Genomic DNA, 286,207 nt, shown 5'->3' with positions numbered 1-286,207 from the left:
AGGGGCTCTACCTGCCAGTCCACAGGTCTGGTCCTCCTCTCCATCCACCCTGGCAAACAGAGGATTTACACTGGTGCCAATGAAAATATGTCACTGCAAAACTGGTGTGAGAGGAAATTCAAGCTGAATATTTGCTGTCCTTTCTGTTCAGCTGGGACCAGTGAGAAGGTCAAACCTGTGCCCAACGTCAGCTGAGCTTGCTGAATGCACACCCTAACCTAATATCAGGGTTTATTTTCATGTACACAGTCCACTGTTGATATTTCTTCTCCTTTTTTGTGCTAACCATTAAGAAAGAACCACCTTTGAGCTGCAGTAATAAAAGGGCCAGGTGTGCTGGTTAATAAACAAACAAATCTTTTTAATCCATAAATGGCATTTTCAGGATGTGTTAACCTGATAGTTTGGTATTGCCCTGTCCCATGTTCCCCTTTCTCTCTTGGAGGGGTTTTGGGATGTGCAGCAAGAGTTTTCTCTCCAGATCTGTTCTACAGGTGATGTGTCTGTACTGGGCCACAATCCCACAGGGTTCCCAGTCATTCCTAGAGGTGAGATCTGAAAGGTTATTGGGAGAAAACAAGTCTGGAAGAAATCACAAAATGCACACACAGCCCAAGATCTTTGGCTTGGCCAGGGACAGCCTGTAATCCTCATAAATACCTCTGTATGTGGATGATGTCTCGACCTGGTCCAGGCTGAGCTCCTCAGGAAGGGACTCTCAGAAACCTGCAAAGCTGAACACAGATCTACCCAAGTAAGTATTGAGCAGATGGAAGTATCTATAGGCTTAGGCAATAGCTGATCAGGACTTTCAGAGTATTTAAGAATGGTATTGATAATGGACACAGGACTTGGCACCTGAAGTGGCAATTAAGTACTCACATCCCTACGGGCGCTTAGTTTTGGCTAGGGTGTTGTCTACTTTGAAAAACACAGGGACTTTCCAGCAAAAACTGTTGTCGTACACAGCACCTCACACCCATACCTGTTTTACTTCAGAAATACCAATACGATGCAGTCTCAGCACATCCAAGAGATGTGAATGAGGCCGTGCCACTACGCTTATCTTGCCCAAACCCTTTCAGGTTCAGTTTGCAGTTGCTCAGCAACACCTGCATCAGTTCTGCATGGGTGGCAAAGATGCCAAGCTTAGCCTAAGGGATCGGACCAGTGCGACTGCATACCACAGAGGCATCTTTGGTGTTGGCAAATGAGAGAGCTCAGGGGCCAAACAAAAGCCAAACTTTGGTCTCAGATCTGGGGAACCGAGTTGTAAATCAAGGTTGTGTCTGGCATTTGACCCCTTTAGCATCTACCCTTTTGGCCTCTAACACTGACGTGAGTGTTTTCCTTGTTAAGAAATTATTTTTTTTGGCTGCTCACTTCTGTCTTTCTCTATTAATCTCTCTCCTTTTTTTTCTTTCTTTTTCAACACAGAAAGCACAGCAAACTGAAGCCATTAGCACAACCAAGGCCCCCAACCAGGGGAAAACCCTCTAAGTGAGGCTGCTGAGAGAAGGATCCCATATCTAGCAAGGCATAAGAGATTTGGTACTCAAATACCACCATGTTCTACAGCATTTCAACCTTGCTTCAGCTGGATCTGAGCCCCAAGGCAACCAGTCCTCCTTGTGTGTAATGGCAAGCCTGGACACCGAACTGAGGGCAAAGTGTTATGGTAGGAACAGATGCTCAGAAGTGAGGTGGTGCCTCTTTCTTCATGTTGGGTCTAGGCATTTTTGCAATATAACTGCATCTTTACACACTGAAATACTGCCAGTATTCATTCCCTATGGAATCAGATGTTTAAGGACAAGTGTCACAGCCCTGAGGGCACTGACAGGCTTTGCAAGCTCTTTGCTCCTCTCTTTGAGGTTTGCTTGCTTCTACGGAAGGTCAGCTCTGCAACGGTGCAGCTGTGTAACCAGGGATCAGACTGCTGTGAAGACAGCAAAGATGTGAGACCAAGCTAGGAGACATCTCATTGGGGACCGCACCTTGGCTCAGGAGCCACATTTAAGTTTTGCCCTTGGTCCTTGGCGAAGCCACGTTGTGCGTCTATGTGTGCCCACCCTTGTACATTGCTAATCCTAATACCGACTTGCTGACATGACCTCCCGGCTTCACCTTGGACCTGTGCCTTTGCTACGGGCTCATTTGGGAATGGGGCTGTGGCTGAACGTGGTCCCCGTCATCAGACCTGCTCTGCTTTCCTTGTTCAGGTGCCCATCACTGAGGGTGCTGCTCTGCCAGCTTCTTCTGCTCCCTGGCACTGGATTTCTCCTGCCCCTGTGGATTAAGTATCCACCCAGGCAGTTGTCAGCCAAGTCCTAAGTCCCTCAGCAGGTGCCTTTCCACTGGTTTTCCTGGGAATTTGTCAGTCCTTGGAAACATGCTATTGCAAGTCAAGCAGAAGCTGTGCTGGAGACTTCCATGCCAGTGGAATGCACTTGAAGGTTCAGGGTAATGTGTTATCCAGCATTTGGGATATCTGTTGGCGGTTCCAATCTGCAAGAGAATTCAGTTCCTTATGGCCCATCTATCTTGAATAAAAAGCACCTATTGGACTGATGAACATCATGGATCGGGCACAAAGCAGAGACACTTGGAGAAGGTCTAACCAACCACCACGAGAACGTGATAGCGCAAAAGTTCTACCAGGTGGTGGATGAGAGGGGGATGCTCTTGGGAGGGGTGGGGGTGGCATTTGTCAGCATTCCCCTGATAAGCGACTAAATTGTGCCAGAGTCCTTCCACTGTACTCAGAAAACAAACTGTACCTTTCTTTAGTGCTGTTACAGGGCAGAGTTTCCCTATTTCACAAGGCTATAAGCAAACAAGGAAGTCTCTATTAGAAGATGGGAATTCAGGTGAACCACCTCTCCCCTTCCAGTAACACTGACAAAAGCCTGCTTAAATGGTCCTCTACAGGAGCCAGGGTGCCTCTCCCCACCGCCCTGGCTCCAAGGTCATCGCTGTGTCTCACACCTAGTACACTGGCCTTGGCTTGTCTCTCCAGAGTCCTTAGGGTGCAGGAACATTTGGGACTCTTCAGCAACCTCCCACCTGCTTAGCACAGAACTGTAAAAAAATAAAGTTGTCTTATGAACCATAGAAGTAATGAATTTTTTACACAGCTTTATATCCAGCACCTTCTACTGCAATATCATGGAGTCCCACCACATTCCCCATAATACTCACCATAACAATACTCAAGCTACCACACCTGCCCTACACCCTACTGTAGTCCTTCTGTGTCCTCTCTATGCCTCTGTCCCAACTCTCTCCTGTATTTCCAACAGATTTATCTCTTACCTCCCCATAGTGCCCCCCAATCCATTTCTATACTCTCCCTCCCTTCCTAATACCATCAGCCAACTCATGTGTCTCCTGCCTGGCTCAGCCTGGCTGCTGGCCTGACAAAAGTCTTCACCATATAGTCAGCAACCACTTAATTGGCATTTGAATAGCTGGACGTGTTTTCCAGCTGCTGAGTAGCCAAACAAAACATACTTGTCTTTTAGGTATTTGTCATTTAGCCCAGCCTCTGACATGTAGATATTTATTACCATTGAGATTACAAGAAACGACAATATCTCTGTCCTTCAGAGAAACCGTGTGATCAGTCTGAAAGGTGTTAGGGAAAGAATTAACAAACATTGCAATACACAAAGCATACTCATGGCTAAAAAAAACCCCTTCGTCAAACTAGTTTGCTTCTCCCAATACACATGCTGTTGTCTTTTAAAAATTGCTATGGATGTCTGGCCAGGGGACCTTTGTGGCAACGTTGTCTTCTTTCCAACAGCAGAAAGAGTGGTCCTTGTCCCAGAGCAAAGAAGAGTTTGATTTAATAAAAAAATAGGCCTTGGAGCTGGACCTGTGGGTCAGAGGGAACATATGGTGGTGAAGACATCTCATTCATGTCTCCAAAGGAGAAAAAAGATCAGATTCACACAGGAAAAGTGCCTTTCACAGGGAATTGTACCAAATACAAAGGTTTCTGTATAGACAGAAGTTTCTGTTTTGCCTAGTCATTTTCTATGCAAAAGAGGAAATGGCTTGCTGAATGAATGGACTATATATACTCGAACTCTCTGCAAGCTGGAATTCATAAATCCTTTTTGTATTTGCCTTTCTTTGGGCTCAGTTACCTCTAGTCATCCATGTGGTGAATCCACAGCTCTCATGGAGGGATCTGACCTTTGCTGTCTCATGCCTGCTCAGGATTTACAGTGAGCTGATGGACATTTAGGGCAGAAGGGTGACTGGGAAGCAGCTGTATGACCAGAATGCTCTTTACCAGTAACCAGCATGATGCGTAAACATGTTCTGACTGGGTCGAAAGGTCTCTTTTCATTGGAAAGGATATGCAAATCCATGAACTAAATATACATGCAACCCACTGACATGTACTTCAGCCAGCACGCATTAAAAGTGAATCAGTAGCAGTTGTACAGCCCCTATTCTTTCACTTTGGAGCCTCCCACAGATAGTGGATCCCTTCTTCTTCACCTTCATAAGCACAGAAAACACTTTGGAGGACCTGCCCAAGGTATTGTACATTAATATCATATATGACATTTGCTGTCAGAGCAAGGATTTTAAATCCACGTCTTCTAGGCAAGTTTATTATCCTAACGCCTACCTACATAAGGCTTCCTCTCTCTTTTAAATAAATTGAGTACTAAGTAAATAGAATACTAAGTGAAAGGAGCATGAGAACATAAGAAAAGGCAGTATACATATAGTCTATCTCTCCACTTCTGTGCCTGTCATGGGGACAAGATAAGAAGAAAAGGTCCTGGAGCTTTTTCCTTATACCCTCCCCATGCCCCAGGAGAAGAATACCATTTTTTTAATCATAATCTAACACATCAACTTCCCCACCATGTTGGACTATGTGCCATGTTGACCAGACTTCAAAAGAAAGGTCTTGGCCCTGAAAGCAATCCCAGCTGAATTCTTCATGTGCGTGAGGTCACTCCCATGCCAAAATCTGTGCACTACTGGAGCTTTAACTCTTCAGGAGCTCCCATTCATGTCCTGCCTAAATCCTGCAGGTTCCGCTTGATTCCAGCTCCAGGAGATATCCTCTATCCCCACCTGGGTTCTGGCCACCTCACTGATGGCACCACCTGGATGATGACAACGTTCTTCCATCTCCTTCTGCTGGTGTCTGTCTAGCCTGAGCATTGTCCTAGCTTGTCCCTTTGACACACCAGGACCATTCCTTGTGTCCCTGTCCTGTCCCATCTGTGTATCTTCAGCTACTACTTGTCCTGCTCTTTGGAGCAGGAGCTCTGGGTCTGTACACCTTCAACACAAAGGTATCCTTCTGACTGCTGGGCTTCTCTGTGTTATTACTATTACTTCTATTAATAACCTTTATGTGAACATAATTACAATAACAAGTGGGAATGCCACAGCACACTGCATTGTATGGAGCCCTGAAGCCCCATGTTATGTAGAATACAGCTTTGCAGAGCTCTCCACACCCAAACCCCTCAGGTGATCACTTCTGTTTGGTAATGCACCATTAAAAAGCATTTCCTTCATTGTTCATTGTCAGAAGAAAGTACGGGAAAACAGGCCATTGCCTGGAGCGGTCCATTTTAAACGGGGCCCAGCTAACCCGAAGGAAGCTGCCTGAAGTTTCAGAAAGGGATGGGTGGGTTGTGATTTGTGGGTAGGGACTCATAAATCCCTGGAGGAATTGCTGCATGTTTTCTGTTAGGGGAAATCCAACAATCGCATGAACACAAAGGCTACCAGTTACAGGCGTTTTCCACTTCCTCTATTGGTTTTCACAAGAGCTCAATGAGTTCTCCATCGTTCTGCCGAAGTCCCTAATTTGGCCTGGGTTTCTGCCCTGGGATTTCCTATCAGCTATGAAGGCCCTTGGTTGCCTATTGTCAATACTGCTTTTAGCACATGAAGCTTTATATAACCCCAGACAAAACATATTGTCAAAACCACAGTCCAGTAAAGCACCCAGATCTCTAATTTAATAATAGAAGAGCTTCAGCAAGTCTAAAGTCTGAACGAGCAGGTCCTGTATTAGGGATGTCAAATAGCTGCATCTCTGTCTAAGCCCACTAATGAAAAATGAAGCACCTCATGTAGGAAAGCAGCCAGCTGTGATACAAATGTGTCAAGTATTAGTGAATCGCATGGAAGTTTGCATGTATGGTTGATTGCTGGGATTAATAAAATATGGCCTTTGCTTTTAAATTTAATTTGTCCGGCTTCAGTTTCCCACATTTGCTTTTTCTGTGGTTTTTCTCTAGAAGATTAAATAGCCATCTAGCATTTTGTCCTTTCTCAACAAAATGATTACATTACACATTATTGTAGTTATAATTCTCCTATGATGAAATTCATAGAATGTGGTCATTAGCCTAAAAAAACATTATAAACCCAAGTCACTTAAACCTAAAAGAAACTCATAAAGCTGGGCAGTGGCAATGTACAACTGAAGTACTCCAAATACCTGAATTAATGAATTCCTGGTGCTTCAGGAGAAAAAAGCAATCTTCAGGGACCTTATTCGTGCAGATAAATAGTTTCAGTTGACCGCTGGCTGCAGTGAGACAGTCCAGAGCATGTCGGTCCTTTTGGTATGAAACCATCCGGCCTTCAGCACTACTGGCAGTTCTAAATATATTACTTAAGTCAGATGTATAATGAGACATTTCATTACTTCCTTCCTTCTCAGCACATTACAACAAAGTGAATCAGGATTTGCTGTCCCTGTTAGGAGAAAAGGTTAATTCTTTGCTCTCTGCCAGGATCACTAGGACAACAGAAATATCTCTTTGCTGTCGCTGTGCACGTTAGAGCAGTGCAGTTCACTTGATGGTCATGACACTCCTTGATGACAGGACAGGCTTGTGAGATACCTGCTACATCACCCTTCTAGTGACCCATGGCATTTAATGTTTTATATTGGATATAGTTGTACTGAGATGCCCCAGCCAACTTCAGAGCCCCACAATGTTCAGTGCTGTACAAACTGATTAAGCTTTGCCATGCAAAGACAGAACACAGGATATAGGAAAAAAAGACGATAGGACTCCTCTGAGGTCCTGCAAACCTTTCCTAATCTAAACCAGATTAATCCAAACCTAGGCATAGCTTGCATTTACTCATGCCTGCTCAAATATCAAGAGTTCAGGCTTTTTTCGTTCCCTTCAAAATTTGTATGTCCAGCCTCAGCATCAGTCTGCACTCTGGCAAATCAAATTGTTGTTGGATGATGCTGTTGCTGAACCATGCCTGTCAGCTCTTATCTTGAAGACCAAAGAGCCATTCCATTTTGCATAATATAATGACACATAGATTGCAGCGAGGTCTTTCCACAAAGAGTAGTGTCCCTCTCACTTCACTGGAAATGACAGCAATGTAGATACCTGCTCCTGATCTAGTCTTCAAGGCTCCCATTAGTCAACAGAGAGAATAAGCATCTATAGTCTGAGCCAGTTTAGGTACTTTCTTCTGAGCTGTTTTAGATATTTGTCTAACCGTTCTCTGGAGTGCCCATTTCTCTCCAGTTCCCAACGTGACAGCAAAATCTGCCCCAGGCTTTCTTGAAGGTTTTCAACTGATCTTGATGTTGAACAGGAACAGTTCTGAAACCTTGGAAACTACCATGCAGGTGGAAGCCATCTTCCACCCACCAGCAAACCCACCAGCAAACCACAATACAGATGGGAATAAAAGTCAGGAAAACAAGATTCAACAATAAATATACTATGAGCGCTTTCTATAGACTTTAAAAAATAATTACTTAGGTGCTCTACTTTAAAGAAATAATCGTTCTGTCACTCTAATCAAAGTATCACAGCAGCATTTTCTTTCCTAGATGTCCTAACCATCATATTTTACTCATCCCAGCCATCAGAAGGAGATAAATAGGAAATATGGATCACACTCATTAATTGAAAGCACATAAAGATGGGGTGCACAGCCCAAGCTCCCTCTGTCTTTCTCTCCTTCCCTGTGCAAAAATGTGTATAACAGTGAGCATGAAAGTGAGGTGTATTCAGCAGTGAAATGTCCATATGTCCCTTCTTGCTTTTATAGTATGAACTGGATGATGGTAGAGTAACTAAAAAGTGATCCTGAGTGGAGATATCAAGTTCCTAAAATAAATTCTTGCTGTGTCCAGAAAGAAGGATGCTGTTAGCTGTAGAGTCTGGAGTCCTATATACAATTTTCCATCTTAAGACATCCTCAGAAAGATCGTCCACATACACCCCACTCAGACCCTGAAACACAGAGAGACTAGCTGTTGTCAGCTACTTCTTCACTCAAGAAGGAGAAGCTGATACCTCCAGAAAGCAATACTTATCACAGATTGCACATCCCCTGTGCCATCTGATGGGTTGACATTGGGCCGCGGTACTGTAGCGTGTTGTTTTGCAAGAACATCAGAGATGGTGCAAAGCCAGGAGAGACAAAAGCAAGGAGGCCATTACAGTGTCCTTCATTTTATCAGCATAACCAGCACTGAGCCTTGGCGAACCATCCCCACCTTCCTGGGGTGCAGTCGTTTGGCTAGTGCATCAAAATCCCACTCTGGGAGCCCCAGTGTGAGGCAGCAGGACCTGCACAGCACAGTTTGGGGGTTATTGCAGGGGTAGCTGTCCTTCTGGATGCATGAGCCTGCCCAGATTTCTTCTGTGCCTTGACAAGGAGCCCCTGTGCCACAGCTGCACTGCTGGGGTGTTGCTGAGCACGAGCTCCATGTGGAAAGGCTCACCTATATTAATTTGCAGGGTAGCTCAGCACCCCTTAGCATGAAAGGCACCATAGCTGAAAGTCTGAGAAGCACAGATCACTGTGTGTAGTGACAACTGAGGCTCTTAGAACAGTTTACCCTAAAAAAAAAATGTAATTTCTTTCACTTCCACACCCCTGATAACCAAAAAAGTGTTTTCCTCATCTTGAAATTACACTCCCCAGCAGCTCTGTTAGCACCCCCGCCCAAGTGTCTCTTGCATCCACTTTCCCCCCCACCGCGGGAAGTCACTTTGAAAATATTTCCCAGGTTCCTTCCTGGCCAGAGGTCATCTCCGTGTTTTGGACCAGCAAGAATCACCATGTTCTCTGACACAACAAACAGAGAAGGAAGATCTGCCCTGCCCATCCAGCACAGCGCTTTCAGGCTTGTGTTTTTTAGCTGGAACTCCACCCCGTGCTGGTGGAGAAGGGATCGGTTCCCACTGATCGCAGGAAAGGGAGGTCACGGGGTTTGCTTGATTAAATCACCACAAGCCAAAAGGTTCTCTCTCTCGCTTACTGAGAATTGCTCACAGGCTGTTTAATTTGTTCCAAAAAGAAAAGCAAAACAAAAAACAAACCCCGAGCCCAACAACCAAGAGCACACACGGAAAAGCAGGTGTGTCTCGAGCTCTTGGGCAAACAAAGGGCAGAGACTGAGGCAGGAGTTGACACTTGGATGGGAAGTTTCCTTCCCAGCACAGGAGGACAAGTTTGGAAAAGACTCGGACACGACCAGCACTTGTTGTCCTACAGGTATGGATGATGTGGGTGAAATGTAGCATCGGTCTCCTTGTGCGGTTTAACAGTTTGGGGCAGGTGAAGGTGGCTTGAAGGAATTTTCAGGGCCAGATTCTGGCACTGCGGTGCAAGCTTTACATGACCGGTAAACCTGCCGCAGGTTTCTACAGGGAGAACAGTGATCGGCACATGTTTCATTTTGTGATGATTAGTTGACATTTTTCTGTAGGATGCTTTTGGCTTTTCAGGGTATGAATTAAGCCATTCAAGCTTCTGTCAAAGTGCTACTGTCTGTTAGCTTGGCTAGTGAATTTTAATAGAGGTTATGATTAATCTAGTTTAAGCTCGGGGCTGCAGAGGTAGAGGGACATGCACGGAAATACTCTGCTAATCTGGACTGCATTTATTACCTCCTAAGGCATGCTACATAGTTTCAGAAAAAAACAGATCAACTGCAATAACATTTGGATTTATTATAACTTTGTTTTATGCTTATGGGGGCTGGGATTTGCAAAGCAGATAACAGGCACTGTATTTTTGTCAGCTGTATAAAATGGTGGGTTTGTTTCTTTTAAGAGCAATCTCTTGCATCCCCCTTCAGTTTCATATTAGGTGATGCTTGCTGACAGGGGAGAGGGACTTGGGGCACCCGTGGCCACAGGCTGAGACACTGCTGTGTGCTGTCTTTGAGTGTCACATTTATCTTGTTTCCATTCTTTTCTACCTGTGTTTATTGCTGCTTAAATGAAAGCCAGTTTTATAGTGTTATGTTGGAGTGCTGTTGGCAGCGCTCAGTGTCAGGGGGATACAAGGATGCTTTCTGATGCTTTCACCTCCATTGATGTCTATAAACCCAAAAGTCCTGCTCCATCCAAACATCCCAGTGCAGCAGTATCCACTGGTTGCTTAAATGATCATGATTCAGAAAAAACTCTCTCTTTCCTTGTCAGTGGGAAAGTGATGCTCACCTACGTGCATAAGGAGCTTTCAGATTTGGGGAAGAAAACTGTTATTGTTTGAATGCTGTAACTCGCTTTCAGTGACAGTTTTATGGGAGGCGATGAGCTTGTAACAGGCAAGGGAATAGCAAGGGAAAGGACACTGGGAATTTGAAAGCCGGAGGCTCCTTTTCTCCATCACTTGCTGTTGCATGGTGAAAATGGCATTTCTCAACCTGTAGATCTTCCTCTCACCCAGAAAATTCCTCATCTATTTGTGTCACCTTATCTGTCTTGCGATGTCTGGCAACATTGCAGAACGAATTGATACATAAGGAAATTTAGGAGCAAATCTTCAGCATCTGTGTAGCTGTGACACTTGACTGAATTCAGTAATGGCTCGGCCAACTCAGCAGGAACCCTGTGTGAGTATTTGGCATTTGTCATTATTTAACTTCCCTAGATTCCTCCGAGTTCGCCTCCGGTGATCCAGGTTTAAAAAACAAACAAAGAGAACATGCGTAGGCTCTGGGAAGATATCTTTGTCCTAAGCTCCTTGATTATTTTTATTTTTTTAACACCTCTTAGACAGGCTTAATAAAGCAGTTTTCCAAAGTCTCAATTGAAGACGTGGGAAATTCCTCAAACTAGGCAGAGCTTCCTCTCATTGTTAAAACACAAAAGACCAGCGCAGCCCTTACTAGAGTTCCTTTTTTAACCCATTCATCTTGATCAAGAAAGCCTCCCTGCTGTTGCCACCGTTCATGGCTGCAATTCACAGTTTGCCAGAAGAAACAAGGGCTTACAGTAGGCAAGCATGGATGTGAATAGCATCATCCATGAGGGCATCATTAGTTTGGGGGCTATATTTGCACATTGTAAATTAAATGTACTTGACCTTGAAACTGAAATGATTTGCTGCTGGAATTAATCTCAGCCTTGTGTAAGAATCATGGCTTTCTAAGACCAAATGGGATGAATCTACAGTAAAAGCAAACTCGTTTCGGAAAACCATTGCCAGTTTTTCACGGAACGGTTTCTTAGGGCTGTGACCTCAAAGAGGTGTCCAATTGCCATCTGGGAGCTGATCCACTGTAATTTCATGATTATGCAGAGTTTTTTTCTCAAATAATCTTGCATGTTGCTCAGCCTGCCTATGGGCAGTTACCACCCATCAACTAATCTGATCCAGCACCTGGTGTGTGTGGTAACGAAGCAGCAGCTCGTCCCCCTTATCTGTGCTCGGCAGCATCCCGCCTGAGGACCGAGCCAGCGCTGGGTGAGGGCAGAACCTGCGATGGTGGCCCTGCGGTGGGCTGGAGGGGTTGTGTTAGGAATGTGGGTGAGATGGAAGGCACAAGGTGGGTGTGCAGGAACAGGGAGTATGGGAAGGAGCTTGCAAAAGATGATTTGCAATGGCATGTTTCTCTCTGACGGAGGAATGAGCCACTCCGTGTTTTTTGCAGGAAAAAACAGTTCCTGCAGAGCAGCTAAGTCACTGTAGCAGGTTGTCTAGTAATTACAGTGCTATATTTGCATGTTATAATGCTGCACCAGTGGACTTTGTTAAGGAATTTTTGACTACATTTGCAGCCTATTCTGAGGGCTTGTCTGCTTACAGTGGTGGCCTGTAAGAGAGGTTTCACTCGTACAACCATCCCATGACATGACATGGATGTTGTAACCTTAATCCATCATTCCTGCTCTCAGCCCATATTTTTTCTCCAAACTTCAGTTTATCCATGGAAGCCTGTGATGAATTCTGCCCCAAAGCCCTCCCCTCTCCATCATAACTCCCATCTGAGCAAGCCAAACAAGATGGGTGTACTGGGTCTGGCTGGGATGCAGTTAACTTTCTTCATAACAGCCCATAAGGTGCTGTGTTTTGGATTTGTGGCTAAAACAGTGTCGATGGCACACCAATGTTTTGGCTATTGCTGAGCAGTGCTTGCACAGCATCAAGGCTTTCTTTTTCCCACTCCATAGTGAGTGGACTGGGGGTTGGGAGGGGTTACAGCTGGGAAAGCTGTCTTGAATTCACAAAAAAGATATTTCAAACCATATAACATCATGTTCAGCAATAAAAAACAGGGGTGGGGGTCAGGGTTGTCTTCCAAGGTGGCCATTGCTTGGAGACTTGTGGGCATCTGTCTGCTTGTGGGAGGTGGTGAGTGATTGCCTTCACATCACTTGTTTTTTCTTTCCTCTTTCTTTCCCTTATTAACCTGTATATATCTCAACCCACTAGCTTTCTCACTTTTTCTCTTCCTATTCTCTCCCCCATCCCGCTGGCAGGTGGGGAGTGAGTGGCTGTGTGGGTGCTTAGCTGCAGGGCAGGGTCAACCCACCACAACAGGATATCCAGCCCATCTTTTAGACACCTTCTAATGGACCACTTTTGAATAAACAGAAGGCTTTCCCAGCCCAGAAAAAAACCCTTTAACTCCCTTGTGTCATCTCAATCAGCTGATTTACACAAAGTAGTATTTATTTTAGGAAGAGGTCACCTAAAATTGACCACTCCTGGCATTGAAATCCTTCCTTCTGGCTGAAAGGGGAGCTGTGTCTCATTTGCCTTCTAGGTGTTGCTACAGCTCTCACTTTATCAGGCTGTTAGCGCAAGCACTGATGAGTTGTTATTCCTGCCCCAGGATCTCTCTAAAAACCCTGTGAAGTAGGGACAGGTAACACCAACCTTGTTTGGCAGCGAGAACAGAAGCACAGAAGTAGCAAGGGTTTGCTTACATAGTTGGCTGCTGCCAACCCAGGCTCTACTTAAACCCACCTCAACAGGAGAGAAGATCTTGTGGCAGGCCAGGTTTGAGGTTGTCTGTGAGTAGCAGAGCTGTATGTATTCCCCATTTAAATCGTAATTTGAAACATTAATTTCCAAATGCCTTCCCCAAAAACATAACAGAGCTGTGATCTAGTATGTAATTTACTGTCCTCGGAAATTCCTCAAAACAGCAGAGCTTCCCCCAATTGTTCATGCACAGAGGAAAAGCTCTACTAGAGTTCCTGCTTCAGCTCGCTCCTGTGACCATTGGCTTGGCCCTCGACAACCATCAGGCTGAGTGTGTAAAAACCATCTTCATTCCAAAGCTGTCTCTACGTGCCTTATGACAGGCTCTTCACAGCGTACCCCTTGCTCCTGAAATTGTTTTACTGTTCCTTCTTGAGGGAGAAATTCTTTAAATTCCTGCATGGGGTCCCTAAAATCTGAGTCCAACGATCCTATGGCTGAGATCCTGGATGAGCCTGTGCATGTCTCAAGTCTCTCCAGCTGTAAAACAGGACCGATGACACTTCCTTCCTTCCTCTCACTATCCATCCTGTTTCAAGCCTACAGCTTAAAAAGTCCAATTGCTGTTCATAAGTAGTAATGGTCCCTTATCTCAGTAAGGACACACAAGATGTTGGAATCACTGAATCATAGAATGGTTTGGGTTGGAAGGGACCACAAAGATCATCTAGTTCCAACCCCCCTGCCATGGGCAGGGACACCTTCCACTAGACCAGGTTGCTCAAAGCCCCATCCAACCTGGCCTTGGACACTGCCAGGGATGCGGCATCCACAACGTCTCTGGGCAACCTGTTCCAGTGCCTCACCACCCTCACAGTGAAGAATTTTTTCCTACTATCTTATCTAAATCTACCCTCTTTCAGTTTCAAGCCATTACCCCTCATCCTATCACTACACTCCCTGATAAAGACTCCCTCCCCATCTTTCCTGTAGGCCCCCTTTAGGTACTGGCAGGCTGCTGTAAGGTCTCTCCAGAGCCTTCTCTTCTCCAGGCTGAACAACCTCGACTCTCTCAGCCTGTCCTCATAGAGGAGGCTCTCCAGCCCCCTGATCATCTTCATGGCCCTCCTCTGGACCCGCTTGAGCACGTCTGTGTCTTTCTTATGTTGGGGACCACAGAGCTGAACACAGTACTCCAGGTGGGGTCTCATACGAGTGGAGTAGAGGAGGACAATCACCTCCCTTACATCTTTTTTGTCAGCCCCCTTTAGGTACTGGCAGGCTGCTGTAAGGTGTCCCTGGAGCCTTCTCTTCTCCAGGCTGAACAACCCCAACTCTCTCAGCCTGTCCTCATAGGGCAGGTGTTCTGTGCTATTAATGAAAATCTGTTGCAAAAGCTGCCTGCTTTTTTCCGAAATGCCTTATTTCTGAACAGCCTTGCAATAGTGGCTACAGCAGTGTTTTAGCATCATAGTACCAAACTTGGCGAAGGCTTAATCTATCTGACAGCAGTTAAGGGAGTCTTCCCTTGTCCCTAACATAAGTGCAGATGCTTTTGAGGGTGTTGAAGCAGAGGAGGTTCCTAGTGAAGTAAGACTTAGCCTGCCTGTACAGTCAGCAGAGAGAAACACAAGTGCCTCTGAAGATTTGCCATGGGACATGCCCCCAAAGTTAGGCACCAACCTTGTCCCATTGAGGGCAGAGGAGCTGAAGAATATTCCTCATCTTGAAATGTGCATTTTACCATAGGCCATGCTAGGATTAGAAGAAACACATGCAACAGCAACAGCGTAGCGTGAGAGGCTGAAGTTTTTCCCTAACCCTGAGGCCATCTGTCAAGGCACAGCTCGCCTCCATACGCGTGAACTCTCCTTTTCCCTCTAAAACAAGGCAGCCTAGGCTGTGCTGCTGACTGAGAACAGCCCCTGGCCCATACTGTTCTTTCAAGCATTTCTGTGAATCTTGGCATTGGCATTGGCATTGATAGGGAACAGGCTAAGTATTGACTAGGTCTCCTAGAAAAACAGGACAGAAAGAGACCTGAGCGGGTTATGTACTCCAGCCCTACATCTCATGGAAGGTGTTTGTTTAAGCTCTCCGAAGGCACCCTGGGGCCTGAGAAATGCCACTCCTCTACCCAGCTCGGTGTTGGATCTCATGAGCAAACCTGCCACCAGGTGCAAGTTGTCTTGCATCGCGATGCTTTTATGCCATGTGAGCCCAACATGCACCATAGGCGTTCACAAGGCTGGAACATCCCTGGTCTAAATCTGAAGCATGATGTTATTTTGAACCAGGCTGAACATCTGTCTGAAGTCTAATATTCCTTAAAGTCTTCTGAACATTAGCAAAACAAACTAGTCCCATCTATGTTGCTGATATTCTATCTTGATTTCACACCTAATGCCAATGATGAAGATGAAAGAGCTCTGATGATTTTGAAAACATTGTAGACAAGTGTAACCTTCAAAGAAGTTAAATACTAGCACTATTTAGCATTTCTGAGTTATCCTGTGCTCTGAAAGACAGACCAGTACAAAAATAGTAAGGCTGGAAGTGAGATGAGTGGAACAAAATATAAACAATTATTTTTTCTCTCAGGCTTGATCATTACAGAAGGGAATTACGAGATATGGACAACAGAGACCTGCGTTCACTGATCTAAGGGATTTCCCTCCATTTATACGATTCTTTGTGCAAAAGGTAGGTGCTATTTTGTACTTCTACATTTTTGTTGCTAGGTGTGACAGGCCAGGCCCTCAGGCAGGAAACTCCTGCTGTCCAGAGCAGGATTATACAAACTCCAAATGGCTGACACCTACACAACTTGCAGTAGTTTCCTATACAGCCAGCTGTGCTTGCAGCAATAACAGGAAAAAAATCAAAAGGTTAATAAAACGAAATGAGCAGGAAGCATGCAGTCATCAGACTTTCTAGTACTTCAGTCTATAGAAGTAACCCGTGGCTGGCCTGACTTAGGGACCTAATCCAAAACTCATTGAAGCCCATGGAAATTCCACTTCAGCGGATATTGTTAGACCTCACTCTTCACTATACCGTTATGGGAGTACATGGAGAGTTCCACCTTCCCTGTGCTCACACAGTGCTGAGCTCCAAATCTCTTGCTTCATTACTGCTAGCTGTGAGATAGGCCTGCCACTAATAACTGCAGGTGCTCCAAAAAGGATGAGGAAAAGAAAGGAAAGTTCATGGCTACATCCCTTCTCCCATCCCAGCCATCAGAGGTGAGCAAATGTGTGTTGGCATGTGCTTTTCCACAGCCTTTAAATCATATGGTACTTGGCTACGTGCAAAGAGCTGGAATAGCAGAGTGGAACTCACTGTTTTGCATTTTCTTTATTTTTTTCCTGTTGTTGTTCTACAAAACTCTAACATGAAGGTCAAGCAGGAGCCCTTAGCTGGAGTTGAGAGAAACCTCCTGAGCAGAGGTGAGGGAGAAATGCCAGGAAGAAGGCAAGAATTGGGCAGGGCTTTCTTTTTCCAGTAAAGTGCTGATTTAAATGCCTTTTCCACTTTGGTTTCAACTACCACTATTTTCAGCCTGGCATATTAATGTGCCGCATGGCATGGGGAGGATTCATCCCTTCACTTATGAGTGCCACGACATCTGTTTGCACACAACTGACTCACAAAAAATAAAAATTGCCCCCACAGTCCCCCTGAAAACGAAACCTCTGATCAAGTCCTACAGATCCCTTAGCATACCAGCTAGCTCGGCCCTCTGCACCATGCTAGGCACAAAGCTGGAATAACACAGTTCCTCAAGCATCACAGAGAAGTATCTTGCAGCCTGTTTATTGCCTGTTTGAATCCTTATCACTAAGCCATTTGATTTGGAGTCCTTGATTAATTTGTGTTTATTTTGTTTTTGTTCTCATTCAGATGTGTTATCTAAGGTCAGTGCAACTTCCCCCGTCCCCCCTTTCCCTTTTAGCCAACTCTCCCATGAAATATTGTTGTGCCTGGGCGTGTGTTTCTTAAAGTCATTGTGTGTTTTATGTCTGAAACAAACATTGTCTCATCATCCAACTTATTACGCACTACCCAAAGGTCATGTTTTATGCACAGAAGGGAAAGCTCTTCTGTTGTGGCTGAGGAAGAACAAACTGGACAGACAGTGAAAACAAGGGCTTTAGCCCCAGAGACTGAGTCTCTGAAAAAATGATCAGTGGCTGTTTGAAAAGGATAAACCAGGTCTCAGCTGCTATAAGCTACTGGGCAGCCATGGAGCTAGAATGTCTTGTGCCAGCCACGTATCTGCTCCCTTCACACGTTCTAATCTTTAGCAGCTCCTGGTTCCTCTCTCCGTATGTCCTTCACCGCCACAGATCTCATAGGCCTTTCATCCAAAATGCCTAAAGGGATGCAGAGCTATTTAAGCCACAGGAAAATGCTGACATGGGGACAACTGAGTTTAATTAAGTTTGTCGGTGATAAAAGGAAGACTAGGGAAAATGTGGGCCCTCTCCAGAAAGAAACGGGAGACCTGGTTACCAGGGATATGGAGAAGGCTGAGGTACTCAGTGACTTTTTTGCCTCAGTCTTCACCAGAAAGTGCTCCAGCCACATCGCCCAAGTCACAGAAGGCAAAGGCAGGGACTGGGAGAATGAAGAACCACCCACTGTAGGAGAAGGTCAGGTTCGAGACCATCTCAGGAACCTGAAGGTGCACAAGTCCATGGGAGCTGATGAGATGCATCCGCGGGTCCTGAGGGAGCTGGTGGATAAAGTGGCTAAGCCACTATCCATCATATTTGAGAAGTCATGGCAGTCGGGGAAGTTCCCACTGACTGGAAAAGTGGAAACATAACCCTCATTTTTAAAAAGGGAAAAAAGGAAGACCTGGGGAACTATAGGCCAGTCAATCTCACCTCTGTGCCTGGCAAGATGATGGAGCAGATCCTTCTGGAAACTATGCTAGGGCATATGGAAAATAAGGAGGTGATTGGTGACAGCCAACATGACTTCACTAAGGGCAAATTGTGCCTGACAAATTTGGTGGCCTTCTATGATGGGGTTACAGCGTTGGTGGATAAGGGAAGAGCAACTGACGTCATCTATCTCGACTTGTGCAAAGCATTTGACACCGTCCCACATGACATCTTGTCTCCAATTTAGAGAGACATGGATTTGATGGATGGACCATGCGGTGGATAAGGAACTGGCTGGATGGTCACAGTCAAAGAGTTGCAGTCAACAGCTTGATGTCCAAGTGGAGACCAGTGACGAGTGGAGTTTGTCAGGGGTTGGTATTGGGACCGGCACTGTTTAACACCTTTGTCAGTGACATGGACAGTGGGACTGAGTGCATCCTCAGCAAGTTTGAAGACGACACCAAGCTGTGTGGTGCGGTTGACGTGCTGGAGGGAAAGGATGCCATCCAGAGGGACCTCAACAGGCTTGAGAGGTGGGCCTGTGCGAACCTCATGAAGTTCAACAAGGCCAATTACAAGGTCCTGCACATGGGTCAGGGCAATCCCAAGCACAAATACAAGCTGGGCAATGAGTGGATTGAGAGCAGCCCTGCGGAGAAGGACTTGGGGCTATTAATGGATGAAAACCTGAATATGAGACAGCAATGTACGCTCGCAGCCCAGAAAGCCAATCTCATTCTGGGCTGCATCAAAAGAAGTGTAGCTAGCCGGTAGGGAGGTGATTCTCCCCCTCTACTCCACTTGTATGAGACCCCACCTGGAGTACTGTGTTCAGCTCTGTGGTCCCCAACATAAGAAAGACAGGGATGTGCTCAAGAGGGTCCAGAGGAGGGCCATGAAGATGATCGGGGGGCTGGAGCACCTCCTCTATGAGGACAGGCTGAGAGAGTTGAGGTTGTTCAGCCTGAAGAAGAGAAGGCTCTGGAGAGACGTTACAGCAGCCTTCCAGCACTTAAAGGGGGCCTACAGGAAAGATGGGGAGGGAGTCTTTATCGGGGAGTGTAGTGATAGGATGAGGGGTAATGGCTTGAAACTGAAAGAGGGTAGATTTAGATAAGATATTAGGAAAAAATTCTTCACTGTGAGGGTGGTGAGGCACTGGAACAGGTTGCCCAGAGAAGCTGTGGCTGCCCCATCCCTGGCAGTGTCCAAGGCCAGGTTGGATGGGGCTTGGAGCAACCTGGTCTAGTGGAAGGTGTCCCTGCCCATGGCAGGGGGGTTGGAACTGGATGATCTTTAAGGTCCCTTCCAACCCAAACCATTCTATGATTCTGTGATAAAAAACATATAGCCCAAGTGGCAAGATGCAGAGCAGAACAAGCACCAAGGAGGTGGGATGGCTGCTGTGCTAGAATGACATAGGACTTTTCAGCCTAAACAACTGATGGGGAATGTAAAAGTGATCTATGCTGCTACGAGGCTATGGAGCAGGTGTGCCATCCAGTTTGATAACTAAGGACCAGACCTTACCCTAATGAGCAGCAGATTCAAAGCAAGCAAAAGAGATTTAGGCCTGCTTGCTCCTGGATGTTATGGATATTTGCCATTCTCCTAGGTTTTCTTATAGTTTACTTCATTCTGTGTAAGCTTAATGGGCCGTTAAGGGCTGTTAAACACCAAGGGCTCGCCTTTGCCTCCAGAAGTTCCTGTACCTCTGATAGCCAGAAGTGGAAAGAACATTCTGAAGATCTGCTGCTACAAGCTTATTTCACTTTTGTAAAACTCTTCCCTAGGGCCTCTGCTATAGCCCACGTTGGATAAGAAGCAACTGGGCTAGAGGATCCTTAGATCCAACCAAGTGCAAAACTGTTTATGACATTAAGCAACCAGTACTCATTAGACAGTTTGGGGGAATGCATCCAGAACCAGGAAATCTTCTCATCATTAATTCTGGTATCAAATGAGAAATGTTGTCCCAAAGACTCTAGAAAGAAGACATAGCCGGGCAGGTTAAGAGAGGCTACCAAATGTGTCTGCCTGTAAGAGTCAAGAGAGTGGAAATCTGGGAGTCAGACTGAAGGATAAGGTAGAATAAACCAGGTCCTGCCAAGTGAACGGAGGTTACCTGAGCTAGGGAACCCAAGTAATGACCTGTAGGGCTGTGAGAGTGTCTATAGAAGCAGTCTGGCCACCAGACGTGAGCTACCAAACCCTGCTGCGAGGGATTATACAGCATGCCAACAACATGCTACTTCTGGCTCTTGTACAACCTAGGTTTCTCTGCACCATGCTACACTGGTAAGGTGACAGACGCCATAAGCCATGTGAGCATCATCTCCCTGCCAAAGCTGGGGGTACCTACTCTGAAGAAAAGTTATTCTTCAGCAGGCCTTTCCTATCCTAACATAGTGAAATGGCTGTAAGTGCAGGTGAACTTTGTTACCTAGCCCCATGAGAGAGGCAGGCCAGAGGTCTAGCATTAGTGTGGTAGCTTCCCAACCAGGTCAACTCTACAGCTAGCCAGCAACTGGGACAGTGCTAATGTCTTGCCGAATGTGGCAGACTGTTTCTCACCTTCCTCCTTCCCTGAGTTAATGCTTAGCCAATAACTACTGCAGTTAATGCTTATTCATGTCAGAACACCGTCACTGATCCAGCAGATTGCTATTCTCCACTGAAAAGCAGTAAGTCCAAGTACGAACTGTTCCGGGAGAGCTAGGATGACATTCGAGGGCTGGCTGGTACTGTCCAGACTATGTTGAAAATGTTCATGGAAAGTTCTGTTGGCTGGTCTCAGAGCATTAGGAGTGCTTGAAGGATGTGATAATTTGGCCATTCAGCTGGGCAATATTTTCTGTGCTGTCAATTATCCGGCTGAGTGGTTCCTATTCCAGCTACTGTGCCTTGCAAACATGAGTCTTGCAGAGTTATTTTCTTCTTGCAGGAAGTACTGCTTGGTCATGGTATGATTTGAGCCTGATATGCAGATAGCTGGGACTAAATTATTTCCATTTTCCATGTAGACTATTTGAGTATGTAAAAAGGTCATCACCAATTCACAGGAAGGCTTACAGAGGAATAAAGGAATTTGAAGTCATAGGTCAAGAAGGAAAAGTATATACTTCGTAAACAAGGATGGAAAATGTGACTTGATGTAGAAAACAGTGTGAATCAGAGCCCTCCTCTGGAAATATCATTTTGGGAAAACCCTTGATAAGGCTGTAGATACAGTTCACCTCCTCTGTGCTTAGACCAGTGGGAATGTTGTGCTGGAGAGTTCCAGAAAGGAATTCCTGAACTTGTCTAAGATGGATACAGCAAAGTCCAAACACAGCTCTGAGTACACAGATTGGTGGTCTTGCATGTCTCCTCTGAATCTCTTTGAACTCATTCATTGCACAGAAATTGAAGCAGTGTAGAGAAACAGAGGGAATTGGAAGAGGTCAGTAAACCACCCACCTTGCGCCCCATTGCCACAAACTCACATGGAGGCAGAACCAACATCTGTCTTCCATGTCAGCAATTTCAGTGCCTGTTCTTAAAAACCTCCAGTGAAGGGAACTCTGCGGCTTCCCTGGGTAGCCTAAACCAGTGCTTCTAACCTTTACAATTACACATTTTCCATAATCACCAACGTACTTATCTTTGCTTCAGACTGTGTGATTTCACATTACCCTTCACCAAGCTGTCACTGTGAACATTCACGTCAGTCCTTTACCAGGTGACAGACTTGTTGTGTCCTTACCCGAGTCATGTCCTATCTAAACCAAACAACCTTCAACCAGTTCACAAGGTCATGCTCTGCTCATGTCTTAGCATTCACGTGGCTCTCCTTTGGATGCTCTCCAATACAGCAACATCTGGACGCAGCACTCCAGCCAAGGCATCAACTGCATCAAGTAGAGCACTTTTGTTACTTTCCAGGTCCTAAATTAAAAATACTTGTTAATAAACTTCAGAATGAAATTAGCCTTATTTTCAACATCATCATGCTGAGTGGATTTAGGTAGCCGTTTGCTAGGACTCCCTCCAGATTCTTTTCTGCAAGACCGAGGTGAGCAAAACTATATAAAGTCGTGTGAGAGAGGGATAATAAATGAAGCCCCAGGCATCACCAGATTCGCCCCCAAACCTTTTATCTCAAAGGAATCTGCCTATTAGTTCCAATATGCTTGGGCTTCACTCTGTCCTTCCATTTCTAAAACACAGCTCTCTGAGAGGCTGACCATGCAGAGTTCAGGCTAAAAAATATTAAGAACAGTAAATGGTGTAAGAACCTACAGTGTTGCATCCAGCTTCTCAGAGGTTTTGCCATCTTTTTCTGAGTTTGGGATACAAGTGGCAACAGGATTTGATTACACAAATTGCTGAGGTTAGATTCCAGAGATGAGACTGAAGTGTTAACAGCCAGGACTGGAATGAAGATGGGTCAGTCAAGAGGGCTGTATCTTGTTAACTTCATATCTAAATTGTTTCCACATTTATTTTTGCTTTGAACAGTATCTCTCAAGTTGCACCTATGTGGGAACATTACCCTGGTCTATTTTGTTCATGCCATATGCAGTGTGTTCACATGCTTTTGTAACAGCACATTTCCAGTCAATTACAGGATCAGTGTAGCTCTGCTTTGTTTTGGATCAGGGCCCCTCGTTCAGAGCAGATATCCTCTAACACACCTTTTGCTTGCTTTCTTGAGCCTGTGAAGTCTCTCTAAGTGCAGTCTCAGATGTTGAAACCAAAAGTGTTCTGAGGTTGAAACTTTAAAACTTTAAAATCCAGGAAGTTCACAGTTTCTGGTGACATGACAGTACATGATGAATGCATACAGGAAAAAAACCAGCAGAATGATCAGGACATCCCCCTGTGCTCACACACCAAGTTGATTACATACTTAATGCTCTGACGTTGTGCAATTTTCACATTGTCCTGCAAAGTGAACCAAGATTTCTCATACTTTTAGGCTGTGGTTTGATGATACAGTGTCTTGAGGAGAAACCCTCTCTTACAGAACCCTTTCACCTTGCTGACATTCTTTCCCATTCCCACACCCCAAGGTGAACAGAATGCTGTGGTCTAACAAGGTTGGCCAAGCAGTCCTGCTTTAGCTGCCAGAGCTTCATTCTGCTGAATATGGTACTCCTGAAATCTCATGGAGATCCTTTGTACCATTTTAAAATACTCCTGTAGGCAGTGGTCTGAGCAAGTAATCTCTTCTGGTTTAACCTCTCTGCTAGTGAAATCCTTTATGCAATCCAGGAAGCAGTTTTCTGTAAGTTCATTGTATGTTCTGAGAAACTCGGAACTGCTTGGTCTGATCAGATTCCGATAATTGTCCACCCATATTCTACAGCCTGTGATTCACTCACCTATTCGACTGCTTTTGGTGCTGTTGGTTAAAATTGTTTGAACGCCACAGCAACAAAAAAAAGGGGGGCGGGGAGGGCTTAAATAAGATTGTTTTTCCAGTCAAGGGCTGGCAATGTGAAAGGTGTGGATCAACCACAGCTAACCTGGTCTAAGGCAAGGCTGCCCTCCTCTTCACCCCATCCTCTGTGCTGGCACTGCTGCTTATCTAAACCTGCAAGGAGACAGCCAAGGGAGCAACACTGCGTGAAAACTACGCAACTGTTTCCGTAGGGATAGACCACGGACTTGTGCTGAACTGCTTGCCAGGGCAGAAAGGAAGAGGTCCTCCTTCTCCTTACCCTCCTGCCCACCTCTGTTCCTTCCCCCTTCCCTGCCTGGGGCCACGTATCTGCTCCTCTCCTTGCTCTGGCCCTGGCACTCACTGGGCCCTTCTCTGAGCTGATTAAACTCACTCAGATGAAAGCAAGCTAGACACCTTGTTGCTGGTTTAGTTTTCTGCAGGGACAGTGAGTTAAATTGGCTCAGAGAGGGGTCTGGAAGGCACCAGCACAAGGCCAGCAGTAAAACCTGACAGCAGAGAGAGAGGTGGTTGCATTTAGTGCTGTAGATGTAGCCTTGGTTTTCTGCTTGTTCAGGTTCTTGAACCAGCTTGGGTGGGCAATAAACCAGACCGATGCCACGGTAAGAGTGGGGACAAGCTCTAAGGGCAACCAGGGCATCAGTCATGCCAATTTAATCACCTTAAAACTGCTGCAGAATGGCAGGCTGAGGGCTGACTCACCGTGTTGTGGGGAGGAGCAGGTGACCAGGTTTGCAGAATAGGGAACAGGAGTAGGCTGTATTGCTGCCAAGGACAATACACCCTCAAGATGGCTCGTTGAAGAGAAGTTTACAGTCACATGCCATGATATCCTTAGCATCTATAGTAAATGCTGGCAGCTGCAAAGCCTGAAGGGCAAACTTTGCTAAACACACATTTTGCTTTTTATGACTCAGACCCAGCAAGAGGCAAAATGCGGTGACATGTCTTAGGGCTGTTAGAAATGGAGCAACCAGCACACTCACAACAGAAAGAGGTTGAAGACCTGGTCCAAGCTCACTGTGACACAAAAATGACCACTACTGCTCTAGACAGATGACATCAAGAGCAACCCAAACTATGGCCAGTGCTGCCATGACAGCCGACCATCCTCTTCCCCTTAAACAGCCAATGTCAGCCGGCAACATGACCCTATTGTAACTGCTGGACCAGCCACGATGTCACAACGCCTTAATTTGGGAACTGGTGTAGAAATGGGAAAGGCATGACACCTTATCAGACACCTTACTGACTTTTTTGCTTCTGTTTTCCTTCTGCGGTATGACAATGAGTGGCATTTACAGCTTGACTCAGTTGTCTACCTTGGAGACTTGTGCTCTTTTGGGATGGCCTGGTGTGTGCCACGCGGACTTCAGCTCCTGCATGGTGGCTCTGGAGATCCTGGGGCACATCTGCCTACCCCATGAGTCTATTGCCTTCCCATGGACTTCTTACGAGAAGTCAGGATCTCCACAGGGACTGCTTCCAGTCTGTAGGGGAACAGGAGGTCTTCCCATAGACTTATCTCCTGAATTAAACACTGTTTAAAAAATAATCCCCCACATCAGGAGTTTAATCCTAGGCTTTTCCACAGAAATTGCACAAGCTCAGTGAGTCACTGCCTCACACGCAGTGCTATGGAAACAAATTCCATTGATAAACTGGCTGTGATTGAACACTGTAGGGACAAGGGCCCCATTGTTATTTGGACAGATGTCCCCTGTTTGTGCAGTGGGTTCCTGGCTCCAGATTTAGTTCAAGGTAGATACATAACACATCAGAGTTTCCCCTAGTTTCTGGGAATTTCCTGCTTTTCCCCACCTTCCACAGGAGCCATCAGAGCCGTAGGTCTGCTTCTCTGTGCAGCTTGTCTAAGGGCATCAACACATGTCCCTAGCGCCTTCCAGGTCCAGCCCACAGCGAGCATGCTGCCAGCTTGGGTGGGAAAACTTTAGGGTTTTCCTCCCTTGTTATTTAAATCAAAGCCCACAGACATTTTTCCATAGCTACAAAACACGATTTTACTGTTTTCAGACCTCAACACCCTCTTTTGTTAGAACAAAACAGGTGAGTAACAGCAGCAGAACAAGTTAGTCCACTTGATAAACTAATCCGCAGAGAAGACACTGAAGGACTTAGATCAGTGCAGGGGGAAACAACGAGTACTACCTGATGAATGGTATCAGGAAATATCTCCTCTTAAAATGCCTTGTGGGTTTTCTGCAGTGGCATCTCTGGTCAGCCTCACACTTGAAAATTGAGTACAGGCTCTAGAGGCGACTTGTTTTCTGGGCAGTAATAACATGTTCAGCTAATTATACAAGTTCCTGTGTCTTGGTTTCCCTTTGAGACAGCAGCCTGGGCTGTAGTAGAAAGCAGGAGATCTAATTAGAAGATCTTCTCTTTGAATCACCTGAGAAGGTAAACAATATTATATCTCTGGGTGTCTTGTTTATTTTCTGAAATATATGCGATGGTAACTATTGTGCTGGGTGGATTTGCAAGAGAGGTGTAATTATTTTGCAACATTTATGAAAAAAAGAAACTTACAGAAAAAGAAGGTCATGTAGATCACCTGTGTCCTGGGTTAAAGTGAGACCTTGCTATTTACCTCTAGGTATCTTCTGCACTTTAGAGCTAACTTTAAGAACATTTTTCAGCCTGAATGCTGCAGAGAAGAAGAGATTTGGTAGCAAACCTGGGTTTCTTTAGCTTTCTGGGGCTTTATAACTCAAACATAATTATTGCCTCCCAGGAGACAGTTTGTTTGAGAAATGATGAATGTGTCCACATATCTTCTGTTTTACCAGCTGAAGTTTGATGCAGATTTGTGAACATTGCAAAAGATGCATGCAAAACTGTAGCAGATGCTGTTTAACCTCATCATAAATTTTGCTTAATGACCATTTTTCCTTTCTATTATCTGTTTCATCAACCTGTTATCAATGAAATATAAGTTCTTTGTATAGATCAAGCTAAGGTACCATATGCTGTGAGCATATGCTGTGTATACAAAACTATCAGAAAACTTTGCTTTGTTAATGTTTCTATTACTGTGTCATGTCACTATCTCAGGGACTTGTGTCACAGCTTATAACTTGGCAGTGTTTCCCTCTTGATCCGTTTTGATCCATCTTGGTCTTGGGATCACCCAGATTCACGGAAGTCTTTAGGTTGTCACAAGTGCATGATGTCTTCAAAAGAGCAAAATAGTCTTTTCTGTAGATGCTGGATGTAGAATACTGATGGACATGCCCAGGAAAGTGAAGAAATATTTCCCTAGGTTTTTTTTTTCCCCCCAAATTCTGCCAGCCATTCATCTATTGGATAAAAAAAGCCTGTAACAGTCTTTTTTTTAATGGATTTTGGGGTGGAGTGGGAAGATATTCTGAATCAGAGAGATGTCTTGCTTTCTGGTTATTCCTATATAGGAACATAAGAGCAGCCATACTGGATCAGCTTAAATGTCTAGCTAGCACAGTCTCCTGGTGGGTTTTTTTTTTCCTCTGTTGCTACCCTAGAATATCTTAAAATTAATTTTCCTTTTTTAATTGCACCTCAGAATTCAGTTGACATTTCTTGAGACCCCATTTCTGAGTGGTAATAGTTCAGAGTCCATCACAGAATACGTAATGTCAGGATGCTTTCTTTCTACCTTACACTTATCAGTGCTGAATTTCATGAATTTCATGACCCAGTCACTCAGTATCCTGCAATCCCTATGCAGATCTTCACAGGCAGACTTTGCTTTTGTTACTCTCAATCATTTAAAGTTTTCCAGTGCTGTATCACTAATCACTGCCTTTTCCGCATCACTTGAGAACACAGGGTAAGACACAGGCTTACACCCATGTTCCTGCGGAGCTCTGATGACATCTCTCTATTGGAAAAGCAAATAATTTCGTCCTACTTTTGCCTCCTACCTTTTAACCACGTCAGTATCCAGGTGAAGTCTCACTGCAGAACCACCTTTGGTGAGAAACCCTGACAAATCCCTGCTGGATACTCGTGTCAGTGACATCAACTATATTGCTTGGCTATAAGCTCATTGCTGTCCTCTATCCTTTCACAAGGTGAGACCACAGATCATGTTCATATTATAATTTTCTGTCATGGGCTCTTTTGAGTAGGAAAGTCACCATGAAGTGCCCTGTCTACTTGGGACCACCAGGTCTCATATGCAATATTGTGGCAATAGGCATCCATTGCCAATGTTCATTATCATCTCAGGAGGTGCTGATTTTTCTGCTTTCACCTGGTGATTCACAGCCTTTCAAAGCCTGAGTTTGTATGAACAGACTCTTCAATACAAAAAGACCATAATTTTACAAAAGCTCATGATTTTAATCAAGCTGATGTTATCCAGTCAGGTACTGTTTAGTACTGTTCTTAAGAGCCTTTTCTCAGTGCTTTCCTTTCTTAAAATGATTTTTGCAATCTGCTTTGGGTTCTGCCTTTTCCGGTAGCTCTCTACTAGCTGTTCATTCTGGAGGTAGGGAAGTGCTTTGTTAACCAGAAAGGAATAACCAGAAAGTGCATATTCATAGAAAAATACGTATTTTTACATATTCTTCAGCTCCCTTTCTCTATTCCCTCTGGTTGCATAAATGTGTCAGCACCTGTTTTAAGGGTCCATGCATGTTTTGCCTCTCCCTTTATGTTTCATCATCCAGTCTACTGCATGAGTAAATTAGCTTAGGTATTAATGAGCTGGAGAAGATGGTTTTTTTCTGGGTTTTGATTTCAGGCACCACATTATAATCTGGTGTGTCAGTATTCTTGGGTTCCAGGTTATTTACTTGTTAACTTCAGTACAATTAATGGAGATAAAACCTCAAAAAAACATGGATTTTTACCAAGAGATACCACTCTTCATTGTTTCCCTTGTTAGCCAAGGGGTTACAAACACACAGAAATCTCTAGTTGAGCCCATGATGTTACCAAGCCCTCTCCAGAGTGCGACACGGCTGGTAGCAGAGCTCTCCCTGCTGCAACGGGACAGGCCCTCACTTACAGCAACATTTTTAACAATTCCCTCATGTTCTGGCTGTGCATTTGTCCAGTACCACTGTGAGGAATATTTGAAGATCCAAAGTCAACTTTTCTCATGGCAGATGAACTTCTAGCACCTCATTTGTCCCTGTTAGGAATCTGCTTAGGACTCTGCTTTCTCCAAGTGATTTCTTTCTCCCTCCATTTTGAATAGGTACAGCTGACGTGAAAAAAAGGAGATATGAGGGAAACAGTCTAGTGACAGTGGCAGAGGAATAATTATAGACCTTGTTGCATTCTCTGTCTTGGATGGAGCGAACGGGCAGAATGTGCTGAAAAAGCCTGAACATACTGTTTTTGTAGAGTGTTCTGGTATTTCCTACTGTGTGAGTCAGCTGAAAATTCCCTGATCCTTTTGCTTCATTTTCCTCTCAGGTTTTACAGCAGTCACTGGACAAAATGCCATCCCCAATTACTGCAGGTCTCCACTGCCTATTTCTACTGGTCACAGCGTGTTGCCAGACATCACAGGACTCAAACTTTCATCCATACATCCAATACATAGTGAGTATCCTTTCCCAGCCCCATTGGTTTTCATTTGGTCTCTGCTTGTAGCACCCAGCTGCTGTAGCTCTTTGCAAAACCTCAGAGGAAGTCAGTATAAGATCAGGTGGGAAAACTGAACCCAGAGTCTCCCCAGTGCGTAAAAGAGATGGAAAAATCCAGGAACTGGGCTTTTCTTGATTCCCAGTCTTAAAGCCTCTCCAGAAGGAACTGAGCAAAACTTCTGGTTTCTCACTTGTGTCAGTCTGCAAGGGATGTAAATTGCTGTCCCCGGAGCTAAGCCGAGGTAACAGTTACGTGGGCACTGTTCCTGGATGGGATTCACCCACCCTATGACAGAGAAACCAATTAAGTCAACAAAACTAGCTCAGGCACAGAGGTCCTTACAGGTAGGTGACAGGAGTCTCTTGGCAGTCGGGCATGAGTACACATGACCAAAATACCACCCCTGAGTGACTTGTGTTTAGATGTTGTGCTTGGACTCAGGCTTTACTTCAGTTTCCCACTTTTTCAATAATTCTCACATACCACTTTTGCTTCATTAATAGTGTGAATTATGGAAATCTGTTTTGTGCTTTGTCCTATATAGGGATTTGGTAACAGGCACCGTCCACACAAATAGTCCCTAACTAGAAATGACAAAAGAGGAACAGAGAAACGAAAGGACTGAACAAATGGCAGTTAATATAGTCTAGTAAAGCAAACTAGTCTACAAATCTACCAGCTCTTGGTCTAGCACAATTATTTTTAGACCAGAAAATACTTCTTTTTTCTTCTACATTATGAACCCTATCAAGCCAAACCGGATTCTAACATCTATATTCAGCCCCTAGCACCACAGGGACCTTAGTTCTTATGGACTGACCAGAACACAATATGCTTTTTTAAGCAGGTTGAAAAAAGGCAAGGAGAGGTGAAGAGGAAGGTGTGAACTCCTTAAGCTGTTTCTGCCACCATCCCTTGTCTTGACAAACCAAGATATAGCTGGCTCAAGCAGCACTGTCTGCCCTTTGGCAAATGTCTAATAGTGAGCAAGTGTCTTGTTTGCTCTGTTTTTTTCAAACTGTCTCCAGCTCAGCACTTAGGCATTTTCATGGAAAGAGTAACACTGTATTTTTTAGCACCATTGATCCATGGTTGATCCTGCAAATGAGTCATCACTTAATGGTGTGAAATATGTGAAGTATTTAACGACATAGCAATACCCTGTAGATGTTTGGGAGAATAATTAAAAAAGGAAACCACTGAGACCAAACCTGGGGGAAGAAGTGGATAGCAGTGGGCTTTCTGTAACTTTTGCAGCTAACCTCTAAGATGAAAGGTAGTACCCCTAGCAGTGCAAAAATGCCAATGCACCTTGGGATCTTCACTGCCAGCATAGTGGCGATACGAAGCCCAGCTCTAATCACACACCAGATGGTTCCTTTATGTAAAGAGATGACTTAAGAGTTGCCAAGCTATTCACCCTTTCTGTAAATAAAGATTTCAGTAGGACTCAAGAAACTGGCAAAGCTGCAAATTTCCTGCCTGCGTCTTTGCTTGTTCTTTAGCCTTTCTTGCTAACTGTGGTGCCAATGTATTTTTAGGGCATGATTAAAAAAATAAGATGGTCTGCATCTCACTTGGCTGCACCCTGCGTGAACCCAGCCATACTGAAATTGTGCCACTACCGCCCTGGTTAACTGTGTGCTACTGACGGCCCACAAAATAGCTGACCTGACACCTGAGCTGGAGCCAAGACAGTTCAATCCCCTTTCTACTCCTACTCAGGCTGGCTTTGCTGCTGCAGAGCTGGAAGCTCAGAGGAAAGAGGAACACAAAGGGTAATATGAGTCCACTTTCTGGATTCAAAGGCCGAGTGGCCAGATCTCCCAAGCAGTTTGCAAGGCTGGCCCAGGACTGAGAGCACTACATCAGCCCCATAGCCAGTTTGCAGCTCAGACACAGAATTTCTGCTAAGCTGAGACAATTGCCTTGCAGAGACACACAAAGAGAGACTTGCAAACTCAGTACATCCCTCAGCTGGTGTTTAACATTTCCCTGCTTGGAAGATATAAATATTCTGTTTAAAGAGGAAAAGGGGGGTAGGGAGGAGCAAAGATTGATGGAGGGAAAAAAATGATCTATGCCAGTATTTTCTTCACTAATTCTTTCATGCCAACAACAGCAGCTAAAGCCTCACTTTGTTTTTTCACAGAGCTTCACTCTCTTTTTTCCACAGATTGACAGCACGCTAGGAGAGGAAAGCTTCCAGTCAGAGATGCAAAGGCAGAAGCGAAACAGTATGTACACATATGTATGGTAACAGAGCAGGTTCCTAGTAAGCTGAGGGTGAAATCACTACTGGGGACAGCAGCTCTCGAGGTACTGAACTTCGATCATCAAGGAGCAGTAGTTGTTGTGGTTTAACCCCAGCCAGCAGCTAAGCACCACCCAGCTGCTCGCTCACTCTCCCCCAGAGGGATGGGGGACAGAATCAGAAGGCTAAAAGTGAGAAAACTCATGGGTTGAGATAAAGACAGTTTAATCAGTAAAGCAAAACAAGGAATTCATTCACCACTTCCCATCGGCAGGCAGGTGTTCAGCCATCTCCAGGAAAGCAGGGCTCCATCACGCTTAATGGTTACTCAGGAAGACAAACGCCATCACTCCAAACGTCCTCCCCTTCCTTCTTCTTCCCCCAGCTTTTATTGCTGAGTGTGATGTCATATGGTGTGGATGTCACACTCCAGGTCATATGGTGTGTGACGTCATGTTAGTCAGTTGGGATCAGCTGTCCCTGATATCTGCTGAGTAGGAATCAAGAAGATATCCTAAGCAGAATGCCACATTAAGCTACCATTAAATAGCAACAGAGCCCAAACACCGAAACAGAAACCATCAATTTATGATTTACCCTCACACACAGCTTTGCAGTCTCATGCTGTTTCTCTTTCAGTACTTATTTTTGACCTTCCCCCTCTGGAGTACACCGTTGACATTGAAGTAAGCCTTATGGATTCATCTTTTCTGGAGCCAATCAAAGAGTATTTCAAAAAACTTAGTCTTCCAGTTTCAACAAGTATTTCAAATGTAGAAATGACAGTTTCAAACATCAACATTACAACAGGTGGGTTGCTTATTTATTTTTATATTCTGGGTGATGTACTTTTTTGCCAGTATTTGATCTCTCCCAGTTTTACCATCCATCATGCTTAGAAATCAACAAAACTGAACTGTCTCTGCTGCCTACTGAAAGACTCAACAAGACTGAAGCTCTAGCACACAACAGCATGTTTTGTTATCTGCATCCCGCCACTGGTCTTTGCATAATGTTGACATTAGGAATAGCCCTGAATGCGTTTCTTTTCCTAAGGAAGGGACAAAGCCAGAGGAAGCCTGAGCCAAAGGATTTTGCTTCAGTGTGACTAACAAGCAGCCTGAGTTACTTTCAAGCTTCAGGAAGCTGTGACAGAGGTTATCAGACTGTTTACTTCCTTCCACTTGCATGTGGAACGTAAATCACTGTAAGAGGCTGTACTCTGACCCTGACTGAGACAGGCTGCATGAGATGAAGTCTTTTCCTGATATAACTCACTATACGTATTCTTACAGGTCAAGATATCAGACAGGTTTTATTACATGAGTTGTGGTTGTGCAACTTCACATCCAAGTAACTAATACAGCAGAGGATATACAAACGCACCAAACATTTACAACAGCAGAGGAGATTTGGTACCTTCTTATCGCTGGCCCATAAAGCAGTGAAAGGAAGCGTTCATCAGCTCTCAAAACAACATGCAAACGGATCTTTGAAAGGCCTTCAGGGTCACCTGCAATGTGTGAAAATCACTTTGTTAATATCTTACTTTGCCAATGGCACATTAAGAGCAGAAAAACTTACAGTGAAGTGTTGGGTTTTTTTATTAGAGAGAATGTCTGGTTTTAAAGCACTTTGTGATAATGTTACCTTCTCTCATGCAACACCTGTCAGGATACAGTCAGAGTGACACAGTACCTCACTAGCCACTGAGACTTTGAATGACCATTACATGCTCTTACAATCTTTAAAACCCTATGCATTTGCTTTCAGCTCAGGCAATATAGAAATATCCAATCTGCAAACTATCATAGGATACTGGCCAATATGCCAGGTAAATTTTTAGGATCAGGCTTCACATCTCCATTCAATTACTTAAAAGTAATTGATCGGACTTATCCCTGTTACCAGTCTGGTTCCCATTTCTGGTTAGTCATTTATTATTAGTATAGTGAGATTTGCAAGGCATCAGATCATCATGTTGCATCATTCAAGTGAATTCACAAAAAGGGCAACATTTAGTTGAGATCACTGGTATAAAGATACAGCAGGGTAAATAAGCAGTAAGTTATGCTTGCTTACTATTCTCATAGTATTTCTCCCTCTGACACTAGTCTGTCTGCCCAGTGGTGAGAACAAGAGCTGTTGTTCTTGTGAAAATGGATATGCCTGGCCAAGTGCAGTGTGCAGTGACTTGATAACCTGCCCTTCTGTCAGCCTAGCACCCGACCTGCCCTGCAGCTACATGATGGAAAAGCCTTTTCACGGGCCTTACTGTGAGCCTCAGACTGAAGGTAAGGAGAAACAGTGCTGAACTTCATTGTTGTACAACTCATATACTGGTTAGAAGATGGAATAGTGTTAAAGGTGTAATAAAGCAGCACGTCAGGACTAAGCTGGCTACCACATTGCCTATGAATGTGGAAAGTCTGTAGAGATGCTCTAGAGCTCTCCTCTTTGTGATGTGGGTCCACCTTGACCCAAATACTTGGAGATATTTAGTGCTATGCTGGACCCCTAGCTCCTGGAATCACTCACATGCCTCTGGGATTTTCAGCTTCCACTAAACAAAGAAAATTTCATCTCATCAGATTTTCAACAGAGAAACTTACAAATGTGACCAAAGTGTGCCATAGTGCTCAACAGAAGAGAAGGAACAAAAAAAAATCCAGCATGTATCTTTTGTTTGGTTTTATTTCATGACTTGTGACAAGGTGCCCATGACTTTTTAGGAACCTGACTGATGACTGGACACTTAGGCTTGACAGCACTGGAGTGGAGCACTACCTGTTGTCTCTGCAATCCAAGACAGACCCCCATGAGAATCTACCTCTAATTTGTGATGGAGCAGCAGGCAGAGATACCCAGAGGCAGCCTTAGAGCTGGAAGCAGTCCAGTACTGTCGGCATGCCTGTTCTAATCAGCTCTACTTAGAGGCAATGCTTTTATCACAGGGCACCCCCACATCAATACTGCTATACTATTTCCAGGACTAGAGCTAGTATCTCTTCCATGCGGAAGTCCCACATGTCTTAGAAGTCCAAGGCCCTGGGTACAATGCTCTTCCACTGCAAGGTATGGACATGTCCTTAAATGGACCCAACTTAGAAAATTCCAGTATCTCTCTAAGCATTTTATATTCTTTTGTGCCCATTGATGGGTCTTCACCCAGAATATTACCCTCCCAAAGTCATTGAAGATTTTTCCATTAATTTCAGTGAAACGTAGGTGGAGATTCATCCTGTGTATCTTTCACTTAGTAAAAGTTAAGTATCTGGTCAAAGTTACTCATCCAAACTCTCTATAACTGGAACAATGTAGCAATTCAACCACTGTAGGAAAGCTATCTGTCACCACCTGAATGTATCACCTTCTGAAGGAGTCTACAGCTTTGCATCAACTGGAGAGGGAGTCTAGATATCTAGCAGATGCCAGGCATCTAAATTAGCTATAGAAATTTAGAGGAATCCCAACTTTCCTATCATACAGATGAATCTTGACAAGTTGTAAGTTTTTGATTTAGGATTAGGATGACTTTACCAAGGGCAAATTGCACCTGACCAATCTAGTGGTTTTATACAATGGAGTGACTGCATCAGTGGACAAGGGAAGAGCTACGGATGTCATCTACCTAGACTTCTGTAAGGCCTTTGATACAGTCCCCTACATCATTCTTGCTGCTGAATTGGAGAGATATGGTTTGACAGATGAACTGTTAGAAGGATAAAGAACTGGTTGGATGGCCACGTTCAAAGAGTTATAGTCAGCGGCTCAACGTCCAAGTGGAAGCCAATAACGAGTGGTGCACTCAAGGAACTGTACTATTTAATATCTTAATAAATGACATAGACAGTGGGATTAAGTGCACCCTCAGCAAGTTTGCAGATGACACCAAGCTGAGTGGTGCAGTTGATTTGCTAGAGGGAAGGGATGCCATCCAGGGGGATCTTGACTGCTCAAGGAGAGGGCCTGTGCGAACCTCATGAAGTTCAACAAGGTGAAGTGCAAGGTCATGCACCTGGGTTGGGGCAATCCCCAATATCAATACAGACTGGGGGATGAATGGATTGAGAGCAGCCCTGTGGAGAAGAACTTGGGGGTACTGGTAGATGCAAAATTGGACATGAGCCTGCAAGGTGCACTTGCAGCTCAGAAAGCCAATAGTATCCTGGGCTGCAGAACAAGAAGCGTGGCCAGCAGGTCGAGGGACGTGATTCTCCCCTGCTACTCCACTCTCGTGACACCCCACCTGGAGTACTGCATTCAGCGCTGGGGTCCTCAGCACAAGAAAGACACAGACCTGTTGGAGCAGGTCCAGAGGAGGGTCACGAAAATGGTCAGAGGGCTGGAACACCTCTCCTGTGAGGAAAGGCTGGGAGAGTTGGGGTTGTTCAGCCGAGAGGAGAGAAGGCTCCAGGGAAATCTTATTGCAGCCTTTCAATACTTAAAGGGGGCTTACAGGAAAGTCAGAGAAAGACTTTTTATTAGACCCTGTAGTGACAGAATGGGGGCAAGGGATTTAAACTGAAAGAGGGTAGATTTACATTGGACATAAGGAAAAAAATTTTAACGATGAGGATGGTGAGACACTGGAACAGGTTGCCCAGAGAAGTTGTGGATGCCCCATCATTGGAATTGTTCAAGGTCAGGTTAGAATTCCCTCCCTGTGGCAGGAAGGTTGGACTAGATGATCTTTAAATGTCCCTCCCAACTCAAATCATTCTATGATTCTGAGATTCTATGATTAAGTTAGAAGGAAAAGCTAAGAAATCACTTTGTAAGCATTGCTTTTGATTATTTTTACATTTATTTTTATGGTTTTTCTTACAGACTTATGTGGTATGGGAGAGCCCATTATAATGAATATGTCAGTCAGGCTCGACACAGACTTTTGGGATGATCTCAGCAATTCTTCTTCTGAATTATACAAAAAATACAAAGCTGACCTTGAAAAAGCGGTAATGACTTTTGTTTTCCACCTCTGAAGGTTGAAAGTCCTCTAAGAAATATGGTATTTACCCTGAGTGTCTGGGAAATAGGGTGCACTGTCACTGTCTCTCTGCAGAGCTGTGAAGTATGCAGCAGTGGTAGCTACAAAGTGGTCTAAAGCTGACCTCCATTGAAAGGCAATGACAGTATTCCCATTCATTTTAACATGCTGGCCAACAGGGAAGTATTTAGGAATCTTTGCATCAAAGCATGAAAAAAAAATCACATTATTGGTCCCAGCTTAAATCCACATGAGCGCACATAGAATGAAACCATCAAACAAATTTATCCCAGTGACAGTGGGGAGAGCACCAGGCCTATTCTATTAGGTATGCTACATGCCCTTACTCACATCAATGTTGAATGGAGAGTTTCCTATTTTAAGCACGCTAGAGCAATATGCAGAGCAATATACAGAGGACTTATGTCATGTAATATGTCTTTGTTTACAGTTTAATGCTAGCTACAGATGTTTACCAGGCTTTGTATCGGCAACAGTAACTGGTTTCAGGTAAGTAAACAATTTCATTTTTTCCTGGAAGGCACAAATCTTTCTGTCCCATCTCAAGGAAACACTCAGCAGCAAAAACTACATTCACTCTGGCTAGAAGCCATGCCCAATATGTACATACTGAATAACAGTATAATAGCTGCAAAGGAAAGCCCAACTCTTAGCATGGAAATAGGATTGTGGGTAAAATTCACTACTGTGCAAAAGTCCAAGAAACATAATCATTCTCCATCTGGATCAAAGCCTTTTGTGGGAAAGACTGAATTCCACCCAAAAGGGGAAAAGGATGTGAATAAACCTAGCATCATCTCCCAGTCCATCAGGAAGACGAATTAGTGCATTGACTCTGGATGTAACGTTGGATCTGGATAAAAGAGATATTACTTAAGTCCACGCATATTTAAATGCAGATGTATTTTACATTTTCTAAGGGAAATTTACTAGAAATAGAAAGCAGATGAAGGACATGTCACGTAAAGGTGTTCTTACTTTGGGAAGAGCTGTAGCACAACCTTTTTCCATACCAGAACAAGTCTTGAGTCACAACAGGAGCCTTCACAGGTGAACCCTGTGAAGCCTACTACTAATATGCAAGGATATTTAATCCTGGTGCTTCTCTCATTCTTGTATCTGTTTAGGCCTGGAAGTGTTTTTGTGAACTATGAAGTAAAAGCAGGAGCAGCAAGCTTCGATCAGATAGCAAATTCCAACAAAATTGTACCACAATTTCTAGATGCATTGTACCGGCTAGACCAAACTACCTTCACAATGAAAATAACTGGTAAGTTTAAAGCTCTCTCAGTAGTTTCCTTCAACCTTTTAGTATTTCTAGCCTGAGCCGTGTAGCTGCCTTATACTGTTGATTATTTGGTACTAGACCTTCAAAAAACATTTATTTCTCTGGCTGTTTCATTTCATCCTGGGCCACCAAAGCTGAGGACTTACAGGAGATGACCATGCATGCAGCACCTCCCACGGAAAAACAAAACCTTCCAGCTAATTCACTGAACCCTGATGCAGCCTCTCCATGGGAGAGAGACTGTCACCTCCAGAACTGAGACAGCTCGTAGCATATCAGGCTGCCAGCACTTTCCACTTCTTCAAACAAAACACAAAACCTCTTGCAGTTTACATGAGAACAGGTTCCCTCTGGCTTCCTTGGCACATTTTCCATGCTGCCGCTAGACAATAAGTTACAATTGAAATGCCTGATCAAGTGCCGCAGAGGTGCTGTACTCTCAGTGCACTGAGCACTGGACTTTCTGTCTCAGAGGATTATTTTAACCTGGTTGCTTCTCCTCCCAGTTTATCTACTTAGAAAGTAGTGGCAGTGACAATATTTCTGGCTCTCTGCATAAAACCTTCTGGGATCTTTGGCTGACAAAGATAGTAGAAGAATATGTTGTGGGAAAATTACATAGCTTGTATTACAAGTAGTGCCTGCAACTGATGCTGAGTACATATTAGTTGCGAAGCACCTAGGATTCCCACGAGATGAAAGACACCATATAGATGTGAGCTGAAATGACAATAATGCAGAATGTTGCTCTTTGTCTTCCCAGATCAAACAAACTTCACTGTGAGTCCTGTAGACATTTTTGAAGGGGATACCGTAAGACTGACTTGTCAGATAAATTCAACATCTCAGAATGTGACCTGGTATTACTTTGATCAGATCATCTCAACCGGCTTCCAGTATTTGATAGAGAGAAACATTTCAATGAAAACCTCATGGTCGACTCTTGAAATTATCAACATTACAGTGAAGGATTCCGGTATGATTTTCTATTGTTAAAACAGCAGATGTAAGTCTCTAGTGTGGCTAGTTCTATAAAAAGAGGCATGCAGTGACTGCATTTTTCTAGAATAAATGTGAAAAATAATTTTCCTTTTTTTTTTCTTTCATGAACTACATACTGACTGGCGTTGCCAGTAAGATGTGAACTGACTGAAGTGACTAAACAGGCCTGGATTTTCTCAGTGCCAGGCTTCACTGCCATATCTCAGGAGACAGCAGTGACTACATGGTTGTGAGGTCTTCCCACCCTTTTGGTGTGGTAATCTGAGGCTGTGTTGAATTTGTCCTTGATGGCCCTTGCCCCCTTTGCCAACATAACTGATTAGAGTTTGGAGTTACAGTTTTCCATGTGTTCATGTTTAGGGCTTTTTGAAAATCAGAAGCAGGTAAATTGGTGGCATTTTGCTTGGAGGAGTTATCAGGGGAATTATCATGTATTATCAGAACTTTGACTCAAGTTACCATTCAGTTCTTCTCTTTAGACCATGAATTTTACATTTAACTTCAAAAAGGGTAGTCTCCGACAAGGTATTTGGGCACACATTGCCAAGGTAGGAGTCATGGGACCAAACTTCTTCGGGCTAAGGATGCCCTGAACCTTGGTGTCTCCTCTCCTATGTAAGTGGCCTACTCACCTGGCTATCCCAATGGGGAAGGGGAATCCACATACCTAAAGTATGAAGGAAATTTGGAGCTCTGATTGCCAATTTCAAAAGAAAGCCTGGCTGCATCCAGGGGACAAGTGCCTGAGAAAGTGGCTGATAACTACTCTGCTGTCTTTGGCGATACCTTCTGAGCAGCCTATGTGCCTACGCTTAGGATGCCAGCTCTTGTGTAGTCCACCCTGGGCACCTCTCTCTCACCCATTCTGTGTAGGAACCTTTTGCACAGTCAGTCTACATTCTTGCCATGACATTGCTGCCATGTGGACTATGGGCAATACACAGATCCCCAAAACACCAACTCAGCCAGATCTTAAGTATTTCAGTCCCAGAGCACTGGTCTCTTCTCGAGTACCCATCAACACTGAAGCTGCCTAATCTGGATACGTTTGGCACCAGGAGTCTGCAGAAAGCTTAGTGCAGATGACCTGAGGGTACATTTTGATAAGCAAGTAGCAGAGCCACTGCAGAGCAGGGAGATGGGAAAACTAGGTGTGGAAGTAGGTCCAGCTCCTAACTCCAAACGTAGAGGAAAAAAACAGCGAAACGTGTTCTCAATGCTAAGATATTGCCTATGCTTTACAGGTACCTATGGGTGCTCTTTCACAAACAGCAATCGTTTTCACACACTGATATACAAGGCCACAAAAACAATAGCAGTCTCTCAGCTATACATCACTCCAAACGTAAACGACATCGATGTTATATGCAACAGTCCTGAAATGCAGACAAACAGTCCTCTGCTGTCCTGCTGTATTGACAGACACTTACCATCACTTACTGGTGACTGGAAAGTAAATGGAGCAATCAGTATTACAGGTATGATTAACAAAAGATTGTCTTTCACCTGCTAGGTTTGTTTGTTCTTCAAAGATCTCCTCCTAATTGGCTACCCCAAAGGCCAAATCCTAGGATGAATACCGGGTGTGCTCCAAAGGTGTGTGTGTGTGGGAAGGACGAAGGATGGATGGACAGCGTGGTACAGACTCCATATATGTTGTGCAGGTGCCAATGGGATTCTGGGCATCTCCATGCACTGTGCATACATTGATGCTTAAAACTGTGCCATCCTGGATGGAAACAGCTGCCTGGACCAGCATCATACCAGCTTTTTCCAAAAAGCTTATTTCTGCATTGTCTAGTTTTGAAAGCAAGGATGAGTGCATCAGTCTCTACTACTAGCTCCAGAATCACCCTTGGGGTATGAAAAGCTTTTGTGTACCAGATACTGAGATTTGGCAACCAAGAGAAGCAGGTGCTACACTTTGAAACAGCTGCAGCATAGCTAAATACTGAGTGCGCAGTTTCCCTCTCCACCCCTACTTGTGATACAACACATGCCAGTTGAGTCAGTGGCATCCCACAACGCTTTACTTCTTGTAAAATGAATAGAAAGAGTTAATAAACCACCAAGTAAATGTGTTACAAAATAACATCAACAGAAATGCTCATAAATGTCTATCAACCACAGTCATAAACAGTCTATTGCCCTCTTAATATTTTATGGGTATGGATTAACTGTTTATTGTTAACCATTTGCTATAAATGAAATTTAGCAGAAAGCAGGACAGCAAAATGAGAGGAAAACCTTCAAAGCTTATGTGCACAGTCATTTCCACAGAGGACTGCTATGGGTGTGCAGCAGTGCTTGCAGAGAGAGGGGTGATCCCAGCCTGCTGTAATGAGCTATTCTGCCCTTGATTCCCTGTGGCCAGGCTTTCCCCCAGGAACTCTGCTCTCACACCAGATGCACATTCAGCTGCAGCGTGGGACAGCTTTAGTGGGGTTTTCCTTTTATGGCTAAACCAACACTCTTCAGATTTAAAGTTGAATGACTGTCAGTATCTCCAAATGTTTATTTCAAAATAAGATGACATTAAAATCTGCAGCATTTACTCCTGTTTTACTTACCTTACTTATCCTAAATATCGTAGATAATGGGGTTAGGCTGAACCAGAATACTCTTCATTTTGGCTTTTCCTGAGGTATCCAAGCAATGTTGTTGCTCTCAGACTGGTTTTGGCAGTAGGTGCCCAGCACTGTGCTGATAGCCATCTTCACGCCTTTGGAAAACCACTGTGAGTATTGCCAGAGTAAAGAGTGTGAATGAACTTCAGCAATGATGAGTTAAAAGTGCCGTGCTGTCAAAGGTTACATACAAACCCACAAGGTTTTCCTTAGCTAGAGTGATTGTTTGTGATTTCCAGAGCCCATGTATTTTTGCACATCTGTAGCCCTTCAAAGACTGTTTATTTCTTTCTAGGAGTCTCCAGTTTCACTGAAAACTGCACTGAATACAAGCTCAACATCAATGAGTCGGTATGCCCACCTGAGAAGTCAGGGACAGTGACAACATATACATGTGAGCTGCGGACGGGACATGGTGCCAGGCACAGTCAAAACATCAGAGTAATGTACCTCCAGGCAGGTAAGAGTCAGGTAGCATGTATGTAACAGACCATTAGCTCTTTAACGCTAAGTGGCCTCTGTGGCACATGTCATTTGCAAGCAAATGATTATAACAAGTGACTCGCAATAATATGAAATTTATCTTGTGTTGTCTCAGCCCACGTAACAATATCTTCAAGTATAAACTCATCCATTTCCGAGGGATATCCATTCAATCTAACGTGTGAAAGTGATGTGAGCAATTACGACAGTATCAGTTGGAAAATCCAGTCTGGAACTAGCACAAAAATAGTGGACTGTGATACGTGCATCAACAATAGCAAATTTCCAGCCAAGTCTGTGCTCACAGTGCGGACTGCCACACAGGACTGGAACGGTGAGTGAACCTGGTTTGTATTAGCTACAAAGGCAATGAATCTCCATACCAGATAATTTACAGCCTCCCTAGCCCAGCAAATCACTGTGAAGCCTGACCATAGTAAATAAAAAAAAAAGAGTTAAAATCATAACTGCTGGAGGACAGCAAGACATGATGCTGCCAACAACACTGTACTTGTTCAGTATTAGGGCTCATGACCATGCAAAAGCTGAGGAGCACTTCTGTTGACAGAGACATGGGGGTTTGTGTCACTTCTTTCAGGCACCTACATCTGCACCTTCTCCCAGAAGTACTTGGAGAGTTCTGCCAATATGACAATCGAGGTTATTCCCTTGCCTCTGAAGCAGAACATCCTGATAGACCCCATTGCAGCATCGATACCGTGCAACGTACAACAAGCCCTTGAGTGCTGCATAAGTGCTAACACCATGGAAGATTACACTGTTACATTTGTGGTTCAAGAAAATGAATTTCAAGCTGGTAAGAAACAACAAACTCGCAGAATCACTAGTTGCGCTATGCGTCACAACCCAGTCCCTGGGGGGTTTGTTTTCAGTTAGGTCTGTGTAACCAATTCATACTTACTGCTATTACGACAACGCACAAGTATTCCCGAGAGTGTAAAAAAAAGGGTAATGGACTTTTTTTAGGATGGTTGCTATGCCTGGGCAGCATGGCTGAGATTAATAGAAGAGCAACTGAAGTCACTGCTGTAGTGATAAATACATAATAGGTAAATTCAATGTTTGGTTTGCCTTGCCAGGCAGTGAGAAGTGAGCATCCTCATCACTGTTCAGATTAGAAATTGCTGATCTCCATTTATTTGCTTTTATCTTCCACTCTGCCACTTTTTTGAACTGAGTATCAAGGAAACATTACTGAAGAAGATGATCCACTAATTCATGAAAAATGTATAATAACACATTAAGAATGCAATTCAAAGAGCTATTCTGTTTTCTTCAAGGATACAGGTAACATATCTTTAACAGCACAAAAGCCTAGGCTTCCATGACTTTAAATTTAGGGCAGTTCTGCAGCTTCCCTGGCATGTTTTTATATACTAGAAGTTTTCGAGTGGGTTACGAAAGAGTTAATTTGAAAAAAGCAAAGAAGAGCCACCTAAACTAACTCAGAAAACACGCAGGAGTTCAAAACCAACAGCCTGAAGTGTAAAGCAGGTGGAGACTGAGGGGTCCTTCAGTTGCTAAGAAAAATGCCAAGATCTTGTTGGAAGAGATTGCAGTCAGGGATCCTCATGCACGCTCATACTGAAAAGCAATGGGAGCGTGGTACAGATCCTGAGTTCAAAAGAACCATAGAAGAACAGCAAAAAAGTATCCTAGCCTAAATGAAATGCCTGTGGTAGAAGCAGAAGCAGGAAGAGTATTCTCCAAAATGGTTTCTAAAGCAAATTTTGGTTCCTGCACGGTAAAAGAGGGTTTGGGCAGGATTTGCTCATACACCAGTAATTGAAAAGGTACTGATCACGCAGCAGCTGCCAGGAGATTTATGAAGTGGGGAGTAAGAGACAGAGATCAGCATACAGAAAGGAAGTTTTTTCCACAAAAGGAATTTTTTTTCTCTAGTACCCACAGAAAAGAAAGTTTTGCAGAAGCTTTCTGCTCTCTGCTAGCTGATTGACCCCAAATCTGTGTTAACCTATCTTAATCCTTCCATACAGGAAAAAAGAGAAAAACAGATTTGTTTTGCTACGTGTACAATTACACAGAAACAGAATGCAGCAAAGAGAAAAAGCTCATAGCATACTGCAAGTTTATTAACCGCATTAGACAGAAAGTCAACAGTGAAAATATGAGTCTGCACCTGATACCTGGTAAGAAAAAAGTTACTATTTAAAGCTGTGAAACAGGAAATCCCAGTATCTTTGTTAAATCAGATGCCCCAAATTTATTGCTGGTGACACCTAACCGGAGCAGTTTTTGTTAGCCAAGAATTTTTGTCTCCTTTTTTGATCGGAAATTTTGAAATACAGAGGAAAATACCAATTTTACTGTAATTTTAAAAAATAAATAGACAAGATATTTTGTCTTCACTGTATTTGCCGGTGGCCCCAGTATGTTCCCAAGCAGTTATAGTTCAGTCATCTTCTGTCCCTACTTCCTTCTGGTGCAGCCTGCAGCACCAAGAGCTTCATCTTCTGTGTTGAAATGTGGGCATGCAGCTCCCAGCTTGCACCAACAATTTAGCAAGGGTAAAAGATTGTGGTCCCTCAGGAAGAAGTCATCTAGCTGAGGAGGTCAGCCTGTGGGAGAACATATCCACTTTAAACACAAGAATGGCAACCTCCATGAGGTGTTGCAGAAACCTGGGCAGACCCACCTTCCAGTCAGCTCTGCAGGAAATGCTGGGTAATAAGAATTCAACATTGCTAAATCCAGTTTTGATGTTTAGTTCTGACCAGAGTTTGGATATTTCAGCTCCTTATTCTAAATCGGAAAGAAAGAAAAGTTGGACATCCCCATAATGCAGAAATTTTGTTTTTTCCACGGTAGTGTTGCCTACTGTTGAATCACTGTATCTGGCCAGATTTCACACTCTTAGGCAATAAATATGCAGCCATTTTATTTACTTTAATCAGCAGATACTTACTGATATGACTAACACAATGAAAGCCAATTAGCAAGACTGACTGTTCATTGAAAAGGTGTTGAGGCCTTACTATCAAGGTCTTAATGAATTTCCTATTAGTGCTACAGCAGCACTGAGTCCCTTAGCAGAATAAACTTTGTGTGAATTGCTGTTCACATAGTGGTCAATATAATCCCACTCCCCCCCAACCCTGTAATCTAACAGACAAATCCTGAAACTTTGGGTATTGGTTTGTTGATTTGATTCAGTACTCAAAACCAAGGGGCTTCATTCAATTTCTTTTTTATTTTCATGATTCCAAAAAATTGGGAGTGCAAGACATACACATCCTGAAAGGTCATAATTAATGAAGACAGCAAGCTGAAATCCTAACTAATTTAAAGACCTCTAAACTTCAGGAGGTCACAGGTTTGATGGGGGTAAATTATATCTCCCTGTTTCTTAGCTTTCTGCCTCTGTGTCTTTCTCAATACAGATAAGGAAGTTTCCTGCTCAGACAGCCTTGGCATTGGAATAGAAGGGGCCACGTTAATAAAGCCATGCTGTACGTTAAAAAATTCAGATTATTTATGCACCCGAGGCAATAAAATTTACAAGTGCTCCAACAAGGCATGGGAGGTTGAAAGGAATGACTGCCTGTCTGTACCAATAAGCAACCTGCTGACTAGTGCCGAGGTAACATTTATCAGTTTTCTAGAGGTTGGGGTGGGGGTGAGTAGGAGACAGCAAAAATTTTTGTTGGGAGTTTTTTTGCTTAACATAATCTAAAATATATGAAGCATTAAAAAATCAAATATTTAATTAAAACTATCTTTTAAAAGGTATAAAGAATGATTGGGTATACCTACACAAGTCAGTGAAAGAGGCTAGGTCCCCTTCTCTGGCCCAGAGGGCACGTGGCACTGCATGGTTAATACCCATACACACGAACGCACTCTCCCCCAGACAAGGTGACCTTTTTCATAGTGTCCAGCGGGAGCAGTCGCTGGCCTGGAGTGTTCCCTGAACCATGCTCAGGCGTTGCCTCAGTGAACGCTAGTTGACACAAGCCCAAAGCATGCTACAGAGTACACTAACAACGATGCAATAGGAACAACTCTGTGTGACTGCCCAACCTCGGACCCAGGCCCTGTTTAGCATGCCCCATCAGCTGCCATGCTTCACAGAGAGGTGCTGGGCCTTGGTTTTCAGCCTAGGTATCCTATCATAGCGCTCTTCACTTCTACAAACCATCCAGAGTCATCCTTCTCTCAGTGAGGTTAGGTGAGAACAATTATCTTTCTTTCATCAAATGCTTACGATGTTTATTTTAGTAAATTAGGCACAGCAAGGTCCCAGGCAGAGGTACAGCTACTCCATTATGTATTTTCTTAACTTGCTAGATTGCTCACTCATACGGTTTGGGCCCAGGCCAACTATTTTCTCCCCCAAAATTTCCAGGAGCAGTCCACGAGTTAGCATAGACAAAAGACTACTCTCAATAGGCAGTTAGGGTACCCTGTTCTGGAGGGTCGGAGGATTGAACACTACCAGCATGTCTAGAATGACCCTGGATCTGTTTATTTTACTAGTATAGGGGTAGTCATTATGAAGGAGGATCAAGCTCCAGGCAAGTTGCACACATGTGATGTACTGTTATCTTCTGTTCCAGTCCTTGGTCAACAGTCCTGACGCAGAAGCAAACCTATCTAAATACCTTGCAGAGCTTAAGGAAAAGACAGAAAATGAGACAAACATAATAAACACTTCTCCTGCAAACCTAGGTGCAATTGTTACCATCCTGCAGATGGTGTCCTCCATCCCAGCATATGCAGAGAAGCTCACTATTCAAGTAAGGTTTTATTTTAAGTCTTACCTATACTTATCAATCCCTTTGGCCCCTTTTGTCACAGGGGATGACATTCTCCCTGAAGCAGTTTCACAGCTAGTTAGGGTCAGGAACAGGAAAGTATTGAGGGAATGAGATGAAATGACAGCAAAGATGAAACGACAGCAAAGATACAGAAGAGTTTATGAAAAGTCAAAATGATGAAGACAAGGAGTCTATGCACGAAAAAGAGGCTGCTGTATGCTTAGCAACTAGAAATGTTCTAGGGACCCCCAAATGTCTCTAGCATTCTAATACAGAGGAAAAGGACAACGAATGATGGATGAAAAATTGGACATGAGCCTGCAATGTGCACTTGCAGCTCAGAAAGCCAATAGTATCCTGGGCTGCAGAACAAGAAGGGTGGCCAGCAGGTCGAGGGAGGTGATTCTCCCCCTCTACTCCGCTCTCGTGACACCCCACCTGGAGTACTGCATTCAGCTCTGGGGTCCTCAGCACAAGAAAGACACAGACCTGTTGGAGCAGGTCCAGAGGAGGGTCACGAAAATGGTCAGAGGGCTGGAACACCTCTCCTGTGAGGAAAGGTTGGGAGAGTTGGGGTTGTTCAGCCGAGAGAAGAGAAGGCTCCAGAGAGATCTTATTGCAGCCTTTCAATACCTAAAGGGGGCTTACAGGAAAGTCAGAGAAAGACTTTTTATTAGACCCTGTAGTGACAGAATGGGGGCAAGGGATTTAAACTGAAAGAGGGTAGATTTACATTGGACATAAGGAAAAAAATTTTAACGATGAGGATGGTGAGACACTGGAACAGGTTGCCCAGAGAAGTTGTGGATGCCCCATCATTGGAAGAGTTCAAGGTCAGGTTGGATGTCCCTGCCCATGACAGGGCAGTTGGACTAGATGATCTTTAAATGTCAAAACCATTCTGTGAGTCTATGATTCTATGAGTAGAAGCAGGAATAGAAAAAATGGTTGAAATAAGGATAGGGAGAGTAAATTCCAGGGTCCATGATCAAGCAAGGACAATCAATTAGAACTTACAACAAATGAATAACAAAACAAATCTTAGAAATACTTGGAAACCTTGATTGTGAGGTATAGAGGAAAAGCAGTGCTCTTCTGAGCAGAAAAGTGCAAAGAGACTTGTTGTTTTGTAGCTGGAGAACCCTACATGAGAGAGAGCGAGAAATCAAAGATAGCACAAAGGCTGAGAAAGAAGGGAAAGAAGGCTGGAGAAGAAAAAATACTAAGTAATATGTAAAAAAAAAGCCACATAGCTCCACTTTTGGAAACCTTAACTTGTAAATAGAGCATGCAGAGGGTTAACAACTGAAGGTTTCATATGGATTGAGAAAAATAAGAAAATACTGGGCTTTTTCAAAAGGCAATTCTAGGACCACGCAGAAATTACCATCAGAAACAACAACGATTTGTATGGGATTTCAGTAACAGCATTATTCTGTTGTTCCAGAATTTCCTCTCCACAGTGGACTTTATTGTTGCTGATTCCACAACTGAAGTTTGGGAAGACCTGAATAAAGAGGAGATACTCAAAAGTTCTTTGTTACTGCAGTCGGTAGAAAATTTTTCCCTGCATCTCCAACCAGTTAATAATACTATTCCTCCTGTCTCTGCAAACTCCCTTCAGCTACAAGGTATAGTTGTCACAGAAAACAACAACCTTGATTATAACAAGAGCTTCCACAGTACAGAAAACCTCACAGCTAGTGTGCTCATTGGTGAAAATGAAATTCAGACTCTACCCCAAAGTTCAACCATTGTCAGTGTGATGTACTCAAAACTTGGACATATTCTGCCCCAGAATGGGACCAAGTATGTGAACGGCTTACTGATAACAACAACTGTGAGCAGCAACAGAAGTCAGAAGTTCAATATTAATATGACATTTGCAAAGAAAAACTCATCTCTAAAGATGCCCCAATGTGTCTTTTGGAACTTCACACTGAACAAACATAGGGCAGGCTGGGATACTCATGGTTGCACACCCACAGAGGCAGAAGATTATGTCATTTGCTCCTGCAGTCACTTGACATCATTCTCCATTCTGATGTCACCTGATAAATCCTCCCAGGTAATCTTTGAAGATTATATTACCTACATTGGCTTGGCCATTTCAATCTTGAGTTTGGTGGCCTGCATTATAATTGAATCCCTAGTCTGGAAAAACGTGACAAACAACACAACCTCCTATATGCGCCACATCTGTATACTCAACATAGCTACATCACTCTTGATTGCTGACATTTGGTTCATTGTCACTGCCTCCATCAATGACCAAAACCAACAGATGAGCAGAGGTATCTGTTTTGTGGCCACCTTTTTCATCCATTTATTCTACCTGTGTGTCTTTTTCTGGATGCTCAGCCTGGGCCTCATTCTTTTCTACAGACTGGTCTTCATCTTACATAACACAAGCAAGACCGCTCAGAAAGCAGTGGCATTCTGCCTGGGGTATGGGTGCCCCTTTGTCATTGCGGTCATCACACCATCACTGTCACACTGCCAAGGAACAGTTACACCAGAAAGGATGTGTGTTGGCTCAACTGGAAGGACAGCAAAGCTCTCTTGGCCTTCGTCATACCTGCCCTGATCATTGTGGCCATGAATTTGTTCATCACTGCAGTTGTTATAATAAAAATACTGAGGCCAACTATTGGGGATAGGTCAAACAGGCAGGAGAGGAACTCTTTGTTTCAAATTGGCAAAAGTGTGGCCATCCTGACACCACTGTTAGGCCTCACCTGGGGATTTGGCCTTGCCACCGTCATCAAAAACAGCCATCGAGCTTTCCACATCCTCTTTGCTCTGCTCAATGCTTTGCAGGTAAGTTACACATATATATGGTTTTGTTTCCTCGATGACCATTTCACATGTAGGGACGTTCTTGCAATGCTGTGCTTTGAGGGGAACAAAAACAGCTTGGGAAAGCTCAAGTTGCCTTACACATCCTTATTGCCAAAGGGCTCTTTGGGAAACCCATTCCAGGAATTCAGCAGTATTTCGTATTCTCAGCTGCCTTAACAGATGTGCCTTATAGATAAAGCTGACATAAAGATAAGTTCCAACTTTGCCAATAGCTTTGGGAAGAACTTCATTCCTGAAGATCAGGAAAATAGCCCTATTCTGTTCAGGTGGGCAGGCTTCAGCATGTCTGGTCTCATTTACAGTGCATCTAGAAGCATCATATTATGCTCTTGTGGGTTCAAATAATGAGGGAGTATAAACAACATGAAAGTCACCAAGAACAGCTGAGTAGTACTAATAATAAAGAGACGAATTGACCAAAATACAAATGATTGAGAGTTTTCAGTCAGTATGATTTTTACAACATATTTAGGTGGCCAGTAGGATCCCAATACAATGGTATTTCTTAAGGACACAATAGTTATGTCTGCTCTGTCTCTTAAGAATGGCATCAAAATTCTACGCTTCAGACCAAACTCACTTGCCTTTTATATTGTGAACCTGCTAGCTTATCTGGGGAGCATAGGCAGGGCATGTCTTCCATACACAAAGGTTCCCTCCTTCCAAATATGTTTAGTGCTGGCCAACTATTTGTGTCACTTTTATAGACCAGATATACACACAGTCTAAATAGGCCGGGTCTGGAGATCTCCTACCACATCAGCAGCCCATTATGTGAGACACTGTCAGAAAAATGCCCTCTATCAAAGAGTTCCAATAGTCAGCACGGACAGTGTTTGAGATAACTATGAGGTACTGCAATTAAAAGGTTGTTGTCATCAAACTGCATGTAATTATCTGTCTCCTAGGGATTATTCATTTTGGTGTTTGGGACACTCTGGGACAAGAAGGTAAGAATTCAAACTATTTCTTGTATTATGTGAAAATACTGTTGGAATTTGAACATAGTTCCTGTATTTACTGATTGATTTATTTTTTTTTTAAACAAATAGATACAAGAAGCCCTGCTGAAGAGGAATTCAATGTCCAAATGGAGTTCACAGCAAACAAAGGTTAGAACCTCAGCCTAAGAATGTATTTCAGTTACTGCTGAATAATCTAACATTCTCCAAGTGTTTTTTAAGTCAAATGCACTTTATATTCTGAATTATTTCTTAGAACTAGTTAGAGAAAGAGAAGACACTAACAACATAAATATGACTATATACCCTTTTTTCAAAGTTCATCATTTCACCTATAATTGGTAAAAAATGAGAAGGAGGTTGGTGGACATTTACTCTAAATTCCCCAAGAAATAAACCACAAAATATATCTGAAACTTTAAGTTAGAAAACAGAAAATTTCACTGGCACTATTATTTATTCGCAACCTAAAAGAAATGCAAAGGGAACTTCTTGAGGAAGATGCTCTTCAGCTATGAGCAGGAAAAGATGGAGATATTGCAACTTGAACTCATGAGACAACAAGACAGGTTAGCCTCCACTTTATGTTGGGAACAGAAAATGGAAGGAAGTATGAATCTGTTGTCAAAATCATGTCTATATGTTGCAAAGACTCAGATTTTAATGAGCAAAAGAAAGAACATAAATGAATGTGTTTCTGGAACCAAGTGGCCTGGACACATTCCTAGAAGAGGAAAGGCTTGGGTCCCATACCCAGAAAATTTCTGCATTTAACTCAAAACATTCAGTGCCTAAAAAAAAAGAACTAATGTTGCAAACAGGGACTGGATCCTTAGGGAAGATCCTGGAAGGCTTCTCTTCCATCTGCAGTGACTTTGACCCAGTGACTCTTGCACCAAGGATGGAGACTCTACAATCTCTCTGTATAGCCTTTTCCTGTGTTTGACCACCCTCATAGTGAAAAAGTTTCTTCTATAAGTGTAATTTCCTGTATTTCTATTTGTTCCCAATGCCTCTTGTCCTTTCACTGGGCACAAACAAGAAAAGTCTGGCTCTGTCTTCATTTCCACCACCTCTTGTCCTTTTACTGGGAACCAAGGCAAAAAGTCTGGCTCTGTCTTTACTCCTTTCCAGTCAGATGGCCCCCGGCATGTCCTGGTGCACGGGGTTGTTCCTCCCCAGGGACAGGAGGACTTTGCATTTCCCTTTGTTCAATTTCGTGAGATTCCTGCCATCCCATTTCTCCAGCCTGTTGAGGTCCCTCTGGATGACAGCAGACTCATCTGATCTATCAGCCACTCCTTCCCGTTCTGTATCACTTGCAGACTTGGTGAGGGTGCATTTTTCCCATTATCTATATCATTAATGAAGATGTTAAACCAGTATTCGACCAGGTACTGACCTCTGTGCATGTCCTCTCCAGCAACGCGCTTAAGGCCCGGGAGGAGGCAGCCTGTGATTAGCCAGGCAGAGCAGTGCTATAAGTTTTAAGTGCTCCAACCGTCTGCCACATTCAGATCTTTTGTCAGGACAAGACAGGAAAGATGCAGCTTCTGCCTCATGTTTCTTCATTTAGGATCACCAGAATCATCCACCTGGATTTTTTTAACTGTTACACCAGGTATTCCAGCGTTTTCTGCAGGAGGATTAGTTCTGGGAACATCAAGGTCTGGGAACATTTCCTAGTGCATTTTTAAAGCGCCATTCCATCTTTCTGGCTTGAAAATGACATCTGCTGGATGTGGTGCTATTCTGACTGTGGGAAAAACTCCTTTTTTTCCCAGGAAACTGGAAGGAAGGCAGGAATAACTGATACAACTATCATTAAGCATGTCAGTTTCTTCATTCCCTCCTGCACTGCCACATCCAGCAGAATAAAGTAGAGAGAACAAGTTGTTAAGTCTTGGACCCCAATTCTGAATTCCTTTTCAGACAAAATCTCCTGGACCAGACATTTCCAACACTAGCTGGCACTGTGGAAGCTGCCCCAGGCAGTGGGAATTGGCATATTTCCTTGGCAGTTCTGCCGGCAAAGAATAAATAAAGCAAGATCGAAGTCTTTGATCAAACTTTTTAGATGTGATTCGTTTACCTTCTTCCTCTACCGCCTTATAAGTGACAATGCACAAAACTGCCTAATTTCCCCCACCATGGTACAATCTAATAAACAGAGAGGGACTGAACAGAAAAAGATGTGTTTTCCATACTTTTTTTTTAACACATCTTTTGGAGGAATCTTATTAAATTCTCAAACCACTCCAGAACCGAAAAAGAAACTTCATTTTAGCAGCAAAACGTTTCTTCCTTCCATCTGGACTGTAGAGTGTTGTGTTGTGTTCCAATGCCCTCTAGTGTGTCAAGTTAAATTTGCCGCTGATTATCTCAGGCTATTGGCCTTCAATGACCATCCCCAAGCATATAAATCTTAGCTACCTCAATGGATATACTCCCATAGATAGGGGACCAGAACTCTGTACTGTCTCATATGACAGACTCTGGAGCCTAAGCCATTTTCCCTGGCCAAAAGTTAGAGACAGGCTGTTTGTGTCCTGTAGTTTCTTTTAAGGTTGATCTCCTTCATCACCATCATAAACATGCAAATGTGTGAACTTGATGCCTCACAAACATCTAGCTTGTCCTTCTGTGGATTGCCTGCTTGTACTACTGAACAACATCTTATTGTAGCCTTTTTTCTCCCCCTCAATGTGGCTACAAAGAAAGTTCTAGGCTTGTGATAAAAACCAATTTTCTGTCTTACAGTCAAGCTCCCTGATCCTGGTGACACCAATGTTTGCCATGAGCTATCCATTTTCAAGAACCTTTAACAACTTATGTGGGAAAACAGGTATGTGACAAGAGATCTCTCCTACTGAAGTACAAACAAGGTTTTGCCTGCATTCTCACTCTCAGGGTCTGTCTATCCTGATATCTATCAATCTATTTGTCTATCCATACAGCCATAGATGGTATTTAATCTTCTAACACAAAGGAACTGTACGTAATAAGTTATTGGAATCACTAGCATAATTGCTCATAATTGTAGCATAATGCTAGGAGTGTAATTGTCTAACACTAAAACAAGTATTGGATGGTGGCATGTCTCACCAATTCTAACACTCACTAACTGAGCTTTGTTTTAAGCTTGATAATATCATGACACACTGCTTCTCAGTTCATTTACTGTTCAGGTACTCTTCACCACCTTGGGGCTGTATCTCTTCAAAGGTTCTCTGGCTTGTCATTTTATAGATGTCACCATTTTGGTTGTGACTTTATTTTGCAAGAAGTATTGCTGAAAATATGAGTAATTTCATTCCTAAGTGTGTAATCTTTGCATCCAACCATTTCTCAGAGAAGATAGTGACATTTGGTCAAAGTGGGATATGAAGGAGTTTAATGTAGGCAAGCAACTGCTTTTTAAGAGTGTGTTTATTAGTCAGATGATAATGGAACAAGAAGTTGGTCTCTGACTCTGCTACATGAGTTTACATGAGTACACTAGCCAGACACAGAAGGCTACCACCACAAGAATGAAACCTGCCCACAACTGCTTCCCATGCTGCTGCCACCTGAAACTCCCATATTATTAGCACTCTCTTCCACACTCTGCTCTCGGGCACCGTACACCTGGGTCTTAGTTTAGAGCCTTGTGATCACAAAAGGGAGGGAGCTGGGATTCATCTCAAGAGCATGTGTTCTAGATTGCATCCCCATGCTCAAGGAGGACCACTAAGTCCCTCCCTTTGTGTGAGGAAATTACTACCCTATGGCATGATCATCTGGTGAAGCTGACATATCCCGGCTGTGTCACCAAACACAAAGTTGACTTCTGTGGTTGCTGGTATTGCTGTAATCCAGCTAGTATCAGGGCTGCAGACCAAGTCAAAGCCACCTGGGTCATCAGGGCAGGTCTAACTGTCCTTTGCAATGCCAACATATCCCAGGCTATCTGTCCTTATGGCTAACCACTATGCTTTGTTTTACAGGAAAATACAGAGTATCTTCTTCAGAGCCATCCAGCTCTTCCTCTGAAAACACTTCCAAGTCATATTCTTTGCTTAACTGAGGCACTGCAAATGCTAAATTATATAACTCTGAAAGGACCTCTGCCCTTTCCAAGACACACACAAAAAGTTCCTGTGAGTCATCAAGAAGTGGACTGCTTCATTTCGACTAAACTGTGCCTTGGTGCATTCTTCTGGAATAATCATTTCTGGTTAATGTGTAAGGCAGGGAAGCTTTGGGATGTGGAATTTTACGGGGACTGCCAATCCCAGAAGAGATGAGAAGATGTTTCAAACTTGGAAGGATTTAAAGGCCTTCAAGTGCTGGAAAAGACACTGGAAGTGAAGAATTCTCAGCCTTTAAGAGGGTGCTTAGCACTATGCAGTACTGAGCCATGAATTGCAGTGCTATACACAGCTGTTGTCCAGTGGTTTTAGTATTTCCCCTATCAACTGTCTGAATGATTCCAAAGGCCTGTGTAGATACACAAGTACCTCATAGCTTCTCTCTTGCCCTCATGTTAGAGTCTGGAAAGGCCATAGGGTATAGAGCTCTCCACTTTCTATTTAAGACTTTCTGGAACCAAAGGTTCACAACTGAGAAGGTCCATTTCAGATCTTCACTTTTGACTTAGATAAAATGAAGACCGTGATGATTCCTGCATGGTCTTCTTTCAGATGGAATGTACTGAAAGCTCCATGTGGCATTCTTTTTTTGAAGAAAAGGAAGCTTTATATCCTTAACCATAACTGTTCCTCCCTTGATATGTAACTTGGTAAGACAGAGATGGTTGCTGCCCTTTACTACAGAGGGGACTGCATTTATTTAATGCATAGTAGTGTTAAATATGCAAGGAGTCTCTTGTGTAAAGTCTGTATGTTTGGGTCTCTTCTCAGAGGAGAATCACACTTGGAGGGCTCAGAGAGTCAACTCTGCAGTGAATATAAACCACCATGTGCCAGGCAGGATGAAAGGTTTTATATAAATTATTGCTCTAATACTACATTTGTGGAATCAGTTATTTCCAAGCCATATACCTTTAAAGGCAGAACTCCTGTCTTAAGCAGAGGGCTATGAGAGATCCTACAAAGTATTTACAGCATGCACAAATATTACAAAACTTAATATAAAATATGATAGATGGAATCATGAAGATTTAGATGTGAGGCCAATATCAAATACTGCTGTCAGGTGGTACAGCCCCAGTTGGTTGTTGGGGAATCAGGCCTATATTTACCAGTGGTGAACCTGTTACCAGGACTTTGGGATGAACCAGGGTGGGAAACTGATGCCTACAGTTACAGGCATGTGTGACGGTTTGGCATGGGCAGGTAGTGATGACTGAAGACAATAAACAAGCATCAATCAAATGTATTATTTATATTGAAAGCAATTTCTTTTTGCATGGAGATGTAGATATAACACTAGAACTAGAACACAATTAGAGATTAAGAAATATTTGAAAATCTAGAATCTCTTTGAACTGTGTGGCCAGTGGAAACTTGAAAGTCAGACCTTCGCACATTATTCCAACCAAAGTTTGCCTTTGGACAGCCATTTGGTCTAACTCTCTGTGGAAGTAGCTTGTGCAACATTGACCTGCTGCAGAACCATCCGCTCCCACTGAATTAGAATAGGCTTTACATAAACTATAAAGTATGAGTCCCTGTAGACAGCACAGTCCCACCACACCTTATCTCTGCAGACATTTCATCTGCGGTTTCACCACACCTCCCAGTTTAGCTAAGCCTGGGTCTTGACTGCATGTGAATGAGAAATCAGGATGTGATGCTGAGCTGTCTGGCACTAAAGGGCCATCTTTGGGTGGATCTTCAAAGGCAAGGTCCTTGCCAGTGTTAGGAAAGCCATGACAATTCATGAAAGAGAAGCAGCTAAGAAATGAACTGTGCCAGTCTTAAAGACTTGGGGCCAAGGCTTCACTTGTATTTATACACACATCAAGATAAAAGGGGAGAGAAGAAAAAGTAGAAGGGAGTGCTGAATGGAGGAAGAAGGGGGAACACAAGGCAGCAACGACACTATACGCCTCCCACCCATGCCTAGGAGCAAGAACAAGGTCTTTGGCACAGGCAAGGTGGGCAGTGGGCTCACCAACAGCTTGCTCCCCTCAGGAGTCTGGCATTTTGGGCAGCTGGCTTTTTTTTTGTCAGCTGGCCCAGTCCTTCCCTTTGTCCTGATCAAAGCCCGAATCCCTCCATTCACCCTCCTTCCCAAAGTCAGGGCTGTCACAGGGCTTGTTTCCTGATGATCGCTGTCATTCATGTACCTCCCGCTGCTTAACTGCAAGGCACTAAGTTAAAGCACATTGTAACAAAAACCTACCAGGTTCACCTAGTCTCTGGAAAGTGTGGGATCTTTTCCTTACTCACCTTTTACAGCATTGGATGAAGCACAGTCACTGCCTTGGCATCTTCCTCTGATTTATTCCAGCTCAGGAAAAATAGTAAAGGAGGGGATTGTGACATACAGTTCTCTGAAGCACAGACCTGCCTTCTCTCACACTCCCTGCTTAGAGTTTTTGCATTGTGACAGTTGCTGAACAACTCTTACATGTGCTTCAAGCCCGGATTTCACCCTTCATTCCTTAAAGACTTTGAGAACCTTCAATACAAACAATGCAAAGAGCCCGGGACCATTTTAACCACACTACAGTGGCCAGTGAAAATCAATGATGTGCCCCAGAACTAGAGTTTACAGGTGTGCAGTTCTGATAGCTTTTCTTTAGACCATGAAGCCAATTATGCTCTTATCTCTGGTGTTTTCATGGCTCAGCAGTCTGGCCAGCATGTTTACTTCTTACACTGTCCCAGGAAACATGTTCAGGCAACAGCTGCATTTTGGAAAAGTCAAGTTAAGCAAGAATAAAAAGTCACCCCTGTGGCCCATGTACAAAGTCCCCAATATGTAAGTGTATTGGGTCTGGCTGAGATGGAGTTAATTCTCCCCATAGCAGCCCTCGTAGTGCTGTTCTCAATACAGTAAGGTATGTCCAACTGTCTGTTTCCTTGTAGCACCTGTGACCTCAGTTTGGTTTTGTTAATCCCATGAGCAGAAGAAATGAGGTCCATTTCTTACAGGCTTGTGTCCCGTACCCACCAGCCTTCTTCCCTTTCCGATCACCCGAGTTTCCATGGTCTTCCTCACATACCCAGCCCTCACATACCTCTGTCCCCCACGATTAGGGCCTCCCTAAACCTCCCCCCCCGACACACAAGTGCTTTCTGCCCATGTAACCTCCCTCACCCGCGCTGCTGCCGGCAGCTGGTAGGAAACCGGGTGTGCTGTGGGGAGGGCAGAGCTGCAGAGGTGATGAATGAAGGTCTAGCTGGGGCTCACCAGGGGCTAGCACGGTCACGTTCTGCCCATCCCTCTCTCGGTGGCAGCTCTAACAACCTCCAACAACCATCAACACTTGACGTATACTTGTTCTTGCAGAGAACTTCTCTGAGGGTTTTGGTCCTCAAGAGCTAACAGGGTTCAGTGCTGTTGAGAAGACATGGGGCTGACAGGCAGACTCACTCAGGGACCGTGTCATTTCCTTAGTACTTTCCCATTAGAAAACCAGGGATAAAGCATACGATACAATCTGCACCAAATCTAGGATCAGTTCTTCTAATTTGCACTCTTCCCGAGTTCTTTTCAGCTTTTTTCCTTGGGATAAGCAGTGCTAGTCCTCCCACGGCCTCTCCTTGGATCACCCCTCCCTTTTTCCCACCTCTTTGCAGGATAACGAACGGCGTACACCTCAGCACGTCGGTCTGTTGGTTTTTTATCGGCACGCTGGCGTCCCGGCGGTGCCGCTGAGCCCTCCGGCCACGCTCCATGTCCGCGTTACCGGGCGGGGAATGGCGGCCTCGGCCCGGCCGCCGCCGGGGCGCTGAGGTAACTCTGGCCCTGGCCTAATGCTCCCCTCCGCTAATTAAACTGGGGAGTGAAAATCAGCCCCAAGGGAAGGGGACGGGGCCGCTGCACCCCGGACAGAAGAGCCGCGGGTGAAAGCCAGCGCTGGCAGGGCGGTTGGCGGGCCCAGGCCGCTCGCTCCCTTCCCTGCGTGGCAGTGCCCCTACCACGGCTGCAGCCATTCCCAGGCGGTAAATAAAACAACCAAAGGAGAGCTTGCAGCGGTTTTTTCCCGCTTGCTGCCGGGCAGGAGCAATCGCTCGAAGCCGTGCTCTCGGGAGAGGGTCCTGGTTGCCCCCCGTTCCAGCGCTGCTGCGAGCGTTGCCCAAATCTTTTAGCCTATGCTGTCCCCAAGGGCAGGCAAGCCAGGGTAGAGAAGAAGGAGTCTGTCGGCAGCCCTCCCTGCGGCAGCGACGGCCAGCCAGCCCTCCAGTGACAGCCTCTGCCTAACTGGGCGTCTGCGGCAGCCAGCCACACTGGGAAGGATGAGGCGTCTTGGTAACAACAAAGAAAATACGCATCCATGAGAACCGACTAGCTCCAGTGCCAGCCTTGGAGGAGGAAACCACCACAGGAGAGCCGGCCCACTGATGCTCTGAAGCGTTAGAAAGAGGGTCCACTGCTTACACCAGCAGAAGATCTGGCAGTGGGGTGGGGGAGCAGAGAGATGTGGGGTTGTTTGTGAGCACCCAAGTCATTTTGATGAACTCTGCACTGCCCCAGAAATCACTGCGGAAATATTTTCTACCCTTCTATGGAGTCTGGGCTACAGATCTTGTTTTGCCCTGGCTGAGTAGGTGAATGAGGCAGGTTCACACCCTTCAATGACACTAGAAAACCCACAAGAGATAGGGCAGGCGCCTTCCTTGAGAGTAACTGCTGTGACAGCTCTTCCTAGGGGACATCCTAAGCTTGGGGCTGGGAACTGGCAAAGCTACACTTGCTTCTCTGCTCAGCCAGTCTGAGCTGTGCCTTTCACAGCTCTTCCCTGTAGCCAAGAGCTACAAGCAATGCTGACAACACTTGGTGGCACCGAAGGATCTTCTGTAGGTTACACAGATCTTTTGCAGAATGTGGTGCCTGCCTTCCCAATGATCCAGGTCTCCAGTCTCCGTTACCTTGGACCACTGTTGCTTCCAGTTCAGTGCTGTGAGATAAAATAAGTGGGTAAGGCAGGCAAGGTATCAGCAGCTGCAAACCCATGCTAGGGTTGCAGGTCTGTAACCCAGCTCCACCACCCATACAGGCCTGGGGCACACAAACAAGACTGATGTTCTGTACTGAAAGCCTGTGGGTGGAGGTTAGAAAGGGATTTGTCGTCCCACAACAGAATCCTCACTTCTCATGCAAGTTAAGCAAAGGACAATTAGAAACACAGTTCTTTGCTTTTAGGAAAACAAATCCCCTAAATGCAAGTTTGAATAGGAAACAAAGACCTACACATGCTTTGGCCACGAGCAAAAACCACCAACACTTCAGCTACTGTTTATATTTGCACACAAAGCAAATTTTTTCCTTCATGCAACACAAGTATAAAAAAAATCTCAGCTACAGTTTCCAAAAAACACTTCTCTAGAGAAATTCCAGATGGGAGGTCAGGCTTATTATAGTCCTCCTCCTGGGGGTTCAGATTTATGGGACCTTCCTAGAACTGACCTGGTATTCAGAGGCACAGACAAAACAAGGTCTCAGGCTGGAAACTAGTTAGTCAATGCTTCTGGGCATCTTCAGTACAGGTCTATTTAAGGAGCCTAAATATAGATTTTAAGAGCCTTAGAAACTCATGCTTTCAATATTCTGCTCCAATGACTGTGGCAAAGCTGCCTTTATTAGACATGATATTTAAGAGAGCCAAGAGAGGCTGTCAGCTACATCCTATAGTGACTGAACACAGAAAGTATATGAGTTCATTGTAATGCAGACACACTGGAGAGAGGAACTATCTAAAACTACAGTGCTTAGCAGCTGACTTTTCCTAAGCTTGCAGCTCATGGGATGAGTAAACTGAACAGTGGTAGAGCCTACACATGTTTTTGGAGTGAGTGGTGACAACTTGCAGTCTTATTCTTGGTGTTCTTTTACTCTAGGGACACCAAAATTGTATGCAGGATAACACTTAATTAGGACTTGCCTGGATCCTGTCTGTCTTTGGCTTCTCTGTCTCACACATTAACTAGCAAGCTGCAACATGTAATTTTATTCATCTTTACAGATCTCCTGTCTTTCATTCCATAAACCAGCGTAATCTATAAGCTTGTCAATTTGGGTGGGAGACTCCTTTGACCCAAAAAGGAGTCCCCTAATCCAGCTGGCAGAAGGTAATAAGATCTGTAACTGCCTGTGGTAAGGTCCAGCCAGATGGCCAAAAATGTTCCAGGAAGTGTTTGTTTTGATTTCATTCTTGATGCAGAGAATAAGAGGGACAGAGTACTAACTTGCTGATTATGCCTTAATTAAATGGATGGTTTGTCCCTACTGACAGGACTGGTGTGAGCACCAGGATGAATCCAAGTGTAAAAACAAATGGAAAACAGCTCCCTGTGTACAACCTACTGCCATGAGAGTGCATTTTCCCTTGGCTGCCATGCCTTGTGACAGGTATCTGATAAATACAAAGATAGCTTCACCCTCTGCGATTATTTACCATTTGCATTCTGAATTCTTTCTGATCTGATATGCAGACAAGAAGAAACTGCTTTTGGAGGAAACCTGGATAACAAAGTTTCAAGTGTGGAAACTGTTAGAGCACTGAAAACAGGGATCTTGGGACATACTAGATAGGTTGCTCCCTGACATCTGCAATAAATTGTAGGGTGTTAACACCTTATCCAGCACCCACCAGTATCACATACCCAGTCTTCATCTTCCTACACTCCCGCCCCTCTCCATGACTTGTGATTTCCAAAGGGATATGAATTTAATGGTAACTGCTACAGATCCAATCCTATAACTGGTGATCTGCTCCAATTTCATCCACTGCCTGCCGAAATCAAGGGAGCTTTAGAGATGTTTAAAAGAACTTTGGGTTATGCCCAGCGAATAGATTTACACTCGAATGTTTGAAAACCTTACATGATTATGCCATCTAGAAAGACAACTAGCTTTAATGTGAAATTATTTCCATGCTAGAGAATTGGCCAAAAATATATAATAGTAGTTTACTATGAATTCTATATAATAGCTCATCAGCTTTTGTAAACCAGCACAGCTCCATGGAAAATGAGTACTGATGTACTGATTTACATAATTATGGATTTGTAGCCTTTAGATTTCTTGAGTAATTTCTACAGGAACATTTCTAGAATCTTAATATCTGTGCTTCTGTGTGACTTTTTCCAGTGTTTTGAGAGGTCCTACCAGTTATTTAATCTACGTTTGAACTGTGGTTGAGAGTAAATGCATGGCCTTTCAGCACTACCACTTGCTATTGGATGAAGAAATGAAACATTCAAAGAATAGACAAGAGAGGCAGGGTATGAACTTTCAGTATGTTCTTTAACTGCCAAGTCCTACAGAGTAAACAGATTGCTGCCAAGATGTTGATAGAGCACGTCATCCATTTGCTGACTGGTCTTCTACAAGTTGTATTCATAGCTTTTCACTGAAAACTGGTGTCTTACGAACTATGGAAAAATACCAGGCTGAGATTTATCCCGCTGCAGCTCTTTATCTTCTAGCCATGATGGAAATGAGGACAATGGTTAAGACAATGGTTCCAGCAATTCCACCAACTGTCATTCCCAGGACGCTCCCATGGACCTGTCTTGACTGACACCTCTCACCAATAAAGAAGAAGGCTTGTCCTGATGGGCACCTGGGAAAATAAAGTACAGATTCACATGGATCAGGACTTTTGTCCTGCTTTATAGGCCCACCTCAAGGTCCTCACACTCACTGTCCTGGATGGGCAGTTCCCATTAGAGCAGTTCATGTCACAACATCCCCACCTTGTTTGGAGGCCTTTTACAACCCCTGGAAGCACCACAGAATGGGGTTTCTTTTCCTCCCCTTATGGCTGCTGGTAGAAACCAGTCACTGCAATGAAGTGTTTTGTTCCTACTGTTCCTTTGCAAACCTAGTGGCTCAGACCTCTGAGGTCTGTAGCTCTGAATATTTATTAGCTGCATCATTTGGTTCAGAAGAAAGTCAAGGCAAGCAGGGAGGAGGTCCGTGGTACCTGCAGCTTGCTTTCCCTTTCACATTCACACAGACTCCGTCATTCTGGCAAGGGTTTGGGTCACACGGGTCTTGCAGATAAGGCAGCCGGTCTTGAATGGGCTCCATATCCTCGGCTGCTCTCTTCTGCCTTTCAAGAATGAGGCCTTCCATGAAAGCAGATTGTTCCCGTTTGACAGGGACTTCAGTGTTATTGAGGTGACTTAGATCTTTTAAAAAAGGAAAGAGAGGAGAAAGACATCAGATAACAGTGAGGGACGCTGTATGTAGTATTCGTCATACCAGGGGCTCACAGGGTGCTTATGGACCAGTGGGTACTCCTTGTCCATTTGCCCTTTACAGAGTTCTTGCTGTACCACACCGAGTTCTGCATATTTAAAGCACAAGATAGAAAATAATACTGAAATTATGGTAACTAGTTAGGTAAATCAGTGGTATTCTGTACTTTGAAAAATTATGCCAAGTGTGGCTGTTCTGTTTGAAAATAAACACCATGAGGAAGGCCTTTTAGTATGTTTAATGCTTAGAAATGGACATAGCTACTGGTTAGGGTGCTTAAAGGTATCTATGAAGTTAATCTTTAGTAAATCATTGCCATTTAGATTCCTCTGAATTCACAATCACTTTAGTCAACATCACCCACCTGAAGCTAAGACACAGAACTGCTTTTAAAAACTGATACCCATTAGAAGAGAAGATGACTCAGAGACAGGTGGCAATAGTTACTTGAATGTATGAAAAGAGATGGAAAAGGTCACCGATTTCTTTTTGTAAGGAGAATCAGGAAGAAGGTCTTTACCATTAAATTCTGCAAAAATAATCAAGTCATCATTTTTCAGGAAGCTTCTCCGTCTCATCTGTCTGTGGGATATGAAGTTAGTCCACCCCCATGATACACTTCTATAACAATTGCACGAGGCATCAAATTTTCCAGCAATTGATGGTTTCTCCCATATTAAGGTTCCATTAGCATCTGCAAAGAGAATATGAGTGATGAATAAGAACCACAAAGTTCTGCAGCTGGAAGTATGACATGACTTTTTTCTGCATTACAGTGTTAAAGAGGATTTATGCTGTAAAATCAAGTTCAGAGCTGAAATGCCCAAACTAATCACAGAGGAATGACAAATTATGGGTGCCAGCAGATCCTTAGATGTGGTCTGCATGAGGACTCCTAGTCTATGAGGGCACTGAAATTCCACAAATCCCCTTTCATTGAGGACTAGCCAAATTCAAGTTACCTCCTTGTTGTCACCAGCTAAGAGCAACCTCCTGTGTAAGGACACTCCCTCATCAGTTTTTAAGTACCTGTCGTTTAAAGTGTCACAGATTTTGTTCATTGCTATGGTTCTGTTAAACACAGTCATACCTAAGGTTTAAAACCTCCTACTGAAAGAGTGTGTACTAAACTTCCACTGGAAAAAGTAAAGAGGGATGGAGATTCAACTCTAGTATTTTATTCTGTACCAAACCCAGTATTGTCCTGTTGTTCTTATTTCTTTAAATTAACACATCCATGGAAAATCCTAGGGCTGGATGTGGAACTACAGTGTTACATGCTACATAAGCCTGGAGTTAAAAGGTAGTCCCTTTCATAATCTGCAGTGTACACCCAGCCAAGCAAGACAGGCTTCAAATGCTGCAAACTGATCTCACAGGTGTTTTCAATTCTGTTTTTTTCTTAAATACAGCTACAGAGTGAACGTTGTGCATTCAGACCATGTATGTTCAAGTTAACCAAGCCTCCAAAATGCAGTTTTAACTTAAATTATTGCTGATTTAGTAAGGGAATACAGCACCCTGCTGGCATTGCACCATCCTGTGGTGATATGTCACCTACCATAATGGGCAAACCACAGGTAGAATGGGAATTGCCAGCTCTTAGGAGAACTCTGTATTTAGAGTCAAACTCAGATATCCCAGGGATTGTTCATAATAACACCAACCTTCTATGCGTCACTTTCCACATGAGATGATCTTTCACAGACAGGAATTCTGAGTCATACACAGGAAAGTGTCCCAGATTGGGAAATGTAGCCAAAATTGCCAAACTCTGAGCCCTACACTCAGCCCTCTGACTCAGATTCCTTGGTTTTCATTTTCATCATTCCTCCAGGCAGACCCCACTTACCTGAGCTAACATGGTCTTTGCTTGTGGTGAAGCTTTTGCTTGAGGACATCCTTTTCAAGACGTCGGGGTCCTGGTCCAGCACTGTGAGTACAGCTTGGCGGTTCAGAGCTGGCCACTCCAGAACACCATCGTTCTCGCCACTGCACAAGTGAAAGGCAACCCGAGTGTAGCCACTGATTCTGGAGTGGGGATGCAAACTTATGCCAAACCCATAACCCTCGGGGCTATAAAAGCGGGGGCTTTGAATAACATCACTTGATGTGTTTTTGAGGATTTGGCTGAAATTCCGAATGACCCACACAGCTGTGGGACAGGGGGTCTCTGTCAGTGTGACATCATCGATGGCAATCCCACCAGTTGAAGAGCTGGAGTTGCCCTTTAGTCCTTGGAAGAGGTAACGGAACTTCTTCTGAGCGTTGAGGGTTACGTGGGCAATTTTCCAGTTATAGTCATTATCGGCTTTGGTAAAAGGAAAGCAAAACATTGCCATCAGCATGACTAGTGATGTTATGAAGCAGCTTATTCCTAGCCACCCATTCCAGCTGCATTTTTAGACAACTAGACCTCTCACAGAGTCCTGAAGGCTAGAGATCTTAAGCTGGTATAGTGATTATAATATACTCACATTGCATTATCAGCTAAATGCTTTGGACACATTGTATTAGGAACCCAAAGTGGGAACTCAGTTCACATTTTCAAAACTACATATGTTTTTATATTTCCAACCATATAAAAATCAGGCTGGGATTCTTACTGATTGCAGATGAGCACAGGTATTTACATCTGAACAGCTCACTGTTAGATCATATAACAGCCGGTGGAGATGTAGTCAATTATCTCCAGTAGAGTTTGGGGTCCCACACACTCACCAAGTGTAACATAACATTATTAGGAACATGGTGAATTCTGCTGTGGAACACCTAAATTACATTATTACAACCCGCAGTTTCACTGCTAAATGTCCTCACGTAATACCAAAATCCTTAGCCGGATTGCAAGATATTCTGGTAGCTTTGGGAAAATCTTTTGATTTCTGAGCCAGTCCACTGCATTCATGGACTCAGTAAGACAACTTTTCCTCCCCTAATATTCTCCATATTCCTCATATTTCCAGAATTACCTTGAAAGGTTTGAATTTTCCTCATCTTGCGAACATTTCCAGTGCCATCATCCTCCTTAAGCCAGATGATCAGCTTGTCAGAAAGGCTTCCTGTGATCTTATAGAAGAACTGGAGGCACTGCTGAGTTCTCTTTGGATAAAGGATTCGAGACTCTAGGACTGCCACCTCATCTGCCTTGGCAGAGCTGGTGTTGAAGTACATGAAATAGCCAGCATCTGTGAAGAAAGTGCAGAGTGTCACTGTCTCTTTCCAGATTTCCTACTAGTTGCGTGGTGAAAATTTGTCATTTCAACTCCACTCTTTTAGTAGGCATAAGTACAGTGCTTAACATGAATAGTAGAGGAAATGGTATGTGATAACCATCCAAGACAGACCAGGATAAGAACAGGACTAGTAGTTGAGCGTAGATATGGAACTCATTGCGGGCAGTTTATGTTAGTTCTGCATTAGTTAGTTTGAAAGTAGGATGCCTCAGCAATGTCAGAGATAGGAGAGAGAGGATTCAGTGCTGACTGCAAGTAACTAGTAGACATAGGTTTTTTCCTGATTTATACTGAAGATAATCTAAAGATGAGAGCTTAGAGATCATATTCTATATTACCTTGTAAAGAGTAAGATAATTTCTTTTCAGTGATAAAGATAATAAAAAAGGGTTGGACATAAAACTAGCAGTGTCCTGACCTTGAACATGAAGAAGCTCCTTTTTTACAGCTTGCCCGAAGACATTTCAAAACTCAGCTTCTCAGTTTGGGGAAATTATTTAAGAATTCCTGCCCTTTTAGTTTAATTTCCCACTAACATTTTCTGAAGCATTCTTTACTTTAGATTTGAAGTGTCTACCTTTATCCTTATATTTACAAGGGATTCACCATTTGCACACATATCTTATCTTGGTGTCACATGAACTTGTCAAGCCTTATCTGTATTCTGTTGCTTTTTAGTTATTCATTATCATCTATGATTAAATTAACAAGTGAAATTCTTTTAGCTATTGTGTGAAAGCTTCCACTGTTGGGGGCTGGTTCCTTGGACTCTTGTCCAAGCTAACGTCTAGGGCATCATCAATTAAACCTACAGCTCCATAAACACAGTACAGCCCCCTGCATGGTTAGTGGAGCTGTTCCAGCTGTTTATCATGTTCGCTCTAACCATGTCAGGGGAATATTCTCCATTACCTCCCACACGGTAGCAATGCTTTGAACTCATACCCATAGAAACCTTGCCAAAGATACCCAATTGCTTTATGCACACGTATGACACTTCACCCTAAGTTAAATTTATGTTAAATTTAAGTGTGTTAAATACAAGTATGATCACTGTTGCTCCAAGTGAGAAACAGGGTTGTGAGCCTTATTAAGGTGGCTTACTTTGTTGTTGAACTTATTACGGTATCAAACCCCCAGATGGTCTAGACTCTACCTCCTTTTAGATAAGAAAGTCAAGTAGAGGCAACATTAAGCATCTATGGCAATTAGAATATGGCCTTAGCAGTCTTCAGCATAAGGATACAGGGGTCAAATCCAGAGCCAGGCTGCGAGCTCCTCTCTAAATGTTAGGCTGTACTTTTCCTCCTTCAGTTTAGTCAGTAATAAGTCAAAAACCCAAGACGTCAAAACTGTTTGGGCAAAATATGATCCATCAGTGTTAGAAACCTAAAATTTGCCCCCACTTGAGATGACTGCAGAACCAGTTTTCCAAAAATGTCTAAATTCCTGGTGAGTCAATGACCCTTTGAAGGAGTCCAAGGGGAGAGGCACTCCCTACTCATGCAATTCATTTAGACACCCTGCAGATCCAGAGACACCTACCCCTCTCCATTAACTCTTCAGATAAAGTTGATACTTATTTTGTACCGAGTCACTAGATGTTAAAGCATAAGTGCAGGCTAAGTGCTTACTTCAGACAGGTTGGATTTTGCCTGATCATCTCAAACAAGTCAGCTGAATTATCTTTTAGTTACAGTTATACTATATGGGGGAAAAAAAGGAGAGAAAGGATTAAAAAATGCAGATGAGGGTTAGGAGCATGTACTTCTAGAAGCTGTCAGGTGGTTTTCTTGAGTTATATTGCATTCTTGGACCTGATCAACAAGTACCAGCATTATAAGAGGTTGAGGATTTGTTCTTTCCAGGGAGTGGATCACATAAGGGGAATAGTCTACTCCTGAGTGCAAGTCAAATTTTTCCTTTATGAAAGAGTAACAAAGCACAACTGAATGTGCTTTAGGCCAGGATTCCTCCACTCTGTACTTAGGCAAAATTTACTACAGAATTCACTTTTTTTTGGAAGTCTGTAGTAGTTTACCCTGTCTAAATAATGACAAATCAGGCCCTTGCTTTTCAGAACTGACTGTTGAGATTTAATCTTTATTCTCACTTGTAAGCTAGCACCCTGCAACTGACTGGGGCTGACTCCACACTTTCTGAGATTTTCTTCCTTTGAAAAATGGCAAAATTACCATGTGAAAAAGAAAATTATCCCTAAACTCCTATCATAAAATACTTTGCAACTTTCTTCTACCTCCAGAACCAGCTTAACTTAACATTCGCTTTGCAAACACAACATTTATGAGTGGCTAAGAGTGCCGTTTCATTCTTATCATGGGGTAACATAACTCTTACTCATACTTTGGAAGTTGCAGTAAATCCTTTTCCAGGTTATAATTCAAAGGCCTCTAGTTAACATTGTTCTTTGTCCCCTTTTATCTTGCTGGTGTGAACATTCCACCATGTTCAAAAAGCTTAATGAGAGCCCAAGTGCAACTATAAACTCACACTCACAGAACCAAGACACGTGAAAAGTAAGGCTTTTTGCTTAACTAGAAACATTATAACTCTGATGTTTGCTGGGTAGTGTCTTAAATATGGTCATTTAATCCCGTGTTTTCAGAGTAGCCAGTGCTGGGTTTTCTCATGGGTTGACTACAATGACAGGTTCAGCGAAGTTGTTAAAGACACTGTATTTAAAGCACACAGACCAGTACAGGCATGCACAAGGGACCGTTACTCCAGCTAACCCCTTTTCCATAGGGAAGTGTTCTGTTACTTCGTTTTACCTCTACAGCGCCCAGAAAGTGTGTGGTCTTCCTGCCCTGTAGCACTGCTCTGTTGATGGACCCAGTCTAGATCATCTCTGGCGCCCTGAATCATGCCGCAGATATTTTCAAACTCAAAAGAACACTGGTCCAAAAAAGTGTGAGTTGAAGCTGAAAAAAAATGCACACATGGTTACCTCCAAAGAAGTATCTCATTAAAATTTCTGCTCTAATTTTGGGGGGTTTTGTTTACACTAGTATGGTCATCATGTAGAGAAGACAACTGACAGCAGATGTGAGCCCAAAGACTCAAAAGAGGAAATATTTGATTCCTGGAGGGATTCCCTGCATAAAGATAACAACATCTGACCACTTTGCAGAAGGTTAACAAACTCCTACACGGCAGCTGAAACACGGTGACTGATGGTGGTGGTCTTTGTGCCTGCTTGTAAGCCTTGGAGAGACAAGTCCCTTTGTGAATAGTGGTGGTCGTGTATTTAACCATTCCTCGGCTGGAGTTTATTGTTCTTCATGGCTCACTTCTCTGCTTGATGAGCATGAGCACTGTTCTTCCACTTCAAACAAAGTCTAACCAGTCACCTTAGGCCAGTTCAGCTGAGTTTGCCTGCAAGTAGATGCTTCTGTTGGCAGATCCATGGGGACAATAACTTCTCACTACAATCACATGTAGTGGTAACATCTTCAACCGGCTTAGCAACCAACTACTGTGTTGGACTGTAGACTTAGCCAAGCTCAGGTGCAAAATAACCTAATTAAAACCAAATGTTAGTCAAAGAGGATAAAGTACTGTTGCATTCATCTTACAAAAGCACAATGAAGCTGTCCACACACCAGCAGAACATAACCACATGTCTGAACCCCTAGGAGCAATGTGGAAGAAAAGATGTGAATGGATTGACTTTCATTGACTAATTGGAGTTTTGGAAAAGTAATGACAGTTAACAGAGCCAAAGAGAGGGATGAGAAGGGAATAAACAGTTTGGGTCTTTACAGCACGGGTTGTCTCCCATACCTCCTCAAGAGCACCTGAGAAGAGTTTTTGTGGTTTTAGAGACGTTAGAGAGGTGAACCAGCCAGGCTCAAGTATAAACAAAGAAACAGTTTGCCACAGTTAAATTATGACTTACTGCAGTTATACATGCGATTCAGTCTTTCCAGGTCAATGGCACTGATGTCTAGACGTTGCCCAATTATGTTATCAAATTCTGGTATCTTCGCTGTGATTGTGGGCTTGCTTTCATTTTTGTTAAATGAAAATGGTTCATAGTGCATCAATGATTCGTAGTCATACGGGGTGTTCAGATCAGTGATGAAGCTGTCATTGTACTTCAGAAAATTGTGCTCTTGTCCTGGTAAAAGAACAGAAAAGACCTTCATTTTTAGAGACTGGAAAGGAAACAGCTTTAGCACGACCCCTCGGATACAGTTTTCTGAGGCAGAATTGATATACCTGAAAGAAATTACTTTACAAAATATTCAAATTTAGCAAGATTTTTTTTATGAAGCCATTTGAACAACAAAGTAGTGTCTTCAGATTCCAGTTCTGCACCCTCACATGTGACTTCAGTAAGTTCAAAATCAAATATCAATGAGCTGTAAAGAATGGGATATATAGGAGGTCAGATTAGATGGTCTAAGAGTAAGCATCCTGAAGGATTAAATTTAAGGATTAATGTACTCCATTCCAGAGCCTGTGAATATTGATGCAAATGTTTACCAGGATATTAGATCATATATGGGCAAGGAAAGGCCCTGGAGCCCTCCGCTCATTAAGCGGACAGGTATGAGATTCCTGGAGTGCCTCCAGGTTCTGTTCTTCTTTGAAGCAAAGAATACATTAGGAATCGGGGTGGGGGGGAAGATGTTTTTACCCTAGGTTGAAAATATTGCTATGATATTTTTATTGAAATGTCTTTTGGAAACATGCTTCTCAGGGTTTCTTGGTGAAATAATTTGTCCTTACAGGAAGTTTTTCTTTATGAAGGTGTCTGCTAGGGCAGAGAGAGGGAACCGTTTCATATACTTTGGTATGGAAGTAAAGAGAGATTACCAGCATCTCCAACTACAAAAAATATTTTTTGTATTTGGCAAAATACAAATATTCAGAATTTCAGAATATTTGGCATTCTTTCTCTAAGAAGAAACAGCACATGACTGTGCTGGTGGATAATTACAGTTTCTCTGTGTAAAGACTGCCCTTCCCTTCTGCAAGTCCATTCTGGGCCCAAAGGTCTTCAGTCCAAGGCTTGAGATTGTATAAGAGCTCGGGATTTTACAGATACTCAGATTACACCTTTTATCAAAAAGGGTGAGAATCTTGATAATTAAGTGCTATCACTTTTTATAGCTGGGGAAAAAATCTTGGCAGGACACAGGCATGTGTAATGATGCTGGCTTTTAAGATCATTGCCAGGCAAAGGGTAACTTCTATGCGTTTTTAAAAGAAATAAACCATACAGCAAGGTGGCAATTTAATTAAGCTGTCTTGTGTGTTTTCTCTGAAACCTAATAGGCTTATTAGCTTTTCTGTCAACAGCAACATGAATAGGGGATCTCTTCTCTTACCAGCCAGCTATCTGCATTGCAGTTTATGGAAATGCATTATGGCAAAAACTGCTACCATGCTATTAAATTCGGGGTTGCAGATCACTAATGCAGGAACAGATGTGCACAAACGCACACACAGAGCACAATCTTATCAACCTTATTTCCCTTTAGAGAAGCAGACATCTTTCAAATGGCTTCAGGAGAAGTTTTCTACTTAACAAATTTGCTTAACTGGAAAATGGGATTTTATAGTATGGATAGAAACCTACAGAATATAGGAAATGGCTGTAATGATATCAGACCAGCCCCAGGACTCCATTCAGAATAACATCACACTAAAGTCCAACATCTGTATCATTTTTCTGGTGTTCCAAGTTTGTGGCTACTGAATACAACACAGATAAGTTGAGAGGATTCAATGATATATTTTCTGGAGAACAAAAAAAAAAAAAAAAAAAAAAAAAAAAAAAAAAAAAATTGCACAGAGACCTGTCACTGTTTTGTCGAGCTTTTCCATACCTCTGTACATCATGGAGCTCACAATAGTACATTATAAGTACATTGTAAGACTTCTTACTTTGTAGGTGGTTAGTTACAATGCACAGCAAAAAGGGCCCCAAAGGTCAGAGTCTAGATACTATTATCATCATCATCTTCATCACCGTGATTCAGGATAAGACCAAGTTAGTAATAAGGTGAATTGTTTTTAGTGCTGTTCCTAAGAATAAAAATAATGGTCTGCAAAATCAATATCCACATCCCATCTACTACTCAGCCTCCCCAAAAGACACTGCGAATTACAGGGTAGAGGCAAGTAGTAACGTGCAAGGCCGTTCAACCTGGAGCAATTCAAACTATCAGATACTGCTCTTAGAGATCAGCAGAAATTGCTTGTACCAGCAGTTCTTATCTATCGAAAAGAGAACACAGCATTCCCTGAATCTTGTTCCTTTCTGATGACTATTTTTTCATGTATTTTTCACTTATTTGCAAAGATGGTGATTGCACAACCCTGGAGACCGAAGTGATCAGTTTGTCCACACAGAGCATGAGCAATGGCAGAGCAACTTTGCTGCATTGGCACCATCACTGGCATCGCAAAGCACCACCATGGGGAACAAGGGTTTACACTTATCTTTGCTAGCATGCCTTTCAGAACTTGTTAGAGACTCCCATTCACTCTTTTTCAAATAAGCAACCATGAAGTAGTACAGAACCAGACCTCACAGGAGACAGCTGGAGAAACTGCCTAGGGAGCAGGGGGACTGTGGAGAGTTTGCTGAAACTCATAAAGCCACTGTATCTGATGATACTAAACCTGAAGGCAAGAACCTGCAAAGACACACCGGGCAGGAGAGAGCAGGACAGAGCTCTATTTTATGTGTCACATCTGATCTAATCACTTTGAACCTTCTTCATGTACAAAGTAAATCTTTCCAGCTTCAGGAAAGCCTGAATCTCTGAGTGTAAAAACCTTTCAGATTTTGAGAGGACCTTTGATTAAAGAAGAGCCACCTCAAAGCTTACCATCCCAGTAAGTTTTTACATTTACATTACATGGCAAGAGAAAACAGACTCCTACAGAGGGGAAATGATTTGTTCAAAATCAGAGAGCAGACTAGTCCTGGAGCCAAGGGAAAATAAAGTCCTCTGACTTCCAAGCAGGGCCTCGCTTTTCTGGCCTTAGACAGTCTCTGGTCTTTGACCAGAGAAGTTGTATCAAAATCCTGCTACATCTACAGATTGATTTACAGTGGTCTCAGGTGTGGCCCTGTGTTTCTAAAATCATATATTTAAGAAGGTCTTAAAATCTAGAAGGGAAAATAAGATACTGATGAATCTGCACTTTATAAAATCTGACTTGAAGGTCAAAACGCACCTGCAATAATTTCATCCCACCAGATTGTCACGTAGTCATCCCGGTCCATCCTCGACTGCTCATGGTAAAATCCTAAAGCATGCAGGATCTCGTGTTCCACAATTGCTCTGTAGTCACACCCTGCCCCAATAGAGAGGGTCTGTCCAGTCTGCAGGTCCCCCACCATGGACCAACACCTGAGAAAGAGAGTGATCTTACTGTCTGTTAAGTAGAGTTTTCTTCTCTGTATTTAAGTTCTCAGTCTGCTCACTGGCTTTAAAGTAATATCAAAAAAGGTTTAAATATAAAAGGAGTAACATAAATCATTATTTAGATGCTGACCAGATGCCTTGATACTCTACAAATACTCTACTCTGAAAGCAGACTAAGCCCCAAAAACATACTCGCCATCACTTGCATGAGGCCAGCATTTTACTTACCCTCTACGTTAGACAAGCTCATCCCTGATTTTTGATATCCACAGATGTTTAGTCCTATATCAGCTGTCATTTTGGCAAGAAATGTGCCCAGAAACATAATACATACATAGAAGCAGTAAACTCATCAAGACAGACTGAGCTTTTTTGCAATCACTTGGAATAGAGAAAAGATCGAGGAGCATTTAGAATAGCAGCATTTGGTGGTTTTTAACGCAACTATGCAATGCATTGGCCATAAGTGTGAAATTATATTTTTCTGTGAAGGCCCAGCCCCTCATCCATGACTCAGCAGAAGCTGATGATGACTGAGGAGGGAAAGAGCTCCTCAGCCAATTCACTGGCAACTTTTTGGGGTAGCCCAAGGGTGATGTGAGAGGCAACTGCTAAAGAGGATCTGCTTGGACTGTAGCTTCATTTGCACATCACAAAGCAGTGGGTCGAGTTTGTTGAAGGAGCCCTGAACACACTAGTGTGGGTACTGAAAACAAAGAGCTTGGGCCTATCGTCTTTTGAATAGCTGCTACCAGGGAGTTTCCAGTACCAACTTGTCAAATGTCATGGTGCTTGCAGTCTTGTAAGAGAAGTGTCATAGGACATTACCCAAGGAAGAGCTGAGAGCAGAAATATCAGTGCCTATAGGCCTTTATGAAGTTCTGGGAGAGCGAGAAATATTCACAGCTGATACAGTGAGAAGATTGTTGTGCTTTTTTAGATGTTCTTTCAAAACATGTTTAGATGTAGGAAATAAAATAAATCTTTCCAGTTCCTGAAAACCAGAATCTCTGAGTATAAAACCCTTTCAGATTTTGAGAGAACCTTTCATTAAAGAAGAGCCATGTCAAAACAATAGCAATATTACAATAAACTGGCTTTCCACAGCTTTTTTTGACCTGTCTTCCAAAGATTTCAAAACCTAAATTCTGGCTATTCACATCCTTGGTAAGTTAAGAGGATGTACATGAGGGTTGTTTCACCCACCACTGAAATGGAAGACAACCCTAGGTAGGAAAATGGAAGGAGCTGATGAAAACCCAGCAATGCTGGGATTCATCTCATCAAAGAGTAGCCATCCAAACATCAGATGCCTATTCCAAATTCATCATCTAAATATCCTCTGCAGTCAGTAGAGGGAGGCAGCTGCTTGCAAGCTTTGTGTCTACGAAGGTAAGATGGGCTGCTTTGTCGGTGGCCTCTTTTTCTCTGCTAACAAACTTAGACTAAACTTTTCGACTGCTGAAGTCAAATGGAATGAATTCCCAGCTGATTCTACACAGAAAAAATAAACAGAAATTGATATAACCCTTACCCGCTTTCTTTTTTAAAGAATATGTAGGTTCTCTCTCCTTCATATGGCTTGAAATCAATGCAAGACTTAAGACGGAACATTTCAAACGCCTGGAGAATTACTCCTTTGGCATTCAGATCTGGAAAACATGCATCAGGAAAACACCTTTAACACACTGCAGATCATTCACCCTGGAGAGGTAAGGTATGCACAAAGACATACACATAGGACCAAAGGAAAAATGATTGAAAAAAAATATTATTGAATTTGATAAAATTGTGATTTTTTTAATGATAGCTGTAGAAGAAAAAAAATGTTTTTGATATAAAGAAGCCGTCTAGTTTTTAGTGAATTTTAATGTGAGAGAACCAGTTCTGAAAAAGGCAAATTTTTTATCACAGTGACTCTAGTGCAAATAAGGATTGGAGCTAAAATCTGAATAAAGTATCTGCATTACCTAGGTTATCACCCAGAATATAGGGAATGGGGAACTTCCATCTGTAGGTCTCATTTCTTAGGGCATTTCGCTGATTTTTCTGAAAAGGGAATTAACAGCTGGTGATGCATCTGCTGTGGGGAGATGGGATGATTTGTACCAAAAATACAATTAGGACAAGTGATAGATATAAAGTTTTTAATTACTTACAGGGAGCATGATATCACCCTGAAAGAGGTCCAGTCCAGCAGCTGAAAAGTAATTTAATGAAAGATAATGTAAATGAAACATCAAATATCAAATGTATTTCACCTCATACACCATATTGAGCCTAGTTATACAAAATTAATGTCCTTGGGCATTTACAGAAAATAAAGAAGGACCAGCCTCTTTACACTGAAATATAGGGACAGGCCTAAAGGTAACAGCTATTTCTACTCAATATTTACTACTCAGCAATGTCTGCATTTTTGGTGACAGAAATCTGGTGGCCATCATTATCAAAGTCTAGTTTGATAACCTCTTGCTTGCTATCTGGCAGTGGCAACAGTCACACAGTGAGACAGTGCTCTAGAGAATATAATAATATTGAGTAATGCATCAGGAAGAATATTGTACAGTGCACCATCAAAGGATATATGGAAATTTGCATTACAGGGAATAAAAAAAAATAGAGGAAGACAGTACAGTGTGTTGTGTCTTTTCCATTTGATTTCCTTACCACTTACATAGCTCAATAAACATCTAAGCTATTTTATACTTTGTAAAACTTTATAAAAATCATATAGAGATGGGGGGGAAATGCTGGTGGGACTCCAGAGCCTTTCCAATTGATACAGCGTGTTACTGCCTTAACACCATGGGTCTGTCCAAACTTCAGAAGTGAAAGACATCTGCATCCCTTGTTTACATAGGGTTACAGTCCTAGGATAGATTAATGTGTCATAGCCAGAGGAAGGTAATTCAGAGCTCACTTAATTATATTTCTCTTGTTACCATGAACTACCTGACCATCAGTCACTCACATCTTTTTTACAATACTGAAAATGCAGCACTTTGCTAACAATTTTTCAGGCCTTATGAGAATTTAGACATGAACTCACCTAAGTTTATGTCTGGAATGTCTTTGATTATCTCACCAGCATCATATTCTGCTGCTGCAAGACAGGCAAAACATTATGTTCACATGTGGTGGCACACAGCAAGCAGAAGAAAATGCTTCAAAACTCAAAACAGCACACAAAGCACTTACCAGCTTCACTGGAGAGGTGCCTGACCTGAAAGAGAATAAAATATAACCAGTATAAGGTATGAGATGTCTCTGGACTGAGAGGAGCCTTTAGAAATCAGATTTCTACTTACAGAGACTGGAGTACCATAGACATAACAGAATAGAAGTGCTAGGCAGAGTGGGAAGATGCTGGAGCCCATTTTTACAATGGAAAAAGAAGCTGGTCCCTCTCATCTCTTGCAATATATAGGGCACGCTGCTGAGCTTTCCACAGAGCATCAGCCAACCAGCTTTGAACTTTCCACCTTCGTAACACTATTATAACAGCAAGATTTTCCTCCTAAATGGCACATGATGGCATTGTTGTTATCAATTACCTAAGTCCACTTTGGAGGAATGTTGCAGAGAAGAATGTGATAACTTCATGTCTTTAGTGCAGCTGGTGAAAGGCCTACCCAGACTTCGTGTAAGATCTCAATCTGGTGAAAAGTTGCTGACTCCTTCCACTGTGCTTGTTAACTGTCAGCATTACGATCTCAGCTGCACAGGAGGAAAGCCACATGCTTAAGCAGAATTATTCTGGGTTTATAGCACTCCAGTGACATTAGATTTTGTCCCAGTGCTGTTCTCAATTAATAATTAACATCACATTGTAAAGATTAGAGATAAAAGAGATATGATTATGAATGCCCTGACTGTGTTTTCCCACAGCTGATGCTACCCTAGGACCAATGCCCCAGTGTACAACATGCTACCCTCTGCCTCCAGAGACGGTCACATATGTCAGTAGATCCTTGGCCTTCCAGCTTGGTGCTCCTTTCTTTTCTGGTAGGTTTCAGAGATGAAAAACTCTTGTCCTGCATTTTGCTGTCATCTTTCTCAGGGGACATGGGTCAGGGAAGGTACATGGGCTAACTGAGCCAAGGCTCCAGAAAGCTCTAGATCTCCCACAGGTCCTGCATCGTATCTTTTATCCCCTTGCAAATGTCCCATGTGCCCTGGAGTGTCTCAGTGCCTTAAACTTAGGCAACTGAATCCTGCTCCCTCATTTCATATCTGAAATTAGAAGTGATGAAGGTGAGGATGTCCGCCTCTCTGTTCAGCAATTAGGTAGGAAAAGGCTTGTACCACAGACTCTACCGCTCGCACCACAACACAGAGGGCTTGAGTAGGAAAAGAAGAAAAAGTGCTCTGGAGGTGCTTCACACACTGCTTCCCAGCAGTATTGGTGGGAGACACTGGACTTCAGTGTGAAGAAGCCTCAAATGCAAGTAGGTTTTGAGTAGGAAATGTGCCTGTGTAGAGTGACTACCCTGTCCTAGAAAGGAGTCAGTCCTGCAACCTAAGCAACATATTTTCCTCCAAATAGATAAAAGTAGGAAGCTATTTGTACGAGCTCATATTGCAGAGGAATAAGTACAGGGATCTTATCTTGAGCAGAAGGGCCCCAGAGGACTGATCTTTCACCTAGCATACAGGCAGGTCATCTTCAACACCTGCTTTTATGAACTATCATTTCAAAGGACACTGATACCTAAGCAGAACAGGGCACACTACTAGTAAAAGAGAAGAATGTCTCAAAATACATCATGTAAAGGCTGTTTTCTCAAGGGGGCAAAGTGAGTCAAAACACAGCACAAAGGCAATGATTTGCAGACATGTAGCAGTGGACGTGAGAAAGGAACAAAAAACTGAAGCAAAATCAGAGTAGTCTGAAAAACACTTGCTTTTTAGTCCCCTTAACTTAAGAATTGCCCAAGAAACTAAAGAGGATGTCTAAAGATAAGTCATTCTGTAAGCATATATTTGAGTTTGTAGAGGACAATGATTATGCAGCTGTCTCATGTTATACTAATGCAATTTAATATATTCATTTAGCACCTTGCACAATCTATGCGTCCCCAAATGCATCCTGTATTCAGTTCATGCGGCAAGGTTTTGGTAGCAGGAGGGCTACAGGGGTGGATTCTGTGAGAAAACACCAGAAGTTGCCCCCGTGTTGGACACAGCCTGTTTCAGCCGGTTCTAAGATGGACCCGCTGCTGGCCAAGGTCGAGCCCGTCAGTGATGGTGGTAGCACCTGGGATAAGATATTTCAGAAAGGGGAAAAACTGCTGTGGAATAGCAGCTGGAGAGAGGACTGAGAACATGTGAGAGAAACAACCCTGCAGACCCCAGGTCAGTGAAGAAGGAGGGGAGGAGGAGATGCTCCAGATGCCCCAGCAGAGATTCCCCTGCAGCCCGTGGGGAAGACCATGGTGAGGCAGGCTGTCCCCCTGCAGCCCGGGGAGGTCCACGGGGGAGCAGATCTCCACCTGCAGCCCAGGGAGGTCCACGGTGGAGCAGATCTCCACCTGCAGCCCGGGGAGGTCCACGGTGGAGCAGATCTCCACCTGCAGCCCATGGAGGTCCACGGGGGAGCAGATATCCACCTGCAGCCTGGGGAGGACCCCACGCCGGAGCAGGGGGATGCCCGAAGGAGGCTGTGACCCCGTGGGAAGCCCGTGCTGGAGCAGGCTCCTGGCAGGACCTATAATGTTGAACTAGGTCCAGTCTCAGATGAAGGTAGGGAAACATGCGATTCTTTTAGCAGTGACCTAACAAGTTGAATACTCAGGAGTGAGCATTATCAAAAGCTGGGCTTGAAGAAGTGGTAATGGCCATGGGGAGAAAAGGGAAGTCCTGGAACAGGATCCTGGAAAGTCAAGCACTGGTTCTTCTGGCTAGGGAAGGCTGCACAGAGAGACTTCAGACATAAGAGCTGGGAAGTAAGCATTGCCATCAGCGAAGATAAACAAAAAGAATGAAACATGGGAATAAAAAAGACGATATAACTAAGAGAAGCACTTTGCTGCTTCGGCCAAAATAATCTTTGGAGGGTCTATGGGTTTAGTCTCTTAAAACTAACAGGGAACCTTAGTTCAAATTCTTAAAATACAGAAAACACGGAATACAGTTTCTTTAGTGAAGTAATATATTTTATCTATCATGGATGACTGTTTGCACTTGTAGTGAAGAGGTTGAGGGCACTTCATGGATGGACTGGGACTTCAGATGTAATCAAAGGGGTGAGATCTGCAAGAAAAGAAAAAAAGTAATTAATTTAATACATGGAGCATGTAGTACAGTTCTATTGTGTAATTTGGAATGACTTTCAGGCTGATTCCAGGGACAAGAAACGAAGCAACAATAATTCACCCAAATATCTCTAGAGGCTGCAGCAGTACCCAGCGAAGGAGGTGGGAGGGGAAACTGGAAGGGCAGAGAGCTGCAGGCATCCATGGTACTCCAGTCTGCGTCTTTCTCAGCCCCAGCCGGGGATCCTGGGATTACTGAGCTGGAGGGAGACTGGGGCAAGGGAGTAGAGGGCTTGGGTCAGAGGCGGTCTGAAACAGGGCTGGGAGGTGAAGAGAGAGGGGGAAAGGCTTGTGGAGAAGTGGGAGGCATGGGGCAGACCCTCAGTGGTTATATAGAGACAACATCCAACTTTCATCAGAGGGCAATGTAACACTGCCCCTGAGTTTTTAGGCACCCTGGTATCAAAATGAATATTCAAATGCAGAGACTGGAACCTTATAAATGTGACCGTATTAGATTTAATATCTAGAAATTAAGCTGAACCCATTTATAACTGGAGACTAAATGCAGTCTCCTAACAATTCTTTCAATTTTTTAACTACAATTTCACCTAGCAGCTGCAAATGTTTTTGGGACTACTGGCACCCATATGACACAGCGGGACTGAATTTCCCCCAGTGAATTACTGCCGGTACAAAGTGCTGTCAGGGAAAGCACAAAGAGGCCTCAGCTACTTTTCTTATTGCTGAAGGGGATTTGGAAGTGTTGCCAAATGCCCTACATAACCTGCAGAAAAGCTGGGCCATTCTGTATGCCAGAAACGTAGACCACTCTTTGCATTTTTGTTAGGCAGCACGCATTCCTGGTTAAGCATTCATGGGAAGCAGCTTTCCCACCTTGCGAAAGTTCTTGCCATTTCAAAAGTTTCTCCATTCTCTGCTGGAATGAAAACAAGAACTTTACATTTTTGTTTCATGAAGAGCAAGGGAGAAATCCTCCTGCCAGGAGAGTTCACAGCCTGGTGTTCTCAGCCCTCAGTCGTGTGGAGTGAGTCTGGATTATCACAGGGTACTCTCAACTATCTGAGACAAGTGCTCTGACCTCTGTACTAGGGTCAGGTCTGATTTAATGATTATTTACTTATACAAAGTGTTTCCACTTTCCAGGCACTGACACTTTCCAAAGGAAACTCACTTCAGAAGGGTGATAGGATTCATCTCACCCACCATTAGTCATCAGTGATGGATTCCTTTGCAGCCGGTGGAGATCAGCACATCAGAAAAGCAGTTTATCACAACTATAATGGAATGGGATCAGCTGCTCCCCAGAGGTACCCGTTGCTCTCAAATGACACCCTGAAAGGAGTCTAGAAAGTTCATTTTTGGACACCTAACATGAGGTAAGATGAACACGGACATCTGAAACGTGGCTGTCCCAGAGGATGGGCTTGCACAGTCCCTTTGGCCTGCTCAGAGGGTTACCTGCCTGCCAGGCTGCCCTCTGCACCAGACAGCTCTTTTTCTCTCTCTTCCCCTTCCCTGCTGCCTTTGGCAGAGCAGAGCGGCTGCACATGGTCCTGACAAAAATTGCAACCTCAGGAGAGAAGCTTTGGATCAAAAACTCCTTCTGCCAGTTTTCCAAGGTCTGAAAAGAACCCCTTCATTTTCAAACCACAATTTTCTTAAGTTGGGGGTGGTGGCAACTGGGGACACCATTAAGTAGACTGATCTTCAAGACATGGAAGTATAATCTGCCCTGAAAAATCTGATTTTCAGGGACCAGAGAATCAAGGTCATCCGCAGGGTTTCATATTAGGTATTCAAAAATCCAGGCACCTGAAATCACTAGGCACTTAAAAACCTTGTTCCTGAAATAGATTACTCTCTAGATGTTTTTTAATCACCCTCATCTTTTGTGCTTTCCTTACAAACACAAGAGTATGTACCTGCTCTCTTCTGGTGGGGGTTCTGATATTATAATACTCTACCTTCAAAATCAGCAAAGATGAAAAGACTGTCATTTTTAAGGAATTTTTTCCAGTGCAGCTCCCTGTGGGTCAGGAATGTATTCCAGCCAACACCTGGGCTGATGTAGCAGTTGCAGAAAGAAGAAAAACTTCCAGTGATAGATGGCTTGTCCCACTGCAGGGTGTCATTTCTGCCTGTTGTGTAAAAATATAGAAGTAATTGAAGCTGATCTCTAGTCAGCCCAGTAGTGTTACATGCAGAGCAAATCTAGCCTGGTCTCTTGGCTTTCAACAATTTTCTCCAGCTTGAGCAAATCTCTGCGTTTCTATATTTCTCCCTGGCGCACTCGGACTTACCATATACTAGCTGGTTTGGGTCTGTAGTAAAGCTAAGGCTGAGGGACATCCTGTGGATCACATCAGGGTCTTGATCCAAAACAGACAAGACAACTTGTCTGTGTCCCGCTGGCCATTCAAGAAGGCCATCGTTCGGACTGCTGCAGAGATGGAAAGTAATCCCCATGTAATTCGTGTAGGGTGATGAACTTCTTCCGTGAGGATACAGCTGTAAAGCAAAGGCATAGCCTTCCGAGCTGTAAAATACAGGGCTCATGATATAATCACCCTTTGAAGTACTGTTGAAAAGGGATGTGAAGTTTCTGATGTGCCAGACGTTGGTGGGGCAGTTTGTCTCTGTCAGGCTGGTGTCATCGATGGCAATCCCCCCCGCAGACTTGGCTGGATCTCCTCTGATGCCCTGAAACCCATACCGGAATTTGTTTTGGACACTGAAGGGAATGCTGGCCAATTTCCAGTGATGTTCTCCGTCAGCTGAAGGGGGAAATACATATATGTGAGAATGGAAAGCCCGGTACTCAATCCCAAATCAAGCTGTGTCTTCCTCAAGCGCCCTGTGACCTGTTGGTTTGGATGGTGATTGTGTGATGCCCTGCACCCTAGCTAATCTGGGAACAGTCTTAAGGAAACCGCCTCTGAGCCAAATTCTGTTCTCATGGGCACTAACTCTGGAGTTACTCAGCTGAAGCAAATTAAGGTTAGATTTACGTTGGACACTTGAGCAAACTTTCATACAATAAACCACGCCAGTGTTGTCTCGCATCAAAGTTGCCAGCACTTCAGCTATGAATCCACACTTTCACTTACCTGTAATAGTGTGCAGCTTTTCCATCCATCTAACATTTCCAGTTCCATCATCTTTCTTAACCCAGATAACTAGCTTATCCTGTGGACTGCCATTTAACCTGTAGAAAAACTGAAGGCATTTTTCCTTCTTCCTTGGATAAAGGACGCGAGATTCCAGAAGAGCTGACTGACCAGCATGTCCAGTTTTTGTATCTAAGTGCATGAAATGTCCTCTACCTAGGAAGCACAAAACACAGTTGTGTGAAAAAAGTTTTTGATCCATTCACTAATGAAATGCCAGTGCTAAATAAGCTTTAGTGCAGTTTTCACTTGCCTGAGCTAGAAAGTTATTTTCAAAGTAGAAAAAAAAAAATTCCAATAGGAAAGAATTTTCCCTAAATTGCAAACCAGTATTAAAATGAAAATGCATTGAAATACAGCTTGAAAACTAGTGTTTAACTGATTAAACAAGGCACACATTTGGTTCCATTCTTTAGAAATTAAGTACAAACCGTACATGTGCCAATCCTGCCAGCATGTGCAAATATAAGTGGATGCACTTGGGCAGGGATTTTTTTGAAGACAAACTAGGAAAGTATTGGAAGGGTCCTGTTAGGTCAAGACCTTCAGTCTTCTGCTTGGCCTAGAAACCATGCCCTGTGAGCCTTTTATCAATAGATAAGGCTTCGATATTTTCATGGTTTAAGCCCAGCCAGCAGCTAAGCACCACACAGCCGCTCGCTCACTTCCCCCCCACCCAATGGAATGGGTGACACAATCGGGGAAAAAAAAGTAAAACTCATGGATTGAGATAAAGACAATTTAATGGGACAGAAAGGAAGAAAATTATAATGATAAAGATAATGATAATAATAACAATAATACGATGACAATAATAACAATAAAAGAACTGGAATATACAAAAGTGATGCACAATGCAATTGCTCATCACTTGCCGACCAATACCCAGACAGTTCCTGAGCAGCAATCCCCCTGCCCCAGCCAGCTCCCCCCAGTTTATATACTGGGCATGATGTCACATGGTATGGAATACCCTTTTGGCCAGTTTGGGTCAGCTGTCCTGGCTGTGTCCCCTCCCAACTTCTTGTGCCCCTCCAGCCTTCTTGCTGGCTGGGCATGAGAAGATGAAAAATCCTTGACTTGGTATAAACACTACTTAGCAACAACTGAAAATACAGTGTGTTATCAACATTCTTCTCATACTAAATCCAAAACATAACACTATGCCAGCTTCTAGGAAGAAAATTAACTCTATCCCAGCTGAAACCAGGACACCTATAAAAGTAACTGAAGACATTTTTGCCTTACTTCTGCTATGGGTAGAGAATTTATTAACTTCCAGCCCAATTACTTTGCACCAACTCATGCCTTCTCTTGCTAATGTGTTTGAAATAACTATTTCTTTTCTTTCATAGTTAGTCTGCAATTCTGTCTGTGGGCTGGAGTGATACTTATTCTTTGATCTTCCTGGTTACAAAGGCTGACCACTTGCACCCTCATCATCTGCATCAGCCCCATTATGTATATTCCAATTTTAAATCAGCTTCGAGAAGACAACTGAGCAAGTGCATCATCTTCACCTAATAGCCTCAATACATCCTCTCTCTGTAGGAAGTGTCTCTCCTGACAGCAAGGACATTTTCAAGCTGCATCATACTGGGGGTTTCCAAATACCCTGTGGATGCATCTACGGGTTTGCACTTTTCTGTCTGTCTGGGAGGCGACTGATGCAAATAGCAGACACCGCATAAAGAACAACTCTTAATTGCCACCTGAAGCCATTCTGAGCTCCACTGCTGTTTCCAGCTACATGCCAGTGCTTGGATGTGTTCCCATAAGCATTGCTGGCCTTCTGCAGTAAGTTCCCCTACAAATACCCAATAAAGCTGCTTATTTTCCAATAACTGCTGACCCATTTGCTCTCAGAAAACTTCAGAAGGCTGGCTACTTAAGTTTTAAACATTTTTTTCTTCCCCCTCCTGGAAGCTGAGCAGTTAATTATCTGTCACCAGCCACAAGAGGCAGGAAGCTGCTGTCAGCTCCCCAGCCACATGCTCTGTCACACATCCAGAACCTTTACAGTGTCAGCAAACCGCACACCCTGCGAACTGCAAGCAAACAGCCCGTCGAACAACAGCCAAACAGACTTGTTCCTCTAAAACCAAGAAATTGTCTAACGATGGGACTTAAACAGCACTCCTGTTCATTTTGCTCCCGGCTCGGAGGATCTTCCAAGTGCTGGTTTTTGCAGTGTGCCTTTCACCGGGCGCGAGTCTGCCCTCTCAAACCCCACACGTGATGAGAACAGGAGCATCCCCTCGCCCTGCCCGCTATGTGTCTGCTCTCCTTCCCACTGACTGCAAATTTGGTATAACTGCAGGATCTCCAAACTGTAACCAAACACAGCATTAGGCAGCAAACATGATCTGTTACTGCCAAAAGCCATCTGTTACTCCCTCCTCCCTGGGAGCAGGTTCCACAGAAACGGCTTTCTTTTCTAGTCAGTATTTTTTTCCTCTCCTGCACTGTGAGACACTTTCGTGACTAACCACCACTTGTGTTCTGGGAAGCAGACGTGCCTAACTGTGACCACTTGTACACAGACCAGCAAGGCTCATGCCTGTGACTTTCAAAAGAAACTTGTTTGCTGGAGGATTTTTGGACTGCCTATGTGATACTACTCTGCAGTGTTTAATTTTCTCCCCACTGCCTCTGAAAACAACAGATCCTACTCGATTCCTGTGTCCTGGCAGCAATCAAAATACTGCAGAACTCCATACAATCATATTTGTTCAATGTGTGTTTAAATCAGTGCGGTTGGAGCCAAAGCCTCAATCAAAAGGACCCCATGCAACACTCTCCTTGGAAGAGGAGAAATCACTGCAGGTTTGCTTCTCAGATAATCCTTCAGCCTCCCTGTGTGGTGTGGCTCGAACAAACTTTGAATTGCGGGCAGCTACACCCTTCTGATATGGCTCTGCATCACACAGCAACCCCTCCCTCAAAAAGTCTTCCAAGGGTGGTTTCCTCCTGCTCTGTGACACATTGCTGAAGTTCAGCTTCCTATTTTAGTGATCCTGGTTTTGTTTCAATGTCAGAATTTGTCTACAAACAAGATTTTAGTATTGTGACATTTGCTTATGCATGTCTTTCTGCTGGGATGCCTCAAGTGAACTCCTGTACAAAGGGAAAGCGTCTTTCAGCTTTAAACAAAAGCTAGAAAATTACTCAAAATCCTGTAACATATACATAAAAGGAGGAGAGTCTCACCTAACCAAATTCTATGGAGTTTCACTAGAGTCAGTTGTGGCTTTCTGGTGGAGCTCCCTTCATTTTAATGGAGCTACCACCAATTTACAGCAGCTAAGTCTCAAACTATCATTTCTTCATGAGATATTACAATGTAGGGAGAAGTTTTAAAGAAGGATTAAACATTTCAAATTAAAATTATTAGCCTTTCTAGCTGAAAATTCAAGAGTCTTGTTTAGCATGAGGTATACAGTGATTAGCATTAATAGAAGGGTATTTCTGATGTCTTATTTATCTCTGTACGTCTTCATCCTCACGTCTCATAAAAGCATGGTAAAGTTTAAAAAACATCTAAAACTACACCTGTTACCTGCACAGCTTCCCACCAAAGTATGGTCTTCATCTCCTGGTTTGCCCAATGTGTGGTCCCATCTAGCACCATCTTGTCTACTTTGCACCATCCCACAGATATTGATGTATTCAAAGGAGCACTGGTCCAAGAAGGTGAGGCTCGAAGCTGCCGGGAATAGATTAACGTATTTTACCATGTTCATTAATATCAAATAAAGCTCTCACTGGTAATCCCATTCCAGAGTGTTTGCATACAGCACTTAACATCAGCAAATATGTTCTTAATACAACTGAAGACTACACAGACTTTCACATCTACGTCTCTGTTACCACACATAAATGATGTTTCCTCCTGAAAGAAACATCTTATGACTTTCTCCCCTTCTCAGCTGAATATTTCCTTGTGGGAACCAGCTTGGCCCCTACATACTAGTTTTCCCTTTCAGACATTCATCATGTTCTCTAAGCCCACCTGGGATAGGCTCTGTGGCCCATTTCTCTCTTCAGGGTGTAAATCAGAAGTAGTTCTGCTGAAGCTAGTGGAAATATTCAGATGTATGTTAACACAGTACACCAGTCCCATACAGCATGTTGAGTATTTACTTTCATAGCTTTGCCAGTGGAGCTGGAAAGAACAATTATCGCCATTTGTGCTCCTGACCTCAGTTGTCTTATCAAACATCATGTAGGGAGAAAAAAGAACTTGAAATACACTGATTTCAGAGAACCCAATTCCAGACTACTGTTTCTTGAAGATTTTATCATCATCAACAGCACGATGATCATCATCCATGGAGGAAACGGTAACTATTACAAGTAATATTACAGAAAAGTCCATGTGAATAAAAGGCGTTAGACGCTTGATTCACTTCAATGGTATTCTATAAAGAAATGGGGATCTGGCTACCATGGAGCTTGCTGCTGCATAAGAACTATAGTTTCTCTTAGCATTGTGAGAGGATCCCAAGGGTGAATTGTTCCTGCTCCTCTCATGTGACTCCATCCATGTTATCATGAAGCTTGCGTAAGGATTTTCAAATACATGTGTGAGAAGAAGGACTTACTGCAGTTGTACATGCGATGCAGCTTCAGTAAGTCAATCCTGCTGAAATCCAACCTCTGCCCAATGATGTCATTAAATTCAGGAATTTTTGTTGTAATGGAAGGAACGTTGCTATTGATGTTGAAAGAATATGGTCCATAGTGCAGGACTGACTCATAATCATATGGGGTATTGAGGTCATCTAGGAAACTGTCATTGTGTTTGTCAAAGGCATATGCAAAACCTAGACGAAAACATACACAAGTGATTAGGTAAGACCAGAAATAAAACTTAGCACATAACATCTTTTCAAAATGCTTTACCTGTGACTAAATAATGGTCCAATTGTCAATATGTAGGCAGCCATTCTCAAACAGACACATTTTAGCATAGGAAAAAAAGGGACATGCATCTACAGATGATTCTCAATCATTTCGGACCTGCATCATACCTTCAATAATTTCATCCCACCATATCTGAACATAGTCATCGCGATCCGTCCTGGATTGCTCATGGTAAAATCCCAGGGCATGCAGGAGCTCATGTTCCACTATGGCTTTATAGTCACATCTCTCTCCTATAGACACTGTCTGGCCACTCTGAAGGTCCCCCACAGAAGACCAGCACCTGTAAGGCAAAGACTTAGATATTGCACCCATTTTGCATAATACCTTCTATGATTTGTTTCTACATATTAACTCAACTGCAAGATCAAGGTAAAAGTAAAAAAATAATATTTTTTAGAATTTCCCATCTGAGTTTTCCAGTCTTGCCCAGACTAGATTTGCAGTGCCAGAATACAGAGCAACTTGTACCTTCAGCATCCTGCCACAGCCTGGCAATGAGTCCCTGTCCCAGATGTGATTGTCCTTCTTGTTTCATTTTGCCCTCCCTGGAGGGCAGTGCATGCATGTTCTTCAGCTGGATGCAGTTCTTGTAAAGGAGGTGGTGATGGCAAATGCTATTGCTCTTCAAATCTGAGTAGCCCCAGCTCAACCAATATAGGAAGGAGAGTAGCAGAAGCTGAGCAGCACAGGAAAGTACAGCAGGTGCCTTATAACCTCATACACTGCATTGGCTGTTGTTTATGTGTATGTTTACCAAAGTACCTAAGTAAGTGGTCCAATTTTCAAAGGTACTGAGCAGCCTCCAGTGAACTCAGCTTGCATTGGCTTCCCTGGTTTGGTTCTTAAATACCGATTTAAATCCTAACTTTTCATGTCCACTTGGAAGTAATGCATCACTGTGTGTTTAAAAAAAAAAAAAAAAAAGCTGTCCAAAAATGCTGTGCACCCATCTCCCCTCACCCAAGGGCAGATCTACACTGGATTCCTAGACACAGACACTAGCTGGTGTCACCAGCTCCCTGATGGTCCTTCCCAGCAAGCAAGGAAGTCCCCTAACTTCAGACAGTCACAGTGTTGGCATCTGCTGCTGAGTTAGCTTCCCTGGCACCTTTACAGTCCCTGGACAGTAACAGGCATTTGGGATGTGAGTCACCAGACTTATTTTAGACTTCTATTTTAGGTGAGATGGTTTGTGGCCTGGAAAAGTCACCTCCTCCCCACTGAGCACAAAAGCAACCCGCCGTGACCTGCACAGTGGTAGAAGTTCTTGGCTTCAACGTTTGGTCAGGTAAACCCAACCATGCTTCTGAAAGCAAGGAAGAAGCTACATGCTAATGCCAACACTCTAGTGACATACCCTGCCCCTAACCATCACCAGGAGGAAGTTATTTGCTTGTTTTCCCTGAAAGGGTGCCAAGAAAGGGATTAACTTTAGTATCTAGAACGCAAATGGAAATAAAATAGTCTTTTCTTATATTAAGAGAACATCAAAATGCAGATAATACCTTTGGTTAGTCTGTTTGCATTGGTTTTATCTCCAGCATAATACAAATAAGCTCTGGGAGAGAAATGTGGCTCAGGTATTTATGCCCTTTGTACTAGCAAGAATGAAAATGAATGTCTCCTGAGTTAGAAAAACTATCATATCAAACAAGGTGGTACAAACCAGATTGTTAATACAAAATTACCCATCTAGCTTCTCAAATTTCAGGTAAGTCGGTTCCCCTTCGTAGGGCTTGAAATCAACACAAGACTTCAGCCTGAACATTTCAAACGCCTGCAGGATAACACCTTTAGCATTCAGATCTGAAACACACAGCAGAGGGTAACAATAGCAGTTGTTCTGCTTCTATAATATTATAAATATCTATAATTCTAGATAGAAAGTATGAACAAGCATGCATTAAAAATATGAACATGTATAAAAAATATCCACTTGGATGAAAGAGCAGGAGGCTGTTAGCAGAATTCCTTGACTGGCATAATTTTGGCAGAGGCAATAGGGTATGATAATATCTTTCATTAGATAAACTGATAGTGCTGAAACAAACAAGCAGGCTTTTGGACATCCAAGGCATTGATCAGGTTTTGCTGGCTAATTTTATTGCATGTTATTATATAATTTCATGTATTGTAAACTTTGAGCTCAGGGCTAGTAAACACAGGAGAGATCCATGGGATTTTAACACTGATTTACTATTAGTTTTTACTACTAAATTGTTCAAAATTTAAAATAGTGCCTAAAATTAGATGTAAACAAGAAGGGAGAATGCTCGAAACTATTTTACGTATAAAACATCTGCATTTCCTTTCTGCCTGTACTGAGCCGGGACTGTGAAGAAGAGATAAGGCATGAAGGGTGCAGTAGATCAACATGCACGTTCTTGAGATGAGGATTTCCTGACTGCATTATCCAGAGATCTCAGCCAAATACACTGACACTAGTTAAATGGCTGCTCATCAGCATCCAGGTGGTCACTGGGGATGTCACATTGAAAACAACGCGTGCTGGGGCAGAGTTGCGTCGCTCTGTCTGGCCAGCAGTAACAAGACCATCAATGCAGCATAACTCAACAGCAAGTTAAACAAAAGCAGCTCGGAGAGCTGGATAAAAACAGAGTATAACTAATGCAAATAATACAGTGTTACCATAATAAAAAGTCTTATTACCCAGGCTGTCAGCTAGGATATAGGGGATGGGAAATTTCCATCTGTAGGAGCTGTTTCTCAGAGCATTCCTCTCCAGCTGTTAATGAGATCAACATGTTTGTGTCAACATTTTAAGCCCAATCTACACTCTTGCTGATGTTCGTTTAGATCAGCAGCACATACCGGTAAGATAATATCACCTTCAAAAAGCTTCCTTCCCATTTCTGAAATGAGATAAACAACCATTTAGGCCAGAGTAACATAACAAGAACTACAATATGGTTTTTTCAAAGACCATGCAAACTATCAGGCTGCCTCATCAACCAACCCATTTCTCTTTAAACAGCAACTGCCCACAAACAAGCAAACAAATAACCATTGCCATACTATAACATGCCAGTCCTCCATCCTCAGCTAAGGAGGATTGGGGGTTGAATTAAGATTTCCATAACAATTTCGTAACAGCTGCCCAGAGAAGATGTTATTATTTTTCCCAGGCTTGTATCCTGAAACAGCTGTGGACTTCTGAACATTGTAGTTGATATATAGGTGGAATGGATTTGTCCAGAAGTCAGGCATTTAATAGCCTAACTAGTTAGCTAACCTAGGCTAATCATCTGGGATTCCACAAAGACAAGGATTCCGGAGAGGGAAGAGGTTCAGTCCACCTTTTCAACCACATAAGCCTGAACCAAGCTCAGATTGAAGCAATTAAATCTTTGTGCTAAGTGTCTCAGATCCCATTACAGCTGTGTGTCCATCCAATTGCCAAACATAGGTGTCTGGTGCCATTAGAGATGCACAAGAGTATCCAAAAGATCCACATGGACTGGTAGATACAGAGTTTGAGACTCCTTTCCCTTCTAGAGTGGTGCTGGAGGGGATGGATTTGAACGGGCAACAGACACTTGTGTTTTAAGCAGCTGATCCATATCTTCCATGTTTTAAAAACACAGCATTCGAGACTCTTATTTCATACCTTTATTTTTTTAAGGTGCCAAATTCCCCACACAGAGCTGGGCCCAGACGCCAGCCGCTGTATAGTCCTGCTAGTGTAACATTTTCATTTAATGCCCTCGTATCAGCACAATCCCTGCATAGACAGTTCATCTTCAGATCTTTTGTTATAGAAAAAACTTATATTCCCCTCACATACACATGAAGAGAAGAAAAAAAAGAAAACAAAAAACAAAAAACCCAAACTAAACAAAACCCTAACCCTACACCATGGTTTCTGTTCTGTCAGCAAAACCAGAGGAAACCTACACCAGAGCATAAAGAATTTAACAGGCAATGTCAGGAAATGAAAACTTGCTCAAGGCAATGCCACTGAAACCCTGGGGTGGAGATGAAGGTACTTAAGCTTGATATCTTGGTCATCAGTCATGCAAAACCAACCAAGTCACTTAAGATAAATGCACATCAGTGAAGCAGAAGTTGAATTAAAGCCACTGCTAAGGTTTCTCCAGGAGACGTATTGCAGAAGAGTGCAGTGGGGAGGGGTGCAGGTTCAGTCCAGGGGTTGTTGACCCTTCCCCAGGAGCAGCTGAGTGTGGTTCCAACTTTAAGATTAAGATCCTGGGCTTCCTACAAAATTATCCTTGTGGAAGTTTCCTGGCCTTTCCATCTTCCCTTTCTAACACCAACCTTTTATGGACCTTTCTGTCCTCTGCCCCATGCCCTGCTCCTGCCCTACCATCTTCTCTGATTGCTACCAGATTCCAAAGCAGAGGTCTTCTCTCTTCTCTGCAGAAGTACCTGGGGTTCATCCCCCACATTTTTAACTGCCCTGCCCCTGTATCCATGATACATTTGGGATTTTTCTCACATAGGAGGGAGCTTTCAGTCCCCTCTGGTGCCATCACATCTGCCAGACTTGTGGTCCCCAAAGGCTAGCTCAGGTCTCTGTAATAATTCAACACTCTGCTTGCGTACTGTCCTGACTTACCTGAGTTTATTTCTGGAATGTCCTTTCTAAGCTGCCCTCCATCAACATCATGAGCTATCAAAAGAAATAATACACCTAAGTTAGTGATTAAATGACATGAGTTGATATAATTCACCATTTGATGACTGATAGGCTTCCACTAACATAAAAATATTGCAACCTTACCTCTGTCTTCAGCAGAGTTTTGGATCTGAAACATAGAAAGTACAGTTTCAAAATCACAGACAAATGAAGTGAAATCTCACCCTGATCCCAAGCCAGAAAATGGAGAAGCAGGTGGGAATACCATAAAGGCAGAGGAGCAGGTAACCAGTGCTGTGAAACAACATATCCTCCAGGAATCCATTTCAGAAGATCATCTGGTGCTACCTGCCAGTGTAGATATAGTGTCCTGCAGGTGAATAGCCTTCAGAAGTACTGATAAGCATGAGCCATAAAAAAAGTTGAACTTTAAAAGGAAAAGCAGATTTTAACCTTATTAAATATTGTCATAAGCCAACCCGATAAGCAATCTGCCTCCTCATTTCATAACTATTCTTAGCATATTAACCCTTGTAGCAATTGGGAGCTATTGAACTATTTAAAATTCCTGTGACTTCTTCAGAGATAATCTCACTCTTTTCTTCTGCTTTACAAACCATCCTGGCCCCATCCTGACATGAGACTACCAAAGCTGTTGAGTACGGAAGTAACAACCTCTTCAAAAGAAGAGCCTTATGGTCTGCAACCTGAATAAACCACTTTAAGAGAAGGTTTGCTTGGTGGTTTTTTTTTTTTATTCCTGGAAACATCTCGGTAGATGCAAACAAATTTTTGTTTTCATCTGGTTCTATGTGTAAAGCATCATCTTTAAGGTAAAAATAGTGTTACTTTTGTAATCAACAAAATGCCAGCCATCAAGTTCTAGCAAAATGTGTGGGTTTGGGTTTCCTCAGGAGATCCTGAAGACTTTGTCTCAGAGCAGGAGTACAGCGAGGGGTCCTGGTTTGGTCCCACTCACATGCCTATGAAGCCATGTGCTCCCAATGTTTTGCACGGGAATCCCACCCAGGTCTTTCCCTGTGAACACAACCCATGTGGGCCAGGGTGAAGCAGGGCAGGAGAAAAGCCTCTCGGTGAGAAGGCAAGAGCAGGGCTGAGCTTTGCCTCCGACTGTTCAGAGGGTTTCTCCTCCTGGCAGCCACATGAAGAGTTTTTGCACACTCCTGCAACTTTCTTGCTCCCACACGCTTCCTGCACCTCCTCCTCCTCCCGTCTTCGCCCTACTGCTGTTACCTTTGCCTCTCCTTTGCTCACTTGCCCAGCGTCACGCCGCACCCCCGTCCTTTGGGGGGAGGACTGTCCCGATCTGGTGGAGGGGGGCAACAGGAGATATTCAGCAGGGAGCTCCCTGGCCACGCTTCGCAGCCTGCCAGCAGCCTTTCCTCCCGGGCTGTGAGCCCCCAGGTGTCAGGCGCTGCAAGAAGCAGGAGGGTTGTTATGGGGCACGAAGGGGGCTGTGGCACCAGACTGCGGTGGGGGGGGTGCAGGACTGGCCACCTTCAGAGTCCAGGGTCTCTACAGCTTGCACGCTCAGTACCAGCGAGTGCAAAGAAGGAGTTAATCCACGCGCTTTATCAGCATCTTTCCCCCAGAGGCGTGGTCACAAACCATCCCATAAAACCAGGGCCACAAGAGAGGAAACCAACTGAATTCACCAAAAAGCAACCATCAGTTCCCAGCCCACCTGTCACAGGAGCAGCAGAGTGGGGGTTACAGGGAGAGAAATTGCCAAATCAGCCTCCTGAAACACAACCTGCAGGGGAAGAAAATCCACTAATGGCCACCTGGCATGAGCCAGCCCTGACTCCTGGACTCAAGGGCACAGATCGAAAAATAGGAACAGATTTGCCTCCTTGCCACCCAGTCTGTAAAACTTCCACCCTCTTTAGACATGAAGGTGATGGCCAATGAGATACAGAGAGAGAAGTGGGTGATTCATTCAATGCTGCTTCTTACTGATACCTGCTGCAGGCCAGCAGCGTTGTGTCCGGCGCCCATAAGGTTGATCATCACACACACACAAGAAGAGTCTGATCGCCATCACAGTTTGACGATTTCATTCCTGACTTTGTGCAGGTCTGAAGGACCTGGAGATCATCTGGATTTACATTAATTCTTGCATTTTTAGCCTCAGAGAATTGGGTTGCTTTCCTTAAGCAATTCTGTTTTGAGCTTCCAGACAATATCCATAGACAATATCCATCCATAAGTGCAGTGACCCTCTCTAACATCATCTCAGTCAAGCATGACCGGCTTTAAATGATCCATAATATTTTTGAATGAATGCATCCAAACCTAGCTACAACATTAATGTTTTCTAGGCAATATGAAAAATAAAGGGTGGTGAAGATCTCACTAGTATTTCTATTAAAAGCCACTGGGCTATCTGAATGGATTTCATGGAGACATGTGGTAGGTACCACGTTTTGTTGTTGAGATGAACTCCAGGCGTTCTGTAAAAGCTTTTCAGTGTGTTAATGCTGCAGCAATGTCCTTAGCAAAAAAAAATGCAAATAGGAGCATGTGATAATAATAATCAAAGAGTATTGCTTGCATTCATATCCCCCAGAAAACAAGTGCATCATTCTGAAGAAACAAAATGCTGGTGGTTTATTTCTTGTAGCTATATAGTTACTTGTTGAGATTTAAACTTTTCCTGATTACACCACAGCATCAGCCAAGATCTAATTGGTAACTGTGGTCCCAATGTGCAAGGTCCAATGTGCAAGGTCCTCTACGAACCCAAAGTGTATAGGCAGTCCATGCCCTACAGAACTTAACACACCTTGCTTGTTAAAAACCCCACAGTTTTCAGGACTTAAAGTCATTTGGAAGCTTGAGGGTATTTCAGTGTGGTGGGAACCCAGCATGGTCCCATCCCTAAAACTCTTCACATTGCTGGCAGATGAGTTTTGAACCCTGGCACATGGAATCATGCTTATTTTTGCCCTTTTCCTCTATATGCTTCAACTTAAACCTTTATAAGAAAGCCCTGCTTTTCCTTCAATGCCCTCTCCCTACCATGTGGATCTTCAGTTACGATTAAGGCATTACCATTGGGAAAATTAACACAGATTTCAGTGCCCATGGAGAATCAAAATGAACTCCAGTTTCCAATATCTTGGTTGAATTTTGCAGCTCCTGGACTCTCAGATGAAAGAGGACAGTGACTCCCCTGTTATTTGCTGAGCGCACCCCTCTGTGTGAGTATCCTAGGTGACAAAGGGACAGAAGAACCCAGATTGTGAATCCTGACAGTGATCAAACATGGGACAGTCACTAAATGACAACATTGTCCACTACAGAAAAACTTCTACATTGTTTGTGTCACCCAACACAGCTCTTCTGAACTGAAATTCAGATACTGAAGACTGACACTGATACCAGGTAAGGGAATACCCAGCACATTTACATTCCTGCACCTGCCCTGCTCTGAATGGGAGCAGCACCAAAATCCCCACCACCAGCAGCTCTATAAACTCCTGTTCCCATACGTGACGCTCAGGGAACAGCAGCTGCCAACCTGCACTAAGCATTGGTGCAACAACCTACTTCTCTGGCACAGCACTGCAACCCATCTTGGAGGATGGAAGCTTGTTGCTCTCAAGATAAATTTAATGCCACTTCATATCATGCCATGGCTATGGTAATCATCACATTTCAGGCATTTGCTGGCATGTAGATAAACAATTTCATTGTTTCTGTGGTTTGTATTGCTTGGGTCAAAAAGAAAAACTTTAATGAGAAGATCTTGCTGTTTCTGGGATGCCCCAGATTTGGTATTTGTGCATCACATGGGTATATTCCTTTCTTTCAATAATTTATCCCTGGTGCTTTTATGTTCACCCCATACGCCAACCATTTGAAGCTATTCAAAGCTTTTTAAATTCTTCCAGCTTGTGGGTTTCTGCCTGTCTTTGTGGTTTTTATTGCATAAAAATTGCGAATTTCAGGCACATCTTCTTCATCTACTTGAAAGTTAAAATGTTGATATTTTATTATAAAAAACAAGTAATTTAATCTCTAATGCAACTCTCCAGCCAGTATAGATGATACAGATGTTCTATCTTCACCATCTAAGTTAAGAAAACTTCATTAAAATTCTTTGAACTAAATAATTATGAGTTAAATAAATTAATATTATCATTTGATTTAGATAATTCTTTGAGCTAAATTATTGTCAATAACAAAATAATTCAGAGCTAGTACATGGGCTAACTGCAAAAGGGGAATAACAATACTGCAAACTTTCTAAAAACACTCTGGTATTTTTTGATTGAAACTACTTAACTAAACAACACATTTATATCCATTTTGTTTCACATTTATTTCTGCTGTGGCTGTGTACTTTGTAATATTATGAGTTGTATCGCTATGTTGCATTGGTTTATAACTTATGCGTGAATATGTTGATCACTACTATTCACTTGAGGTGGTTACTGACTCATAAACAGCAATGCAGAAATGGCCTCGGGTTGGACAGGTGGGGTGGAGAGCCCACCTCCCATGCCAGCCTTACGTGTCCTCCCTCTGCCCCACTTCACGCAAAAACATGATTTCCCCTACGCTGTGTGACTGCTCTCCTGGACTGCTTTTCCTTTTCTACGAGATCTGCTTTCACCAATGGACTCTGGATGGGTAAAACACCAAGGAAGGTGGGTTTTTTTTGCAAAGTGCGGTGTGGAACGGTCATGCTTTTATCTCACAGTGACCCATGGGCAGATGTACGGGGTGTTCGTGCCGTGTGCTGGGGGGTCCAGGGAGATCTCCGTGGGCAAGGTCAAGGCTGTCCTGCGCCAGGGAAAGCCAGTTCCACCCGGCTCCAATGGACCTACCGCAGGACACAGCTCAGCCCGTCAGTGATGCTGGTGGCTCCTCTGGGAAAATATATTTAAGAAAGGGCAAAAACACTGCCTGGCAGTGAGGAGTGAGGAAAATCATGAGAAACAGTCCTGCAACAAACAGGGACAGAGAAGAAGGGGAGGAGGTGCTCCAGGTGCCGGAGCAGAGATTCCCCTGCAGCCCGCGACGAAGACCATGGTGAGGCAGGCTGTCCGCCTGCAGTCCATGGAGGTCCACGGTGGAGCAGATCTCCACCTGCAGCCCGGGGAGGTCCCCACGCCGGAGCAGGTATACATGACCTGAAGAACTGTAGCCCATGGAGACCCCACACTGGAGCAGGCTTATCCTGAAGGATTGTCTCCCCTGGGAGGGATCCCACACTGGAGCAGGGGAAAAGAGTGAAGAGGAAGGAGTAGCAGAGACAGTGCATTATGGACTGACCGTAAGCTCCATTCCCCATCCCCCTGACCTGCTCGGGGGGATGGATGTAGAGGAGTTGGGAATAAAGGAGTGAAGTTGAGCCTGGGAAGAAGGGAGGGTGGAGACAAGTGGTTTAGTTTTGTCTTTCTCACCATCCTACTCTATTTTCAATTGGCAATAAATTAAACTGATTTTCCCCAAGTTGAGTCTGTTTTGTCTGTGACGGTAATTGGTGAGTGATCTCCCTGTCTTTAATTTGACCCATGAGCTTTTCCACCTTATTTTCCACACCTGTCCTGTTGAGGAGCGAGAGTGAAGGAGCGGCTGGGTGGGCGTCTGGCAGCTGGCCAAGGCCAACCCACCACAGCAGATATTATCTAAACATGAACTAGTTTCAGCATGAACAGAGCAGAACCTGAATTGTTCAGAACCTGAATTGTTCATTTCTTTCACCAGCTCAGGCCCAGAGGGACGTCTTACCTCATGCCAAGTGCTGAGTGCATTTTTCATGCATCTCGGCACGTTTTGTTTCTGCTTTTGTTTTAAAACACTCACCCAGAAAGAGTACATTCACCAGGTGTGGGGCCCAAACCTCAGAGGCCTCTTGAAGCTCCGCAGAATTCAGATATATTCAAAATTCTTTCCAGGGAGTCATCTCAAGTGTAGCATCAACCTTGCTGGACATGGATTCAGTCTATAAGAAGCTGTCGAGCTTTCTCTCTGCCACCTTTTTGAGAACAACCTTTAAGGTATTTCTACTAGCAGAAGGCTTCTCAGACCTTCTTTTTCCCCTATAAAGGAGAGGCAGTCATCTTGTAGGACAACAGTGTGAAGGACTCACTAATTTCTATGTACTCTCTATTAGAAATCAACCCAGAGGAAGAGTTTCTGCTCAGAGAACAGGAGTGGCCCTGGGATGCTAATTTGAAAAGTTGAAGTGAAGGTGAAAAAGCTTAGTTTGTAAGCTTTGTATTTTAAGGGTTGCCTTTTCTGTGGGCAAAAGAGCACTCCCTTCCCTTTTCCTCTCCATCCCCACAAAAACGAAAGAGGAAGAGGTTAATAAGAAAGTATAAGAAAGTGTTTTCAAACCATTAGCTTTCGTTCTTTTCTGGCTTTTCCTGAAGTAGTAAAGCAAAAAAATTACATAAATGTTGTTCCCCTAAAAAGAAAGGGTTTGAGTCATCTGATCAAAACTAGACGCTCAGAGCCCTTTGCCTTTAGCTGCAATTCAGATCAGATGCCAAACTCCACTTCCACAATAGGAGACACTCCTCGCCACCCACATTTCCCAAGGGAGGCAGATCTTAAACATCTCATCTGGACATACGTCCACAGCTGAAAGGCCTTTAAAGGACCGGCACCACCACACCTCCCTTCTTTCCCTGCTTTTGCTCAATGCAGTTGATCCTTTAGCATGACAGTCCCAATCGCTTTCACAAAAAGACCACGGAAAATCCTTCTTACTCCCTACATCCCATGCGACATCATCCCTCAAAAGTCACATACCACAAGACTCAGCAGGCAAACCCAACATCTTGCAGATATTCTCACACAAAAGAATGCAGCCCCAGCAAACCATGCTGAAGACACCTTCTTCCATCTCCACAAAATCCCTGTGAACGTGGTGCCCAACACAGCATCACCCCTCCCATGCACCAGCCCCATCCAGCTGGCATCGGAGGAGACAAGTTATAAAACACCACGGCCACAGTGCACAGCCCGTATGCTAAAGTTGCTCTCTGGGGAGATGGGATGGTGTGCCCAGCCCGGAGGAAACTGTTCCTCAACTAGAGGACACTCCAGCAGCTGGCCTCAGGGCTAGAAACAGGTCTGTTTAGTTTATCAGCACCGCAATAGGCGCTCTGTCCCATGTATGTCTCCACTTGCACTGTCACTACTTCAAGAGCCAGGCTATGGATGGAGTTGACATTTCACATGGCTTGGAAAGTGCAAATGACACAAGGCAAAGCTGGAGCTCCACTTGTTTGCCCAAACGTAGGCATCTCAAGTCATCTGAGAAGTCCTAGGGTATCTGAGACATCGGCACGGGGTTGGGAGCTACAGCACAGGATCTTCTGGAGACCTGCAGGGTCAGCCTGGGTACTTGAGAACATCTCAAGTGGCATTAGACACCTCTGTGTAGACAGCTGAATTAGTCCCTGGAAATCTAGAACAGGGAGATGGATCAGAGAGTTGTTGGTTGTGATTGCGATGCCCGAGTGTTGTGGCTGTGGTTTGGGTAGTGGAGGGGAAGCAGAGGGGAAGGGAGGCAGACACATAAGGAGAGGGGAAGCAGACATACAAAAGATGTCAGAAGTCAATACGAATGGCTGCCCGGTGCTGGCATGGCATGGAAAACTGCTTTGGGTCAAATTCACATTTTTTATGATTGAGAAGTGAAACGGTTAAAAATGCTTTTGCCATGGAAAGTGCTGATGAGCAGAGGGATAGCTCAGGAGTGGTTCCACAGCATTCCTATGAGCATAGACATAAAAATGGCTGGGGGCACTGCTAAAAATAAGGTAGTACTCTAACTGTCTTGGCAGCCACGGATGTCTGAAAGCAGTAACGAGGAAGCATGTTTTCCCTTCTGGTGGGCCAGCAATGGTAGATACAGGCTGTTAGACCCATGTGTCCTGTAAAAGGTCAACATCAATGTCTCCCCTTCAGCCAGAAGAAGCAACTACACCCCACTCTTGAAGAAAAAAAAGGCAACACCAGAGGCTACAAGCCCCTACAGAGCCTCCTGGTTGACTCAGGACCAGAACCAACCAAGCAAAAGCCACAGACATCACCAGAGTGAGCAGAACCACAGTCCCAGATGCTTTCGTGAATCAATTAGGAGCAAAACCAATTCCCTCTCAGACAACAGGGGTAATTGCTGTCATTTCTGTAAATCTATACATTTCAGTGACTTAGAGTATTAGTATATTTAAACATCTTCAGCAGTTTTCTGATATTTGAGATCTGATACACATAGACACACAGACAGACAGAAGCACATCTATCCTATTAATGACAGTATTTACAGTACATCACAAAGATGCGTTCTTGTGGCCATCTGCTTCTCCTGCTCATCCGTATTTCACCCTGCAGATGCATCTGAGGTCAGCCAGTGTCTTTGCTCTGCATTGCGAGTTGTCGGTGGCACCAAATAGGCAGGGCACGCTCCTGCTTCCCCCTTTTTTTTCGATTTTTCTTTGGAGCGGAGGATGCATAGCTCTCCCAGGAACATGGTGGGTTTCTCTCAAGCTCTTCTTTCTTGAGTTCCCAGTCTTCATCTCTCTGGTCTAAGGGGATTCCTTTCACTGCAGCTGTCCTGCGATAGTTTCTGCTCTCCACCTCTGCTCTGGGGAAGAAACCAAGAGTGCATCTTCAGGTACGGAGCACAGCACAGTCACACCACCGGTCATGAGCAGCCCATCTACAGGATCAGGGGATCATGTATTTGTATGGCCAAAACACTGTCACCAGCAATACATGAGAAAACACTGAGGTTAATCCCAAATCTAACAGCATGCATCACCCCAAGCCACCAGGTACTCACTGAGAGTTGGGCTGAAGTGGGAAACCTTCAATAAGGATCTACAGCGAGATCGGACTTGTACCACTGGAATCATCATTTAAACCAAAAAAAGCTCTCAAAGACTGACACTGTGAATTTGTGTGGTATTAAATAGACTTAAGCACATTTAATGCAATTGTACATGGTATATTAACTCACTGCAACCGCAACATTTCCATTTTCTTTTATTTTTTGCGCTGCTTATTCATAAGTACTAGAAATTCTAAATGGCAGAATATCAGATCTGAAGACAACTGGAATTCTGGAGGATTTGTACATAGTTATTCTTTATAGATGGCCTTTTAACCTCAGAGATTATCTAATCTTAATCCAATTCAGCCCTGAAATTTTCCTAAACTTTGCATTCAAATCCAGAGCTAAACTTGACAATTCATCCTCATTTCTGTTTTTTTAAATAACAACTTGAATCAAGCAATGTCATAGAAATAAGGCTGTGCTGCAGAGGTTCAAATTTTGCATGGGAAAACATTACGTAGAAGATATCATTTTCTCCAGCCCAATATCTCCATATGCAAATCATTCACAACTCTCCTTCGGTTGCTGGTGTTTTTAGCTGTGTTTTTCAAGTTGTCTCTATGATTTCAAGTGTGTGAAACCTGTTGGATGTCAGGCACTGAACCATCATCCATCCAGACCCTGGGATTTCCAAGTCAGCAGTGAATTTGCTCTTGGCATCTGTGATTTACCAAAGTCCTAATTTTTTTTGTGATATTCATATTTTTTCTATTAAACAAACACAGACCCAGATCTTCACTGAAGGACACTGTACAAGCTGGTAACCTGAAAATAAACATAATTTACTGTAACTTTTCTGATAGCCTTGAAATATCAATGGTTTTCATTCCACTTCCCACTGCAAACAACCAAAGCAAATTAAAAAACACTTTCATCAAGACCGAAATGAATATATTCCTTTGAGCAGTAGAATTTATATTTTTTTATCATCTCAGTTATGGTTTTGTTAATCATGGCTCTTAAATATTTTTCCTATTAAGTGTTGCTAACTTTCTCTTTACAATCTTTACACATGCCTGGCACAGACATAGTCAATTATTTTGGAAAAAAAAGTGACCTCAAACTAGAAAATAGATAGCTACTTTCTGCATTTTGTAGGCACTGAGGATTTGTAAAAGGATGAGTCCTTCACTTCCAAGTCATACGACACAGAGTCATGGAATGGTTTGGGTTGGAAGGGACCTTTGAAGATCATCTAGTCTAACCACCAAGTCTAGTCACTGAAAGATAAACTGGTTCTCTTTCAAAAAATAGCAAAAGCAAAAAAGGAAGACTTTCTTTTCTTTCTCATACCAGCAGGAAGCAGGGGAAAGTACTGAAAAAACAGGATCCACTGTGGTGGGTGAACCTTGGCTGGCTGTCAGACGCCCACCCAGCCACTCAGTGCCCCTCCTCAACAGGACAAGGGGAGAAAGACGGAAAAGCTTGTGGGTCAAGGTAAATCACAGGAGGAGATCATAGGGAGATCACTTACCAATTACTGTCACAGGCAAAACAGACCTGGGGAAAATCAATTTAATTTATTGCCAATTGAAAATAGAGTAGGATGGCGAGAAACAAAGACAAAACTAAAGCACTTGCGCCCACCCCACTTCTTCCCAGGCTCAAATTCACTCCTTCATTCCCAACTCCTCTATCTCCTCCACCAAGCAGCTCAGGGAGATGGGGAATGGGGGTTGTGGTCATTCCATAACACTTTGTCTCTACTACTCCTTCCTCCTCACACTCTTCCCCTGCTCCAGAGTGGGTCCTTCCTATGGGCTGCAGTCCTTCAGGATCAGACTGCTCCAGCGTGGGCTCTCCACGGGCTTCAGTCCTTCAGGGCACATCCACCTACTCCAGCATGGGGTCCTCCGCAGGCTGCAGGGTAGCCATCTCCTGCACCACGGTGTTCCATGGGCTGTAGAGGGACAACCTGCATCACCATGGTCTTCCCCACGGGCTGTGGGGGAATCTTCACTTACCCTGGTGTGGCAGGACTGTTTCTCATACTTTTTTCCTCATTCCTCACTGCCGGGCAGTGTTTTTTCCCTTTCTTGAATATGTTTCCCAGAGGCACCACCAGCGTAGCTGATGAGCTGAGCTGTGTCCCGTGGTGTATCCACCATGGTGTAGCCCCAGCCTCTCCCCACAGAGACCCCCGCGGGCCCCACCACTGCCACGATCCTGACACGGGCACTTCAAGTGCAAATCTTGTCCAAGAGAAAACAAACCCTTTCCTCCTACTGCAGAGGTCTGAGTTTGTAGGTACTCAGTATTGATGCAGCTCTGTCAAAAATACCACCAAATATCAGGAAAAATCCTTTTTTCTGTAGTACAGCAGCTCTGTCACATCAATGCAATGCTGTCCCAGCTGAGAGCACAGAGCAAAGCCAGCGGCTCCACACAGATGTGCTGCATAGCATGGGCTTACTATATATATATATATATATATATATATATATACACACACACAAACATATGTTTGAGAGAGATGGTTGATGCCCCATGCCTGTCAGTGTTTAAGAGGCATTTGGAAAGTTCCCTTAATAACGTGATTTAATTATTGATCAGCCCTGAAGTGTTCAGGCAGTTGGACTAGATGATTGTTGCAGGTCCCTTCCAACTGAAATAGTCTATTCTATTCTATTAAGTATCTGCTCCCAAGGGCAAGAAACCTCTTTCTGTACACTTTTTAATATATATAAATATATACACACATATGTGTATATATATGTGCCCTGGGCTTAGATAGCAGGAGCCTTTGGTGCAGTTTCAACGCTCGGCACTTTGCAGAGAAGCTGGCGGCAGGCATGGGCTGTGGGTCTCTGTGCTGGCTCGGCACCGTCCTCGACAGCTCGCACAGCATCCAGGATAAAGCCCTTCTCGTGCAAAAAAAAAAAATCTGATGCAAATTATGTGTTTGTTATTCAGAAGCAGCTGTGTTTTGAAGGCTGTTTCCTATTCTTTGCATGTCCATGCAAACCTCTGTGAGTGGTATGGATACTCTGTAGCAGAATATTCCTAATATTTACATGTTAAAAATATTTACGTGTCGATACAGGTAATATTTCCATGTTGATGCAAACGATCCCCAGCACAGAGCAGCGGCTCAGCCCAGGTAGGCAGGGGTATGTTCGTGCAGCCACCAGCACCTGGGGTCAGACACACAGTGTGCGAGGACCGCGGTAGTGCTAGGGAGGGCTGAATTGGGATGTAGGAAGGATTTGGATGCTCATAGCCCTGTCTAGATACGCATGTCAGCCCTGCATTTGGCACCCACTGTTATTTTAAAAATTGGCTTCTCTCTCTTTTTGCATGACAGGCAAATATCCAAAACTGACGGTGATGCTCTGTAACAAAAGACCCCTCATACTTACATACCAATACCACAGACACCGTGAGCAGAGGGCAGACCCGCTCTGTGCCGCACAGCATTGCCGTGCAGACACACACTTCATTTTCTGTCTGCAGCACGCATCGGTACTGCCCAGCTCCCGCCGGAGCCGTGGGGCACTGCCTGACCATGGACATCACTTCTGGGACCTTCTGCACACCTGAAGGAGCAGAAGGTAATCGTGATTATACTACAAATGCCAGTAATTCCTCCTAGTTAACTCCAAGTTTGCTGATGTGAGGAGGTGAAACCGTTGCATGAGGGTGAAGGCATCCACTGTGGTTGTAAATTATAGTGGTTGGGCTTAAAAAAAGGGTTCCTGAGCCCCAGTGATAAACTCTTGGCTGCCCACAGGCTACGTTATGACTGTGAGGTGATAATAGAGGCTTTGTGTGTCTTATAAAATGTCCTAGGCATGGGCATTCAAAGCATCTTCCCAATTACTAAGTTCTCCCAACCACCCTCCTAGCTGAGCCATGCAGCCGTGGGGCGAGTCAGGCCAGCACGTGGCTCTGAAAGACAAGTTTTCCACCTTAAATTAGTCATTCACCTCAGAAAACCCTCCATCAGCTACATGAGTCACCCTAGGCTCTTGCCTAGGTGGCTCAGACCAGGATGTCAATCATCCTGTCAATCATGCTGTCCATCATTCTCCCAGCCGCCTCCGCCAGTGCCGGCGCCTCCGATGCCGTCGGCATCATCCAGGCGATTCCCCCACCCTTGCTGTCCCCCCACCGCCACAGCTCTGGTGCGCAGCCAAGTGCACGGCAAATGCTGGACTTGGCAGGACTCGATAAGCAGGATTTAATGGTAAGATCAGTGCAAAAATGACAGCATTGAATAGGTAAGCAATTGCTATAAATGATTAATCGAGGGGAACAAGCCTGCAAACCTTTTACTCTCTGGGACAGACAATATTTACCTATTCTGATATAGAAACTAAGCAAGCCAAGAACTGAGAACAGTATAAAGAGAAAACTCTCCTCTGGACGAAAGTGTCCCATTCTCAAATATCTCGCAAACCTGAGCTTATCCCAGCTAGGGTCTAGGTAGTAAAAAAACCTAAATAGCAAAGCTTAGCTATCAGCTGCTAGTTGTTTAAATTTCTTTAAACTGGAGGTCTAAGGGTAATAATAAAAGCTGATTCTTCTGTGTGGAAGGAAGGTGGTGAATAGTGAGGGTTTGCAGCGTGTCAGCTCCATAAACAGTGACGCTTTAGCTACAAGGTGTCCTGGATGTGGGGTGGGCAGGTAAAATGCAAAGGTCCCAGCAGCTTCCATAATAGCCAGAGCTTAGAAACAGGAACATGTGGCTCCCTTAGAAAGTTTTTGGGGCTCTGGACAGGGGGATTTTATACACTTTGAGTGTCTCTTCCTATGGAAGGACACTGATGCTGTGTAAGATTGAAGGTGGGCATGGTACAGCAAAAGGACATCAGTACCTACAGAAAAGTTTACGTGGATTAATGAAAGGTGGTATTTGGTAAGCACTGGCCGTCTCAGACATTTGCACAGCCACCATGCTTGATTTTAAACTTGGCAGCTCTTGTGCTGAACTCCTCAATGAAGGCAAGTTGGAGACTTTGCGTTGGGTATGTGTCTATAAAAAAATACACGATTTATACGGTGCCAAAACAGTCTTGAGAATGTGGCAGTGGTAAAAATGATGCCAGTTAAGGACTACGGCAGGACTGTAAAATCAGAGAAAAACCCAGGGGAGGAAAAGTCTTTGGGTGCTCTCAGTATCTCAGGGTCCGGCACATGCAGGTTTCACAAGCAGTGTATTTAAATACCAGGTAACATGTGGGAACACAACTGGCACTGAACAAGCTGGTGAGCCTCTGGTGGTCTGTCCCACCACTTTAGAGAGATGCAGGTACGGGACACAGCTTGGACCTCTGGAGGATGGCAGCCTGAGTCAGGGAAACAGTTTCACAAGGATGAAAATATCTGTAAGCCAAATCAGTGCCTGAAAAAACAGGAATGACAACTGGGAACCCTTTAAGAGCATATTACTAGTTGCATATGGTGCCTCGGTGATAACCGTAAGAGTTAAGACAATACAGAGTTTGGAAGTAATATGTGGCCATCCTATTAACAGATCAAATGGTAAAACTTTAAATAATTATGTAAAAAAAAAAGGATGGCTCTGTTCTCTACTACAAGAAAAGCCAAATGATATACATACACTAACATCACCTCCTAAAGGGCTGTTCTTAAACAATTCAACCTGTGTACTCAGTATTCACCACCCTAAGGAGTTAATACTTGTTCTTGCTTTCATTTCCTTTGCTTAATAATGGCTCTGTAACATCCTTATAAAAACAATGATGTCGTGAGGTGGGAACAATTTTGAAAACATACCAAGGCAAACTATGGAAGGGAGTGGAAGAAATCAATGTCTTCCCAATGGCTTCCTTGTGACAAAGACCCGTACTTGCTTATCAAGCACTACTCGTGCTGGTTGACTTTGACAGGCTTTAGGTGGAAAGGTAAGTAACACACTCGTATTCTTTCTGGTCCTCTATATAGCAGTCAGTTTAATTTTCACTGCTGGAGCCCCGCCAGCTGCCGCAGTGGGACCGGCCATCGCTACTCACATTTCTAAGAACCTGGAGCAGTCTCGGTGACCGTAGATTTCCGCAAGCCTCTTGGGAGTGTCGCCAAAGAGGTCGGCCGCGTCCATGGCAGCGTGCAGGGAATGAAGGGTGCGGAGCACCCCCAGTCTCCCCGACTCGGCCGCGAAGTGAGCCGCGGTCCAGCCCACGTCGCTCCGCAGGCAGTGCCGGGCGCCGTGATCCACGAGGAGCTTGACCAGCTCCGATTGCCCTTGCGTCGGGCAGCAAAACAGGGAGAGAAGATGCACCTGCATTAGACTTTGTACCTTCAGGATGCAGAAGACAGTCACACACAGCTGATCGTAATTCCCTCAGTCATGTAACGATGGATTTTGCCCACGACCTGGCCATTTGATTTATCAAATAAAAGATGCTCATTAGAAAATGCTGATTTTTTTTTTCCAAACTAGACTGCTTCCAGAAGCATTTTACAACAAAAACAACAATAAAATCAGAAAGCTTTCTACTAATTTCTGAACAGCACATCTCAATTACTCATTGACCAATTGGCTATTGACTATTTCATTGTTTCATTTGGGGTTTTAGTTCAATGCAAAATAAAACTTAAACATTAAAAAAAAAAATGGAAAACCTGTGAACAGCTTTACTAAAACAAAGATTTGTTTGATAGGAGATAGAGAAATTACTTGTTTTCACTCACCTTCATATTTTTCTAACTTGTGGAATTGCTTAAAGAAGCAAAAAAAGTTATTTCTATCCCACTTCACATTGCCTTGACTGAGTTAGATCGTTCCCAATGGCACCTAGGCCATGCCAGTCTCTCATCATCATTTTCCTAAATAGCTCGGTTCCCTTTGCTGCTGCCCAAATGAGTAATAATCCATCAGGGCAAAAGTAAAGCAACCACACATTTGATTTCTGAGCAAAGACAGATGCCATGATGTGAGATCTCAACATTTAACAAACGCCCTAGCACGCAGGAGTACAGGTCCAGTTTCCCATTCTCCACTGTGTACAATTATACATTATATATTGTTGCATTCACCTCTCTTCTGGGCTGCAAAAGGATATTTGACTTTAACAGACACTTCTGATGGTGAAGGATAAAGTGGGAGCTGCAAACAACTCTGGTCCTGTGTTGTTCATTTGACCAGGTGGGGTAAAGGGAGGGCAACGTAAACCACACTGTAATTATTTTGTTCTGTTTGGTTGGATAAATACCTGGTATAAACACAGTGGGTTTGACTTTCTGCTCATTCATGCAGGTGTGCATGAGAAGTAACTCCTCTGCCCTGTATGAAGTCACCTTTTAGAAAAGTAATGTTGGGGACAAGTAGACATGCTATACATACATATCATGTAAATTGTAAATTTTCACGTGACAGAAAAAAAGGCTAAAAAATCACTTCGATGGTAATCCCATAAATTATTTTGGAGGCAAAGTTCCTATTTAAATCAGTATTTTTCTCATCATCACAAAATTATCAGATACAAGCTGTGACTATCACCAGCATTAAGTGCCATCATAACAAGATGTAATTACAATCAGCATCACCTTTTATGATGCTGGTTTGCAGCGGTAACAGAGCAGGGGATGCCCTTACCTTTTGCAGCAGCCCAGTGCAGCGGGGTCCTGTCATGCCAGTCGACATCCTTGTGATTTGGGTCGCAGCGCCCTGTCCTCAAAATCTCATCCACCAGGTCGTAGTCCCCCAAAGCCACGGCTTCATGGAGCTCTGTCATGGTGCCTGGTAAAAGAGCGATGGTCATTTAGTGGGTGTTCACTGATTTATCAGCTCCTCTCAAGAGCAATTTTAACACCTCAAGCAGCATCTGCATTCAAAATGAGACACGCGCTGTGAGAAACCAGCATTTATCCAAAAATAAGGAAAAAGGAATGAGAGGGAAAAAAATATTATCATTTATCTTCAAAACCGTGATCACAGACTGATGGTGATGTTTGGTTTGCAGTCATGGAAATCTGGAGCAAAGCGCAGCCCTTTGTATAAAGGACTCGTAGATAAAACCACGCTGCATTTCTCAAGGATGTTGCTAACAAACAGCCAGCTCAGGCCAAACATTTGCCATGGGTCTGTTGGTACTCACCATGGAAACTGGCTCCTCCCTTGCCAATGCTGCAGATCCATTACTGGTAGTGTTTTATTGCGATGAAAGAAATGTCTGTGCAAGCATCTTCTGATGTTCTTTGGTGCAAATAATCGAGCTATGGCATGGTGCTTAAAAATCTAATCTCCATAGCCGTGCTTTGCACTTTCCACTCTCATACAACAGACCCCCATCAAGAAATGCAAGCAGATCTTTGGCCCCCGCGAGGCTGTGGATTTCAATAATTATACCTCTGCTAGGGGATATTGCCTAGCTGCTTTGCTGGCAGGGAATTTAAGCAGCTTGCAAGGATCACTACGCTACCACATCATCTTGAGGATGGAAACACTGCAATATTTTCTCCAGTCTGGCCAAATCAATGAGGAGAAAACATTTACATTCTTGTATCGACAGCTGGTCTTGAGCTAATTAGTCCAGTCCCCCTCATAAACTAGAAGCATTTTAGAATTTGCTCCAGCTTTTGCATTGCATTTACTTCATGGAGTAATTTTCACGGATTGAAAATACTGTGAGTTCCGTGTTCAGCATGTTGGAGAGGACCAACACTGGAGCTTGCAGAGGCTGATGTGAGGGAAGGTTTGCAATCCTAGGGGCTACGTCCTGGGAGCCAGAGGTGGATGGGGCCATTTCCCTGCTCTCAACTCCCATAAACGTCCCAACCACATCCCAAATCCAGGCTGGAAGGACACACCGCCATCTCTACCCTGCTTTCTTGTAAGAAAAAGACGAGAATCAAAGGTCAGAGGGAATCACAGCCCGCTTCAGTAGGTCCCCTGACTTAGGTGGCTGGACTGCGTAGACCAGATCCACGAGAAAGACCCATATATGCCTGCTGCTGAGTTTGACTCCTGCGTATCTGGCAAAATCTGAATATATTAAAAAATACAATAAATTTTGGAGCTCCTCAGTGGGCCACAAAAGTATAATTGGCTTTGGCACATCTCTGTTACTTTAACCATTCGTGCACAGCCTCCTCCTCCTCCTCATTGTCTCTCACTAACATTGAAGAATTTGTTCCTTTAGATTAAACAGAGGTCTTCAGAGTTGTCCTCCAAAACCTTTCATCAGCGTTACATCTATCCTGAAATGTTACACTTTAATGCATCCACCCCATCACTGAAACGAGTGCTGGACAAAAGTAGAGAAAAAAAAATTTTTTTTGGACCTTTTCATACAACTTTCTTATTCTTTTCCAAGAAAAAATTCAAAGTTTAAAAATATAACTTGAATTTCAAGCACCTTTGTGCTCTGCTAGCTTCTAGATCATACCCACACACGTACACGCAAAGGGAGAGGAAAAGAAGCCAGCGATCCCACCCCAGGAGCTCACCAGCTCTCTGGGCAGACAGTCCACGGGTGCAGCTTCATAAGCAATTTAGGCCAAGCCAAATTTGACCTTCCCTCCCTCCCCTGCTGCCTCCCTTTGCTAGCCTTGAAGCTCATATGGCTGTTTTATCATCCGGATCAACCTGCTGATCTCTCAGGAAACTAATCTTTTATTATGGCTGCTGGGTTTAGGGTTAATTGCCTAAAATCAGCGTTATCGAGGGGGCTGGGGCTGTGCAAAGCGGGGGGTGGATGCAGATCTCCCCCCATCAGTAGGGACCTGCTCTTGATCCACCTTAAACCGCTCCCGAAGTTGCACCCAAAAGTGGGATCTGCTTCCTTAGGGTGTTGTTATCCCTTTCTCATAAGGCCAGAGGAAAAGATTTGCATTTCTTTATGGAGGGACCTGGAGCCAAAGCGCAGTGCTCCCCCGCTGCAGCCCCCCCCCCCCCCCCCTCGCCCAGCCGTAAGGGTCGCGGCTCCTCCGTGGGACGTCTCAGCCCGGCCGGGGGTGTGTGTGTGGGGGGGGGCGGATTTTCTCGCCGATATCCCGCTGCTTGATCCAGCCCCACCGCCAGGAAAGCCAGAAATCCACATGCCAACGAGCCCCTATCTAACCCCGGCCCTGCCCTGCAAAGGCACAACCCGGCGTCTAAGCAGCCGCGGGGTCCTCTGGGCGGGTGGTGATTTCGGTTTTGGGTTTTTTTTTTTGTTTGGTTGGTTTTGGTTTTTTTTTTTGGGGGGGGGGGGGGGAATGGCTCCATGCCCCAAACTTTTTTTCCAGGCCCGGGGAAGACTGTCTCCTCTGCAAACTAAGGCAAAGTTTGGTCCCTCCCCTTCGGGGAGAGCCCGGCAGTCGCTCTGCCTCCGAGCCCGACCTCCTCCGGCCGGAGCAGCCGCCTCCCACCCGGCTCCGGGGGGTCCGGGGGGGGACCCGGGGGGACCCGCCTGCTCCTCCGGCCAGCGGGACGGGAGCGGAGGGCGGCCGGGACACCCCACGGCAGGTACGTGGAGCGCCGGGAGCCGCTAAAGGGAGGGAAAAAGGGGCCGGGGGGGGGGGGAGAGACGGCGGCATGAGAGTGGTTTTAAGGAGCCGGGGGGGGGGGGGGGTTCTGCGCAGCCCCGTGCGTGGCTTGCCGGGGGTCCCGCTCCCCGGCTTCAGTCTGCTCTTCCCGAAGCCTGTCCCCAACCCTCAGGGGTTCGGGCTTCTCCGCTTCCCCCCCCCCCCCCCCCCCGCTTCCAGCCCCTTTATCTGGCTTCAAATCCCTGCGTGTCCCCGCGGAGGGGTGGGATTCGCTGCGGGTAAGCTGCAAGGGACGGGGGGACGGGGGGCGGGTGGACGTGCGAGGTTGGCAGGAGTTCAGGGAAAAAGGTGAATCGAGTTCTCCCGCAGGGAAAAGTAGCCGGACACGGCCGTGCCCAGCGTGGGGGTGGGAAGCAGCAAGTCCCAAGAGAAACTCAGACTAGATGGAAGGGGGGGGGGGAAATCACAGCGAGGGTGATTAAACTCTGCTTCGGGCATCCAGCGTTGAGACGGGCAAAACCCAGGCAGCCCCACGCGTGCCCGGCTTTGAGCAGGGGTTTGGATTAGGTGACCTCCAGCAGTCCTTCCCGACCTAAATTCTTCTGGGAGGCTCAGAGGGACACAGAGCGGGTTTGGGGTGCTCTTCCAGCACCGCGTTCATCTCCCCCAAAGCCAGCACATGCAAGGTGGACGCCTGCACGGGACCCTGTGCCCCGGCTGCTGTTAGAGCCGGTGGGGGGGTGAGACGGCAGTTTTAGGATGTGGTTCCTGGTGTGTTTTAAGCCCAGTGAGCTCAGATAGAGGTGACAAGGCAGTGGACGGTAGCGTTAGTCGGATGAACGTGCCGGGAGAGCCTGCCTGTGCTTTACCCTGAGACACAACCATCTGAGCCTCTGCGGGAGCTGCAGGTGGTGGCTCCTCAGGGTAGGAACCGAGGGCGGCAATGCCGTCCGGACGTGCGCTTACCAACCCCGCTGACATGATTTACAGCAGCCGAGAAGCTGTTGTGACTTACTGCTGGGGACACGTGGGATCCTCTAACGGGCAGCTCTGGCAGGAAATTGGAGATGCTCAAATCGCCGTCTCTGGCTGTCCTTAGTGGTTGGGCTCCCCTTTTTCTCTGCCTGCTGGAGGTGAAACACTTTATCTCTTCAAAATCAGCTAATATTAGGGGGGGAAGGGACCTTTCTGCAGTGAGGTTGTGCTTGCAGGGAAGTGAGAGGGGACATTCCCATGGGGGGGGGGATACACTTGGATTTAGCCTTTGCATCCAGAATCTCCAGTTTATGGGAAGCCTGAATCCAAGCGCCTCCTCCTGCTGACTCCAAAGCTGCTGCCTGCTGTTTCTACCTGACGTCCCCACGTCCTGACCACACAGCAGACAGGTTTTCCACCACCCAGGTCCTGCTTCAGGCCCAAACCAGCAAGCAAAGGGTCAGAAGAGTTGCTGTAGTGCCTAAACCGGGGCATTTAAGAGCAGGGACCAGAACTAGGGTTCTCGGGTAAATGCTGTCATAACACTTAGGGGTACTTTTTCCCCAGACCTAGTGAATGTTGAAGCGTTTTGGTATCTGGGGTAGGGACTAAGGTGATCCCATGCCCCGCTGATGAGAAATGGCTCTTTGGTTCAATCTCCAGTGCCAAATCAGGCAGGGGATGTACTTAAAAGAGATTACTCAGAGCTCAGGAAGGGGACAGTGACACCTCCATCTGCTGGGGAATATCTCACTGGGCAGTGCTACCCAGATGAGCGCATGGAAGTGCCCTGAGACATGGCTGGGAGGCCCTGGCCTAACCCAGGATGCAGGAGCATCACCCAAAAGGGTGGGAATCGCCCAGCTCCACCATTGCTCCTCTCCATCTCTGTACCACATCTTGGCAAGGGGGATATATGTCCTTCCCCAGTCCCGTGGGCCATCCATGCTCGCCGTGATGTGCTATCACTGAATTACCGAGGTTGGCATCACCTCTGCACCAAGCCACGCCGAGATGTCAGATGGAAGCAGCCTTTAAGACATGCAGCATTCTTGTTTACTGGAAAAAAAAGTGGCTCAGATCAGTGGAAAAATACACATTTGCATTTTGGTGACAGCCTCAGCCATTTGCACCCTGCAACACAAAAGGCGTCAGTGTGAAGGACTCCGCTTCAGCTCCCCCACATTCCCCAGGCTCAGCTCTCTCGCTTTGGCAGCCTTCAAATAAAGGACAAGCCAAGGTCAGGGGAAAAAAAAAAAAAAGAGAAAAAAAAGAACTAAAACTGTAGGCCCTGGTAAAACCTCTATGCAAGCGAGAGCTCCTGCGTGGGAACTACTCGCCGTTTGCTCTTGGGCTGCCCAGACCGCCCTGCAGCCCCTTGCTCCCTCGCTGGAGAAGCTGGCAGCCCTCCAGCCCCCAGCTGCTGGGATGGGCACTGGTGGAGGTGGCAGAGATCAGGTTTTGTCAAGCGCGGGGAGAGCTCGCCCCGACACCAGCACCACCATCCTCTGTCCTCCCCCACCAGTAACTTCCCACAAGCTTCATGGAGACGCTGAGCTGCCTGAGGAACAGCAAACCCACTTCAGAAGGTGCTGGAAAGGAGCACAGTGACACCCACGACCCCGTCCTGCTGCTCTCACGTGCATAAGCTCTCCCACAGCAAGCCCCCGGAGCGCGGGAGGGGAAAAATTTGCAGGATCTGGCCCAAAAAAGCACAATGCCAGATTGCCTCCTCGCGCCAGCTTGCACGCACCCGCGGAAGCTGCTGCGGATTTATACTGACGTTGGATCCAGCCTTGGAATTTAAAAAAAGGCTCCGTGTTTATCCAAGTGCTGGGAAAGGCTGTCAGAGCTGCTTCCTGCGCCCTTTCAATCCCCGGCTCCGGAGCCACTGCGGGAACCGCCCGGCGGCAGCCACAGCACGTCAGCTCTGGCAAACAAACTCAAACCCCTGAACTAAAGGTGAAAACAGCGTTAAACACGAGGAAGCCATCATCTGCCTGACTGCATTCGCCAGCAAGGACATGGGCATGCTGCTGTCAGATGCAACTTCCATTTTCAGACTGAGATGACACCCTTTTTATCGCACTTGAAGCGAGCCCAGCTCTTGTCCGAGGCACGCGTGGACTCCAGCTGTGAAAAATTTAGGAGCAGGATGCTGATTTCAGGTCTCAGCTACCGTATAACCAGCAGGGCTGCAGAATTCCAGACTTAAGACACACACAGACGCATAAATGCACAGCCTGAGGCATGTCTTAAAAAGAATGTAAGAATTTGATTTCCAGTACCGCAGGAGGAGAGCAGGGGTGGTGGATGCCACAGTATCCGTAGGGAAATCAATTCCCACTGCTTAATTTAACAGCCTACAGGATTTTGGGTTGTTTCCCTTCTGCAACAGATGTTGGAGGTGTACAGACAAATGATGAAAAGTTGGTTTAGGTCAAAAAGAACAGGCTGATGGTGTAAACCGCAGAGGCTAACAGGCTGGAGGTTTGAGATTTCCTTTTCTGCTGTTCCTTTGAGAGCGGACAAACTGGGCAGAGCAGCAGTTTAGCATCCGAGTAGTAAAATGCCCTGCACACGGCATGTCACCATGCTGTTATTTAAATTCTCCCAAAAGAGTAAAGCAGAGCGAACGCAGCATTTTTAGCTGCACCCGACTTAGGCACCTTCTGAATTTCCCAAACAATGGTGATGTTTTTCTGGGTGAAAGCTGTAAGAAAAGTCAAGCTTCAGGTGTGAAACATCTTTTCAGTTTGTATTTCTTACTATAAGCAAGGTGCATGCCCTGAGAAAAAGGTTTTTAAGGTGTTACAGGTGAAGCAAAGGGGTTTCCCCACCTCTTTTGTGTCCTTTTCTTAATATCTACTATTGCTTTAAAAGTTAATGCTTTGCTTAATACATTTGGCTTATGAGCCTGGTAGGAATTTTAATATTTAGTTTGCATTTTAAAAAACGGCCATAATATTTGATGACAGTTTCTGGTCCTGATTCGATTACCCGCAAACACCCCTCACCTAGACACCTTTCCCATTCAGGAACGCCACACTTTCCTGGATGCTGGAAAGCATCCAGACCCAGAGCGGTGGCTGCAGCTGAACTCCAGCCCTTTGGTCTTGGGACGGGCAGTCACAGCTCTGCTCCTAAACCTCCTGCCAAATCCTTTTGTGGCCCTGAGTAAGGGAAAGAAAGCATTTCTAGCAAAAACCACTTTATAACTTAGTAATAGCCTTGTAGCTATCAAAAAAAAAAAAGTTACATAAAAGTCACATAAAAGAAGTTGCATTAAAAAAAAAAAAAAAAGGTGTGCAAGATGGCTTACTGGAATATTTGAAAAGGAGAAGAAATCCTCACAGAAACTACATCATAAAATATCACACACGTTTCTTCAGCAATTTAAAACAACTGTTTTATTTTTGCTCTTCTGCTCTTTGTATCAAAGGGGAATAAAGTTCCCAAGAGCCCCAGAAGGCCTGAGGCTCCCCTCAGGTACTGATTTTTGTTTGGCTTATATGCAAAAGTTCCCCCCAGATTTGCAGTTACACTTAGGACAGCTTTTGCTCCAACGCCTCCCCGGTTACATCCTGCTCCGTAAACGATGCCTCGTTGTCAGCTGAAACCCCGCACAGCACAGATGCCGAACTCACAGTATCAGACTTCCCTTTACGGCTTCACAAGAAAATAATGTTGGCTTTCTTTTGGTTTGTTGGGTTGTTTGTTTTGTTTTTTTTTTTAATTCTGGTTTGGGCTAAAACTCTTCCAGTTCCAGAACTGCAGCGCGTGGCCTCCTTGTTTACCGCTGACCCCAACCAACCACCCTATTTCCCCCGTACACGCGTTCCCCGGTATCACGAGGAAACCCTTCCAGAAGCGGCTCCTCCAGATACCGCGCGCCCGTCAGCTGAAGGAGGAACCGGCTCTTTCGCGACAACCTCTTCGACAAGCGGCCGCGAAGCCGCCCGACTCGGTGCTAAAAGAGCCGCTCGGCCAGGCGTAAAACCCGTTCCAGCAGCTACTCTCAGCGGCCGAGCGCTTAAACCCGGATCGCGTCCTCTCCTGCCGGCGGGCAGAGACCCTTCGGAGCGCTTTCGCTTTGCGTTGACGGAGGTGGGCCACCGGAGCGGTCTTCTCGGGGCGACGGCTGCGGGAGGGACGTTTCCCCGCGGGGACGAACGGAGCTGCCAAAGGGGAGCGCGGAGCGGAGCGGCCAAAGGGGAGACGTCGCCAGGAGCGAGCCCCGTCTCCTCCTCGCTCCCGCTTCGGGCGCGCCGGGGAGGGTTTTAGCAGAAGAGCGAGGCCGGGCAGGCGCCTAGGCGGCCAGGTCGAAGTCGTCGCGCTCCTGGTTGTAGTCGAGCACCTTCTGCCGGAGGCGAGAGGCGTCCACCCAGGTGACGAAGTCCTCCACGGCGCGGGGGACGAGGAGCGCGGGGTCGGTGACCACCTCGGGCCCCACGCGGACGTGTCCCTGCTCCACGAAGGTGACGGCGTGCCGCAGGTTCTGCGCCATCCGCAGCTTCACCAGCAGGCAGGGCAGGCGCCGGCGGCAGAAGGCGGCGGCCGAGAGGTTCTCGCAGACGGCCAGCGACCGCCGGCAGCTCACCAGCCCCAGGCCGTAGAGCTTCTCCAGCAGCGCGGCGGCGCAGCGGGCGCGGAAGGCCGCGCTGGCCGGCCCCAGGTCGCGGAGCCGGCGGGCCAAGGCGCGGACGGCGCGGGCCAGCGCTTTGTACTGCACGTAGTCCTCCCGCCGACCCAGCCGGTAACGCCGCAGCGCCTTCACCTCGGCCAGGCTCCCCCCCGCCGCCTCCCAGCTCACCAGCTCCAGCCGCCGCAGCAGCTTCTGCTCGTGGTACTTCAGCTTCCGCACCATCTTGGGGACGCGGGCGGCTCCGCGCCGCCGGCCTACCCCCCGCCCTTTCCGGGGAGGAGCGGCCGCGCTCCGCCCCGCCGCCGCCGACGGCGCTTTCCCCGCCGGCCCGGCCCGGCCCCTCCCGTCCCGTCCCGTCCCGTCCCGTCCCGCCGCGGAGGCTCCCGGGCCTGGCGGTGTGTGCGGGATGGCCCCCGGCTCTCCTCCGGCCTGCGCCGGGGGAGGTAGGCCGCGGCCGGTGAAACCCGCCGGGGCTTGAGGGGCGGGGGATGCCGCCGGCGCCGGCTGCCTCGTCCGGGATGCGGCGGGTTCCCCCTCCTGCGCTCCGCTGGAGAGAGCCTGGCTCGGAGGTGTCAGCCCAGGTAGGGGCCGGGGACGCTCAGGCCTTCCCAGCGAGCCCTCCGGCGCCGGCAGCCCGCCCGTCTCTCCCCGGGGATGGCATCCAGGCCTCGGCGGGCCTCTCGGAAAAACGGCCCGGTTTTGTCGACCCCGGGGGGTGGGGGGGGGCTGCAAAAACTTCCCTCTCTGCCGCTCCTGCGAGGAGGAGCAGCCCTGGGTCGTAGCCCGGCAGGGAGGGAGCGGCCTTCGGCTCCGAAAGAAACTCGGCCCACGCTTCCCTCTTGGCGCCCGGGGAGCCGGACTGCTGCCGCCCTGCCCCGCAGCACCTCGGCCTGCCCAAGTGCCGCCGCCTCGTCCCCGGCCAGACGTCCCCTCTCCGGTCAGCACACGGCGTTAACAGCCTGGCCCCGGGGATGCTGGACACTGCTCCAAGGAAATTCCCCGGTAGAGCAGGTCGGGTTGGCGGCTCGGGATTTCCGATTCTGGTATGGGCTCAACCTTGATTTTCCTGCTCCTGGATCTTTAACGCACTGCGTGTTTTTCAGGGTAGGTGATCCGGTCACGCAGGCCGCGGCGGTCTCCTGATTTGCTCTGTGTTTTTTCCCCAGGTGTGTCGGTGAAGGCACCAATGGACATGGGGAGCAGCAGCGCTGAGAAGTTTTATAGGATCCCCGAAGGAAAGGGACCGCACTCGGTTGGATGTACGGACCTGATGACAGAAAACGCAGTTGAGGTAAGTCCGTCGGTCCTTCCTCCTTTGGATTTGAGCCACAGTGTTAGCGAAACAACTTGCTGTAGTTTTACAGAGGAATCAAACAGAAGGTCTGGTCTGTGTGCAGGGATGTTCCGCGGCTGACACTCACAGCTGAGTTTTCTGTCCTCCCTGTCCCAGCGTAGGATGTGTACTGGGCATTTACCAGATGGATGTAACCTGCAAGCCTTCCCCGTGGCTGCTTCCTCCCTCCTCCTCCTATCCTTTCCTTCCTGACTCCCTTACGCAAGATACTGCAGAGAAACTGTGTCCTCCTGGGACGCGCGGGGCTCTTCCCACCCACCCCACCACTCTCTTCTGCCCTGGGCTCCTGGGGAGACTCCGCACGCAGTCTCCGTGACTGCAGCTGTTCTCACCGCAAAGATCCCAACGGGATTTGGCAGGGGTGGGTGATGAGGGTATGTAGTGTTTCAGCTGCAGGGTAAAGCATGAGATGTCTTCTCAAAGTTTTATCTGTCTGAAAAAGAACAGGATGCCAATTCTGCAAGTGGTTAGTACAGAGAGAAGCCACGAAAAGAAGATGGGGCCAGTAAACAGGCAGCTAACTTCTGGGCCTCCATTTCAAATCCTCTTGCTTTTTGATTTTCCTATGAGAATACACCTGCATTTACACTGTGGTTTTACTCCTCAGACTAGCCAGGTGTGGTGGAACTTGTGATCAGTTTGTAGTGGTTATTCATATGTTTTCCTTTACTGAGTTTACTCTGTATTAGCAAAAAGAAGCGATTAGTTTCTCTTTGCAGTCAGCCCATGTGTTTTCCTTAGGTAAGCAATCTGTATACTTACAGTTCTCTCAGGCATAGAGAATGAACGTCTTTCACTTTCTGGGTAAGCAGTTAGTCACCTGAGGAGGTTCACTGGGTTTATTCTGGGATCAAATTAGTATCATTACCAGTATGGATGAAGGTTTGATGGTTTCTTCCTTTGTGTCAAAGGTTGATTTAAGTTTGATAAGTAAATAGAAACAAGCTTCATTAAACAAGCTTTTGGTACACGTTGCGTATGAAACTGATAAATTAGTGTTCAAGAAACCAGACTTTATTCCAAAACTCACGTTCTTTTTGGCCCTAGACTTAACATGTTAAGACAAAAGTACAGTTGGAGCAAGACAGTGAATTTGAATAGTGTGTTGCAAATTCCCTTGCAAACGGGGAAGTAAGAATGCCAATTGCACACGGTTCATCTGCCAGGAGGTCTGCTTTAAGGTGTGCCGCTGGTACATTGCTGCTGTCTGCGTAGGAAAAATACTGGCAAGGTGGTATGGAGGGTCCACGTGAATGTGGGAAGCTTGGGTGGTTTCCTGGATGACCTGGAGTGCAGACAGTAAAAGAAGATTCAAATCAGTGGTCAGAAATGGAGGCAGATAAAACAAAAATTAACAAAGTGAACAAAAATTGTTAAAAAAAGTTAACAAAACTGTGTTTAGAAAGATGGACCACTACAGACTTGTAAACATCTTGATGAGGAAGAACAATATATTGCACTCCTTTGCTGTGCAGCTGCCCAAGAGCTTTACTGACAGCCTCTTGCTCAGTTTAGCCAGGAACACTATAGCCACGTTGCGACCATGCCCCTGACTCTACCCGCATCTTCTCTGCTGGACCGCACTTCTAGAAACTAGTCTCAGGGTAAAATTTATCTTGTTAACCTAGTGGAAAAATATACTTCTAGGAGGGTCCGTTTTTCCCCCCAGTCTAGCAAGCTGAATTGGGTCAGTAACAGCTCCATGAGACTTACTGGTACAAGGAAAGCAATGACAGCTCCCAGCTGGAAGTGTGAAGGGGACACAGTCATCCCTCTTAAACTGATCAAACTGCATCATCCTATCATTCCCCGAAGGGAGGCATAGTGAGGAAGACAGAAGAAAAGATCCAGCAAGATGCAGAAATGGAGCAAATAGGTAGTGAGTGTTTGTAATGATTAACTTTATTAAATGGAGCATTTTGAATTAGCCATAGGCTAACCTGGAGAAGGTGACGTGTGTCTCTGCCTGGATGCCAACAGTCATGCTACTTTAAATTCACTGCAGGGACAAAAAGATAGTGACATAGGATTGGCATCAAAGCCTGTATAGGATAATAATTTTCTCAGGAGAGTCTCTTAATTCTCTCGAGCTGTCATTCTTGCATCTGAAGCCCTTGACAGAAATGTTTTTATCTTCCTTTTTCTCTGCCATATATATATAAATATCAATCTTCCTTTTTTTTTTTTTCTTCCCTCCTAATCCCAGGGAAGCTTCTTGCGCCTATATTATCCATCATGCGATGCCACAGATAATGAAGAGGCACCATGGATTCCAGATAAAGAGTACTATCAGGGACTCTCTGACTTCCTTAATATGTACCGAGTTGTAGGAGAAAGGCTTTTCCAGTACTATGTTGGTAAGACTGGTTTTGGTTTTATTCCTTGACTAATGCAAGGGCATGAGCTCTGTATGCAGGTCGTTGCCTCACTGCTCCGTGAGTAGTGTGTTATTGCTGCAGGACAAAAAAAATTAGTTTTTCCCAAAGAAGTATGTTTGTTTGAGATGGGTTTGTGTAGTGAGGCTCAATGGTGAATGTGACCCAGTTCTCAGGCAGACCCACAGTCCCAGACTGCTATGAATAGGAGCATCTGGGCAATTTGCTCTAGGAAGAGCTCGGGCAAGCTGCACCTATGTGTTGGGCTTTAAATCCCACAGGGAAATGTGCAAATACACAAAGGTCAGATAGATACTAAGGTCTGAATACCAACCTGACTATTCTTGAAAATCTGTTCTTGTAGGGTTTGAGAGATGTGTAGGCCTTGTGCTAGGCTGTGGATGGGAGGAGGAGAAGGAAAGTATCTTCTGCCAAGTAGAAAGTCTTTTCAGAAACAGCTCTGTATTTGTCTTCTGTATTTTAAGGATGAGATTTGGTACCTTACGTTCAGATGACCGCTCTGAAATCAGCGGTCGCCAGATTCTCAGGATCTCTCCCACAGGAACAAATGCTTTCTCTCATTTCAGTAATAATAACATACACTTCGATTTTTATCTAGGTTCAGTGACCTGTCCTGCAAAGTCAAATGCTGCTTTTAAGCCAGGAGAAAAATACCCACTCCTCGTTTTTTCCCATGGACTTGGAGCTTTTCGGTAATTGTGCAGTTTGCTGACAAACTAGTTTTGTTGTCTATGGAGACAGCAGTCTCCAAGGATGGTTCTGAACAGATTTTCAGTAGGGGAGTGAGATCCCCATGGAGGTGAAACAGGTTTGAAGAACAGGCTGCTGTGTATCAGTATGCCTCCACTGAAATCAACAGCAGTAAATAAAAGCAGGCTTGATGTATTTATTTGTGTTTTCCCTTTGTGTTTTAGGGGTGAAGGTATTTACCAATCCACAAGCATATTGTAAAGATTAGCTAGTTGATTTTTGGACAGCTCTTTGAAGATGCAGTGTCATATGTGCTACTTTTAAAAATCATTAGCATTTTTCTTTCTGAATAGATAGTAAAACGGTAATAAGATTGTGTGAACAGGCTTTGGTGACTGGCATACAAAAGCCTGCTCTACTGGCTAGCAAATTCAGACAGAAGAAATAGCACATATGTAGTGTGGTCAACATTGAAAGAGCAGTGTAACTGAAATAATTATGTATGCACATGTATCACTAGAGTGTGGTTTTAATTGCAGGACGATCTATTCTGCTATTTGCATAGAGATGGCTTCCCAGGGCTTTATAGTGGCTGCTGTGGAGCACAGGTGTGTATACTGCACGTTTTTGAGTTCTGATGGAAAGAAACTTTCTGACATTGAATAGAATGTTATTTATTCTAAAGAAGAACTTATGATTTTTTTTAAAAGAAAAACTAGTATATCTTCTTCAGCCCTGCCCACACCTCCCATTTCTCTAGCTCAACTCTTATCTAAGCAAAGGGGATTTGCTTAAATAAGCCCTTGAATGAACAGTCCCATGGTAGATATTGTTCATCATTCTTCAGGCATGCTATTTTTCTCTCTCTTATTGTTAGAACCTGGAGAATATAAAGGAGGTGGGAGTTTTGGTGGGCTTATTGCGTTATTTAGAAAGTCTGTCTACACTCAGTTGTGACTGCAGCAACACTGGTTGGTAGCTTGGATCTCTTGAGATAAGTCAAATCTAAAACTTTGGCTGACTTCATCCCAAACCAAATGGAAAACATCCCCAGAACTAACCTTTTGTTGATATTACAGAGATGAATCTGCTTCAGCAACATACTACTGTAAAAAAAAGTCCGTTTCTGAACCACAGGAAGAGTCTACATCAAACACAGAGAAGGAGTGGATCTACTACAGGAAACTAAAAGCTGGAGAGGAAGAGCGTTGTTTGCGCCATAAGCAGGTACTCATCCTAGGTCTGTGCTCTGGGAAGTGAGGCAGGAGTGGTGTGTTTAGGACGAACTAGCAGACTCTTTCCCTTTGGCCACGTCTGCAGTCTTCTGCCATGACTCAGGGGATATATAAAAATACATCAAGTCCTATGTTCCTGAAGACCGGAAAGCCAACAACAGCTTTCTTCAGAGCATAAACTACTTCCTCAGCAAAGCTTTCTCATGAGGTTGCACTGTGGAGCTTAGTCAGCTGTTTCTCCTCTGGCTCCACTCAACTTTCTGTTTCTTCCCTGTGTCTTCACGCTTTTGCTGCCCAGCCCAGTCTTTAAGTGACACAGAGTTGAATTCAGATGTTTGTGTGGTCTTAGGCTTGCTTCAGCTTTTGTTTACTGTTGGATAGCAGGATGAATCATGGCTGTTCTAAGGGGGATGTTTGCTTCATCATCTCCCACACACTTGAATGTGGTTTATAGCAACGTAAACAATGCAAACTTCCTGATTATAAGCAGTATCCATGCTAGATGTGATACGGCCATACTGACGAGCTCCTCCAAGCATAGGCTTGACCTTTAAAATATGGGAGTGTTTTCTTCCAGCTAATGCAAACTCCGCCAGGGAGGTGTTTCTCTTTATCTCCCTGGGCCATACAGACAGCAGCACCATTGTCATTTCCTGTGTGCATACAACATCCTACTTATGAGTATAAATATGTAATGTCTGAGCTTGCAAATAACCTCCAGAAGCTGTTGACTGCAAATTTTACTAGTAGAGAAGTCAGGAGATTGTGATTTATTTGAAATTCAGTGATGCACAGGCATCTTGCTGGCTGCCTACACGCTGCGGTTCCCAAAGACACTACTGGTTTTTGGTTCTTTTTGAACCTTTTCTTTCACTGACACATCAAAGTCAAAAACACTTCTTATACTGAACAATGAAAATGTTTATTTGCAACAGCTTTACTACAGTTTTTCAAGAATATGTATGTATATAAAACAGGAAGGGCTTCTTGGCTCTTTCTTATTTTGGGTTTGTCCAGTGTAAAGACCATTTCAAAGCTATTGTGCAGATGGGGCAAGTGATGTAACAACATTTGCTCATCAGAGTGAACATGAGGAGGAGCAGCAAGTCAGCCTTCCTTGTAGTTGTGTAACTTAAGCCTTTGCACATCCCAACAACCCCTTCTCAGAGCATTGACAGGACGAAGGAGTTGAAGGTCTTTGGCGCATGTTATAGGGATAAATTCTTCCATGTGCAGAGTATCTACGCAAGAGCTTAAACTCTTTGGACCTCCAAAAGTTAGTTTTGTTGTTGGTCAGACCTTGTCAAAGTTCTGTTTTACAGCTCCATTCTGCAGTTCAGAATAGTCGTTACCGTATCAGACACTTGTGGGGAAAAAAAAATATGAGACCAAGTCTTGTGTCCAAAGGGCCAGCAAGCCTAGCAGTTGTCTGATAATTCCTTCCACTGCTCTCCCCAGGTGCAGCAAAGAGCACAGGAGTGTATCAAAGCTCTCGATCTCATTCTTAAAATCAATTCAGGAGAGAAAGTAATGAATGTACTAAATTCAAACTTTGACTGGAATAGCCTAAAGGTAAGTGAAAGGTGGTAACTGCATTTTGTTAAATGCCTAATAATGCTTCTGGTTTCCCTCTTCCATTTCTAAACTGGTTCCTGTAAACTGTTGTTGTGGTTTAACCCCAGGCGGCAACTAAGCACCATGCAGGTGCTCGCTCACTCCCCACCCACCCAGTGGGATGGGAAAGAGAATCAGGGAAAAAAAAGCAAAAGTAAAACTCATGGGTTGAGATAAGAACAGTTGTAATAGAAAAGAAGATACTAATAATTATAACAATAATAAAATGCCAATAATAATAATAATAAAAGAATCGGAATGTACAAAACAAGTGATGCACAATGCAATTGCTCACCACTTGCTGACCGATGCCCAGTTAGTTCCTGAGCAGCGATCCCCCCAGTTTATATACTAGGCATGACGTCACATGGTATGGAATACCCCTTTGGCCAGTTTGGGTCAGGTGCCCTGGCTGTGTCCTCTCCCAACTTCTTGTGCCCCTCCAGCCTTCTTGCTGGCTGGGCACGTGAAGCTGAAAAATCCTTGACTTGGTATAAACACTACTTAGCAACAACTGAAAACATCAGTGTGTTATCAACATTCTTCTACTAAATCCAAACCATAACACTATGCCAGCTACTAGGAAGAAAATTAACTCTATCCCAGCTGAAACCAGGACAACTGTTCTGAAGATCACCCTGTAGATTTGTGAACATATTCTCAGGTCATCCCAAGCTGGACAGATAGTAATGGAGCTGAAAGGATGCTCTTCCTACTTCAGTAGGATCTATTGCCTAAAAATTTATTCCCTTTTTAAAAAAAAAAAAAGTTTGGGAAAGAAAGTTTCTCACAGCACCTGAATTTTTTTGACAGGATTCTGTTGACACTAGCAGAATAGCTGTGATGGGACACTCTTTTGGTGGTGCTACAGTTATTGAAAGTCTCAGCAAAGAAATAAGATTCAGGTAAGTATGCAAAACAAGGCGAGAGACTTTTGGCACTTGAGAGGTCTGGAGCAGGGGACCTCACATGAGATTCCCTAACTACTAATTAGCTCTTGAAGAAAAGTTTTGTTTGGCATGTCTTGTTTTTGCAAGTCATGCTTCTTTGAACTGTGGGGATGTGGTGGGACATGATAGCTGTATCATATTATATCATGATACTGTAGGACCCTGCAGAAGCTCCCGTGCCCAGCTGCACCTGGCAATGGAGACCAACAAATGCTATAATGGATTAATTCTTTTCCCCCAGGGTAGAAGTCATCTTGAAACAAAATGATTCATTAACCTGTTTACCTGTTTGGTGTCATAGAGAGTTTCGCTTTCTCACGTCTCCTGCAAATCAAAGCATGCTGAGAATTTCCATACAGAAGCTTTCTGCTTCTGTGACAATATCCGGTTGTTTTTGACAGGTGTGGCATTGCCCTCGATGCATGGATGCTTCCAGTAGGTGATGACATTTACCAAAACAGTGTCCAGCAACCGCTGCTTTTTATCAACTCCGAAAAATTCCAGTGGGCTGATAATATCTTAAAGATGAAGAAGCTCGGCTCCAATGACACAAACAAGAAAATGATCACTATCAAGTAAGAGTCCAAGATCCATCACTTCTGTGGTTGAAGATGAATCTTTACTCTTATTAGAGCTGTTCAGTTACACATAACTGCAGAAAGACAGACAGTCCCTACTTCCTCATGGCCCAGGTTTTCACTGCATGTTTAAATTAGACAGCAGTACGCCCCCCACAGTGGAGACGGAGACTTCTCTCAAAGCAGCCAGTAACCCTAAGTTTAAGATGCTCCAAGGTGTGCATTCCAGCCCAGGGGCACAAGTTTTGCTCTGGGCCTCATGCATTATCTGCATTTGAACACTTTAAACAGCCTTCTGGGTGCAGTTATGCACTCACCTAGTGAAAGCACTGCGTAGCGGGGAGTGGGTGGCTCTATAATCCACCTTATACTCAGAGCAGAGGCAACTTGAAGTTTTGCCAAGCCTACTCTTTATTGCCGTTGCAACTGTAGTTACTTACAGTAAGCATGTACAAAACTTCCTGCCTTCTGTGGTTAGGACAGAATTTACTGCTGTGCACGACTGTCTTTGAAGAAGTCTGTGCAACCCACGGCATCTTTTAATCGGATGACTGCATTCTGATGAGCCTGTTGATCATTGTTCTATTTGCAGGGGGTCAGTACATCAGAGCTTTCCTGACTTTACCTTTGTGAGCGGAGAAATCATTGGAAGATTTTTCAAATTAAAAGGAGAAATAGATCCCAATGAAGCTATTGATATAAGCAATCATGCTTCATTAGCCTTCCTGCAGAAACATTTGAGTAAGTATCTGTTTACATCAAAGTATGAAGTTAAATTAACACTTAATTCCTATGCAGCTTTTTATATAACTGTTCTGTTTAGAACAAGATCAAAAGTGCGTCAGAAAAGTTTAAGTAGAAGAAACAACAGTCAGACTCTTTTTCTAGAGGTTTGTTAGTTACTTTTGTAATCTAAGCAATTCAGAGGAGGAACATTGCAGTTTTGTTCTAAAACATAAAAACCTGGCGTGTCATTTTTCCCTTAAAACATCATGCCTCCCCTGCTTTGCCAGGTTGATTCATCTGTCCAATAGTTTAATTTTTCAGTGTAGCTTTACAAAAAGCTGACTATTTTATTCATTACCACTTGGGGTTTTTTTCTCCCATTTCATAGGTCTTAAGAATGATTTCGACAAGTGGGATTCTCTTGTGGATGGCATAGGACCCAATGTTATTCCTGGTACCAATATTGACTTATCTCCAGCTGAACCTGAATAAGGAATACAAAGAAGTACTGAAAATGCCACGGACATCAGGACACTAACATTGGCCACATACACAGCTTTTGGGATGTGGAACAACGACAACAAAAAAATAAATAAGGCATTAGGTTACATTATCACGTAGAGAGATTTTAGTTCAAATGAGTTAGTGAGATTCTCTGAAATACTGCAACAGGGTAACTTCTGCTTTATAGACAGTTGAGGGGAAAAAAAAAAATCAATTAATGGCAATTTAAATGCTTTCTGGTTTTGACTTAGAATCAAGTCTGCAGAGAGAGAGATTAAGCTCCAAGGAATTCAACTAGAGTTCTGCTTACTAAGTTTTAAGTCAGTTTGCATCCAGCAAGCCTTTTTTGCAATATAAAAAAAAAACCCCAACTTTGTTATTTAATTACTTAATATTTCAGCTGTGCTCTGACAACAGTTGCAAGTTGGAGCAGGTTTTTCCTCCTTCTACTCAGTGAGGTACGAGTGGAAGGTGGTCTTCAAAACTGTCTTATTTTAATAAGAGTCACAGTAAAAGGTACAGGAAGTAGTTTAATATAACAGTGGAGAAAGGTGTTTGTTTAGACACGGGACTTCTCATATGAACTTAATCCACTTACATTTAAGATGTGTTTACTGCCATACTTGGAGGAGGTTTCCATTCCAAAAGCTGCTGAAATGGTCACTCTTCTTGTAGCAACTGTGATTTCCCTTAGGCAAAGCTCCCAGCAGTGCCTCTCTTGTTAATCTCTGTATTACCACTATCTATCAGTCATACTGTTGTAGGTGAAATTACAGAAGAGATGTGTCACTTCTACCACTCCCTTTAAAAAGGGGTATGTAAGCATTGCTTGATCATCTTGATGTCTCTTATGTTTATAATACTCTCTAGACACTCATCTTTTTCCAGGTACTAGCATTGCTGTCTGTATCTGTCAGTAGAAGCAGTTGACTATGTGGTGGGCTAAAGGGGGCTCTGATTTTTAGAGCAGAACTCTTTGAAGCTGCCACATGGAAGGGTGACTTCTAAATGAATAAGCCTTGCAAAAGGGGGACTACTTCTTACTGTAGCCTATTTGTTTCAAAATCAGGTTACAAAAAAAAAAAAAAACTGAAGTGGAACAAGGAAAGCAGTTAACAGTGTAATAAATATTTATATAATCTGTGATCTTAACATGAGATTGCAACAACATCTAAGACCTGTTTTCAGAATTTAATTAAATTCTCTCCAGCCTACCACCATGTATTGTCTCTATTAAGGGAATAAACATGCAAGTGTTTCTCTTGCTAAGTAAGCACTAACATTTGAGATCTGCTGTGATACTCACCCAGACTATTACATTGTCAGAGATCTTGGGTTCCTAAGTCATTATGGCAGCATGAAAAATCCATAGCCTCTGAAGAGGAGGAAGCAGCTATGGTATACAGGAGCGTAGAGCAGGACTATAAAATAGAAACCCGTTTTCAACACAGGAGGAGGAGAACAAAAGGTGAGATAAAACAGCTGCAGCTTAAGGAGAAGTCCTTACCACACTGTACACATGCAGCAGCAAAACCATTCTAGGAGGTCTACTTCATCTTTACAGACAAAGCTTCATCTTCCTCATCTTTCATTAGTGCAACTAAGGCTGTGTCATAAATACAAGTTCTATTTTGTACATGACTGTGTGATGTTTCAAAGCATTCACAATAGCTCACAGTGCTCTAGAGAGCCGTTTAGGGTCAGACAGAACCAGTAACTGCAGAATGTGCATAGCTACATCTAACTGCAGTAGTACAGTTGAAGAAAGATACTCAGTACACACACAGCATTTGGGCTTATGCATAGGGAAAGAACACACATCATTAACAAAACACTGATCAGTATATGCCAGCCAAAGCTTTATTACAGCTTCTTCCATTGCTCTGTAACAGCACCAAATGCAAGACTTCAACCCAAACCAACTATGTTCCCCTACAGAGAAAGAATTCCTCCCCTCCCCCAAAAAAGATACTCTCAACTTTTCTTAGAGGGGAAAAAAAAAAAAAAACAAAAAACTTAACAATGGAACTTTTCAAAAAGCAAACAACAGAAAGTAGTATTGTGCAACACAGTAGCCTGTACAACAACTCACAAGAAACCTGTGTTCAAGAACCACCCACCAACAGCTAGATAAAAGTTAGTGCACACGCACATTCAGTGTGGAATGCCAGTCAAGAGGCAAATTCTTACGTAAGAAAGTACAGCTCTAAGAAGCCAAGCTGACAATAACAATCTACCAACAAGCACTATTCCTTGACAGGGAAGTATGATAGTGACAGGCATTTGCTGAGTTAGGTAGAAAAAAAAAAAACCTCTCCATGCTTCACTTGTATTTGTGTTCCCACGAAAACAGATTTTCATGGGAATCTTCGTGTACACAGGTACTTGTTCAGCTTCATATGGTGAGCATGTCACTTGGTTTCAGGAATGTTGGAGGACATGAGGATCTTCAGGCAAATCTGAACCGCAGCCAGTTTGCTTTTCTACAGGGAATAAAAACAGATTAGACCTATCAAGGTGTTTCAATAAACATGTATAAGTGCATTAGTATCTGAAGTCATAGCTCTACAAGGCTTCAGACTAAATGTCATCAACATATTGGACCATATTAAAAGAATAAACTTGCAAAGTTATATACAGATAAGACAGTTGAAACAGAACTGCCCAAGAAGATGAAGCAAGCAGTGCTCCCAGATTTCAGTTACAAGTTTAAGCCACTCCATTCCTCAGTGGGCTTAGCATAAGCCTCGGCAGGAGAGGTTTTGCATCCTGTGGATCAGGTACCTTCTACTCAAACTGGCATTCAGGCCGTGGCCCATGTGCACAGCAAGATCCAGTTCTGTGCCACATGGTTGCGTGACCTTAGCTCACATTTTCTGCACTGTTGCTGCAGTGCAGTGCATACACTAATACCGTGCAAAGTATTCAAGAACACAGACAATAGGCAGGTTTGGACAATAATAATTAGCTACCAAAGAGTGGTAAAAACTGTAAAAGTATTATCAAAACCAGAAACAGCAAGATCAAGAATAATCCTGCATTTGAGTGATGTAATTGAGGGAGGATTGAGTTTAACATTTTAATCAAGTTCTTTTAACTACTTTTTTGCCCAACAAGTAACTAAATCTCTGTTGCAGGCTTCGTTATTTGTTACCCATAAACCAGTCAGCTTTCAGTACAGTTGTACTGAAATACAATAACCAATTCAATCACTGAAAACACAAATGCTATCTCTACTTCAGCTTAATTCAGTCTCCATCAGGCAACCACTGGTCAAACACAGGAACAAGGTGCCCAGAGAGGTTCTGGAATCTCCATCCTTGGATAGGTTCCAGACCTGAAAGGAAAGTCCTAAGCAACCCGATCTAGTTGATCCTGCTTTGAGCACCTCCAAAGGTCCCTTACAACCAGAACTACTCTATGATTCCATAGATTATACAAATAGTATATAATCAGAAAGAACCTGTACTATTTTCTTTGGTACACAGAATAGGTGTTCACCAGTAACACCTTAAAATTTTTAAGTAACAATAAACATGTACATGCACTATTCACAAACTATCCTTAAAACAACTGAGATGGTATTATTATGGGTTCAGATTCATAGATCTATTAAGGGACTGGGGCATTCAAATCCCAGACTACAATGCTTAGTAGAGTCTGCCTAGCAGTCGCTCACCTTGCCTCAGAAACGTGAGCATGCTGGTGGCCGATGCTCAAAACCCTACCAAAATCTGTAACTTCAGTGTACCACCCCAGCTTGTCCAAGAGGCTCAATCCACTAGGTTGAATAAATGAATACTAAATTGATTTCTAATCAAGACAGAGTAGCAGCTTCATTGCATGTATTCACCATTAAACTCACAGTACATAAGCTAATGCTACTAAGAAAATTACAACAGTATTAAATACTTAAGTTAAAAAAAGTGTTTCAGCTGTATTTTCTAAAATAAAGTATTTTCTAGAAAATTAGAAAGCATCCGAACACCAAGTACACAACCTCTTTGAGAGCTTTAAGGTAGTCTCACCTTGAAGTAAGGACTCCTCTGGTAAGGACTGCAAGTTTTCCATTACAGGGGTTATTGCCTAAACAAAAGGGGATTCTGTTAGGAAGCTGACACTATTGCAAAGATAGTTTTCCATTGAGGTGCTTCCTTCAATACTAGACTGTTTACATCAGCACTGCTGGACTCTTATTTACCACTGTTTTCCCACCTTACAACTCACTACAGAAGCCTTCTGCCCACTTTTTGCTTTGATGCAAAAACTGCATGTGAAGGATGAACTGGAAATGCATTCTGTTACCATCGCCAGCAGCATGGCTGATGACCTGAGTTTTGGGTTCCAGACATGACTTGTTCATTTATTAGTACTTCATGAAGAACATTGGTGAAAATCTTACTATCTTTTCCTAATTACTTCTTAATAGAAGTATTTTTCATGATTTACCAGTTAGTTACATGCTCAAAATCCACATATCAGCATTGTTCTACAGTTCGTGATTAATAGTAGTCTTTCAGTAACGTTTCTTCCTTCAAGCTGTTTTCATTAATCTATTCCCAGATTGAATTCACAGTCCTCAGGCCAAATGGCTGACAGTCTATATAAAGAGTTTACATAAATTACATCAATTATATAATGTATTTATACAAGTTTCTATAGTCTCCATAGAGATCTATTAAAGAAGGACAATGTGATGTCTTAAAGAAAAAAAACTGTGCTTCTAGCAGTTGGCATGAATGCACAGATTTAGATTAATGCTACTTTGCCTTTCTATTTTCATGGTGACACAGGAAGAATCACAACTAAACTCAGAGTGCCCTCTCTAAAAATCGGTACTGTCCTGCCCAGTCCACTACCACACCGCCATACCTCAGATGATCTGCAAGCCCAGTCAGGAATACAGTTCCAGACATTCTCAGGATCCACAATCTCCTCATTGCCACTGGAGAGATTCAAGACCTGTACAGACAGAGCCAAATTGTACCTAACACAGCAGTGGATCCTGAGAATACACTCAGCAAATAAGACATAGCAGTAGGAAAACACAATTGAGGACTCCCTGCCTTTGAGAAGGCTTTCAGTCTGGATCTTGCAAGGAAGAGCAAGTTAACCTCTAATACAGCTGAATATTGCCACTGAATCTGCTCAAGGCTCTCCTGGGCTTCTAACCCCAGTATGGCAAGAGGGAAAGGCTGGAAAACACCTACTATATCAGAACCAGCAGGAAACAGATGAATAAGGATATCACTACATACCTGACACTGACATCTCAATACAGCTGAGGTTAGCTTTAGATACCTAAGAAATCTACTAGCAAAAGAGCTGGCTTCCATGATCTCAGGCATTCAATCTTCCACAAAGTTACTTTTATGAAATGATCTTTTGGATTTGCAACCTTGAATTACAGCTGCCCTTCTATGTAAGCATGTCTGTGCATATGTGTACATACACACACGCACTCCCCCTGAACAGGAGGAAGGCTTCTCATTTATCCCATAGCTTAAACAGCAGCAGAACAAGGCAGCCCATTAGATTATAATCTACTGTTAAAGTTAACTCCCACCAACCACTAATTCAATATGTATTTCACTGAAGTAGGAATAGTTCTGTATTCATTATTAATTACAGTATAATTTAAGTTTCTTCCCAAGTTCTAGCACTAACTCCTCAAAACATCAGTAAAATAACGCTAAGTTTCATGAGCATTTAATGGTAACACAGCCCCACAGCAGAACATTAACTTGCAGGCCAGACAGAACCACACACATATGAGTATGTATCTCAAACTGGAGCCAGATCCTTCAGTCTTCCCACTCAATGCAGGGGAATAAGATGTGAAGGGAATATCAAGCATTGACATACAACATCTGCTTGGTTTGAGACACTGCTGCTTCTATGTAGCCTCTAAGTCCAGAAGCAGCTTTTGCAATACTAACTCTTAAATTCTTTAATACACTTCTGTAAAATACTCGAAGTTTGGAGAAAGACCAAAAGAAGGACCAGATCTTAAAAATGCAGAAAGTATTCAACCATACTTACCCTGGTACCTTTTTCGGATACCTCCAAAATACGAGCCTCACACCATTTTAGAGAGGTCCACACCACACATTTGGAACCAACAGCAAAGCCCTTCAGATTACAAGTATACTCATTGTGTTCTACAAAAATGATGACATATCAATGAAGAAAAAAAAAAAACCACACCACAAAAACAACCCCTCCAAACCCCTCAAATGCCTCACAACCCTGCTCCTGTACTCCCCTTCCCCCTCCAAACTACTTAATAAATATTTGAAAGTTAAAAATTTGTCATCCTGAACAGTCTTGAAAATGCAGTTCATGTTCAGAAATAATTTCCAATCATAGTATCATTAACCTCTCAAAGTAAGACTACTTGCTGTTAGACTGTCACATTATCCATAAGATACTTACACTTAGTCTTATGTCCTTAACCCATCAAAGCATACCAACATTAACACTAATACAGTAACTTATTAGGGAATAAAAATCAGGTTTCTACAAGAAAGCTATTCTCATGTTTGAATGTACACAACATTTTGATTATTTAACTCCTTAAAATCAGATACTTTACCTGCACCACAGTCAGCCAAGTTCTCATTTTGCTTTTTTTCTAGTTCTTCATCCCCAGACTTACAGTCTAAAGACTGCACACGTGCATTTCCACATTCTTTAAGCAAGTAAGTCAAGTCTTGTTTCATCCATTCTTCCACATAACAGTCATTGTTCTTCTCCTGCCACTCCTTACATTTCTCAACTTTGCAGTCACATGATTTTACAGTGCAAACAGGCATCTGATTTGTTAAGTCTTTTGTAAGAAATGAAAATTGACTTCCACTGTTTGCAGAACTTTGCAGTGCAGCATGTTCCAACCCTAAAGAGTCCTCCTCCCCGCCTTCCCGAGATGGCTGCGCATCAGGCAGCACCAGTTCCAGAAGCTGCTCAATTTCAGCACCTAGCATTGACAGCATGTCATTGGTCTTCAGGTCCAGTTGTTTCTCAGGTCTACCACCAGATGAAGACAGCCTTAGGGGAGGAGGCTCTACTTCCATCCAATCTTCTTGTATAGCTTCTGCTTTATGAATTCCAGACAAATTCAATTCCAGTTTCTCTGCCTTCTCTCCCAAAGAAAGCTGAATATCAGACGAAATTAGCTCTACTGTCTTCTCTGCATCGCTAGCTGAAGGTACCAAGTTCTCTTTCTCATTAAGTGATGGTAAGCTTTCAAGAAATTTCACAGCTGCCAAATCCCCCATCTCCTCACTCACAACTGGCAGCTCAAACGATTCCCGTTCCAACACCTTCTCTCTCGCTTCACTGCCCAAAGCTGTCTGCATTTCAAGTGACTCTGTTTCCAGAGCTTCCTTTGTTTCTTCACCAAAGGAGTACTGCACTGAAAGGGCCTCTAGCTCCAGTATGAGCTCTTTCAGATCATCATACGAGGAGTGCATTTGTAACTGATCCAGTTCTACTAACATCCCCGTTTCATCACTTGAAGACGACTGTACCTGGAGCACTGGCAATCTTTTCAGTTGTTCTTGTTTGTTTCCTAGGAAAAGGCTGGCTGCTGAAGCACTGCCTGTCAGTTCAGCTTTCAGCTCAGCATCCTCTTGAAACAGGACTTCAGATAATTCTTGTTCTGCAGCTTTCATTTCACTCCCCGAAACATTAAGACTGCAGCTTCTTGTTGGTTCTAGTAATACATTATTATTGCTCTCTCCTTCACATAGAGGTATCTCTTTGATAAAGTTGCTTTGATGCTCAGCTGTTTCACATCCATCATCAGCCTTCCCAGACACATACTCAACAGCTCCCACTGACATATTTGCTTCTACAGTATTTAACCACTCAGAAGTTACATCCAGGAAAGGTTCAGAACAAAGTAAAGCACTTTCACTTTCTTCTTGAGCTAATCCACAAAGAACAGTAGTTTCTCTTTCAAGACAGAGACCCATATCATTGTTTGAACATCTGCTTTCCTTTAAGGGCTTCTCAAGGTTTGACAAAGCGTTGTCACCAGTTCCTTTATTAGCCTTCCAAAAAGACTTCATCTCTTCATTAATACTCTTGCCAGAAGCTTCCAGCTTGACAACAGACAGAGGGACTTCAGAAGCTTTATCTTCCCGAGTTTCTATTACTTCAGCATCTAATAAGAGGCCTTCAGTCATATCATAAAACTTCTCTTTTGCTTCACTGAGCCATGAGCCCTCTGAGGAATTGAAGCCTGACAGACAGCAAGCAAATGCTTGATTAGGTACTTTGAGCAATTCACATGGAATCTGTCTGACCATCTCCATGCTAACAGATTCCTCACTTCCATAATCCACATGTCTAACAACTACCTTGTCACCTTTTACACTGGTGACTTTAGCTCTGTAGAACTGTCCATCTTGACTATATTTTGCTAGACAAATATTACCGCTTTTAATACAATATCTGCAATCGCTCCAAGAGTTTAGGCCAAGGTTTTCAGCTTCCTCTATTTTTTCCTCTATGTAGTTAATGTCTTTTGTATCAGCACTGTGACTCCAAAAGTATTCTGGACCATTGACCACTGTGACACAAATTTTTACAGTCTGACCTGCCTCTGGAAACTTCCAGATAAAAGATTTACAATCACTTACACAGGAAATTTCATTTTGTGCCTGTGGCGGCAAAGGCTCACACACAGCTATCACGTCACTGTTCTCTCTTCCATCAAGTATTCCTGTTGAACAAGATCTTTCCCTACTTGCAAGATTTTCATCAGCTAAATCCACTGTTATTATACCTTGATGGTCACTGAGAATAACTTCCCATTTATCCTCAATCTTCTCTACAAATTCACACGTTAGCAGAACTTCACTTGTTCTCTTGGTGAAGTAAAGCACTGCTTTCTCTGCCCAGTTTGTATTTTTTTTGCATTTAAGTCCACCTAGGAAGCAGTGAATGCTTATTGCTGGAATAGATGACAAGACTTCAGGGAGTCTGTGTGCTTGATCAACATTAATTACTGAAGTATTACCATAATCAATATATTGTATACTTATCAAATTGTCAGAAGTCTTCTCTTTTACTACAGCTCGATACCACAGGCTGTCTTCTGAATAAACAGCACTGATTAAGTCTCCTGCTTGGAACAGTTGTCCACAAGGGTTCTTTGCTTGTGTACTATCGTTTAAGCTTTCCATAATGCTGTTAAGCTGAGCCTCAGTGCTTTCTAGTTGAACATAAAAATCCAATGGATCATTTACATGAGACACATACACTAACACTTTAAGAGCTGGCACTATCTTCTGTTGCAGCAGATCAGATACATTTTTAAGCATTATACACCCGCCTTCAGCATCAGATTTAGTATCTGACTGTGTATCCATCTGGACAGAGAGCAGAGACTCCCCCCCCGCTTTATTTAACAAAAAAGCATCCTTCTTACTGCTAAGCATTTCATCAGATTCTAGTAATCCAGCTGCCACATCTTTCTTCATAGCAGACTGGAAAAAGTTTACATCTTCTTTGAAGTGCCTTTTGCTACTCTCCCCTCCTCCCTGGGCTTCAGATCTGCATTTTTTTCTTTCAAGAGGCCTACCTGCATTTAAAGGGGACTCTGCAGTCTCATTCCTCTCATTCACATCTGTATTTCTAGAGCACAAAGTTTCATTTTCTACATGCCTACACAGTCCTGTATTGTTTATTAAGCTTAACTCCTCCTTCAGTTTTGCATTAATTTGAGTATTACCGTCAAACAACTCAATCAACAGTTTACCATCAGATTCCTTTGCTACTACTATCGCTTTTAATTGCCTTTCTAGGACAGCTTGCTTAAACCACATTGTAGCTTCTTTGGGAACATTAGATATATCAGATAAGGAACACTTTATGGCCTGCATCGGCAAAAGCAAGATATCACAAGCATCACTGGGTAAAGGAAGCAGATGATCTTTCTCTATTGTCTCTGTGTTCCCAAAATCCACAAAGAAGACTTCCGTATTAGGTTTTGTTTTCATAATTACTCCCCTGTACCACTGATTGTCAGTATACTTTGCTAGACACAAGCTCCTAGACTTTTGCAAGGTTTTTAAGCTGGTCATTGTTTCACTTAGATGACTGATGTTATCAGTAAGCTGTGCTAAGATATCTGCACATCTTTCAAGTTGGCAGAAAAATGTCCGTGGATCCTCAACGTGCGTAATATAAACATCTTCCTCACTCCCAATTTTGATATCATGCATAGAATAATAGTAAGAATGAAGCTGAACTGAGGATACCAGAGGCTTTTGAGGAGATAAAGGTCTGGCCACACCTCTCTTGGTCAGAAACTGGCAAGCACTCTGAAAAGGTGTCATTAAATCTACAATGTTAAATAGCTCCTTATTGTTTATCGAAGCCAAGGCAAATATTGTACACTTCAGTTCAGAGTGAGATGATGAAGTATCAACAAACTCTTGAAAAGCCTGAATCGCTTCTTCATCCCAAGCAAAAGGATCCTGACCATTTGGTTGGATTAAGTTGTAAAGGCTGCACCTGAAAGCCTGAGCCTCTAACCTAAGAAAATGTTCATTAGTTGAGCGGAGGTTTGTTAGAGACACCATCTCTCTGTTGCCATAGTCAACATATATGACTTCTACTTTTTCTGCAGAAGGAACTTCACTAATAATTAAAGCCCTGTACCATTTTTCATCCTCCGAGTACTGGGCTAAACATACAGAATTTGGCCAAGCATGTGGGTGGGACGAATTTTTACAATACTCCTGAATTTCAGCCATTAATACATTAAGGTCATGGCAATTTCTACTTAACTGACACCAAAAATTACTAGGATTTTCAACATATGACACAACAACATTAACTGTACTTCCCACTTCTAACTGACCTCTGTAAGAGGAGCTTGGCTTCATTTCCACATAATTCTGTCTCCAAGAGATGGGCAAGTTTTCTTTGCTCTCACACTTCTGAGCAGGAAGAGATTCGCTACTTTTAGAATTGTGAATGGCTGCAACGGGGCGCTCTCTGACCATCACAGCCGTGTAAGGATTAAGTGCTCTACCACTTCTCTTCAGATCAGAGTCTTCTCTGAGCCTCTTCTCTACATTTATTTGTTTTTCCTCCCCAGCACATGCTAGGGAAGAGGCCTGGCTCACAGTGTTATTAGATTTCTGGAGAGTCTTGGGTATTTCACACCTCTGGTATTCAGCATAGCCCCTCTGGACCATGAGTTTACTTACACTTTTCTCTCCCAATTGGGACTGGTCAAAAATTTCAACCATGTATTTGTTACCCTGCACACTCAAAAAAGGAACCTTTAGTGTCTTGTTCAGTACAATCTCTCTGAATGCAGACACAGATGCTTCACTCCAACTCCCTCTCAGAGGGGAGACACCTGCCAAACAACACTTCAGAGCTAAAGCAGGTAGTTCCCTGAACTGAGGGAGCAGCTCCTTTACCGCACACCGATCTACAATTTCGGTATTGCCTCTGTCCACCAGGTGTATTTCTACCCCACTGTCCAGTACGCTGGTGATCACCGCTCGATAAAAGACATCCTCTTTCCCACTGGCACAACAAAGGGATCCAGGCTGTAGGACCCACCCAGCACCATCCAGCTTTGTCGCATCGGAGTAGAAATTCCACATGCTCTGCCTCAGCTGCCTGAAGAGCGGGCGATGCTCCTGGAGCTGCAGCCAGAACTCAGATGGGTCTCGGAGGTGGGAGACCTGTGCATCGTGGAACACACCCAATTTCAGGCGCACACCACCTACAGGAGCAGAGGCCAAATCTCTGTGCATTAAAGCAACAGGAGGTGCTCCTGGTGGCAATTCCAGTTCTTCAGCTGTGGATTCTTCTAATTCCAGCTGCTCCTGAGCCTCAGTTTGGCTGACCTGCATACGGCTGCTAACTAGGCAGCAAGCCTGCACCCCAAAAAGATGGTTCAAGTTGACACCGTTTTCCCCATACAGGCTCACATAATAGAGATGCTCGAAGGAGTTAAAGGTTGTGATGCAAGCACTCACTCCTTTGTCTAGCACCAATGCTTTCAGCTCATCAATCTGCGATGGGGACCAGCCACAACCCCCATCCGAGATACCCTGAAGAGCACATGGGTAAGTCACCACAGGTATACGAAAACACTCAACAGGCAAATGGCGCAAGTTAGCTCTGGTCACAATCTCCTTCCTGCCATAGTCCACAAAGATCACCAGAGCCACTTGCTGGTCCTGCTCCCCAGCAATAAGCTCCAGCAGCAGTGCACGATACCACTGGCCATCTATGCCACGGGCAGCATAGGGTGAGCCCACTGTGGGTGATAAATCCTGCTCACACCGGTCAAAAGCGTGGCGCATGGTATCCGAAAGGCAACGGATCTCCTGGGACAGGCTCTGCAACTGGCAGTAGATGCGGTGTGGGTCAGAGACATGGGTCACTAGGACAGGCTCTGTCACACCCAATTGAAGCTGCGGGTAAAAGTAATCCAAGGCAGGTGACACAGGCTGACAGGACAGCAAAACATGGTGAAGCTGTGGCACGGCAGAAGTTACAAGGGAACATGCTGGAGGCTGCAGCTTGAGCTGGTTCCTTAAGGGGCCATAAGTCAGGCAGCGCCTGAGCACCTGGCAGAACCAACTGGGAGGGACCTGCCTGGCCAGGCCCAGGTGATGCATCTGGGCCACAAGCTGAGGCAGCTCAAGCACTATGAGCTGCGGTGTCATCACCTCCTGCACCAGACCAGACACCTCCTTGCCGTGCAGGTAGCTGAGGAACTCCATAGCCTCCACGGTCCAGGTGGAAGCCGGCGCATCCCCACAGGCTACCACCTTGGGGCCTCCAGAGGGCATGACATCAGCCACAACACAGCCCAGCACCTCCGGGGGCAGGTGGAAAAGCTCTTTGCAGCCCCGCGCCAGGTAATAGGCGGATGTGGCCACCGTGCAGCCCTCGTCCAGCAGGAACACGCGGTAGTCCTGGCCACGGCGACTCACCACGCAGCAGCGGTACCAGAGCCCGACCACCTCCACCAGGCCCAGGTCTCCAGTGCGCAGCTCAGCCCCGCCGGCCTCCGGCCCGCCGTGACCCGGGGCGGCCGCCATGCGCGGCCCCGCCGCCGCTTGGATCTCGCGACGGAGACGGACGTAGTCAGCGCCGCGGTCGCCCAGCAGCCCCCACAGCCGCACGACGGGCACCTCGGGGCGCAGGCCCACCGCGCAGACCCGCAGGGCCACGGTGGTGCCGGGGCTGAGCATCCCCGGGCCGGAGCTCACCCCGCGGGCCTCCGCCTTCGCCGCCCGCACGACGCCAAATGGCGGCCCCTCCCTGGCCTCATAAGGCACGCGCCGCCCACGTGACCCGCGGGGAAGCGTTACGCGGCCGCCCAAGCGGTCGAGTCCATTTTGATCCACCGCGGGGGGGGGGGACGGGACGGGGACGGGGGGAACACGAGGGTCGGAGCGGGCTGTTACATCGGGCCGGTCCTGCTAAACGGAGACTGCTCGGAGGCGCCACACAGAGCGGGGGTTATCGCCGAGGCACGCTGGAGCCGCCGGGCTCAGCCCAGCGCCCGCCGATGCTGCCCTCGTCCGGAGTGGAGCGCTCGGCGCCGGCCGCGGGGGGGGGCGGGGAGAAGGGCGAGCCCTCCGAGCCCGCTTAGCCTCCATTGGCCAGAGAGGGAGCCCGGGGCGGGGCGTAGGTGCAGGGCTTGGCGGCTATTGGCCAACGTAGGGGCGGCAGTGTGAGGGCGGGGTGGGGCGCTCGGGGCGGCGGTGGTCTGTGAGGGGCCGGGCGGGGCGGCAGCCATGGCCGCGCTCGGCCGTCTGCGGCACGGGGGGGTGATGGCGGACTGAGGGACGGCAGCGTCCGGGGCTGTCCTGCCGATGGATGGGGCGGCCGCAGGCAAGCACCGTCTCTGAGGGCCTCGGGACGGGGCAAACGGGGGTGCTGTGTTCGGTGGCCCCCTCCGGGTAGCCTGGAGTGTCACGCTGCGCCATTTCGTCTGTTCGGCTCTGGAAGCGTGTGGTTTCTCCCCGGTTTTGACCCCCTTTTGCCAGGCAGACCTTTGAGGTTTTGGCGGGGCTGCCTTCTAGCCTTTAGGAATGGTCAGAAGCGGTGAGGAAGAGGAAGGCCCGGGGCTTCACCGAGCCTTTCTTGGGCCACAGGAGAGGCCAGCCGAGGAACCTCAGTGCCGTCCTCGGGCTAGCGCTTGGCTTCTGAAACTGAAGCTGGTAAATCTAAACTAATACGGCCAAGTGCTTCACAGGGTAGAAACTTCTGCTTGAAAAGTTTGGAATTACAAAACTCTTAAGAAGTAATGCAGAAAGTGGCAAGTTTTGCTATTCACATTGTTTATTTGGTTTTTTATACAAAATGCTAGGAATTGGCAGTGTTACAAATCTCTAGTGTTTCACGCTCAAAAAAAAAGAGCTTTATTAAGAGTTAAAACAGTTTTTCACTACAAGACTTTTAAAATTACTTCTTTTTTAACTCAATAGATCAAGTACTTCTGCATATCCATCGTCAAGGTTATCTGAGTAACAGGATTGCAGGCAGGACCACTCAGGATGTAACTGAAGGAGCAGCTTTGACTGATGATGGTGTGCAAGAGGGAAAGAACTCAGAGTAGTTTCTCGGGCTGACAACTAGAAAAGTAACAGTATTTCTAAACAAAAACTTCTGAGTCCCTAATAATGGTGAGATGAATTTTTTTCCAGGCTGGAATCCCATACCCAAATGCACGCAGCCACAACAGATCTACAATACAATCGAAAAGAACAAGTGCAAGCCAAGAAGATGCCCAAACTGTATTTAATCAGAAATGGGCACATTGAAGATACTAGTTGCAAAGACTAGTCTAGAAGAAATCCTGAGTATTTACTCAGAGAACTAAGTCTTGTACAGTCTTTTCATTACTAGATATTGCTAAAAGCCAGCTTTGTTCTGTCTACATTATGACTGCTTTTATACTGCGTTTTTGCCTCCTGGTTGCTGAAGATAAGCCTAGTGACAAACAGCAGCAGTCCCCTTTCCTATGAAATGTGGAAAGCTTTAGGTTGAAAAAAAAAATAAATCGCTCATATTCAAACAGTTTGTGTTTTCGAAGAGATCATTATATTTTCATCTAGATTTAAAATCAGCAGAGTGCGTATTTCCATGGAAAAGTGGTACCTTAATGACCCAGTCTGCCACATCAGCACTGGGGCTCTCACAGGACAAGTAGTTCAGCTTGGTCCTATGGACAGCATGTGTATTACAAGTCCTTCAAGAGGGGAAGAGCGAACGAGGCTTTTGATTTCCTGGGAACAGGACTGCATTTCACTCATGGATGTTACTCAGATGGCTGAGTGAAGAGGTCAGGCAGTCTGTAAGAGGAACACAAACACTTCCACCTTTTGTGTAAAGCAAATTTGAAATCAGTTAAACTGCTTTAATGTTTTTCAGTACCTAGCGCTAAGGCTTGGTCTGCTGAGGCATCAGACTAATGAGAGGTAGTTCTTTGTGTGCAAATGTAATAATAACAAAAATTCCAAAATAATTTGATGCACTGCTTAGCCACAGAAGATGTTCAGTGCTGCATTGTTCAACCTGTTCTTGTCCTTAACGATAGGAACCATCTCTATTACCAAACAAGCAAACAGTATTATATTCTACTTGCTTGGTAGATTTAATTTTTTTTACCTCTGTTTACTGTTTCTGAAAGCTGATGCTGGCTGCCAGTGGAATTATTATGGTGACAATTTTATCCTGTGGATAACTTAAATTTCATACAGCAGTCTGACAAGCAAATAGTATCCTTAAGTCATGGCTACTCCTAACCAGTAAGGACTGGATTTGGGGCAGCAACCTGTACATGTGATCCTACTGCCAATCTCCTAAATGCATTAGTTCCCTGTGGGGTCGGGATGCCTTGTGGAATGAGAATTAAGCTTTCCAATTCTTCTTTGTTTTGTGAAAATTGAAGTGGTTTCATGATTTTAAAAAGAACTAACTCCACAGATCCTTCTGATTTGTTCATATGTAAGCCAGAATACCAGTGACCAAGGAGCCTGTGAAAGCAAACACTGAAGTTAGAGGTTTAAAACAGAAGTGACCCAGTAAATAAACACTCTAGGTTAAACTGTCTCCTCTTAAGAATCATATTCGTAAGCTCAATCTCATATTATGTCTTTTGTACAAAAATCATAGCGTTGCATATGGTTAGGGCTACCCAGTCATTCACAAGACACCTAAAACTTTTTTTTTCAGATTGCCAACCCATAAATGTTTGACCTGAAATATTTCATCCTCAGGGGCTAATTCAGGCTGAATGCTTTTTTAAAAAAATTTTAAAGGGTTTACTTGTTGTAAAACTTTAATCAGAAAATTACACAGTTCTCCTTGCATAAAATTTATATCCTGCACCCATTTAGTTGAGATGCTCTAATTTATTTTTTTTGGCAATAGATTGGTGTTTGGCAAAGGGCTGCCCTGTGCCTAGGAAACACCTTTTCCTGCTCCTCTGAAACACCTGCTAAACATCCCTGAAATTAGAAGCCTTTGGGAAATTTAAGTTGGCATATGCTCCATGGAAATTTTTAGCTTAGTAGTAAACTCGCAAAGACCCCGTCAGTACTGAATGTGCTCCCGCTCAGGGATACGGGGACTGAGCAACTGAGCAGAACCTTCCTACAACTGCTCTTACCAGATGCTGCGGCCACTGTTGTGCTCAGTTAAATTAGAGAAGGGAGGCTTTTGCCTTCGATTTTAGTGCTCAGTCTGGTAAATTAAACAGTGTCAAGACCTTGAAGCCAGCTGGCAGAGTCTAGACGTAACCATACTGTTAAATTCTTAGAGATTTAAATTTAAAAAAAAAAAAGGTTGTCACATCTAAATTTGCTATTGGGAATTGTCCCTTGCCCAAACTAACAGCCTAGACAGCCAAGTTCCAGTTCCCAGGCTCCAGCTGCTGCTTGGCTTAATTGTACAGGTGTAGCTTTAACGGCCCAGCAGTATGCAGGAGACAGCTGCTAGCCTGAATACAAGAGGGGCAAAAGTGAGATCCGGGATGGAGCAGTAATAAAGCAATTCTGAGATCAGGAGAGGAGGAATGAAAGCAAGAGGGATGCAAAGGGAGTCCAGGGCTGGGAGCAAGAAGGGAACAAAGGAGAGTTCAGGAAGGGAGAAAGGAGGGAGCCTGCAATTGTAAAAAAAGCAAGGCAAATCACTAAGCAGGACAGCATTTTCCAAATTAAAGAGACGCAAGAGGCAAGGTGGGGGAAGTGACACTGCATGCAATTGTGTACTACATTCAGCTATGCTAACTGCAATGAAATAAATTGAGACACCGAAATAGTTTTGGAAAATTGTTGACACAGAAAGAACTCCTTACATTTTAATGCTACATTGTTCAACTGTCTTGTAAAGAGAGTTAAAAAGCACTTACCATTCGCATCCAGGTTGGTATAAAGCCTTTGTATAGAGACATAAACCCTTCACCCTGCACAGTTTGAATCAAGCAGTCCGTCGAAGACTTATACAGCAGACCTCTGACAGTGTGCAAGGAGAACAAATACTGTTAGGATTACAAATATGCAATTTAAAAAAAACAAACCACACACCCCCGAAAAATAATGAGGTGAATTTGTACAAGCAAGAGCTCTTGTAAGCTCACTGGAGTCTCATCAGAACTGAAATCCACTAAGTAACTGGGTATGCTTGGGTGGTCATCACAACAAACCTCCCTGGACATGCAAAACTAAAACAATGAAATTATCATCAGAAAGATGCAGAGCAAATTAGAGACTTAGCACTTCACTCCCAGTGAAATCAGTGAGACTCAGGGTTTCAATTTTCTACGGAAAAGTTGGTTTCTGAAGTGTCTGTACCTTCCCTGCTTATCTCTCGGCTGGTTCATTATCCGGGTTTTGACCACGTCAGCAGGAGTTCCCAGAACAGCAGCTACCAGGCCAGAACAGCAACTGTCAGCAGCAACAGATACTTAAAGAAGAAACTAAGATTGATCATGACAATTTAAGCATCATGGTTCCAGTTATATATAATATATTAAAACAGTTATCATAAAGTCATGACTAATGCCTCATAACTTAACACAAACTTGATTTGGGAGGAGGCTTGCTAGTATTGCTCTTGCTCAGATGTCCTCCCAGCACCAGCTTCCCTCACCTCTGTGTGCAGTTCTGAGCCAGGGATAAAGGACCCACAATAGGAAATTTATGATACTGTTTACATAAAGCAGATTTCATCATAATTTGAGGCAGTAATAGAGGTTGTTCTGCAGAGTTTATATTGCTCATTCTTACGGTTTGCTAAAATTAAAACTAGGTTAGATAAAATAGTACCAATTCTAGAAAACCGAAAATTCCTGTGCTCTCACAGATATGTGAGGTGTTTAAATGCATCAGCAAGGCACTTCTAGTGCGGGCAGTTTTGTAGCAATGGTTGCATCCTTTGTCTTGTGTCTTTTGTACAAAGATGTCCTCTCAGGCAAAAAAAAAAAAAAACAGTTATAAAGGTGGATTTTATCAGCAGTATCATGACCAAAGAACAGGGGCTTCTGCTGGCACAGAGGCAGATCAGGACAGTGAGGCTGGAAGTGCTCTGCAGCAGAAAAGGGGTAACTGCAGAATACGGCACCTGGCAACACTGTGAGTCACACTATTGTCCACAAGTGGCGTGTTCAGGAGCAAAAAGTGCTTCACCGAGTCATAAGTGGTCAGATCTGTAAAGAGGATAATGAGAAAAAACAGCATTGTCAGAAGTAAATGTCGTCTGTGCTGTTCATCACTGACATAGGATGGAGGCTTGGCAAGACCTAAATTTCCAGTGCAGCTCCTCCCATTGGCACAGCTAGCACTCTGCCCCCAGTTTCTGATGGCAGTTGTGGCACCTAGGTCCTGTTGTTAGACTTGTGAGTATGTGCTCCCTTCTGCTACCATCTCCTCTGATTTACCCTATGAATGATAAAATGGATCCCAAATGGAAAATTCTGCAAAATAACTCATTAACCAAACCCAGAAACATCACAATAAGGACAGTTCTACCTCTCCCGCTTCTGTGCAAGTGTTATAAAAATGTTAGAAATGTTAGACAAAAAAAGTAGATGATGTCATGGAAGTTATGTTCTTCTGAAAGCAGACATGAGTTATGGCATCTGTGCATCTGAATAAAAGCAGTGATCTGAAAGTTAACAGCAGATCTGGGTTACATTTCCAATGTCCTGACCTTAAAACTTAAGAGCTCAGCCTACTAACGAGGATGACCCTCCCAGCACTTTGTAGTGCTTTACAGCCCAAACATACCCAATGGAGATGATCTCCCACTTGTAAAATAATTTGCTTCTTGAAGTTTACATGCCGAGACTGCACGTTAACGTTGTGTATGGAGATACATACCTTAGTTAATAGTCATTCTATAGCCCTTATTTAACAGCTCCTGCTGCAAACATTATCCATCCAGTGATTCCTGTACTGCTGCTTAGCAAGGTGTAAGCTTACACCACCTCTGATTTTCTATCTTCAAAGGTATTTTTTGGTCATGCTGCTAACATATCCCTGTGCTGAATGACGTAGAAATTAGTAACCATCATGCCAAAGAAATTGAAACATGCAAAATAAAAAATTGCCAAGGCAGTGTTATAATATGTGCCACCAAGCACAGAGCAAGTGTTTATCGTGGGCACCCACAGGCAATGTCTTTTGGTCCCAAAGACATCTCCCTCCTTACTTTATAAAGGAAGCAACTTTATAATGTCAAGCAACTGATGTCATCTACCTCGACTTGTGTAAAGCGTTTGACACTGTCCTGCATGACATCCTTGTCTCTAAATTGAAGAGACATGGATTTGACGGATGGACCACTCAGTGGATAAGGAATTGGCTGGATGGTTGCACTCATCATAGAATCATAGAATGATTTGAGTTGGAAGGGACCTTAAAGATCATCTAGTTCCAACCCCCCTGCCATGGGCAGGGACACTAGACGTTAAACAGTGCCGGTCCCAATACCAGCCCCTGAGGAATGCCACTCGTCACTGCTCTCCTCTTGGACATCAAGCCATTGACCGCAACTCTTTGCCCCATCCCTGGAAGTGTTCAAGGCCAGGTTGGCTGGGGCTTTGAGCAACCTGGTCTAGTGGAAGGGGTGATGCTATGATATGATTCTATGATAAACAGAACCTCAGGAAGGAGAGCAAAGACTGTTCAACATATCCCAGCAGTTTTGGAGAGGCACAGGAAAGCTGTGGTTGGAATGAGTGCTTCTTGGATCAGCCAAGCACTCGGGCAGCCACTTCAACTTTACAACCCTCAGTCCCTGCCTGAACTATACTGTAGGTGCACCTGTCTGTGGCTCTGTCACACCATGCATGGACTGTGGACCTTGTTGATCTGGACACTGACCGATGGACCATCTCCCTAGCTCAACCTTGGGCCTTTCTTATCACCACAGACCTGCTGGTGGTCACTGAGCTGTGTCTGACCCTGGTGACCCTCACCAGTCATGCTGGCTCAGCTTCCTGGCTTGGCCTCAGACCTGCCTCATCACCATACGCTTTCCTGAGGATCTGGATCTCGGTGGAACCTGGCTGCCTTCACTGGCTCTGCCCTGCTCACCTTGCTCAGGCACCAGGGAGCTGGGTCATGGCTGGTGAGGTCCCTGCTCTGCTGGCTGTGGGACCCCCTCAGCTCCCAGCTCACCATCCCTCAGGCACAAAGTGTTACTTTTAAGCGACTTGATTTGCACAGGAACAAAATGCTCAAGGTGGAAGTCACCTGCAGTGCACTTCAAACAGATGCCCAGTGTAGATAACCAAGAGATGAAGACCAGGGGAGTAGCTGACCTCTCCTTTCTTAAAGCTTAGATGCGGCCTTAAGCGCTGGAGACCCAAATTATGAAATTTACCTCCCATGTTCACCAGGGCAGCTCTCTGGACATTTGGCACCCATCCAGCCCAAAGCCCCCGTATTCCTCCTTCAGACAGGATCTTCACGAATGCGTGGTGCACTCCTCGAAACCTGAAATCAACATGCAACTAGTAGGTAGAGAGCCCAGCTATGGAGAAATCTTTGCATATTCCAGTGTTTTGCTGCACCAGGTCCTCACATAGGAAAGGCAATTTATACCTGCAAGGATCTGGCCCTCCAGATCCATTTTTTGATCCATTTTTTGATCCATCTTTTGATCCATCTTTGACTTTCATGCCACAATATTTTACCAAACATAAGGGTTGCTGTGGTAAGCAGCAATCTGGTCGCTAATGACAGACGACCCTTTGATCTCACAGCTGGGTTGCAATGCTAAATGTACGAGACGCAAAAGGATGCCAGCAGTTTCGGATGCAAAGAGCAGTGTGTCCTGGCATCTGCAGAAGGGTCTCTAGCCCTGCTGTCTAGAGGTGACCCAGCCCTTCCCTGCGCCTGGGCATCCTGCACAAGCCATTTCCCCCATCTTTTCTTCTAGCTTCCCTTCTTCAGAAATCATCCTTCCCTCCCCCAGCAGAGTGCTGGCACAGACATGCCGTACATGTGGGATGTGTGAGGGTTTGTGGTCTCTGGGACCAATACATCAGTGTTTTGGGTTTGTGTGGTGGGGGTTTGGTAGCAGGGGAGGGGACTACAGAGGTGGCTTCTGTGAAAAGCTGCTAGAAGCTCCCCCAGCTCCAAGTTGGACCCGCCGCTGGCCCAGGCCAAGCCCATCAGTGATGGTGGTAGTGCCTCTGGGAGAACAGATTTAAGAAGGGGAACCTGCAGTGAGTAGGGGGACTGGAATGTGAGAGGAACCCCTCTGCAGATACCGAGGTCAGTGAAGAAAAAGGGGGGGAGGAGCGGGGGAGGAGGGGATGCCCCCGCAGCCCGTGGTGATGGCAGGCTGTCCCCCTGCAGCCCACGGAGGGGAGCGGGGGAGCAGATGCCCACCTGCAGCCCGGGGAGAGAGGAGCCCACGCCGGAGCGGGGGGATGTCCCCCAAGATGGCCGGGACTCCATGGGAAAGCCCGTGCTGGAGCAGGCTGTGACTGAAGGACTGCAGCCCGTGGGAAGGACTCACGTTAGAGAAGTTTGTGGAGAACTGCCTCCCGTGGGAGGGACCCCACGCTGGAGCAGGGGAAGAGTGAGGAGTCCTCCCCCTGAGGAGGAAGGAGCGGCAGAGACAACGTGTGATGAACTGACCACAACCCCCATTCCCCGTCCCCCTGTGCTGCTGGAGGGGAGGAGGTAGAGAAAACCTGGAGTAAAGTTAAGCCTGGGAAGAAGGGAGGGGTGGGGGGGAAGGTGTTTTTAAGATTTGGTTTGACTTCTCATTATCCTTGTTTTGATTTGATTGGTAGTAAATCAAATTGATTTTGGTTTTTCCCCAAGTTGAGTCTGTCTTTTGCCCGTGACCATAAGTGGTGAGTGATCCCTCCCTGTCCTTGTCTCAACCCACGAGCTTTTCTTTATATTTTCTCCTCCTCATCCCACTGGGGCTGGGGGGCGGGAGGAGTGAGTGAGCGGCTTCGTGGTGCTTTGTTACTGGCTGGGCTTAAACCACGACAATCAGAATAAGGAAGGTGAGTATAAATGGAATAAGGAGGAAGTCTTGGATCCCCCACCGTCTCCGCTGCCCAGAGCCATTGCATGCCTCTCAGGCACTGCCCTACCCCCAAAAGGGCTCCCAGCAGCTCCAGAGAGAGGGTTGCAGAAAACAGAGAGAACCACACCCTCAGCCAAACAGTAATCATTAACAGGAAAAAACCACCAGCTTCAAGAGGAACTGACCGTAACGGCTTTCCTTCCAACTTCCTTTTTCCTTCCATCTGCATCTGCACCTTCACCAGATCAGTTGGGCTGGCGAAAAACTGTCCGATGGCGCCCGCAGACATGCCTCCAACTACAGCTTTCCTGCCAAACAGGGAGAAGAAATGTGCTCCAGAGTACAGTGAAAATCTTCACAAATTGCAGTGCCTGAGCTGAAGAGTTCAGCAGCACAACCCAGCTGAAACAAGTATAAATGATTATTCCTTATACTAACAGCCAAAGTTAAGGTAATAATTGTGGCAACTGCAGGTAGTTAAGGTAGTCAGTAATACTTCTGACAATTTTAAGAAAGGGTTAAAAGTTAGCTGGGGAAAAAAATCAAGTTATTATATGTCACCAAGATGCTCTGCTTCGTCTCCAGGTTACATTATGCTCCTTGCTTGAGGTTTAAAGGCAAGATGGCAAGGTACACAAGTAAGGGATGGTGCTACTGAATGCCAGCCAGAAATTCTAAACTGGTTGCTGATATATAAAACTTTTATTTTTCTCCCATCACTGCTAGATGAGTTGTGTTAATATTCTGGTTCTGCTTATTTTAGAAGAACCAGAAATTTCAGTATTATCCATAGTTCCCCCTACCCATAGCACCAGGCATGACAAGTCTTTTGTATTAGATTTTATAAATCCCATCCTAAAACCGGTTACATTTTGGACCCAAGATTTGATTTTGGAGTAAAATACTTGATTGGATGTGATGAAGTGTATGATTATAAAGGTACGTGACCGACATTTTAACAGTAAAGATTTGACAATTAGAAATAACCAATTTTTGCAAAACTTCCATAAAAATCTGCTCATTCCCCACAGGCAGAGACTTAATTCTGTGGCTGTATGCTGCTTGCATTGTCAAAAAAGAGACTGAGTGAGATTTAACTGTTGCTAAATTAAACTTGCAAAACAAAGACTTTGGGTTTGCTTTTATGGGGATCATTTGTCTCCTCGGGAAGGATGCACAGATTTAACTTAGGCTGACATCTGTCATACACACATGAACAAAACAGCGTTTTTTCCTTCATGATCTGCCTCTTCAGTAGCCAGGAAATTTCCATCTCTCGGGCTAAGATACAACACCAGAATCAGGAAACCTTCCTATTCCCCTTGCTTGTAATCCAATGGCATAATAACTTCTTAACCCAGGCAGTACGACAAGCAGCAAACCAGGCAAGCGTTGCCATACTGCTGCTGCACAACACCTAGCAGGACCCATCCCTTCAGCAGCTGGAAATCTGAGATGTACCACCCCTCACTTCTTTTCTGCAGAGCTCCAGAGGATATTTGAGATGTCCATCATACCTTTGGAAATGTATCCTCACCCCGTGTGGAGCTAATCAAGCTCTCGGGTGACCTCGTAGCTAAGCAGGGCGCAAGCTGCAAGTCCAGCTTGGCTCAGCTGAACTTCTGGTTTGCATTACCCAGGCAGCTGTAGGATTAGTCACGGTTACTCATGCTGGTGTCAGGTTTGTGCAATAGCTCACGGCTTCTCCAGCAGCCATGACACACGGCTGTACGGTCGGCCGCAACTCACCTGCGCTTCGCAATATCCCCTGGCCCACGCAGAAATAAAAGAGCTGCCACTACATTGCAGACCTTGAGTCACGGTAAAGCTGCCCTGCCTCCACTCTCATCCAGGCTAATCCCTGCCAGCCCAGGACAGCTGCTCCTATCCATGCTGTTTATCATGTTTCTCCATCTCTTTAGCAGAGTATCCTTATTGGTCCTAGTTAAGCCTCTGAGACACTTATTACAATATTTCTTAGTCCTCTTCCCAGCTGAATGAAAAGATACTGCCCTGAAACTAAAATCAGAAAGTCCGTGTCAGTGCTTAAACCCCTGCTTTATATTTACCCTCTCTAGGATAGGCGAGCCATGAGGAAAAGACAGCTTTTAGGGCTGCAGGATTCCTACAGTAAGGACAATCCCCAAACAGGCAAAAGCATAAATATGCAACATTACCAGAAAGGAAAGCTTTCATCCTCAGACCTGCCAAGCACGGAGTCACGGAGATGTTCATATACAACCATCCGAACGCCAGAGTACACTGTGGAAAAGAAAAGCAGGAGACGATTCTTGGGTCTGCCATTTCTGGAGGTCACACTGTGATAGAGAGGCCAAGAGATTGGTTATAAAACGCTCCAGAGCTTGCCTGGGTCAGCTCGTCACTGCTCTCACATTCACCATCAAAACAAGGAAAGCGAGGGGGCTGCCTGGTAGCAATGCTAGAGCCAGAACTTTTTAGCATCAGAGAATCTCTCTGGCTGAGCCATGAGAGATAAGCCATGAGCATGGCTTATGCCCGCACGCTAAAGAGACATGACAACATTGCTTCCCTCTTAAGCAGTGCCAAGCACAAAACCTCCTACAAGTGCTTTTGAGGTTTGTTGCTGTGACCATATTTCCGAATAAAACATAGAAAGCTGTTACCTGTGGCCAAACCACTAATGCGTTTCTTCATCCTAGTGCTTGCAACCTTATCTTTTTTTCCCAGCCCGTCCCCACTTCCCTCAAATAACAGATATTTATTGTTCTGAGGACTCTGAGTGCCTGCTTGAGCTGAAGACCTTCCTGCAAAAATGGCAGGGAAATTATATTTTGTTTTCCCAGAAGCCAGAATAAGGCTGTGAAGGAACGGGCAAGAGAGGGAAGAGATGACATTGAGCCAGAATCCCATATATTTTGAAGTGGGATTGCAGGGTAGACTGAAGAAGTCCTCACAAATATATTTAAAGTACTAGCAGATAAGGCAAGCTCACTCCAACAGGCTGTTGGCCACAGAAGGCAGGACCCAAACTTGTCCCACCGTGAGCAGATAGTCACCTATGTGGCGGTAGACGGCCGGCGTGGCTCCTTGCCAGAGCTTTCGTACGCCCTCCTCTTGCACAATGCCAGCCGCGGTGCGTAGCATGCCGCGGTAAGCGACCGCCTGGCCGGCGGCAGCCGCTCCATTGCGACGAACGGCAGCTTCACCTTGGACCTGCAGTCGGGTTTTCGTGAGATCCAGGGGAAACGTCACTGAAGGGAAAGAGCAGGGAACAAACGTGAATGCAAGCGCAGCTGCGGGGAAACCTACCACGCTGCTACCGTTCGTGCCGCAGTCCCCCCTGCCAGGCAGCCAAGGGGTCTGTGTAAGCACCAGCAGGGACCGTACCCAACGGGCGTGCAGGCAATTCGTGGAGAACAGGAGATGCACGTCCAGATCTGTTAAAAGTGGCCCTGGGCATGGGTAACCAAAATGCATCCCTGTCAAACACCAAGTCTTTCTCCCTTATTTCCTTTTGCAGATTTGTTATACAATACGTGTACTTTCCAAGAGACTCTGGATTAAAAATCCTGTTCCAGTTACTCCCACAGAATAAAGATCAGTCACATCTCTTATCGATCGTGTGGCCTCTCCAATTCTGCCCAGCATAGTGGCAGCACACGTTACAGTCAAGAACAACCCCACAGTGGCCGTCATAATGCAGACACACGTGCAGGTGAGCATCTATCCTACAAACCACCCTAAACCGTGCTGCTTTTCTGATGCAGACACAAAAATCATGTTTAGCCTGTTACTTCTCTCACTGAAATAACTGGTGGCTAGGGAAGGTGGTCCAACTCGATCTCAGCTTCCCAGGGCTGCTCCCGAAACTGTGTGGGTACGTGTTTGCTGCCCCAAATTTCAGTTCCAGGCCAGGAGTGTCTCACTGGGTGATGGACCTTCCCAGGCGGCGAGTGCCCAGGAGCAGGGGTTGTGTTTGGTTCAATACCTCTGCGACACACCATGCTACACGGTCATTCCAGAGCAGGACTCAGAGGTACTAGGGGAATGCAGTCACCGCTCAACGCCTCAGCAGATTTATGGTCTACTTGTGCATTAAGTTTGGTATTCATGTTTAAAGACTAGCAAAGATTGAGAAGTTGCAAATTATTAGAGCAATGCAACAGATGTGCCTGTAAGAAGAGCTTGTAGAAATTATATAGGATATGCTAAGAAATTCCAAATCAGTTACTGATCACAAAGTAGTGCTATGCAGATGCTGGGGTGCTTCTTTCCATGCATTTCAGCAAACAGTTTACTACATTCCATTTTTACAGATGTCTCCACTGTAACCAGCAATGTAAGATTCGATTTTTCTTTGATTAATCTGCATTAACGTTGAAAAGCAAATTCCTGAAGAAGTCAGCCCCTTGCTACTAACTTAGGCAACAGATCGTCCTGCCTCCTCAGTCTCCTTCCAGAAACCCAGCAAGCGCAAAGCTTAAATTAGTCACAACTGCTCTGTGTTAACGACTGCAGCCCTTCGAACTCAGAGACGAAGATTTCGACCTGAAAAACCCCTCCCTCCAGCCACAGTCAGGCGGCATAAAACACTTGCAAGGCTTAAATTATTGAAAAGTCACAACAAGCAGAGTGGAACGAACAGATTTGCTGGAGCGGAAAAGCCAGAGCGAACACTGAGGAACGCGGCGTCTGGTGACTGAAGTTCCCCCTGCCCCCCATAAGTAAATTTTGACCCCCTTCCCTCTCAGAAAATCAGGGTGAGTTGTACCTAGTTCTGCCACAGCCGCTGCACAGGCGGACAGAGCGAATTTGCTGGCTCGGGGCCATCTCTCTGGAAGAGGTAAGCTCTTCTCTTCTTCCGCGGGTGACATCCAGCGTCTAACATGAAACAAGGTTAACCAGCCACCCTGCGAGGAGGGTCTGGAGCAAAAGCAGACCCTAGCTCAGCTCTGTTCTGGGTCGTTTAGGAGGAAAATTGCTGAAGGTCATGTTTCTCCAGTGCCAGCACCAGGAACCGCAGCAGCCCAAGTGCCTCCTGCAGAGCTGCGAGGTCCTTGTGCAGTGACACAAGAGACTCCTGCGTAACAGGCTCCTGGGAAATGTAGTCTGTCACCAACTCTGCCAGCGAGCCGGCAGCGCAGGTACAGTCACACACGCAATTTTGCCCATTATCTATGTTAAAAAAAAAAAAAAAAAAAAAGATTAATGAGACCTCAAGATTATGAGAACATGTGTGGGGTCTGTTTGCTTTATGGGGTGCTGTCGCTGACAGCAATTCCTCAGGAGCCCCAAACTGCGTCCCCGCATCAAACAGCTGCACAGGCATCCGAGATGGATGAATCAATGCAGATCTGGTTTAACAAAAGCTGCATTAGTGACAGCTATGTGCCGAGCTGGAGTGCTTGCAGCAATTCATGTCTCCTGGGGATTAGGCACAGAGCAGTGCAGTTTGAGCAACAGGCACAGAAACCTGGGAAGACAGAAGCCGATCTCTGCCCAAAGCCCCGTATGTGAAAAGTTTAAAGCTTTTCTTGGCTGATTGCTGAAGCCCTGTTAATTGCATGCCAGTCCTAATTTTTCTTAAATTACTGTAGGCATATTTAAGTTCTCATCACAAAAAAAAAGGGTAAGGCATGCACTGTTGGAGAGAAGCTTTTCATTTATCATTAAGGCTCAGCTGAATCGCTAAGTTAATCATTAGCCATTAATCACTAACCCTCATGCTGAGGATTTGAGGATTTTTTAGGTCACAGAAACTTATCCCAGAACACCTCCGCATGCCCCTGTCTGACTGCCTAACATTTTGGTGTGCAGTCCCGGTCACAATGATTCAGACAAATGAAGGGCACAATGCAGGTGAAATATTCAGCTAAAGTCAGATGAATTTATCTCATCGGTCACCAGTAATCAGTATTAAATTGGATCCTTCTTTGGGTTAGAATGCATTAGAATTCATGCAGTGATAAAACAAACTACCGACAAAACCCTGATTAAAATGAGAAGAAGGCATATTGCTATTTAATGCAAACCTGCGTGGCTGCAGTGAGGGTACAAGTGGTTCAGAGCCTTATTCTAGATGGTTTATGCAATCTGCTGTTGGCACTTTTGTGCCTCCCTCCATAGCTATTCTCTGGGCTTGGGTCAACTTGTGCCACTATCAGCCCATATATTATCGGTTCATAATTTAGGTTGGAGAGGACCTCTAGGGGTCATCTAGTACAATCCTCTGCTCAGAGCAGGGATAGCTTCAGAGTTACATCAGGTCGCCCAGGGTCTTGGTTTGGTCACCTTCTGAAAACCTCCAAGGATGGGGATTTCACAACTGCAGCCCGCTCTGGTGCTTAACCACTTTGTGAACATTTTTTCCTTATATTTGGTCAGAATTTCCCACATTGCATCTTATGTCTGTTGCCTCTCATCCCTTAGATGTACACCTCTGGGGATAGTCTCACTCTGTCTTCTCTATAACCATGCTTTAGGGGGTGGAAAACAACAACTAGATCCCTCCTGAAAATAAACCCCAAACACTGCGGCATCCTGTGGAGAGAGCAGCTCTCCGTGGTCATTTTTAGTCTGGGGAAATAAGTTCTTCTTTAAACCAGACTGATTTGAGGATGGCAGTGAGCAAGAATTTTCTCTTCCCACAGGATCTTTGAAATGACCCTGACCTCGAGACGGACACTTGCGTGGACAGCTCTGTCATTTGTGGAGCAGAGAAGGGCCAGTGCTCACGGAGGTGGATCAAACAGCTGGAGTTTATATATCCCCAGATCCTGAGGGACACAGCTCCAGCAGAGAGGACCCTTCCTATTTATTTATTTCAGTTGTCAGTGAGACAGCATTTTGTGGTTTCTGTCCAAAGCCAGTTTGATCGAAGGTTGCATATGCAGGGAGGGAGTGTGGACTTCAGATGCGGTGGAAACACAGCAGCAGGGTCTGGGAGGGCTGTGTGCTGCCAGAGAAAGGCAGCCAGGCTGCCCCGGTCCTCTCACCTGCTTCCCTCAGTGGTGACTGTCTTAGTTTACATTGGAAAGACCATTAACTATTATCTGCCCAGGACTAGGACCTAGTCTGAGGAAAGACTATCGCACCATCGTACTGGTTGTGTCCTCCTCCCAATAGTGCCTTTCAGTAGCGTCTCGTGTCCTTCACCAAATTGTGCCCTAGAAGCAGAAGCTAAACAAACAAACAAAAAATGTCCAAACCAAACACAAAAGCCTTTAATGAATGTCTTTCTCCACAGAGGCTTGAGGGCTTGTCGTACCCGTATACATAGATCACGTTAAACTCACTAATCAGGCTGTGTGTGTAATTAAAGTATACTCCAATATTACAAGGCCTTTAGCTCTTTTATCACTTTAACCCTTTGTAGGAAAAGAAAGAATTTAATGGGTAAAATAAAACCAGGAAATACACATACAAATGGCTGTGATAGCTAAACACAGAAGTGTAATAATATCACAGTTAAAAGTGATTTATCTGTTTCTTCCAGACAGTTTGCGAAATGGAGATCCACATCCTACTTGTCACAGTTCACACATTTGGGCTTCTGCACCTATGACCAGCGTAGGTAACATCCCACTGTATTTCAGCATGACTGTTTAATGAAGGCCACAGAACTGTTTTTCACAGCTCTTAACCTCCTACCATCAGGTGTATTTCTGCTGTGCTACTTTTACTGTACTGTCTGTCTGCACAGGTACAAAGGTTCCTGTCTGTGCAACTATTCCTGTATAGGAAGGGAGACACTTTTAATGGAATAATCATGTTTGTACAAACTGATGTACAAATTGTGCACCATACAAACAGTGTGGTGTTCCCATGCTACGGTCTTACAAAATATAGTAGCGAAGAACTATAACCTTCTCCTAGTAAAATGCATAAAGCTAGTGAGTGGGTAAGGCTTCTGGGTTAGTACTTATTGACATTTTATAAAAATATACATGAGGACAAGTTCAAGCACAGTTCAGGTCTCTCTCTTACTCAGGCACCAGCGTGGTTTTATTCTGGTGAGATCTGGGAGCACAGGTACAAAGAGAATGGGACAGAACTATGTAGGGTTCAGGAGGAAGCACGTGGGGAAACAGTTTTGGGGGCAGAGCCAGAGAGGCTGAGACTGATTAAAAAGGAAACACGTGTGTGAAGGTAGTATTTGAGTAAAGGGAGAAGTGTAAGATGTGATGTACAGCTGGATGCTTGTCTATGGAGCAAACAGATGAAGAGCTAGAAAGGCTTAGCAGGGCTTGTTCAACCAAGGAATCTGGGCCTGAGGATCAGGTCCTGGGGACTTAGCAGAAGAACACATTTGGACAAAGAGCCAGAGCTAAAGAAGACAAAATCACAAAAAAACCCTGGCTGAGGCTGGAAGGGACCTGGAGACTGGCTAGTCCAAGACCCTGCTCAAAGCAGGGTCACCTAGAGCAGGCTCTCAGGGCTGTGTCCAGCTAGTTTTGAATGTCTCCCAGGACTCCCCAGCCTCTCCATGCAACCTGTTCCAGTGTCTGACCACCATCATGATAAAAAAATAATTTTAAGTGGAATTTTCTGTATTTGTTTGTGCCCACTGCCTCTTGCCCTTTCACTGGGCACCACTGAAAAGAGCCTGGCTCCATCCTCTCTGCACTCTGCCTTCAGGTGTTCATACACACGGATAAGATCCCCTGAACCTTCTCTTCTCCAAGCTGAACAGTCCCAGGTGTCTCAGCCTTTCTTCATAGGAGAGATGCTCCAGCCCCTTTATGAACTTCTTGGCACTTCACTGGCTCACTCCAGTCTGTCCATGCCTCTGTTGCACTGGGGAGCCTACAACTGGACCCAGCACTCTGCATGGATCTCTCCAGCACTGAGCAGATGAGGAGGATCACCTCCCTTGTCCTGCTGGTCACGCTCTTCCTAATGCAGCCCAGGGTGCTAGTGAGTGCAAAGCCACGTTTCTGACTCGTGTTCAACATGGTGTCCACCAGGACCCCCAGATCTGCAAAGCTGCTTTCCCCCCAGGTGGCCCCCAGTCTGTACTGGTACGTGGGGTTCTTCTTACCCAGGGGGAGGACTTGGCATTTCCCTTTGCTGAACTTCATGATGTCACTTTTTTGCCAAGGAAGATTGGACCAGATGATCCTTGAGGTCCCTTCCAACCTGGTATTCTATGATAAGTCCCTGTTTGCCCATTTCTCCAGCCTGTCGAGGTTCCTCTGAATGGCAGCACACCCATCTGGTCTATCAACTACTCTTTCTGGTTTTGCATTGTCTTCAGACTTGCTGAGGGGGTGCAGGGGTAGGCTGTGAGAGAACTTCCTAGGTTTTTTTATACTTAATGAATTCTGTACGTATTTTTGGTGCGCCACTTCACGCATGCGAAGAAACCAATCTGACCTCTCTGAAATCTTATCTTCTGACACTGCAGTGATATTATAGGGGCCACCAGCAGGTTTTGAATTGTCAGTTCAACCTCCAAAGCCTTTCTCTGCTCCTCAGACACTGGACACACATCTAGCCTTTAACGAGATGATCTCAGACAGGTGAGAGATACCTTTCATAAGGCTTACTGCTTCAGGTGATGCCTGCAGAATTTTCTTGCCATCTGCCTTGCTGAAAGCTCTATGTCTGCAAATCACAGCCTCTCTGCTTTATAATCCTGATATTGCCAAAAAATAATTTTTTTAACTGAAGAAAGCGATGCACTACTTTGCCACGGTGTGCCTGGCTGTGTCCCTGGCTGCCTTGGGGGTAGCCTTCCCGCAGCTGGTGCAAAGTTCAAGGATTTGTCACAGCAACATCTAAGTTTTGCAAGCAGTGGAGTTGGCACTCATCCCAGAGCAGAGGATTGGCTCTGCTTTTTCCAAAACAAGGGCTTGTCCCCTGGACTGCTTGGTGCTTTGACAGCTTGTCTCCTTGGCAGCGATCAGCTGGCAGGACTGACAGAAGAGGCCGTATTCATTGACTTGGGTAATCCAGCCAGCCGTGCTGGGTGCTGTGGCAGGCGGAGCAGCCGCTGCGGCAGGCAGCGAAGAGGCAAAATGGCTCTTGCTTTCCTCTTGGCAGCAGTCCTGGGACTTCTTATTGTCAAGGCTGTTTTGTTTCAGCTGAGAAACCCGAGCTCCCCTCCTTGCATCAGGAGCTGGATCCCTTGGTTTGGAGCTGCGTTTCAGTTCGGGAAGGCTCCTCTGGAGTTTATAGAGCAAGCTAGAAGCAAGGTAATGGCTGTGGTGGCATGCCTGCTCGTGGGTGAGTGCTCAGGCTGGCTGCCTGCGAGGGGAAACTTCGGCATTAAGTTTGCCCCTTTCCTGTCGCATTTTATGACATCAGGAGCATTTAGCTGGTGAAGGATTGGCTTTGTACCAGTAATGTTGCTAAGTTGTGGATCTGATCCAGGCATGATCTCTGTGCTGTGATCATCCTGTCTGGACCCAGCACCTCTGCTGTTTTGCTTTTGCAGTCTGGCTATGTGTTAATCTTGGTTTCAGATAATGTGGAAAGCCCTGTGCCAGGCGCTGGGACCAGGAGACTAATTATTTGGATGCCTAAAGTTAGGTGAGATTTCTGAGTACCAGCTGGTGTCCCTCAACATTCGAGAGACACAGGCATGCTTGGCAGGCAACTTTTTCCATCCTGAAAAACTTACCAAAGAAAGACAGGTGTGAGGATTTACCCCCTGGACATGCCTTCCTTTCTCTATGTCTGTCTGGTAGAGAGAGCCGACATGATTAATTTAGATTAGATGTTTAATTTCTAGGCAGCTAATACTAACTGGCATAAACCCCACTTTCCCATTTTCATTCAGTGATGATATCACCTGCTACTGATGCAATACATTCAGCTTCAAGTGTTCAATACTGAAGGATCGCACAGCCCACTACTTGCAAAAACTAGCTAAAAATGAAACCAGTCAGTCTTATCAGTGGAGTTTAAGGGCAGTTCAGCTCAGTTTCAAAAATAGAGGTATGCAGTAGCTGGTCAGATGAACCGGTTTTTAGGCTCCCCTGACTGCATAGACTCGATCTCTATTGTCTATAATGGGAGCTTAGGCATCTTGCTCACATGTAATCATCTAAAATAAAGTGTTCCAATCTTTAATTGAATGTGACCTTAATTGAATAATTAAGTGTTATTGCAGGTTGCTATTAGTTCAAATTTAATTTTATTTTTAAATTAGTTTAAGCACATTGTAATGTTAATTTAAAACTTAAAAAATCTAATTTAAAAACAAACACAGTACAAATTCACTGATTTTTATCCAGCCTGATCATGAGGACATGATGTTATCCATAAAAAAGCAACCTTAGCAATTCAGCTGTATTAAAACAATATTTTATTATCACCCAGAGAGTTTAAACTGTAATTCTTTCTTTAATAATTTACAGTTGAAGGACACAATCAAAATTCAATTGATGTCAAGAGGAATCTTTTCCTCAGCTTCAAAGAGCTTTTGATGAAGCAGGCTTTACAATACAGACACAGACAAAAGAAATGGTTAAAGTCAATGGCATAAACCATGTGAGCAAGGTGGATTCAAGGCTTTTCAATATTCCAAACAGATCAACAGAAAACTTTTCTCACCCTTGTCAGCAATGTATCCTGAAAAAGAAAATCAAGTTCCTTGATGTGTCTAGAGACTTTATGAAAGCCTTAAACCTTTCCATATGTACAACAACTTTGCCAAAAGAAGGTGGTGTGCATATAAATCTAAATGCTGGGCTTTTGATTTCTAAGGCTTTTGCCTGTGAGCAGAAATTGCCTTGACTAAGAAGAAGATGCTAAAGGTGCTTCATTTCCTAATTTCAATTTTTTATACCTACATCTGACAGCCAGTAGATGTTGCATATTTGTTTGCTCATTTAGAGTCTCTACAAATATCAGTGTTCTTTTTCATAATATAGTGTCCTGGTTTCAGCTAAGATAGAGTTAATTTTCTTCCTAGTAGCTGGTACAGTGCTGTATTTTGGATTTAGTATGAGATGAGAATAACATTGATAAGACACTGATGTTTTAGTTGTTGCTAAGTAGCGGTTATCCTAAGTTGAGGATTTTTCAGTTTCCCGTGCTCTGCAAGCGAGCAGGTGCACAAGAAGCTGGGAGGGAGCATGGCCAGGACAGCTGACCCGAACCAACCAAAGGAATATTCCATACCATAGAACGTCATGCTCAGTATATAAAATACAGGGAGTTGGCCAGGAGGGGCGGATCGCTGCTTGGGGACTAGCTGGGCATCGGTTAGCGGGTGGTGAGCAATTGCATTGTGTATCACTTGTCTTTTCCTGGGTTTTACTTCTCTCTCTTTTTGTAATCTTCCTTTTCATTATTTATTTATTTATTTATTTATTTCGATTATTAAATTGTTCTTATCTCAACCCATGAGTTTTACTTCTTTTTTTCCAATTCTCCTCCCATCCCACTGTGGGTTGGAGGAGTGAGCGAGTGGCTGCATGGTACTTAGTTGCTGGCTAAGGTTAAACCATGACATGTAGGAATTCAGAAGTTAATACTTACTGCTGAAAAAGTTTTGAGAGGGCTCTAGGATATTAGATTAAGGGAAAACGAAATAATGATTTATGCATCAAAAACCTTCCCTGAACATAAGTCTCAATAAACTCCATCTATTCTGCTCAAAACTTGTTAGCTATTTTGATATTAATCTTTAAACACCTGTACAAGAAAGAAATTGTTGGTATTAGCAGAACCTTTAAACTAGAAAAGAAAAGAAAAAAAAAAACCCCAACAGTAAAAAGATGCAGGAGTGGGAACTTCTTGTCAAAAAAAATGTAGATTGAAATAGGTAGGATTATGGATTTCTGCAATGTGGGTACTGTGCTATGGCAGCCAAGAGATGCAGTAGATAATCCATCACTTGAGTTCTTTAAATCCAGGTAGGTTGTATTGTTTGAACTGTAATGTAATTCAAATATAAAATGTTAATCTCAGAGAAGGAATCTCTTCTACTCTGCAGGAGGTCCAACAGGCCCCTGTGATGTTCCCTTCTGGTCTGTAAATCTACAAATTCGGGTCTGATTCATGTTCATCTTTGTGCACTTCTGAGCCAAGGTGTACAGAGAGCAGGAAGGACCAGGTCCTCCCTCCTCCTGACCTCGCAGCAGCACTGAAGTCCTGTTGGGGCTCCCATCAAACATGTTAACAAAACAGTAATATGAAATCTTTGTCTGTTCCAGTATGGGCCTATATTCACAATATTCGCTCTGGGAAAACGGTTTACTTTTGTGACTGAGGAAGAAGGAACTGAATTATTTTTTAAATCTGAAGACTTAAATTTTGAACAGGCAGTACAAGCAGCTGTCAAGAATGCAGGTAAATGAGACCTAGCTCTTTTTTAATGGAAATCAGATCTAGTTACCCAGGAACATTAAAGCCCAATCCAAAGCCCATGGGCTTTTTGATCATGCTTGAAATGCTTATCTTGACCCATGACCACGCTGCAAAATGAAGGTGAAATTAAATTCCTTTGTGAAGATCCAGCACTGTAAGCCTGCAAAGTGATTTGGATTCAGTCTCAACGGATCAAAGGTTTCTGAACCAGGGACTGTTATTACTTTTATCATCAGGCAACTCCAGTTTGAGATCAGGTCCTTTTCTGCGGCTAGACACTCCACCGATGTGTACCAGGTTTGGAGCAATAGTATGTTGTCCTATCACTTAATTTGAAAATCAGCTTGTAGCAATAATTAGTTGTTACCCTGTAGTACAACAGTTATTAGAAAGGGATGAGGTATATATCCCATCCACAGTGGCATGCTCCATCAGCTCGTGTGCTTATATCCACGTGGAATCGCACAGACAAGAATTCTTTGAGTAGTTTGGCAATTTTGGACTGTGAAATGAGAGAGAAGCAAGTTGGCAGAAAGATTAAATCACAGAATCACAGAATCCCTGTGGCTGGAAGGCACTGCTGGAGATCGCCTAGTCCAAGCCCCTGCTCGGAGCAGTGTCAGCGACAGCAGGTTGCTCAGGGCTGTGTCCAGTTGGGTTTTGAGTGTCTCCAAGGATGGAGACTCCTCAACCACCCTGGGCAACCTGTTCCTGTGTTTGACCATCCTCATAATAAAAACTTTCCTATGTCTCTGTGGAATCTCTTGTATTCCCATTTGTGCCCATTGCCTCCTGTCCTGAGAAGAGATTGGCCTCATCTTCTTTACTCCCACCACCAGATATTTATCCACACTGGTAAGATCGCCCTGAGCCATCTCTTCTCCAGGCTGAACAGTCCCAGCTCTCTCAGTCTCTCCTGGTGTGACTGAGAGGATGCACTACTATAGCATGAAGACTCAAACTGTTTTTCTTGGATTAATTTATTTTTCATTTCAGTCAGTTTTGTGGAGTGCATGCACATCTCTGTACATCCACACTGAAGCTGGGGGAAAACTCTGCGTTGTTGATTCTGGCACTGAAGGTTCATGAGACAGGAAGATGTTACACAAACTGGTAGAAGCAGAGGGCTCACCAAAATCTTTACAGGATTAGAAGAAAGCTTTCTGGGAATTTCACTCTAGGAAAATGACGGTTAAGGCATTTAAATGAGAGTCACAAGTTACGTGTAAAAATTTTCACTCTATCTTTCACTGAAAATGTACTTCATCTACTTTCCAAAACATTTCTGTTTCTTTTTGTATTTAGTTTCTGTCCCTGCAGAAGCATTTTATCAGAACTATGGTAACCTCTACAGCATGATGAAGGGAAAAATGGGTCCTTCTAATCTGCACATGTTCACGGGCACTTTGTGTAAGGAACTACACGAGCACATGGCACACCTGGGCACGGAGGGCACAGGTGACCTCAATGACCTAGTAAGGTAAGGGAGTTTTGCAGCACATCTGTAATGCATGGGTATCCTATATGGGAGCAGAGATGTTACTGTAAAGCAGGTGGAGCTCAGGCTCTCAGGTCTTAGAAAATCTGTGTCAGGATATTCATTGCTGCTTCACAGTTTCAGGTGGCTCACAGAGTGGGCAGGGTTTCATCTAAAGGTCTTTCTCCCAGCTAGGAGAAACGTCTATATTACCTATTTGGAAGAAAAAAGAAGACACAGTATCTTCCAGCAAACCCTGTTTCCCAAAAGATGGCATAAAAGCTTCACATGTTTATAAAGAACGTAAGAACAGACAAAATGCTTGATCTTCAGCAGGATGAAAACTTTGCCTGCATGTTTTGGGCCAAGCCTAGCCCAAAACTTAAATAAGACCTCTGCAACTGACTTTGCTGCCAGAACTTCATCCTTCATGTAGAAAAAAAAAAAAAATCCCTTTATTGATAGTTTCACATGACAACAACAGAGCTTTTAACTCCTCCTTCTTCCTGATCATCTGGGACAACACCTGTATCTTGCCTGTCCATCAGGACTACAGGTTGAATATTGCCTTTGGTTTGGACCTATTTCTAAGACGTCACATCCAGATTGTCTTTTGCTGACTTTTTCTGCATAATACATCAAAGATACAGCATTTTACTGCAGCTAAAACACTGAGCACCTGTCACTTCAATTACTGCAATTTGGATTAACTGGGGAAAAATGTGGGGGAAAGGGTCTTTGAAACCTCCCAGCCCTCAGTCCCACTGCTCTCAATAATGGGGTGCAAACCCCCACATCCCATGGTGTTCCCCCACCTGTCTTCTGAGATCAAAGTCACATCTGCTTCTTGTGAAAAAATGGACAGTCATCAAATTGGTAGCGTGCTACACCACTGCCTGGTATGGTAATATTGGCTCATATTTTCTTGTTATTTCCCTGTCCGAATCCATCCGTGGTCTTTTACCTGGGCTCAAGTTTCTGAGGGCACGGATGGACCTGTTTTTCTGTGCTCTACTGGCACCAGTACAGACTGTGGGCCACTAAATGGCGTGGGTGCCCATGGTGGCATGGGTGTACAAGTCATGCATGAAGCATGCATGGCTCCCTACTGCATCCCTGATGCAGCCTTGGGGAACAGGATGTTCTTCCCACTGCCATGGCTGTCATGGACACTGGTCATCAAATCCGAATCAGCTGCTATTTGTCTAAAATGAAAAAAAGTCATAGGCTAGTTGATAAACTACAGAATCCCTAAGAGTCATCCACAGTAAATCTGTGCTGAGTGTGATCTGTTCTTAGGGTTTTGCCAGACAACACAGGATAGAAGAATTGGACTGTAATGCCCTGGATACTTGTTATTTAGCTGCCCCAAAATAAAATCCACAGAGCCAGCAGGTGGCTCCACCTTCCTTATGATCTGTAGAAAAGCAAGAACGTGAAAGACCCATTGCCTGAAATACGTGTTGAGCAGCGGCTGGAACCCAGCAAAGACTGCATAAGGGTTTCTCAGAGCCCGAGAGTTCAGGTGAAGAGACCTGGGAAACGAGAGCAGAGTTGGAAGGGTAACAGAGGAGCAAATAGGGAAGGAGTGAGGTAAAAAGAAAACAAAAAAAAAGCATTGTTCAGTCCAGCAAAGCTGCAGCCAGAGGAAGGATTTCTTGGGGTGTCTGGTTGTAGAAAGGGTTGTGCAATGCCTGCAAGGTCCACATGGGCTAACCTGAAATAAGAGGGGTGGTTAATGGGGAGAAGGGGAGCTCAGCGCCCAGAGCCTTTCTGCCACTGCTCAAGTGACCAAACCTAGCTGATGAAGTTCAGCCACATGCCTGAGGTCTGTGTATTTCCCAGCCTCTGCTTAAAATCTGCAGTGAGGGTGTGAGTGAGGTATGAGCCTTGTGCCCGCCCTTCCATACTGGCATGACGCTTGAGTCCCGCACTTCTAGTGTTGGCAATTCAACATGCCACGTCCTGACCTAAAACTGCTGCAACAGCTTCCCTATGGCCTGTAAGTCATGGGGATCTTGTCCTTGCAGGCATGTCATGTATCCAGCAGTGGTGAACACTTTGTTTGGGAAAGACATCTGCCCAACAAGTCAGAGTGAAATCAAGGAGTTTGAAGAACATTTTCAGAAGTACGATGAGGACTTCGAATACGCTTCTCAGATGCCCGAGTGCTTCCTGAGGTAACAGAGCAGAGATGATGCACATGGTATACGCATTACAGGCATTTTGCTTGCTAGGATATCAACAGAGAGACATTTCCCCCGGAGGATGATGCGCTGTCTTTATCAATGCTGCACCCTCGGGTCAGGCAGGCTTTCAGCTAGGTGCTTCAAAAAAGTTCTGACCTCACCTCATGCATTTTCCTGGCATAAAGCAGAAACAACCTTGCTCAGGTGGGCAGGGTCCAGCTTGGACCTGTCAGGGAGAAGCAGAACTGGGCAAAGGGCAAAGGCCTGAGCCTAAATGTGAGTCCCAAGCTGAGGTGGTCACCAGCAAGGCATCTCTCTGCTCCTTCCAACACCTTAGCTGTTTTCCCAGCTGACTGATCCCAGGTTACGTGGCTGCACTGTCGCAGAGCTGACCTTGAGTAGAGGCAACCAAATGCCAAGGAAGGGAGCCTGTCAGTGCTCTCAGGGCCATTTCAGCACCCTGAGCACCTGAAAATAGCTTTGAGAAAGAATTAAGAATGCTCTAAAAATGTGGCTTTTATTTTCTCAGGGGAGGTCATTCTTGAAAAGATTGACCTAAGCAATTGTCCAAAGTCACAATGAAAACCTGCAGTGGAATAGATGTGAAAATCAGTCACAGGTCCTGGCTGCAAGATGAAGTCTGACCAAGGTGAAGGTCTCAGACGTGCTGTTCCTCGTGTCAGTCAACACTACTGTCAGTCAGACTGACACTTGACGATTCATCAACCGACTGCTGCCCAGGGGCTTTTGGAGAGAAATCAAGGAGTGCTTCTCATGGAAAAGGAAATACTGGTTTGTGCTGCCTCAGTTAAGTGCTTCTTGTTTGTTGCTTTTCTTTACAGGAACTGGTCCAAATCCAAAAAATGGCTTCTAAAATTTTTTGAGAAAGTAGTGTCAGATGCTGAAATGACCAACCCTTCAGAGACCACATCCAAGGTAAACATCCGAGGCTACGAAACAAGATGACGTTGTTGTATATTCTGACTGAAGGAATGGAGGGCAGGAATTATTTCAGTACTAGAAGAAATAAGCCAAATATGTTAGCTTTGATAGCTGTATTTTAATTGTCCAGTATTGCTATCACCCACACTAGGACAGACCCATTATTTTAAGTCCTACTCCTCAATTTAGTTTATTTCCTACAATTCTGAGAATTGGCATCTTCCTCTGGGGAATTTTAAGCCAAGGGTTCAGAGCTACGACCTGTCGCCAGCCTCTGGTATCGCAGTTGCAGTGAGCAGTTGAAAGAGGTGAGAGAAAGACCTCTTCAGTTATTTCTCTGAGGGCACCATGCTGTGAAATTTCAAAACCTTACATGTACTATTTTTAAACCCTGGTGTAGAGTGAGTAGATCCTCCAGCAGCCAGACTAGTAGAAAATAGCAGATTACTGGATTGGAAGCCAAGTACCCTAAATCTTGATTGTGTCAAAGCTGTGATAAGCTGTCCCCCTGGTTATTCTCCTTAGCTATGGCAGGAATTCTGTCTATACGGCTGACAAACACAAGGGCAGACTGGCCTGGAAATTTTGACTACCAAATTATTATAGAACAGATCATTAAACAAACCAGGTTTTATTTAGACTTTAAAGGCTTTACATACCACAATTTCTTTCATAAAATAAACCAGAATAATGGCAAGAAAGAGAGGGCTGGAGAGGGGATGGTGGGAGGTAAGAAGGTGCAGGAAGTAAGAGGCATGAACTTGGTGTCTTAGATTGGGTGGGAATTTGGAAAAAAGAGCAGTCATTTTTTATTCAAGGGCAGCCTTTTCCCTCTGAAAAGTAGACAGGAAGCTTTGCCTTGAATGCATCGTTGCCCTGTATTTAAGGAAATACTATAAACAAAAGCTGATCCTAGAACATTACACAGTTGCTATAGTTTCAAAGAATATCAAGCCATTGAAGTAATTGGTTAGGTCACTAACAAAACACCTGGAACTAGGGAGTTCGCTGAAATGTCAGACCATCTCTTCATAACAAGCACCTTTTTGGCAGGAACAGAGAGAACATTTTCTTCATTTCCATTCATTCAACTTGTTCAGTCCCATTTTCAGGTTCTTTAAAGTAGAGAAGTAGAGCAGGAATTAAAAAAGAATAGAGATTTCTTTTTTTCTTTCTTCCACATACAAGCAACAATGGGGCGTGAGGGAACCAAATCCCATAAAAACTTTAAGAAAATGGAGGGCAGTGTGAGTATTCAGTAGGGGTTCATGTGGTGCAGTGACTTCTTCTAGCCCTCTGCCTAGGAGTGAGTCTCACTTTCTCTTAACAGCTGTCATCTCTAGTTTGTGACTGCAAAAAACCCATAACTAACATCACTTCTCTTTGATAAACTAGTCTTACATTATATCCTTGAATTCTAGTAACCCCTACCCTAAACTAGATTTTAATATATTTTTGGAAATACACATTATTATCTTTTATTTATAACAGACACTACTGCAACATCTCCTGGATAATTTGCAAGGAAAACATCTAGCTCCCAATTACAGTCTCCTAATGCTCTGGGCTTCCCAAGCAAATGCTGTCCCTGTAAGTACATCAGCTAGAGAAACACCTTCTCTCTATCCTGTTCAAAAGCCTGTATTTGGGAAGCAAAGACTTTGAACCAGAGGTCACACACACTGCATGTATTCCAAAGAAGGGATTATCACGCCCACATGCATCACTACAAATATACCCAGGCTGCAATGTCACAGAAGCAATGACAAGAAAAGCTCTTCTTGTATTTTTCCTAAATTATGATGTCCCCTATCATAACATTTTGGGAACATAAGTCTCATAGCTATTAAGATCACAGTCTTAAGCTGTGAAGAGCATTTAACTCTATTTTGAAGTACTGTGGCTGTATTATAGTAGAGACTCTATTTTAAATAGCTTGGTGTTACCAACTGTAAAGAATATCAAAAGCATAATATAGAGTAACTTCATCTATGTGTAAATCCTTGAGTGAATTTGGCTCTTTCACTTTGGGGGATCTGCTGCACAAATGCCAGTGTTGCTTCAGGGGAAGAAAAGCAATAGTTTGATTGTACTGCCGCTTAAGTTTTGTCTAGGTTAGAAATGGATTTGGTGGATTAATGATACAGATATATGCATGCTAACAAGCCTGATATATCTAACACAGCTTAGACTGACTAAAGAAATTTATAGGAATTTCTCAGATGAAAAATCCATAGCAACAAAAACATCCTTTATTTACCATGACTATTAAGCTCTTTCCAGCAGAGTTATGTCCGTTGCAGATGTGATTTAGAAAAAAATGATAGTGAGTTATTTTTATTTACTGCTGGTGGATATATCTGTTTTTTCTAGATTGTCTATTACTACAATTTACCCTAAAGGAATTTCAGCCATTTCAGTGAGGTTTCTGTGGATTCACATGTTGGTATAAGTGAGAGGCATAGCCTGCTGTCTGTTATCAGGATAACTGACATTCCTTCCACAACACTATCATTACTTCTGTAATATTCAGCTGTAAATAGACATACAGATACTTCGTTGTTTCTCAGAATAGTCACAACCACTGTTCTGGTGACTGGAATGATGAAAAAAGGCCTTGCACCTTCCAAGGGGATTTTTTACAAGCATGTTAAACCCTTTTATCTGAAACAATTCAGTTATCCCTCCTTAGCCCATGGGGTGAAGCCACAGTGTCCAAGTGCTGTACAAGAAAACTAAGCTACCAGATTTGTTTTGCAGGAGGGCTGCATCCATGTGGGGATATTTGGGAAATAACAGTAAGAGTTCTCATCCCTCACCAGCACAGATGGCCCGCGACCAGATCTGTGTGCAGACTGCATCTCCCACTAGCTCAGCAAGAGGACAGAGACTCCTGGCAGTGCTGCGAGTCCTTCTGGTTTCATCCTACTTAAGAGGATTTTCTCCTTTCCTAAATTTCTTGATTTTCAACTTCATTGCATAATCAGTTAGCAAATTATTTCTAAAGGGGATATACTAGTGCTTGTTTTTCTGTTAATTAAAACTTTTCCTGCCCATTTTAGTGTGACTCACTGTGACAATGTCCTGCAAATTACTTAGCTTCATTTCTGCTAATATTAGTAGGAATTTACTATTTCATTTTTTCCACTCATGCAGGTAAATCTAATCAAACACAATGATTTAGTAATTCATTTTAACACCTAGTTATTTGAAATTAAAGAAAGGATTCTGTGTTTCAAAGCTCAAAGCCAAACCTATATAATGTTCACTAAAGATAAGTACACAGCAGATGACTAGACATAATCTCCCAGGACCTGAGCCCTTAGATGTGGATTTACCCAGGAAGCACAGCTCCCTGTGCATCCCAACTACAACAGGCACATACAAAAAAGTGCAAATGTTTTCACCTGCCTTTGTGATTTGCTACAAAGATAATGTAATTCTGTCCCATATTCCTGAGTTAAAGTACTTTCATCTCTGTTTAGACTGCATTTTGGACCCTTGTTTTCATACTCTCTTATCCTTCCATTTACAAGAAAATCATGGAAGACCTGGCTTCTGTTTTTGGCAAAGCAGGTAATAAATCCAACTGTGTCCTTCTGGAACCTAGAAATTATTTATTCTGTGTTGGCCCAGCACACGGCACACTTGGTTGATGGCTGGGAATAATGAACGTTGCTGCTAAGGGTACTACTGATAACATGGAGACCAGCTCTGAGTTTTTTACTCAGCATATGCTGAAGACATATTTTTAAGCAAAACCACCTTTGATGTTAGCAAAAGAAGGTAGAAAAAGAACCATATGTATTTGTCTTTTCATTCCACACATATCATTTAGACCTAGATTTGTATTAACCAGTCTTGTGCTTTTTTCAAGCATCTATGATCAGGTCAGATGAGGTCTTTCAATTCAGCTGCTTTTCATGGTGTGATGTTCACCAGAATTACAGCTATTCTGTGGAAAAACAGGCCAGGAACTGTTCTCTTTTCTCTCATCTAAGGCCAATTTGTCCAGCATGATTCACCCACCCCGACTAATCTCTTTCCCTCAAAAACCAGTCACCTACTGGGAGCAGTCATTCACATACACAGTCCCCTGAACCATGCTTCGACTTTCGTGGAAGACTCTTAGTTGACATGGGTCAAAACCACATCAAGGAACATGTCAATAATTAACCAACACGGAAAAACATGAACCAGTGCTTAACCCTTTCTCCTGGCCCTGTTTTATTTACTTAGTTAGTTAACACTTTAGTGTTAACATAGCCCAAGAGCTCAGCCATGGCTTCTTGTCTTGTGCCTACAGCCCCTGAGATTTCCATGCAGTGTCCTACTAAAGTACTGAAAAAGTCCACGGGCTCTTAACTTCCAAGATGGCCTTTGTTTGGCCTCTTCTGGCCAATACCATATCTACACCCACTTTAGAGTTATTAAATTATCTTCAGTGGCTTTTCTTAAATTGTACTGATTTTGGTCCATTTATTTACTTTGAAATATAAAGAAAATTTCTGGGTGTAAACAAGGTCTTGAAGTCTTGAGTTATTCTATCAAAAGTTCTAAAGCAAGACATATCAGCATGTATCAAAACAAGTATGAAATCTAATTTTTACACAGAGTCTTCTTTCTCATGCCACGACAGGTAAAGATAAAATAGAAGTCTCTGAAGAGGACCTTAAGAAGCTCCCTTTCATTAAATGGTGCACTTTGGAAGCCATACGGCTAAGGTCTCCAGGTGCAATCACCAAGAAAGTAGTAAACCCAATAAGAATTCAGGTGAGATTTGGGGTTTTTTTTCCCCAAAACCGATGCTGTATGATTTGTCTGGAAAGGGGCCTCCCAATAGATCTGGATAAAATTAAAATAGTAGAGATATTCCACAATCTCACATATATCTTCTGTTTAACAGATTTATTAATCATCATTAATTTAATAATCATTAATTTAAGAGCGGTTTTTCTTCTCTTGCTCACAGTCTTACCTTCAATTTTGAATTGCTTTTAGATTGAATTGAATTGAGCTGGAGATACTGGGCTGATGGTACATGAACTAGTAATCAGACACAACAAGTATAGTAGAAGGGACCACAATTTAGTAACTGATAATACTCCTTCTTTTCTGTTTGTCCTCTTCGCTGCCATTCAGAAGGGAAGTGTCAGCATTCAGGAGTCTAACAAATAAATGTTTGGGAGAAAAATGCTCTCTTAAGGAATCAGCACTCATGCTTGTTTAAGAAATTACTAAAGTCCCATAAAGGTCTACTGCATTATAAGACTTTCTATGAATTTCTTTGCATTGAAGGAAATGCTTAGCAAAAGATTTAGAAAAAAATACCAGCTCACATGGTACATCAAGAAGCAGGAAAGACAGAAATAATGTTTCTATTATTTCAATACCTGAAAAAACAAATTAGAACGAAAAAAGTCTTTCCACGTTCTCCACTGTTTAGGTCTTTCTTGTGGAAAAAAAATGGCAACAGCAAGAAGAAGCTTCAAACGTGATATTCCCACTGTGGCTTTACCATCTTCACTTGTCCTCTGTTAGGTCCTTCTGCTGATGGAAGAGATGTATTAAGGAGGGACTGTTTTGTGAGTTGAACCGGTGATTTTCTCTTTTCTTAGAGTTTTTTCTCCTTTTCAGAATTTCACCATCCCTGCAGGTGACATGCTGATGTTGTCGCCGTATTGGTTGCACAGGAATCCAAAATATTTTCCTGATCCAGATGTGTTCAAACCTGTAAGTTGTCACTCTTAGCATGGGTATTTTGCTGTCTTTTCTCCTCTTCACTTATTTCACAACAAAAGCACATGGATAAATTGGCTTAAAGTTGGGTATTCCCCATTGTCTGGAGGATGGCCTTGTATGCAGAGAAGATGTGCACAAAAAGGAGGAGCCTGTAGGAATAAGCAAGACTTTGAAGTTCAGTTGTATGTTCCAAATAATATGGTACTACTTTATATCACTTTGATCTTGATTCAAAGCTCACTGTGGAAAGACCCCACTGATTGAACCCACCTTGTTTGACTAACCTGATCTCCTTCTATGACAAGGTGACCTGCTTAATGGATGCGGGAAAGGCTGTGGATGTCGTCTACCTAGACCTTAGTAAAGCCTTTGACACCATTTCCCACAGCATTCTCCTGGAGAAACTGGCTGTTCATGGCTTGGATGAGCGTACTCTTTGCTGGGGAAAAAACTGGCGGGATGGCTGGGCCCAAAGAGTTGTGGTGAATGGCGTGAAATCTGGTTGGCATCCAGTCACAAGTGGTGTTCCCCAGGGCTCAGTATTGGGGCCGGTTCTGTTTAATATCTTTATCAATGATCTGGATGAGGGGATCACATGCACCCTCATTTGCAGAGTACACCAAGTTGGGTGGGAGTGTTGATCTGCTGGAGGGTAGGGAGGTTCTGCGGAGGGATCTGGACAGGCTGGATCGATGGGCCAAAGCCAACTGTATCAGGTTCAACAAGGCCAAGTGCTGGGTCCTGCACCTGGGTCACAACAACCCCATGTAACGCCACAGGCTTGGGGAAGAGTGGCTGGAAAGCTGCCCGGCAGAAAAGGACCTGGGGGTGCTGGTGGACAGCCGGTGGAATATGAGCCAGCAGTGTGTTCAGGTGGCCAAGAAGGCCAACAGCATCCTGGCTTTGTATTAGAAATAGTGTGGCCAGCAGGAGCAGGGAGGCGATCGTCCCCCTGTACTCGGCACTGGTGAGGCCGCACCTCGAGTCCTGTGTTCAGTTTTGGGCCCCTCACTAGAGGAAAGACATTGAGGTGCTGGAGCGTGTCCAGAGAAGGGCAACGAAGCTGGTGAGGGGCCTGGAGCACAAGTCTATGAGGAGCAGCTGAGGGAACTGGGGTTGTTCAGCCTGGAGAAAAGGAGGCTGAGGGGAGACCTTATCGCTCTCTACAACTACCTGAAAGGAGGTTGTAGCCAGGTGGGGGTCGGTCCCTTCTCCCAAGTAACAAGTAATAGGACAAGAGGAGATGGCCTCAAGTTGTGCCAGGGGGAGGTTTAGATTGGATGTTAGGAAAAATTTCTGCACTGAAAGGGTTGTCAAGCATTGGAAGAGGATGCCCAGGGAAGTGGTGGAGTCACCATCCCTGGAGGTGTTTAAAAGACATGTAGATGTGGTGCTTAGGGACATGGTTTAGTGGTGGCCTTGACAGTGTTAGGTTAATGGTTGGACTCGATGATCTTAAAGGTCTTTTCCAACCTAAATGATTCTATGATTCCAAGTACTCCCCTCACCCTGTCATTTGTTTGTATAGCTTATCTCCATGTATTTACCCAGGTTCATTGGTCTTTCCAGCCAGATGATTTCTGGTAGGTATTAGCTCTGCTAATTCAGTAGTTCATCTAGAGTTTCTTGATTATTATTCCACTCCAGGTGGCTGTGTGGGCAGGCTTGTAACTGCTCTTTTAGCACCATCCAATACAGAACAGTTTGTCTTTTTTATAGAAATACATCAAGGAGTAATTTAAACAAAATTTCCCTTCTAGCAAACTCTTCACCAACTTGAAATCCCTCATAACAATTCCTGCCTGTTTGAAATCCAAAGCAGAAACCCTGATGCAGCAGCTTATTTCTTTAGTAACTTTATTCATAAAAAGCAAGCTAGCTTGTTTTTTAGAAACTCACCCTTTTTCCATGAGGAATAGGTGAGTGCCCCTTGGACACTGCCATTCCAAATGTATTGCCTTGCTTCATCACTGCTGAGATTTTTTTCTTGCTTTTATTGGATTTTGATGCTAACAGGTTTCCTCTTCAGAAAGGTCTAAACAGCCCTAGCTGAAAAAAAAAACCCAAAATAAACAAACACAAAATTACCTCTTCTCTAAGACAGCTTCATCAGAGGAGTTAGCCATCATAAACTTGACAGGGTGTTACTTGAAGGCCTTGGTAGAGTTGCACTGAGTTTCTGGAGGCTGGTATAGTTTGTCACCCAGCATTCAAGAGATTTACTTCTGTCAGTGTCACCCACCCAAACTGCCCATATTGCCTTGTTCCTTGTGTTGTTCCTTTTCTCTTAAAGCAACTCAGGATGGAGCAAGGAGCCCTCTGGGTACAGACAGCCTGTTTTTGTTGAGAATAGTTCATTTTCTCACATGCTGGCTTGCACCTGAGAATGGGGCTCTGTGATCCTTGCTCTTCTCTTGTGTTACAGCTCATACCTCGTATTTGTCTGTGCACAGCATCTTAGAAATGGTTTGTGTGCAAGATATGCATGAGCCATTTGTGTGCCGTGATACAATTTTGTGGCTGAGGGCAGGTACTGGTTGAACATTTGCTTTGAATGTGCATATATTTAAAAGGATAAAGTTGCATTTTTATAGGCATTTCAATAACTCATGATGCAGGATTTAGAAAAATGGGGAGGTATAGGAAGAATGCTTTAGGGGTGATTTTGAAAACCTCTCCAGCACTTTGAGGCACCTAAGTATGTTTCAAATGGGACCCTCATTTCTTTCCCTGAGTTGGTGCTGACTTTTGAATCCAGACTGTAACACTAACAGGTTGAATGCAAAAAAATGGCATCAGTGCAACTTTGTATTGAGGATTAGCTGTCCAAGGTCATTTTTAGCCTGGAGAAATAAAGTTAAGCTTTATTTATATAAGGCTGATTTGGAAAAAAAAAAGTTTCTTCCCACAGGATCGTTGGAAAGAGGCAAATTTAGAGAAGAATGCTTTCTTGGACAGCTTTGTGGCATTCGGAGGAGGGAACCATCAGTGTCCAGGAAGGTCAGTGAAACAGCTGGGGTTTATTTATTCCCAAACCCTGCAGAGAACAACTCTGTTGAACTGGGCTCCTCTTACACTTGGAGATAAAGTGTTTTCATTGCTTTGCTCTTTGTCAGTCCCCTAATATTCAGTATTATCTGGACCTTGTTTAAACTGATTTGAAAGTAGTTTCACTCCTGGAAAAGTTAAGGTTAAGTCACGATGTAAAAGCAGAATCTGAGACTACTGTATCAAGGGATATCCCCCAGGGAGGAAAGTCAGCCTGTCTCTGCTGCTGCAAAGGCATCTTTTCATCAAGGGAGAGTTGCTCCACTTACTTACAAACATGCCAGTTTACAGACACAGGTGTTTATGTTGCCATAAACCAGTTCTAAACTAACCTAAAGAACATTTCTTTGGTCTGAGACTCTCTTTCCATCCTCTATGATGCCATTGACATCTTTGCTAATCATTAAATATCTTAACTGGCTCCTCACGGTTTGAATCTTGTCTTTGCATTAAGGCCCACGCAACTGTATGATGGCTTCAATTGCAGATCCTGTCTCCCTTCACTCCTCCAGTAATGCCAGGCTCAATGCTTCCTGCATTCCTTCTGCTGTTTTCTCTGCTGTCCCTCCTCCTGGAACAAGTCCCAGGGAGCCAGCTGCTCCTTGTTTCTGTGTTCAAACATCTCTATGTTCAATTCTCTGCCTTCAAAACCTGGTCTCCTCTAAGAAGCAAGGAACCAAGAATCCTTAAAATTAGCCAATTTAACTCAAGACTCCCATGTGGGGCAAGGAATCTAGAAGGTGTTGCAGAGAATCTGCATTCTTGAATCTGCACCCTATAGCAGGCTGGACATGAGTGTCAGATAAACTTTGTGAAGGCATTAAAGGCATAAACAAAATGAATAAAACGGCATTCACCATTTAGGCTTGCCAGAGCTCACTCACTGCTGTACCTCTGTGGCTTGTACCATATTCCTGAGCTAAATATGAGCACAGCCTCATTCCCAGCAAGAGTGACAGCAGAATTCACAAGAGGAATCTGCAGGTACAGGACGAGCTGCAAAACAATGTTTCTGAAAGCTGCTTATTTATATATACAGACCTATTTCTTTGTTCAGGCTATTCTCTGGACTCTGATAATATCTTTAAAATAAGTTTGTGGTTAGAAAGAAAATGATAACATTTCTATATAGACAACAGATGGAGATTCTTTTTCTTGCTGACAGACAAAAAGTCCTTTCAAACCCTTCGGCACTCTACATAGTAACACACACCTTCACATTTTTCACCAACAATTCTAAACGAATAATGTCGTGGTCTTGGAAGAAAGGAAATTAAATCAAGGGATGTATCTAGATCCCAGGTTGCAGATTTCCTTGGTATGACTGAATGAAACAATGATATTTTACGTTTAAGATGCATTTTCATTTGATTCAGTACTGTGATTTATAAATTTAATGTATTAAACATTTAATTTTGCTACTGCAAAAGTTCATTGTGAAATCAAAAGCTAATTTAATCAAACTGAAAGCTAGAAAATAACTTACTTGTCAAATATTCTAGCAAACTGACATGGGTAGAGCTCCCACAAAGCCATGTCTGTGCCATCTTTTTTACCTAAAGGAAAATTTTGATGGCAGTGAAGCTCCTTGTGTCTAACCAGGTGACTATTGCCTGTGAGACTGTGCTTATCTTGCATAGCTGTTGCCTGTTGTCTCCTATCTTATGGTGACATTGTAAACCCCTCAGCACAATGGCCGTGACTTCATTCTTGGACTCCACTTATTGCAGGACCTCGCTCCACAGCTGGGGTCCTGGGTTCCAGCACAACACAAATACGTAGCAGTGCATTGGGGGCAAGATTTCAGAAACCACATCTTTGTCAAAACCCCCTGTCACTAAATAAAACGGGTAGGCGTCACTGGCTCAGAGTTTTTAGAGGAAAACTGCTCTAGGACTCAGTCATGAATATGAAAGACAGGTGGGAACTAAGGGGCATTTATCTGCAAGAAAGCTCATGGTTTCTGCTCAGTACAATGTGCCATGGGAGAGAAAGACACACTGGGACTTTGCAGTTCTGCCTTTCACTCCTGGACCATCCCTCTGGCCACCCTCAGACATGTGTGTTCCTTGTGTCTCAGCATCTGTTTGCAGAGCAGAATAACAACAGCAGCCTGTTGGGAAAAGCACTTTGAGATTTAACGGTGGGAAGTGCTGCAGTCAGTTATCAGTTATATCCATTGCTGCTCAGACAGATTGCAGATGAACCCCGCTGCGGGTACAGAAGTGTCAAAGCTGGTCAGCCCGCATTTGGCTGTGCTTGTGTTTGATGACAGCCCTCTGTAAATGCAGCATTTCCACTTTCAGGGCAACCTAGAGGCATTTTGGCGTTTGGCTGCATCATGGTATACCCATGCCAAACCAGTGAGGTTGGCTCAGAGGCAGGACCTCAAGCACCAGGGCTCCAGGGCCGCACTGTGCAAACAGTGCAGTGACCGTAAGGAGCCCACCTTCGTACGGTGCTGCCGGCATGGAGTTTGGGCTAGTAAGTCCTCCCTGACCTAATTTCCATTGAAATATCTCTGCACTGCATTCCCCCAAGCTCAAGGTCACCAAAAGCTCCCCATCTCAAGGTAACTGCAATGTGAAATCACAGAGATAATTTGGGTCTGAAGCTATGCCAAAACAAACAAGCATCCTCCCACTCCGGAGCACAGGGTGGCTCAGTACGCAGATCTGGATGGCTCTGCAGGAGTTAGCTTGGGTCTCGGGCGGCTTATTAGCTTCCTCTTCACACCTGCCAGGCCAAATCCAGGCTGACACCATGTACAGTCATGTGGCCTTCTCCCCAGTGAATTCTCCAATAGCTGTTTTATCCAAGTTTTCCAGCATCTCTCAGATAATGGAAAATAAACTGCGTAGAAGAGCGAGGTAGTATTACTATTTTAACTAGGTATTTAAGACTTATGTCTAAATCCTGCAAGCAAGTAATCCCATGACCTGGCATAGGTGCATGCTGGTGCCCAAATGCAGAAAGCTCTTGTACATATCAACATTAAAAAAGTAATAGCCTAGAGGAGTTCACCTGCAGATCTTCTCCAGACTGACTAAGAAAGACCTTTCTTGAGAGTTACAGGGAAAAAATCATGCCCTTGGGTCTCATACTGCATTCTAATGCTGACGCATTAAATAATAACTCCCGCTGTCACAGCTACTCTGATGTCATCAGGCTCCCAGCTGTATTATATAACTTTATATAGCACAATTAGTCATATAGCCTTTTCTATATTTGACTGTCTTCTCACTCCTATGAAGTTATTTCAAGTCGGCAAGCGTTAGAAGAACATAAATGTTTATACAGTGGAAAAAATCATAATGATAAGGGGCTGTTTTAAAATAGGGTGTCAGAGGGATACTGTTGGTCTAACATTTCACCGGAAAGAAGGGGCAGCCGCTACATTCATGTTCTTCGCTGAGTAATGAAGCTGAACAAAGCCACAGCATATTTTCCTACTGAAGAAAAACCTTCAGGCAGAACTAAAGCATGGAATGTAAAATGTGTCAAAGACACCCTGTTTCTTATCTGGTGATAACACATGTGTGATCGTCAGGCCAATGTTTTCCTCCCTTTTCTTGCAGGTGGTTTGCTATCATGGAAATCCAGTTGTTTGTTGTGCTATTCCTATACAAATATGAATTTGTGCTTTTGGATGCAGTACCAAAGGAGGTAAAAGATCCATGTATTTATATAGCATTCCACATCTTTATATCCTTTGCTCATCACGCTCAGCTGAACAGCCATGCTTAACTGTGGTTATGTATAATGAAGCAAAATTTTGAGAGGAGTGTTAATAAAACATGTAATGAATAACCTGATCTTTGTTTTAACTCAGAAAACCCAGAGTAACTCCGACAATGTTAGTGGGGCTGCACTGTCTATAGAAGAAACTGCCTACAAGAGTATTTCCTCATCATTGCCTAAATGTTACAAGAGATTTTATATTGCTTTCTGCCACTCAGAAAAACAATGAATATGGAAATGGATTATTAATACTTTAAAGATATTAAATCAGATGCAGCACTCGCAGTGCTCTTCCACTACATATTCAGTGGTGGAAGATAAATTATTAGGGTAAGACTGACAGAGCAGCTGTGGCAGAGAAAGGTTTTACCATTAAGGGAGAGTGGCGCAGTCTCCACTCTCAGCAGTAACTTCCTTGTCCATTTGCACTGTGTCCTTTCTACTTTCCAAAAATCATTGCTCTTCACAAACATGGACTGCCACTAAATGAGCATGTATATTTGTCATAACCTAAACATGACATGCATGCCCTATAGCTAAACTGCCAAGGAGCAGAGGGAGAAGTTTAGAGCGGCATGGGCTTTGTATGGTTGCCCTTTAGCCTGGAAGTTGGAAGCTCGGAGAACTTAATTCCTCTGCTCTCCTTGAAGAACATGAGATGTTGATCTCAAGTAGTGGTAGAGAGTCCACCCAGAATATGGAGGAAGGTTGCCTCTTCCTGACTGATGGTGTGTTGCCATGCTAGCTCTCACTGGAGTTGATTGTAACTTGGGTCTGCACCCACAGCCAATTATGCAGGTGAAGACATTCAAAACCATTAGAGTTTCTTAAGATCTCATGTGTTACCCTCTGTCAGAGTGAGTGGAATAAAAAGCAACCATGAAGGCCCCACTCAATGGCTTCGGCAAAGCCAAGAAATACTCTCAGTGTTTGGTCTTGGTTCTCTAAGACCAAAGCTCCAAGAATATGTTTATATCTTAGTATTAAAGCAGGATGATAATACCATTAACTGAAGTAACTTAAATGTTTCTACGGATTTTCTTCTTTTTGCAGAGCCCTTTACATTTGGTGGGGACACAGCAACCCATAGCACCATTCCGGGTCCAGTATAAATGCCGGGAATGAAAGCTGCCCAGCACTAACTTACCTTCCTTTGCCAGCCACCCCTGGATGGATGGACCACTGAGCTGCTTCCCAATCCTACATCTTCATATAGGTTCTCTGCCTTAACAGTTCTTAATTTCAACTTTAAATGCTGTACATACTCTGCATTGTGGTATGCCATACCAGTATAGTCGTATCTGTGCTCCTCACCCGATTGCCTACCTCCTACTGTTTAAAAATCAAGCTCTCCTGCTGCATTGATAATTTGTGGGCCAAATTATTCACAGATTTTGCAGATAACTGATATACTAAACTCACCAACCAGACTTTCAGGACAAAAAGCTGCTGCATTTGGAAATCCTGCATGGAAGTTGTACTAGAACCAGCAGAAAAGCAGGTCCCTTGGGCCAGGTCACTGCTTCCTGCAGGTCTCCGAACCAAGGCCAAAGTGGTGCCTCGTGCTAAGAAACCAGACTGGTAACTCCATACGGCTCCCTGGTGCTGGTGTGCACAGAACACAGGACAGTGCTGAGCAGAGACCTCCGGATCAGATCCACAGCCATGATAAACTAGCATGACTTATGTAGCACTGCCTGTGTAGGTAGATAAAGATCTGGCCTGCTCTGCCTACAGTTGGTGCCAAATTTTGCAAATAAAATGCATTTGTAATGGAAAAATTGCAAGCATGGGAAACACTGGGGTCTTGTTCCACCGGAGCACCTAAAATTTCTACTGAGCTTTATTTGCTCCACAGGATTCAGAATTGGTCTTTGTATGAATATGGAATGAAAGTTTGATAGTGATGTTTGGCTTCTAATAAAAAGTGATTGCAAGAAAAGCTATTGCTATTCATTAGACTGGTTGTCTAATACCTAGAACATTTTTGCTTTCCCTTTAACATGACTGACTTACAGAACAAATTGCACAAATCTAAAAGTATTTAATCCTAGAAAGAATACCTAGTAAAAGTTGTTCAAAGCAGCTGTCAAATAAGTTCAGATACCAACACTTTAACTGCTGTCAGATTTCATATACGATAATAGCTGGCATGTATTTTTAGTCTTTTAAGTAAAGATTATTCATCATTTTATAAGTATTTGTAAAAAAACACAAATGGACTTTCAACAACAGTAAAAACTACGGGAATAACATCCATAGGAAAATAACACATTGTATAATTCATTAAATGGTTGGCTTACCTCAGTTACAGCTACAACAATTTAACAAACTTTAATGATTTATATGGCTGGAAGATGATTTGTCCAACTTCTAATTTAGCTCATACTGGTTAACTCTGCAAGTGTTGCACTCTTATCTGCTGTTTCAGAATCTCTTCCATAACTCAAAACTATTCCCTTGGTTTTCATGTGTGGTCATTACCCAAAAGTGTATATTTTAATTTCAAAATTTGGAAATGTCCACAATATTTGTTCAGGTATCTTGTAGTTTTGCAAAGATTTTTTTTTTTCCCAATGTGCATTTATTTTTATTTTTCTGTTTAATTACTTTTGGGTTTGGGGGTGTGTGTGTGTGTGTGTTGTTTTGTTTTCGTTCGTTTTTTCCCCAAGAGAGGTAACTCAAAAAATCAAAATTCCATAATGGCAAACGTGACTTTAAACTAAAAAGGTCCCTAAAGGAAAGTATAACCTGAAGGTAGCATCAATTTGGTTAGAATGAATAAAAGGCACCTGAAGCCAACTGAAACTGTGAATATTTAATAACACACCACTGCACATGGTTTCCGATCTGTACAAAACACAAGCACAACTCTGGTGTAGTTTCTACATATTGCTGAGTTTTTCAGACTTGGTGTGATCTTGTGTCTGGTGAGAACTACATTCTGTCTCCTTCTACATGCTGCAAGAACAGCCTGTGGGCAATGTTAGGGTATGTGATAAAAACCACATTCCCCCCCTAAAACAGAGGAGGAGCAAAAGCAGGTGGGGACCCTGAGCAACGCCCTGCCCAGCACCTCCCAGGGCTGCCCATGTGCAGGGGTGACACCCTTCAGCGACAACGGGAGCAGCTCCCACCTTTTGGGCTGAGGAGGCAGCACTGCCTGTGGGTATGGGACACATTGTGGGATGCAGGGGAGAAGCAGCTTGTGGCTGCACAAGACTTCTTATGGGATGTTTAGGGGGGGAAGCAAAGGTGGGGAAAGGCGGGGATCAAAGTGGCTTGGGGAGGAACAAATGTGGGAAAAAAAGAGGGATAAGGGGATAAAAGAGGTTAGTTGCCTGTAAACAGGCTGCTGACCGCTATGCTTGTCCAGCTGTGCCCTGTGCCTGATCAGTGCAGTCTGTCCTGTCTTCTTTTTACTCTCCATTTTCACATCTTTTCCTGTGGGATGGTCTCTCTTGTGTGTGCACATGTGGGTATGGGGGTGTGAGTATCAGGCCCAGCTGCTGAAGGGATCCATATTGTACGTGTGTATTTTTACATACAATTCACACTCACAGACCTTCACCCTGATCTGCCAGAGAGGGGAGCAGGACGAGGCTGTTGGTGCTGCTTGTGTGATGCTGAGTGTTTCCGTCTGTGTTGGCCAGTGGGGCCATCAGTGCATACAGACGTTGCATGTGTGTGTTTGTGCATGTGCCTGCTGGGAATCTATGCTCAGCCTCGCTGCATGCTGGACCCAGGGGTGAGGAGCTGCGGCAGCCTCACCTCTGTCAGGCTAGCAGATTTAGCAACTCCCTAGCAGTCTAGAATTAGTCATGAAAATGTTTGTCCTGAAAGGCAGGATGTATTTTTATTAAAGTGTAGGCTTTGGCAGGAAAGAAGTACCTGTTCTAGACAGCCAGAGACATACCAAACAAGCAGGTGCAGAAAAGTGGGCTTCACTCTGGGATCCTATCACTGTGTGACTGCCCTGTAGTAGATGACAGCTCCATGCAGTTGCCATACTTTCCTAGGTGGAAAAAAACAAGGGAGGTGGATTAGTAAAGCAATGTGGTGGTCAAGTGATAGAGCTAAATGGGGTCTTCTACCTGGAAATAATTCAGAAGCTTCTGGCAGGGGGAAAGACAGCACTTTCCCACTGGGACAGGGTTAAACAGGTATTAAAAGGTCATCATGATACTCTACTCACGAGTGGATTGACAGTATCTAAATTATTATTCTTCAAGTGTTTGTCCAGTCTGCTTTTAAATACGGCAGTGCTGAATTTCCATGGGGGATTTGTCCTCTTACCTGACTCTCCCTACTGTTAGAAAGCTTTTCTACATATCAATAGCAGGAGTCAGAATGAGGTTTTATTCATACTGCTACCACAAGGGTGTATGAAGCAGGAGATTTTTAAGCCCATAGAGAAAAAAAATAGTGTATTTTGACCTATCTTTGTATTTCTACCTTCTGTATGAAGCATGGATGTTAAAGGGAATGCAGTGGGGCATCCCTCAAAAAACATCTTAGAAAATGCAGTTGTTCCTCCTCCAGACATACCATAGGCCAGATCTATCTGAGCAAAACTCACAGTTTGTGCTGGCCAGGACTGTATGTTGGTATTCATTTATATTGGGATAAGTAACTCCCATGTTTAAGCCAGTGAAACAAATGGTAGGAGTCTTCTTAACGAGAGAGAGGAAATCTAGAGTTACGAGAAATGAGCAATAAAACTCTTTTAAATCAAATTTCCTTTAATAATTTTTTGATTTTATTGTATATTAAAGAAGAGTTTCAGGGAAAAAAACGCAGAAGCTATCACACTGCAACATTTTTTTATACTTTTCAGGAAAGTATAAACATTTTCCCTGAAAACATACATTTCCTGTGGAAATACAATATTTGACAGAAAACTCATCAAAACATTTTGAGTTAAAATTCTTGACCTACTGCAAATGAATCTTCTCCAGTCAGCATGGTAAAAAGATCACCCATTGTATCAGCACCCACCTCCCAGAATAATCACAACTTCTTTTATGTCTTCCCTCTAATGAGCCTCACTGAAGGCCCCTCTCATCTGTACTTAGCAGTCAAGTATTTCAAGTGGTCTCTTTCTTTATGCTAGTAATGGCATTCGGTATCTTTTCTGTGCCACTGATTGTCACAGAAACAAGAAGTTTAGGCTTAGCACGTATACCTCCTGAAAATAGATATCTGGGGACTAAAAGATATGGCTGTAGCCATTGAGAGGTAAGCTAAAAATAATGACTTCCTTTCAAAAAGAAATTAATTCTAAGGCCCTAGCTCTGTGCCGTGCCTAAGCACTGTGCCAAGCAAAACTCGGCTTAAGCATGTGTTTTGCTTTAAGCAAACACTTAAAATGGATTTGCAGAATAAGAATGGATTTCAATTTAAGCACATGCTTAAGTGCTTTGCTGAACCAGGGTCCAAATGCCTCAGTCACTAACCCGTTGTTTACAGTTAGTCTTGGCATCTGTGTTGTAATTTTAAAGATACACAAGTGTTAGTGGAAATACTGAGGTAGCTTTGCTCATTTTAGGTGACACTGGCAAACGTTAAGGGCTTTTAGGAAAAAATTTTTTTTTAAAGGGTCACATTTATAGAATAAACCAGTAGGCTTTATTGGCAGCAAGCATCTTTCCCAGTTATTTGGTACATTCTAAATGTGTGGCTCATCACATGGCAAGAAATATTTCCTCTCCACCGGTATGCAGTGGAAGGGGAGTTAGACACAAGAAAGGCATTCAAAAGATAGCAAGCGTTTAATTGAAACAACCAAGGAGAAGCTTTCATCATGTAGCCATTCTGAATGACATTGGACATGTGACTGATTGGTGCAGCATTATTTATTTTTTTCACTTTGATCATAAAATTACTAGGAAAGGCTTAATGGAGTTATAAATATCTTGTTTCCATGAGAGTCCTGGGAAGATAATTATAGCCCTGAAGTCTTTACAAAGATAGAGCATTTATAAAATGATATTATCTGAGGACTCCAATGGATAATGCAGGGAATTCTGCACTCTATTCCCAGCTCTCCTATTGACTCACTGTGCTCTTTGGGCGAATCACTTCATCCCTCAGTGACTCAGTTTCCTCAGCTATACCTTGGGGTAATAATGATAATTACCCACTGCTGCAAAGTCCATATGGATTAAAAGTTGTAAGTATTGCTCATACTCATTAAAGCACTCAAGCCTGCTTATTGATAGTATGTCTGTAAGACTTTGGATAAGCTATGTGCTTTCCTGAATTGGAACTGTCATACTTGTGTTACTGGTAAATTACATTACTTGTAGAGTTACAGTCAAAATATTCAGAAGAAATACTTAAAATCTCTTAGTTCACAATTTTTAAGATGCTGATGAAACAGCTGTACCCCAGATGCTTCAGAATTATTTTGGTTTTAATGCAAAGCTTGGAATTTAAAGACTACAGACAAGTTTTTTGTTGAGTAAAAATACAATGTCCTTTCATAAAACCAACCACTATGGAGGAGCGTTACCTAGAAGGCTGTCTAGCAGCTACCTGTGAGACAGGAACTACATCTATAACTTTCCTAAGTTGTATCAGGCTTTTTCACTTGTGTACTGCTTTTACTGCATTAGAAATTTGATACATCATCTTTCCCAAGTACCAAGCAGAGTATTGGAGTAACAAGCACTGAAAGAGCTTAATGTACAGTACAGTGCAACTATTACTGTTAAGTCTTTGCAGCTTTGAAAAAGAGAAGTGAGGAAGGAGTCATGGCACATGAGCAAACAACTGGGCCCGAGCTCCAGTGGGATATTATGTCTGAAGGGAATAACATGGATTTTGGAGATGAAAATGAGAACTTCTGTGCTGGAGAGGAGATACTACATCTCCCATTGATAGCACTGTTAACTGCCCTGGCTGTAATTCCAAAAGGCTGCTGATAAATTCGAGAGAGATCAGAGCTAAATCAGAAAGTTGATGAAAATGTTGCTAAGCCTGCCAAGCCTTGGAGTCAATCTGGTTAGCTTAAGCAAAGGAATGCTAGAAGTGACTTGAGCGAAGACTGAGGATACCAAAGTTAAACCAAAGTGAAAACGAGCAGATTCCCACCTGAAATAAGGTAAAAATGCAGAACAGGAAATGAAATTGTTTTGTCAAGTACTGAAATTACATTTCTATATTAATAGTCCTGAAAACAAAATTGCACATTTTTCTGAAACAGAAGCTTTTGATCTGGTGTGTGTGCATTCCTGGGGTGGAGAGAGGAGGGAAAGGTAATGTGATTACTTTTCAGGAATCTGCAAAACACAAATCAGAAAAGTCTGAAGACCTGAATTCTCTATACAGACATTCCACGTCCAAAAAGCAACTTTTAGGTAGTCTACAAGGGCAGAAAACATCTTTTCTGAGGGTATAACACCCTACACAAGGCAGATATCAGATTAGGTAATCACAGCTGGTCAGAGAAGCCTAAAGCTAAGGAGGATCGTGTTCTTTCCGAAGTGTAATTAGGGAATGGCAAGATTTGGCATTCACTTTTTCCTGGGTCCTTGCTCAGAGACAATTACCAGCGATTTCTATGAACATCTGATCCAAAGAGGAGCCTAACGAGGCTCTATGGATGTAGTCCTTCAGCACTGCATTTCCAGACTCCTCTAACTGTGGGGTCTTGCACTGGTAAAGTATGCTCCAAGCTGAAAATAGGGCTCTGTCACTCTTTCTCATGTCAAAGGTCTCAACTGTAGCTAGACTTGACTCTTCTGAGTTAAACACAAAAGTTTCAGTGGGTTCATAGTGTTGGTCTTTGTTTACTGCTGACACAGATCCAGGGGCAATTTCAAGGCATTGGTCTTTTATCTGGCCTTTATTCTGAAAACCATCATTGCTCAGAAAAGCATTAAGTGTGTCCTTCTGTTTGCTTGATACTAAAAGAAAATCAAGTGCATTCCAGTATCGTGACATGGCTGCTCGAGTGTGATTCCCACATTAAAATGAATAGATGAACAGTGCAAGATACTTAGAGTTCTACTCTAAGTAATTCATTATAGCTCAAGATACTGCCTTTGACACTCTTCCTCTGTCCAAACCTTGGTATTATAATTTACTATTTTAAGCTTGTTTATAGAACTGGAATAATATACACATAAAAAAGGATTATTACAAGGGTGTTTTCAGGCATTAAACCTGAGGTTTGAAGCTCCTTTTTCTGAAAAAATAAACCAATGAATGTTTTACTATCTGAAAACCTGGCAACTGGTATTTGCTTACCATGAATGGAAATCAAGCACCACTTTGTTAAAAGCCAGTCTCATCACAATGATCTGGTTGTTCCTTAAAATAATAAAAAGACCTGAATCAGCAGGAGATGGTTATATTCTGTCCTTTGGGTATTAATCAACATATTCAGCCTTGCTAAATTTTTCTTACAGACTCCGGCCTTGCAGTCTGGTTCAGAGGTTTTGTGGACATGTGCCGTTTGCACATGCAGGCACATGGGTCTGTAGGAAGAAATTGGTTAGTGAGTTCTCTACATACCCACAAGCCAGGACAAATCCAAGTGACAGAACATAGCGAAAGTTGCAATCACTAAAGCATTTGCTCTGAGCTACCACACCTGCCAGCACTGATCTGCACATGACAAGACACATTTATCCCTCCACACGGAGACATGCCAGTGTTGGCATCTTTGTACAGGGGTCGAAGGTGGAAGCTGGGCAAAGGGTGGGAGCTGGGGCTGACCTACCTTCTGGACTCTAAGCATCTCACAGCCCGGGAGCACGCTGTGCCTCTGGATGTCTTGTTGGGTTGGTTGTCTGAACGGGACATCTCTAGCACAGGCTCTCTCTGCAAACAGATTTACATAATGAATTCACAGCACAGCGAGCTTCTTCCAGAGGTGGCATTGGAGCACCCCAAAGGCAGAATCTAGACCAGAGGCCCTGTTTCTTCTCTCCCTTCCCTTCCAACTTCCCTTTACTGTTCCTGTCCTTCCTGGGAACTTCACCAGTACCCTTTTTCCCTCTTCCCAGCTCAGCTGTAAGCCCAGCTTACTCCTTCCTTCAGGATTTTCAGATAGCCAGGCTGCCAAGTATCTGAAAAACTCAAAGTTGGAGTGCAACTCTGCAAGGGTACGACTGGCAGATCAGTGCCTCGGTAGGACATAATGCCTGGATGGACTGGCTATCTCTTTTGGAGCTCTGTCACACTGCTGGGAGAGCAGGAGGAAGGGGTAGATACTTCCCTCTGGCTGATGTGGAAGAAGGACGCTCTTCAGAGGTTGCTCTGCCGCAATGACTCAGTGTCGTAGAAGCTATGACTGCCCAAGAATATCTGTGTCACGAAGACCATTTCTGTTTTGGCATCTCCAGTGTTCACCTTGCACAAGGGCTGGCAGTATGTAGGCACTGGCACCATCTAGGGGCCAACTGTCAATCATTGACGTATTTCTAGATTTCTAGTGCCATAATATAAAAATAATAATATCTATAGGCATACACTAACGTAACGTGTCTAAACAAAAGATGTCTTAGTAGAAGTGTTGAAAAAGGCTGTGTGTGTAAGTTTTTAATTCTAGGCACAATTCAGGCACAAAAATATAGTCTCAGTTGTTACTTACCTGCTTGAGCTGCTTATTTTCTATTAACTGAACGTGTATGTGGTGTCATGTGCTGACTAAAAACTCATCATTCACACTCGTCTGCTTCCAATGATATTCCAATTACGCCTGCAACAGTCACCTAAAAGTGTCAGAATAATGAATGAAGATTTCAGAAATAAAAGAAAAACACAAAAACCTTTAGGACTATGGATCACACTTTAAGAGAATGAACACATAAATAATTTTTTATGATCTCTCAATATAAACAAAACTCCTTAAGCTGACATTTTTGAGCCTTTCTGTGTCAATCTCTATAATTATGGATAAAGATTAATAAAAGGCAAATAAATCTAGTACAATGGATTTCTCCATCAAACCTGTCTAGCACTGCTTCAGAACTAGGGCTCCTAAATTCTACTACTCAACAATTAATAAACAATAATTACCACACTATTCGCTTTATAGGAGTAAATTGTGTCTTGCAGTTGATTACACTCTGTGGCCTTCTAACTAGCACAGTAAAAATAGTATTTGTAGTACCTTTGTTTTCTTAGTTGTTTACATTCTGAAGCAGATCAAATAATATATTCAGAAACTCAGTCTGTATTTAGATACCTAGATAAGCATCTTGATTTTTCAGAGCACCTAGAACTCTCAGAGTTGCACAGTGCTTCTGAAAATCAGGCCATTTATTTAGGTGTCTATATTTAGGTACATGAGTTTGAAGCGTTTGGCTTGAGGTCACATAGCTATGGCTCATTGCATTTTTTTTATTTCCATTTGGGTCACAATGGGCAAGTCACTTCTAATAATTCTCATCACAAATCTAAGAAATAGTAGGAGAGGTGGTAAGAATTACTTACTAAATACCATCATGATGCTTAGCACTTCCTCAAATACATGAAGTTTCCTTCCCGGAGAATTTCAGTCTAAAAAAAGATAGAAATCAGTGTATCAGAAAGGTAAGACAGTATGTTTAGAGACTGAACTTATGTTCTGGTTAAACTGTGCTCATTTCCTGGACTTTATTTGTCTGGCATCTTTGTCATTCCCTCTATAACCTTATGATCATTTTGACAAGCCAGATGTTTTAGCTTCCTGTATTTTGATTGGGTAAATCCTAGAAACCAAGTGCTTCTACTTGTTAACACATGGCAGCAAACCAGTTTATTCCTGAGGAATTTGAGTTGATGTTATCAGTCATGCTGTTGAATTGTGACTATACCTCCAAGACTGCTTTTGAATTTGGACGGTAGCTTGCACAGGCCTTGACCTTAGTGAACCAGTTATAAAATAAACAGTCCAAGACTCTGCAGAGAGAAGACCACTGGGAAAAGGACACCAAGAGGAAACAACAATCTTTTAAAGAAACCAGGAAATCAGTTTCCTTAACATCCTACCTCTGCAGGTTGTCATCCCTCTACTTCACGTGAGATGCTTGTAGCTTTGGTAGCAGGTATATACGCAATCAGCAGTTCACACAGCGCTGCCTTTATTTTGCATGGAGATGGTAGCTGTCAAGAAACAGGCAGCCCATAGGTGAAAATAATCATCTTAAATACCTCGTATATTTCAACAAAATGAAAACCTCCTCATCTTTCAGCATCCTCATTCAAATGGGAGAATTTAAATCTGGCCATAATATTTCAGACTTGAGAGAACTGTACTTGTACTTTAAGGATGTTACTTGTTACAGAACAAAAGGCTTTTTTTTTTCTTTCCTGAAATGAAGATTGTTTTAAAAGTCAATGAAACCCATTTTTCCCCTTGATCTATCATGCATCTAGGCTAAAAAAACATTTCCTGGTTAAAAATATTCCTTAACCAGAAATTGGGGCATGGCATTTTTGTTGTCTTCAAAACTGAGGGTTAGCTGTAAGATAATAAAGCTCTATTTTGTGGAACTTTATGTTAGATATGGAATTTTTGCAATGTCAAATCAAAAAGACTTTTTTCAGGCAACTCTCACTCTCAGAAGTGGATGGAAAATGTGAAGACTCTCTGTTCCTGTTCTCATTGCCTTAAAAAACACGAGCCTCCTCTTTGACCTCTGTCTGACCCTGAAGATGCTAAGAAACAACAGGGATATACCAGAGAGAGGGTTTAGTGAACAACAGAGCCAAATGCAGGGGCTGTCCCACTGCAAGGTTAGGAGCTCAGGGGTTCCCAGAGCGGTGCCACAGGTTCTCCCCTCTTGCCTGACCCCCACATAACAGATTTGGAGAGAAACAGCATCCCTGCACACAGCTGAAGCATGTGTTTCTCTGCATCTCCAAATCCCCAAAGAAGGAAGCAGCCCTACTCCATGATCAACCTGCTCATGGAGTATCATGTGCAAGGGCATTACAAGCACTGAAATTTTACAGCAAGTGAAGGATACTCTCCTTTTCTGCAGCAATTTTTTATTGGTGTAATTATTAATCTTGCACTCAGAACAGTGCAAAATGTTCTGTAGATAAATGAAAAAAAAAAAAGAGACAGTCTTTCCTTTGCACATTTTTATTTAAACATCTGCAATACATTGTATCCAAGCTGCTTTGCAGTTGCTATACATGTACAGGATGGAACTGAAGAGGTGTCGAGGCAACGGTGTCTGACTGTACTGAGTGACTGGGTGATAAAACAGCAGATGAAATTCAGTGGTGATAAGTAACGTACATGGGAAAAAATAACCCTAACTATACATACACAGACACTGGCTAGAGCTATTGCTTTTGCTGCAGGATGTCTGGAGGTTGAAGTGGAAAGCTCTCTGAAAATGTTAGTGTGGGGCTAGGAAGTGGACAAAAAGGGGAACTGAATGTTAAGAATTAGTAGCTCCCCCCTTAGGTGATGAGGGGACCCCCAAAGTCATAGGACTCTGTCGCTCATATGCTCAGAGTTCTGAGTCCCTCGGCCATACAGCTCTTGCCCATTCTAGATCCAGCAAAATTCAACAGTCATTTTAGTAGAATCAAAGTTTTAAAGAAAGTAGTGTTTTCTAGTAAAATTATAAAGGATAGAGAGGATGGTGATAACTTTTCACACTGGAAATAGAGAAAAGTACATCAGCTTGAAAGAGGGATAGCTGAAGGGAAATCCAATTAAAGTCTGGAAAATAATGATGGTGAGAAGATCAAAAAAGACATTTCATTTATTGCCTCTATAACAAAGGAGCACTTAATAAAACAATCAGGAAGAATGCTTGAAATTGTTTTTACACAATGAAGAATTATCACCGCATGGCACATTGTGGAAAGCAAAACCACAAATGGGCTCAAAAAGACTTAAGACAAACTCCTAGAGAACGGGACCACTGGTAGCTACTAAGCACAGTAGCTTGGAAACAAGCCTGAGTTCCAGAAGTCCCTACCTCACTAGTTGCTGGAAAATTATAAGGTAAATAAGAGAAGAATACATAGTCTATTTTTACACTGTTTTACTAAGCATCCAGTCTTGGCTGCTAGAGACAAGATACAGAGCTAGATGGATCCAACTGTGGTTTTATATTCTAAAAAAGTAACAGAAACAGTCAAGAGTATGCTAGTGCTGATAGAGTCAACATTAATTTTACTTGCTTTATCCACTCTAATCTCCAGACTCAGCCATTTGCAAGAAATCATAATCCATACCTGGCCAAAGAATTTGGGATTATCCCAGTGAGCAGAAATGTAAAAGAAGCAGCGCTCACTTATTGAGAATCTACAGATTTTGAGACATCACTTACTTATTTCTTCTGAAAAGAGAAAACTTTGTCACCAAAGCTCCTGCAAAGGCTGCAGGAGTGAGTCAATGTTCGCATTTTGATGATCAGAAATCAGCATAACATAGAGGGCCAAAGTCTTTTGGTTACAGCACTTTAGTTGTGCTGAAATTCACCATTGTTGCTTCAGTACATTTGAGAGGCCACTTGTGCTTACAGATAAAATCTGTAGATAAGAAGCAGGTGCAGACTGAAGATAATGAGCAGCTCAGGATTTGGATGAGATAGGCTAAGCCTGTGCTCTGAGATATCAGTAACAAAACTCCCACTCTGTTCTGTGGGAGCAGGACTACAGCACTGCTTGCAAATCTTGCAAGTAGCAGCTGTTTTATCACCTCCTTTGGTATCCTTTCCAGAACTTCAGCTTCCTCCAGATTTTGGCACTCTACAACTGCTTGGGTTGTAGGAAGATGCCCACAGCATTTAGGAAGCACAGGGTGCCTACTCAGGCTGCATGGCCTGAATAGCACTGGGGCCTAAGTGGGTAAATGGTGTGACTCCAAGAAGGATGTTCTTTCTCTCAGTTGCTCTTACTCTCATTTTCACAGAACCACTTTTCCATGTTTAAATAATATATTATTTTGTAACCTTTCCTAAGAGAAATCTTTAATGCTTACAACAGGGGATATTAAAAACCCTGCAATTGTTGCTATTCTCATTATTATCTAATTTGAACGATGTTTTTACTGCAAACAGTGGAATTTGTGGTTTTTTCCCCTTCATCTTAGCAATAATGTCTGGATGCATATAAAAGCCAAAATACTGACTTAGGCATTCCTGATTTTTCCTGAACATGGATTAGCTTGCTTTCATAACTGTAGAGATTCCCGTTTTACTACAAGGAAAGCATATGCTAGGGAAACTTCATCACAATGAAAATATTCTTCCCGATATGAAAATATGAAAAAGAATAAAACTTGACACTGGCTACTGTGAACAAGACACAGTTAAGAGGTATGGGGATAAGAAGACACAAAGAAATTGTATAACAAAATGTGGGACAGAAAAAGCACGGCATATGCTTTTCCTACTCAGAATATTAAAATAAGACATCACGCAAAGGGAACGCATGTAAATGGAGACAAAGGAAGATATCCTACCAGGTTTAATTCTTAAAACAAACACACAAAAAACCAACAAGCATATGATTTGATTTAAAACCTGATTAGTTTATATTGTGACATCTTTGGTTTCATAGCCTGCTTTCTCTTCTGCGTAGTGCCTAAAGCAATAAGACCGTGGTCAGGGGTTCATATTTTAGGTACAAGGATAAAACAACAAGAAATAATAATTACTACTATCAGTTACCTATTATATATTAAAAAACAAAAGTAGAACCAAAGAAGAAAGCCTGGAAGGTGTCTAAGCCAGACATGCATCAAGGCATGTCAGTACTTAGTTAATGGGACCAGGGAGAAACTCCTCTGTTCCAAATACAACAATCTACAATGCATTGCTCTTAGGTATTTGCAGAGATGAGGTGGGATACACTATTGATCTCATTCATTACAACAGTTTTTTCTGCTATTATTGGAAAGTGCTGCTTTAAATGGCACACATCTTTTTATATAATTTTAACTAATGGAGAATTATTCCTTCCATGGATTTTTATAGGGTATTTAATAATTATATGGGACTCTTCTAGTTCTCCATTATATTCTATAGATTTTCAAAGCCATCTTTACAGAAACCTATTTACATTTCTGTATCACCCTATTGATTAAATCCCTCTGTATTACATTCCAAAGCGAAGAGACCGCAGAAAATCAGCATTAGCCTCTGACGCTTAGCAGTCTCAGACATACAGCTGGAAGAGAGAAAATAGCCCTTCCTTTAATAAAGCATGCCTTGGGGGCATATGAATGCTTTCTCTTCTTTTTAAAATCATGACCACGATCAACCTTTTTCCGCTGTAACCCTGACGTTCCTCAAGAGTCCTACAAACGCACCTTCTGGCCTCATCTGTAATGGTGAGATACACCTTAGTCACCTGTTAGTCTGAAGAAGAGATGAACGGCAACTGGATCCATTCCAGACGGAGCTCACTTCAAGGGTCAGTTTGCTTTTTGGTGGTCAGAAATGGGAATGGCGGTTGGGAGCTCCATTCCCCAGAGGCATTTGGGCCCCCTACAAAATCACCACGGGGGGCATTAGGAGGTTTGTCACTAAAACCATGGCAAAGTGTGCTGGCACTCTGTGGGCATCCATCCCACCTGTTCTTCCTGCATCCCACCCCACCTCTGTCCATCCCATCCCATCCCAGCTGTCCATCCCATCCCACCTCTCCCCTACCCTACCCCATCTCACCCCTCCTCGCTCCCATACCATCGCACATCTCCCGACCCCATCCCACTTCACCTCACCCCTCTTCACCCCACCCCACCTCTCCTCACCTCACCTCAGGGCAAGGGTGTCGACACCCTGAGGGAGGGAAACTTTGCCACGCACTAGTAACGAGGACAGAATCCGCTTCCTGGTTCCTACCGCTCCCTGGGTGCCGGGGGAGACGTGGGACCCTCCCCCGGCCCACCCGTCCCCACACGAGGCAGGGAACGCCGCGGCCCCTCGCCCCCGCCGCCCACCCGGGGAACCGAAATCCGGCGCGCAGCGGTGGGAGGTGAGGGGCGTGGCCAGAGGATGGAGGAGGCGGGGACAGCTTGCTCCTCACATGCTTATTGGTGGGTCCCGCCCGCTCGTTTGGGCGGAGGGGTTTGCTGATTGGGTTGCGGCGTCCCCTCACTCCTCCCGCCTTGTCCTCCACCTTCGCCTCAGCGGCGCGGGCAGGCGAGAGGTGCGGGGCGCTCGCTGAGGAGCCGGCGGCGCGGTCCTCGGGGCTCGGCGGCGGCGACCACAGGGGAGGCGGGCGCGGAAGGCGAAGGACGAGCGAGCCGCAGCAGGTAAGGGCAGGGCCTCCGCCGGCGCCGCGAGGGTCTCCTTCCCCGGCGGGGCCGCCCTGTTGCAGCCCTGCCCCGCCGACCTGGCGCCGTGCGCCCGCCGTGGCGGGGTTATGTAACCGCCCCGCCGGCTCTCCCTGCGGCGCCCGCCGTCCTGCTCCCTCCCCGGGCCCCGCTCTTACCTCGGGGCTGCTTTCACCCGTGGCTTTTCGGACGCGGGGAGGGGTGGGGGTCCCGGGCTTCCCCGCGGGCGCCCGCCCTCCGGCCGGGGTCGGTTCCCGCCGTGCAGCCCCGGGCGGGCGGCTGGAAGCGGCCGGTGGGCGGAGGACGAGGAGGAGGTGGTGTGCGGTGAGGGAGAACGTGGCGTCGGCTCGTCCTCCGGGGCAGGTGGTCGGTCCGCCGGGGGTGGAGAGGGGCTTGGTGAGGGGAGGGAGCATCCCGGCGTGTGGGGCAGGCGGAGGGGAGGTGGGAAGGGGTTTTTTTCCGCAGCCGTGCGGGGAGCGCTGGCGGTCGGCTCGAAGCAGGTGGGCGTTTGCAGGGATGCAGACCTGTCCCAGCTACTTGTAGAACTTCAGGTTGGTGCGCAGGAATGCGGTGAAGCCCGTATCCCTGGGAGAGACTCTTCTTGGGCTGATTTAAGGTTAGCTGCAGCATCCCACACCGATGTTGTTTGATGCTTATGTAACAGGTAGCGCTCTAAAGTTGTTGGTTTGTTTTTTCCCCACCTTTCCTAGATTCTTTTGTATGTCTCCAAAATATTTTGGTCTCTTTACTTGCTGGAGTTTGGAGTTTAATCTAGTTTCCTAAAAGGAAAATGCAGGATAGGTTTATACAGCTGAAAGAATTCGTACAAATGAGAATGCTTTACATGAGCTTCTGTGTTAGGCTTTCAAGTCCTGCACTTAAAAATTGGTTTGCTCTTTGTTGTTTACCTAGTTAGAATAGTTGCTCTGTAGGAGGAGAGGAAAAACTCTTTTTCTGTGAAAATACGTAACTACTGTAAAGAAACTCTGCTGCGTTTATTCTTGCAGTAAAACTACATTACATGGTTACACATCATTCCTGAACAGAGGGAAGTCTGAATACTGTGAGAATATAAAACAATCAGAAAAACTACAAACACATCACAGTAAAGGAGGACAGAAGATTTTCAGTAGACTATCAACTTTGTTAACTAGTAACTGCTGGTACCTGTCTTTTTTAACAGCAGGAACTGTCCCATTCTCCTTAAACTTCTGAGAAGAAGTTGTCCTAGTATGTCCTCTTCCAAATATTGTAGTGTGTATTCAGATTCAGTGTCTCGGTTTGCCATTGTCTGTATTGAAACTGTTTGTCATTGCATTGGTGTCCTTAATGTTTTTTAAGTTATAAATTACTTGTGTGTACCAGCAGAAAATCCTTTTCAAGGAAACTTTGAAATTGTATTCCAAGTAATCATGGTGCCTTGAGTATCTTCTAGGAGTTCAACACTGTGAACAACTCCTGTTGCGCATAGCTCTGACATACATGGTTTCTTCCTTTTTTCCTCCCAATAGGGAAAGGGAAAGTAGGTCTTGGTAAGAATTGGGGTATAGTTACGAATTTTATGTTACAAGCTAGAGGGCTATTAAACGAGTGTTCCACTGACCCCTATGCGAGGTGACAGATCTGGGTGAAGGCCAGTGACGTTGTAATACTGTGTGCCCCTTATAAAACTGGTTCGCTTTAAATAGAGTAGCATAGAGGCCAAGTGAAGGTAATCGGAAAGCTTGTTCTGTTCTGGTTTCTTTAGGTTTGGGGAGGGTTTTTTGTTCTTTGAATACCTTAATGTTACCATGGTAACTTTAGTGGTTGATTAATCGTAGCTCAGCTTCTTGATCTTAAGAAAAGCATGTAAAATCTTCACCCCTGGCATTGGTTGCTCAAAGTATCATCTTCCTATTGTGGAATGGGGCTGGAGTCTTTGCTTAGTAGGGTGGAGCACCAGTGTCTGCTGGCTTGTTTTCTCCAGGACTGGAGATACAGATTGCTTAGCAAGCCACAATGCCAACTGAGTTTCTTTACTGGTCATAGGATACATCCCTGGCATGGGAGGCACAGCTGAGCCTTCTGAGCAGTATGCAGGTCTTGAATTGCTTGAGCTGGCCAGCCCTGCTTTAGATGAATAAAAGTGAATAATAGTCCCTTTGGATGCTAAAAGCTTCCAAAAATAGTTACAAAGTCTCAGCTAAATTTAATACGGCTAGAATGTCAATGGAAAGGATTAGAACACTTGGGATTTGCACCAGTTAGCATTTAAAAAAAAAAATAAAATCCTCTTCCTCATATCTGCCACTTCTGTAAGAGGCATAGTGGAGATTGACACTGTTTTTGTGTGGTGCTAACCAAATTGAAGTTAAAACGTGAGTGGACGTCACTGTACTGGAAACCTTTATTACTGTAAAGGGAGTAGTTGTTGTCCAGGTGAGAGATGCAGAGGTGAAGGTTGAAGGAAGTGGTGACTATAGTCTATATGGCTTTTGAGACTGCAACAGTTCATTAATCCTGTCACACAAGGTCCTGTTCTGCTTTTTCTAAGTAAGTAAAATGTCTCCATTTAAGTCCATGGGAGCTTTCCATAGCGAAGAATTAGCACCATATAAAAATAATACTAATCTCCAGTGTTCATTTAGCGGAATGGAGTGAAATCTCAGCAGGCTACTACTATGTGAACTTCCCTGTTATACTTATGCCTTCTGCCAAAGCCTTCAGTGTGGGTCCAGTTGACTTCAGCAGTTGTTGTATCCTTAGGGTAACGCTACAGAAATTGGTGACTCTGCTTTCATTGTCAGTGACTATTTTAAGTAAAAACTGACTGTTTCAATAAAATCTTACTCAGTGGGTTTGATTCCTCCCTGTGCTGCCCCCCCCCCCCCCCCCATTTGAATTATTGTAAAATTTGCTGTTTGGGGTTTTGGTGGCTTTTTTTTTTTTTTTTTTTTCAGTAGCAGCAGAAGTGGAATCCCTGCACTTTTTCTGGACCCTTCTAGAAAAAAAACTGCAACTTTTTTCTTGCTTTGTGTTTTTCCCAAATTTTCTTAATTCCTATAGATTACTGTTTCTAGGTTTGCACTCAGGACTCAATAATACTTTTAGTTTATAGTGATTATATTTAAAGCTTCTATTTGTAACATTTTGTTTGCTTTATTCTATTTTTAGTCATGTTGTTTGTCATGGCAAGCAGTGTTTAATAAAAAAAAGCAAAGTTTCCTAGCAATTTCAAGAGATATGTGCCTGTTTCTTGATGTCCCACAGGGACTCTTTTTTGAAACTCTAAGACAGGAAAATGGTCACCAAAGAAATGCATTATTAGTTTCCATAAAAACAATGGATAAATCTATATGTGCTTGGTGATATATAAGGCATTGATCCATTCAAGCACTTCATGTGCTCAATTTGTATTAATTCAGCAAAATTTCAGCTGCAGTTCTTTGCTCTGTAGGGGTCTGACTTCATAACAAGAGGAACATATTTGCTCTTCCAGTTTTACACTAAAAAAGTAATACTTTTTGATAACAATTTTTCAAATAGAAACTTCAGTAAGCTATTGCTATTTGCCAGTGAATGTAATTTTCTGCTAATCTGTGTTAATTTTAATTGGAGGTGTACCATGTCTGAAAATAGTGAGGTAACAGAATGAATATGTAGCTCCCACCTGGAATCTCTACAGAGCTTTTGGTTACACTATCTACAGGGTTAAACACTGACATGACATAATCTGTTCCAGTGGGAGGGATGTTTGCTTCATGTTTTGAACTATGACAAATTACAAGCTCTTGCACCCCTTGACCACAGGAGGAGAAATTTGAAATAACATATATCAGTGTAAAGTGATGCAAATTGTGTGTATGAATTGCACAAAAGTAGTGACAAGGAGATTCCACATGGGGTCTGGAAGGGTAGTGGCTGCTATGGTTTTCCAAGGGTTAATAGTACTGCACTCTTCGGGTACTCTATTCTATGTAATGTATTTTCTGATTTGGAAGTTTAGGGTCAAAACCCTACACCAAATTCAGAAATAACATAGGAACACGGATTACATATGGGTGAACTTTATTTAAAAGGGATAAACAGATGTGGAAAGCAGTCAGCATTAGCTGGAGGTTACATGAATTTGGGCTCAGGTTTGTTTATGTCTCAGTATCTCAGCCTTCTAAAGGGAACAATCCTGCTATGGAGTTTACTAGTGTGGTCCCAGGTAAGATATTGGTGAAGGAATTTAGCATCGATATTGGTGCTGGATGATGCCTTAGTGTTACTGTTTCGGTTTTTTTTTTTTTTGTGGCGTTGCCACTTCTGAAATTCCGTATGACAACTTCTGGTATCTTAAGTATTTGAAAAATTTCCTGATTTGGGAATGGAGAAGTAAAGGCATAGGTCACTTTGAACTCATTACATTTTAAAAGTAAGATGAGTACAGTTTAGTCTTATGTGGATGTCTTTCTGTTTTTTTGATAATATAAAAGGGACTATACGAAGGGGGAAGTTAACTTTGTCAGAAGCTGTGGAAAGGAGCTTTAATATAAATGGGAATGTGATCCAGTGATTGTATTATAGTTACATAAAAGATGACTTTGAATTGAGTTTATTTTATATGGCAATCCAGTTCATGGATTATGCATGATTTAGAATTAATTGTTTTAAGGTATTTGAAGTGTAAATTCTTTTGTTCTATATTGGCAAAATAATTGGAAAGAATATTTTTTGACAGCGTATTGCCTGAAGTGGCTAAGTAAATTCAAAGAAGCCACAAAACACTACCAACAACAAAACACCTTAGCCTTAAGGTGTTTGTCAGACATTATAAAGGATGCGTAGTTACAATTTTTTATGTATACGTGTAACATCATTTATAATGAAGAAAAACATTAGATTTCCAGCTCATAACTGGTTGAAGGTAACTTCTGATACCATGACTTATTATGAAGTTCATGCAGAGCTGTGAAAACTCAGATTATAATTTCATGAATGTTTTAAGTAGGTTTAGTTGCTGAAAAGTATAATTGTAACCTTTGCTGTTGCCAGTGCATTCCCAAACTTGGCCTTCTTTTTTTTTTTTTTCCTTCCTGGTTGCTACAAATATTTATGCAGCCATGAAGTGAATCAGTCAGGTCAGTTATCTACCTAATGGAGTTAAACCCAAACTTTTTTCCTTAGGCCTGGTCTTTTCTTTTAACTGAATCAGTTTGTGCAGTTGTGCCATGAATCCGAGCAGGAGATGCTTTCTCCACTAAAAAAGGTAGCATGGGGCCTGTCTCTGTGTAGGGAAGTGTCTGGTGTTGGAAGTGAGAAGCCTGAGGAGCACGACAGGTAATGTTGCATCTTTTGGCAGAAGTGCTAGTTTGTCCAGTCAGAGTCTGAACTTACAGCCCAAGGGTTTGAAGTGTGATAACAAATGTTGATTCAAGTATGTTTGCCCTCTCTGATTACCATTGAGCTCAGGCTTATAGGCAGTTTATTTTTTCTTGGGGAACATATGTCTTTTATTGGTGAGATTTCCATTTTAATTGTGGGGCTGGGCTTAATATCGTGCAGTACATGGCCCTTGTATAGCAAAGTCAAATAGTTATTCCATACAGATATTCTTAGCTGTTCAGGTCCCATCTTAAATTGGGCAGAGGATTTAATAATCAGGGTATTTTAAGTTGACTTGCTAGTGGAGTCAAGACTGATCAGAATTCTGGGTATATCTTAAGTGTAGAAGAGGCTTGTGCATGTATACACACCTACCTACAAGTCTTGAAAAAAAGATGGTCAAAAGGCATGTGAGACAGTGACTTTAAGAAGACTTGGCTAATACCCAAATCTCACTGAGCAAATCTCTCTCAAGAATTGTCTGAAAAAAGGAGCAAGCTTTTCTTGTTAAAGAGCTCTAGCAGAACAAAACTACTGCTACATAATGTAAGAGTATTTATTAATTTCTAATCTCAGGTAGAACTTTGAAGTCTATACATAGTAGAATTGCATGCTATAGTGTATGCTAATTTCCTTATTTCAACTAAGATGGTTAAAAACCTGAACTTCATGGTTATGACTTGTTCTGTTGCTTGTCATAGTGGTTTTGTTTAATTCTTAGCTTAAAAGCTTCCTTTCCTATCTAGTACCTTATAATGTGGCTATCCCAGGAGAAAAAAATAAACAAACAACAGTTTAGTGAGGAAACCTGTAGGCTTCTCTGACTTCTGTCGATATATTGAGATTCTTTACTTCTCTGCACACCCTAACAGCTTTGTTACACATTGGGGAACAGAATGTATGAAATTTTTTAGCTGCCATGAAGTTATCTTTAACATTACTATCATACTTACAGTGAAAGTGAAGCTTATTTATTAGACTAAAAAGTACAGCTTAAGAAATTGGCTAATATAGAGATGTATATGGAAAACAAGTCAGTGTACTGTATTGCCTCTCTTGCTCTACTTTGACTTTAGGTTCCATTCAGCCAGCAGATTCCTGTTTCATTATATCCTAGGACATTCTTGTAGATCTTAAACTTCACTACCCCCAGTTCCATTTAATCTCCCCTCTTCTCAGTGGAATGCTTATTGAGTATTAATTCATAATCCAAATTCCTACAACTTTTGAGTATCAGCTTGTCATCCTCTTGAGTCTGTTGTGTAAAGTTGGCTTTGAAACATCCCTCTCTGCTGGGTGGCCTCTTGCAGCTTAATGCTTGTGGGGGAAGAAGGGTTTTGCCCAGCGTGACTATAAAATAGTATCTTTACCGACTGCAGGTGGTTTGTCTGTTGTAAATTAAATACTTCATGCTCATGGGCAAAAGTCTGTTCTGCCATGTAAATTATATTTTGTAACATACTAGGCTTGAAGTTTATTTTTCTAAACCTAAAAGCAATGAGTCTCATCTTGACACAGGCTAGACATGATGGTGAAAACATATAGAGATGATTGTGTTTGGAGTAAATGATCTATTAATATTTTCTGCTTGAGTGGTGATACATTCAGAATTAAAGTTTCTTCGCCAGCAGTGGCTGCTGTGAGGATTTCTTTGTAGTACTTACATGGGTATGTTTACACTGACATGTACAGTAATACTAGGCTTAAGTGAGTTGGCTCAAATACCAGAGGCAATATTGCTGTGATACTGAGTTCCTACTACACTAATGTATATTGTTGAAGTTGTAGCCATCTCCTCTGTCATTTGTTCAGGCTCTTTTTTCAGTTAGAATTAAATTCCTAAGCTGAAATTAGTTGGAGATAGTTCTGCTAATGTGAGACCGAGCTGGCAAAAATACTAGTGTGTATTTGATAGTCTAAAAACCTGTCCTCAGGTTGACATAGTAAAAAGAGGTGATTGGCCTGAGGCTTTCATACTACACCTGCTTTCTTACAGCACTGCATCCTTGTTTGTTTTAAACCCCTCCCTCATAAATTACATGCATACAATACAGGACTAGGAAACTATTCTGTTCTGAGCTGTGTAACATACTTTAGTATCTGGAAAAGGAGGACAGCTAAGATCCTGTGACCTACCAGCTCTCTGCAGATCATTATATGTACTATGAGTGGTATTGCAGTACACTTACCTCTGGACAAGGTCCTGAATTATCCTGGTCTGACTTTGTGTTTCAGACTAGATGACCTCTCCAATCTTAATTGTTCTGGCTAATAAATCTGTCTATCACATGATTTGGGAGTGTGGACTCAGTGCTCCAAACTGATACTTTTGGGCATGACTTTATCTTGTTTTCTTGAGGATTTCTGTTGTTAGCCCTGAGACTTCAGCAATAACAATTACTGCCATTTCCGTAACGTAAAGTTACAGAATGATGTGCTCCGTCATCAGCCAAATGTCATTTTAGAGCAGCAGCAGGACTGAGGTTATATGAAAGGCACAGGCATGGCAAATTAGCTCCATAATTTAACTTTGCTTTACTGAGATTAAGTGTAATAAGCCCATAGGGTTTAATTTTGGACACAAGTCCTAAATATTGTATTTGAACTAATATTTACAACTATTTATAGAGAACAGCAAGTACGCAATAGAGCAAGGGCAAATCTGAAATGGATGAGCACACTGTTTATGTAACTCTCTAACTCCTTATGTTATGAGGAGAAAAGCAGCCAGTGATTGCATATTATTACTGAAAGAAACAAAAATATAAGGGAATTAAATTATTTCCCTGCATAGCTTCTAGTCAGCTTACTGGAGGTCTATAGAGGTTATAGTTTGATATCTAATACACCTGTACTAAGGACTGATAAATACCTGAATTTATACTAATTAACACACTGATAATTACTTGGACCTTTACTTATTTCCCTTGGCTGGTATGAAGTTTACTCTTGTAACAACAGTAGGGATACTGTTTGATGTATGGGCTTGTTACTTCCGTGTGTCTTAAAATTATCTTTCTGCTCTGATGGATTTGGAGTAAAGGCTCCAAAGTCAGCAGGATTTTCCCAAAAGGTGGTGAGAATGTTCTCTTGAGCCCACTCTTCCCTTTTTATTTGCTTCCTAATGTGATTAAGATGCAAACAAAGAAATTGCTAATGGGCATGGAAAAACAGGGTACATTCTGCCCTTAAACTGTAGAAAAAAAATTGGCTTTATTCTTTATAATAGTAACGTGTTGTACCGGTTTTTGATTCTGTGTTCATGCTACATTCTAACAGAGCCTTTTTTTCTTTTTTTTTTTTTTTTTTTCCTTTGAGTTCATGTCTGGTATAATTTTCAAAGTTATTTTCATTTTCTTCATACCCAGTGCATTATACTTTCTTTCTAAGCTGACTGCAAGCTCGGAAGCACCAGCCTGCCTTTCCAGTACAAACATGACTCTCAAACCCAAATGCAATATAGTATTTTCTTTTAGGCCAAGGGGCACTTAAGAAATGCCTTGCTTCTGGTTGTGTTCAGCAGCTTGTGCTGATAGGGTTAGGTCTCGTCTGTCCTAATAAATGGAAATAAAGCAAAGTCCCTATTTCAATCTTGGTGAAACTAGTCGTAGTGCCCTGTTTCAGAGGTCAGTTGTTGCCTTAAAATAGTGTGAAATATACTTTCTACAAACTAAGCCCCCAAACTAAGAATTTCTGGGTTAACTTGTGTATGTGATATTTTTAAAAGTGTAGCGTAACTGTGTGTCTCTTCTCCATGCTGCCAGGGATGAGGGGAGACTCATACTTCTTTGGAATGCGAGGCCTCTGTCACTATGGCTGCATCCCGGAAGATGGAGGACAGTTCTTACTCTACTCTCTAAATGGAGACAATGATTTAAAGAGATGTTTTGCAGAAGAAGACTTTCATGAAATAATCGACTTCAATGATCTCCCGAATTCTCTCTTTGCTTGTAATGTTCACCAGTCTGTGTTTGAAGATGAGGACAGTAAGGTACGGTGTCAGTTTCCATATTTTCAATGTAAAAGAAACATATGCCTTATGTTTGTGTTTACTGCAGTTTCAATGAAACAGATCAATAGTTTAATCTGTTTTGTACAAAGAAACTGGATCACAAATATGACTTCTTCCTAAGGTGACAAAAACACTCTGCCATAATGTTTATTTCAAGAGCTTAAAAGCCTTTTTGTCAACTATGGTGAACAAAAAAGTTTTTCTTTTGCTCAGAATTGCAGAATACTGAAATATGGGTACATATCTTCATAGCAACCATAGTTGCAGTCATGATGGAGGTGACAAAGTTAATCATGTGAAAGTGTCTCCCACTTGCTGATCATGTACCACTGTGATGGGAGGCTGCCTTTCTTCTATTTTCTCATAGAATCATTTAGGTTGGAAAAGACCTTTAAGATTATTGAGTCCAACCGTTAACACTGCCAAGTCCACCACTAAACCATGTCCCTAAGAGCCACATCTTCATGTTTTTTAAACACCTCCAGGGATGGTGACTCCACCAGTTCCCTGGGCAGCCTGTTCAGTGCTCAATAACCCTTTCAATGAAGAAATTTTTCCTAATGTCCAATTTAAACGTCCCCTGGTGTAACTTGAGGCTGTTTCCATTCATCCTATCACTTGTGAACTTGGGAGAAGAGACTGACACCAACCTCACTACAACTTCCTTTCAGGTAGTTGTATAGACTGATAAGGTCTCAAATATTTTAAGTTACCTGAAATACTCTTTTATCTGGAAAAATCTAAGATGAATGATAGTAAGAACAAAGACAAGAGGAACTGGGTGAGAATATTTTTAACTCTGCAATTAGTCTAAAACAGAATGTTGAAAACAATATCCTCTTCAAATTAAAAAAAAATAAAAAAAATTCAAGTTTTGCAGGAAGTGTTCAGTTCCTGTTTCTTAGCCTAGGATTCTTCCTGATGAAGAAGTTGGGAATATAAAACTGACAGCTTGGGGCTTTGATGAAATTAGTCTAGGCTGATTGTTACAGGCACATCTGAGGTTACTTGAGTGTCTTGTCCAGAATTTTCAATTTGGAAACAAGCTGGCAAGTGGTAAAGTGGGTTTTGGCTGGAACTGGCTGATGAAGTATCCAGATAAAACTACAGATTCACTGGAACCAAAGCTGGCCTGGATGGACAAAGGGTCTTTAATAGGGAAATTACCAGATGAAAGGGAAATAAAACAAGACTTCTAAGGATACATGCTTCCTGTTAAAGGTACTGAAAGAGGTATCTGTTGAGGCTGCACAAGAGGAATTATTTGGGTTTAAGTTTTTAGGCATCTTTGTCTTCCATAATGATGTCTTGTGTATGTTTGAGTAATACAGATTAAAAGAAAATAAAAGTTCATACCACAGCACTAAAACGGTGCACATTTTATTGTATTTAAGTCTTTTTGCTAATAAGCATCTTGCACTTATGTTGTGCCATTTTGTGGAATTTTGTAACCATCTGGTAATGAACTTCACTAAATATGAAGGGGTTTGAAAGTCCAGTTTTAAAGGAAGAAAATGGAAGCCTGCCTAGAACTAGAGAATCTCTCTTCATCCTTTAGAGATTCTATCCCCACTTGCTCCTGAGCTTTCCCTTTTGAGAGCTGTATTCTAGGATTTAGCTGATGGCTTAGTTAGAAAATGGAATGGGCGATTATGTAAGTATGTGGGATAGCAATCCCCAAAGACTTGCAGGACTTAAGGATGTGTCTTAAGAATAGCAGCTGGGTTGTGAAGGTGGATATTCTGTTCCATGTGCATGTCTGTAAACTATCTGTCAATAACATGGATTGAACAGCTCTGTTTGCAGGTAAGTAGTTACTCCTGTAAGTCTGTATTTAACTAGATGGGATTACCTTCAGATTTCTCATTAAATCCAAGGACCTGGGGAGCTGATTATGATTTTTATTATTCCTGTAGAACATGTACTTGTGCTCCCAGTTGATTAATACCCGTAATCCTTTCTATTATTAACTGTTGCTGCAGGATAAGAGCACACATGAATTCAATATAAAATATTGTCAAGTTACTAAGCTAAAGTTCAAAATCTCACAGAATCACAATCAATAAATGCTGCTAACACGCATATCTTCAATTATATATTGATCCAATGTATATGTAGTGGTACACTAAACTTCTTAAAGAACATACTACAGTAATGTTTATATCTACAGTAGTTTCATGGTGTTATCCATTCTACAGAAAGTAAAGTTTTTGCAATGTGTCTTTTGACTTTTACTCCTGACCTACACTTTTAGGAGGAAAATGGAGGTATGATTGGTTTGGAAGTTACAAGTTAGCTAGCAACAAAAGCCAGAGAAATGGGTCATTGGAAATGGTTGTTTTGATTTGGTGTGTGAACTTGCTGCGTAAATAATATTTAAATATATAAACTTCTGAGTGGTTTTGGCATGCAGCAGTATTAATGTAAAAAATTCATGCTGACAGCTTTAAAGTTACGTTACCTGAAGTGTCTTAAGAGGCTAAACTGTCAAGTTCAAATTTTTAACACACAAATCTAAGCAATATACTCACTAAAGATAGGTTTTTAAAAGCAAATGCCTTAAATATTTTTGTTTTAATTTGAAGGCATTTAACTACTTTGTATCAGATATAGTGTAAATTCCAGTTTGTGCATGAATATATGGGCTTGCACCAACCCTGAGGGAACACTTAGCTGCACATACACCTGCACTGTGGATAAGCCGACTTGCTTTGTCTGTTCTTACTGCACCATGTATCAGGTATACTCTTTCACCAATATCACGTGGCTGTACAGCACTTCTAAGAAGGGATTCTGTGTTGCCTACCAAGAGTCACGATGGCATCTGTAGGGAGCCTGAGTTTGGACCTTCATTTTCTGAAGATGAGGAATTGCAGCTGAAGGCCATGTCCTTTACAGACAAAGAAACTGTATCAGGTCAGGCTTGAGTTTTCTCCTGGCTGGCACCCTAAGGTCTCAACATAGTGAGTCTGAAGAGTTGTGAGCTCTGGGATCTGAGGATGAGTGTTGCCATCTGGCTTAAAGGAAGCTGCTCCAGAGTGACTGCCTGATCTTAAAACACTGGTGGAAGAAAGGGGAAATACAGATTATTACTATCTACGTGTATCTAATTTTGCTACAGGAACAAAGCGGGAAATACAGATTAGTACTATCTACATGTATCTAATTTTGCTACAGGAACAAAGCATCTGGTCAAAAAATATTTCCCTACCTTTCAGACCTGTGTTCTTGGAAAGAAATCTCTACTTAGGTCAGGAGAATGCCCTGGATAGCTAGGCCGATAATACGGGCATTTAAGGATTTGCACAGGATGGCTTAGCAGCTTCAATGCACTAACAGCTTGCTACAACTGAAGGGAGGTGGTTTTGCTTATCTCTCTGCTCCCATCATGGACAGCCTGCTCCATCATACAGAAAATGAAATTCTGCCTTCTTTACAATGTGGCTAGAAAATGCTGAGCTTTTTAGTTTTTAAGGAAGAACAAAGGCATGGAGAAGTAGATTATCCAACAGGCCTGTTGCAAAGCTGGGATCACATTCAGCTGTGTCCCTATCACTGTCCTGTGTTCTGATCATTTGTTTTGGTGTATAATCTGTTAATGGTAGGGGTAGATTTTTTGTTTTTTTGACTGTACAACACTGACTTGCTTGGGTCATGAAAGTCCTATTGTAGAGAAGCTAAAAATAAAATTATTCCTAAACCCTGGGATTTGCCACATGCCTCTTGGAAAAACTGATGGGAGTACTTACGTGAGCAAGATATGGCAAAATTGAGACTGTTATTTTTGGCTGAAATGGGAGGTGCTACTCCTTTTATCTCTCCTGATAAAGCAACTGTGGTGGCAAGCCAAAGGGCATGACTGATTACTCCTAGGGGTGGATATGTGTGTATTTTAACAGTTAATTGCTACACATAGTCCTCAGGCTTTCCAGATAGTAACCCTTTTGTTGTGCTTTTGTCATGCATATATCACTGTTTTGTAAAACCATCCTTTCTGTAACATGACTGTGTAGTTTCCTTCAGGCTGAAACTGGTAAGCACACTGTCAAAGTGAAGCATCTTTGTCTCTTAAGATGGTTCCTTCAGATGCCTCAGGAAATGCTTACACAAAACTGTCACTATTAGAATATGCTTATGGGAGGGGAAGGATGTGTTTCCTCCAGCTGTTTAGAGGCTGTATGCTCTTCTTTTTTCTGCTATTTTGGCTCAAATTGGAAGGAGCACCTATTAAATTTAGTAGTTATATTTCAGCTAAAGAATGATTAATCAGTTTCTGAGCATTTCAGTTATGGTGGAGCTGCCTAGGAGTCAGAGTCCATTAAGTGCTTTTTCTTGCTAGTGTAATTCAAACCAATAGGAGATGATATTTCTGTGTGAGAAAATACAGTGACCAAACATGTGTCCAGTTCTGGACTTCCCAGTACAAGGAAGACATGGACATACGGGAGAGAGTCCAGTGAAGGAGCATCTTATCAGTGTGTATTAACACCTGAAGGGAGGGTGCAAAGATGTTGGAGACAGGCTCTTTTCAGTGGTGCCCAGTGACAGGACCAGAGGCAGTGGGCACAAACTGAAGCACAGCAGGTTTCTTCTGAACATCAGGAAACATGTTTTTACTGTGAGAGTGACTGAGCACTGGCACAGGTTGCCCAGGGAGGTGGTGCAACCTCCCTCCACCGAGGTCTTCAAAAGCTGTCTGGACGTGGTCCTGGGCAGTTGGCTCTTGGTGGCCCTGCTTGAGCATGGGGTGGGGGCAGGGTTGGACAAGATGACTTCCAGAGGTCCCTTCCAACCTCAACTATTCTGTGGTTCTGTGAACATATGGTGAAGTGTATCCTAATTCTTCTGATGAGGAGGGTCAGTGTGTGAATGGAAGGTTGGGGAATGAAGGTGATTAAAAATACATTTCCTGAACTGTGAGCTTAGTGGAAGTGTGGTGGGGAAGGGAGGAGAAAAGAAGTCAAACTAGCAAGTCAATGGAAAAGATAATTCTATTTTAATGGAAGGACTTTATTATGAAAACAGTTACTATTTCATGAGGGATTCTTTCACATTACAATTTTATTTACATATTGGATGACTACTTGCTTTTACTACAGAAGGCGATGTTAGACTTCCTTTGACTTTTTTTTTTTAGATGTATTATTGAGCTTAGGCCTTGAAAAAGATTTAAGGCAACCTCAAGTGAGTGCTGGAATATTTGTTCAAGGATGGTGCTTTAAGAGAACTCTGTAGCTTTACTTGGAAAGGCTTTTTTTTTCTTTGTAACTTGCATTTAGCTTTCTCAACAAAGCACATCTTCACGCTGCTATTTTTATTTTTAAGGTGCAGTAAAAGCCACTGGACTGTTCAGTGGTCTGCTGTGTTGTCTTTAACTTTTATATGTTGGTTCTGGAACTGAAACTTTCTACTGATGCATTGACTCTGAAGCATATAATTGAAATGTGTCTGTTCAGAGCTCCTTTTAAACAAAGTGGAGCCGGTGTGTCTGCTGCCATGTGTGAAATGTTTCTTCGGTTCCCTTTTCCCACAAGCTAATTCAAGATGATGCTCTAGGAAGTAGGCTTTGTTTCTGCAGGGGAAGATCTGTTTCTTCTGACTTCCTTTTAAAAAATCTAGATTGTGAAGTCAGAACCTCTTTGGTCATATGACATCACTAAAGCCTCTAGGTGTTGAGTCATCATTATATTTAGAGGGTGGCACACTTCTTTTTAGTCTAATATTAGTATTCAAGCCTGGACTCAGTGGAAGGTCACCCTAGCAAAGATGAAGTCACCGCTCCAGGGCTGGAAAGGAATGCAGGCTTCATTCTGCCTTCCTGGTACACTTGCTGTTGCTTTGTTTTACTTTCAGTTTTTCTACCTTTTAAGGTTAAGGTTGTTGTCCGTTGATAGGATAACATTATCAGAAACTGCCACTTGAAGCAGACTGTGCCTTGTGCTGTGGAATCTCTACCTACTTTTTGTTCTGCTTTATAAATGGAATGAATGTTACTCCCTGTCATTCTATAAAAATTGAAGTGTTTCTTTACTGTACACTGTGTATGTATTTTTTTTATTAGATGCAGAGAGCTTGCAAAGAAAGGCTGCAGGAGCAGTGTCCTTCAGCACTTCATGAATCGTAGCTGCCCTCTGGGAATCCTATCTTGCACTCTTCTCTGGGGTGGCAGTTTAGAGACATCTAAGAAATACTTTTTTATATGATGGAGTCACTAAAATATAGCTGTAGGAGGCTGTTCTTGCTCTGAGAAGTATGCAGTCTAAAAAAAATTCATTTTCCATGGCATTTATTCTGTAACTAATTTCAAATACTTTCTCTGTGAACTGTATCAGTGCAATCCAGTATTTCAGCTGAAAACACCTCTGAACTTTCAAGCCTTGCACCTGAGAGTCCATCTGACTGCTGGGGTGATAATCACAGCTTTTGCAGCCTCATTACATAAGTCCTCTCTACATCCTAAAAGAGCTGTTAATATCTGTCATTCGTAAACCTACCTTAGTTTACTTTCTACAGTATACCTGCTGGCCCTCTTTAGTCAACTGTGTATTGACGCATGGAATGGGATGTTGGTGTAACAACTCCTCTGTATAGCTGTTGTTTCTGTGCTTTACTCACAGGTCAGTTGTAAGTTATGTTGAGGAGCTCAGATAACAAAAACAGTCACTTCATGCAGTCGAATATACTGTATCATATGAACTACCTAAACATGACTGGCATGATGTCATGGTTTAACCCCAGCTGGCAACTAAGTGGCACACAGCCACTTGCTCACTCCCACCAATGGGATGGGGGAGAGAATTGGAAGTGCAAAAGTGAGAAAACTCTTGGGTTGAGATAAAGACAGGTTAATAGGTAAAGCAAAAGCCATGCATACAAGTGAAGCAAAACAAGGAATTCATTCACCACTTCCCATTGGCAGGCAGGTGTTCAGCCATCTCCAGGAAAGCAGGGCTCCATCATGTGTAACCGTGACTGGGGAAGACAAATGCCATCACTCTGAATGTCCCCCTGCTTCCATCTTCCCCCAGCTTTATATGCCGAGCATGGTGTCACATGGTCTGGAATATCCCTTTGGTCAGCTGGGGACAGCTGTCCCAGCTGTGTCTCCTTACAACTTCTTGTGCACCCCCCCCCCCCCCCCCCCCCAGCCTGCTTGCTGGCAGGGTGGTATGAGAAGCGGAAAAGGCCTTGACTCTGTGTAAGCACTGCTCAGCAATGACTAAAACACCCCTGTATTATTAACACTGTTTTCAGCACAAATCCAGAGCATAGCCTCATGCTAGCTACTATGAAGAAAATTAACTCTATCCCAGCCAAAACCAGCACACACCAAGATGCACAAAGTATAGGAATGCCTAGAACTCCCTAGGACTGTAGAACCACAGTAACAGTAAGGTCCTGAGGTTTTACTGGAGAAAGGGCAGTAGCGAAGTTAACCTTCATTGACATTTGGGATCTATTGAGTGTTTGTTCTGATTCGGGGGAAGAAACTGAATTAGTTTTGATTGGTGTGGTTTGTGTATTCGGAATTTTAATACATATATATGAGATTATTTAAGGTTGCTCTTGTCACTGTTAACAAGACAACTTGCTGAGGGTACTAAAGGCAGCTCACATATTTATGTATGCATATAGGGTCTGACACTAGTATTCTCTGAGGTGATCTGCAGAATTTGTAATGGAACTGTAAGGAGTCGTTAGTCTAGTCTGATTTAGGCATTCCTTCTGTCTTCCTTCTTAGTTGGTTCTGGCAGTTACTAAAAGGCTTCAGTGTTTCTGCTGTCTTTCTGGAAAAATGCATAAGCTTTATGATTTGGTAGCCTTTGAAGAAAGACAAAGGGCATACTGAGATTGTGCAATTGTAACAGTATGGTTAAGTTAAATCTGTGTGTATGCTCACTTCATCCCATGCATCCCAAGGTATACTTGGCCACGATTATCATGTTGACACCCAGGAATTGCCAAGTTCCAAGTATTCCTCAATTCAATCAGTGTTCAATTCCCACTCTGAACACGCATTTTTTTAAAAACAAGCAAACAAAACCCAACCAACCAAACAAAAAAAGTAACAAGTATTTCTGGGCCTGAAATGCCACTGTCTAATAATTTATACAGTACTTGGGCTTATTTTCCCATACATGCATGGGGTGCTTGGTAGCACAAATGCCCTTGTTTCGATAGGAGAACATGCCTGGCAAAAGACCAACTGGGTTAAAGGTAGGCCTGTATTTGTTGCAGCTGGAATTTGGAGTAGTGCTTCAAAGCATCTAAATACTAGTTCCTTGTAAATTACAAAAATAAACTGATTAATGTTCTTTCCAGAACACACAAGACAGCAGTTACTGTCTGCTTTTTAAATTTGGAAATGTACTTTTCTCCTTAAGAGCAACTATGGAAAACTTCTAGTATTGCCTTTCTGTGGTCATGATCTGCTCTGCAGTCTAGAGGGAACACGTTACTTCAAGGAACCACCGTGGGTGGGAAATCTTCCCTGGGAAAGGACTGTTCAGGGTACATACTTCAATTTTTTTTTTTTTGTACAGGAATATAATTTTCTTATCAGTTCTGCTAAAATACACAGAATTTTGAATAAGGAGACATTTTAACAAAGGTGTTGGTAAAACCATGCCAAGGTTTATGAAGACCTTCTGTTGTGGCATGAGAAAACATAGGCTCTAGGAGCCAGAGGGAATGCAAGGTCAGGAAAGAATTGTTCTGTTAATTACTCCTTTCTCTAACACAGTGGACATTGTGGGATAAACTGTGGGTAGGTCTGACTTAGATATCCCTAAACACTCTACAAATTTAGATTAAGATTCCACTTTGCAGTTGTCGGTCTCCTGTAATAGGTTGAACTAAATTCCTGGACTTAAATGCCTTTTGATCTTTGAGGAAGTTGAGATCTGGCCTGGAACACTGAGGCTAGTATGCCTTTCCTCTGAACTCGCTACCAGTGTTAGCTGGGACACGGGAGTTCAACCAAGGACTTCTGCTGACAGAGAAGTTTTCTTGTTGTTTTTTTTCCTTCCGATTATCCTGCTTGAAAGTATTTGAGAGTTTCACTGTGTGTATATGGAATACTGAGCTTTTTTTTTTTTTCTAGGATGATAGCAGGATATGTTGCTTTCTGGGATGATTACCAAGAGAACCTAGCAGCAATCTCTCCATGCAATTTTATGCTATTTCATATTTACAAAGTTTGAGAGGGTTGGGTTTGTTGTAACTGGTGGTAGTTGCTATTCTTGATGAGGGTTACTCCTGTTTTGGTTTTTTTGCTTTTTTTCTTGTCTGGCAGTCTAAGGTGTAGCATGTTTTTGTAAAGCAATATAAAGCCAAGAATATAAACATCGGGTCACCCTTGGAATAAACCACAGCAATGTATTCTACAGGAACTTCCTTGCGTCTAATTGAAACTTCACTTGGCACAGTGCGTATTAAAGCAAGAAGTCAACCCTTCTGGTATCTGCTAACACAAGCAAGAGCTACATCTTTCAAAGGAAAAAGCTACCTCTATGTAGTTTATAGAAGAGTCTTTGGTTTGTTCTGTTAAGTAGTTCTTATCAGCTAATATCTGTTAATAATCAAACATGGTTTTTCCCTTCTCCCTCCAGCAAACTGTCATTCTGAAGTCAACAAAAATACTGTTTTTCTAGCTGATAGTAATCAAAAAGTGCAGTAAAGCCATTCTAATGTGGTTAGGGCAGCAGCTGTTCCTTATTTTAATACCATCAGAGGTCCTAATCCATCCACAAGTTCTGATATCAGTTTTCTGGCCTAAGGAAAAGGCTTCTAAATGAAGGTCAGCCTTAATTACCAATGCATAAAGACATTGCATTTACAGAAGCTACATTCTGGCTTAATTGCATTCAAAACAGTAAATTTACAGCTCTAAGTACTAGTTATTTAAGGGAATTCTCAAATGTTTCATACAAAATATATGTTAAGAACTCTGCACCAGAGTTTAATGTAATAATAAATCAATTCATGCTTGATAGAGGTAGGAAAAAAGTAATGCTTGGAAAAGATTGTAGTCTTAGAAAATGAGGGATACTGGAAAGTGATTTGAGGTAATACAGAGCAGAGAAGAGAGAGACAGCAGCTTTAACATTGTGGCATTGGTTAAGACAAATTCTGCAATAGATTTGAGCACAAAGGTGAGAGATCATATTCAGAGTTGAATCAAGGTGAAATGAATTATCAGTTACTTCTGTGCATTTGAAAACATGTTTTCTTCTGTGCCAGATAAATTCATGCTTCTTTGTGGTTAATGGAAGTTTAGGCGTTGGCTGCAATAGTGCAAGGATTTCTCTATGGCTGTGTTCTCGGATCCAATCATCAGGCAACAGATCTGCTGATAAACTATATCGTTTTGTCAGCTGAGGAGTTTGTTCAAATTCTTAGTTTCCCGTGTAGTACGAGTTTTAAAAAATAATGTATCTTGTACTTTTTTATTGTCTTGCTTTAATGTGATTTCTTTTAACTGTAGGTTCTTTTCCTCTAATTTGATTGCATTTTGTAGACGCTTTACCCTGCTTAAATTACATGACTTTTGTACTGGGCTTTGAAATTTAATACAGAAGTAGAGGCACTGCAAATATGGTAGATGTAATGTGTATGTCTCGGAGGGATAAGAGAAACTTTTTCCATGTGATAGAGACTAATGAGCTGGAAGTTAAGATGATAGTAGGATGGGAAAAAAATTATAGTATCCCTGGCAAGAGAGTAATGAAGGCATCTATTACACTGCAGCAGGGTGGATTCAAATCAGTATGTGTTGTCTTTAATTGGTTTTTCATTTAGTCTAAAAAGCATAAAGACATTGTAAGACTGCAGCATGCAATCATTTAGAAATGTTGCATTTAATGTTAATGGAACAAGTATTGGGGAGAAATCTGGTAACTTCATCCCTGCGTTTCCAGTGTGTGGCTAGCTTACAAGGGAAGAACAAAACTAAAAACTTCAGAAGATGCTGAGGAAATGAGGTACCAGCCCCTGACTGAGTGGGAGTTGGCCCCTGTTTTAAGGTCTCAATAACAGACTGGTGTGCACCATGGGGCTGACTTCTAAAAGCCATGATAAAGTTAAGCAACGCATGTCTTTTTTGTTTTTATCCTTCATGACTCTTCTGAATGGTGATTATCTATTTCTCAAGATAGTTCTTCTTTAAAGTTTTGGGTTTTTTTTTTTTGTTTAATAGCCAGAGTCTGTGGTGTCCCTGACTGAAAACACAGTCTGTTCATTCGGGCTGAAATACCACCAGTGCTGAAGTGAAGGGAATGGGTATTTCACGTGGCTGAGATTGTGTTGCATCAAGCCACAGAGCTATCTAGATCAGCCTTCTGCCAGTTTGGAAACTGGAGTTATTTTTATGTGGTTTCCTTCAGTTGCTGGAACAGAGCCATGTACAGACTGAAGGCACTGACACAGCACAGGCCCTGATCCAGAGGCTAGGTCCTATGCAAAATGAAACATTTTTAATATACATTAGCAAGTTTACTTTCTTTTGGCACTGGTTGCTTTCACGTTCTTGCCTTTGCAAAGCTTTTGGGTGGATTCTTCCAAGAATGTCTGTTTAATAAGAAAAGAGTAAATTCAGGTTATATAATGATATATACTTAAATGAATGACTTTTAGACCTGTTCTGTTCTTACCTGCTGGTGATCCTGTTCCTCTGAATAAATGTGCGTGGCTGCTTTTCACCATCTGACTTAAAGGTTTTGGCCGTGGACAGTTCCAAATTCCTTTAAAGTCTGCTGCTGTCAACAGGAACTGCAAAAATGTATCACAGGATGGTGTTATGCTGTCCTTCCTTCCTGTGTCCTTCTGTAAATCCCCTTATCTTTTGTATCTGTCACTGCAAATCTTCCTTGTTACTATGACCATTTCATTTCAGGTGTTTCTCTCAACAGTGTTGAGTATATCTGCTGTGTGGTCTGTAATACAGCTGCTTCCGATATGAGCTTTCTAATTGTTCCTGTTTGTCTTGTAGTTAGAGGGAGAAACACATAGCACAAATGATACAGGAGAGTTTCTTGGGAAGATAATAGGTCTTTCCAGTTTCAAATGATTTAAATAATAAAGTTTATACCTCTTAAGTGTTTCCCAAATAAATAGTTTTATTCATTACTGGTTGTCTTAATCTGTCACCCTCACAGTTTTGAAACTAAAGTTTTTCTGGCTCCCTGCTGTTTTATGACCTACATGTAACAGGTGCAGTGTGTCCTGTGTATGTATTTAAATTTTGAGAAATTTTAGTGGAGGTAACTGTCACTTACTGAAGCATAGTTCAGATTATCTATTCAAAACCCTACTGCACTGTAGTCTTTCTGTTGATCTAAAATGTATGATCAGATTGACATTATGTAGTGACAATGAAAACAAGCATTTAAAATAGGTTGTCCAAACTATGTATCTGCATTTCATGTATTTATTTCAGGTCTAAGAATTCAATCCTTATCTGATCTTTGTCAGAGTTTTAAACCAGAAAAAGATGGATGTATGCCTTACCGATACCTTTACTGAATACACTACAAAATAAGATGAGATTTTTCTGAAACTCATATCTTCCATTCCCAGTACAATCCTGTATTTTTCCCAGTCATTCTTTCTCTTTTTTTTTTTTTTTTTTTTCTCCTGTTAGTAGGTCTTGCACAGATCTGCACTTTGAATGAGAATTATTCCAACGTAAAAAACAGACCACCAACTACTCTCTGGTAGTATATCTGAAGGGTGGGGAATGGAGTCTGAACAATAACAGATGCTGGATTCTCAGAAAATTCTTCATAAGCTGAAAGTCATGTGAAGGCAGTGACTGTTTTAGAATTCTGTGTGGTTTATATGTACGACAAATATGCGGTATAGAGTTTCTGGATAGGCTGATCTTGTTGAAATATTTGGTACCTACCTTGCTTTTTCTTCTAATTCTGCATTAGCAGTTAATGCCCTCCATACCTTACTTTGTTTTTGAAGGACATTCAGCTATCCTTTATCCATGTTCTTGTAGTGTATGGACTGCTATTAGCCCCAGACCTATAAAACATAGGATGTGTCACTATTCTGTGATACTGATTTTTAGGAAAACTTTAGATTCTTGTTAATGCCTTCTGTGGTTTTGAGCTTTATGGTATACCTGAATCACCATCTGTATGTGGGGTTGGTGGGGGTTTTTTTGCCTTTTTTTTTTTTTTTTTTTTTTTTTTTCCTAAGGTCATATCTTAGGTGTGTGTAGGGTGGGGTGAAGGAGGGTATTTGAAAGTGGGGTTCTCACACAGATGCATCACTTTTGAAAACTGGGTAGAAGCATCAATATTGTGGAATTTAAGATTAAAATTATGAAAGTGAAACGCACTGTTTCACTTCTTTCTGATCTCTCCTTGCACCTAATAATCATGCAGCAAGTCACCTTGATAGTGAAGATAAACTTAATTTATATGCACTTAGACTATTTACAGTGTATAAAGGAAAATCCTGGCTGGTGCAGAAAAAAGTCACACTTTCTGTGAATAATCCACTGTGTGTGAACTAAAGGAGATCAGAATGTGTGTGCTCTGGTTGTATCAAGTGCCATGGGTGCCATCTGCTGACTCCTTCATGTACCACATAGCTCTTCAGCTGTGGGAAGAAGGAAAGATAACATATGTTAGGGAATGTAGTTTTAAATACTCTGCCACTCGAATATTAAATACAAAATATAAGTTTTAATCCTTGCTGATTTTGTACAATATGAACAATAGTGTTCATCCTAAATGTATTTGAGTTTCATTTCAGCCCTGCAAAATAGTTTTGCAGAGTAATTATTATTACTATTAGTGTTCTTTTGCAGTGTTTTTGCTTACGGTGAACCTAGGTCTTAATTTTGCAGTGTATTGTGGCTCATTTTCTGAACTCAGCTTCTAGCCATGCACTTTTTTAATCTTTTCAACTTCTTTACATTCTGAACTCTTTCCTTATTCCACTTGTTATATTCCATTTATGGTATCCTGTATATAGCTAGGAAGTGAGACAGAAATAATTTCTTTATTGTGCTTGCTTGCAAACCTGGTAAAATAGATTCTTTTGTCCTCAGTGAACATAGCAGCAGTGCTGCCAGGTGAGGTGATATAATAGGTGGCCATACCTGATTTAGTAACAAAGCTGAGAGAAGGGGCAAACTGGAAGAGTACAATTTAGCTAGACCCTAGAGTAGTTTATAGCCTATTTATTAAATTGGTTTTAAAGGGAAACTTCTGCTTTGTCTTGCTTGTCATAGTTTTCTTTAAAACCTAAATTGATGTATTGCTTTGGCTCACTCAACTGAATGTCAGTGAGTATCTACTGAGAAGAAATTCAATCCTAATAAGCATGAAAGTGTAATATCTTAGGCTGTGTTGCTGCTGTAAATCAAATAATGTTCTGGCAAGGGTTCCAGCACTATAATGTGAGATAATGTTTTCAACTGTATTGTTAAAATGGCCTGTGACACTTTTGGCTGAGGAGAAATAGTACTTTTCCTAACAACTTCCAGACATAGTCTGGGAGTCTGCATGGTCACAGCAATCATTCCCAATAGCCATTTCAGAAGCTAAGGGCGAACCGTTTCCTTGAAATAATTTAATTATCACTTAATAGCATAGATGTGGCCAGCACATGGCAGTTTGTGTCAGGGTCCCAAGTGTACCAACAGGCTTTAGTTACTGTGGCAAGTCTCACCTTCTGCTTATCGGTCCAGGAGCTCCATTAAAGCTCAGGATGGGGCCTTCATTCCTGGTCTGAACAATTACGTAGGTCTACGTTTCTCCAGTCCTGTCCTTGGCCACACATTGTAGCCTTGGAGTTACATTGCAGCCTTTCTAGCTTTGGCTCTCGCCCTATCTCTTTCTCTTCCTGACTCCCTGGGTAGACCTAGACCTGTTTCCATTGCTTTCTGTGGCCAGGGCTGTCAATGGTTGCTGTCACCAGCACCCTGCTCTGTCCACCCTTTTCAGATGCTGTGGACAGGCCCTGGTCTGTGAGGGTACTGCCTGCACTGTGGTCACCCTCAGCTTCCAGCTAATCCTCATTCATGAAGCAGCTTTGCTCTTGCTACTCCCTGACAGTTGGGCTCAGGACTTGGGAATGGGCCTTGACACCACTTAACTTCTGTCATGTAGAAGTAGCTCCAGTGTCCTGATACCAGCCTAAGCCTGCTGGATTAACTGGAGATTTCTCATATGGTATCTTGGGATCATATGATTAAACATACGGTCAGGGTTTAGGCTAGTTACTTGTGGAAGTATTGCATATGAAATAGGGACAATAATTCTAGAAATGTCCAGTGGGGGACAAAGAACACATTTTACAGAGTTGTGCAAAATCAAAGGTTGGGTGCACCTTCTTTATGAGACCCTAGTGTAAATTAAGCAGTGCTCCAAAGACTCTCAACATACGTGAAAGCAGAATGCAAAGGCAGATCCTGATGGAAAGTAGTGCAACTTCAGTCTTGATGAACATCAGTGCCAGAGATGATGTGCTGAAGGTGCTTTGCTAGTGTCTGAACCCACATGTGGCTAGCAGTAATGGGCTGAGCTTGAAAGTGCAGGTAAGTCAGAAATGGGTGTTGAGAGAAGTTTATAAACATTCTTTCTTCCTGTTACCTGATCTTCCAAACCACAGTAGAAAATATAGTATCTACAGAAGAGGATTATAGTTGAAAACCTTGGAATGATACCATCAAGACTCCTCTATTTCCTACCCAACTTTATTTGCATGTAGCAAGACACTTAATATTCCAGAGTTGTTTTCCTTCCTTGTAAGGACAAAAGCAAAACATTTGGAAGCCTTTAACACAAAAATGGGGTCACTGAAACCCTAATATAGAAGTGCTGTGAAGGTATGTGCTTGGGATACAAGAACAAAGAATCATTTTCCAGCTTTTTTGATTCTTTCACAGAACTTGAAGCTAGTTTTCCTGCTTTGACTTCAGTTCAAAGGAGCATGCAGCCTGCCTTTAAAATTACATTTGAGTCTTCCGTAGTTGAATGAGAATGAAACTAATATTTTTTTTTTTTTCCATGTATAATTTGGTTCTTGATTACCTGAGGTTTTCTAATGACACCCATTTTGACTGAACAAAAAACCTTATGGAGTTCTCATCACGGCCTCCTTCTAAATACTTGAGGTAGATGCCTGCCTACTTTGTCAGAAAGATTGGAAAAAACATCTGAGATGGGCATTCATACAGTTCCTTTGCCTTTGCTTTTTTCCTCATGCTGTTTGCTGTCCTCTGGATCAGTCTTGCTTTGTGCAGATTATAAAATCAGAGCGTGCTGCTGCGTATGTCTTATGTCTGTCATTTCATGATGTAGGTTCTAATTTTCAAATTACTTGCTCTTTAACTAGAACATACTTCTAGAAGATAATCTGTTTTCTAAAATCTTGTTTGTATTATTGATGTGTGTTACCATGATATGTTTGATGGATATGTGAAACTTGTTATGTAAAATTTCAAACAGTTTATACAGTCACTCAGACTCTGAATTAAAATACTGCTAACTTGTACATTGCAGTTGAACTGAAGCTGAGTAGGAATTATCTGCAAGGTTTGAACAGAACATTTTATGCAACTGAAATTTAAGTGCTCTGCAGTGCTGAAGGCAGTCTTCCAAAAAGCAAGTATTGATATAAGCACCACAGGAAACCAATGGCTTCTCAGTGCTCTACATTAATAAATTACTTTTAATACTACTTAATTGTCTGCTGAGCTCAGAATCCTAATATGTTTTTAAATAACCAGTGTTTCATCTCTGTGTGTGTATATATATATACACCTTGCACTTTCGTATTTGTTCAAGATTTTATGGGTGTCCCAGTGTGCTAGCTACTTTTGATGAAGTAGCTTCACGTCTGTACTGATAACAGGAAACTGAATCTAGAAGTGTGACAGTTTTTAGACAAACACTGAATACTGGGTTACGTAGTTGATCTTTATGAAGTTAACAATTTTTCAGCGCTTAGAGAAGATCTTGTTCTTCTAACTTCAGATGAATGGCTGGTATTTTGTAGCCGATTCCTTTTAAACAGGTGGGACAATGCCTGGAAAAAGATGTCTAGAATGGGTTGGAAGGGTTTAGAATCTGGCCCATGGGGAGTGATGGTGGAAATCAGTGCCTGAAAACTTGAACTACAAAAAAAAAGAGGCCTGAGGCACAAATGCTAATCCTGTTCCTGGAGATTTAGTTTTGCAGTCTTCCTGTACTCCTAAAAGTGTCACTGATGGGCATGTTAGTTACAACAAAAAAGGTCAACGCTCCACCCCCGTTGAAAGTGGAAGCTTAAATTTCTTTTGCTTTCTTGCCCCATGAACAAGGCTACACTGCTATGTTTAAAGTAGTTTCAGTCTACTGCTTACCTTATGTACTTAGGTAAGCAGTAGGTTCTGTGCAGCCTAAGAAAAAGATAGTAGCTTATTTTCGTGAGGGAAGCTATTGATACTGTAAATGTGAGCTTTTATGTAACTTTTAGGATGTTTGCCTTTTCACTGTTGGAATCTCTTATCTGTCTAAATAGACTCACCAGAAGGTGGGGATAAGGAACTTTTTATAAGCTTGGAAAGGAAACATGGGAGCTTTTTCTTTGGACTTCTGCTTGTTACTGGTACTTTAAATTCTCTACTTGATATATGCCAGTAATTAAATCATAAAATTGTATTTGGATATGATTCTACTTACTCTCTCAACTACCCTCACCGTGATTTGAAAAAAACCCCAACCAAGACTACATAGGTAAAATAGCCTTCAAATATCTCTTTCTAGGTCTTGTTTTGTTTTTTGTTTTTTGGTTTTTTTTCTTCTAATCCCCATCTATTCTTTGTCAGTGTTTGCCTCTATCAACCTGTTTAGTTGTGAATTGTACGTGCTCTGTTCTTCATACCAGCTGATACAAGGATACCACCTCCACCTACAAAAGAAATGATCCAAGATACATACTAAGTGGAAGATCCTTAGTGGATAGTTTGGTATCCATGCTGTGGAGAGGAAGCATAACCAAATGATTACAGACCTGTTTGGGACTTGGCACCCAAATTGTGTTCACAGGTTTCTCTTTCTCTCCTGACCAGGCTGCTTTATATGTGTATCAGAGGACTCCATTACTATCCCACCTACTATAGCAGGGATGTTGTTAGGATAAATGTATCATGAGAATTATTTAAGGCAATTAACATGCCTTGCTGTTACAGGTAGCCCTTGACCATTTTAAATTTTTTTTATAGGAAAGGAGGGAGGGGAAATAATGTTGCATTAAGATGATTAAAATCTGACCCATTTTTATGAATATTTGTTGTCTTATTTGGCAAAGCACTACTGAAGTATATAGATAGGATTACTTGGAAAGCAAGGTAATACATAAGATGGATAAAGTTTCAGCCTGGCTTAGATGAATGGGATCAGCTAAAATATGCAGTAGTAAATTATTTAAATAAATTTACAGTATGCTTTGAACAAAATGGGAGGATTGAGTACTTGTGCTGTTCATAGCTCAGCCTTGGTAAGAAGATTGGTTTTGTTAAAAATAACTTGATAAAATATTCTAGTTTTATCTTTGTATCTTCTAATTTTAGAATATATTGCTTGTGTCCTCTCCACTTGACTGCTTAGGGGGGTGGGGAGAAATCTTTGGTATTCTGATCTTTATGGGGGAGGGGATATGTCCTCCAGCTATACACAGAAATACTTAGCAGAGCTAATTGGTAACTAATGGATACAGTTGCTATCTAATGCATGAAGATAGTTAAGTAAATGAATGTACTGAAGAGAATGCTTCCTGAAATATTTGAATGCATCAGTAGTTTTAAATGCATTGAACATAAAAAAAAAAAAATATATTTTTTCAAGCCTTGTCAACAAGAAGGGCTGATCTCGTTGACCAATGACATGATTATTGAATTTTACTTAACTGTATCAGAAGATGGTAGGTTCTGCCATTTTTAATTCCTTTCATTGCATGCTCATTTAACTCTAGTGCTGAGTGACATAAAAGACCTTTAGATGAGCATGCAGTTTGGGATATATTCACTTTACAGATGCTCTAGAGAAATTGTTTTCATAAACTTACTCTGGTTTGTGTGTGGGCCTGGGGGAAAAAAAAAATAATCACTTAGGGTTATCACTAATCCCCTGATACTGCACTACTTCCTACATGAGAGCATTTTCTTAAAGAAGGATGTAAGTTCTTGATATCAAATTCTGTCTTTTGCAGTTCATTTGATATGAATTGTAGTTACTTGGGGGGAAAATTATTTTTTGCTTTTGTAACTCTCTACTTGGAGCTAGATTTGATCCCCATATTCATGCTGAATGACAGCTTTCCTCCAGTAGCAGTAGTCTGTTGCATGAAGCTTTTAGAAGTTTATGCCCTCTTAGCATATTAAATATAACAACTCATTACTGCCAAAGTTACTGTTTTATTTGCAAAACACTTTACTCTTATTTCCATTGGCAGTACTGGAAGAGCCTATAGGCCAACTAGGTAAAAAGATGGCTTTGTGTACTCAAAAACCACTGTGATTAATTACACTGTAATTCAAAGTTTGGGTAAACATAGTAAGGTATTTAAATGTACTTACAATGATATTTAAGTGGCAGTCAAGGAGTCGGCTTGACAGAGAATTGTCAGACAAAAGCAAGGGAGTCTTCTAAGCTCTTGGCAATGGAAAGTATGTAGTACTATTACCGTGTTGAGAATTTGACTTTTCTCTGTATGAGGTTTTTTTGACTCTACAAGCAAGCAGACCTCTCTGCTTTTCCTCATGCAAATAATAATGAAAAACCTGTAATGAGAAGGTCTGAAACTAACAAATTCCTTTTTGAGTTTGAGTGTGGCAACAAGTATCCATTTACCTGAGCAGAATGTCAAGCGTTTTATTTGGTGCGTCCACTTAGTGGACCAATATATGCTTTTTTTTCCCCAGGGGTGTTCCCCAAATTAACATTGCTGTCCTGACCAATTAAGTTCCTGTACTGTATCTTCACAGAATCAGACACATTGGTTGGAACAGTTCTCTGGAGGCCATTTGGTCCAGCCTCTCACTCAAAGTTAGCACTGTTGCCAACACGAGATAAGGTCAGCTTTGACTTCTTTCATCAGCTCTTGAAAACCTCCACGAAACTCCACAACTCCTCTGGGTAGATGGCATCTGTGCTTTGTTACCCTTCAAGTGAAGAAATTTTTCTCTAATGTCCAATCAGGACTTCCCAAGCTGCAACTTAAGGCTTTACCCCTTATTTTACTACCTATTTTACTATCATATGATTGCTCAAAATCAAGATCAATCTAATTTTATCTATGCTCGGCAAGCTCCAACTTTAAGAACTATTCTTTCCCCCTACTTCTATGGCTGAAAGAATGTATCAGCTGTAATAATCTTAGCTGAGCTGACCATGTGCTTGAGTTTCATGACTCCCACACTTTCTCCCATGCTATTTCATTGTTCAACATTGCTGTTAAGCGTCTTCCTTATGAATCATTGTGACCATGATTCTGATGTAGTGGATGATGCAAAATGGTATGAAATAGGAGTGTGCTCAGGCTTTTTTCTTCTCTCCAGCACTGACACTCCTAGGTATTCATGCCGCTATTTTACAGTTCCATTTCAAGTTTATTGCGCTCTCTGCTCTGCATTTCTTCCCTTGCATACTTAACTTAAAAATCTTTCAAATTACTCTTGTCCTTTTCTTTTCAACAGCAGTGCCACTCATGCTGTCCTGTTAGTATTCCCACACGCGTCTTGGAGCTTGTTATTTAATGACAAGTGTGTATTCGTTTGCTATGCCACCATCATCTTTTATCTCTCTCTTCTTTAAACTGTACTGAGTATTGAGCTGAGGTGTTGTGAAGTGACATATTAATTTGTCTTTCTTTACATGGAAGTATTCTGCTGCTGAAACCTGGGATTGTGTTGGCTTTTTCCAAATGCTAGTTATGTTACCTTACCCGTGCTGCTGGTCTGTGATAAACTTGTAGTCCCAATCTTGATCTTTCTGTGCTTTGAAGACTTAAGCCATTGGCAGTCATGAGTGCCTGCCTGTTGCATAGGTTGTCATGGGTTGTGCGTGGGTTGTCATTAATATGCCAGATAAAATTACTGCTAATAATCCATTTCAATAGAAGCGGTATTAATAGCCTTCCCCTGGTCCGGTACTTCCTCTGTTGCCACCCTCTTGTACACTTAGCAGTTCCTATACCAGTCTTGTCTTCTCTGCATTAATAAACAATTTGCTGTCCAGTATTGTATCAGGTGATTTATTATATGTGATGCCCCATTTATTTATCTGAAATAAAATATGCCAGACAAAATCTATTAGAGAATCTCTTCAAAAAGAGACTAACTTTAAACTTTTGCTGCCTTTTTTAGCATTTGAATGTATGGTTTGCAATGGTCTCTTTCAAAACCTCTTCCAAAAATCTCTTTAAGTTGTGTAAGTTTGTGCTTGCCTACTGCACTTCTACCTATATTTAAGAAAGCTGTATTTATTCCTGTCCAGTCATGTGGTTTTAGGACTTGGTGACAGAACCCCAAATTCATCAAATTTGAGGTTGACCTAAGCCCCCCCGCCTTTGATTTGAGGTGAAAGTTTCAGATGTTTTTTATTAGAATTTGTAAATAATGCAGTAAAACAAGAAAGCACTCAAATAGTGAGATCTCAAAAGTAAAGTAAGAGACAAGATGAAGTGGTTAGAAAACTTTACTCTGCAAAAACAGGATGTAGAGGGGACACAGGAGTCTCTTTTTCCAGTTCAGCCATTTTTAGTGGCTTCCTGGGTTGCAGCAGATTCTGTGCAGTCATAAATGGAGAAGGTATGAGATAGCGGAAAGAAAGGAGCTTGGTTTTGGTTCTCTGTTATCTGCCATTTTGAAAACTGTCAGTGCCTTGAAGATTCTTTGTAGCATGTTTGTGTACTTGGTAACTACTCTCTGTTCCAGAAAAGCTTTTGTTATCTATGTGTTTTCAAAATACCATCAGATATTTGCCCCATCCCTGGAGACATCCAAGATCAGGTTGGATGGGACTCTGAGCAACCTGATATAGTTGAAGATGTCTCTGCTCACTGCAGGGGGGTTGGACTTCCAACCACTCTATGTTCCTATGATATTTAGTAGCTTTTGAACACTTATTTTACAGTTTTGTAGCTAGGCCCACATATAAGGGGATCTTAATATAGAAACTTTTCTGTCTGTCATCCACCTTCTCTCTTGTATCTTTACAGGAACAAGGCAGAAAGTTGGGACTATTTTTATGGATGTCAGAATATGTATCTTTATGAATGAATGTCTTTTTAGTCCCTGTTGTTTTATGTTGCTGCTAAGGTAGGATAAGTGTAAGACTCTGTGACTATACCTTGCCTCTATTTCATGACCAGTGTGCTTCCTGGCGTGTAGCCAGATGGTAGACTGATGGGAGTTTCTTTTGGTAGTTTGCACATAAAAGATTAAAAGAGCATCTTGCTAATTTTTTATACTATGGCCATCACTACAGTGAATGTGATGTCTTAAAGACTCCAATGGCCTTCTCTTAGGGCAATCTAATATGGGGCAGACCTCTGCCCTGCAACAGTCTGCAACCTGATATAGGAATTGTTTTGCTGGGGAATTTGTTCTTTTAAAAATCTGCTTACTGTATATGGTCTGGTACATGTCCCTTCAGAAATATGGCTGCATTCTTTGGTGTATGTAAAATATTTTGTAAATAGCAACCAGACATTACAATAATATTTTAAGATGCTGGAAGAACATTGACAGAACAGGAAATATATAACTCTTTCGCTTGCTCTGTCCAAAAGATAAGAAATTATTTTTTGTTCAAGTTCTAATTCAGTTATCTTCAAGGAATGTTTCTTGGCTTGTTACTGTCTTCATTTACTTCCTTTTGTGATAGAAACATAAACATGCTTGAGATATGCTTAGCAATTTGGAGTGGGAATAAAGCTGTATTAGCTGCAGAACATATCCTGTCTGTGAGAAGTGCTTGCTATCGCTTGATATCATCCAATGTAAGAATAGTTTTTAGCAGTCTTTATGAGCTAATTAAAGAGTTGTGACCTTCCTCTGTTATGTGCATTTTGGAGCATGGATTTCTTCTTGTTCAAGTTGATGAAAACAGTGCCATGAAATAAAACAATGTAGTTCCAAGTACTCCTTTGAGAGCAGGTAGTACACCCAAGATGCCTCTTGCTATGTGTTGTAATATTTGAGCCTAATTTTATCTCTGTGGCCTGAGAAAATTATAATGTAATTGGTGATATCTCAGGTGAACTGAAGTAGAACTTTGCTTGTCCATCTTAACTTGGAAGGGTGAGTATGAAGTTCTGACTGTAAAAACTCAGTATTTTAAAGTTACATATTGAATTACGATTTTAAAGTTACATATTGAATTACAAATTAATACTTGTATTTTTTTGTCTTTTCAACAATGAGCAAACTCCCTTTTTACCGTAAGTCCTGCTTGCTTTATGCTGCAAGGAAAAAGATTCCTTTACAGAGGAAAGCTTCGAAACAAATAGTGACCTTCAAACTAATCTCAACTTCATATTTTACAGTAAGTGTCAGTACCTAGCACCTTACATCAAAGGGCATAGGCTGGAGAGGAGTGTTTTGGTTTTTCAGGAAGACTTCCCCCTGCCCCAGCTGGAACCCTGTGCTTTATATGAAAATCGAGGCTGTTGCATTAACTCCTAGTGGTTCAAATTTTTTTATTTTTGTATATTTCAGTGCTGGCATTCTCCCTCTTCATAGCTTCTTTGCATTGTTCTAATTTAACTGATTAAAGAGAAAATTAAGTGATCTATAGCTATGTGATAAACTTTAATTCCCTGTATAAGGGAAAGCTGTAGATTCTGTATCAGAGCTGTATCCATAACTGTTCTATTAATTGATTCATATAACTAGAACAGAATATTACCTTGAATTCTTGGTAACAGATTACAAAAATAATTAGCAGATTAAAGTTAAATCATCAATAAATATTCTCAGATAATTTGAAGATCTTACTTGTGAAGAAATATAAAAATAACTAAATATACATTGCTTGATTATGAGGTGAAGTAAGCTGTGATAAGGTTGTGAGCAAAATTCAGAGTGGAAAATAACTGGGGCACAAGCGTTCATGATTAGAAATGCAGAATTGAGTAGCAGGTAAATGCATATTGTCCTAACAGATGATTTTAACTACAGTCTTTGTTAAAGAGAGACTTTTCACTTGGACGTTTAAATCTAGCTTGGACAAAATTACAGATGGACTGCACTATAGAGAACAACTCCACATCAGATTAATGGGCCTGCATCTTTGTGTCTTGACATGCAGAAGTCAAAAGTAGTTGATTTGGGATTGAAGTTATGACTTTGTGGCATTTTTACGTAGCATTTTCTGAGAACTAGCAATTTTTTTTCACCTTTGTGATTTGAATGTTTTAACATAGTTTTTTTTTTAAAAAATAGTTATTAAACAGGTCCATTTGGCTCTGCAAGCTATCTTTGACTGTTAAAGTCTGGCTGGGAGTGGGGACAACTAAGAAGTCTTAAAAATGGCATCTACGACAGTAAGTTCAAGCATGCTTGTCTAGGTAAATGTGGCTAGTAAATTGTTAGACTGGCCTGAATCTAGCTGTGCTAAGTAGTGTTTTCTTCTAGCAGTTCCTGGGCAAGGTAGGGCTTCACAGCAGTTGAGACATTCCCTGTGGGCAGGTTGAAGACAGATTTCTTGTTTTGTAGGCCAACAGTACCAGCACAGATGTGGACTGTTGTGTGCTAGTTGGTCTCAAAACTATGCTTAGAGTATTCCTGGCAGACTTAGTTTACTGGTCTAACTGCAGGTACAGTTTAGGAATTAGTCCTAGGTCCAAATGTGTGTAGCCACTTAATCTGAAATCTTCAAAAAATTAACCAGCACATTCCCAAAGTCAAACAAGTTCATAAACTGGGTTTGCTTATGATGTAGCAACCGGAAGACTGTAAGAAGCTATAAAATAAATAAATACATAAAAATCTGAGGCTGAGAGTGTGTCATGTTTCCAAGAAAACAAACTTCACAGAACTTCATAGAACAGTTGTTCCTGTTTTTTCAAGTTTTCACAGGGATTCTTGATTAAAACCAAGTTACTTAAAGTTAAATGAAAAAAGCCAAAACAAACGAAACCCAAAAGCTAAAGTAACAGCTGAACTGCTCTAGGTTAGTTGGAGCCAATATTTGGGTTGTCCCCCTCCTGCCTTTGAAAAAGGCTCTTGAAAAGTCACTGTTGTCTAGGCTTTTCTATGTGATTAAGAGGCTTTACAAAGAAAGGTAGTGAGGAATAACGTGTATACCTAAGGTCTTAAGACAGTTTACATCTATCATAGACTTCGTATGGCGCACACAGAACTGCTGCCTCAATTGCAAGTATGGCTGATACCATTGTTTGAAAGTGGGAAAAATCTGCACTGGTAGATATAGAGGCTTTCTCTATGCTAGGCATTTTAGTGGTACCTCTAATTTGGCCAGAATATCTAGTGCAGAGAAGACTTCCCATGGATCTGGATGACTTGAATCAGAAATACTTGAGGGTTTTTTTCCTTGAAGATTATCAAAACTAGAATGACTTAGAATTTTTGTATTGAAATATTCTTCTAATAGAAAATGTTTTGTTTTGTGTAATAGCATACATTTGGGTTCATTGTTCGCAGCTCCATGTTTCAGAAGAAAGCTGATTGTTTAAATATAGATAAATTGCTTTGAAATAAGATCAATTTTCTGTCACTCACTTGTATTTTTTTCATGTATCTGCTACTTAATTACTGTTAATTTAATATTGACAATGCATTGTAATGCCCTTTTATTAGAGTGAACCAAAATATAGAATGACTAAATGATTTAGAACTGTATTAAAAATACATCATCTGAAACCACTGTACTGATACGTCACATGTGAGATGACTGTATGGGAACTAGCTCTGTTTTAATTTTTTTATTTTTTTAATATCTGTTTAGAGCTGTATGACACTTTATAAAAACTACTGAAATATTGAGTAAACTGAGAGTACAAAACAGAAGAATGAAAGACTGGTTCTGGTCCTTTCCTGGGCTGAGTCAGTGGAAGACTACTTCTCAAGTTCTGGCTGGAAAATAAGTCTGGTTTTTAGTGGGAGGAAAAAGGGGAAACTAAATCTGATCTCTTCTATCCTTATGTAAGATACAGGCTCTTAAATGGGCCATCATGGCCTCTTTCTTCTGTTTGTGAAATCATGAAATCAGCCTTGTGGGGAGGGACTTCAATAAAACCATTTTAGAAATATATTATCATTTCACTAATATTTTAGAATTGGATTCCTGCCCCCCCCCCCCCCCCGTCATCAGTTATATGCTCTAGGGGAAAAACCCCACAACTTCCTCAACAGATTTCACATTTCACTTTAGAGCCACTGGAGAAGCTTTATATCTGACTTTTGTGTCCCATATAATTTAATCTCCATCTGTTCTTTGAACATAAATAAAAAAATAATAGCAGAGAATTTATCAAAATGGAAGACTGTCTTCTGTCTGTAATGAAGACAAGAATAGATACTTGTATATGGTAAATTTTAATTATCAACACTTTTTTTGTCTACAGTTGGATCAGGGGATTAACAGGAGAAGAGACTATCTGGTTTAAAGTGTTGCAGCAAAATAAACACCCACCCTATAATATCAGGATAAAATAGCAATTACTTTAAGAAATCTGTTATTCATTGCTTCATTATTTGCTGTCTGACTGCATGCTGTTTGACGGTTCACTTTTTTTTTTTTTTCTCCCTCCTTTGAACTGGACTGCTTTTGCTGGCTTGGCAGTAAGCACTGTTTTCTCTCAGCACAGCCATTAAATCTCTCACCTGTGTGTCCTGTGCAGAGCTGCAGTTGAGAGATAAGGTTGGTCTCTCACAGCAGTAAGCATTGGTATTCCAGGCTCTTCTTTCAAGGGCATTTTGCTGTGATGAAGCACCTCACATGACAAGGAAAACATACAGGCATGTTAAATACCCTTGCTAGTCTGAGAAAAGTAAGGGTAAATGGAAATGATTTAAAAATACATTTTGAAACTGTTAACAGAGTTAATGGATAACTGTAAATCACATTTTTAGGCAGGAGTATTACAGGCCTGTCCCAACCGGCATAATCCATTAAATAACATCTAGTAATGGAGAGTACCTGTCCTGCTCAGTTTACACTTAAAATCCTAATAAAACACAAGGGCTCTGCGCCCTTAATGTGTGTTCCTGCATGTTTTTCATCCAAGGTCACATAGGTAGTTCTGTCAAGAATTGAATCCATCTCTTTACCATCTTGCTCCTGTGCCAGTGTATGAGTACCTCCATCTTCCCAATGCGAACTGAGAAGGTGCCTGAGATCTCAGTTTCTTGCAGCTCTTGGAGCATTGGCCTGGCATCCTGTGTGTGTGTCAGTTTCTTATAGAATCCATGTATGACCTGGATTCTATCCTGTTTTCAAGTCCTGCAAGAGTAAATACATGTAGGCGCTTCATCTGTTTTGTAGTCTTTGGTCATTCTATCATTTTTATAAAATTAAAGATAACAAAAATGTATTGATTAGAAATTTGCCTGGGAAATCTGTTTTACACATGCTTATTAACATTGCCATACACCTACACAGTAGGTATCACTATTTCTCTCTTGCTGTTGAAGAAATTGAGGCACAGTGGTAACAATATGTGTAAGATTCAGTTCAAGGTCAACACTTAAATTTGAATGTCAGCTTGTACATATGCACTATATGTTTAAGTTTCTGTTGTAGTTGCTGGAAATCTAGTTAGCAATCAGTGGAGGTTAGAGAGCAATTCAGCCCAGCTTAAAATACGTATCATGTGACTGGTCAGCAAAATCCCACTCTAGAGTCCATTGAGTGTATTGAACAAGAAGTATTCAGTTGCCCAAATACAGGTGCTTAGTGCTAATTTAGTTATCTTGGAGCATCTCTCAGGGCCTCTGGCTGATGGTTCAGAAGAGAAGGGTCTTCCAGAGGTCCTTTATCACGTTTGTCAACCCTGTGCGTGTGTCTTGGATACCCTAAGGCAGCTTACATTGCACTAGCTATCCATGCTGAAGCAATGAAATAAAGTCCCAAGTCTGTCACCTATAATGGCAATGTATATACCAGGATGTGGAGATCTATGTTTAGTTCTCTTAAAACTGAAACCTATGCAATTTATCTATGATACTGTGTAGACAGACTGCAAATAAATTTAGCTTACACTGCAGGGTTATGATCCTCTTCTGTTATCAGGGATTCATATGTGTGTGTTATGTATTCTGTGGGTGGTCATCTGTTCACCAAATGAATCGAGGACGTCCTGACTTGTGAACTGCGGCAGCTCATTTTATGAGAGAGAGGGTTCTGTAGTCTGGAACTGTAACAGTTATTTTGTGTGGATCTGGCACAGAGAAGGATTTGTAACCATTTCCAGTAGACAGAAGACACATGCCCTGATGATTTCCACCCCCTCACACTTCCCCGCATATACTTGGAAGCTAAGGACTGTGAATGATAATGCCACGTTAAAAGTAATTGAACAATTCTGACTCAGAGCTGAAACTTGTATGTAGCTAAGCGAGACAGCAAAATGATGTTGGCTAAATGACATAGTCATTTATTCAGTCTGTGAAGTATTCTCATGTTATTGTATGCGGGTCTTCGAGTTGCTTGATATTATCTGTATTAAAGGAGGGAGAAATCCTTCATAATGTTTATGATTTGTTTTATTTTCTGACTCTTGGACCCTCAGATTCTGAGATCTATAAGCATGACTAACAAAGTTATTACCTACAGAAAAGCAAAATATCACTTATAATACAGAAAAGTTACCTTTCCAAAAATCAAGGCCAGCCAAGGTGTGGTTCAGCTAGGGATTTTCCAAGCTCTAGAGTTCTGCACGTATGAGAAACTTATTGATTTAGGGTTATTCTAAGTTCAGTTAAGCTTCCATTTTCTTTTTTTCTCTGGCCAAAATTCTGTCTTTAAAAATCTTCAAACCATAGGAATGATTATTTGGTATGAGAAGGGGTGAATTGGAGTCCTTTTTTGCCACAATTGTTGCCAATTTAGAATTTGTAGAAACTTTAGCTTGGGGGTCAAACTCATTTTGGGAAGATGGATAGTTCATTGTTCCTTATTTATTGTAAATACCAGTTAAATTTTCTATCTAAAAGATATTGATGTATAATTCATCTATTTATCATCTTTGGGGGGTTCAAAGATGCTCTGGATGTTCTCTTTTATATCTTCGATATTGCTGTGTTCAGTAGCCTCTGAAAGTTCATGAAGCTTTGACAGTAATTTAGAACCGAGGAAAGAGTAAGTTGGTACAGATAGGCTTCCTCAGGCTTAACACATTCTTGTTTCAGCTGTTGACTCTGTTCTTGGAGAAGTTTGCTAACGGACTTTAATGGAATCTCAGGCTTTTTCATCTATTAAAAAGGGTGTACATAAGAGTTAAAATTCTCACAGCATTGTTAAAAGGGGCATAATTTAACAGAGTAACATTTGGTGGCCATTCTGTTTGGGAATGATGAGTGGGAATATTATTTCCAGGTAACAGTGAATTCATCTAGCATGGCGATGTTAGCTCATAGCATTGGATAATGTATTTTATCTCATTTGCTTTCACATCTCCCTCAGCTTCAGACATCTCTGAATTGTGTCCTGAAAGTGCCAGCCTTTCACCCTTCAACATACACAGACTGTAAACTGCACCGTAGTTAGAGACGAGGATAACTCCTCCCCTCAGTTCCCAGTTATTGGCCCAGATTCCCCTGATGTGATGTGTTGGGCTGGATTTATCTGTTACTTCCATCCTTTTGGGGGTAATCTACTTTAGCATGGGACGATGCTCACTGTCATAACTAAAAAAAAATTGCACATGTTCTTTTTCCCTTCTATGGCTGAGCTGAACCCTACTTACTCTTCAGTATTCCTCTTTCTTTTAACGTCTTTATGAAAGACTTTTTTGGAGGAGCTAGCTTTGCTCTTGAAGAATGGATCTGGTTGGCCTTTCTTATCTTCTGCTGCAGACAGAAAAACTGGAAGAACTGTCTTTGTCTGGGCTTTTTTTCAGGGCTGTCTCTTACGTTACTAAATTTTTATGGGTTTTTAAAAGTATTTATCTCTTATAATTCTGTTAAAAAATAGGATTATATTTGTAAAAGTGTGTTCCTAGTGACAGGTATATAAGGGAGCTTGGTTTTAAATACTTTTGACTTGTGTAGTGGTCTGAATGAGGTTAATAAAGATGTACATCATTAAAAACATTTGAGTCAGACATAATGTGAATCTACTTACGGTGGTCCATTCAAGAGTCAAAAGGTCATTGATGTAGGGTTTCTTTTTATTGTTCTTGATTTCTACAGCACCTTGATATGGTTTGCATCTGTAAGCAGAGCTGTTGCAGAAATAATCCCTCTATTACTAGTAATAATGAACACAAGCTTTATCCAGTGAGCAAAAAACGTTCACACTTGCTTTTGAATTTAGCTAGTATTTTTGGTTATAATGTGGCTGATGTTACTGTGAGGTCCAGATACAGTGAAGTTTCCCTAAGGCTAAATCAGTAGTTGTTTGCTTGTAAAAGGAGGGTCAAGATTTTGCACAAGTTGTTTTAATGACTTGACAGTTGAGCTTGAAAAGTCTTAAATCTGTGGTACTATTTATACTTATCAAGCTGAAACATAGCTATAACTATGGTAACGCTCTAGAAAAACAAAAACTCCACACATAGGAGTAAAGGTTGTAGACTAGGACTGTGTTATCCCAGGCACTGTACAAATCCAGAACACAAGATTGTCCCTGGCTGGAACAACATGACTTATTTTCCTTCTGATTTTGGAAACTTCTTGTCTTTTTGGAGGGGGTTGCTGATTCAAGTGTAAGATATGATCATGAAGTGTTAATCATCAGAGTCTAGTGAAGCTGTTACCTCATCAGAAAGTAACTCCCGAAACACACAAAGTATGTTTAGAGAGGAGACATTGCTTTATTCTGCGCAAGGTGGAAGATTTCCACAAATCGAGCACCCCTACTGAGGTTTTCAGTCCATACTTACACACTCTGGTTAAAACACCACGCCTATCTAATATGTATGTTCCACCTAACTATTGCATATTCATTATGCTGAGCAAGCATGACATGGTGTTCTCTTGAGCAATCATCCCAGAGTCTTCTACACCTGCGCGGGGCTCTCTGGTGGTCTTTGGGGGTCGTTTGGGGAAGAATCCCCCTCCTCCTTTTGTCCTTCTGTGGGCGTGTGTCATCTGAGGACACCAGGATCTTTGTTTCTCTTGGCAACCCCTCAATGCCAAGGAGGATGAAAGGTCCTTTATTAGCAAGTCTGTGACCCTGAAATGTCCGTTATCTGGTGCCTTGACTATTATCCAAACACTCCTTAAGCATCCTCTCTTGTAAGCAGAATCTTAAACTAGATAAGCTTTACCTTGAGTACACATAATTTAAACAGCCCTTGAATAGCAAACATATCAAACTTCTCATGTTTTGGGTTTTTTTTTCTTTAAACTATCACTGCCTTCTTATTTGTTAATCAGTCTTTTGAAGGCTTGAGGCAACAATGCTACGGGATTACTTTCGTTCTTAAGAAGCAACAATACCACCCGGTGTTATGTTTAATCAGTATTATTCTGAGTTCTAGAACCTGTTTGATGGCTTTACATGTAACTGTAAAAACTTGGTATTTCCATACTCAGCCTAGATATGCAAGTGGGTCTCGATTGTTCTTAAATTCACTCCCCTGAAATATTCACATATAGTGAATAGTGCCCATTTAACTCCATGCATAATTGTTACTATGGGCAAGACCTGAAACAAATTGAGAAACTTCTGAATGACTGTTCAACACTCTTTCTCCATTCTCAGAATTAGTGGTTGTGGTATTAAGCCCAATGTAAAATTGGTAGGGGACGGCAATAGAGTTATATAGTTTTGGACGCACTTACATTAACATTCTAGTTCAGGTAAGTTTCTTCTGAAATGGTCATCCACCTTCTGCGCTTTGGCTCACATCGCAGAGCACTCCACATGTGGATTCCCTTCAGATGAACCTAAAACAGAGGATGCCTCCAGGCTTGCTTCTGCTGTGCTGCTGCTGGGTACCAGTCCTTGGGGCATACTAGAGCTAGCTTAAAATAATCCCTCTTGAAATAGGTATACTGTTGATGTCAGGTCCTCAGCACCAAATGTTTTACTTGAAAAAAGATCTGCTTGTATTGGTGAGTATTAGTGTTCCATATATTGTCTAGCCTTTAACTTTCAGGTGAAGCTTTAAGGTATATATGTGCTCCACAAATCTTCTAGCTTAGCACCAGCCAACAAGAGAGCAGCTTTCCTGTGCACGTGTTAGTACAAAAGCTGTGATTAGTAGCAGCTTGTGATCTGGAGAACCTACTGAAAGAGTAGGTTCTTTGAGTATGCTGAAGTGCATATCTGTCTCTATCAATTTCTATTTATTAAACATGATACTTTAAAATATGCATGAAATATGGCTTTATTTTTTCTTGCGAGTTTGGTGAATTGAATTTAATTTCTGAGAAGAAAAAACAACTAGTTTGGCTCTGTAAAGAGCTCACTAAAATACCCTACTGAGCTAGAGTAGATTTTAAGGGGAAAAAAATGGGTTATGCTTAGGAATAGGCAAGAAGAAACAAGAAATTAAAGTAATTGTGATCTCAGTAACATTTTCTTACTCAGATGGAGTGGAAAAATTGCAATGATTCTGTTTTGAAAGGAGATGAATAGTAGAAGTGCAAGAATAATCATGAAATGGAACAGGTCAGTTTGTACACCATGTACCAGGTTTTCATAAGAAGATTAAGGAGATAGGCTATTGAAATTGATAGGTGACAGTTTTAAAAATGAAAAAAGTAAATAAATTATGGAACTATCCAGTGGAGCTCTGCATTGTAAGATCTTTTTTCTGTCGCTGCTATGAAACCACACTCAGGCCAGGCATCGCTTTCACTTCGGATGCCTTTCTAGACCTTAGTGATCAGCATCGTCCAATTCTTGATATTTTCCTTTTTCAAATGTTCGTTATGGTTTTTTGTCCTGTTGGTCCATTACTGCTAAAACTTTCATTAGGCTCAGATATACATGACTCGTCTTTGCTTTCAGTGTTTCCTTCCAGCTCTTTGATAACCACTTACTAACTTCTCAGTTTTCTGGTGACATGATTTTTCCATTGCTGCCTGCTTAGAACTTCAATCAGGCATCTTTATGGCTTTTTTCTATGATATCACATATATATGATATTCAAATATATAAATAAAAGTTCCTCTAAACATGCACAAAAATGTTAACTTCAAATTCTTTCTAAAAAGTGTTTTCCTATAGTTTATGAAAAAACTTGACAGTGATCAAGTGACTAGTGTGCAAAATAATTGATTATCATGATAAACCATATTGATTCATTTGCTGCCTTGTACTACCTCATCCATTTCTGTTGATCAGTATAGTCTTGGTTTGTAAACTCTGTAGTGCTGGGATATGTTTCTGTCCTGGTTCTGGATTTTAGCTTGTGATTACTGCTGATGGGGGCTGCTATAAATGCAATTTAAAAAGTGGGCAAACAATTTAATAGAACTTGGAAAAGAATGTGCTGGTAAGAGATCTCAGCTTTTCTGGATCAGCTTCTAACCTTACTGCCAACTCACAGGCGTAAAGAGTGGATTTCTCAGCGGAGGTTGTTCTGTCTTTGGCTAATCTGGAAATCCCTGCGCTTAACAAATTTATGGTGCTGGTGAAAGAGTAAGACAGAAAGCTGGGTGACTTGAGTCTAATCTGAAGCTGCTTCTGCTTTTAGGTGTCTGAATGCACAGTTTTGGTGCAAAGAACTCAATATATTTTCCCCAGGTGTCTTCATTTTGAATTTCATTAAGGGCATGGTAGTCTGCAGCCCAAACTGACTGCGGTTCAGCACACGTATCTGAGATAGTTTTAGACAACCTAGTTTAAAAATCAGTAGCAAACTATGAGCAGCGTCACAGAACATGGTACAAGCTGCAATATCTCTGTCAATGAAGTGGAGTTAAGCAGAACAGTCTCTTACATTGAGCTGTGTGCTGCTGCTATAGGTTTATATCAATAGTTTAATAAATATTTTAATTCTGCCTGTTAATCTGACTTACCCACAAATGTCATCTCTAGGCCTGCAACAATTAAAAGTAATTTATGGATGACAAGAATGAAACATTAGAGGAAAAATAATGGTGCAGGTCTGGAATAAAGATCAACTTTAGAAGTCCCAAATTTGTAGATATTTTATTTCTATCATTAAAAAATAAACTTGCAAAGAATAAACAGATCCACTGAGTCAGCAGGTGTAAAAAATCTTCACTTCACTTAAAAATATTTCTTTCAGTTGAATACTGTTAAATTTGTGGAGTAGTAACTCTAAGGACATATGGTATAAAGGTTGCCTAGTGCGAATTCCTAATTTCAAGGGAAATTTTCGTGTTCTGTTCTTTGAAGGGGTATTGACTTCCAAATCACACACAAGACATGCCTCTGATCTTTATGAAGATGAGTCATAGTGCAACTTGTATGTCTAAGTACTGGGATCAAATTTGCAGTGTGTTGATCACTCCTGATGCTAGGACTAGATGTTCTCTAATCTCATGTGTAGGGTTATATAGTGTGCTTTATTAAAAAAGAAGACATAGAGCTATTAAAAGCAGAGTGCTGAGGTTTTGTTGTTTGGGTTTTATTTTTTTCATTAGTGCTCTGCTGTAGATTTTAAAGTATAATGAAGTAACGAATGTTACCTTGAGCTTAGTGGCTTTAAACGCTGGGTTAATTTACACTCAGAGTGGGGCTTTCAGTGTCTGGCGATCTTTTTTTGCCAGCATAAGCACTCAGCTGAAACAACAGCTATGACTCAGTTGCCAGTGAACGCTGCTTGAATTGATTTAGTCCGAGTTCAGATTTAGCACATAATCATGTTCAATTTGATCCACTGTGCTGCCTAGAGATAAAAGGGTTGAAAAAATAGATTTAGCTTATGTCAGTCTTTGTGGTGATGTCATTGCCATGAGAGATGGAATAGCGCTGTTACTATGCTGTGCCTGCTCAGTTGGTGGGTGTACGAGGGAAAGGCAAGGAGCAACTCAGTTAAGTGCAAAGAGCTTGCGTCGGAAGCTTGCAGTTATTGTCAGCATTGAAACAGAATTTTGGACTGTTCAATTACAATACTGAATTGAAGATTTTATTTTATTTTTTTCTTTTCTTCCAATCATTTGTTACTCTGAGGTTGCCTAACTCTGTGTACAGAAGGGGGGGATGCCAGCCCGTAGCATGGACTGTGATGTCTCCACTCTGGTTGCCTGTGGGGTTGATGTGGAGATTTTTGCCAACCAAGAGGTTAAGGTATGCGCCTACAATTCTTTTGTTACAGATGCTTCTTAGAAAAGCCTTTGGGAGCAATAGGCATTTGTATGTAGCAATTCAGAATAAGGAGGCAGATGAGATTCTGCTGCAGTAGTAAAAGACATGCAGTTAAAAAAATCTGTTAATTAGGGGAGAGAAATGTGGGAGAGAAATGTGCCTGCTTTTTACTGTGTTTTGATAAGCTGAAAGAATAGGCTGGTGTTTACTCTTTAATGATACAAGAAAAGGGTTATATAACTGGCATCTGTGCATATGCATGTTTCATATTCATAACAAATCATTCATTGTTTATTTTGTTGAGATATTTTTAGTCCAGTGTCACTTTTTAGCTCAGCCTTGCCGTAAATGTTATTTATCAATGTTGATATGATAATCTTCAGGTATGTTTACTCAGTTGAACAGTAGCTGTTTCTTTCTTCAGATCTAAATAATGTATACAAGTATAAATTTTTTGTGAAGGGTTAGAAGTTTGTAGCAAGTATTTTGGTGCATCTGCAATATAACAGTATACAAAAAGTTGTGCATCTCGCATATCATATGAATACATCAAAAACAGTGCTTAAATCTAAGGTTTGATATGCTGGGCTCATAGTCTCTTAATTAGACAACTGCTGTAGAAAAGTCATTGTGTGTAATTGCTTACTGTTGAAATCAATTATCTTTTTCATTTATTCTCATATTACTGCAAGAAAATCACTGCAAATTAAGTTTGAAAGAGGAATTTCAAATATGCTTTTCACAGATCATCTGAAAGAGCTCATAGGCATAATACAGTGATATTCAGCAGTTTATTTAAAGGACAAAGATACATTAGTTTCTAATCTGATTGTTCTTAGTATTGAAAGAGTGGAACAGGGGGAAGAAGGATTTACAAATTGGAGGTCAAATTTTGATCCCCTGTTTTGTTTAATTCTGAGTCAAATATTGAAGCCAGTGGAAATATCTGGAAATAAAACCACTTTCATTTGCAAGAGGTTATTACGATTTTTATTTCCCTGTTAGTTTGTTACCAGGTGATATCATGTATGCTTTGTACAGATGCTTTTGTGTTGCCAGCAAGAGATTCTTCTTAATTTAAGAAGCTTTTTCCTAACAGTTTAATACTGGATTTAGAGATGAAATAGTGAATAATTCAGAGGAATGGTTCAGGTGAGCAGTCTTGCCTGCATTGGGACATGTTTTCTGTAGCATTTTGAAATAGTAAAATGTTAGTCTGCTTATTCCTTTTTTTCTTCTTTTTTACTTAAGAATGTGTTTTTTTAAATTTAGGAATTACACCTGCATTGATATGGGCTTGTACCTGGAGCAACTGTCTTTTAGTGTCTGGTCTGTGCTCAACGTAAGACTATGCAAGAAATTAAAGTTGTAGTAATTTTCTTGTATCCTTATTCATGTGGCAGTAGCAATGCAAAAGCGAAATTTTGGCTTGCATAAAATCAGCAGAAAGCGTTCCATTGACTTTGTAAGACTTGGATTAGCCTGATTTAAGCTGCAGCATCTGGAGACTGTGGCCCAGGAACATGGCATAAAAGAGAACAAAAGGGTTACAGAGACATTGCAGGAATTGTAATCCCTTTCATGTTACTTAGACTTTCTGTACTTTGTTTGATTTGGTTAAAACTGCCTTTTTTTCTTCTTTTTTTCTGATGTCTGAATTAAAATGTTGACTGCAAAGACTTTAGGTATATTTACAATGGAGACTGCACTGCAGACTGCACTGCAGCTTAGAAACGGTAAGTCTGTTTAGAAGTTGGCTGGCTTAGATGCTAGAAGCAGTCTGTCCTCGGTGACCCACAGCTCACTGCAGGCTAATTTTCACTTAGTTGTCAACAAACTCGGTTGTCGGAGGCTGTGTGCAGCGCTGCCGCAGCTAGGCTGCTTCCAGTGCACAAGCCTACCTAGCTCCGTGCTGATGCCCAGTCTCTCTCTACACAGCAGGCTGCAGCGTGGGCATCCTCTCTGTGAAAGTTTCAGCCCTACTGATATTTTGCAGGTGGAGAGACCTACTGCTTTTTGCTCACACCCAGGAGAATTGCAGCAAAGAAAAAAAAGAATGTTTTTTTGTCTGCAAAAGGGGTTCACTTCAAGGTGGGTTTTTTTTTTTGTTGACAGTATGGTCGCTGTCAACATAAAAACGTTTGTGTTGACTTCGATAAGATGACAGGAACATCAAGCTTTAAGGTTAAAAAGGAAGGAGGCTGTTTCTGAGAAGAGATGGGTGTGGAACTTGCAGTAGAAGAGCAAACGCAAGCACAGAAATCCTGCCTTCTCCCCCTGCCCTGTTCTGCTGTGTGCACCTACCTCTCCGCCCAGCCCTTCTGCAGGTCAACTGGAAGGCACAAGTAGTATTGAGAACTGAAGTCTAGGCTACTGTCCTTTCAGTTTTCTTCTGCTATAGAGCTTTTCACGTAGGGGAGAGTTTTTTGTAGGGAGCCTTCTGGCTGTGTGAAGGGAATGCTCCTTCAGTGGTAGAACAGATACATTAAAGATTTCATGATACGTGTGGTGCTTGATGAGATTTGCTAAAATGAGCTATTAGTCCTGTAGAAGTAGTTCTCTAATGTCAGCAAGGATTGTGTTTTAGGTTTTAGGATATGCTTGCAGCATAGCTCACTATTTCCAGGCTTTGGAGCAGGATGCTCGCTGTACTGAGCCATCCCTGTCCCGCTTACAGCACGTGGGTTGGACGCACCTGGGAGGCTGATGGCAGCCAGCAAGCTGAAGAGGGGTGTGGAGGTGTGGAAAGGAGCTGCCCTGCTTGCCAGGCCTGCAGTGGAAGAGCTTGGTATGTATTTGGGCTGTAGAGCAGGAGCTCTTGCAGCAAGTGGCAATGATGCCTCCTGAAGCTGTCACTCCTCCAGGGCAACAGCCCTTCAGTGCTGGGGCATTCTTTCAGAGAGGCAAAGGCTGCTACTGGGCAGCGGTCTTGGAGCGGAGCGAGCTCCTTAGCTTATTGCTGCTTTTACACCTATAGAAGTGACCTTATTCTGTAGGCATTATGCTCTTAGCATCTGGCAGACAGGCTCGGAAATACTCTTTTTTCCATTTGGCCTCTGGAACAGGAGAGCTATTACTTAGTACTGAAGGCAAAGCTTTTTAGTTTCAGCATTTGGAGTGGCTCGTCCTTTCAACAGAGGCTTGTGTGGATGCCCTGCAACTGGCAGCTGGCCCACAGCACTGACACCCTTGGTTTACCATCCATGAACCCATCCAACAGGCCTTTTGGTTTTGATCAGTTGCTGCTTTGAAATGTCTTTTATAATCCAAAAACTGGGTCACGCTAATAAAGGTGCTACTGACTGTTCAGTGTTTGTATATCAGGAATTGGGAAACTTGAGAAGAGAACCATAGAAATCATGAAGTGCAGTTCTGCTTTGAAGTTCACCTGGATAATTAAAATTCTTCTTCCGGTGCCTCTAGATGATAATTTTATGTAATGATGTTTGTTACATAAGCAATTAGTTAATGAATATTGTGTTTATTTCTAACAGAAATTCCAGACATCACTGAAACAGTGGAAGAGAATTTAAACTCATACTTCTTACTCTAAGCAAGATATTCTTATATTATTAATTCTTAATGTTCTCTCTTCAATTATGTTCACATGCACCATTCCGCTAGGCAGCAAGGTATGATTGGGACCACGAGGCACTACTGCAGCAGAGAAGAAATACTAATGATCCAGACTGATAGAATTTGTATCTGAAGACAGTAATGTAAAGTAATGAGGATAAGAACGTTATCTTAATACAAGGAAAAAACAATGTGGACATGAGCCAGCCAGCAAAGGGAAATAGTAGAAATAGTTTCCCTGTTGTCACTGTATTGTTTTGGGGGATTAATCCCCATTGGGGCAGGATCTCTGTCAATCTGTAAACTCATTATTCAGTTCAAATGCTCCAGTAAGCACACTGCTAATACTAGTTGTTTGGGGTCAATGACTTGGAGAATAGTTATTGCCCTGCAGTTGCCTTTGAGAGGTTTAGCAGTCTAACATCGTATCTAAACTTCTGGGGTCTAGAGTACGAAAGCATACTAGCTTCTTGTGTTTTTAACTCTCCAGTTCTCCATTTGTAAAAGCAGCTCATTCAGAGAGATGTTCTGAGGTTTAAAGTTTAAGTGCTCTGAGATTAGAGTCAAGTGAAGACAGCTGTAGAAAAAGGGAGGAGTGTTGCTGCTCCTCTGGATACTGCCAGCTGCCCAGTGCACAGAAATCTGTGAAATCTTCAAGATCCAGCAAGCTGAGAAATAGATATACATGTCTTTTGATCTCTGCTTACTGTCTGTCTTCACCTAGAGTAAGTAACAAAGAGGAGGAATGAAAACACTTAGCTTCTTGCTCATTTACTCTATTAACACTTTTAAAATAGGACTGTTTGGTTTGGAGAGCAAAGTGCAACCTCTTTTTCTACAGTGTGCAAAAAGCTGGAATATTGATATAAATGATGTAAAATAAGGGAGTTAGAAAGATAAAAGATGTCATCTTTGTTTTAAGAGGCTTGTAATATCTCTATTTTTTTATATAAAGCACTGGTTGCTATGTTGTAAATATGAAAAAATTTCAAAAGCAACAGAAATATTTAGTACCTAAATAAGCAGGTACATGTCCAGAGAGATACTTTCTGCTTTTAATTTAATGGTAGCCCTGTTATCGCTGTTCTTCAAAAGGTCCCAGAAGCTGTAGTGCTGTTTCCAGGACATTGACCCTGCTGCATGGCTTCAGTGTCAGCGCTGAGAGTCTCTGAGCCAGCAAACCTGGGTCTTGTTCACCTAGTGCTACTGCAGACTGAGGCACTGCCAGTAACCTGTGCTACAAAAATAGTTTAGGCTTTGCCTTGGTCCTTCTAACAGCCCCTGTGTGAAGGCAATTGAACTCTTTAAGAAGTTTCCAAAGAAGTGATAAAATGGTAAGGCTTCTAAGGGTCATGATGTGCCCTTCAAGCTTACCTTCAATTATTTGTATTTGCTTTTTTCTTGACTCAGAAGAAGGGAATGCTGCTGTTTCACTGGAGGTCAATAGCAGCTGCAGGTGCTTATGCACCTGTGAATATGGCATGCTTTCTGTTTCTCATTCTTCACCCTTTTAATACTAAGAGTGAACAGCAGAACAAGTCAGAGGTTTTTGTATTCTTTTTGATCCTCCTTTCTGTTGGAAGTCACATGAAGATATTTCCTTTTAATAAGGATAACTAGACAATGAGCAATTTGTGGTCAAATGAAAATAAATAACAGCTAGAATGTGTTGCTAGAAGGTGCAGCATTAATCCAAGGCAGGTAATAAGGTAAGATGGACCTTGCAATTATACTGATAAATGGCCCAGCCTGTGTGAGGAGCAATGAAGAGATGATGATTTCCTTCAGCAGATTTGAAGAATTAATCAGTACAGCTACAGATTGCGGTACTTTTGCTGGAGATGCAAGTGCAATACTGATTTTTCGTTAAATAATTACTTTGGTTAGAATTCCCAGAAGAACCTAGAGAGTTGAAGTAGCCAAATTCTTTCAGTTTTTCTCAAAAAAGTTTTTCAAGGGCACATTGTGTTCAGGTCTATAGTGATCTAGTCTCATTCTTCTCTGAAGGTACGGTATAGGTGCACTGTTTTGTCTCGAGCTTTACTGATACCGTTTGCTGCTTCTTAGCATGATCTAAGCTTTGATGTTAAGAGAAGTTGCAGGTTTTGAGGTAGAGGTATGCACCAACCTTGTGTGTATCTCTTGAATAATTTTTTTTTGCACATAGACTAATGGATATCTTTATGGTTGGACAATTCTTCCTTTAATATTTTCTAGGGGTGATTCTACCAAAGGCATTAGATAATCTACTTAGTTTTGATCATTCATGTGCTAAACAGCATATTTGCTTTGGAAGATATTATCTAATCATATGCTAGAATGCAAACAACCATGACAGTGTGGTCTCGAGCAGTGAATTCTTCCTTGGCAAACAGATGCTGAACAAGAAGAGTACCACAGTTTATCAAACACTTGGCTAACACACAAGCTGCCAAGGTCCAGAAACTGGCCAAGCTAAGCCTCTAGTCAGTGTTCAGTTGCTGCAGGATTTTGTGTTTTCCATCCACATATTTATAGTGGTGCCAGGACTACGTGCATGGGCTTTTCCTGAAAATTTCCCCCACTAATATGGCTAAGTGTCAATAAGCACCTTCCCCTAAATGCCAACAGAATTAAAATTTTCCCCACGGGAGACTTCTGAGACTGTACTGTCTAACCCTCCTTGAAGTAACTGTATTTACTGACTTCCTAGTGTTGAGTCTTGACTCTTTTGTTTGGTGTAGATCATACAGATGAGCCTCGGTTGCTGCTAGCTTGAGGCATGGCAGTTTAGCTGCCCTCTGCACTATCTGCAGTATAGGATAGTATACCTTTAATTTTTTCTGGCCAAATGGTAAACTTCTCCCCTTTTTTTCCTCATTAACAATGCTTCTAAAATGCACATGCAGCCATCAAGTTTGGCTCCAGCCTATGCTTTCCATCTAGAATTCAGGTTGATTTCCGCTTCATTTCATGTTAATTCCTGAAAGCACAGATCCCCTCCTCACAACGTCAGTGTTCTTGTGATGCATTTAACTGCCCCCATTTGGAATTTCTGTTGGTGCTGAATCAAGGAGAAGCCTTTGGTTGTAGCAGCTCAGATGGAGTAAACAGCCCGACTGTCCTTGCAGGATGTCTGCAGAGCAAACTGCAAGAAGAAACCAGCTGGACGGGCCTGTGCAGAGCTGGGTGCTGCAGCAGCATCTCCATGGCAGTGTGTCTATTCTGTACTCCTGGAGTTGCTGAAAAACTTCGAAGTGATGTTAGAGATAAAAAGTTCCAAGTATTCTCACTTCCAGATGGAGAACTAAGGAACTGGGAAATAAGTTTCCTAATCAGAAAACTGGATCGGAATGTATCAGATCTGGTGTAATTAATAATCCTTATTTTTAACAGTCAGGTTCTGTAGATGTTCAATCTCAAACGCTGTTTGAGCTCTAGATGTTTTCCAGAGAGCAAGGGGCTTTGCTTAGTTACTAGCTGTTTTTTGGGTTTTTTTGGAATTAGCCCAAACCTGCTGCCTTTCAGAATCTGCCTGAGATTCTGGCAGCATCCGGAGGGAGAGATGGACTTTATCTTGCAGGATGGTTTCATATTTAGCAGGAGAAATGTACTGCAGCATGGAAGAGCCTCCAGTTTTGCAGCACCAGATAGTCCTATCTGTTGAAATAATAGTCACTGAGCTGAGAAACACAATGAACCTATTGTGCTCAGAGCGGTATCAGCAGGCAGCTGTACACGGTAATTTCTTCAGCTCAATTTGTCACTTGCGGAAGTATCTGTCTGCTTCATATATTGCAGTGAGTAATCTTGTTATGTTGGCCATAAAAGGCGGAGGCATTCAGACAGCTGAATCATGCAACATCGAGTTCTACTGTGTTACACCCATGTCATGGCCAGAGAAGTGGTAACCTTGCAGAAATCTCATCTGTCCTTTTGTTCATGTAGGTCAGATGTGCTGTTGTGCAGGCAGATGAACAAATTATGGTAAAAGAACTGCTAATCCTCTCAAGAAATGATGTTCCCTTTATGGAGGAGATAAGAATAAGATTGTTTCATTTCCTGTATAAGTCTTACTCCAAGTTTACCAACCTCAAGTTTCATCATCCTTTTCTGTGTATTCTCTTGCCTGATGACAAGGTTCATTCAGTTTTGGTTACTTTTCCATGTTTCTCAGAGAAAAACAGTAACTAAACCAATAAGAATACAAACTTTTTCATTGTCTAAATAATTAGAACTATACTGGGAAATTTGTTTTAACCATCACTTCTCTGTTGCTGTTGGTTTGGTGTGGGTCCTTTTTGGTTGTTTTTGCGGTTTTTTTGTTTGTTTTGGGAGGGGGGTTGTTTTGGTTTGTTTGGGGGTTTATTATTTCATTTGCTAGTGCTGATAAAAAAACCAAGCCCCAAAACAACCAACCATCAGAAATGACCTTTCTTCCTCAAAGAGGAACGTTTATTTAAGAGAAGCCAGTATCTTTAAGGGGAGCAGGTTGTAGGTGGAAGTCCTGAGCTGTGGTTTTAACCTGAGGGAGGAGGAAAGCAGTTAGTTATTCAAAAAGGTGGCTGAAATGAGGAAAAGGAGCATGGGGTTTCAGAGGAAAGTCAGTATGATGATAGGGCTTTTTTTTTTTTTTCTTTTTTTTTTTTCTTTTTCCTTCTTTCCCATCAGAAGTAGCCTCTGCGGTGCAAGACCAAGTATGGAGAAAACTCTTGTGGAGGCTGGGCAGGGAGGTGGGTTGTGGCAGGCCTTCTAATTGAGTGGGTGACAGTGGCAGAGAAGTTAGGATGGAGAGAGAATTGATGAAAACAAGAATAATCAATGGAAGACCAAGGTGAGAACAGATGACTTTGACTTCTCATGATGTAGCGGAATGATTTAAGGACTTTGAGAGCAGAAGCTGAGACAAGATGCCGGAAAAATCCGGTGATGGTCAAAAATGGAGGACTTTGTGACAAAGCTTTCACCAAGCAGGTGTTAGCGTGATTGAAACCTTAGGTAAAATAATCTTGATAGCTTTCTACTTTCCTGAAAGGATCTCCCACAGGCTTCCCTTCCACCTCCAGTTAACAAAATCCCTTTGTGAACTCTTACTCTGGGCTGCTGCTGCTCTCCTTTCAGCTCCCTCCTCAAAACTTTTTGCTGTTAAATGTCTTACAAGGAATTAGATGATTGAATGTGTCTAGACTAAGACACATATGCATGCATGGAACAGAAAATATTTTGTAAACCCTACCCCCCCCCCCCCCAAAAAAAAATCTATTTTCTTTTAGTATAATTTATTCCTACCTTCTCTATCTTCCTTTCTGCTTCATCCTTCTGGAATGCAAGAAGGAATTGTGTGTTTTCCCATGTTGTTTTTGTCCAGTGTGGTAGATGATACTGGAAATAAATAACTATTATTTCTAAATTGTTAAAAGTATCCAACCAGTAAGTGATACAGTAAGATGTGATATATCAAATTATGAAAATGTTCTGGGCACGCTTCTTTCACCAAATGGAGGTGGGTAATTCGGTTTTGATTTTCGATTTTGATCTTAGCAATTAAGGAAGAAATTAATAATGGCAAGTACTTTTGGTGAAAATTACTTTGAAGTAAGCTTTCGAAATAAAGTAAGTCTAAGATCAGATGAACAAGGAAATTTTTTTTTTTTAAGTACTTTTCAGCAACCTTATGGAGCTGGTAAATAGTGTCTCCTAAGAAGATTATCTGAGACAGAGAAGTGCATGAGAATTAGCAGTTAAGGAGGCGTGTTTGAATGCATAATGGAGATTATCTGTCCTGATGCAAAGGACAGATGGGATGTACATTAAGAGACTGTTATGGCCAGATCAGATACTCCTTTTGCTTTACAACAGTTTAAGGATTTATATATAAAGTGAAAACCAAGTATGCAAAATCATAAAATGAATTTCAATTAGCAGAGGATTTAAATAAGAACAAGGAAAGTCTTGTGATGCATAAAAAGAAGAGGAAAACAATGTGCAAATCCATTAACGGCAAGATACATACATAACAGTGTGGGGAGGATTACAGTATGACTGATTTCATGTGTGTTATATAAAGTGCTTGACAGATAATGAGCTAAATTAACAGAAAAAAACAACCCTAGTAGTGGCCAGAGCAGAGAAAAACTGCTAAAAATACAGAGGTAAGACAGTTATTCAAGTGTACAGGACCTGATAAAATCTACAAAAGAATGCTTTATGATATAGTTGAAATAATCTTTCTACTATTTGAAATTATCTTTGGGAATTTACAGGTCACAGAGAGACTGCTGAGGATGGGAGATGGAAAGAAATAGCATTTCTGTTTAAAAGGAGGAGGGGGAGAAAGGCCTGGATAATTACAGATATTTTTATCTAACTTGAATTTTGGAAATAAGTTTGTAAGTACTTTGGGAGTAATTAGGCCTGGGTTGTCTAGAGCAAATCAGTCAAATCAATATGCCTGCCTTGTTTGAGAGGGCAACTGGATAAGTGGGATAAAGGAGACGTGGAAGGTGGATATTTTGACTAAAGCTTTCAGGCTGTTCCAGTAATTTTCATAAGTGATCTACAGTCTAAATATAATTTCCATAAAGTCGGTGCGTAGTTGTTTGAAAAATGTCCAAAGCAGAAGTGGTTCCTTCTCAAACAGTGAAGGCATTTAAGTAGATAAGCTCACGTGTTTCTTCCTGGAGCCAGGTTGAGATTAATGACGCTAGTCAACAGAGAAAAATCTTAAAAAAATGTGTGGATGACACCGTGCTGGTGGGGCAGGGTCAACATTCTGAACAACCTTTAATTAAGCAACAGGATGAAATTCAGTGCAAAGGAGTACACCTGAAAAGAAATCAAAATCACAACTGTATGAAGAAATTCATGTGTCTGAAGAGTTGCGTGAAGCAAATCTCTCAAATTCTAGTAAACTGCAATGAGTAATAGTCAGCAGTATCATGCTTTTGTGATCAAAACAAATGTAGAATCACAGAATGGTTTGGGTTGGAAGGGACCTTCAAATATCATCTAGTTCCACCCTCGCTGCCATGGCCAGGGACACCTTCTGCTAGACCAGATTGCTCAAAGCCCCATCCGACCTGGCCTTGGACACTGCCAGGGATGGGGCATCCACAGCTTCTCTGGGCAACCCGTTCCAGTGTCTCACCACCCTTATCATAAAAAATTTCTTCCTTATGTCCAATCTAAATTTATCCTCTTTCAGTTTAAGACCATTGCCCCTTGTCCTGTCACTACAGGCCTTGGTAAAAAGTCTCTCTCCATCTTTCTTATAAGCCCTCTGTAAGTACTGAAAGACCTCAATAAGGTCTTCCTGGAGCCTTTTCTTCTCTAGGCTGAACAACCCCAACCCTCCCAGCCTTTCCTCACAGGAGAGGTGTTCCATCCTTTTGATCACCTTTGTGGCCTCCTCTGGACCTGCTCCAACAGGTCCATGTCTTTCCCGTGCTGAGGACCCCAGAGCTGAACACAATACTCCAAGTGGGGTCTCACCAGAGCGGAGTAGAGGAGGACAATCACCTCCCTCAACCTGCTGGCCACCCTTCCTTTTATGCAGCCCAGGATACGATTCCCTGCAGGTAATTTCCGGATATGTGGACGACAGTGTGTATCACTTAGAGTCTCTTTCTTCGGTACTTTGATGCTGGGCAGGTTAATTCTGTTGAGTGGCAGTTTATTAGTTTGGATTCTGTGCTAATGTGGTCGCTGGTCAGTCTGAGTAAGCTTGCTATTGCAGGTGCACTGTTTGTCTCTTCAGGCTGGTTAGACTTTTCAGATGCACATTTTTTTGTGTAAAAATGAGATTTCATGTTGCTATCTTGTTTACAGATCCTAAGAAGAAAACTACTGAAGTGTGAAAGGTAGTACCTTTATGTTTAGAAACAGCTGATTATATTAGAGTAATTCCAGGACTGTGCGACCAGCCAGCTTTCTGCAGGCAACTGCTAGTCCTTGAACCATAATCTGAGAATCGTTGAACTAAAAAAAATTCTTATTAATCACGACAGCTGGGAGCAAAGCCAAATGCTGGGCCATAACAGTAATAAGTATGCTGCTTATGTTTGAAGTAAATTATTGGCATACTTAAAGTTTTAGAGGTTTGGGAAGTTGATGCATTTTTGTCTGAATTTTTTAAATAAATGAATAAAGAGGAAAGATGTTTAGATATCTATTTCTTGCTTTTGTAGCAGATAACTAGACAAACTGTTGAAAAACTGTAGTGATCTAAGCTACCTGCCCACAATTGTAACTCCCAAAGTAGTGATATTTCTTGGGGTAGGACAAAGAGCTTGGTGTCACTAAGTATTGCCGAATAAAAACATTTGCTTGGCATACAGTAGCAGTCCCAAAACAGGAGATTATACAATGCATACTGCATCCTAGAAAACAGTGCAGAATATTTTTGAATGTCATTGGCTCAGTGTTTGCTAAAATTTCTGCTTAAGCTTTAACTATTTTATATAGGTTTATAGTTTATATGGTTTTATAGATTATATATAGTGAAACAGAAGCAGAGCAGATGGACTTTAAGAAAAGGTTTAAAATGTCTTGTATAAGGAGAATTTACTTTGGGAATGTGGTGGGTTGACCCTGGCTGTATGCCAGGTGCCCACCAAAGCTGCTCTATCACTGCCCCTCCTCAGCTGGACAGCGGAGAGAAAATATAACGAAAGGCTCAGGGGTCAAGATAAAGACAGGGAGATCACTCACCAGTTACCATCACAGGCAAAACAGAGTCAACTTGAGGAAAAAAATTTAATTTAATTTATTACCAGTCAGATCAGAGTAGGGTAATGAGAAATAAAACCAAATCTTAAAAAACACCTTCCCCCCACCACTCCCTTCTTCCTGGGCTTAACTTCACTCCTGATTTTGTCTACCTCCTCCCCCCTCCAGCAGCACAGTGGGACGGGGAATGGGGGTTGTGGTCAGTTTATCACACGTTGTCTCTGCTGCTCCTTCCTCCTCAGTGGGAGGACTCCTCACTCGTCTCCTGCTCCAGCGTGGGGTCCCTCCCACGGGAGACAGTCCTCCACGAACTTCTCCAACGTGAGTCCTTCCCACAGGCTGCAGTTCTTCACAAACTGCTCCAGCGTGGGTCCCCCACGGGGTCACAAGTCCTGCCAGCAAACCTGCTCCAGCGCGGGCTTCCCACGGGGTCGCAGCCTCCTTCGGGCACCCACCTGCTCCGGCGTGGGGTCCTCCCCGGGCTGCAGGTGGAGATCTGCTCCACCGTGGACCTCCCTGGGCTGCAGGGGGACAGCCTGCCTCACCATGGTCTTCATCACGGGCTGCAGGGGAATCTCTGCTGGGGCATCTGGAGCATCTCCTCCTCCCCTCCTTCTTCACTGACCTGGGGGTCTGCAGGGCTGTTTCCCTCGCATGTTCTCACTCCTCTCTCTGGCTGCAGTTTCTGTGCGCAGCAACTTTTTTTCCCTTTCTTAAATCTGTTCTCCCAGAGGCACTACCACTGTTGCTGATGGGCTCGGCCTTGGCCAGTGGTGGGTCCATCTTGGAGCTGGCCGGCATTGGCTCTGTTGGACATGGGGGAAGCTTCTAGCAGTTTCTCACAGAAGCCACCCCTGCAGCCCCCCCTGCTACCAAAACCTTGCCACGCAAACCCATTGAGGGAATAAGTAATTGATATAGGTATGGTAAAATGGTAATTAATAGGAGTGTATATGTCTGTGTAAAATAAAGTATGTGGTTGATAATAGCTGCAGATTGGAATATATTGAACTACTCTATTTTGAGACCACTTGTCTATAGGAAGGTACCCTTGCTTTCAACCTCTTTTGATTTATTCTCCCCTAAATGTTTTCCATCAAATTTGAGGTTTATATGTAGCAAGTATGGATCTGCTGTGTTTCTGATTTAAATACCCCTTGGCAGGAGTCTTTGGACTGCACTAAGGGACTTGTAGGATAAACTTGTTCACTTTTAATTGATAATTTGTTCTTCTTAATTAAATATTAGTATCCCATACTGATTAAGTAAACAATTCAACTGAAATTGAAAAGTGTAAATTCTATTCTTGAGGCTACAACTGACACTGCTTCTGCAGTATAGTGGTTTGCAGCTGGATGCAGGTATGGTCCGTGCATCAGGTTGAGTGGTCTGGGAGACCCTCTGGCATTTGAAGATGTAACCTCAGTAGTGAACAGGTTGCTTCCCTTTATTTTGACTGACTAGTTCCCCCCGAAATCAGTAGTCCCACATCTTCTCATGTCACTTAGAATCTGTTTGCACCAAATAGATCTCAATCAAAAACCTCACTGACCTCAAAGCCAGACTCCTCAAGTCTACATGTTTGTCTCCCACTGCAGATACTCAGATTATAGACTTACATAATGGCATTCACAAGGCATGTACCTTCCTTTGACACAGAGACAGTGTGAAACAGTGCTGCAGGGCAAGAAACTGGACTCTACGGGGTACTAATTATTTTTATATGTCCTACTTATTTTTAAAAAAACTTGTTCATAAAAAGAATAAAACCTACATTTGGTTACCACTCTGCTTGCCAGTCACTGGGCTTGTTGCCTTCTTACCGATTGCTCTGGATACAAGCTTCTTTGAAGAGCGGCTTCAGTTTCATAATGCCAGTCCAGTATCATTTTAATATCATGCTGTTACTGCTATATTTTTCACATCAGGAAATGAAAATGATTTTGATGAAGAGCAGTGCTGGGTTTAGCTGTAAGATAGGATTAGTCTACTTTCCAATTCTTGTTTCTAAACAAAATCCGTGCCAACTGGAAATTATCCAGTTGGTTGAAAAATGACATGGGAGCAGTTTGGTCAGGAATATTTGCTTTTTCACCCTGGGGTTTCTTCCATCTGCCTAATAAAACAATTATATCACTGTAAGACTGAAATTCCTTTGTCCGTATCCTGTCTAGTAGTGGACAGTACTAGCGGCTGTTGAGGCACATAGAAACCATTGCTGCTTCTTCTGCCCTTATGTACCTCATACAGAGCCTGGCTCTGTCATCTCAGTAACCCCTTCTTGGGTGCTGGGAAACTTCTTACCAAGTCTGCCCAAAATCTCTCTTCTGGCCTACACAAGCCCAATTTTCTGACATGTGCTAAATTCTTGATTTCATTAGGTACTGTAACACTATGAAGTTCTAGAGGCTAATTAAGCATTGTGGTATATATTGGAAATGAAAATATGCTGTTGCAATTTTTTTAATTAGGCAGGTAGACCAATGTACAGCATTTCTTTGATATTTCAGCATCTGTGCAGCTTGGGATCCTGGAGTCCTCTAACAAGTGAGACATCTGATGGGGGAGAAGACAGCCTCTCTAAGTGTAAAAATATTTCAAGCACATTTTTTTTCACTGAAGTTTATTCAAACTGGAAAGCATCTTCAGTTTTTTGTAGGACAATGCTGAAATGGGTGTTACAGTGACTGTATAGAAGCAGCATGGAGAGAAGAGTGTATCATCTCTGTTTATGCAGATGCTTTCCATCTATTTTCTTCCATGATCTGCAAAATCAAAATCACAGTAAACTTTTTAGAGTGATAACAGCATTAAGATCATTTATACCCAGCAAATTATAGCTCATCTGAGGCTCCTCTGAGGGCACCAATCAGTGAATGTGGGAGAATGATATACTTGCAATCTCTTATAGTTGCCTCTTTGAGTGCAATGTGTCAATATCATCAATTTAGTCTATGGGAGTTCTGCCATTTGAAGTTAGGATGAACAGACTGTTACCTGTAGTTATCCTCTCTCTTTTTTTTTTTTTTTAATTTTTTTAAATATATATATATATATACACACACACACCCCCACACACGGGTGTCTTCCCATTTTTGGTAGCACAATTCCTGTTATTAGAAAAGTCTATATCCTATGTAATAGTAAAAAAAGATTTTTTTTTCCCTTCAAATAAATGCATCAAGCTCAAATGTTTTCATATAAACAATGAGTGAAGGAAGGACTACAAAGAGCAAAATAGGTTAAAAAGAAAATATGCAAAAATAATTGATGATGAAGATGGGTTTTCACTGGCAAGCTACAGAAGGAGACTTTATTGAATCATAAAAGCCTTTTCAGGATGATTTTTTCTTAGTTTTCTTTTTATGTCTTCCTTGTATGTTTATTTCTGATACTTCTTTTGTATACTGTTAAGCTTGAAACGCTATTCACATGTAGTTTATGTAGGTTTGCTACAGACTCCATTCAGTCACTCAACTGGAGATAGTGTATTATTGTCCTCGATGTATCTTTATTGTATAAAGAGACTCCAGTCTTGGGGGCTGTAGCTTTTAGGAGCTGTTCAAATGTATACAGACAACAGACCTGCTTGAGTAATTTGCAAATTAAGTGTAAGACGGCAAATGACAGATGGTGGGGACAGACTGGCAAGAATAAGAAACAGACAAATAGTACAACCAGAGTGTTAGACGGTGGTCACAGTACTGCAGATTCTGCCCACTCATTGTGGGCTGCAATGGCGGGGAGAAAGGCAAGAGAGACTAGTAAGAGGCTCTTTGTTTTATGTTTTAGTGCAGAGGTGCAAAGTAAGACTAACGCCTTGAGTGAAAACTGACTTCTACATTTTTGTCTCTCAGTAGACTGTTTTCCTTTATATTTGAAGCTACATTTTAGCAGAGGTTTTTTTACTAAACTTCTGCAGATGTGTATTGGTGGGTCAATAGTTTTCCCTTGTACCTTTTTTGGACAGTTAAATAACATTTATGGAGGAGCACAGGATGAGATTCTCTTCTACTCTCTTGCTTGGTTTTTTTAATAGTCACTTTCAAAATTGTCAGTGTCCTTTCCAAATCCAGACAAGTTCAAACTGTATTTTTAGTCATGTTAGTGCAGTTTGGAGTTGTTGGGGGAGAGAGAAGGGAAAAAAAATTCCCCATGACCATGATGAGAAACAGCTGAACTGCTATAAATGTTGATCACTGTAGGCAAAATAGTGAATCAGGAAATGGCAAGGCAAGCACTTTATTTGTTTAAACTGTCCCATGGCTTTTTCTTGTTTATTTGTCTAGTTCAACTGGGTTGACAGAGACAGGGAATGAATAGTATATATTTTATGGTTGTTTTACAACATTACAGCTCCAAGAGTATAAATAAAACAAGGTTTCTCAGCTCTTAGCATTCTCTTTATTATATTTCATTCTTGTATTTAGCATTCTGTTCAGTGAAGTCCTGATTCTGCGTCACTGACAGCGACAGACGTGTCCCCTGACACTTCAGCAGGCTCGGTAACAGATTTTTAAGAGACTGAGCTTTCTAGATGCTCTGACTTGGTTTTTGTATGCTTGTAGAAGAAAGATGCTCCTGAATGAGTTACGGAAACACTGGTTCTACTCCCATGGTTGCCCGAAAGTGGGCACTGTGACTATAAGCGACTCTGTCCTCACCTCAGTGTCACCACACAGAAGAGGAGAGTGGTATACCTCAGAAGGTTGAGCAGATGAAACTTACATTGTCAAAGATCAATGCAAAATAGTGCAATAAGAAGATGGATATTTATCTAGTGTTTCTTACAGTCCCTTAGTTTGTACAGTTAGTATGAATATTTTTCACACAGCTTCTCATAACGCATAACTTTAGTCCTAGTTTCGTGCACAAGTTTGACTACAGTCCCTTATTATTGTCCCTAGCACTTCAATTTGGGTTTTTTTTTTTTTTTTGGCTTTTCCAGGAGTGCCAGCTAACTATTCTTATGAGAAATACTTGTGTGTGTCTACATTAGCATTTTTAGTCTAAGCTGGGGATTCTCATGAGGCAACTTTCCTGTTGATCTTATTTAACTGTGCTTTTTGTTCACATCACAGAGCAGTTCATGAACTGGATATCTTTGAGATGAAATTAATATAGAAGATGCTCTCCAGTAGTGTGGCTAATATGCTCCAGCTCCTAATGAGCATTCACTCCATGGCACCTAATCAGAAAGTCCTCAGCACCAGTCTGCTCCTACTGGAACACCCTTAGTGATACAAACATAGCAGCTATTGGTAAAAACTAATTAAGGTTGTTTTTCTTCCTTAGTTTTGTTTGCTAAATTAAGATAATAGGAACTTTAGGAATTACTGAAACAGGCTAAACATATACACAGTAATTTTTTTCTTGTGCTACCAATTAATTGTTGGGCTTAAATGTTTGCAGCAACAAGACAAAATTGATAGCTGGTATTGTACTATGTACATTCTTAAATCCAATGCAGATGAGCTCCTTGGACCTCTTCATGCCTTTTTATTAGCATTATTTTTATCATTCTCGAGCCAAAACGTAAGCTGCTATTTGGAAAACAGAAATTGCACTAAATACTCCACAAACCTGTTCTTGCTTTTTTTTCACTGCCAAATATGATGCAAAAGAGAAAAAAAAGAAAGTATCGAGTGATGTTGCACAAAATGGTAGCTAGCACAGGAATTGAAAGTAGCTTCTCGGAGAACAAAGAATGATGTCTCTGCAGAACACTTCCTAGTACTGGGGGGGTGAAACTAATAGATCTAGTCATATAATGTGCACTTGGCCAGCCGGTTTGAAAGAGTACTCCTAGTGTTTCAGGGAGCTAATATGGCATCTGGAACTGGCGTACTTCAAATATGGAGTGCTCAGAAAAGCTGTTGCTGGTGATACAGTAAACTACCAGTGCTCATATAAAGAAGAAATGTAAAGTGTGGATTTTTCTTTTAGCTCAATCGTTGGGTGTGAAATTGAATTGAGAAGTCTCCAAACTATATTAAATCACCCCCTTGGCATTGCCACAGGAACAATTTATTTCATCTTGAAGGAGCCTTTGGTTTCCAGATCAGTGGAGCTAAGCAGGAGGAATGTGCGTCACATTGAGGTAAACAGGGATGTGAGCTGGTTAAAAACAGAAAAGGCAACGCAGCAAAATTCTGTGCCCCTGACATTTGTCAGCCTCTTCCGAAATGTGAATGCTGTTTCTATTAAGCTTTGGGGCAGATATTATCTCTGTACTTTTTGTTGTGCTGATGACTTGGAGCTGCACATAAATTTATTTATTTCAGCTCCTTTTTCAAGAGGCGAGTCTGTCTTGTTTTGTGTACCAGGAGGTTTGCAGTGCTATTGCAGTGCTATCATGCCCTGGTGGACTGTCTTCAGGCAGGACGACTGGTAATGAAGGATGGCTCTTGCTGCCTCAGTCCCACTGTGAGGTGGAACTATCAAGCTTCTTCCAGTTTCCCACCTATTTTTGTCATCACAAGTTTTTGTGAGATGATGAATTACAAATGTCTATACCACGTTGTGTGATGTCTGTTACACTTTCTCAAAGCCTGTCTCTGGAACAAGACACTGAATCTGTAAGCATTGTATGAAATATTTCTGCTGTCAGAATGATTTTGGCACAAAATGAAGGCAAAATCCTGGATGCGGCCTTCAGGATCTAGAAGTTCTATGCAGATGCCTCCAAAACAGCCCTAGCGTGTAAGGGTAACACGGCAGCATGTGTGAGCCATGGACCAGGGCTGTGTGCAGATATGCTTTGTGGCCAATGTGTGTTCTGTAGGGTTGGTTCACTACAAAGAGCAGAGCAACAAGGTCACTTAGCATCACGTCTGGAATACAAAATGTGTATTCTTTACGTAGTAGAACTTAAAGGTATTAGGATCCCCCTTAACGTTAACAGGATTGCAATAGTGCAAGCAAATTGGTCTTGATTTAACTGGAGAGAGCAAGATTTAATGCATTTTTTTTAACCTGCCCCTCTCTAAGTCCAACTTGTCCAATTTGTTCTGGCTCATACTGTTTCATTTCATCTTTGGCTCACAATTTACCTGACCTTCACCCGTTAAAAACAACAGAAAGCCAAGCACAGAACAACAAACTGCATGAACTGGGGTAGTAAACCTTTTTTGTTTGAGTACTGAGGCAACTGTGCAATTTTGGAAGAGGTTAGTTAGTGCTGTGTTTAATGTAAATAAATAAACCCAAGCTCTTTTCACTCCTATCTCAGTGCTCTAATCTAACTTCAGGAAGAGATGAGCAGAACTTTGCACTGAATTCCAAGGTGAGAAACACACTTTAGACAGTACGGTAACCAGATGGTCATTGCAGACTACTTTGTAATTCTGGTAACCTGACAAAATACCTAATGTTCCCCCCTTTTTTCCCCCCTTTCAAAATTTCTCACATGTAGAAATGTTATCATCTTAAAGTGTACCCTGATGAATGACAGGTGGAAGGACACATTTTTCTATTGCATGTTTTTGTTGCTGTTTCCACCTGGGATTGTATAAGGGATTCCCTTTGATAACAGACAAAAATTTGTACAAACCAACATTCAGACAGTAGTATTCAGTCTGAATATTTTATTCAAATAATACCCTGTCTCACTGGTAAAGAGGGAGTAGGAAGATCTGACACTCTTGGCTACAGCTACCGTCAGTGAAAGGTAAAATAAAAAGCTAGGAGGTGGAGACCTGTGCCTTAAGGTGGTCTCTGAATGATAAATTTATCTTTTATTCTCCTGCCATTTCTTAAAAGCATGAGAACAGGACTATGGGAGCTCTTTATTGATGATCATCATAATCGGTTTAAAATATTTTCTCCCTTTTCAGCACTCCTGGAATTTTAACTGAGAATCAATAGTGCTTTTTCATATGTGCTTTCAAAGTTTCCTGGTAAGTTTTACCTTTTTAAAAGCAGAGAATTTGATCATTGATTAGGCTGTTGTTTACACTGGCTACTTGCAGGAGTTCTTGCCATTTAAGGAATTTTCACATGTGAGTTATATCAAGCTGTTTGCTTGTTTTCTGTGGCTCATGAAATAATTGTTAAAAGCACTTGAGGTGAACCCGGTTCTTTAAAGTTCTAATTAGACAAATCAAGCCTTTTTTTTTTTTTTTTTTTCCAGTACTACAGCAATGCATACTGCTGTCCTGTAATCTTTCCTTCCCGTCCTTTTCATGAAAGTAATTAGCCTTTTTGCTACTTCTGGGCCAATGGCATTTTGAAATTTTATGGGTCTAGTGCTAAATAACCTCCTCAGTTTGAGCCTAAATCTTTTAATGGGCAGTCTTTATTTCATACCAACACTATTGGTTGTTTTAATTTGGATAATCCCTTTCCCTTCGCATCATTTACTGATTTCTTTATACTTAGATGTAGCACATCATACCTTAGTTTCTGTTTCCCAAGGCAAGATCATCCACCTTTACCTGTAAAAACCTCACCACTTCTGATCATCCTTGTAGTCTTCTTCTGTTGCTCTTCCAGTTTGCCTCCATCTTCCTTAATCCTGGATGAGAAAAGCCATACACAATATCCAGACTAGGTCATTACAGTACCTTTCATGTGGCATTGACATATCCCATTCCTGAAATTACTTCCAGCTGATATTTTCTAGGCTTCTGTATTATTAATTTTTAAAAAATGTGTGCCACTTTAGTGACTCCTTTATATCACCTAGAATTAACCAGTATGCCCATCCTCTTTGCTATAAATGGGGAATTAATCTGTTGGTAGAATGTCTTTGTTAGAAGACTCTTTGGTGCATAGCCTCCATATGTTCTATGAAATTCCATCTTTCTGCAGTGTTGCAACCAGTGTGGCTATGTGGAAACAGAACTGAGATGAGTTTACTTCTTACAGAGGAATTTATATCTGGTACAGAATGAATTTCAGGGAAAACATATTTCATAATTGTCAATTATGTCTCAGTTTCCCTATTGTATACAGTTGGTTGCTTGGATAATCTTTTATATACATGAACAAGAAAAATTAAAATGGGAAAAATGCTTGCTTTATTTGCTTGCAAAACTCTACGAAAAAGCATTAGAGTAAAGTTTTAAATCACAGCCATCTCCTAAATCAAATGTGTAACAAGGGTGATAATGAGCGTAAACACACTGAACAATAAAATGTAATTTGTGTTCTGAGTTCTAGGGCTCTAATCCAAAGCTCACTGATGTCTGTGGAAAGACTTCCACTGATTTGAATTAGGCCTTGGCTTTTGTCCTGAATGAACACAATACCAGTGGAGCTATTCGTGAAAGAAATGTTTGGAAATAAATCACAGGAACTTGCTGTGTCAGAACCCAATTCACTTGCTAATTCAGGCAGTCATGTTTTACAATACTTGTTGTGTCCATAGTTTGTCATAGTCCCTCACATGAACTAACCAAATTCAATCTTAAAAAAAAAATCATTCACCACTGCTACTGTAATTGGAAGGTTGTTTCTGGATCATTACTCTGATGTTTGAAACCTTCTTTAACTTCTAGCCTAAACCTATTTATGCCACTTGTTTCCACTTGTTTCAAGCCAACATAGTCTTCCAGTCTATACAGTATACTTTGTCTTTATTCTGTACAGTTCTGGTAAACTGCTGATGATTGTCCCATCTCCTCTCAGGCTTTGCTTTGTTTTGCTAAATAAGCCAAGCATTTTCATTTGTTATTCAGTAAGTTGTTCATTCCCTGTAGCCTTTATCTGAATCTATTCCCGTTTGGCTTAATCTATCTGGGATACAGGCAACAAAACCTATATCTTTAATGAGGTGTAATAGTGCTCCATATAATGTTGTTAATACTTGACTTGCTTTACTAGAAATACTTTTCCAAATGCATCCAGTATTTTGTTTGCCTCCTTATGGCTGCATTTCACTCATCACTTCTATCATGTGACTTAAAGGATCTTGGTTCCCAGGTGAGCTCCCATTTAGTAGTAGAAATAAGTTTTTAGTCCATGAGTGCACAGCTTTGCCCTTGTACTCCAGTGCTCATTTCTTCCATGGATGGCGCTCTGTTTGTCCTCTGCATTGGCTGTCGTAAATGATAACAATCAAGCTTGAGTAATCAGCAGCCTTAATTAGTATGTTCCTACTTTGTGCTAATTTTGTTAATTAAAAAAAAAAAAAAGAACTCTAGAAATTGCTAGAGGTGGTGAATGATGGCTGATGGGAGCTGATGGAAGGTGACAGGAAGCAACTGGGGAAAGGTGCCCAGTGTTGGGCAAAGAAATAGTGAGATGAAGAGAGGCCACGGAGCCCAGGAGAGAGAAGTGAGAGTTTCTGCAGTATTGGTCAAATGAAGGCTACTCACATTTGCCAGAGCATTAATTGGGTCTCACAGAGACATACCTGGGATGGATGAAGAAACGCCAAAATCCTAGAAATAAATGCTCATTACTTTATGCATTTTGACTTTTTAAGAGTAGCAACACTGCTGCTTAACTTTGGATGTTCCTTTATTTTTTTTCAGGAGTTTTCAAAGTATTCTGAAAGTTTGAAGAGTTATTTTCTAAAAGCATCTTAAAAATACTGAATCCTAAAAGAGCTTTAAAAGTCCTGAATTGAGGGGATTATGGGTCTTGAATAATTGAGCCGCAAAACTTGAAAGGGATGGAATTTGCTTAGGTCTTTAAAATGTATATGATACATTTTCTTAGAGATTGGAATGACTGAGACTTTTATTGAGATAAGTACATTCAGCAGATATTAGAAGTCACAGGCAATAGCAATTAAGACATATGGGAATTAATATCAAGCTGGGAGGCTCAAGATGCAGCTGAGGGCCATTAACTGCAGTTGATGATTAATGACCTCTGCTGAGGTCATTATTATTATCAGCTGAAAATGTAGAAAAATTCAGATGTATGAATCTTTTTAATGGGAGATGCAGTTTGAGTCAGTGCAGTAGATGTGTCTCCACTGTGGATAGATTGCCCTGTATTAATATCAAATAGAGGGCTTCATTCCCCTCCTCCCCCCTGGCATTTTTAGGAGTGTTAATCAAAGCTGGATCTCTAAAGCTGCTCCAGTATCAAATTGAAAAGTAAGCAGAATGAAGTCCATAGTGCTTTAATGTTCCCCCAGTATTACATTTGGCGTCCAGTACTTAATCAGCTTTATTTAGAGATATTCCCATCTGTCCCTTTCCGTGCCTAATGAGAGTACGTCTCAGTATTGTCCAGGAATGTGCCCAGAACATTCCTTGTGCTCGCTGCTCTTGGACCCACATTTGAAATCTCGTTCTCCCTTCTTTTGCATTATGCCCCTAACGAAGATTAGGTTCCACATTGTCATATATGCTGTGCAAAAAGAGGGCCAGCACACAGGACTGGCTGATGCAAGAAAATACTGCTGTGTTGATACAGGAAGGATCTGTTTCCTAATAAATTGTCAGTCGTAATAGATACTTACTTCGTAGCATTCAGACAAGTCCATGCATGGTTTCTTCCACTGTTGGTGCAATACTTTTTTTATATGATGAATTTCTATGATTTTTTTTTATTGTTGACTTGTAGGGAAACTGAGAGCTACTACAGAGGACTAGGAAATGTTCACCTTGCTGCTTATTTTTAGCTTATGTGAGTTCTATTACAATACCTTGATCATCTCTCTCCCCCCCCCCCCCCCTCCGATTTCCCTCATATATATATTTATGTATTTAAGTTTGTTTACTTCAAGGTGCTTTTTAAAAAAAATTGAAGAAGTCTGAAATAGGTAATATAGGTAACATAAAGACATAAGCTTTAATTAGTCAGTCACTATTATCTTTTATATAGATTATCCACACTACTGCATGTTTCTGAATGCTGCATAAGTCCTCCTTATACGCTGGTCCCCTGTCCCTTTCTCTCCCTTCCCCCAGCCCTCTTTCCCTGGTCATTGTGAAGGTTGTAGCATCAAAATTCCAAGCAGGACAGGACTGAGATGACTGCTGCTTTTGGCTGACCTTTATACAAATGTCACTGGATGTAGAGTTCTGCTCAGGAAAATGGAATTTTGCAAAACTGTAAGCAAAGCAGTTAAAAAACATAACTCAGGTGTGAAATGTCAGCAATTTGAACATTAGGTGGTATGACTAGACCGGCTTGTACAAACCTATCAACTTCACGCTGTTTGTGGGATTACTGCATGCCTTTATTCACCCTCAACCAAACCACTGAGCTCTCTCCTCTCTTTTTTTTATTTTTTTCCCTCCTCCAAAGTATCTCCTGTGGTGAGAGGAAGAGGTGAGTGAGGTCAGGCAAAATGAAATGAAAATCATGAAAGCTTAATAGACCACAGGGAGGTTCCTTTGAAAGGGTGCCAGAGATGGACTATCGGTTATGGGGAAGAAGACCACAGAGTTGGCAGTGAATGAAAGGAGATCTGCTACATGCGTATTAGTGTTTAATACTCCTTGCCACGAAACTGGTCTGTTTTCCTAGTTAGCTTTTTAACAAATGTATCATGCTGACAGTGCTATTAGTGCTCCCTGATGCAGCTTCACTGTGCTTCAGGATACATTTTTCTAAGTAGTTCTGGATTCTTTGTCTTGCTTGTAAGATCAACAGATGAGAACTGAAGTATTGATGAGATTACATAAATTGCATTTTCCGTTTCATCTTTCTGCAGCCTCTACCAATTATCCACTCTAAGGGATAAGAAATTGTTTTCCTGGATGAGAAGGAAAGAAGTGCTTACTTGCAGATACATCAAAGAAAACGTCAGGTTACTGTAATTATGCAAACACCTGACATAATAGCCCTCAGTGTGTGAAATGGTGTGGCCAATCATCTCAAACACTGGTTTTTTCAGGTTAAAGAACTCTTAAAAGAAGGGGCTTTGCTCTGGCTGATTATCCATCTTCTAAGACTTCAAGTCTGGGTTGCAGTAGTTAAGATACTAGGACTTTATGTGAGACTCACTGGATGGTAGTCTAAAAACTGAGTAAGCACAAAGGCTAGACTAAATGATAACGGCTCCCTTTCAGTCTTAATATTTTATGAATCTATGCTTGTGTGAATGAAAAGACCTGTGCAAGTGTCAGAATTGATTTAAGGACTCTGGTTTTATTTGATGATGTGGAACTAGTCTGCTGTGTGCACATAGTTTACAGAGAAATTGCAGAGAGAGTCTGATCCTCCAAGGGTGCTAACGTACCTTGAATTTCTGCTGATTTCTAGGTCCACAGATGTGGTACATTTCAGACCCTTCTTTTACAATGTTGAAATATCCGTATTTGTGTCATGTGCTTTTGAACATGGAGTTCTACAGCTGAACATTTTTAAGCCTGAAATTTGTCTTTGGGGCAGGTCGCTGTTTTCAGTTATTTACTTTTTCCCTGCTGCTACAGGAACTCTCAAGGAACGAGCGTGTATCTGCACTAAATATTTAAATGCCAAAACATCCAGAAAAACATAACATGCAATACAAAATGACCCTGCAGTGTTGATGTGAATGTAACCCTCAGTTACAGTGCACCTGACTTTGTCTGCTGACTCCATTGTAATTCAGCACAATGTTTGCTTTTGTACAGATAAGACCACAGTTGTCTGGTCTTTTCAGTCATATGCCCTTTTCAGCTTCATTTCATAAGTCACTGTCGCAGTTTTGCTCAACTTTTAGGAGAAGTTCAATAGCTGCTGGGTTCTCAATTTGAAGACTCCTTCCCCCAAACATTTTGCAGAGTTCAGCACTTCCAGACCAGTGCTTTCCTTAGTGTCTTTTTACAGAGCCCTTATTAGTCTGTGGACACCCACCCCCAAAGGCCCCAGGCTGAAACCTCCTAGTTAAACAGTTGTTGTCAAGTTTCAGATTATCCTTGGGCACAGACTGATGTGACAGAGCACAAAGTTAATCTTCACCATTATTTCTTTTTCATTTGCAGGAAAAATTTGAAGGCCTGTTCCGTGCCTATGATGACTGCGTGACATTCCAGCAGTTTAAAAGCTTCAGGCGTGTGCGGATAAATTTTAGTAGTCCCAAATCAGCTGCTCGTGCCAGAATAGAGCTGCATGAAACACAGTTCAGAGGGAAGAAGTTAAAGTTGTATTTTGCACAGGTAATGAAATCTGGTATCTACTTCTATGCTAGTGCATAGCTTTTATAGAAACATTGTGCAGTAACGCTGAATAAAAGTGATAAAGGTTTCTCCCATGCCCAATCTCTCTGCTAAAAGATTACTCAAACATCCTTGTGTTGCCTGAGCTGTACCTGCCCAGTGGGTCTGCAGTAAATCTAAAGGACCACTTAGGACCCAAGTTGCTTATTCAACATGCAGAAGTTATATAGCTTAGAACTGATTTACAACTGATTGGGTATTTTCTGTGGGTAACTCTCTAAACTAGCTGTAAAAAAAGCGGTAATGTAAAGTATCGTAAGTTCGTAAAAAAAGTAGGGCTGAATTATTTGACTGCAACCCTGAGCCACAGTCAGGCTTCCTCCTGCCTTTTTTTTTTTACTTACTGGATGTATGTGTGAATTTTCTATTAAGTTCAAGTAAAAGGGAGAAGGTGGGGGAGAACAACACCCCTAGTCTGGGAGCGTAGGTGATTATATCCATCTGTTGGAAGTGTCAGATGGGGGTTCAATTCTTGGCCAAGGGAGAGAGAACCCAGATCTCCCACAGCCTGGGTGAGTACTAGGCCCCAGCCAGGATATAGAAAGGTGAGGGAGGTTGAGAACCCGACCACAACCTCTTCTGAATGTATTTTAATAAATTGCTGTGGCCACTGTGGCTTATGGGATACTCACTAGTGCTTAAAAGCAATGTAAGTGTGCTTTGAGCTGCCAGATTGGTCCTTCAGAGGTCTTAGGTTAAAGGCAGGGTCATTTGAAGGTATCAGTCAAACCTCAGAGGCAGTTACATTTTGAGCCTTTACAGCCTGGTCAGAATAGGAGCTGTTTTGAGCTTAGGCAGAGCAGAACCTCAGGAACATGGGAAACTACAGTTGTGAAATATGCTTAATGGGTTAGATGAGTTCAGAAGATCTTACAGTTGGATTTAGGTGTTGACAATTACCTCAATCTCATTTTATATGCCTTAATCTCCTAGATTTGGCTCTGATTTTTTTCTGAAAGGTTTCCAAACCTGCTGTTAAGCAGATCTCAGAATCATTTCACTCTAACTGCACAATCAAGAGGTTAATAGGAAACTTAGGATAACACATTAGGATAAAAATGTGAAGAATAGTGATTAGTCTCCATATCTAAGCTGATTTCCTGCAAAGCCATTTAGGTATCTGCACTATGCTCTCCAGTCCATGCAGTCTTAAAAGAACTTGTTAGCTGTGTCCAGGGAATGAGTATGTGGACGCAGCACAGTGTCTGGAGCAGTGTATGTTTGTATGGGCCTCAGCCAGACTGAATAAGCACTTCAGAACTAGAAGTTCTGGGGAACATGGAGTTGAAAGACCCAAACTGGCTCTTTGCAAAACCCATTGTGGTATAGCAAGGTGCTGTCTCAGGCTTGCTGTCATGCAAATGCAGTTTACTGCTTCTGGGCCCGAGCTGGTTGTAAACTTGCTCAGGTATGGCTGTAGTATAATTCATTTATGTTGAGACTTCTTTAATATATCAGAAAAAAGCGGGAATTAAACTAGATAATTTAAGATGGAAATAAAATGAGAACACTTAGTTGCAAATTACTAAGGAACATGATAGATTCCTTTATCACTTCAGCTAAAGAAAACAAATCTTCAGGAACCTCTCTGAAATTACTGATAAGGCCTTGGTGCAGGAGGTACTGGTTTCTTGTTTAATGTCTGGTTTTATTTAGGAGTTTAGGCGAGTAGATCACAACAATATCTTTTCTGCCTCAAAAATCTCTGAACTAGCAGCTGTGGATACCAAAGCTTTGCATGTATCCTCAGAGAACGCATACAATAGGCACAAACATTGTAGCTTTGCTCATATAACAGCCCCCCACAGTGTATTTACTGTAGAGAAACCATCTGTAAGGTTGAGATGAAATTCATCTCCAGGCCTTCTCTGCTGAGACTGACGCTGAAACCCTGCCTGGGTGGCATTTGGTATTAGAAGTGTATGATTTGAGTAATCATTCCATTTACCCATCCTATACTAAACAATGTATTTGTTATGCTTTAAAGATTCAGACCTCTGAGACAGATGGAGACAAGCTTCATTTGGCACCACCACAGCCTGCAAAACAGTTTCTCATCTCGCCTCCAGCCTCCCCACCTGTAGGGTGGCAACCAATAGATGATGCAACACCTGTCATCAACTACGACCTCCTTTATGCAGTTTCTAAGCTAGGACCAGGTAAGCTTTTGGTCCTTGTGTGAAAATGTGTCAGAAAAAGCAGAAGAGAGAATAGCAGTGTAGAGAATAACTGTAGAGGAAGTTGAGGTAAAGCCTGTAAGTTGCATTAAAGCTTTAGATTTAAGTTGATGCATGTCAACTGGTTGTTTGCTTAAGAATGAGTTTTACCATATGTATGTTCAGAATGAGATCCTATCTGCAGCTCGTGAGCGTGAGTTTTACCGTATGTGTGTACAGAATTAGATCTTATCTGCAGCTAGTGAGTGCTATTTGATTGAATAGCAGATCAGAGCTTGTTTACACAATTTATTGTGCTTGGATTTGTGCTTAGATGAGACAACTGATGGTTTCTGTGGGGACTGGACAAATGCTTGTCCATGAACTTGAGGAGTTTTTGTTTTAAATCACATCTGCTTGGTACTGCTTTCCAAAATGCAGAATGCCTCATCAAATGTTTAGGCATCACTGCATCTCCACCAGAGTGGAGAATCTCTTATGTTAACAAGTTTGTCGAGACAGAACTACCATTCCCCAATCCTAGCAGGATTGCTCTGTTGAGACTGCCCATTTTCTGTTGAAAACTGTACGCAGAAGGAATGGGATAAGTTGTAGCCTCTAGCAAAATAGGATAGATGTCAATGGATAATGCAGATAGACTTTCTTCTGTGTTCCCATCTTCAGCTAATGCCAGGAATTGAAACTAGCTGGGATTTTCAAAACAATCCTTTCCCTAAGAAAATGCTCATCTGATGAAACCAAAACTTTTCACAGGAGAGGATTAGTTTTGATTTAATTAAGTCATCTTTACAAATAGTTTTCTTTCAAAGCTGTTGAAGCATCCTCTTAAAATTTTCAAAATGGAAAAGGTTCCACTTCCAGGTCTAAGCAGTATCATTTAGAAATTGTCTAATTTACATTTGTAAACCATAAGAAAAAATAGCTTGTTAAATTATTTTCATAGTGAAATAAAACACTTCAGATCCAATCTAATAACAATTGAGGGGTGAGCTCATGAAAATTTATTAGAGTTTATTTTTGAAATTCTTGTGGGATGAGAGAATATTTTTCTCCCCAGCTGTACTGAAGATGCTGCTGTCTTGTTCTAAGACTAGCTTCCAATTGCAGACATCTTATCACTGGGGCTTTTGTGTAACTGCACCAGAGTAACCCAGAGCTGAAGTGCATGGGGTGCAGGAAGAGATGCGTCATGATTCATAAGGTTTGCAGGATCACCTCATATCTTTTTCACATGGGATCTCTCACAGGGGGAAAATATGTATCAGCAGAACATCAGAGATTCCTGTGTTTTATTCCCCTTCAGCAGGAAAGCCCATAGAAAAGGGCTGTCAGGTGTAACACTTTGTACTATAATGCTTATTATTTCCAGAATTGATGCTTTGCTTCTAAACTGCTGAATAAAAGAAAAACAAAAAACTCTTTCTTTTTTTTTTTTTCTTTCCTTTGATGCAGCAGTGTTATAAATGGAAACATGTAAACGAATTCCCTAGCTAGCTGGGTAATAAATCAATTCCTGTTCTAGAGCAGTGGAATGTGAAATATCACTCATTGTCCCACACTCTGGGACAGCTTTGCGTGAAGGTCATATTCACCCGTATTTAAGGAGCCTGCAGGGAGCAATATGAAAAGTCATTGTGTGCTCTCTTCTTTCTATTTTTAGCCCTTGTTAGAGAGATCAATTTTAGTTAACTGCAGAGGCGGTTTTAAAATAGTGTTGCAGTTCTCAGTTGTGCATTTACTATGTTTAGAATTTCATTGAAAAACAAATCCCACCAAAACTCATTTCTCAGTATCACATCAGTAAAACATACTGCTGTACATCAAATGACACTGTTAGTCTCAGCTAAGTTAGATTTTTTTTTTTTTTCATTCAAAAAACACAATTAAAAAATATAACTATGGTTTGTCAGCTATCAAAAAATACTCACTGGCACAGTTGTTTACAGAACTCTGAATGTTATAGCCCAACTTCTACGTCTTTAACTTGTGTGGAATCTTTCCTATATTAAATACACTGATTTGGTAAGATTAATATCTGAGGACCAGGAAAACTCATTTGAGTGTGTAAATAGTGAACAGTTTCTTGTATGTCCTCAGTACAAGATGAGTTTTACTGACCTACTTTGTGGGAATGTAAGATACACCACTTGGACACAGACCCACGCTACTGTCCCATTCCATGAATAGAGGTCATCTGTCACAGTACACTGCCATAATCATCATAGCCACAAAATTAGAGACTAAAACTGTCCCTAGGCGCAAAGGCTGGGAGATTTGCTCCAGACTAAAACGAATAGGCTGGAAGCTAGTTAACAGATTTGCTGTGTGTTCTCTTTTTCCAAGCTCACTTTTGGGACAGTTTTGGGGGTTTTTTTTGCAGCCTTGTGGCTGCGGCAATGACTCTCTGGCATCCGAGAGGTCTAACGGAAAGATTTCTTTTTGCTGTGCACAAAAGGAAGCTGTCTTTTAGTCCTTTGACATTAAATTGAGACAGGTAAGGGTGCGTTTACTTGTTAGGGAAGACCATGGCATGTTTAATTAAGTTTCTGGTTGATTGATGTATATTCTCACTTTCTGCAGATGCAGACATTGAGCTTTAAACGAGGCATGACTAGAATGCCGTAGACCTGTCAGAGCCAGCAGCTGTGACTGTGCCTGGTTCTGACCACCAGCCTACAATTTTTTCAATATATTGCAAATAAAGAAGCGTGATCATTAATCTCTTTGATGAAGAACACTTCTATTGTCAAGCAAACTTCCAGTAGTTTAAAATACTGATGAAGATACAAAGGCATTGCACTGAACTAGGGTGGTAGTTTGGCTGTTTGCCTATCAGGCCCAGGTTGTGTCTCTGCCTGGCCTGACTTGCAGTGTACCAAGCTGTTGGCTCGTGTAGGCCCTCATGTCTTTTCCATAACATTTTATAAGGTCTTAATTTCATCCCACTGAGGAATACAGGAAATAATTTTATATGAGAAATGTTTGTAAGGGGCAGGGGGGGAATCTCCAGGTCTCGGCTATGTGTACACAGCAGAGCTGCTCCTCTCAAAGTTACAGTTTACGAACCATCACCATCTTGCTGGCACTAGAGTAAGTCCTTATTTTCTGGAAAGCAGTCCTAACCTGTCCCTGTCTACCCCCAACCTGCATATTTCTTCCCTCCTTCCCCCATCACCTCTTTCAAACCTGTTACCCCAATTTCTTCTCGACAGACTGCCCTGTATTCCCTCACTTTCTAAGTCTGCACTCTTCAGAGTGCCTTTCCCCAGGGTCCCAGGTGCCACCGTGGCCTCCCCTTGCCAATCTCAGCCTCTGCCTGCTGCCCACACAGCGTTTGCCCAGACAAATTGCCTTTCTCCCGTGGCTTTGATTCACGGATCATGGCTCCACTGATGAGATCTGCGCTATGCAATAACACACAATGTAGGTCAGGGTCCTGAGCGCTTAACTGTTCCATGTGCTCCCCAGTGTGATTTCTCCCTCTGTCACTTAGCGCTTGCCTCCACAATTTCAGGCACTATTTGAAAACCAGTGCAGGCTGGGGACCATCTCCAGCAGCCCATATAGACAAATTTGTACCAGTTTCAGTTCTCTCCACATTTCCCACTCCTTCATCAGCATTCCAGCAGGCTTTGCACCTCCTAAATGCCTTCAGGCTATGCTCCAGGTCATGGAAAATACATTTTTCACATTATGAAAGCACCATTCTGAAGTGTTACACATGATGGCTCTTAGGTCCACAGTGGTACCTCTTGGGACACAAAGGAGACCCTGCAACAGTCTGTGCCGCTTGGCTGCTGGGTCTGCAAATGATTAGTGGTCAGAGGAGGGGTTGGGTCAGGGTTTCATTTTTGTCTCTGAGCCATTAAGAGGTAGCCGTTCCTGCCATGCTCTAGCTGGGCTTCTTGAGGAGGATGTGTAGCTCTTGCCCCTGCTCTGCCCTGGGTTTGGCTCACCCTTGCACAGGGAAGGGGAAAACGGCGAAGAGCAGGACCCTGCCCAGTAAATGCTGCACACAGGGATTTCAAACCATGTCTCGCACGGCAAGTTTTCTATGCCCAGGTGTTTTCAAACTCTTATGTTTGTTCTCACTGATTCAAATGAAATACTAAATACTTCAGATGACTTCCAGAGAGGATTAAAAGCGGGTGGAGGGGCAGGCAGATGGGTGATAGATAAAATTTTCCATCCCTGCCCTTCCTCTCCCCTGTGTTCTGTGCCTTCTTCTGCCTTTCCCTCCCCTTACCAGGGGCAGGGTACAGGATAGCTGCTGGGTGTAGTAGAAAGCTTTCCCTCTGCCTTGTTCTGCCAGCCCGGAGAGGAGGGTGCCCTTCGCCTGCAAATGTCAGTAATGGACTTCCAGAGAGCAACTCCTCCATATTGCGCATGGCAGATCCATGCAGCAGAGGTATTATATGGGATGGGTTGTAGCTCTTCCGGCATAAACATGCACCCGTACAAAGGACTACCTATTATTTGTACCATAATTTTTGTAAAGCACTTGGATGAAGGGACTACAAGGGGAAGGTATTTTTATGAAGCTAATGACATGTTTAACATGGAATGGACAGCTCTGAACCCATTAACCTTTTACCATGAGTCAGAATCAGGGATGAGGTAGCTGCACAGTATCATTACCATTTCTTCATTATTAATTAACTGTATGAACATACTCTTTGCTGGACAAAAGTGCCTCATTAGATGAGAGATGCACCATCAAAGTTCATAGTACTGATTCACAAAGGGATAGAAAATCACATGCCATTATTTTTAATTCTAAAATACCCTAAGTTGCTTTTGTGCTGTTCTTGGGGTCATCTTATTTGCGTCACCTGAGGCTGTGGGTTTGCTTGTGGTAAATGTGGTCGCAAAAGGTAGTGCCAAGTGACATAAAAGCAAGGACAGAAAAAGTCCTTCTGGGAAGGATTTGAACAGTAAAAGAATGTGGCATTTGAACTGGGATTATCACTGTTGAATGGTGAAACTTCAAATTCCTGGTTTTTTTCTTATGTGAAGCAAACGAATAGAGGGACATTGCTGCTATTTTCAGGGGTTAGGAACCTTTTCTGCCAAATCTATATGGTGGAGGTGCCACAACTGAATTCTTCCCTGCATTATATCCTGAAGGCAGAGTTTAGATGTTCGAGCATATTTGATAAATTTTGTGATATTTTTCTGAGTAAATTTATGTGAGCTTCCATTGTTATCTCAGCTTATGTGAATATTTAAACAACTTAATAATAAGGGATAGAGACAGCCCAAAGACTGCTGGAGGAGAAAGACACCTCTCCCCAAGAATCCTTTGGCTTAGCCTGTAAGAGTTCTCCAGGCAAGCGGGAGAAGCAGGACCGGTAGGGCAATGTAAGGCCTGAGAACGCAAAGGAGACAGCATCAGAGACAGCTGAATGAGATAACTGGAGAAATGCTTGAGTGATATTAACTACAGAAGTCGGTGAGTCTTAACTATGCTAAGTTGACTTGCTACTCTTAGCTTGGGACAACCTGTATGTCTTGTAAACCTAACTCGATTGCAGTGATTCAACCATTACTCCACCAGCTTAACTGCTGCAGATTTAGCTCAATTTTTTTTTTTTATGCTGGAGGTGTTGTTTAAGAGGAAAGAAAAAAAAACATAGAAAAAAGCAGAAGGGAAGGGGTAATCTGGCTGTTATCTATTGGATTTTTATTTTCTACTTATTACCCTAGTATTTTTCTGCAAACAACAGTTACATTTAGGAACAAGACACGGCTGTATAAAAGTCCCATAGTTACTGTTGTCCTGTTCCTAGCTCAGCCATAAAAAGGTTTTCTGCAGTTTGAGCCACAGTTCTGCAGGGATGAATAATTGTGAGTACAGAACTGAGTCTGCAGCTCATTTATGCTCAAAAATAACCGTATGCCTTAAAAACCTGATTTATAAGTGCATCACATTTTGATTTGCAAAGTGACATTAATTGCTGTTGCAGTTACTTGTGCCAGAGGCATCTGAATATTTTTTCCTTGTGTCTGTAGTTATTTCCACTGTTCTTTTTCAGCAGAAAAAGTCCTTCTGGGAAGGATTTGAACAGTAAAAGAATGTGGCATTTGAACTGGGATTATTACCTTTTAAGAGGGCAGTGAATCTGATTTATTTCATGGTGCTGGTGTATGAGGAAGGGGCCCAGCATTGTGTGTGTGCAGCACTGCAGAGCTGCTTGTAGCTGACAGTGACCAATGTAGCCTTCGGTGCTGGCTGGCAGCATTGACGTCAGACCATAGCTGAGAAATTAGCTGAAGCCCGGAGGGAAAATAGGCAAAGAAAAACCATATAATTTCTCAATGCAGCACAACCAAGCTATTTCTCTTTTTATATTTTAGCCTATCAGCAAGACCTGTAATGCTTTGCTCAATTTGGATTCAGAGGAAAGGTTGCTAAAAATAGAGCAGTTAAATGTCAACATTAATGGTATCACAGCAGTAAAATATTTCTCACAGCAAGATGCCTGACTTATAGCTATTATTCACTAGTTGCCTACTATTTTTTAGGCAAAAATGCAGAATGTCGTCTAGTCGCAAGCCACCCAGTCTTATTTGAACCAAGAATTTGTCAGCACAAATACCATGTGATGACAGTCCCAGAACTGTGTGTGCTAATGGAGGGCCAAAACTGCAACCCCTTCCTCACATGAATTACTCTGCCACAAAGTTGCTAATAAATAAAAGTCCAAATTAGTAACATGAGCAAACTGCAAGTGCTTTGGGGTAGGGACTGCCATTTCACTTTCATTGTACAGCACCTAGCCCTGCCAGGTTCTGCCAGTGATGCAGGTGTTTAGGAGCTGTTGCACCACGAATACAGGTCAGCTAGGTATATTGGGCCTCACCTTCGTCATCTCAGAATATTTTTCAGGAAATATGCAGTGGTTCTGGACCAGTCTTACGAAGAAAAAACCAAGCTATCAGGTGTGCGTGTGGTCACTGTAAGCCTATTTCAATTTAACTGAGGCTTGTGGGTTTTGGAGATGAGAGTGATGAGAAATAGTCCAGAGGGGGGCAAGTGCAGTATCTGGAATGGTTTCTGGTTTCAGTGCTGCAAATGGGTCTTTGTCACGTCTGAAAGACCAAGTCATCCTGTCAGAAATGTCGCCATTGAGACTTTTTTTTCTTTACAGTCTTAAATTAATTCCTTGCAATTTAATAACCAATACCTACTTACATCCTGTGTACAATCCAAAACACATGTAGTGCCAACAGACTGAATGCAGGACTGGAAGTCCAATGCCTGATCTTGATTTTCCTTTGTTTGCTTGTGGACTCTTGCAAGTAACCACCTAAGCCATATTAATCTTCCTTACAGGAGTACTGGGTGGAGACTTAAATAAGGAATGTATACTTAGAAAATCTAATGTACTGTTTAAGCATTTAGCCTGCTAGTGAGCATTTATAGACTGTACTCTGTAGTCTCATCTGTAGAGACAAAATTTGTTTCAGTCTCAGCTAAAGAGCTTTGAATCTCAAAATCCATCTGGAGCAGATACATGTATTTTTTTATTTCTGGAGCAGTTGGACCAAGTGTTGATGTCTGTCTGGAGGCAACAAGCTGCAGAATCTAGTGGACTTTAAATGGGACTGGAGCCATGCTAGACTGAAAGAAAACAACAACAATAAAAAAGAATAACCCTAACCCAACAGGTGTGACATGACTTCAGACCAAATGTTTGATAGGTTGGATTCCAGTCCCTCTTCTTAGCCATGAACTTCCGTGTTCTCTCTCCTCTTTGTACTTTTTTTTCAGTGCTGTTGGCCACTAATATTGGTGCAAAACACCGTTATAGACACTAAGGTGTTTTATTATGCCTTACAGACCAATGATCACTGCCCCCCAGGGGCAGGATCCCCAGAATCTGTTGTGACAGCTGATATTGTCTAGCCATGCTTGCCCTCACCTACATTTAGGAGCAGCACACGCTCATCTGCCCTATCCAGGTATAGGAGTATTCTGCAGTCCAAGAGCGCCATGGTCTGCACTGCTACTCAGACTGTTGCCTTTTGATCTAACTATTTTTCTCCACTTCCAGGGGAGAAATATGAGCTGCACGCAGGAACAGAGTCCACTCCCAGTGTGGTAGTGCATGTCTGTGACAGCGACATGGAAGAAGACGAGGACCCAAAGAATTCTCCAAAGCCAAAAATCATTCAAACTCGACGCCCTGGTCTGCCACCTCCTGTATCTAACTGAGCCTCTCCGGCAGAAGCAGCACTTCTCTCCTCCAGCACAGCTCTTGGTTTTTGTTTGCTTTGTTTTGTTGAAAGGCAGCCATTGCCTTTTGAGTACCAGACATTAAACTCATTGAAATCCCTTTACAGTAATCAAGCCTATGTAATAAAAGGGCTAGGAAAAAGATCTTTGTATATGTAACCATATCACACACCAACTAATAGATTTTTCTGGAAAGGACAAAACAAGGCTGAAGAAACAAGGGAGGGTTTCAGTCTGAGGATTTTTTCACAGCTATAATTTGCATGCTGAAACACCACTACCAGAGAGATCATTCAGGGTGGGCAATTAGGCTGATAGCAGGCTTGATATTCAAACTCCCAGAATACTTGCTATTGCCCTTCATCAAGCAGCCTGCTCCTCTGACCTCCTCAGTTCCCCACCAGACCTTAGTCTTTTCCCCCTTTTTTTTTTTTTTTTTAAAGGGGGGCATGTGTGTTGTTTTTAATCTACTAGCAGTTTGGTGGCCTTTTCATCCCCCTGGAGTTTTCTGTAAGGAATACTATCTTTGCAACATTTTTAGAAACATCAGAAAAACACCCTCTTCCACCAACAGCTGTAGAGTAAACTCGTCCTTAATGGTGGCAGGGATGTGAGACAGAGCTCTCTGGGCTGAGAGGTAGCAGCTGGCTGGAGGGTCTGGTGTCTTTCAGTCCTTCTCTCTAAGGAGAAGGGAGCCAGAATATCAACAGGGATTGTCATTTTATCTTCCACAAAGGTATGAGTGGTACTTCTGAGTTTGAGGCAGCAAGAGAAACTGACTGCTTATTTAAGGAGGGATTTGTTGCTCTCTGTCATAGCTGTAAGTTCTAGTAATGATAAAGGCTGAATGCTTTCCTAGTGGTGTGTTGAATAGCCCTGAAACTGTTAGTAATTACTCGTACATCTCTAATATTCAGACCTTTTCCTTCCTCACTTCCTGTGCTTTAGAGCCCTTTTTGAGCTGTATGCAGTTTGGGTTTGTGGAGGTGAGGAGAGGTTAGTTGGTGTTCTTTTGTTGTTTTTTTTTCTCTTTTTTTAGGCCAAAGAAAACAGGACCATAATTACACACTTGAAATTAGACTGCATGCAATTGAATCCCCTTTTTTCACTCTGTCCTGCATGTTTCTTTCACTTGCAGTGTATACTGGGTTACAAAAATTGTTCTGTGTTTTCATCATGGCTGACAGCAGGCAGATACTGGATTCCCTGTCTGGCAGACCTTCCATGATGATTTCTTTTTTATGCATACTTGTCCTTTTGAGAACATATTTTCTAGACATTTGAGCTCAGATTTTGCATATATTTAAGCATGCGCTTAATTTATGCACATGAGTAGTTCCACTGAAATTAATACTGCAGAAAACTGAGCATATGTGTAAGATATGGTGGGATTTTTAAGCTAATTAGCTGCAGCTGTATGCCCAAAAGTGACTGTAAAATGGCACAGTGAGATTCCATGGTTTAAAATCCTTTACAAGTTAAAATAAGTAAATACATCTTGGAAGCTCATTCTAGGATCTGAAAAGTCAGCTTAGGTTCTGTAATCAAGATTTTTGTCATAAAACCTAATGATCTGGTTTCTGAGGGAGGGTTCCATTCTACCCTTAATTAGCAGTGAGGCTACAAGCTTCAGCAGAGTCAAGTCCCCCTTGCTGGGGTATTGGCTCTCCAGTACTTCCAGGAAGAAAAGCATGTTGCTTTGTCGGTGAAGACAGGAGATGCCATTCTCAACGTGCACGGTGAAGGACGTTCTGAGAATGAGGACTTAAGCATTCTCATACAGTTCATTCTGCGACCACCACAGGCCCCTAATATTCCTGTTGAGATGTAGTGCTTTACTTAGCGTATATCTATAATGTGATACTTGTTACTGCATTATGGACATCATCGTGCGTGTGTTATACTAATAGAAGCACATTAAATACAGCAGAGACTGAACAAAAAATGGGGCTTTAGTATCCTCATGATATCTGTGTAAAGTTGTCTTAAAGTAACTCCTTAGAGGTTTCACTTCAATTATTTTTTCAGTGATGCATTTAGAAATGGTTTCAATAAATAGTCACTTACTACCCTAAGACTATAACCTGATGTTCCTGTTGAAAACACCATCATAGGCCACCTACAATATTTCAGGAGTAACACCACTGTCGTTTTTGAGAACATACAGAACGCTAAGGTCCATGGGTTTTAGACCAGTATAAACAGGGAGAGAAAGATTTAAACGCCTAAGATTTTTTGTTGATATATGCTGTATGGAAGAATTTACTGGCCACATCCTCAATTGATGTAAGCAATCAGACATCTTCTCCAATCAAATTTGATACTCCGGATTTTTTTCCATGCAGAAGTGTTGGAGGCTGAATCTAGTCCTTGTATCCATGTACTCAAACTTTGGAGACTTGGTTCTGAACTACAGACTTTGGCCTCAAATGATGTAAAACTATACTGCAAATTAAAGCATTGGATCTTAAATGCTCTTTCTTCAAAGTGCATTTTCAGACATTTAAAAACAGGCCCCTTTCAATGACTACTCTTTGTCTTCACAAAACTACGTAGTACTACCCAGGAGGGCGTGGAACATGGCTCACTGGTTAAAGCACAGAAATAGAAACACAACTACAAACCTGAAAACTCAAAGAAGCCTGTTGTAACTATGGTCAAAGCTTACGTATCACCTTTATGTGATAAAATAACGGTCATCAAGGGAAAATGTTTCAGGTATTACGGAATAATGTCCCCATCATAAAAGTAACAGGATTTGCAACTTAAAGAGAACCTGGTATTTTGCTAAAGGCTGGTTCTTGCCTGGCACAGAAGAAAGGCTTCTTTCAAAAAAACACTGACCATCTGGAAGAGTAACTGCCCTATTTAATTCAGTAATTCACAGGCAAGAGCCCCTACTTACTTCAGTGGGAATTATCTGTTGTGTAGCATCTATGAACTCAGTCCCTCTGACTTGCACTTTTCACAGGGTGTCCACAGTGCTAAAGTAGATTCTCTCATGTCGTAATAGTATAAATAAGAATGAAATCTCTGTGTTACATTACAGCTTCTGATGCACAGTGACACAGACGGCGTCCTTTTAATTTCCTTTCCAAAGTGGGCGCCCATGGGAGCGGCTGGCAGCGAAGCCCTGGGGCCCTCTTTTGGGTGGACATTGCTCCTGCTGCCGCTTGGAAATGGAAGGAGGAAATCAGGGGAGTACAGTTGCTGTTTCTGCTGCCTGCTTGTCCTTTCTGACCTCTTCAGATACGAAATCGAAATTTTAATGACTTCCTAAGTACAGTTAAAAGGATGAAAACATTGACAACGCACGGAGAAAGGGTATTTTGGAGTCTGCTCTTTCGGAACAAAAGAACAAAGAATTTCTGTGGCCTTGATTTTTGTAATTAAGACAAGGTAGTACAAACTCCCCCCTTCCTAACATATACGTACACACTCAAGTACACTTTGTTTTCAGCAAGAAAACATGGCAAGAGCATCCCTTCCTCAACCATAACAAGACTACAGACATAGTTATTGTAAAGTGCTTTATATTATAAAAATGTGCCCCGTGCATAAATTGTTTAACATTTATTTAATCCTAAATAGGGTGGGAGAGGTGGGTTGTTTTTATTTTGGTCTTTTTCCCCCTCCTTCCCATTCAGCAACAGCGAAAAAGCTTTCTGCAAAAAGAAAGACTGTTCTTTGTACATGGACTGAACCATCTTGCAAGACTTGATTACAGTGGTATGTGTGAGCACTGTGACAGATTATGTTAGCATTTCCATTATATTGTACATACTTTTGAAATATTCTATTTAGTCATATTTTATAGGAGTATTAAAAAGCTATTGGCTAATTAATCACTTTTACACTTGTATAATTCAGAGCTTAGTTTGAAAAATAAATATGGCAAACAATATTTTTGTGTTCTGCTTGCATTGGCATTTTGAAAGGCAACATTTAAAGAGTTAAGCTCTATTAATAAACTGACTAGTGTGGTATATACCACTGCGCTCTCAACTGGTAGAAGTGAAAATGCTTAAATGGGTGACATAGGTCAAACTGTTTCAGTAGAAATTAGGGGGGAAAAATAGCCCTCTTACTGGCAGGTTATGCCGTGTTCCATTTTAAACTGCTGCAGTTTCACAGAGTCATGTGAACTTGCACTCGTTTGCTGTGGATTTGGCTAGGTGTGTGCAAAAAAAGAACACAGTGCAGTCCCTGATGAGCAAAAGCACATCCCTGACAGCTAATGTGGTTCTTACTGTGCTTTTGTAATAATAGGTAAATACAGTGGGCATGAGTGATTGAATAAGAAACATTGTAGCATCCAGCTACCATCCAGGCTGGGGAAAAAGTTCTATTAACATTAATTATTACAAAAATTGAAACTAATTGTTTGTAGTCTCTTGTGTCAATTTGTACTGGATCTTGCAAAGGATTGGAAACCAGGAGATGAGTTTGCTGATTAACTGTCTTGTGAAATTCTTACACTTGATCACTGAGATCTGTATTTGGAAAAATGATTTTTTTTTTTTCTGGGTGTGTGGCATAAAAGATGTAGTTTTCAAAGGACCATTGCTCATGATTCTGAAAATTAGATCCGCTTAAGAAGTCTCGTTGGAAATGTAAGCTCTGAGCTTACTGATTCCTTTTGAAAAGACAGGCCTTGACCTCTGTGTCTTGATTAGAAAAAGTAATAGTCATCTTCTTATGGAATACTTGAGAGGTAAAATGCACTACAGGAGGTCTGATTTATTCTTCACTGTTGAGCAGCAAATGAGCTTTTCCCAACTACAGTAAGGTTCTTCATCTGATCGGACTGAAATGTTGCATTACCAACATGCTGATTGTGGCTCTTCCGTCTTGCTTGGCACTCGACAGAGCACCTGGAAATAAGCTTCAGGGCATCAGTTGTGGATGGTAGAGAGCTGTATGTCCCAGAGGATCTCAAACTGGTCTTTGGTTGAGGACGTGACTGTATGTGTGTAACTTCAGTACACACTTCATTTGTACACACAGATAGGCAATATTTATTTATACTGGGCATTTGTGCATGCAAGTGATAACGTGCAACCTAACCCTGCACAATACTGAATAATGGGAGTTAAAAGTATTTCTCCCAGCTGCAGCAGGGGCCCGAGGCTTCCATGGCTCGTGCCTTGATTACTTGCAGCTGAGGCTCTCTACACTTTACAACTGATAGTCTGGCTATTGCTGTTCCTTGTGCAGCCTCGGTTTTTTTTCCTGAAGAGTTACAATCAAAGCATGAGAAACGGTGATTTAAGAAGGACGAGTTGGAGACTCCAGCTCTGCAATTGGGTCTGTAGTTAGCAACTCTCTCCCCGATGATCGGCCCAACTTTTTAAAATGGATTCAGCAGCTCACGGGGGTTGGGTCCTTCAGTATTTTACTGCCCGATGAGGGAATGTAGTCAGTTTGGTGGTGTTAGAGATAGACTTAAGGGAACAGCTTGCTTGAAGACAGTATCTGTCACGAATCTGGGGAGCTGGAACAAGCTTTCTATGGAAGAGGGGATTCAAGTAGGTTATTGTGGATATCCTGATTAAAGCTACAGTGCTTTCAGATCACATCCTCTAAAGAACCTTTACTAAATTTATTTTTGTTCCTTTTTTAGTGGTAAACATTTTACCACTAAACATTTAGCCACTTAAGACTTTCTCTCACATACTAGGATGAATTTAAGACCTTTGCATTTTCTCGATTCCCGTCTGCCTAAGAAATCATATTTTGTATCTGTTTTACTAAAAGGCAAAACCAGGTATGGATTAAAGTCCCAGACAGACCCTCATTTATACTCATCCTCATGCAATGCTCTTGAATAACTAGTTATGCTAACAAAAAAACAAAACCCAACACTGCTTTTCCTGCTTTAGCACATCTTCTGGGGGGGAGTACAGCAGCTTTCAAATATCCTAGCCTCCTCTTAAAAGGAGATGTTTTTTCTAACGTGAGCTGTGCTCTCTTTTAAAATACACGTAGACTGTGGCATTCAGAGGTGAAATTACAAGGGAAGAAGTGTTGTAAAAGCTCCTTCCCACATGTCGAAGGGTCGCGTATATTTGCTTTGGCTTGGAGGGGAGGGAAGCTTGCACTGTTAGAGGTAGAGCAGCAGCAGCACTCCCGACTGAAGGGCACAAACCCCAAATGCCTCCACGGCAGAGATGCTCAGAAAGCATTGAAAAATAGCCTTAATTCGTCTCTCCCCTTTTGTCAATTTGTTCAGTTGCTACACGGAGATTCTGGGGCTACAGCAAGAGTCATCTGTGGATCCTTTCAATATAGGATTGTGTGCCAACGCAGCAGCTACAAAGCCTAGAATCGGAGACATTTGTTAGTGAGGTTCTTGCTGGAGTAAGGCTGGGAAAGCTGTGAAGGGTGAGCAGCCTCAAAGTTAATGAAAAATGAAGATGCTCAGAACCTTAAGACAGACGTTAGGATTTAAACCCACGTAAACGAGAGCTGTATGAAGAAGGGACTGTTTGCTGCCCCTGAGTCAGGGGCTTCCTCACCTGAGTTAAGAGTACCCAGCAAGAAGGATTAAAGTTCTCCATTATTATACACCAGAAAATCAGCCTTGTTTTAACAAATTCTTGTAATTGATCATTTATCCAGTATGAGAAAGTTGTGTCTACGTTAGTGTCACACAGATGTGTTCTCTTCACTATTTGGTTAATGAAGGTAAATGTTCTGAATCCATTTTAAAGCAGAGTTCTTGTTCAGAAACTTCTGAAAGAAACGCCATCTGTAATGACTGACGGATCCTTAAGTGTCAATTTGGCAAGTTGTCCTACTGTGGGTAGCTGCAGAAATATTTCATGTATGTTGTTGTAGATTTAAAAACATTACTCATGTTTTCATTCAAGTGTCTGCATTTCTGACACAGATGTGACATATCTGTATATATTATAAATCAATACTATTTTTAACCACGTATTTTGTACAAATATTCACATTAGCTCTGTACTTCAGTGAAAATCTATTATGGTATTAAACATTTTGGTGGAATTAGCAGACTCCTTGTCCATGCTTTGTTTTCATTTTATAACAGTTTTAAGCAGCTGAGCCTTTTCTTACATCCAAGGCAAATATTATCATTTCCAGCTATTTAGAACAGTGCCTTAAATCCGTATACACCTGTACCCTCTAGTGACTAATTCCAGCCACTGCAGAAGCATGCAGGTCACTACTGTGGTTTCTGAGACCTCTGGATCTCAGTGATGAGAGGCCAAAATTAAAGTTGAACCAACAGTATATGTGAGTACTATTTTTCCTAGCTAATGAGAGTAACTATTAGCGTGAGACAGCACTTTGCTGTTGAAGGGCACCCAACTAGAGATTTCAGTGCACACAGGTGCAGTTTTATAATGGCTTTTTTCTTTTTACCCCTTTCTCCAAAGCTGCTGTTGTGGGTCACTGTTGGGAAACAGATGATGAACTTAGTGCTACAGGTGTGGTCTGGTTCAGTTTCCTGTGTACCCAAGCCACATCCACACAGCTTCTACCAATCACTGCAGCAATATATATTTCCAGTTTTGTCCTAGTCTCAGTCTCACAGCTCTAACAAAACAACAGTAATGAGGGGGGGGGGGGGGGAAGATATTAAGAAAACAAGTAAAAAAGCCTTGTCCCCTACTCAATTCTTAGAGCTGAGGTGAGGAAGGTATCACCCTTGCTTAAAAAATTTAGATACAAGGACCAGACTTTGCCACTGACCCAGGCTTGAGTGAGTGCCTTACTGCACGAGCCTGGCCAGGTCAGTGTTCTTGAGCTTATGAAGCCAAGCTGTAACTTCACAGAAAAAGGAGGGGAAGGAGCCAGAATCTTACCCGGATTACAGCCTGTACACAGGTTTTTGCATAACCATTTTCTACCTACTTACCAATAAGGTACTATGTTGGAGATATGAAGCCTCCAGTAGGTTGGCATCAACAAAAAAACAG

General features: G+C 42.6%; 11 protein-coding genes and 1 long non-coding RNA gene across 31 annotated transcripts; 4 read left to right on the top strand and 8 right to left on the bottom strand.

Annotated features, from left to right (window-relative positions):
- Positions 1-23,174: 23,174 nt before the first annotated feature.
- On the bottom strand, positions 23,175-23,442 carry LOC115351385 (mitochondrial import inner membrane translocase subunit Tim9-like). The gene is given in 2 exon segments (XM_041128936.1): positions 23,175-23,400; positions 23,402-23,442. Coding segments are annotated over 2 exon segments (267 nt in total).
- A 4,042-nt stretch (positions 23,443-27,484) lies between these two features.
- On the top strand, positions 27,485-55,815 carry ADGRF5 (adhesion G protein-coupled receptor F5). Its single transcript, XM_030037733.2, is given in 22 exon segments — positions 27,485-27,620; positions 28,975-29,103; positions 31,325-31,385; positions 32,042-32,212; positions 33,517-33,696; positions 36,233-36,360; positions 36,844-36,902; positions 37,541-37,683; positions 38,465-38,677; positions 39,948-40,181; positions 41,626-41,790; positions 41,929-42,147; positions 42,412-42,630; positions 43,832-43,984; positions 45,236-45,435; positions 46,412-46,591; positions 48,060-49,091; positions 49,094-49,432; positions 50,383-50,424; positions 50,527-50,586; positions 53,197-53,281; positions 54,423-55,815. Coding segments are annotated over 21 exon segments (4,068 nt in total). The 5' UTR covers positions 27,485-27,620; positions 28,975-28,998; the 3' UTR covers positions 54,503-55,815.
- Positions 55,816-60,366: 4,551 nt separating this feature from the next.
- LOC115351123 (meprin A subunit alpha-like) lies at positions 60,367-76,842 on the bottom strand. The gene is made up of 14 exons (XM_030037537.2): positions 76,774-76,842; positions 76,664-76,688; positions 76,515-76,568; positions 75,622-75,662; positions 75,433-75,511; positions 74,997-75,114; positions 73,272-73,447; positions 69,973-70,194; positions 68,846-68,995; positions 65,790-66,005; positions 64,670-65,128; positions 63,338-63,511; positions 62,540-62,747; positions 60,367-62,176 (listed from the first exon to the last, which is right to left on the bottom strand). Exons 1-14 carry the CDS (start codon positions 76,840-76,842, stop codon positions 62,029-62,031), a joined length of 2,139 nt encoding a protein of 712 aa, XP_029893397.1. The 3' UTR covers positions 60,367-62,028.
- Positions 76,843-79,635: 2,793 nt separating this feature from the next.
- LOC115351125 (meprin A subunit alpha-like) lies at positions 79,636-92,677 on the bottom strand. 2 transcript variants are annotated; one of them, XM_030037539.2, is made up of 12 exons: positions 92,602-92,643; positions 92,437-92,490; positions 90,672-90,712; positions 90,510-90,585; positions 89,528-89,645; positions 87,944-88,119; positions 87,515-87,736; positions 86,470-86,616; positions 82,851-83,066; positions 82,044-82,517; positions 81,708-81,881; positions 79,636-79,717 (listed from the first exon to the last, which is right to left on the bottom strand). In XM_030037539.2, exons 1-12 carry the CDS (start codon positions 92,633-92,635, stop codon positions 79,674-79,676), a joined length of 1,776 nt encoding a protein of 591 aa, XP_029893399.2. In that variant the 5' UTR covers positions 92,636-92,643; the 3' UTR covers positions 79,636-79,673. The 2 variants fall into 2 exon arrangements, with proteins under 2 accessions (XP_029893399.2, XP_040984872.1); XM_041128938.1 differs by having other exon boundaries at positions 92,437-92,677.
- Positions 92,678-98,304: 5,627 nt separating this feature from the next.
- ANKRD66 (ankyrin repeat domain 66) lies at positions 98,305-112,838 on the bottom strand. 5 transcript variants are annotated; one of them, XR_003926672.2, is made up of 4 exons: positions 108,900-109,362; positions 107,317-107,545; positions 100,775-101,089; positions 98,305-99,907 (listed from the first exon to the last, which is right to left on the bottom strand). XR_003926672.2 is itself a non-coding variant. In XM_030037251.2 (4 exons), exons 2-4 carry the CDS (start codon positions 109,036-109,038, stop codon positions 100,849-100,851), a joined length of 609 nt encoding a protein of 202 aa, XP_029893111.1. In that variant the 5' UTR covers positions 109,039-109,043; positions 112,739-112,838; the 3' UTR covers positions 100,109-100,848. The 5 variants fall into 5 exon arrangements, 4 of the variants coding, with proteins under 4 accessions (XP_029893111.1, XP_029893112.1, XP_040984728.1 ...); XM_030037251.2 differs by lacking the exon at positions 98,305-99,907 and adding an exon at positions 112,739-112,838 and having other exon boundaries at positions 100,109-101,089; positions 108,900-109,043; XM_030037252.2 differs by lacking the exon at positions 98,305-99,907 and adding an exon at positions 109,402-110,455 and having other exon boundaries at positions 100,109-101,089; positions 108,900-109,043.
- On the top strand, positions 111,482-128,653 carry PLA2G7 (phospholipase A2 group VII). Of its 5 annotated transcripts, none has more exons than XM_030037248.2 (11): positions 111,482-111,752; positions 118,559-118,683; positions 120,953-121,103; positions 121,741-121,834; positions 122,372-122,440; positions 122,912-123,059; positions 124,526-124,639; positions 125,495-125,586; positions 126,033-126,206; positions 126,802-126,950; positions 127,324-128,653. In XM_030037248.2, the coding sequence occupies exons 1-11, from the start codon at positions 111,503-111,505 to the stop codon at positions 127,425-127,427; spliced, it is 1,470 nt and encodes a 489-aa protein (XP_029893108.1). In that variant the 5' UTR covers positions 111,482-111,502; the 3' UTR covers positions 127,428-128,653. The 5 variants fall into 5 exon arrangements, with proteins under 5 accessions (XP_029893108.1, XP_040984726.1, XP_029893109.1 ...); XM_041128792.1 differs by lacking the exon at positions 111,482-111,752 and adding an exon at positions 117,573-117,593; XM_030037249.2 differs by lacking the exon at positions 111,482-111,752 and adding an exon at positions 117,741-117,973.
- Positions 116,135-117,644, bottom strand: IMP3 (IMP U3 small nucleolar ribonucleoprotein 3). The gene has a single exon (XM_030037253.2). The coding sequence runs from the start codon at positions 117,612-117,614 to the stop codon at positions 117,057-117,059; it is 558 nt and encodes a 185-aa protein (XP_029893113.1). The 5' UTR covers positions 117,615-117,644; the 3' UTR covers positions 116,135-117,056.
- A 627-nt stretch (positions 128,654-129,280) lies between the features above and the next one.
- On the bottom strand, positions 129,281-141,418 carry TDRD6 (tudor domain containing 6). The gene is made up of 6 exons (XM_030038055.1): positions 141,149-141,418; positions 134,035-140,905; positions 133,482-133,600; positions 132,312-132,401; positions 131,468-131,525; positions 129,281-129,922 (listed from the first exon to the last, which is right to left on the bottom strand). Exons 1-6 carry the CDS (start codon positions 141,416-141,418, stop codon positions 129,861-129,863), a joined length of 7,470 nt encoding a protein of 2,489 aa, XP_029893915.1. The 3' UTR covers positions 129,281-129,860.
- Positions 141,419-141,755: 337 nt separating this feature from the next.
- SLC25A27 (solute carrier family 25 member 27) lies at positions 141,756-155,189 on the bottom strand. 5 transcript variants are annotated; one of them, XR_003926738.2, is made up of 10 exons: positions 154,744-155,177; positions 153,029-153,223; positions 152,168-152,252; positions 150,176-150,298; positions 148,323-148,435; positions 146,058-146,142; positions 145,289-145,381; positions 144,847-144,949; positions 143,010-143,470; positions 141,756-142,968 (listed from the first exon to the last, which is right to left on the bottom strand). XR_003926738.2 is itself a non-coding variant. In XM_030037789.2 (9 exons), exons 1-9 carry the CDS (start codon positions 154,844-154,846, stop codon positions 143,399-143,401), a joined length of 972 nt encoding a protein of 323 aa, XP_029893649.1. In that variant the 5' UTR covers positions 154,847-155,177; the 3' UTR covers positions 141,756-143,398. The 5 variants fall into 5 exon arrangements, 2 of the variants coding, with proteins under 2 accessions (XP_029893649.1, XP_029893650.1); XM_030037789.2 differs by having other exon boundaries at positions 141,756-143,470; XM_030037790.2 differs by lacking the exon at positions 146,058-146,142 and having other exon boundaries at positions 141,756-143,470; positions 145,289-145,400; positions 154,744-155,187.
- Positions 155,190-159,630: 4,441 nt separating this feature from the next.
- On the top strand, positions 159,631-182,373 carry LOC115351226 (24-hydroxycholesterol 7-alpha-hydroxylase). Of its 5 annotated transcripts, none has more exons than XM_030037783.2 (12): positions 159,633-160,168; positions 163,139-163,274; positions 164,598-164,772; positions 166,800-166,949; positions 167,801-167,894; positions 169,392-169,490; positions 171,437-171,476; positions 172,540-172,673; positions 173,538-173,633; positions 176,554-176,642; positions 180,269-180,356; positions 181,485-182,373. In XM_030037783.2, exons 1-12 carry the CDS (start codon positions 159,992-159,994, stop codon positions 181,554-181,556), a joined length of 1,350 nt encoding a protein of 449 aa, XP_029893643.1. In that variant the 5' UTR covers positions 159,633-159,991; the 3' UTR covers positions 181,557-182,373. The 5 variants fall into 5 exon arrangements, with proteins under 5 accessions (XP_029893644.1, XP_029893643.1, XP_029893645.1 ...); XM_030037781.2 differs by having other exon boundaries at positions 159,636-160,168; positions 171,386-171,476; XM_030037786.2 differs by lacking the exon at positions 159,633-160,168 and adding an exon at positions 160,180-160,199 and having other exon boundaries at positions 171,386-171,476.
- Positions 173,629-196,343, bottom strand: LOC115351229. 2 transcript variants are annotated; one of them, XR_003926742.2, is made up of 9 exons: positions 196,155-196,343; positions 195,747-195,883; positions 191,415-191,528; positions 190,878-190,943; positions 190,033-190,153; positions 189,160-189,260; positions 184,323-184,446; positions 175,542-175,691; positions 173,629-173,791 (listed from the first exon to the last, which is right to left on the bottom strand). It is a non-coding gene; the product is annotated as an uncharacterized LOC115351229 (long non-coding RNA). The 2 variants fall into 2 exon arrangements; XR_003926741.2 differs by having other exon boundaries at positions 184,348-184,446.
- Positions 196,344-196,514: 171 nt separating this feature from the next.
- Positions 196,515-285,278, top strand: RCAN2 (regulator of calcineurin 2). Of its 2 annotated transcripts, XM_030037791.1 has the most exons (5): positions 196,515-196,653; positions 205,788-206,014; positions 267,609-267,782; positions 269,830-270,001; positions 278,077-285,278. In XM_030037791.1, exons 2-5 carry the CDS (start codon positions 205,790-205,792, stop codon positions 278,235-278,237), a joined length of 732 nt encoding a protein of 243 aa, XP_029893651.1. In that variant the 5' UTR covers positions 196,515-196,653; positions 205,788-205,789; the 3' UTR covers positions 278,238-285,278. The 2 variants fall into 2 exon arrangements, with proteins under 2 accessions (XP_029893651.1, XP_029893652.1); XM_030037792.2 differs by lacking the exons at positions 196,515-196,653; positions 205,788-206,014 and adding an exon at positions 241,128-241,434.
- Positions 285,279-286,207: the final 929 nt, after the last annotated feature.

The sequence above is a fragment of the Aquila chrysaetos genome, chromosome 15 (genome assembly GCF_900496995.4).
Source record: "Aquila chrysaetos chrysaetos chromosome 15, bAquChr1.4, whole genome shotgun sequence".
NCBI lineage: Eukaryota > Metazoa > Chordata > Aves > Accipitriformes > Accipitridae > Aquila > Aquila chrysaetos.
The sequence above is the reverse complement of the archived record's forward strand: the minus strand, read 5'-3'. Positions and strand labels throughout refer to the sequence as shown.

Bases quoted from the DNA above. Each gene is read 5' to 3' on its own strand.
- LOC115351123 (XM_030037537.2), bottom strand. From the start codon at position 76,842: ATGGGCTCCAGCATCTTCCCACTCTGCCTAGCACTTCTATTCTGTTAT. The intron at 73,448-74,996 runs GTAAGGGTTATA...TCTCTTTCTCAG, and splicing joins TTCTTTAAAAAAGAAAGCGG to GTGTTGGTCCATGGTGGGGG. The intron at 62,177-62,539 runs GTACCACGGACC...TTATTTTCCCAG, and splicing joins AAAGGGAAAGCAAGCTGCAG to GTGCCCATCAGGACAAGCCT.
- LOC115351125 (XM_041128938.1), bottom strand. From the start codon at position 92,554: ATGGTGAATTATATCAACTCATGTCATTTAATCACTAACTTAGGTGTA. The intron at 82,518-82,850 runs GTAAGTGAAAGT...TTCCCCCTTCAG, and splicing joins AAAGCTGCACACTATTACAG to CTGACGGAGAACATCACTGG. The intron at 79,718-81,707 runs GTAGAGTATTAT...CTTTTCTTGCAG, and splicing joins CATCTTTGCTGATTTTGAAG to ATCTCACCCCTTTGATTACA.
- ANKRD66 (XM_030037250.2), bottom strand. From the start codon at position 109,065: ATGACCATCGCTCTTTTACCAGGCACCATGACAGAGCTCCATGAAGCC. The intron at 107,546-108,899 runs GTAAGGGCATCC...GCCCGACGCAAG, and splicing joins GCACTGGGCTGCTGCAAAAG to GGCAATCGGAGCTGGTCAAG. The intron at 101,090-107,316 runs GTGAGTAGCGAT...TTTCTTCCCCAG, and splicing joins TGCTCCAGGTTCTTAGAAAT to AGCAGAGGTGGAGAGCAGAA.
- PLA2G7 (XM_030037248.2), top strand. From the start codon at position 111,503: ATGGCTCCATGCCCCAAACTTTTTTTCCAGGCCCGGGGAAGACTGTCT. The intron at 121,104-121,740 runs GTAAGACTGGTT...ATTTTTATCTAG, and splicing joins GCTTTTCCAGTACTATGTTG to GTTCAGTGACCTGTCCTGCA. The intron at 124,640-125,494 runs GTAAGTGAAAGG...TTTTTTTGACAG, and splicing joins TTGACTGGAATAGCCTAAAG to GATTCTGTTGACACTAGCAG.
- IMP3 (XM_030037253.2), bottom strand. From the start codon at position 117,614: ATGGTGCGGAAGCTGAAGTACCACGAGCAGAAGCTGCTGCGGCGGCTG.
- TDRD6 (XM_030038055.1), bottom strand. From the start codon at position 141,418: ATGGCGCAGCGTGACACTCCAGGCTACCCGGAGGGGGCCACCGAACAC. The intron at 140,906-141,148 runs GTTGGCCAATAG...TCCGTTTAGCAG, and splicing joins CCTCACACTGCCGCCCCTAC to GACCGGCCCGATGTAACAGC. The intron at 129,923-131,467 runs GTGAGACTACCT...TATTCCCTGTAG, and splicing joins AGAGGAGTCCTTACTTCAAG to AAAAGCAAACTGGCTGCGGT.
- SLC25A27 (XM_030037789.2), bottom strand. From the start codon at position 154,846: ATGTCACCCGCGGAAGAAGAGAAGAGCTTACCTCTTCCAGAGAGATGG. The intron at 150,299-152,167 runs GTAATGTTGCAT...CCTGTTTGGCAG, and splicing joins GATGAAAGCTTTCCTTTCTG to GAAAGCTGTAGTTGGAGGCA. The intron at 143,471-144,846 runs GTAAGTGCTTTT...TTGCTTTCACAG, and splicing joins TACCAACCTGGATGCGAATG to GCTCCTTGGTCACTGGTATT.
- LOC115351226 (XM_030037781.2), top strand. From the start codon at position 159,992: ATGGCTCTTGCTTTCCTCTTGGCAGCAGTCCTGGGACTTCTTATTGTC. The intron at 169,491-171,385 runs GTAAGTACATCA...ATCTCTGTTTAG, and splicing joins CCCAAGCAAATGCTGTCCCT to ACTGCATTTTGGACCCTTGT. The intron at 173,634-176,553 runs GTAAGTTGTCAC...TTCTTCCCACAG, and splicing joins ATCCAGATGTGTTCAAACCT to GATCGTTGGAAAGAGGCAAA.
- RCAN2 (XM_030037791.1), top strand. From the start codon at position 205,790: ATGAGGGGAGACTCATACTTCTTTGGAATGCGAGGCCTCTGTCACTAT. The intron at 206,015-267,608 runs GTACGGTGTCAG...TTTCATTTGCAG, and splicing joins TTGAAGATGAGGACAGTAAG to GAAAAATTTGAAGGCCTGTT. The intron at 270,002-278,076 runs GTAAGCTTTTGG...CTCCACTTCCAG, and splicing joins AGTTTCTAAGCTAGGACCAG to GGGAGAAATATGAGCTGCAC.